A 288,358-nucleotide genomic window follows, 5' to 3' on the forward strand; every position below is an offset into this window, starting at 1 on the left:
ATTTGCTTCATTTATATGGCAGCTTGAGTAATCGATTGGAAATCATTTCGAAACTCAAGCTGCGTTTTTAGAGTTTCAGCTTGGCAGCCCAACAATTAGATTTACCTATTAGATTTAAAGATATTGCTAATATTTCAAATCAAGTAAGCAAAATTTTTTGATTGACTTAAGTCACGTAACGTTTTTATAATTGTTATTTTTTCATAACGTCAAAGTTAACATATACTTTAATACAGCTTGTCAAAAAATTAATTACATAATAATTCTTAAAAAAAAAACTCACGAAATTCTCTGTGCTACAATAATTATTTTCTTGTTTTTGCGGTTTCATTATTCAATTCAATTTTTTATGAGCGATTTACATTTGTTACAAATCTGACACATAAAATAACAAAGGAATACAAACGTCAAATTAATGAAGTTATTTTCCTTCAAAAAGAAAGAAAGATCTGCTTATTGTTACATTTGATATGTAACAATAAGCAGATCTTTCTTTCTAACCCAGCATTTACACGTACAAGTTACTTGCAAGAAAGTTGCAATACATACAAAAATTTTACTAACACATTGAAATATTTCTACTTGCTTGTTTACTTGCAGTTCAACTTGCAAGAAAATATTGCTGCCAGTAATTTGAGAAAGTAATTTGACATATTGAGAAATTCACAAAAAAAAATTTGTTGTTTTGATTTTTTTTTTTTTTAATTTAAAATTTTTGAATTTTGTTTTGAAAAAATTAAACTTAGCAAACTTATGGTTTCTAAAATTTATAAACAATCATATATATTGCTAGTTGTTTTCTTCTCATTTCATTCTCATTTCATTCAAAGACATTTTCAAAAATTAACTTGCTAAACGCCTACGTCATAATAGCAAGTAATTTGACATTTCGAAAAACTAATTGACAATTAATATTATACAAACTTGCTTGCAAGTAACTTGTATGTGTAAATGCTGGGTAACGATAAGTTAAGGCTGCTTAAATTAATTATTTCGTCCCAAATTAAAAATGAGGTTGAAAATTATAAATTAATTCTCACCACTAACTTCACTATTTATAAGTCTAACAGAGGTAAAACTCTTTAAGAAAAGGAACTTTATAACAGAGAACAAACTTTCTAAACCTGAATACTGTAATAAAATGTTATATGATAAATTAATTTTAGACATATATTCCGTTGTATTTGTAACTTATTAAGATGTGTAGCAGCACAATTTCCCTAACAATGACAGCCGTATAGCATAATTCTGTATAATAACATTATTTTGTAAAGCAAGTTTTTTTTGACAATATTAGTACTGAGTTTTTGCTAGTGGATGCAAGAGTTTAATGAAATTTTTAATTTTAAATAAAATTTTATTTGTGTATTGTTTTGTTTCGTCAATGGATAAAAATCTAAGATGTAAAATGTAAGTTGTAAAATGCAAATTATGTATTACAGTTCTATTCAAGGTGACGTATTTTTTCTGTCAACTAGTATTATTAAATAAACTATTATTGCCATGTACATTTAATATGTTATATAATACTTTATTATCAAATTCATGTATTTACATACATATTATACCAATATTGAATTGACAGATAAGAATAAGTTTAGATAATCTATAATTAATTACGACAGTTTGATAAATTATACATTTAACACAGAAATAAATTAATATCTATTACAGCAAGAACATTTTTTTTTTAATTTAAAATTTAATTTTTAAATAATTTTGTAAGTTTTTTTAAAATAGGTTTTCTGATTTCAAGTTATTTAGGATTTTGTAAAGCTTAAAGAATTTTTCAATTTCTTTCGTATTCTTGGAGAAGTCCATCTTGAGTTATTGGTTGGTCCTTTCTCTACCGAAAGTTCAGATGGTGGTATACCTTCATCGACATCATCAGCTTCTGTTTTTATTTCCATCTTTTGAATAATTAACCGTAATAATTGATGTTGCTGTTCCAATAGTCTACCAACTTCTTTCAATTTTTGTTTCTGTTTAGCCATTTCTGCTGCTAAAATTTCTTCATTACTATCAAATGATACCATATCCATGCCATCTATATTAAAATTGTGTATATTAAATATAAGATTTGTATTTAAAATATGAGTTCTTACTGTCTTCATTAAAAGGATTACAGAACCATCGTCTCATTACGAAATCTAACAAACCCAATTTGCATTTTTTATCATTTGGGTATTCTATCAATTCCATTTTATCGACTTTATGAAGCCACATTTGTGGTAATTTTCGCTCTAATTCTGTATGTAAAACAACCTATTGAAGAAACTAATTAGTAATTAATTTAAAGAATTCAAATTGAATAAATTGTAAATAGTACTTGTATACTTAAGTATTATTAAAAATAAAAATTTAGTTTTCACCTGCATTGCTAGACGTTTTAATTGCGCATTTCTTCGAACTGACTCAATATCGCCAACTGCCAAACCAATCAATAGATTCATTAGTAAAATAGGCATTAATACCATGAAAAGTCCTAAATAAAAATATGTTTTCATTAATTTTTTTAATAAAAGAGCATATTTTCAAGTGTACGAGAATATATTTACCTAGAATTAAAAAAGATGGAAAAGGTACTTTGAGTTGATTGTAATAAAACGGAGTAACATATGTTCCGACAAAATCTAATTCACCAAGCATCATTGAAAATGTTCTTAAAAGGGACATCGGAATTGATGAAAAAGATAATGTTGTTGTTGTGTAGCTTTCTGATATCTGTTATAATAATAGATACGGTTAAAAGATTTGATAGAAATTTTGGTACTGTTTAATATGGCCTTTTTTATGACTTACCTGTGATAGCAAAATGAAAAATGACAAACCGAATGCTATTATAAGGATGGAAAACACCATAAGAACTTTTATCAGAGTTTGAAGTATTTCAAGGAACATGACAACATAAATTCCAACCTGTTTAAATGACAAATAAAAAAATTGTTTTTATTTATAGAAGGTGAACATATGGTAATTTAAGTTTTGCATTAGTAACTGTGTTGCTTGATCGTTTTTGTTTTTTCATCAAACAACATCATTTGATTTTGTTTGACAGAATTATCATAATTTTATATACATAAATTACATGAGAACTATCTTAATTACAATTTATCTTAAAAGAAATTAAATTGACAATGGTCAATCCTATTTTGCTATGCTAAGTATTCATATAAAATGTTAATCCTATTTTCAATGACATGACATTTACAATCGAGCAAGTTGTAACGCAGAAGAAAAATGCTTGTTAGTATTCTGAAAATATTGTGAATATTGCAAAAGGGAGAATGGTTAAAAATAATACAGCACAGATGGCGACACAGTGCGAATAATTTTCAATAAATATAAAGTTGAAACAATAATTTGGTTGTTGTATTTGCTAAAAAATTTCTTTAAAATATTTTTGAAATGAGTGGAACATGTTTTTATTTTTAGAAATATTCTACAAGATATGTTTTTCAATTACTTATAAATCACAACAAATTTTTTTGTAGATGGGTATAAATTGAAACTGAAAAGTTATTACAGTTTATGTGCCTTAAACTAATGAGTAAGGAAAATTACAAGCCTTGATGATTCTCGGCTTAATTAATGAAGTCGTTAAACCGGGTGGGATGTTGTTCATACCACTTATGAAATGGCTTAAGAATTTTTAGAGGGGTACAGGTCGTCCTTAGGCGTAACTCACTACTTTTGAGTTGTGTTTGAGCGTTTAGCGATCTGCCCAATTGAAAAATTCAGAAAAATTAAAAAAAATAGTAAATGGAAAAAATTAAGGGTTAACGTTTATTTTACGTTAAAGGATCAGATTCAGATTTAGTGAAATAGTGTTCGTTTCGTTACACTTTTTAAAAATGCATTAACTAACAGAAAATCTCGATTCTAACTTGCTTTGCTAATTTTATTCATTATGATTACTCTTAATAGTCAATATAAAAAATTTATATATTAAAATAAAAATTACCTGATCAAATCGTTGTAAAAATAATAATAATCGAAACCATGAGAAAAATATTGTAATTGATGCTGCTGAATAATGTATATTACTAACTTCACCACTTTCAGTTAATATTGGTGAAACCATTATTAATGCCGATATATATAATAACCAAGATAATAAATTTCCAATTTCAAGTATATAATGAATTTTTTGTTGATAAACTTGTACCAATTCTCTAATTGAACTCAGAACAATATAAATTATAACAACAATACCACTTATAAATAAACATGATGTTCCAATTATACGTTCCTTTTCAATAATACATTTTGGTTCCAATGGATTTGCATTTAAATTTGCTGGCGATGAATAATTTGTTAGGAAACTAAAAATATACAAAATTATGCAAAAATATTAATTATTAATAATAATGACAAAAAAAATACATTTTAGTGTAGTGCGTTCAGTAGACTAAAGGTTTATAAATAGCATAACTGAATTGGTTCTGAATCAAAATGAGATTTATTATTTTTACTAAGGGTGGGATCGTCTATGTCGCTATTTTAATCGGCAAGTGAGAAGAAAGTGAGTAACAATAATATGTTTGTGTAATGTCATTTTCGAGTGAGAAGAATTATTCGGTATTGCGTATCTCGTTTTTTTTCTAAAATATATACAAAATTTATTCACTTTTAGAAATTGAGACTTTCAGTCTCTGATTTGAGAAAAAATACAAAAATCCAATTGAAAAAATTAGTAATCTTATTAGAAAAACGAAGAATTCTGATTTGAAATCGAATAAAAATTTAATAAAAAGGTAAGATACACGATTAGGCTGTTAATCACTTGACCAAAACAAACGGATGACAAAATATTTTGATTTAGAACCAATATAATTATACAACTTAGCAGTGTTTCATTCAGTGTAGCTTAGCTTCAGTGTAGCTTAAATATTTAATAATTTTAAACCACTTAAGGTTAACACAACGCCATTCTTAACAATCAATATTTTTCTTAAAAAAAATCAGTTTTATTGCTATTAGAGTATTCTAAACTTTAAGTAGACAATATTCTAAATAAATTGAATTTTTTTTTCTAAAAAAAAATAAAAGAGAAATCTTTTTTACCTCATATCCAATCGTCTTTGTTCACAAAAATTTTGCGTTGCATTATTTTTATACAATACTTCAATATTTGTCATCATTTGTTGTGAAAATGCTGTGACAAATATTAGAAATATTGAATAAAATAATAAATTTGCTAAATGAAAATATTTTCCATATGAATTCCATTTCATTTGTAAATATTTTTGTGATAATGGATGAGCTAAAAGTTCAACACGTCCATGATTAACCATTGTCTGCGTTATATAAAATAATTAATTTTATTTAAACTTTTTTTCTTCTTTTTACAATTTAATTAAATTTAAAAATAAAATTTTTAATTATTGAAATAAAACATGCGTATTATGTACATATATATGTAATATTTATATATTAACATAAAATATTATTTGAAATAATGTACAATAATTGAAAATAATAAAATAATCGATTATTTTAGATGAGAATTACTTCATTTATAATTTGGATATATAATATTAAACATACGTATATAACATGCAATTTATTGAATTCATGCAAAAATTATAATTCAATTTAAATTTTAATATAGATACCTACATAAATCTGTGATGAAAATGTAGAACTGCTTAACGTAAACGGTATATCGAATAAAACATAAGAAAGTTCGAAATCTAACAAGATACATATTTTAATTCACAATAATATTCAAGGTAAAAAATTATTTATTTCCTTCAATTTAAAGTATTGAAATTGAAATGGGGCGATGGTTTTGAAAAACAAAAAAATTAATTAATTTTGAAAAATAATATTAAAAACTCGTAGTCGCATCTCTCTCATATCGTGGTATGTATAGCCCCAAACTTTGTAAACCAATTTTTAAAGTAAAATATTTTGGTTATCAATATTTTTTTTGTTTTTACCAAAATCGATATTTTACATATAATGTATAGAAATTTTGAATTAAATTTGGATAGCATTATAGCAAAAGTCAATGTCATCTCAAAAATTTTGGAGTCCGAAATTTCAACCCCTAATAATATGTCGCAGTAAATCATAATTCTCCAAAAAAAAAAAATATGTCACATAGATGACATATGACATATGAGCGTTAACATGTTTATAATTTCTATTAATCCCTGAATATAATTTTTATTATGAAAAATAAAACAAAAAAAAAAAATTAAAATAAAAACTCACATTAGCAACAAGTAATGGAGGTGGTCTCCAATCAGGATCACCTAATTTTCTTTGCATTTCTTTGATTTGTTTTTGTGATTTTTGATATGGCCAAAATGAATATTTTATCTACAAAAAAAAATTTTTATATATACAAGAATAAAATAAAAAATAAAATATATATATATATATATATATATAGACGCATGCCAATTAAAAATAAAATAATAATTTATCGCATGCATTATAAATTTTAAATACTTATAAATTAAAATTATAATTTAAACAAATTTTAATTATTAAAATAATTAATTAAATGTACATATAAAATTACAATTGTTTTTAAATGTAATAAAAATTAGAACCGTCCCATAGGCATTGATATTTTTTAAATTAGTATTTAATATAATAATCAAGTCAATGTGTACACCATGATTTTTGCTAATATTCAAATTTACTCAAATAATTTTTATATTAAATGTTAAGAAAAATAAATAATTTTTTGTAGTTATATATATATATATAGGGTGTTATGTATTTGAATGAATTGCTGTACACCGAGGACGATGTTCATAGCTCAATAAGTTCTGAGTTACAAAGAATATTAAAATCAATTTCCACTCATTTTTTTTTTACTTTTTGTAAATTTTAAATATAAATCCATTATTGTGTCAGACAGACGCATTGTTTAATATGATTTAAGAGCCTTAGAACAAAGGATTTCTCATAAATATCTACATTACTTATAATCTTTTCAGATTTCGGAATCATGTGACTTGAAAGTTCGGATAATTTGAAATTTTTTTGGGGTAATGTAACATTGTTGCTTCCTATAATTTCAGCACAGTTGGTAACCTTGTCAATCGAACTTTAACTTTGTATAATCTTCCAATCTTTAATTGTTAAGTATGGAGTAAATAAGTAATTGAGAAAAATATAGTACTGCAAATGTTTTTCATTCTTTCCAAATTTCAATAACTTAACATAATGTACAATAACCTTTTAATATGGTTTATTATGAAAATTTTTAACCGAGCATTATAGTAATGCTCTTGAATATGAGACACCCTACAGAATACAGACAGCATATTGGAATTTATTTATCTAAATTAAAATTAACACAAAATTATTAATTAACTTGTAAATATTTTATAATAATTCTACATATACTATTTAATATTCAGTTAACTGTATAATAATCCAACTATAATATTCATGCATTTCTTTATACAATACACATATACATTCTTAATTATAAATAAATAATATACACTAATTAAAATTACTAACACTATTAATATTTAAATACACTAGAAATTACAAAAATATTTAAAAAAATAAAATTTTATTTTGTTATCCTCGAATTTCTCTTACATTTAATGCTGGTAATGGAATTGGTTTTGATACCATATATGCTTCTCCAGTTTTTTCATCCATTTGAGCATAAATATTTGGACTTTGTAGACACGAAAACGAGTATCTTATCTAAATTTTTATATAATTTAAATTTTTTTTTTGCTCAAATTTACATAAATTAAAAAATTTTTACTTTTTTGCAATTCAATATTAAAATTACTAATATATGCGCTTAATTAATTTTTTTTTTCTATATAACACTTAATACTTATAAATAAATTTACATATACATAGTTATTATATATACTTATACTATTTATATAATTATTAAGGTTATGAATTTAGGCACTATAGTAGAAACATTATACTTTTTTTTCCAATAGAATGTGTACAGGTGTATTTTGTTAAGGTTTTTTTCGTTTTTATTTTCTATGTTATTTTGTTCATTTAAATTAGAATTTGTTGTATAATTTCAAGACTGTGTAGGGATATTTAAAAAAAGGATAGAAAGAGAAGAAGTGTTAATATGGATATTTGATAAAGACTATGCAGAACTTTAAAGAGAAAAATAAAATTGTTGAATTGAAATTAATTGAAATTCTATAATTATATACAGAGTGTTAGAGACTAGGTAGAATTTCCAAAGCAGGCTGATAGAATGCCACCAAGACAATATAAACATCAAGATTATCTGTTTCATTTCCCGATCAACAATAAAATGTAAAACTTATAAGCTCTCATAACCTCAGACGGGGTGGTGGAGAGGGGTCCAAAATGCAAAATGTGTCTGGGTGCTTTTTATTCGTCTAGAGGGAATTTTCTATCACCGTGTTTTGGGAGTGCTATCGAGTCTGATATATCCTGCATTTAGTAATTTTCTAAAAATAACCTATTAATTTCATTATCAACTTTATTTATACAAAATTGGCGCAGTTGAAATCTCATTTTCAATTATATTCTCACGTTATTTTTAGAGCAAATCGAACAAAAATAATAAAATTATATAAATTATAAAGAAATTAATAAGCAGCACATTTGTTTTTAAAAAAATTTCGAAAATATTATGTCATTGTGTAATGTTGACCGGCGGTCACTAAGTGTAATTATTATAAAAAATTTGACGTTGTCAAAATTAGATAGAAATAAATTTATTAATAGATTAGAGGAAAATAAATTTTAATAATATTGAAAATTCGCTTTAAAATATTTGCTAAATCCTATAAAAATAATAAAATAATTAAAGTTTAATGAATGAAAATTTAATACGACACTCTATCGATTTTTGGAACATAAAGTATAGCAATCGATATATGTATCCTACAATTCACTCGAATTATCAGCATTTAAACCACTTGATTATATTGATTTCCGATATTGGATAAGATCGAGCATTATAAATTCTCAAGAGCTTAGGATTCAATAAAAACATATTAATTTTTTAGGGTATTTTTTACATACGACAAAATTTAAAATTAAATATACGACAAAGTCTGATGACTGTTTACAAATTAGATTGAAATCACTGATGCAGTTCAAATTTTACGTTGAAATTTAATAATTTGCTATGAAAATTATAACCAAAATAAAAATCTGCTGATTGTTGTTTGAGACTTTCGTCAAAAATTAAAAAAATATACTTAACACACTTGTACACAACTTTTGAAAAAAAAAAAACAATTTTAATATACGAAACATGGCTATAGCACACCAGCTAAACTTACATTTTCAGCCATGAATTTGTGCTTAACGAGTATCTTAAATTATATAATAAAATAAAAAAAAATTAGTTTGAGAGATCATTGTAATTAACACTAGATATTTTTAAAAATTTTGTTAAGTTTTTAATTTAGAAAAATTCTCAATTAATTGTTTTTTTTTTTTGTAATTTTCAATTTTAAAACTTTGTATACAAATTAATTTTGAAAATTTTGCGTATATTTTTTATATATATATATTTATGTGATGACAATGATCTTTCAATATATACAGTCTATATATAATTTTATATAATTATAATATTAATAGGTATACCTAATTAGTTTATTAAATTCTATATTAATTTAACATTTGATCCTTCTCATATAATTAAAATTAAATTTAATTAAAATAAAAATTAGTTTTATAATTTTTCTATAATAATATATAACAAATAATTTTTACTTACGTAGAAACTCTTTGAATCCTTTTTGCAATTTGCTTTTGTTATACAATTATCTTGTACTGCTTCAAAAACTCTTGGCATTGATGCAATTAATGCTAATGTTACACATGGATGTTTATCAGATTTTAATGCTAATATTTCATTAGCTCTCTCTTCATGTGTAACCATAGCTAAAGCTGCTTCCGGATATTTATAATAAATAGCATAATCAATTGCACTCATATCCATAAAATTATAAACTAATTTACATCCCATTGATAATAGAACTGATATAGCATTCGGTTTATTTTCCATTGTTGCCAAATGTAAAGCAGTATTCTGCAAAAAATTTTAAATATAATTTAAATAAATTTATAGATATATGCAAGTTATTTTAATCTTACTCCATCTTTATCAACTTGATCTAATAAATGTGAATGTACAGATCTTAATAATTCCATTGTTTGTGTATAACCGGACATTGCAGCTAAATGTAATGGATTTCTACCATTATGATCACGATGTAATAATGCACCACGATTTAATAATAATTGTACAACTCTTGTATGTCCCATTAATGATGCAATATGTAATGGTGTTAAACCTTCACCATCACTTTCATTTATTATAAAACTTCCCTTTTCTGAATCTAATAGTTGACGAACAGTATTATAACGGCCATAACGTGCAGCAAAATGTAATGGACTTTCATTATTATTATTTTTTAAATTAATACAAGCACCTAAACGTATTAAATTTTCTAAAGAACGTATATGTCCTTCACGGCTAGCATAATGTAATGGTGCACAACCAGCATTATCTTTTTCATTGAGCAATTGTATTAATTGACCTTTTGATTGTGTTGTTGTTACTTGTTCAGCAAATTCAGTTAATCTACCACCATTTATTATAACAAAATGTAAGGCATTACGATTATTTGAATCTTTTGTTGATATATTTGCACCCATTTTTATTAATAAATTAACTGTTTTCCAACCGCTACGTGATGCTGCCAATAATAATGGTGTACGATGATCTTTATCTAATGCATTTATATCAGCTCCTTCAGATATTAAATATTCAACAATTTCTGGATGATCAAACATTGATGCACAATGTAATGGTGTCATTTTTTGTACATCTGTACATGATAAACATAATTTCTTTTCTTGTGGTTGCATAGAAAACATTAATTTGACAATTTCAATTGCACCCTAAAAAAAATATTTTATTAAGTTTACTTTTCTTCTTTATTTTTTTGTAAAAATAATTATTAGAAAACTTACTTGAGCACATGCTAAATGAACTGGTGTTGAAAGATCATGTTGTTGTGTTGATATTTTAGCGCCAGATTTTAAACATAATTCAACTGCTTTAATATCACCACCATGAACTGCAGAATGTAATGGGACATTACCTTCAGAATCATAAAACGAGATCATTTCTTCACGTGTACAACCACGAGATTCGCCCCACTATATTTTAAGAAAATAAATAATTAAAATTAAGAAGTTTTGCAAAACAAAAAAATATAAAAAATTAATTGTGTAGTTTGTGATTAAATCAATGAGTTTTTCAAGTTCTCAATTTTCAAACTCAAATTTTTAAGTATTTCTTTTTCTTACATTTATGATGAACTCCTCTAAAAGGAGTCATTAAGTGCATTACTATAATTATATAGGAAAAGTTAAATTTTATTCTAAATTTTTTTTTAACAAATTTCCGAAATTGTTTTAAACTCTTTACTTACTAATCACGGTAAATTTCAATTAATTTATGCAAGGAATAAAACATAAAATAATTTGAGTAATTTATGAAAATTTGAAATTTTTCTCAAAATTCTTCTCATCTTTTATTTTCTTTAATTAATGTCGAAAATAATCATAATTAAAATATTTGAAAGAATTCTTCAACTCATTCCTCTGTGTTTTCTTAACTCGTATTCAACCTTGTAAAATTATGGTTCATATATTTTAATCCAACATCCATACCCATAGTACGCATTATTCAATGCAGTGATATTCGTGTCATAAAATGTGTCATTAACAACACTTTTAAATTTCTAAAGAATAAAGATTGTGTATTGAAGTTTTCTACAAAAAATCGAAATAAATTTTTTGATTTTTATACAATTTCATGTAATAATTTTAATGAGGCGGTTATTAAGAAATTTTAATCTGTGATTTAGCATATATTTTGAATCATTGATTTGATAGTTAAATAATAAGGTATTTACTAAAATGAGTACTGAATTTATAAAATTTTTACTTTGAGAATTTTAATGCGTGCTCTTCAATGTCATTTGCTAATCATTAATGCGGATGTCATGTGTAAGAGTATAGTGTTCGAGAGAAAGAGAGTAAAATAAACTTAAAATAAGTTATTAATTTCACTTATGTTTGGTAACAAACTTTCATAAATTTTTTATATTTCATATTTTATATAAACTTTCGGAAAAGAACCCGTTCGTGTACGGGAACATTAGAAGTTTTATTTGAAAAAAATATCAAAATAAAAAGAGAAATTTGTGTAAATTGGACGTTTGCTCTTGTTGTAAAAAAAATTTTGCGGTTTATTTTACGTTGTTGTTATTGGTGTCTGTTTAATCCTTTGAACTTTAAAAAAACAACAGAAACTACTTTTGACACTTGTAAATTTTTGCCAGTATGTGAGAAAATATTGTTATATTTTTCATCTCCTATTCTCTTAAACATTAAATTTAATTCAAGTCAAAGAATAAACAGACTGACTTTGTTACATTTTCACTTGTCGCATAATTTTTAGGAAGAAATGTGATATGAGAGTAACCTATTTGTTGATTAACAATTTATACGAGATTACACTCTCCGAATTATTGTCTTCGTAATTATGAGAACAATAATTACCAATGATATTTGCACTCATATTCGAGTATTTTTACGAATTACCGCTAGGTTGTGCTTATAATATACTTATATAATTTATACATAATTAAAATTTTATATAAAATTATAATTAATTATTTCGGAAAATTTTTTATTTATTTTATACAACACATAAATGTACAAGTAACATTAACTAAAGTCACAAAGAATTTTTATATCTATATAGGAATAAAATAAGAGGATTTCTCAATATTTTTATGTAATAAACTATATATCCTATTATTTACTACAATATTATAATTGAGGTGCGTATACATACATATATAATTATATAATATTTTATAATTGAAGAGTGTATAATAAAATATATAATAATGTTTTATAAAATATTATATAGAATATCAAAACTACTCACTTGAAAAAATACTTCCATTGTTTTAGAGCTTGCATTTTTTGCAGCTTCATGAATTGGATAATAACCATTATTACATGGCTTTCTAGGACACGCACCAAATTCAGTAATCTGTAAATATTTTACATTATGGTTTTATCTAATATATAAGGGATTATTGATGATTATGATTTTTTAAATATCTCACATAATTTTTTGAAGATAATTTTTTAAAATAATATACGTACATATATTTAAAAATTTATTATTAATATTATGTTTAAAAGATTAATGAACTAGGTATATATATATATATATGTACATAATATGAAATACAATTTGTTTTCAGATTTTTTATGAAATTATTTTCAGAATAATAAATAGAAATTCTGTTTATAGTATAGTGTATTAAATATTATAAGAAATGCATATAGAAAGCGATTTTAGAGGCAATTTAATAAGCTTAAAAAATTTATAGTTCTATAATATTTTAAATATTGAGGTTTGAGTCTTTGATTAAATTATTTAAATTTTGATTTAAAATATTCGAATTAAAATTTTATCAATTAATTATTATTTAGTTTCATATGGGAAAAAAGAAAGGATACATAAATTTACAAAAGAGAAAACTTGTAGATTGCATAAGCATATACATATATATACATACAAAATTTACGCATACAATTTGTGAGTGTGTGATTTGAATTTTTTTGTGTGATGTCTGAAAATTCGCATTAAACAATATTTGCTAATTAAATAAGACTGAAATTATATAAGACTGAAGTAAAATTTTGGAAGTCCCTGGTTATAAAGTAGAGGGTAATAAGTTATTGAATATTACAAGAGATTACAAAAATGGGCTTCGGTCCTCGTTTCGTAAAGTATCATTTATTTCCTGGAACCCCGTTCACGGAACCTCTTTTACTGGAAAACTTATTAACCTCGTATCATTTAGTATCAATTATGAAAAGTGTAAAACTTTTTGTATAATTAATAATAAAGTATATAAATAATTGTGTTAAAAATGAATGTTACCGGAGGTAAAGAAAAATTTAGAAAATAATTTTCAAATCTAACAAACACTCTAATATATGATTCGCCGTTAGCATTGATTATTCGGAAAAATTATTCCAGTAGGGCTAGGAATAGAAGCTTCGATCTTTTACTTCATATAGGTATAAAACAGCAGATGTTCTGGTCTGTTAGATTTCAAAAAACAACGAACCTCGTGTATAGTGCAGAATCTTTTAATAAAACAGTTCTTCGCTTCAATTTTCTTAATTATTAATTATGAATTTTGTTATTAATGCCAAAAAAATTACTGAAAATATTACAAACGTAACAAGAAATTTGCTATTACATATAAAAATTCTTATATACTTTTTTCAAATTTCTATGTCATTTCACAAAATAATTTATTTATGAAATATGAAAAAAAAATGATTTTCTTCGAAAATTCATTGTCAGACAGCAGAAAATTTCAAATTAGTTATTGCATAATTGTTATACATTAAGTTATTAAAAAAGACTTTTGAAAAATATTTTGCTACGAATTTTTTTTTTTCGTGTTATACAAACAAGAAATAATAAATTTTAATTGCTTTCTTTGTTGTCAAATTTAAATTTTTAATTAAATTTTATATTTACGAAATTTTATGCAGTGTAATTCAATAAAATCATTTTATAAACGTAAATCACAGGTGAAAATAAATATGATGGAGTTAATATAGAAAAGACTGATGTTAACAGCACATGATCGACTTATATGGGCACGTTTTCTGAAAATTTGTTAAATGAAATGTAAAATTAACTTTGTCCTCCCTATTTTCTGCGAAAAATTCTATAGGAGTTCTATTGAACTTTTCTACCTAGATATAAGCACTGCTTATGTTTAGTTTGGAGGAAAAGGTACCTTTTGTAACTATAAAAGCATAAAAAGAAAAAAAAACGAAATTTCCTGAATTTCCGAGATACGGTCAAAATACTTTATTGGAAAAACTGAATTTTTCATAATTTTTGACTGTAACCCTACTTAACCGAGAAAACCGAATTTTTTCATAATTTTGATGATAGCCCTACCTTACTGGGAAAACGGAGTTTTTTCATAATATTTGACTGTAACTCCACGTCATCGCAAAAACCGAATTTTTCATAATTTTTAACCGTAACCCTACCTTATCAAAAAAACGCTTATTTTCAGGAATTTTTATTGAGGAAATCAAGAGGAAAATGAATAAAAATTTTAATAACGGCCATAGTACGGATGTATATATATCATATTAACAAGACAAATATTAAAAGATAGTAGTTATTGCCTAACGGAGCAAATTGCCGTTCAAAATAAAGTAACTAAAATAACTTTTTAGCCCTATTTAATTAAAAGGATAAAAATTCGAGCGTCGTCCAAGACGTTTTTTATTTAAAGTCTTCAAAAAAAATTATAGTTATGAAATTTAATGGGGCTACAAAATGTTAAAGTTTTTATAAAATTATAAAATGGATTCGGCCCATTTTCAGGTCTCTGAATTTTTTAAGCTTGTGATAGGATAAATTCCAAAATAGATTTTACATGAAAGTTAAAGAAAAATTCGGAAAGATTCTACTGTGGTTTATGTTCCAGTAGTAAAAATTTGTACAGGAATCAAAGCTTAATTGCTTAAGAAAATGCTTTTGTTTTTTAAGTTATTTTAGTAAAGTACGAGTATATGAGATGTACATAATGTGTATAGGTGTATACCTAAAAAAAACCAAAGTGCATTATAATTAATTAAAATTAAAATTAAAATATACAGAAAATCAATAATATAACTACGAACTAATTAACATAAAGAAAAATGTTATAAAAATATACTTGGCAGCTGGCACACACATACATTTAAGAATTATACAAATATATTTATGTATATATAACAAAATATAATTAGAAAAGAGAGTCGAGTGCAACAATCAAAAGAAGAAAACAGAAAAAACCAAAATTAATAAGAACAAAAAAAAAAGAAAATCTTTACCAAAAGTCTGGCACATTCTTCATGATCATAAATTGCAGCTAAATGTAATGCTGTTCGACCATGTTCACCTCCTTTTTGAATATCAAATATATTACGATATTTACCCATTACTTGTAATGCTTTAGTTTTATTTAACTCTGTTGCTAAATGAACTGGAGCCTGTTTCTTTTCATTTAATATACCAGTATCTACGTTGCTGCATAGATAATGTAGATAAATTAGAATGTTATTGGAAAAATATTAATAAAGTTTTTTAAATGTTAAAAATTTCTTAAACTTTCTGACATCAGAATTTCAATAATACTGTTATACCTCAAACAATTCACTGCTTATATAAGTGTTAATTGTTGAATTGTGTATAATTAAAGTACTAATGAAATTTTAATGTCAAAAGTATTATTTTATTAATATTTTAATTGTGTTATACTTACAGAGATAGAAGATAATTTAATGCATCTAAAGCATCATTTTCAACTGCTACATGTAATGGAGTGTTACCAGCACCATCTTGTGCGTTAAGATCTGCGTAAATGATTATTATTTTGTAATTCATGAAAAACTTATTTAATATTTTACAATAAAATTAATAAATTTTTTTCACATTTAAGGTATATATAGGTGTGGGTATAATTTTAAACTCAATTTATAAGGATTAAATTTCATTAACGTTAAGGCAATAATTTTTCATTGACGATCTTCTCAAAATTCAAAATTAGGATTATTTAATACACTGAGAATCCAATTTTTCTCTTTCTTTTACAAAAAGTGTTAGAAGAATTTATTTAAAAAAAATTTATTTTGCCTCTCCAATTTATTCGTCTGTCTATTTGCTTGCTAAATTATCAATTCGCCTGACCGTTAAGCCGTCGTTAATAATTGCTTATTAGGTTTAGAGCAAAATGGCCATCTATTTTTCTACCCCATATTGTTTATGTTTAAAATAAACTTTGTGAAACGCAGAAAGTACATTTATTTCAATTTAAAAAATAATAGCTGAAACCAAAGTTAAAAAAATATTGTTCAAAAATATGCCGCTGTAGCAACCGATTCAAGAGGTAGGAGTTCTTAAAGGTAAGAAATTTTATTTTGGTTGACTTTATAGGCTATAACTTTGACTGTGTTAGGTGTGTCATTATTTTAAGACATGCCTTAGAAAAGTATTGTAATACGATTCAATTTTTTTCAAAAATTTTTGGCCTTCAGTTTTTTGGCTTACTTCCCACACCTGAACTGGTTGTGATAGAGGTCTATTGTTGAACAAAATTTTTTTGTTTTCTTATTAACAAAGATCTACAGTTGGCATATTTTAATGCACAAGTATACTGAATAAATGCCCCCTAAACCTGTTTTGATACAATCCTATTGTATACATGCAGATATATGACAATTCACCACTGTAATTTACCCTATATAGAAAATAAATTTTTATGAATATAAAAAATTAACATTAATTTCCCCCTTATCGAAAATTATTATGCCTAATATAACTAATAACATAATTTTTTGAAAATTATTACTCCTCCTAAACGTATCCAATATTATATGCTAGGAATTGAGGGAATTATTGTTGAATAATGGACTCTGAATTTCAGTTTAGTTCTAGATATAAATACGTTTGTATACTTCCTTCAAATATGTACGAGTGCAATAATTCCAGAGAAGTTTTACTATCACTTATTTAAGGGAATCACATAATTTTCGGAATTCTCTATATATTTTTTCTACAAAGAACATATTCCACATACAGTATAACAATTCCTCTTGTTCAATGAAATTCAATATTTGTGTCTTCTCAATTTTTAAGTATATGTAGTAAGTATATTTAATTTAATAATAACTAAAAACTTCTTACAAAAAAAAAAAATTAAATAAATAAATAAAATTCAATTATACCTCCTTGCTGTTCATATATAAATTTTAGTATATTAACTCTATTTCTAGATGCTGCTTGATGTGCTGCTGTTCTTCCTTTACCATCACGTATTGATAATTTTGTATTATCTCCACGATATAATCTAACAAAATCATCTAAGTTTCCAGCTTCAGCTGCCTGTAAATCAAATAGAAAGAATAGAAATTAACTTTAATTTTTTTTTTCATATAAATTTTGTATGTATGTGCACAGACACATGAACACACATAAGGTATGTACATATGTATAAAATCTAATTTGTTGGAAATTCATTTTTATATATTTTTATTTTTGCTGATTTGTCTGATTGTATGTAATAAAATTTATAATTTTCTTTTTTCTAGAAATCTAAAAAGTTTGTTAACAAAGTTTTGTGGGTAAATGAATTGCAGTTTGGTGTGTGTAGCAAAATTTTTTCCAACTTAAATTCATTTTTGTTAAAATTTTGTTAAAGGTTCTTAACATTGCTGTAGAAAATTTTTATAAATTGTTTTAAAAACTTACTAATATTTTTAATTTATTTAAGAATGAGAACAAATTTTCCAAAGATTAATTGAAATTCATTTGTTTGAAATTGAAAGGGATGCTTTAATTTCAATAGGAACATAGAAGAACGGTGTTCTTTCAGCAATGAACTAGTATTAATTTGCCCATAATCAATATAGAGTTTCTCGAGGGGATAATAGGGATTTATTGTATTTCGCTTAATTTAATTATGAGGATAGGTTTTAGTAGTATTGTTTACTCATTTTTAGACTTCGCTAGCAGTAAATTTTACCCTCTTGCTATCAATTACAAGTACGTAGTTCATAATCTATATAGAGATGTTCATAGTCTAGAATTTCTCAATATTAACGAAAAATTGGCTAACATTTCAGAAAGGTAAATTAATTGAATGCTTATAAATTGGTAAAGCCGGAACGTTTCTGGACAGAAACGTCTAGAAAGTAAAATAATTTTTTAAGAAAATCTTATATGTGGGATGATGATGCTGTAATATTGCAATTGCTCCCTATACTGTCATGATGCGATTTCTATACAATAATTGTCTTCTGATACTCAAATACTAACAAAATTTAATTCTTAAATCCTTTTCCTATAATTCCATGTGGTTTTCATTAATGACACAATTATGTTATTTTTAAATTGAAATTTTTACACACATACTTTAAAAAGTTGTAAATATTCAGCACTCCTATATCACATTCACGTTATACTTCTAGGATATTAAATATAAACTTGTTATTTAAAATAAAAATTTCAACTTGTTTAAAGAAACAATGAAGTATATTGTAAAGTATTTAATTACTAACTGTTATACATGTGTGTATATATGCAATATAAATGTAATTTGTGTGATATGAATTTAAAAATTTTATATAAAATTCTTAGAATAAGACACTTTAATTCAATTTTCTTAACACATGTTTTTTTTTTTTGAAAAATTTATATAGTGGTGAACGTATGCAATCCTCTTTAAAATTACTTTTAAATTCCCTGCATATCCCGGTATTTTGTTTAATAAAAACTAAAGTGTACTACAGAATTCGTCATAATAAAAGAAAAAAAACTTAAAAAAAGTTCTGTAGCACTTTAAATTTTCCAGGTAAATACTTGGAAATATTCTAATAATGGATTATTTCCGGCGCTCCATTGAAGGGAATTTGAAATTTTCCAAATTATTCCGGAATTTTTTAATAATGGCTAGGAGTAAAAATTATCCAACAGAAAAGTTTGTTACTAATATAATTTTCGCAACAGCTCCTTTCGTTTTGCAGGTCTTAAATTAATAAATGATTGATAAAAGGATTAAAAATGAATGTCAGTACAGCGATAGAAAACTATTAGAATTTCGTAAACAATGGTATAAATTTTGACTCGTAATATAGCATCTCTGAGCTAAATAATCGTTGAGCTTAAAATTTTCGAGCTTAATAATCAGTTAGTTATCGTGTATAACAAAAATTTGTTTTAATTAATTTATAATAACGGTGTGTATGAATGCCGTTTCAGTAAACCGGATTCAGAATTCTTAATATCAATAGGAAGATATGAGGAACAATCTGAATTAGTCTTTAGAATTTTGAAAAGAAAAAGTGGTGATTCGTTTAACTCTGTACGTCTGTGTATCTGCTTACAAAAGTCATCTCCTTCACAGGAAAATTGCTACTTTACAAAACAATTGATTTGATCCGAATATACTGTATGTATTTGTGTTTTTACCTTGATATAAAAATTAATTATGTCGTGATATAAAATTCTTTGTAATTGTATAGTGCAACTTTAATGACGCTTCGTTTTGTTCTTCATTTTTAAGTAGCATGTTCAGTGTTAACCATAAGAGTTGATTTAAATTTTAAGTATACATGTATTTTGTTATTGTACTCACATATAATTGTAGCGTATAACAATTTTTACTTAAGTGTTAGTGAATGAAAACTTCTTATGTAGCATTGCGAGTCCGTTTAATATGCACGTTCAGGTGAAATTTATTTGAAATAAAAATTCTATCAACTTAAAAAAAATCTAAATCAGCTAAATCTCTTTAATGATTTAATTTTTCTTTGTACATTTTAATAATAAAGTTTAAAATTTTAAATTAGAAAATAAATATTCTTGTAAATATAAGAAATGGGAGATTTTGAAGTCTTGAATATATTAATAAAAAAGTTATTGCAAATTTATAGTAAATTTGATCTTAAAAATTAATTATTAGAAATAGTTATTTTATTTAGAATTTTAATTGTTATACTATAACCTAAGTGAAATTTTGAAATTTAAGGAGTAGAACTTCTTCTATATATGTACATTCAAAATACAAACCTGAAATACTTCTTCTGCAGTAATTTTTGGTCCTGGTGCTAAACGCAATACTTTTGACCATTGAACTGGTATTTTTAAAGGTGTACCCATAGTTATACCAACAGTTTTTGTACAACATCCATTTAAATAATTTAAAGTTATACTTTTATTGAAATTAATTTCATCAGTTTTATTAGAATTTTTAAAAAATTTTCTCATTTTTTTTATTAAATTCAATTATATTATAAAATTTATTATGCATAACAGTAATTTGTACACTATTTATATATGTATGTATATATTTAAAAAATTTAGTTATTTAAAATATTTTCAATTAGGTTAATATTGTAATTGTTTACAATTCTTTTATTTAATTTTTAATTAAAGGTCATTTAATTATTATTATTTATAACAGTTTATTATTAGCTGTACAGTAATTGAAAGAGCACATAATAATTATAAAAGGAAGAAAATATTAAGGAAACTTCATAATTTTTTTAATCTTAATATAAATTTTAAAGACTAATTGTTGTGTTTTTCGGTATTTAATAAGAAATTCTCAGTAATTATTATAAAAATAATCGGAGGGGATCAAAGAAAACATAAAAAATAGACTGAACGTTTCTAACGCGGTATTTGATAGATTATGGGCCATTTGGAAATCTTCACACTTTATTCAAAAATACAAAATTAAGAATGTTCAATGCATGTATAAAATTAGGCCTGCTGTATGGTTCTGGAACATAGCTAGTAATAAATGAACACACAAACAAAATAGAAATATTCATAAATAAAAGCCCAAAAATTATATATCGAGCATTCTGAACCAGACGAATAACTAACATAGACGTTTGGGCTTTAACACACCAAGAGTCTATTACAAAAGTAATAAGAAAGAAAAAATGGAATAGATAAGCCAAATATACCGCGACGAAGGCACAAGGGAGAAGAAGCGTCAGACTACCCAACAGTACATTGCAAAGAATTATTGACTTTTGAATTAATAATTTTTTATTAATTTTTTTCTTCATTTGAAAAAAAATTAAATCGGTACGGCCAACATGACATGTGCAGCAAATTAAAACAAATCGCCCCTAACAGCGTTCGTCGGAGGAGCTTTGGAGTATTTTGTAAATCATGTCTAATAATATATTTATTTACAAATTGTCCTCTTTTAACTAAATTTATGAAACTTATACATAACGGTATTGGAATTTACACAATTTCATTAGTATGTCTACTAATTTGATTTTCATAAGAAAATTTAAGCGAATTTTATAAGTGAAAATTTGGAAAAATCATAGCTGTAGTCAGTTAGATACGAAAATTTGTCATTTTACCAGGTGAAATGCAAAGTTAAACTTACTGCAAAAATATCTATTACGAAAACAACAAAAAATGAAAAGATTATTCATTGCGAAAGCCTTAAAAATTTTATAAAAAATTTTTAATAATTAAAATAGGGTCGGATTCTTTCGAGCTTAGCAAGTCCGGTATTCATTTTTGACTATTTCGGTTTGAAAAAGTATTGAGAAGAAATTAAATTGTATATAGAAGACTGAATACTGTTAAGGCCGAAAAATTTGGATAATTTTTAGTTTCAGTTAATAAATTCTGTAAATTTACTAAAACTTGTCTAAAATTTAGTAAAACTTGTATATACTAAGACAAGTTGTGTTTAATCTTTAACTATTTATTACCAAATACACTGAGATCACAATTAATTAATTCTTTCATGTATAAGGAGTTATGAATACTTCCACAAAAGGATGTTTTTAATAGCCTTCTATGTTGAGAACTTAAAATTTTCTCATTTACAATATAAACACAAGCTCAATTTAAATTTTCAATTAACTAATTTCAAAAATTTCATTTTTTTCCAAATAAATTAGAGTTTTATGAATTCAAATTGAAAAAGAAGGAAATTAATCTAACCAATAATTGAAATCTCTTCTCTTCACCATTTCATTTATTTTATTCACCATTAAGAAGAAATAAATCAAAAACTTTAAACCTTCTCATTTCGATATAAGAGCACATAAAATATAATAAAAATACACCTACTTATATAAGAAAATGCAATTGCAAAAATTATTAAAGTAAAACAAGAAATATTGTTTTGTCAAAAAATATTTTTCAAAAAAATTGAAAAAAAAATTAGAAAATTTTGAGAAAAACATTGAAGAAAAGCGGAAAATGATCATTTACAATATTGTTAAAAAAAACCACAGTAAAAATAGAATAAATGAAAAATTTTGTAACTTTTCAATGTCACAACTACAAAAATATTTTTTTATACAAAAAATATTAATAATTTTGTAATTGTTAAATTAATATAAAAAAAAATTATATTTTAATAGTTGATATTTTTCTTACAAAAATTTTAAGTAAATATTTTGGTGCTATTAAAACTGATGAATGATCTCTGATGCAAGAAAATATTATTTACATTAATATTTAATATAAAAAAAACTTTTATAATAAACTGGGTTAAAAAATTGTTGAGTTTTTTACTGGTCGTACGGTAATTTCTCATCAATGATGAAAAGAATTGTTCACCTGGAAACTATATGCAATGTTACCAGTTTAAATAATTGCTTTCGAATAATTTATTCAATTCCTTTTTAAATAAGTTAATAGGCGAGGAACTCTAAATTATACCATGAAATGTTAACAAGTAAATTATATGAAATAATTTATTGAGACAATATTAATTGATATAAAATTCAAATTTGTTTAGAAGTAGAGCTACAATTCTACTATAATTGCATATGTAATATAAAAATTTCTGCTATACTTAGTCCACAATATAAAATTGAATGTGAAAGAATCTAAAGTCTTCTGCAAATGCAAAGCTAGTGTACTAATCAATAGCATACTTTAATAATAGTTAAGTTATTAGCCGACGATTCTCTGTGAGAAATGAGATTAAATTCAAAATTAATAGGATAACCATCATTTAAATTCGAAATTTATTATATTTACTATAGCTATGTACAATAATTTAAATTAAATCTAGCTATATGTATTCTACTATTAAAATACTAAAATTTTATAAAAATTTAAAATTTTTATCTTATAGTGTTTTAAGAAATTTTTTAAAATTTTATGTATTTTGAACAATTTTTCTAATAATTTAAGAATTATAAATTTAAGAAAAAATTGCATACTTTTAGGTACATTAAATTTAATTTAATGATATCAAGCATTTTAAAGGACATTCTTTTATTCATGTTGAAAATGGGATTTTTTCTTTAACCTTATTATTTTGTTTATTGATCGATTACCATAATTTTAGTGTAATTTTATATTTTAAGAAAAAATCTTGTTAAAGCTGAATTGACATTAACAGCGATTATTATGCTTTTTTCATTATCAAGCGCATAATTTTGTAAAAGTATAAATTTATTTTGACATGAGAAAAAGAGAATCTGATTGGGTACACCACCTGACCGACCGCATTCTATATTTTTCGAGTAAAAATAACATAAACTTGCCGGATTGAGACAATTTTAAAATTAAAATCATTAAAATTTTGATTGTCACACAAATCATAGGAGCGTGAGATCAGTGCTATCGAACTGTTTAAAATTTTGTTTCTGTTTTTTGTACTGTCGCGACGCGATAATGCAATTTTAATTTTAATGTTTAGTAACAGAAATGTGTACTTGGAGTGGATTTGAAAAAAAATTGAAGTTGAAAAGAAGTAGTAACTAGGTTTTTTTCTTTTCTATCAGTTTCGCAGTATTTTTAATGAAATTACAGTTTCTCGTTGCTGCATTAGAGGGCAAGAAAATTTTTGGTATATATAGGTAGACTTATTGCTCTGGAAAATGTTCAAAAATCTATATTATATAAATTGCAAACATATAGTAAAAAGGTAATTTTAGGGAATTTTCTGAAATAGAGTTAATTACATTTACATATGTGTGCCCCTTCTGTTCACCTATCCCAGTGATTATTTGTAAACACTTTGAATTAGCCTAACCGGATTTTCAGGTATTACTTGTCCTCTAATTGAATATTAAATATACTACGAGCACTAACACTATTTGGAATAAAATTTGGATTCGAGAGAGAATCACTTCGAATAGCTGCCATACAAATCCAATAATAATTCTAGGCGCTATAAATTATAAAGCTCAAATTCTAGACGCTATAAATTATAAAGTTATCGCAATTTTGAATTTTATGATATGGGGTAATACAAATATTAAAATAATGGTTGAGATTGTATACAGTTCTGATAATAATTCATGCCTTACAACTTCCCTGAACACAAAGCAATAAATTTCCTTTTAAAGCTTATGGCATGTAAAATTTCATATGATAACAATACCCACATTGTTACTTGCGATGGAGTCAAAATAAATGTCCTTATACCATGCAAAAAATAATAAAAAAAGTGTTATACCTTTTTAGAAAAATCTCTGCTTTTTTATTTTGTGTATACTTTGCGACGTGACAAAATTCTTAAAATATGAGATGAGCTTATATATGATTTTGTTTTTGGTATTACAAAATAAATGTTGACAAAAAGTTTTTTTTATCTTTAAAAATTTTTGATATAAATTATTATTTATTGATTTAAGTTTGAAGGTCCTTTCGTTAAAAAGACAACATTTATTGTTAACTTAAACTGTTTTCGTTTCTTTCGAATAGTTTAAAGTTCACTTATGCATGTTATAATAAACTAACACCTACACACTATTTTTCAAAAGTGAATTGAATGGATTTTTCTAAGGTATTTGTGTGGTATTGTAAATGCTTGTCTAAGATCAACGCTTGTACGTTGTATTAAAAGAAAAAATTTAGTTAAACTTGAATTATAAACTTTTACTAAATATTTAATTATTCTCTAACTATAAATGACATAAATCTTCTCTTAATCGCGACTGCGATATATATAACTCTTCATAACCGTGACATAGTTAAAGAAAATTGCACTCATCAGAGTAAGAATAATGCAAAAAAGTTTGAAATCCTTATGTTTTGTATTTTCATAAACTATGTGTTTATTTTGTATATGAATATAGAGTGCATATATTTCCTGCCTCTAGGAGAACTTAATTATTTGTAAAATACTAGCTAGTAACCAACCATTATATAAGAGAAATTCAAGAAAATTAATTAAAAAAATTTCACGGATGAAATGATTTTGTTTATAGTTTTTAATATAGTTTGTTTGTTCTTGTGTGCGTGTCTGTGTGTCCTTGAAATAATGTTAAAAAATATTACTGTGGTCACATTCACTATCCTTAAACATTTGTTATTTTATCCTTCAGAGAGATTTTTTTCCTTCTTGTTCATTTTTTTTCTTTTTTATAAGTTGTATTTTGTCATACTCAATTAATTACACCAAAAATTGTTCGAGTTTATTAAAAAGATTTATTGGAAACCAAAAAAAAAAAATTATGATGTGATCAGCACATAACCAACCGCAATATGTTTTGTCTAGTCAAGTGAAATTGTTACAGAATATTATAAAAATGTCTGTCAAATACTTCTTTCCAATTTTTAGAGTATTAGCAAGCTTATAGTTAACATACCTAGAAAAATGTCAATTTGACTCTTAGTATAGAGTTCCACTTTGTGCTACCCGAATTCCCTGAAATGCTCGCCAGTTAGTTTCGGCAACAACCGACAGACCGACAGGCTGCCCAAAATAGTTTATTTACACTTCCCTTCCATGGAAAAGTGCATTCCCACCGAAAACTCGATATACAAAATTTGTTGCCATCACATAACCTACCAATACGGTTGGTAAAAAGAGGATTTTTTTTTTTTAATTCTCTCATTATTTATTGAGTTTAAGTGTGTAATGAAAAGTCCAATATTTTGTATTATGTAAGGAATTTTAAGTTTTTGAAAATATTGTTGTATGGCACGAATTCAATTTTAGACAATAAAAGGTTAATAGATGAGGTGAAAACTATTAGATTTGTTACCATTTTCATTAAAGTATGAAGTTTTTGCAGTTACAAAATTTCTTAGAAATTTTAATTTTTTAAAAAAGAATCGCAGTCAAATTTACCTCATATTTTTTTAAATGGTCCTTAGTTATAATTTTAGTCCTATAGTTGCGTAATTGATCGAATCGAATCTAATGCAGTTCTCTTGTATTGGAATATATTTTTATAATGTACATTGAATACAATGATTTTTCAAATCTAAATTGTGTGGGAATTTAATAAATAAATGCGAAGATTCTTAAAATTGCAATTTGTTTTATTAATCTTGAATAGTAGCTTTTACCCCGTAAATATAGAAAATTCTTTTCGGAATTAATTAATTTTTTAAATACAATGCAATTTTTTTTTTAAAGTTAATATTCGGAGACGTAAATTAAGCTTCATCATAATTTTGAAAAATGCAGAAAAAATTTGGCAATTTACTCTAATTCATGTTTATACTCAAGTAGGCAACATATTGTCTCAAGACACAACAGATTGTTTTTTGTGTTTTCTCCAAGCTAATTTAATTCCTTATTGGATCCTATTGATATACAGCCGTGCTGAATATTTTGGGCTATAAAGCCAAAAAAATATATTTTTCTTGTTTAAGAAAAATAATTCAATTTTCAGTAAAAAAGAGCCCCACAAAAATGTAAGTAAACACTACAAACGAAATCATAATGAGAACGTTCGTTATGCCCTTTATTATATTTTCAATCGCACGTCTCTATGCAAAAGCATTTTGTTTAAAAGCACGAATGTAATCAAATTTTTAATATTTTTCTAAATTCCCAAATTCTAACGTGAGTTATAAAAATTAATGGTGAGAATATCATGATTGAAAATTTAATCAATTACGTCATAAAATCGTATAATTATCTGATATAACACTTAAACTCTGATATAACAAGAGCTATTTGATATTATGCAGAAATTTCGGAACAAAAATATTAAAGATATTAAATTGCAAGGTAATTCGATAAAAAGGCTCCGATTTGGCAGAAAATTTTTGTTAGAGCCACAATTACACAGCTTAATTATAAATTCATTTCATTTGAAACGCATGAATTCTCAGAAGGTGAACAAGTACGAACTAGATTTGTATTTGAAAATTTTAAACAAATGACACTGAATTTTGTTTTACTTTCACTGAAAATATCGAAATGAAAATTAGATGACCACAATTTGAGTAAGGACATTTGAAAACGAAATTGAAATTATTATGCTTATGCCAATTTGTAATATTTGACAGATTTTTGTAAAGCGTATCTAAACACATGTATGTACATATATATTTAAAAATCATGAACTAGAAGTGACACACTTTGACTAATTGTTAATTAATTTTTTTTTTGTTGCCACAACTGATGCATTAAATTATACCCTCTAGGCTCATAAAATTTTACATGCATATTTTATAGCAACTATAAATATTGTGGAAAAAAAATTCTATTGATGGTATTTTTTTTTTATTGTCCTCATGTTAAAAGTTTCAAGGATATTTTTATTATAAAAAAAAAAATTTTTTTTTTCGCAATTTTAGTCATCAGAAATTTTGTAAAATTTCTCTGTGACTTTTTTCTAATTTTATTTATTTAAATAAAATTTTCATTTTATTTTATTTAATTTATTTTTTTTTTCAATATTCACAAATACTTTCGCACAATTTATTTAAATTTCAAATATTCGTAATTATTTAATTGCCTCAAATGTTAATTAATTCTCTCTATTATTGTACATATAGACTTATCTTTTATATTAGGTTTTCCTTATCTTTACAATTCTCCAGATAATTTTTTCTATATTAAAATTTTATTATTTTATTTTAATAAAATATTTTATTAAATTACTTTTAATAGTCCATTCAGAATTCTATTTTATACCAATATTTATTAGATATTCACAATAATAATATTAAAACAACCGCGTACAACATTTGAACCGATCGTCTAAACATTTCGAATAGAACTGAATTGTTTTCTTTATCATCACAACTCTTTTATATTTTTGAAATTATCTAATGCATAATTACATACTGTAAAAGTTATGAGAGTGAGAATATGATTTTGAAAACAATTGGAGATTGGTACAAAATAAACAAAAATTTCATTCTAAAAGGATACAAATGAGAAGCTTAAACTAAATTTTAATAGAAACAGTTAAGAATACATTTAAAGGGGAAAAAAAAAGCTCAAATTTGATTTCTTATAAGAGAAACTTTTAAATTTCTGTGTATTTGTTTTTTGTTTTGAATGATTTTTTTTTTATTTACATCAACAGTTGGTTGTTACATTTTAACTTCTCTCATATAATTTCTTCACAACAGTTTGATTTTTCTCCTCATTTTTAATGGTTATGAAAATATACTCGTACATAGTGTTATACGAGTAAAATAGCATTTATAGACTCATGCTAAACATCAAAAAATACAAGTTTTTCTATAGATAATATTAAGATTTACGAGTATAAAGATGTCAATAATTGTAAAGTCTAAAAAAGTTTTAAGTTTAAGAAAAAAATATTTGATAACAAATCCAATAATGTTGTGAAGGAAATTCAATCTGATAAAAATGAGAAAAAAAAAACTGATAAAAGGATATTTAAAATTTAACATTCATCATGTATGCTTCTTTGATTCTAATATACTACGGCTAATTTGTTACAGTTGTTGTCAATGTGAAATCAATTCAGTTAAACTTGATCTATTATGATAGCTGGTGCCCTAACAAGGGTATGTGATTCGCGAAAAATTTAAATTACATATTAATTATGAATGTGTTTCGGAAGAAATTATCATTATGTCTTAAACTGGTCAAAAACTGACCTTTGAAATCTCACGATTTAATGCAACTAGGTTAGTTTTTTTTAATAGAATTGGAATTCTCATGTTTATATCGACTATCAGGCGGTTTTTTCAGTTTTATAGCTTTCTAGATTTTGGAAATAATTTGAAATATGCTAAAAGGTGAATAAAAGTTGAAACTTCTAAAGTAATTGGGAACATTCTAAACTATATCTGCATATGCAAAGGAACACTTAACAGAAGCAGTCACGAACATTTGTTGTAGATAGCTTCACATCTATATACAAGGGAAATAATCGCAAATGAATCTTCAATATTTAAATTTATAGGTTCCTTGTATAATACGATTTCCGTACAAAGTATCGTTGTATTTAAATTTTACTCCCGACTACTCCAGAGTAACTTGGAGTGTTATATTAATTTAAAAAGAATCGTAACATCATTTTTCCCTTACAGTAACACATTTAAAAATGACATTTATTAACTTTAATATTAAACAACTTATAGTATATAAATAGGACGTATGTAGAAGTGGAGGCATATCATAAGTTCCTGGAATTATCAGTTATCCTGTGCTTTACATATACATACAATAAGATATATATGCATGTTCTTGTAAACTTGAAAATGAATTTTTCAAAAAAAAAAAAAAAAGAAATCCTCTCAAATATTTTATATTAATTTTTCTATTTCCTGGAACAAAGAATCAATATTGGTACTTGTCAATGGTATTAAATATTCTACAAAATTTCGATTATGGAATTTGAATGAGACATTTGAATTTGGTGTATTGAATTGGAAAAATTTTGAAAATTTTTTAATCTTTTTTACTTTGGGCTATAAAAATTATTTTAATTTTTATAGAAAATTTCAAATATTTGGCAATATAAAAATGATGAAAGTGTAAAGATTATGTTTTTCAAAAAGAATTCTGTTTAATTTCTAATATTGTTTTATGAAATATTTTTGAATAATATTTGACTATATAATAAATGATGAAGGAAGTTTAAAATTTTTGTGTGGGAAGATTCTCAATCATTTTAAAATTGAAAATATATTCAAAATTTTTGAAGAAAATTAAAAGAGTTTGAGTAGTAGTCGAATGCTGTTAAGGAAGTTTTTCTCATACAATCTAATTAAAAAAAAAAATCTCCTCAAATTTTAAATAATATTATGGTGGATAAAGGCTAAAAATTCAGAATAATATATTTGTGACTGATAAATACGGAACGAATAAGAAAAAGTTTGCCCAAAATTTTTATTGACGAGTTATTTCATAAACATAAAAGTGAATGTCGGCTAAAAATTTGACTCTAATAATGAAAAACTCAAAATTTATAAATTTATATCAATTTCAGTTTTATAGCGTTTATTGGAACAAATTTGATTAAATTTGATAAAAGCTAATCTGAATTTTGCAATTAAATAGTATGGCCAGTAGAGGTAAACGGAAATATACAATAAGAATAAAAAGAATTAGTCAGAATTCAGTAATTCTTGCAATTGGTTTGTAATTACTAATAAATAGGAATAAAGAGTAACGTATCTTCGTGAATTGGTAATTATACTAAAATATCAGAAAGATCAAAGAGGGCCAGTCAAGTAGGAAGCATATTTTTCCAGTAATGCAACGGGAATATAATTAGAACGTGGAAAACAATAGATTTTTCGTAAAATAACCTAATGCATACTCGCATTCATAATAATGTCATAAAAACACCTAAAAATTACAAGCTTACTGATCCAAAAAAATCGTGCAAAGAAGGATAATTATTAAATTACATTTAGAATTAATAATCTTAAATATTTTGATAATTCAAATAAAAAATAAAAAATTTTGATTTCGGCATTAAATTTAATCACACAGAAGAAAATATTTTACAGCTTCGTCTCTACACTGTAATAGGGACAGAAATTTTCAAGCATATATTAAAATATTAACATTAATATTCCAAATAATCTCTTGCAAGGTAACAAAACAAAAAAAAAAATATAAAATCAACGATTAAAAATATTTTTGTAATTATTTTGTATTTACCCCTAAATATATGCAATTTTATGTTGATTTAATTAATTATCAAATAATTTTTGTTTTATATTTTAATTAGCTACCTAATATTTATTTAATAAATAAAATGTTAATAAATAAATAAAATATTACGTTAATTTCCTCAAAATTTTAACAAAAGCAAATTTCAATTAATTAGTCCCATATGTTTACCTAACGTAATTTGTTATTTGATTTAGAAATAATTTTAAATATCTAATTTATAATTTATTATTTAATTAATATGCATCATGCAACAATATTTAACTATTAAAATAATTTAGAATGGTGGAATTTTAAATAGGCAAGACTAATTTAAGTAAATTGTTTTTGAATATTAATTGTAAATGAATACATAGAAAATTCGAATATTTTAATTGTGAATATTGTTGCAATATACAAGTATAATATCACATACTTTCATTTATACATAGTATATATTCAAAATTATCTATATAGAAGTATTATGTACCTAATAAAATGACTCGTAAATTCTCATTAAAATATCTGACAAAATAAATTTTTATTAATAAATCCCTTGATAAAATTTAGCATGCAATAATATTACGAAATTCAAATTAAAAGAAAAAAAAAATTACAATGCTTTAGACCTCTATTAATTTTGATAGTGTTAAGAATAATATAATTAAGAAAAATAAAAAATTTATAGCAAAATATACAATATATGGGGTGTATTAAGAGTTTATATAAGATTCAATAATATTTATATACAGAGTGTTCCACAAGAAAAATATAAATCATTTTTAGATTTGAATATTTTTGAGTGCTACATTACAGTAGTTACTTTAAAATTATTCAGCTAAGGCATAATGTTGAAAAATTCAGCTTAAGTATTATATGCTGAATTGATTTTACAAAAATCATATTATTACATCTGACTTTAAAATTTAATTAATACCCTGAGATCAGAATTGTAATAATATTTTATTAATACAGAATTCAGCTTATAAATACCAATTGCTGAATTGTGTATCGATATTATAAAAACGATGTCAGGGATAAATTCAGCTTATGAGTTGTAATTGCTGAATTGTTAATTAATACAATATTACCGCAATTTTCAAGTTAAGTTACTAAATTATAGACTTCAAATGGATTTTTACTCCAATAAATTTTTGATATATAAGCTTGTAGCAATTAATTTAAATATTTATTTATTTATAATTTTTAGCCGAATTTTCAATTTTTAATTCAATTGTTTCTGTAATTTGAAAATTTATAAAATAATTTTCATTTCATAATTTTATTAATCTATAATAATTAAATAAATTAAATAAATTACTCAATAAACTCCATATGGAAAACCCTGTATGTAAAGAAAATTACATTTATGAAAGCAATTAGCGTCGTAAATATTATATTTTTACTCCTTGGGGAGTGCTATATTAAATTTTATTTAAATTCAATTTTTATTTTTTATTTTATTTTTGAATTTAATTTACTTGATTTCGACGCTATATTGACCTTTTGTTAAATAAAAATATTTGTAATTTTTAGAGAAGAAAAAAAATCAACTCACTTTCTTAAATTCTATAAAAAATTTCAGAAATTTATAATAAATAATTAATTTTTAAAATTTTAAATATTTTAAGATTTTTAATAATTATCTTTTCTTTATTTAATTTTAAGTAATTTATTCCACTTTATTTTTATTTTAAGCAAGAAATTAATTATATGCAAATTATTTTTGCATTTTTTAATATTTTTACACTCAATTTAATTATATTTTAAATTTTAATTGAAATTTAATTTTTATTGATATTTTAATAAAAATTTGAATAATTTTGAAGAAAATATTTTTTAATTTTAAGTAAAATTTCGGTAAAATTAAACAATATTTTGAAACACCGATCAATTTGAAATGCCGAAAATGACTGAAATTTGTTAATTTACTAGATCTCTTTATATAAGCTTTTCGAAAGTCAATAAGGTATTAAGAAGAGGTTATATTGAGGAAAATAAATTTTCTTATAAATTTACACACACAATTATACACATACATATTGCATTTATTTTATTAAGTAATGAGTAAAGCAATAAAAGAAAACGAAAAAATTTTAAGAATCTCGTGCTACCGTAAAAAAAAAATTATTATTATTAAAGGATATTGCGTGGTAAAAATTATTTCTTATAACAAAAAAGAAAGATTCCTTTGGGAAAAAAAAGCTTTTAAATTTTTATTTGTTTTTTCTTATTTCAATATCAGCTTTTACATAGCTTGTAATATTGGCCTATTACTCGTTTGGTTTTGTGTAATTTAAAAAAAGGATTCGTATGAAATTTTTAAATTATTTATTTTCAGCCACATTATATAGAAAGTAGGCTTATATGAAAAAATCTGTCTGAAAATGTACTTTAAATTCAAAAATTTTCGATTTTATATTGAAAACAATTTGAACTTTTATTAATTCATATTATCGAGTATAGAATTAAATTACGGGAATTAGAATTGGTAGATGTAGAATCGAATTGGTAATAATGCTATGGGAATATCGAAGGGCTAATAATAGGCTAAATGATATTATATTAAATTTGGCTTAGTCAATGTTTGCTTAAAACTATAAAATTATAAGTGTATATGCGTTTTAAATATACCAAAGAGTGATGGAATATAGAAAAGAATGTAGAAATTGTAAAATGAGTAAATTTTAAGATTAAGATGGGCTCACTATTCTTGCGAATTCCATATATAATGCAATAATACGATTTTTATAACCTAAAGTTTATATATGAATCATTGAATTCAAATTACTCGAGATATTAAATTTAATTAAGCCTAAAGAAAATTTTACATACAACTTTCAAAAACAGCAAAAAATCTTTCCAAATGAATTTCAAAATACCAATTTTTACTACTGTTTGATTACAAATAAAAATAAATTATTAAAAATTTTTTCACTTACCCTTAAAATACGATATGGGCTATCAATTAATAAACAAACATTTGCATCATGTTGTGGTTTCTCTTCTTTTGAATTTTTTCCATCATCTAAAATTGATTGTAATTCTGATGATTTTAATTTATCTTCTTCCATTATTTTCCATGGCAGTGTCATCAGCCAAAACTAAAAGAAACAATAAATAAATTACTTATATACATACATATACATATAATTAAATATTTAGAAAATGATCTTCTATATTGAAAATTTTATTAAATCGGACCACATATTATGAAGTGCGTCACTATTGGGATGTGACCTAAGTCCCATTTCAAATAAAAATTAAATATTGTTCCGTTTGGATTTGAAGTAACTATAACAATTTAAGTAACTAATTGGGTTATGTTTGCTTTATAGTATTCTTATTTTCCTATCCAACATTACTTCTTTTGACATTATCATTACTCCTCATTCATTAAATTATAAATTATGGCCATTTCGGAAATATTAATACAGTGGTTGCCTCCCAAATCATAATTTACATATTTTGAACTTCAGGGAATATAAGTTCTTTTGATCACTATGCGGCTTGTATCCAAGAATAACATATTCCATTAAAAATTTTGATTTGAATTAAAGCTATGTGCATATTTTAAAAGTTCTACCGAATTTTTAAATAATTCCATGATAAAATCTAAAAATTTCATATTTAAACAATTTTTTTTTATTTTAATTTAGGTTTTTGGGTTTCCTTTAGCTAGATATTTTGTGAATTCCAAAAAAAAAAATTTTTGTATTAATTATGAATTTTTAATTTTGTATTACAATATTTAGTTTTTGACATTCCGAACTTACTAGATTTAAAAATATATTTTTTTATACTTTTTCTTCTTTTTACTTTGGCTAATAGTTACTTTAAAATAACTTAGCTGTTGAAGACATTTAAATATTAATTTTTTATATTTTCAAACAAAATTATGGTTCTTAAGTCACTTAATCCTTAAATTTATAGTCACAAAAACACTAAAAATATCGATACTAAAATTGACAGAAACTTCTATTGAGAATGGCGATACCGATTAAATTATTAACGATTAAATTACAAAATTATTAAGGCAGGAAAATGTAACTATAGACTCATGTGTCCAACTCGACTGCATCGTTTGAAACACGTAAAGGTCACCATTTAGAAAATAGGTTCGTGTCAAAGATTTCAAATTATAAGCAAACTTTTATTTAAATTTCAGCTTAGTAATATTGCCACCACTCTTCAAAAATTTTATCGAAATTGTTTGAGTTTTTATACTACGCTTTGTATTTTTTCTTAAATTATCGAATGAGCGTCTCACTTTCAAAAACAAGGTAAGTAAATAAATGTTATATACATTAGAATATGTTATATACATTTTGAGGAAAAACGAGACACGCAATATCTCTAATTGTCTAATAATTCTTCTCACTCGAAAATTTCATTATATATATATATAATTTTACTCACTTTCCTCTCACAATGCCGAATAATATAGCGAGATAGACGATTAGGCCCTTGCGGTCAAATTTAATTACAAAATTATTAAATATCTAGAAATTTTCAACTGAATTTTGAAAGAAATTGTAGTTGAGATTATATAAATTAATTTGAATTAATTTTCATTAAGTCACAATCACTCTCACATTCATTATTAAAGCGAACTATCAATTGAGTTTAAAATATAAACATAGGTGGCATAAAGGTCAATTATTCATATTACGAACACGTCAATTGTTTTTCTAGCTCATCATATTTACATATATTACACTTTAAAAATCGTAAAATGCGTTTGCAAATTATTTTTTAAGAAATATTTTCCAAATTTCCAAAATTTTGTTTAATTTACTTCGTTTTAATTTAAAGTTAGATGACATTGAGGTTCAGGTGTGTCAACTTTGTAGGTATTTAATTTAACATATTAACAGATTCAAGAACTTTTAAGGCTATTTTTGGCTTACAATACTTTAACGTAATTTGATATGCTTTATTGTTGGTAATATTTAACATAATTCAATTAATATTGCATCAAACCCCATTATATAGCATTGCACAAAAAAAAAAAAATTACAATGCTTACCTTTTTATAACGTTTCCTTGTCATTGTTTCGGATTGATCTACAATTACAGAACCAGGAATACCAGTTTCAATAAGTAAATCATTACTTTTTTTTTCTGTTTCAATGTCAGCTTGACAATCATTCAAACATTTCGGAACACTCATTTTATTAAATTTCTTTTTTTCAATTGATTCATTAAGAAATTTTAAATTTTAAAATATTTTTCAATTAGATTTTTATTTTAAATTCTGAATTAAATTTTTTCATTAAATAATTAATATATTTAATTTTTACACTTGATATCCTTATTGTGACAACACTTTACTCTAACTTTATATGTTAAACACTTATCAACACTGTATTCATTGATTTACTGATAAGAATATGAAATTTTTGACGAATTGAAGACGATGAATTGATAACTAAATAATTGGTGAAAAAGTGGTTGTCTGATAACATGATCGTTGATTAAATAAAGCAAATGGAAAGCAAAATTTAATAAAAAAAATTAATTTGTAATTAAATTTTATTTCGATTTGATAAATAATAACAATTAATGTGATTTATGTATTTCTTTGTTTGGATATAAATTATATATTGACATATATAAAGTGAATACCCTCTAAAATGAACACTCCTTGGAAAACAAATTGATTTTGATTAATTTGATGGAGTTCTGTCAAATAAAATTTTTAATTATTTTCAGGGAATTGTCCTTAACGTTTTACCGATAACTGTTTGCACGTTATTGGTCTGCGCTACTTAATATTTTGTTATTTAAATTTAATTTTTCATTTTATTAAACAGAAAAACTCTTGGATCATAATTTATTTTGCCGAAAATTTCATGAATCAGCAATAATTTAATTTTTTTTCTGATTCCATTAGAATTTCAATTATTATTAGAATCAAAAACAATCTTTTTTCATATTTTTGAGTTCATATTGGCGAGTTCTTGCTGTATTTAATATGTACCTACACAATATTATACAAATGATTATGTTGGCTTTAATATTTTAATTAAATGATATACAAATGGTGTATAATAGCTTACTCATATCTTATATTTAATTGTCATTTAGGTCACAATTTAATAAAAAACGAGAAAAAATAGAGTTGACCTTGTCAACTCTGTAATACCCGTACGAATTTGTTATCCTATGTGCGAATAGAGATGCCATAATTAACTATGGGAAAGACTATGACTTTAAGTTGCCGTATTACCATATTAATTTATGCAAATTTTCAGTACAATGTGTTTTTCAAAATACTGTGTGTGCCAAACTACTACTGAAGTTGTATGGCAGCTACCAGAAAGAGCCAAGTAATTTTAACAAATTTTATCAGTCACATCGGCCCTACTAACATATTTGCTTGTGTGAAATTTCAGTACCACAGCTATTATAGTTTCTGAGATATAGCCAAATAACTTTTGAAGTTGTACGACAGCTACCCGAAGGAGCCAAGCAATTTCAACAACTTTAATAAAACACATTGGTCCTACTAATATATTAGCTTGTGCGAAATTTCAATACCATAGCTTTTATAGTTTCTGAGATATAGCCAAATAACTTTTAAAGTTGTATGGCAGGTGCCAGAAGGAGCCAAGTAATTTCAATGATTTTTATAAGACACATTGGCCCTACTAATGTATTCGTTTGTGTGAAATTTCAATACCACAGTTTTTATAGCTTCTGAGATATAACCAAATAAATTTTAAAGTTGTACGGCAGTTATCCGATCATGCCCAATTTAAATAGGGTTCTGGCACTTATTACAATAAATCATTTGTGAAAATTTGGTGAACTTAGCTCAATTAGTTTTTGAGTTATCGTTGGGACGGACGGACGGACAGACAAAGCTAAATCAACTCAGAATTTGACGCTGATCAAAAACATACACTTGATGCTATATCAAAGATCGTTATTTCTTAGAGTTACAAACGGTAAGGCAAATTTAGTATACCCTTCGAACATACGTTCGTACGGGTATAAAAAGTATTAAGAGAGAATATAGGATTTAAAATTTTACAAAATACATTCCTACACTTTATGTACATATATATTTTGGATTTTTATAGTCTTCAACATTTTTAGTAAAGGATTTTCAAAGGAAAAGTTTGAGCAAATTGCTTTTACGCAAAAATGATAATGATATCCATTTCATATGTACGTCATTTTTAATCATAATAAAATTTATTATAATTTTTTTAATTATTTTAACCCTAGAAAAATTTCTCTTAGAAATCTGAATAGAAATAAAGTGTATAACAATTACTTTTACTCGTATTACCGCTATATACTTATTAATTTCAATAATTTCATCTGTTAGGTCGTCTCTATTCTAAAAGATAAAAAACTACAATTTTACAAAATTATTTGTTTTCAGAAAAAATTGTCATTTATCTTTGCTTTGCTTCAAATTTTTAATTCTTCAAATACTAGGCGAGTTTCTTTTTAATACAAATTATCAAATTGAAATTTACCACTATTTAAGTTACCAATAACCGACTGTATTACATATCGCAGCAACGCGACTAGATTAGCATACTATCGAATAGTTAATTTGAAGTATTTTGCTTAAAGTGAGCATATTATTATAAGTTTTTCACTGTGGTTCAGAAAATTAAAGTATTAGCAGCATGAAATTATTTTGCATCTAATTTATAAGAGTTCAATTTGGAGGAAATCAACTCATGTATGTACCGTCAAACAAGAATTAATAAACTAATTTAATTAACTGCTTAGAATATTATAAGCACATTAGATTAGATATTAAAATTAGAAATTTCAATTATCTTTTATTAATGTAGAATACTAAATCTGAATAATTTTTCTAAAAGGGTTAAATAATATTTTTTCCATATAAATGGTTAATAATAGCATATAGTTAATTAGCTATTATATATTTTATAGTAATTAGAGTAATATTCTCAAAGGAGATTTCGTATTAAATTGAATTTTCTAGTCATTTAGTAATTTTGTCATTAGTTATGCTAGTACACTTGATTTCATATATTAATCAAATTAGTATATTTTAATATTTAATGTTAGAAAATGCTAATTTCTATATTTTAGCTAATTTTAGATAATTTGTATTTACATATTCTTATAATTTATATAATACCTACTTTATTTAATTGAATTTTATAATTTATATAAGGTGTACAAGCATTTGAAATCTATATGAAAATAATTTATATATTACAGGGTTTGATTATGTTTATTTCGCCTTTTTACTCGCTGAATGAGAAGCAAATGAGCAATTTATTACGAACTCTATTAATCCATTACTCTCAACGAGTAATTATCCATTTGTTCGTCAATTTTCAAGTGACAATTAATATTTTTTTTTTGAAATCCGTAAGTCGATACAAAATTTAATTACCATTCATTCACTTTGTTTTTAAAAGTGACAAATGCAGTTGTCATTGCGAGAAAATAATGAGGAATAGTGTTGAGAAAATGACATATATCCAATTATTTCGATTTGAAAGTGAATAAAGAAAGTGACTAAAAAAGCAGGATTTTTTTAATAATTAATTAGAAATAAAATTAATATTCAAGCATTTTCCTTATTTGCTTCTGAAAATTTGAATTATATTTAAAATTTAATATACTTTTACTTGGATTTAGCTGTAGCTATTACTGAGATTTACTGTATAGCTATAATATAGAGATTTTATACGAAATCATTTAGTGTGATCTTCCATAATTTTCATACTATTTTAAATATTTCCAAATTTTTCTTATATTTATAATAGTATTTATGTAAATCTATTAACAGTTTTATTAAAAAACTTCCTTCGTTCGAATATCAAATAAATTTTTTGTGAAAATTTTAATAATTTTCATATTTGAAGAATCCAAGCATAACAACATTGGTCTTTAATTGTGACTAAAATGAAAATAATTCATAAAATTAATGTTAGCGAAATGAAACGTAATAAAATTATAATTCAATAATGTAAATAATAAGTAATATTTCATATAATGTAAATATTTACATAGTATTAAAAATATTTAATTATCGTACACACCTTATCTTATATATACGTTAATAAACGTAAAAATATATATATATTTAATTTTCAATTATTGTATAATAATAATTTTATATTGAATATGAAAATATTTAATAAGGAAAGTATATTCATGAATTGAATTATTTTTGTATACTTATTTTAGGAAAAATTTTTTTTTACTCAAGTGTGTGTGAAATACATACGAATCGATGGAAATGTTGTGAATTTTCTTTTATTTGGTATTTATATAATATTTTTGTACAATTATAGGGTAACATTACAACACATTCATCTATGAGGCCCCATATTTTTTTAAGAGCAAGTCATCCTATTTACAATAACTATTTTAATTCTGATAAATTCGGGTTGCTACATACAAGAGTCTCATATGTTGCAGTTCTAATTATTTTTTTTTGATTTCTTAATTTTATTTAAATGAATTTGAAATTAATAGAGTTATTTCTTAAATATACGAAATATTCCATTAAAAATTTTATGATAAACTCTTACAATTTTTTATCACATTGATATTTTATATATTCTGCCTATTTCTTAACACTCCAATCGAATATATAACAGAATATATGTATAAGGTTCGCCTAAATATACAAGCGTTTTTAAAGGAGTAGTTGAGAGAAATTGTTACAAACATTTATTCCGATAGATGGCTTTAAATCTTCTTTTATGAAAAATAAATATTAATCCATAATATATTTAATAATTTATAGGTAAGTTTTCATTTCTGTATAACAATATTCTCATATTCTCATATAACAAATAAGCGCTTAATTTTAAAATTATTCTCAATTATTTTTGGGATATTTAATTAATATTCTGGATTGTAGTTATAATAAATTCCAAAAAATAAAGCAAAAATATGTGAAATATTCGATGCTTAAGCTGATACAGTTGAAAGATATTTTAATTTAGTTTTAGCCGTTTGCAATTTTAATGATATTTAATTTTTTTGTACTTAGAATATAAATTAAATAAATTTAATTATTTTTATTAAATGTTGTAATTATTTTTTAATTAAAAACTTATTAAAAAATTAATTATAAATATTTTATTTTTTTTTCTTGTTTTAATTTTTATAAAAAAAAAACACAGAGTTATCCCAATCTGTTATATCCAATTGCGTATTCTGTTAATATGGTTGAGTGTGCATATAAAACACACACACACATACACAATATTTATATAATTATTTAACGGTATTATGAAATTTTAAATTAAATTTCTATTATAAAATAAATAAATATTATATTAACATTGGCGACACCTGTGTTTGCGAATATAAATTATATTATTTTAATTACATTCGATGTATATGTGTAAATTAACACCTGTATGTATGTATACGTATTGTATATATGTATATATGTAGTGAATAAAATTATTTAAAAAAAATTTTCCGTATTATTTTTTATTTTAATTAAAATATAAAGTTTGTTTTTTTTTTTTTTTGTTTTCCACGTCCGAGCGTTAAGGCAACTTGTATAAAACTGAAAATTTCTTCACTCAAAATTGTAGAAAAGGAAAAAAAAAAATGATTTAATTTTTTGCGCGTAGCTACATATTCTAAAAATATTCATCCCTTGACACTTCAAATAATTAGTATTTTGAATATTAAATGTGCATATGTATATATATATGGTGTCTACACTAACTCAATGTATCACTTATAAACGGTTCTCTTTAATCGTATGCAAAAGTGTGTCTTTTGTATATAATTGTGTTATATAGTCACAGGAAGATAATATAAAGTCAATGTATTCATTCCATCTATAAATATTATTTTATATATGTACATTTGTTTATTTTTCGATTTTTTTTTATTTTTTTAATTTGTTGCTTTATTAATATACGTATGTATATGTAAATATATTGCATACTACTCAATCTATAAACAGTTATGATCTCACAGGTCCAATCATTCTGTAACAACAAGAGTAACATTGTATAACAATGATGAATTAAATATTGTTTTAGATTATTTAGAAATAAAGGATTTTATTGTATAAAAATGTAAAATATGTTTGTATGTATTGAATACAAGGGAATAATTTTTAACCTGGTCTTTCCTATCGGTGTTGTTTAGTTAATAAATTTTAATTAATTTTGAGATTAATATTGGAAAATGCCAGAATTATTAAAAAAAACAAATTTGTTGTGCAAACACACACATAATTATTATAAGCATAATATTCCAATGTAATTAAAATTTTCATTTTATTTTAAAGTAATTTTGTGAAAAGTACGAGACAACTAGGTACATATCTGATTTTTCACTGAGATGTGCAAAAAGAAATTTGATTGCTAATTAATCGTAAACATTTCAAAATCAAATATCGATACGTGGATAATATCGAATTGAAAATACCGATATTTTGACGTTTCCTATACCTATACCTATTCCAATATGACTGACATGAATATTTCAAAAAAGAAAAATTGTTTCTTATTTTTTGTGTAAAATTTTAACAAATAGAAAAACTACGGATAGAAAATGAGAATGGTTCAAGTTTGCATATAAGAAAATACACAAATTTTAAAACTTATTTTGATTAATTGAAAATTTTTTAGCGATAAACCGAAGTATGTTAATTTATAGGGGCTGAAAAGCTTCTATTTTTCTTTTTAATTAAAAAATGCTACTTAATTAATTATTAACTCCCCCAGTATGTCAATTCTGCTATTCAAAATACCTACCCGTCATCATCGGAATCTTATTACTAAATATGTACGAATATCGCGATATTTATATATTTTATATATCTGAATAATGATCATGATACCCATCCCTAGAAAGAATTTGCCTTCGTATTTCTTATTATTCAGCCAAAAAATTGATAAAAATTGATTTAATTTTTAGTTAACCACAAGTAGAAGTAGTCGTAGTAAGAGAGAGAGACCCGGACATCCACCTGAAGCTCATGTATTAGACCAATAGAAAGGTCAGTAAGTATATTTTTTTGTGCAGTTTATAATCTTAGTAATTAGTAATTTTTATACACTTGTACACTTACATTTTTATATTCTATATATTTTCCTCTGAATGCTTCACTAATTTGCAAATTAACACATACATAATTGTCTTTTTTTTGCAAATACTATTTATATAACATGCTGTACTGTTAGAAGACAGCATTAAACTTAATATACTAAATACCAAAATTTATTTTTTGATTAATTTAATTACTATTTTACATCTAATAAAAAATTACTTAAATGTCACTTAATAGCGAGTAAATATAAGAATTTTATTCCAAAAAGAAAAAAACGGGAGAGTATTTAAAAAATTATTAACATTATTGCCGCAACAGAGTACGTACACATAGTTCTAACATTTTAACAATACTATTATGCTACTATTGACTATAGCACTAAAAACTATTAATTACATTCTTTATTTATTTGGAAATTGGAAACATAATGCATAAGTAATCGTTTAATGGACATAAAAGAATCATAAATATTATGGGTAGGAATGTTTGACTAAAATAAATATAACATTATTTTGTTTGACCTAAGCATGGCAATTCAGAAAAACACGAATACAATATATACATAGGCATAAAATGTTTATACCTTCAAATTATATTCTTAATAAAGGGTAATAAAGTCTCTATCATAGAAAACTACAATAAATAAAATACTAAAAATCCTTGTCATTCCATCAAAATGAGAACATTTTCTTTTAAATATTAGCTTTATCATTGTTATTGGAATTTAGCCAATATCGCAATTGAAAATCATTATTTTTTAATATATTCGCTCCTAACACCTCAAAAAATAAGGTGCTTTACTTTATTTTATAAATTTATACTACTTCTTTTATGAATTTTATTGATTTCTTTTGATATTTGTGAGGGTATGTTGAATTTGACAAGTTATTTATTATAAAGCTTGTAGAAAATTTTATTTATTTTTATAAAATTATTTGATATTTTACATAATTTTTCTAAATTTGTTTTTTATACAATATTCAATTATGCAAATATTATTAGATTTTTTTTTATTTAGTAAAGCTGAAGTAGAAAATAAAATTTCATTTTCATCGTACATATTATAAATGAATTGTTTTCGGAGAAAAAGTTCTTAAAGAATAACAGGTGAAAAAAAAAATTTATCAAGAATTGTTTACAATGTAGAAGTCATCACAATTTTTCTTTATTTTTCTTATTTCAATTTTAAATATTTGATATTTTTCTGCGATTATTGATATTATTCAATTAATTATTTTTAAAATCAATAAAAATTTATTTTCTTCAGAGAATGTTTTCAAATCAGCGTTGCTTAATCGGTGCGCACTTTATATTTAACCAAATGCCGGTATAAGAGAGCCGAGTATACCGCCAACTATTATCGGAATACCGACATTTTCTTTAGTATATTATTGGATTAAAATTATAATTGATATAGGGTAAGTAAATTGTTTAGTAAATTGTTATTGTAATTTTATTTTATTTTAATTAATATTTTGAATTTTCTGGCTATAAGACTTCTGAAATGTAATTACAACTTATATTTAGGCGGCCCGTAAATTTGTAAAGGTTAAAAATCACAATGAAACAATACGCTTCTAAAATTAACCTAAAAATAAATTTGAAGTTAATGAAAGTAAATTTTTTAACAACTAAAATTAATTGTTGGGTAATTAATAAAATTTTAATCATACATACATATTCATTTTTAAATGTATGTCGAATAGAATATTTTATAATAATATTAAATACAATTTAGTTGAAAATAATTTTGGATTAATTTACACGCATCACATTCGTTTTGTATCTACTTTTGAGAGAAAATATTTCAAGTATTTGCAGGTTTTAAAAAGCAAAAAAACAAAAAATTTAGTTTATTCCATGATATTTTTCTATTTTTTCATGAGATTTAATTGATATTGGACCACACATTAGATTGGATTACACATTACATTTTCTTCAGATTTAAATTTAATCTCAAGTTTAAGTTATTTCTCACACTAAAAGTATATAAACATGAGTATTTGACAACTAATTCTATTTGAGAGTGACTCTTAAATATTTGACAATATACCAATGTCAATTGAATTTAATTTAATTGGTTTTTATTAAAACTCAATTATGTAAGCTAACAATTATGTAAACTTAATTTATCCCTAAACATTATTAAAATTATCACTAAAATTTACTTTTAATTCTCGCTGTATTTAATTTTTGTAGAGTTGGGTAATGCGAATAAGTCTACCCGATGCTGTATGACTCCCAACTTGTTGCTTAATCATCCTGTAAAGCCTTTATAGAAGAATTGACTTTGAAATTTGACATAAAAATTATCGAATAAATTAAAATCTTTGTTCAATTGTGCTCTTTAGAATTAAGAATTTTATTCTAATTTTAATTAGTGAGGACAAGGACATCTAAAATTGATATTTTCTGTTAAGCTTATTCTTAAAAAAAAATCGTTGAATGACCTACTTAGTATTATTGTGTATTCAATTGGCTTATTGCTCTTCTTTAATTAAATTCATAAACGTTATCCATTTATGAACAAATCGTGCATAAGGGGCCATTTGTATAATTCTTATAATATGAATTATAAGAATTCTTATAATATCATTTTTAAAATTAATTTCCAATACAATAATTTATTCGATATGCCTGAAAAGGTTAATTATTTTTTCATGTTATAATAATAGAATCTCTAATTATTCAAACTATTCTTGTTGTATTTTTAATTTTTGATACAATATATAAGTATATAAAGACTCTTAATTTTAATGATAATATAAAATAAATTGTACCATAGTTTCTTAAACTCTATATACACAGTTTTTGTTCAGTTTTAATATTTAACCGATTTCTGAGTAATTTATTATATAAATATTTATAATTAAATTAAAAAATTATATATATATTTTTAAAAGAGAATTTGAAAAAATAAATTATGATGTTATGAAAAGAAATTTTCAGCAGAATAATTAGATGCAAGATCAATGTAGAATTTCATCCAAAAATTAGGCAAAATTTTTTCTGAGAAAGCAACTATTAAGTGATTCCTTTTAAAGTTATGTTCTTCGAAATTTTTATTTAAAAATATTTGAAATACTATTAGATGATTAAGCGGAATTGATTTTAAATTTAGTCTATTTAATAAACCAGAAAACATAAAAATTAAATGATTGTATATTAAACATACCATTTCTTAAATTAGAGGAAGTGTAAACTTCGGCGAATTTCATGTTAGTAGATCTTAAAACTTAATTCTACTTCTGTTTGCCCTATTCCAAAGCAGAAAATTTAAACACTGAAGGAATCAACTCTATTTTTAAAAATAGTTGACAGCACTGCATAAATGACAATAAAATTTTGAAACTAAATACTTATAATTACTTATAATTATAGCTTTTTAATTGTATTTTTGTAAAATTTAAGTCAGTCATTAATTTTCATGCTGACAATATAAGAGTAGATCTTTCAAAGTTTTTTTACACAAAAACGATCTGCTTTTTACAGTGTTGCCTCACAAACGCACTACATTTTAAGATCTGAGTAAGATTTGCCAACATGAACTCAAACTATTATTCAAAAATTTTTTTTAAAAGAAATTTTAAGTAGAAGTGCCTATAATAGACCCTTATATTTCTTATATTCAAAAGCTATACAAGTAAGGATCACATATTCATAGGTTGTAGTCAATAATAAAAGTTAATAATAATGAAAATTGTGTTACACAATTAATTTTTAAATGTTATACCTAATTCTAAAATATTAATAAAATTACCAGTACGGAAATTTATTGAAGTTTAAGAAACAAAGTTAAAATTCCGATAGAATTTCTTTGTAAAATAACTTGACATATTGCATATAATATTGATATATGTAGAAAACTACGAGCGAAAATCATTTGATATGGGAAACATCTTTTGATTTAATAAAAGCAAGTGCCCAGTATAACCCCAATATAAACATATTGTATAACAAATTCTTTGCATAGAAAAAATATATAAAAAATAAGCGAAAAATTTCTTCTTGAAATTCAATGAAGCCTCATAAAAAAAAATCTATTTAAAAAACAAACAAATAAAAGGGTAAAGAAGATCTCGACTATTATACAAAAATATTTTATTTTATCCTTTGTGCTTTTTGTTGTTATTTTTTTTTTTTGTATTATTTTCTATTATTCCCAAGTAATTTAATTTTAATTTTTACTAAGATTTTTTTTTTTATATTTTCAATTACTCATAATTAATTTCCATTTGAATTGATTGTGTTCTCGAACATAACAAATTTATTATGTCATATTTTTTAGTGTGTGCGTCAATAAATGTATATGAGAGAGGACAAAATTTTTTATTGTATAAGTTCAAGGATTTTTATTTGGAAATATTAAATTGGAGTATGCCAAGTAAAATTTGCAAAAATATAAAAAAAATTAAGGTAAAATTTTTTAAAAATTCAAATTATGTATTTGTGTATGTATGCAAAATTTCAGTGAATTCCATTGTTGTAATATTTGTAAAAGTGAGGGTGATTGGGTATTAAATTAAAATTTTAAAGATTTCCTTTTATATTTTTAATATTTAAGCGTGCAATTGAGATTTATTAATTATTATGTAAATACAAAAATTCAAGTTCATGAAAATATCAAAAAAAAATTTGATTGAATTTCTTTGTAATTTTTTTATTTCATTATAAGCGTTTTTTTTATGAATTGTTCACACTTCTCAAGTGTTTGCATACAGTTGCAAGAGTACAATTCGTGTGACTCGTTTTAACCTACACTGTACAAAATGTATAATGCTGTCATTTTGAACTAATTTTAAAATTTGTAGTATGCCTAATTTTTTAATTCATTTGAAGTATTTATATGTGTAAATATTTTCGAAACAATTTCGAATTTTCTGTACAAGCTTGTGTTAGTTCACAAAATTTTGATATCCATTTTGAAGTTGTTAATCGTCGTTATTGAACCAATTTGAAAATATTGTTAATGTGCATAATTTTTAAAGAAATTTTTTGGATTTTCAATACAATGTTGAATAAATTTGAAATGATGAATTATTTTCGATTTTAAAATATGTGTAAATGTGTGTATATAATTTTCGAAATTATTCTTATATTTCAAATTGCAAATTTTTAATATACATAAGCAAAAACGTTGAATTTTCGTATGAGTCTGTTTTAAAAACCTACAAATCAGTTCATACCATTATGTCAAGCACATATATTTCAAACTTTTCAATATTATATAGAACTAACATATCAAAACATAATTATTGTCATACATAATTTGCGAACCAAAAAATATTAATAAAAATTTCTAATTATTGAATAAAAAAATATTATCGCTTTATAGTAAGATTTTTAATTCGATACTTTTATAATAGAAACTATTGTGCATGCGTGCAATATTTATATTCTATAATGAAAGTGAATAATTTAAATGCATGATAATTTGACAATCATTAACAAAACTTAACATGTTCAGAATAGTGCTATCGCAACACCAATAAGCATAGCAATATAATATAGAACTGTTACAGCAACACCGTAACAACACTTACGTAGTGTTAAATTTTACTTTTTGAGTTCACTCTTTGGTAGAATATAAAGCTTTTCGTGCAAAAATGGAAGAATATAACAATGAGGAAAATAAATATTAAGTAAATTGTATCAAAATATAACGCACTACGCACTGAAATTTATCGCGGTATGCGGTTGTCAAAATTTATTTCCGTAACATAAAATTTTATATAATAATATTTCCTGAAATTACGCCACGGCAAACGTGTTTGAATTCGATTAGTGTGGTTAAACTAAAAATTTGCCGCGTTCAGTATTCATTTAAGTTAGGTAACGTATTAAAAACAAGTTTTGTGAAACCTGGAATATAAGAATTCTAATATTAGTTTTTGGAAATCAATTTACAATTATAATTATTTTAAGTAGACATAGCATTTATTATTTGAAAGTGAAAATAAGAATTTAAAAGAAAAAATCTTCACAACAGAATTTAAAACAAAAATGTCGAATCAACTGAATCCAAGATTAAAATATTCTGATTTTAAATGTTTTAATTCAATTAAACAAGAATTTTTAATTTGTATTTTAATTCGTAAAGCTTCAAATTTATTAGTTTTAAATGCAAATACTTATGTTAAAATAATATTGGATAAAAAAATTAAATATACAAAAGTTTTTAAGAAATCTTCTAATCCATTTTATAATGAGGTAGGTAATAATATTGTAAAAAATTTTCTCTATAAAATTTAATTTTCCTTTTCAGAATTTCGTTTTTGAATTGCATTGTTCAGTTATAGAACTTTTAAATAAGAAAATTTTATTTGAAGTTAAACAAAGATTTTGTAATAAAAAGGACAAAATGATTGGGGAATTATTAATTGATTTGAGAAATGTATGGAATCAAACTGGTCATTTATTTTTTAAGAAATGGGGGAAATTAGAATCACCCTATGGGAAACGTAATGATATTCCAAGAGGATATTTACAAATTGATTTAACGATCATTTCACGTAATTATATACCGATTGAGAAAATGAAAATTGATTTCGATGATGATATTGAAAAGTGAATAAAGGCTACTAGTTTTGTTTTCTTCAATTTTTTGTATTGTACATTATATACAAAGTGTTCATTAATTATGGTAATTATTTTGAAAAGTTGAATGTACCGGAATGGATTTTGGAAGATTATCAATACTTATTGATATTTTTGTTGTTAAGTTAATTTTCCGTGAAAAGTATACTGTAGAGTCGAATACATTTTAAATTCTATAAAAAATTTTGAAATGACGTACGCTTACGTTCTGTAATTTTGAGTTTTTTACTCAATTCAATTTTTCAATACTTTGACTAAATACATTAGATTTGAGTTCATGTATTTTTAGGCAACTCTTATTGAGAACAATACAGAAATTAGTACCCGAGAATGTAACTTCTCATAATGAATAGTAAATAAACTTGACAAGTTTAAAATAAATAAATTCTACTCTGTTTTACTTGTCTTCTACACTTGCTTTCACTTAGACTTTTGATATAGTGCAACATTTTTGAATTCAACAGAAATCGTGTTACATAATTTAATGAACATCCTGTATTTTTTTTGATGAAAAAATTATAAATAAAAAAATAGTATGCTATAATCACATGCATATATATATATATTTTCCTCTTTTACAAATAGAAATTTATTTGAAGAAGAAATTTCCAATGAAATATCAAAGTGTGTAAAGTTCATAATTTCAATTTATGGTGGTGTTTTTCAAGTTAAAGGTGATTATCATGTTAAAATTTCATTCAGTGGACTAAATGTAAGTGATTTTTCTTGATTGTAATATTTTAATTTATAAAATTAGAATTTTATATCTTTGTATATATTGTAGGGAGTAACATCCACGTGTAATGGTACTGCAGCACCAGAATGGAATGAAAAATTTGAAATTAATTCACGTTTTCCATCTTTAACAAATATTATTCAATTTGAAATATTTAAAAATAATAAAATTATTTCGGAATATATTTTATATATTGATAATATTTTATTTAATGGTAAGTTTTTAAGAAATCAATTTATTATAAGAATTTGTGTCTGCCGCATATCACTCTTGTACTCATTATGAGTGTGGAAGAAACTGAGTGCAATATTTGAATTCAAAATTCAGTAATTTTTTTTTAAAGTGTTGCAAATTTAGCCCATCCGTCTTCCGGTTACATTTGATAACTTACATTGTTTAAAACTTTATGTGCATTCAACTAATGTCAATTGACTATTCAAGAATACATTTTTTAAATATTGCATAAGTTAAATTAACATTCGATCTGCATTTTTGTAAATATTCATTTGTAGTACTTACATTTTTATAATTAATTATAAATTTAAAAATGGCAAAAGTCAAAATTATACAGAAAAAAAAATTTGTCAACAAAAAATCAAATTTGGTATACTTGACATTCAGATAACATAAAAGTGGCACTTTTGTCACTGTTTGGTTTGCTCTTCAAAATTTCAATTTCAACTCTCTTCAAGTAATCATATTAGCTTATGTCAGCTGGTTAAAATTATAGACGGTGTAATTAGTTACGTACTTCAAAATTTATTAAGTACTTCAAAATTTGACCATTACATGTGGAGATTTATACCACATGGAGTCTTTACAAAGGGTGGTTTAGAATGCCTTTATAATTTTATTAAATATTGTTTATTGTATTTTATTGTATTAAATATTGTATTGCGTTTTATTAGTTGACATGTATAATGTTCAATCGAATTCATCTTAAAATTGGCAGAAAATTATCTACCACAGGCAAACAGGATAAAATTTATACAAAAAGCATTGAAAATTGTGTTACAATACAGTATGTATTTATGCCATATAAGCTGAACTCCACCAGTTTCATTAATCTCCAACCAAATCTATATTTAGTGTAGATTTTTTGCCTCCAACATTAATTTTAAGTATTAATTTTTTCTAATTCTAATAAGCCTTATCTATTATTTTTTTTCCAATAATCAAAATATTAAATTTGCATATTTCAATAATGAAATTTTCCGTAAAATAATTATTAGGAAAAATTATATAAAAAAATCATTTTGTATTTTTTTCCGTTTTCTTGAATTTCTTACCTCGTTTTTTTTTTCTGTCTATTAGACCTAAAATTCTAGAATCCTTGTTGAAAATATCAAAATACAATATTTTATATGAATATAAAATTAATTCGATTTTTTTTTGATTAATTAATTAAATTTGAAATTCGATATTTATGTTATCGACTTAAAGTAAATGATAATAATATTATTGAAAATTTTTGAAAACTTAATTAAGAATAACAATTTTTACATTAACATATAATGAAAATGTAGATATTATGAAATATTTAGGAAATTTATTGACTTTATATATACGCAAAATTTATGTAATATTCGAAAAAATTCCTAGAACATACTGTCTATAAGAAATTAATAATCAGGAAAAAAAATCATTGTATAATGATTATTTTCCTATAAATTACATAATATATTAATAATTTATTAGACATTCGAAATTCGTTAATTAAACTAAATAGTAACACAATCATTAGAAAATTCTAGAATTTTACATTGTAATACTACGTGTCACTTAAACATTAGACTTGTAGTAATACCGCATTATTCAAATTATTATAAATCTAATTCAGTTGACGCATAAATTGCTAAATTTAGCTAAGACATTAAATTTTTTTATATTTTACGAAATTATGGAATTTAATTGAATATTTTTGCTCGTTTTTTTTAGAAAAACTTCCAAAATTTGGTCCAACTTTTATACATTTATATGGAAATGATAATGTAAACACTTATATTGGTAGATTACTTTTAACAATTGATTCTGAATTTAATAAATATGAAAATTTAAAAAGAATTATTTTAAAAAAACAAATCCAATCAATTGATGAGAAATTGTGGTGGAAAGAGGAAAAATTTATAATTGAATGTTTAATATTACAAGGAGATTTTATACATTTAAAAAATGAAAATTTTATAAAATTCAAAATTAAATTTGCTGGTATATTTTGACAATTAATATCACTAACTTCAAAATTGTGTAGCAATTCGTTAATTAACTATTCACAATAATAACAGATCATAATGAGTTGAAGTATGTTTTATATAGCGATATATTTACTACAATTTTGAAGTTATAGAATTTGATTCTATCTATTAATATTAAAATGAAATTTGCAAAATTTTTAATTTTTTTTTTGTATTTTTAGAATATAGCTCAGAGTGTTACGAATTAAAATTAAATAGTTATGAAAATTTAAATGATTTGAAATATTTTTCATTGGAAGAGAATAATAATATGAAATCAATTGTCTTAAGGGTAACATGGCCTGATATAAGACAGAAATATGAAGTGGATTATTTTATACAGAGCTTTTTAAAAGAATTGGTAAATATTAATTGTATTGGATTTGGATGTTCTTAAACTTAAAATTATTCTTGTTATATGATGTTATTTTATTGGAATAGCATCCCGGTATTTAAGTTGTCATGTACAAAACTTGTATAAAGCATACTATAATCTTAATAAATTCCACGGAAATGAGTTGTTTTTGTAATGATTGCTCTTACAACTGCTCTTTCTATATTATATATTCGAATTAAATAGGTTTCGGGAGATGACCAATTGCTTTAAACAACTCTTTAGAAAAAAAATTTGTAGATCAGGGTTATTGCTGATAGATAGACAAACAAACGGACAATAAAACTTGAAAATCTTTATGTTTGTTTCCGAAATAGGATATAAGAAACGAAGATTAAAATTTTTAAGCCTAGTTTGTTTTCAAATGTACTAATTATGTTGTTCATTTAAAAATTTTACTTATGACCTATGTCTCATTCAATATTGTAAATTAAATTTTTTACAGAAGACAAAATTTAATGAATAATTTAATTATGGTAAAGCATAAAATTCCAACCTTTGAGGGGTGATTAACCATTTCGAATCACATTAACCAAAACTTCAGACAATGTTGTAATTAAGAGCAACTAATATGTCATAACCTTTAAATTTCTCCTAAAAATATGCAAAATAATAATAAAATTAAGAAAAAACTGGCCGTTAGCTACGATATATAAAAAGTTTATTTTTTAATTGTCTTTTATTTTAATTTTTTTTTTTTAAAGAATTTTGCTAAGGAATTAATTTAAAGGAAAGAGTTGATTTGAAATAAAAAGGACAATATTGATTTTATTAATAATTTGTTGTTGCCTATGGCGATTAGAGGAAATGTGATCTTAAAAATTCTATCGTTTTTTCTTCTTATTGTTTTAATGAAAAGACTACGCGATAAAATTTCCAAAAATTCTTATGTTTCCTATCAAATCGTCCTTTTTTTCTATTTTTTTGTTTACAAATTTTGTTTTTGATATTTTTAATTTAATTTATGTTTTTATTTTTCTCTTTATATTTTTATATATTTTCAGAAAACACAATTGGAATCTTTTAAAATTTTAAGGATAAGAAAAAATTTTAATGATGAAATTGAACAAGTAAAAAATTTACGTAATATAATTTCCAATATTTTAGCATTTTATGGTAAAAATAATGGTAAATCACATTTTTATTACCATGGTTCTTCTATTCATTACTTAACTAATTGGGATAAAAATCGTTTAAAATATTTGGAAAATTTTTTTGTAAGTTAATTTTTTTTTTGCATTTCTTATATTTTGTGAATTAATGAGAGATGAAAAGATTTAATTATTAAATGTAATGGATAGATTGATTACTAAAATTAATAATATTATACAATATATATAAATATATATATATATATATATATATGTATGAATTTGTTTTTGAATTCTTAATAAGAAGAAAACAAAGGTATACATATATTATTTTCCTAATTTATTTTTAATATTACGTTCCTTTCGACCGCCTATGATCTTTAAACGGTTAAAGTACTATTTTCAGTATTGTGGTAGGTTATAGATCCTGGATGAGAGGATTATTCTGGGTAATAATTAAATATTACTATGGGTAACAATTTTTGAAAAAATATCATAATTGAAGAGTTTATTGTTGTCGATATTAGTTTAAGTAAAAGTTCATTATTAAAAAGGAATAATATTGACGCGGTTGTTTAAAAAAAAGAGGAAAAAAAAAATTTAGATATTGCGATGTTTTATAATTATAATTTGGGTAGAAAATAATTAAAAAATTTCATTGACCCTTTCGTTTTCTATAAATTTCGAAAATTATTTTATTTTTTTTTTTTACTTAAAATGATTTATTTTAAAAAATAAGAAAAAAGTTCCACGTTCAACTTTACTTATTTCTACATTTCATATAAAAAATTAAAATTTCCGTATGGGGGCAGTAAGAGTTTTTTGTTTTTTGTTATTTACGTTCCATTTACACGTTCACATTTCTCATGAGCCTATATGCGTAATTTGTAATAGAACGATTTGTAAATAGAACGGAATTATTTTGGCTCTATTGCCAAAAACACATGATTCATCTTTTGCAAATCAAAAATTCTATTTCCATCTACCGGAAAAAATAACAAAACTGCACAGATCATTTATACATTTGTTTGAGGTAGTATAGTTTCGCTCAGTTTTTGCTACTCATGAGTAATTTGAACTTGTAAATGGAACGCAAATAATATGTCAATAATTTATTTTTTAATGACATTGACGTAAAGTCTTTATAACATTTTAAAATTTAAATTAGTTAAATAAAATTTTTGGAAACTAATTTTATATTTAAAATTTAATTTTTTCAACTTTAACGTATTTAATCAATGCGATTTTATTTAAAATATTAGACTACAATTAATATCACGATAATAATTTTTCTGTGATTTTATTAAAGAAAATTTTAATTAATGAATTTGAAAAATATCAAAAAAATTTAAAAGATGAAGCAACTGAATATGAAATTGAAGAAATTCTTACATTAATTGAATCCAAAATAAGAAAATTAAATGAAATATTAGAATCTCGTGTACAAGATGTCTGGCCATATTTAATTTTTCAATTAGAAATAGGACAAAATATTGTTGCAGCTCAAATTTTAAATACAAAAGAATTTATTTATACAAAACGAGAGGATTGTAAGAGTCATTTAAGTGGAATCCGTCATGAAATCCTTATGAAAGTATGAGTTTTAATTTAATTGAATAATTTAAAATATTCTTATATAATAATAATATCTGAAAATAAAATTTTAAATTATTATTTTTTAGTCAATTGAATGTCAACACACTTGTAATAAATGTGGATGTATTTATGGAAAATTTGACAGTTTAATTTGGATTGGAACTGAAGAAGAATATACTGAAAGATTATTAGATATTGATTTATTTCGAATGGGAAATAAAATATTTGAATATAATTTTAATGAACCAACTATTGTATCATGTCATATATATTTATATCAGGCAAAAATACGTCCTGGTAATGATAAAACTGGATTATGTGATGCTAAAATACGTTTTACAATTTTAAATAATTCATATGAAACAGAAGTTATTAAAGAATCTTTATCACCAATATGGAATGAAAAAATAATAATTAATGATATTAAATTGAAAGGTCCAGCAACATGGTATTCAGAAAATCCTATTCAATTAAGTATTGAAGTTTTTGATGATGATGGTTTAGGAAATTTCGAATATTTAGGTTGTGGTTTAATACCTGCTGCTTTTAAATTTAATGAATATGACATGGGATCAAAGAATTTTGAGGTTAGTATAACAAAAAACTACTTGCTTATTATATATAGGAAATAAATTGAAAACCATAACAGTGTAAAAAGAAATATTATAAAAAAAAAATTATTGACATTTTTTTCTTGTGTTCAAGGGCATTTCTATTAATCCTTTAAAATGGATTAATATCTATTTGAATGGATCAAGTACAGTTGAAATTTTAATGTCCTGTGAACTTATTGAATTCTCAGACGACAGTGAAAAGCTTGGCGAAAATTCTCAAGAAAAACCAATTATTGAAATATATAAAGATTTACCAGTGGAAATTTGTCCTTTATTAAAACAATTTAAGTAAGAATGTATTGGATTTTTACATTGAATAAACCGCAAATATTATACAGCACGTGTTTTCAATATTAAAAAACTTTGATATTATACTCGTATCAGAGCCATCATTTTGCTTCTAAATAATCTTGAATTCCGTTAATATGATTTTTAAATCCTGTTTATCATTGTTTCAAAATTTTGATTTTAATTTTATCTGAAAATTGCGTTTCTCAGTTATCGAAATGAAGATGATTTAAACGTGCATGTGATATTAAATTTTTTTTTGTTTTCAGAATTGAAATAATATTTGTTGGAATTCGAAATTTTAAGAAATTTTCTATGCCATTTTCTAATACTGATTCGAAAATTATTGTATTATTTGGAAATATACAATTAGAATCGAAATTAGATAAAATAAAATATGGAAAAAATATTAATTTTCTAAAATCGTTTTCATCTGGAATTGTGGTAATAATTTTCAATATTAATGCTGTTTTTTTGAAATTTTCATTTCTTTTGTAGGATCTCGCAGAACAATTAGAATATTGGCCACCGATTGTTATAAAACATATTGAAAAAGACAAACCTATTGGAGCAGCAATGATATCAAATCCTAGTAAATATTTTCATCAAAAAATTTTCCCTGTTAAAATTATTGGAAGTAAACATTCCAGTCGGGTTACATTCAATAGAAAACGTTTTGCTGAATATTTTAAAATAAGTAAAAATGAAATTGAAAATAATCTTGAAATTGGAATAATTAATAATTGCCATAAATATTGTATAGTATTAAAAAAATTCAGCAATTAGAAAAATCAGCTGAATTGTGTAGTGTTTTTTGTTTTTTTTTTCGATTTTAAATTTAATTCTGTTTAAAAATTAGGCAAATATCAAAATGTAGATCTAATGCCAACTGGATTTATTCAGCCATACAATTTTTGTTGCTGAATAAAGAAGACTTCAAATTCATTTTTGATTAGAGAAAAGCTTTGATGTAAAAATTCATCAATTTGTAATCTTCTTTATTCAGCAACTAAAGTTGTATTACCGAATAAGTATTGATCTGTATTTTGGTAGATGATTTCATTTTATTATTCATTTTAATTCTTTGTGTGCTTAAGTTACTAGTAGTTTTCAATCTGATATTTATTTTATATTTTTTTTTAGGTACAAACAATTTGAAATTTGAAAATGAGAGAACATTCTTGCTTGGAGTTTCAAAAAACACAATTAATGTTAGCAATATTAAGAAACTTATGTCATTAAATATTGAAAATTTTTTCAAATACAATTCTAAATCACATAATTTAGATTCGGATACTTCTGAGTATACATGGTGGACAAAATTTTATAATTCAATAAATCGTTTTCGAAATAATTATACGCAAAATCAAAAACATTATTTAATTATTTACAATTCTGAATTGGAAAAGCAATCTGAATTTGAATATTTTCATGATTGGGCTGACAATATTGATTTATTTCAAGGAATTGAACAAAATACAAATAGTTCAATTAAAGAAATATCATATTGTAATTTAAAATGTAAAATTAAAATTGAATATTTTGAAAATTATCAGACACCTTCTGCTTCTAATTACCAATTATCTGAAATTCCATTAATTAAAAAATTAAATGATATTAAATTATTACATGCAACAAATTTAATTGTTGTACGAATTTATATTGTTCAAGGATTACATTTAAGATCTCATGATAAAAATAGTCCACCAGATAGTTTTATAAAAATAAAACTTGGAAAAAAATGTATAATAGATCGTACTAATTATATACCAAATCAATGTGATCCAATTTTTGGTAAACGTTATCAATTAGATGCCATGTTACCGAGGTAAATACTGGTGTTGTTTAGTTTGATTTATTTAATAATTAAATTTTTTTCATTAATTTCAGGGATAATATTTTACAAATTTCATTATTTGATCGCGGTTCTTGTATTGATACGCTAATAGGAACTACAACAATTGACTTAGAAGATAGATATCGAACAAAATTTAGGGCAACTGTAGGAATATCTAATGAATACGATAGGTTAAGCAGTGCTAATCAAATTAACTTGTATATGTAGTTTTAATTATCTCCTTATATTCAATAATTGCAGAGACGGTTACAATAAATGGCGTGACAATAAGCAACCCAGTGCCCTTTTAGAAGAAATATGTGAAAAATATAATTTAAAGGAACCAATTTATTTAGAAAATTGTATTATTGTGAATGAAATAAAATTTGAAGATTCAAATATTTTTCAATACGGTAACATAGGCGGCCGCTTATAAATTATCGTCTGAAAACGGTACAAACCAAAATTAAAGTGAAACTTTTTTTGTTGTAGATCGAGATTTCAAAGAAAAATTGAGTTTATCGGCTTTGAAAAATCTGCATAAAATACCAGAAATTGGATTTAATTTAGTACCTGAACATGTTGAAACAAGGTCACTTTATCGAGAAGATAGTCCAGGAATAGAACAAGTACTAAAAATATTCAATAAATAATCTAAAAGATAGTTTCTTAGTAATTCTAAAAACAAATTTGAAAATCAGGGTAAACTACAATTATGGATAGAAATATTTGATTATGAAAATATTCCGGAACCAATTAATATTACACCTATTCCACCCAAAAATTACGAATTACGTGCTATAATTTATAATACCGGTGATGTAAAAATGGATGAAACAAATATTTTTGGTACAAAAATGTCTGATATTTATGTAAAATGGTGATTAAATGTGATAGAAAAGTATAAAATAATGCAGAAATTTTTTATTGAATTTCTAAAATATTTTTAGTTGGCTTGATAATGTCGATAATTTTCAACGTACAGATATACATTACAGATCTCTTTCAGGAGTTGGAAATTTCAATTGGAGAATGGTATTTCCATTTAAATATTCTGAAAATGAAGATATGGTAGTGTCGATTGAAAAATTATTTTAAAATTTAATATTTTAGAAATTATTTATAAATTTTAGTTAGTGGTCACAAAACGAAAACGTTTTCAAGATTCATCTGAAATTAAAATGCCACCAATATTTAGTTTGCAAATATGGGATTTAGATAAATTTTCGGCAAATGACTTTCTAGGATCTTTAGAAATTAATTTATCAAATTTAGCAGAACCAAGTCAATCGAAAAGGAATTGTAATTTAAAGACTGATGGCAAGAGATTAATAAACTTATTTAAAGAAAAGAAAGTTAAAGGATGGTTTCCATGTAGTGGTCATAATAATACAAATGGTTATGAAGTATCGGTAAGTTGAAATTCGTATAGTTTCTCCTATAAAAAGAAATATGTATGTATATTTTAATTTGTATTGAAGGGCAAAATTGAAATGGAATTAGAAATTTTAACTGACAAAGAAGCTTTGAATGATCCAGTCGGCTTAGGACGTAATCCACCAAAAGCATTAAAAGAACCAAAGTAAGTAACGCAATAAGATACTACAATATTAGGCCTTATTCTGAATATCAAATTAACATTATATTTAATTTGTTTCATTTGTTTTAGTCGCCCGAAAACATCATTTGATCCCTTCACGAATCCAATAAAATCATTAAAATTTATTATAGTACCAGTTTTTAAGAAATGCTGCATCTATTTTTTATTTTTAATTTGTATGTTATTTGTTATTTATGCTCTTTTATTCAGACTTCTTGAGATATAAGAATTTTATATTCAATTTTTAAAATTAAAACTTAATAATTAATTTAAATTGAAACATTTAACAAATATTTTATGAATGCTGCAATCTTAATAAACATTTCTTCATAATTTGGTTTTTCAAATTCGATACTTGCAGAGTCATCTGTTATTAAATTAATTACACTTTTGTGTTTAGAAATTAGTTAACGTAAAAATAATGAAACAAAAAGCATTGAAAAGTTTATTACCTATTCAGCTTAAAAATATTTATATCTATTCATCTGAGACACAAACCTATTAAATAATTTTAGGTTCAAATATAGGAAATTATAAGCTTTTTTTATGAAAGTTGATTTTTTCTTTTTTTTTATCACAGAAATGAGCCAATCAAGTTGTTTATGATAAAATTCAGTTTTCTTTAAAATAAAATTTGATTTTTATATTTTTCAAAATTTCAAAAAACCAGTAAATGTAATTGATGTACACAAACTTTCTAAGACAATGGAAATGTGCTAAATAGGCTTCTGAATGTAATCTACTTCTGGCAGTGGGATATTAATATCAACATCTTCTCTTAGTCCTCATTAGCTTTTTGGGTGTTTACCATTTATTTCGTAAGTTCGGAAATTGTTAAAATAATTAGAAGAGAGATGCTCTTTAAAATTACAATTAATGAAGAATTAAAAAAAAAAATATCTGTACAATTAAAACTATTTTCTAATACAGTACTCCATTATAAACTACTCCCAGCTACTGTTCATGTATTCTTATAAATCTCTAATAAATTTCTGAACTTAAGTTAAAAATTTCAACTCCACTTCTATACTCAAATCTCAAATAGTGAAATAGTGCACCTGTAACTAAATTTGTTTCTTTATTTAGAAGGTTTTATTTTCAGATTAATTATGCATACTCTAAATTAATAATAGAAAAATTTGATATGCTAACGTAACATGTTTCAGAAAAGAAATAAGCGTTTTCAGTAAAATTATTTATGATCGATTAAGTTTGAAAATTTCCAAACTAAATTTTCGGGGTGGAAAAATGCCATCCGAATGAATCGAAATTTTACAGATAAGTATGGTTTTCACACCATTCTAGAAAATTCCTAACTACTCGGTTTGGGAACAAAACCGAATAAACAAAAAATATTAAAGAACGCTCCGATATAATATGCTCCTCCACTTAATTGTTGCTGGTATTATACAACAAGTTTTTGCCAAATACAATACACTTTTGCAAAACCTTTATTATTGAATTCTATAATTTTTTTTACGTAATTAAAAGTACACCTATATTCAATTTTTAACTTATGAAGAGCCCTCCTGATTTTGTAATATAAAAATCACATAAAATAAAGAGCAAAAAAATTAAGTGTGCGTTAAGAATTGGCCATTCTGATAGTTTCATGTTAAATTACAATTAATCCTTTTTCAATATATTAGCTATATTATATGTACTTAATTTTAAGGTATTTCAGAGGACTTTTTTAGAAAAAAAGTAAAGTTCACATATATATAACAAACATACATGTATACATTTGTACTTACATAAATTTTTTTGTTGCATAAAAGAACACAAAATTTATATATAACAAATTTTCCCATTGATATAGAATTTCATGCTAAAATTTTACAGACACAGATAAAATTACATGATTTCTTGATATTTGCTTTACTTATTCTAACTCTATATAATTATATATATATATAAATATATTTGTGTATATTTATATACATATATGTATATTTTCGTTTAAAATTACCAACCACTTGTAATGAATTTCTTAACTTTTTGTAAATATTTTTGTGCATAAAAAAAAAATGATTTTATAAACTATTTTTGAGTCTACATTTTAAAAGATCTAATGATGATTGATTGATAATCAATATAATAATGTTAGTTGTTATTGTGCTGTTTACACAAAATTAAAAGTACCTACTTAAACTCAATTCATATATAATTTAATTTTTTTTTTAAATTGTATTTTTAAATTAAAAATTAACTGGTTTTTTTTTTGGTAGACTTGAAATCGTGTTTTTATACCCTGCACTTCGTGAAGGGTATATTAACTTTGGTATGGAGTTTGTAACTACTTGAAGGAGTCATCTGCGGTATGGACATATATATATATTCTTGCTCAGCGTAAAATTCTGCGTCGATTTAGACATGTCCGTCCGTCCGTCCGTCCGTCCGTCCGTCCGTCCGTCCGTCCGTCCGTCCGTCCGTCCGTCCGTCCGTCCGTTCGTCCGATCGCACGATAACTCAAAAACGAATAATGCAATCGACACCAAACTTTCACAAGTTTTTTCTTTTGTGCCAAGGACGAACCCTATTGTTATTGGACTAAATCGGACAACGGGTTCGGGTAGCTGCCATACAACTCCAAGAGTTTATTTTAATTATTTCAAAAACCAATAAAGCTATAAATATAAAATTTTGTATACGTGTGTCCAATTATATTCTACACATGCTCTAAAAATTATAATGGGATAGCTGCACCGGTTCGGGTGGCTGCCATACAACTCCAATAGCAAATTTTTTATATTCGGCAAAATAATAAAGTCAGATTCATGAAACTTGGCAGTCATGTGTCCAATTATAGGTCAAATATATTTCTGAAGTTTTAGAGGAATCGATTGACAGGTTCGGGTACCTGCCATACAACTCCAGAAGCTAATTTTAAATATTTGGAAAAATAATAAAGTCAGATTCATGAAACTTGGCAGTCATGTGTCCAATTATGGCTCAAATATATTTCTAAAGTTTTGGTGGAATTGCTCGACAGGTTCGAGTAGCTCCCATACAAGTCCAAAAGCTTGTTTTAAATATTTGGAAAAATAATAAAGTCAGATTCATGAAACTTGGCAGTTGTGTGTCCGATTATAGATCAGATATATTTGTGAAGTTTTGACGGAATTGCTTGACAGGTTCAGGTACTTGCCATAAAACTCCAAAAGCTTATTTTACATATTTGGAAAAATAATAAAGTCAGATTCATGAAACTTGGCAGTTGTGTGTCCGATTATAGATCAGATATATTTGTGAAGTTTTAGTGAAATTGCTTGACAGGTTCGGGTACTTGCCATACAACTCCAAAAGCTTATTTTACATATTTGGAAAAATAATAAAGTCAGATTCACGAAACTTGGCAGTTGTATGTCGAGTTATAGGTCACATATATTTCTGAAGTTTTGGTGGAATTGCTTAACAGGTTCGAGTAGATCTCATACAAGTCTAAAAGCTTATTCTTAATATTTGGAAAAATAATAAAGTCAGATTCATGAAACTTGGCAGTTGTGTGTCCGATTATAGATCAGACATGTCCGTGAAGTTTCTATTGAATGATTTCAGAGGTTTGGGTAATTGCTACACAATAACGAAAGGTGCAGGGTATAATTCAATCGGTTTATACCGACTGAAACGTTTTTACTTGTTTAAATTATGTTCATTTAGGTTTTCTTATTTCTATGTACACAATATACGCATAAGCTCGTAAATGTTTTGAACTTCTTTGGGTACATTATAAATTTATTAATCGTTTGTAACCATTTATCTAGTATTAATTGTGCCTTTTTGGAATAAATTGCATGTGACACTTTAATCGCTGCTTGTGACACTTGAAACTTTGTTTGTAATACTTGAAGCTGTACATGTGTTTGGGTATAATTCAAATTATCCAATTACTTCTTATTTTACTCGTTCGCCTCATTTTCATTGTTAACTAAATATTTGATTAACTCATCGACTCATTTTAATTACTTTGTAATCAGGATGAAATATAAGTGTTTTTGGACTTAAAATAAACAATTTGTTAAAAGTTTGTGTATACGGGACCGAAATCCATTTGTATATTATATAAGAGTTATTTCAATGGAAACCTTAAATAATGTTTAGGGCGATGAATTAATTTATAATTCCAATGTTACTAATTTTAATATTAACAAGTCCATTCTGTTTAAGAAAAACATGATTGTTCTTCTAGTACAAAATCAGTTTATCCTATAGTTTGCAAAATCTACAGTTTATCTACTTCCTCATTCTCTAATTTTCATGCATAATTTTTATATTTTTACATACATAGATGGTGTAATATATAGGTGAAATATTGTTAAAACTTAATTGTAGAATTTCAGATTTTCGAATAACGAAATTTTCTTAATTTTTTCTCGATGTGGGTAAAAAAATATGTACAAGTATGTATAAAGTGTTTGAAGCTTGATAATTAATCGAAAAACATGACCTGGTTATGTGAGTTCAATCAGCTTGAATTCTTTCATTCCATTTTTCCTTCTTTTTTTTTTCTTTTTGGTATTTTGTTGAAATCATTTTTTTACAAATTTGCAATTTAAGTGTATATAAAGTGCCTAAAAATAAAAAGAAGGTATAAATGATTTTTTAATATTATTTAGTTTTCTTTAAAATTTAAATGTTTTTAATGTCGGCTCATTAGTAAACTATAAATTTTTCGGTTTATATAAAATGTAATAAAATATTTATATATTAGAAGCATAAACATTTTTTTTTTATATAGAATCACTTATGTAATAAATATTAATGTATAAATTAAAAATTTCAACTTTTGATATTTTCTGATTTTATAATGCAATAAAAGAATATTGGAAAGTTTTTGTGGGTTCTCGAATTTTTGATCTCATATACATATAATATTAACTTTTGTAATTAAATAAATCTCTTATATAGGATCTAAAAATAAAAATTGACATTTTTATTAAGTTTATATACACAGAGAAAAATTATGACTATTAGTTTAACAACAAAATTATTGATTTCTTACCATATTCTTTGGGCAAACTTCTTATATTGATTTTTGTTTCATTCAAAGGCTAAGAGCAAGCGGGCACTTGAATGTACTAATAAATTTGTTTTCTGTTTGTTCGATTGCTTTTACATCAATTTCTATCAAAACTCAGAACAGCAAATTCATAATGGAGTGAGGTTCTGTTTAATAATAATGATGATAAAATGTTGTCAATTTATGGTTTTAAATCGTTGTATTAGGATCAAAATCAACATTAATGATACAATAACGCCATTGAAAGTGATAAAATTTTATTATATCGTTATGCGTTTCTGATTCTTTATTCGAGTACTCGTTTGTTCCTAGTCATTTCATTTAAATACTTAAACATTTTTCAGCTACACGATTATTCTTCTAGAATCATAGGTTTTCAAACGCACCTTTTCAAATGAGATGAATTTCCAAGAATGAACATTTTGCTTTAATTGATTTTAATAAATTTTAATATATTTTTGGTTTTTCTTTTACATAATTTCACCGTATATTTTCGATGCTTTGCAAAGTGTCTGAGCGTTTCCAATTGAATATTAAACTTGTTACTTTGAGTTTGATCGAAACCATAAAATTTTAGTTCTTCCTCCATTATTTTCAAATTTATTGATTATTTTAAAATTTTCTTGGAAATTTTTCATTTTTGTATTTTGTGCTGTATTTACTTTTTAATAAGTTTCATTCGATTTTATAATTATGTAAAAGAGCTCTGCCACAGAACAAATTTATTTCCATTATAATATCCTTCATTTTATATTTATGTATATATTTTATTCAATAAATTTTCTTCCCAAGGTTCAAAATTAGAATTTTTAATTCTCATTCCTTAAATTGAAACCCCATAATTCAAAACTTCAATAAGCTGAAAGCAATATTTCCCATAAGCTCAATAACTTAATTCAGTTATAAAGAAATTCTTAAATGACGTAATTAAAAATTATTTTCTCATATAATTAATCACACCTGGTTTGTTGTTCTGATATTCCATATTAAATCTTCAATTTCTACATCTCTTCTAAATTCAAGCCATTCAAGTACATAGGTACGAAAAATCTAAAAACAAAAAAGAAAACAAAACTTGTTAAACTACTTTTCATCCAAAATTGTTACAAGTTGATTTTAAAGTCAACATCTTATTCACGTATTGCCATTATACGTTTTCGTCAAAAAATTTGTACAATATTTTAAATGAAATAATAAGAAAATGCAAAAAAAAAAAAACACAAACAAACAAAAAATGAAATGAAAAGAAAAATTAAACTTTCACATCAAAAAATTCACAATGAAGCCTCAATTCAAATTAATTTCGTGATTTAGTTCATTTTCCTCTTTTTCTACTTTTTCTACATTTTTACATATTTTTATATATATATATATACAATTATAGAAACATTATGATATTAATGTGTAAAAATGTTACATACACACATATTTACATTTATACATACTGTATTGTGTACACATAGATGTTAAAGGTATTCTTAAATAAACTAAAATTAATAAATTCACAAATTTATATTAACAAATACATATAAATAGAAGTAAACTATAAAATCAATAAAAATTATAACAATTATTAATTAAATTTTAATCATTATGAACCTGTTCTCCAGCAATTGTTTTGTATAATTAACAAATTTATTCAAATTTGCAAATAGCAGACATATTGCTTTTGCTCCATATTTTTGGTAACTCTCTTATCAAAAATGTTAAGAATATAAAATTTACGTTCATATGTACTAGATTACCTATTGTTGATGATCGAAAAGTTCATCCATCTGTTATTTTATACAAGCATTACCTATGAATATCAAATGTTTAACAGTAAAAATTGAATTTGAAGTGTAATAAAAACAAAACGTCAATTGAAATTATTTAAAAATATTTACATACTTAATGTAAATACAATTAACATACATATTTTATAATAAAATTGAAAAAATTATGAAAAAAAAAATTTTTTTTTTGTGTTTTAAGTTTGAAGAACTAAAAAAAAAAATTTCGTTTTTAATGTTTTACTTGTATGTGTTTTTTTAATGCACCGCAAACACAATGTGCAGTGACAAAACAAGTGACAATCACAATACAATTCACAATATTATTAAAATACTTTTTCTTTTTACTGAGTATAAAGTGAAGGAGAAAGAGAGTAAAAGCAACTAGCAAGAGAATATTAAATGATTTTCCATTCCACAAAAATGTTCCACACAAACTGAGATCTCAAAACAAAAAAAAAATATTATGTTATAAATTTTAAATAGAAAAATATTTTATTAATGAAAACAAGTTTTGTATACAGTTAAACAAATAATAAAAAAAAAATCATAAAATGCATATAATAAAGCTTAGATAGACAAAGACAACAAACAAATAGAAAACTCAGTTTGAATTGAATACACAAAAATGTACGGAGTTCATATTTCAGTTTTATTATATAAATTTAAAATTTAAAAGATATGGAAAAATTCAAGAAATTTTTTTTTGCAAATATTCTTTACTTTTTCATTCAAATATAAATAAATTAAGATAAAATTATAACAGTTTGTAAAATAGCACAAGTTCATTTAAAAAATATTTAGTTAATAAATTAATTCTCTAATCAAATCTAATAATGTTGGTTAATTGCATAAAATTAGGGGCCGATTAAAAAATGAAAAATAGAGTACAATAAATATAATGACAGATTTATAAGAAGACAGTTGCTGTTTCTATATATAAGAATAAGTTTTATATTTACCGTTATATTGTTTTTATGAAAATTTGGTGAAGTTTAAATTTTTGATAAAATAATCTCGGATTTTGGAAAATTGAAATCAATATTCATAGAGGGCGTGCAAAAAAGCCAGAGAAATGCTCAAAAGTGTTCGGAATTTGTTGAAAAATATTCTTAATAATAAATTGGCACACGATCTACTGAATATATACTGAAGATACTGAAAAAATTTTTGAAGTATGAAATCAGGGGTGATTAAAATGCTCTATTGTGAAAAATTCATATGGAAAACGGCAATTGAATGGTTGTTTTGTTTTAAATTAATTGAACATTTCTTTTATAAAATACATACATACATTCCTAATAGAATTTTTTATTTTGATTTACTTTTGCAGGAATTCTAAATTATTTTGTTTATTCCTTATTTTTTTTATAAATAAAGATTCGTAAATAAATTATTTATTCTAAGTAGGTACGTATAAATCACAATGCAGCAAGTGGTTTTTGTTTTTATCACACTGAGATAGCTTTAAAAAAAAACTTTGCAAAAGAAAATTTTTTACATTTTTTTATAGTTTATGTTAGTAAAATAAACAATTATGTTCATATCAAACTTTTGTGTAATTAAATTTTCTCCATATATTTGAATATTTTGGTAATTATTTTTCGCATTAAGTTTTATGCATGAATATATTCTAGATTAAGTGTATTATGAAGAGTTCAACAAAAAATTCTTATTTTTCAAGGTTATTCAATATTAAACGCTAGCTGTTAATACAGTTTTCAAATAAAATTTATATTGCATATAAAAATTAGTGTATTTGAAGACGGTGAAACTAACTCTCATAAAATCATATGATACTATAGTTTCTTATGCGAAACCAGACTGAAACTAAAATTTACATATGTACAAAAGAACAAAAAAGCGAAATAGAATTTCTCCATGTTTTGTTTTAATTAAAACAATCTAATTTGCATATCACTCAATCTATACGAATATACAAAATTGTCGACTGTCGTACATTCCACTCCACTTAACTCATATATTTGTTTATTTACTAGACTAGACTAGTATAAGTATAAAGTGAATAGCATAATACTCTCTTTATCTCTTATAAGATATTCATAACTTTACCTGAACTGCAATTCAATGCTTTATTAACTCCCCCTCATAAAAACCGTTTTGCATTTGAAGGAAATAGAGAATAATAATATAATTTTCATTTCCCCATATTCCAATTTAAAATACTATTCATATTCGAGTATTATTTCAGTATTGTGCATTTTTTATACCCTGCACTTCGTGAAGGGTATATTAACTTTGGTATGGAGTTTGTAACTACTTGAAGGAGTCATCTGCGGTATGGACATATATATATATTCTTGCTCAGCGTAAAATTCTGCGTCGATTTAGACATGTCCGTCCGTCCGTCCGTCCGTCCGTCCGTCCGTCCGTCCGTCCGATCGCACGATAACTCAAAAACGAATAATGCTATCGACACCAAACTTTCACAAGTTTTTTCTTTTGTGCCAAGGACGAACCCTATTGTTATTGGACTAATTCGGACAACGGGTTCGGGTAGCTGCCATACAACTCAAAGAGTTTATTTTAAATATTTCGAAAACTAATAAAGCTATAAATATAAAATTTTGTATACATGTGTCTAATTACATTTTACACATGCCCTAAAAATTATAATGGGATAGCTGCACCGGTTCGGGTGGCCGCCATACAACTTCAACAGCAAATTTTTTATATTCGGCAAAATAATAAAGTCAGATTCATGAAACTTGGCAGTCATGTGTCCAATTATAGGTCAAATATATTTCTGAAGTTTTAGAACAATTGCTTGACAGGTTCGGGTACCTGCCATACAACTCCAGAAGCTAATTTTAAATATTTGGAAAAATAATAAAGTCAGATTCATGAAACTTGGCAGTTGTGTGTCCGATTGTAGATCAGACATATTTGTGAAGTTTTAGTGGAATTGCTTGACAGGTTCGGGTACTTGCCATGCAAGTCTAAAAGCTTATTTTAAATATTTGGAAAAATAATAAAGTCAGATTCATGAAACTTGGCAGTTGTATGTCGAGTTATAGGTCAGATATATTTCTGAAGTTTTGGTGAGATTGCTTGGCAGGTTCGAGTAGCTCCCATACAAGTCCAAAAGCTTATTCTTAATATTTCGAAAAATAATAAAGTCAGATTCATGAGACTTGGCAGTCGTGTGTCCAATTATAGGTCAGATATATTTCTAAAGTTTTGGTGGGATTGTTTGGCAGGTTCGAGTAGCTCCCATACAAGTCTAAAAGCTTATTCTTAATATTTGGAAAAATAATAAAGTCAGATTCATGAAACTTGGCAGTTGTGTGTCCGATTATAGATCAGATATATTTGTGAAGTTTTAGTGGAATTGCTTAACAGGTTCGGGTACTTGCCATACAACTTCAACAGCAAATTTTTTATATTCGGCAAAATAATAAAGTCAGATTCATGAAACTTGGCAGTCATGTGTCCAATTATAGGCCAAATATATTTCTGAACTTTTAGAAGAATTGCTTAACAGGTTCGGGTACCTGCCATATAACTCCAGAAGTTAATTTTAAATATTTGAAAAAATAATAAAGCCAGATTCATGAAACTTGGCAGTTGTGTGTCCGATTGTAGATCAGATATATGAAGTTTTGATGGAATTGCTTGACAGGTTCAGGTACCTGCCATACAACTGTAAAAGCTAATTTTAAATATTTGGAAAAATTATAAAGTCAGATTCATGAAACTTGACAGTCGGATGTCCAATAATAGGTCAGACATATCCGTGAAGTTTCTATAGAATGTCTTCACGTGTTCGAGTAATTGCTACACAATAACGAAAGGTGCAGGGTATTATTAAATCGGTTTATACCGACTGAAACGTTTTTACTTGTTATACTTTTGTTTTATATTACATTACATATTATAATTTTCTTTTCTCTCTCTCTCACACACTCTCTTTAATATTAATTTTTTAAATTCTACCACTTGTTGTTTGTTTTGATTAATATTATTAATGTGTATGTGAATGAATTGTGAATTGAATAATAAATATAATGTTTAGTGCTATTATATTGCTCCTGCTCCGCAATTCTCTCCACGACACGAGTACAATTTAACAAACACATGCATAATAAATATTTTAATAATAATAATAATCAGAAAAAAAAATAGTTTAATAATAAATTTTTTTTTCCACTCCAACCCAGCTGGCTCTTTTTAGTCAGTTAGTTAGGCCTTTAAGCAAAATCAAATAAAAATAAAAGTTTAATAATATAAAAACAAGAAAAAAAAGCAAATAATAATAAACGAGTTAAGTTGGATTGAAGTGAAGTTTTTTTTTTATTATTTTTTTTTAATATTGAGAAAATGTTAGCACAACTGTTAAATATTTTTATGATAACTTGTTTGTGTTTCATACAAAATTCAACAATTCATTACGAGTTTGTCTGTTCGATGGTATGGTCGTTTTAATTTAATAAAGAGAAAAGAAAGTTTTTTGGGCGCGATTTTTGTTTTTTTTTTTTGTAATTTTATAATAAAAGAAATAATAAATAAATACCGTTTCTTCATATTTAATTTTTATATTAAATGTTTTTTTCTTTTTTTTGGATTTCTTACATAGAACACGCTTTTTGCACTAATTTATATTAAATATTGTGAATTGTGGTATACATAAGCGGAAATTAATTATTTAAGGAACAAAAAAGAGGAAAGAAATTAGAAAGAAACAAAAAAAAAATAAAAAAAAAAATATAAAATTAAATTTATATTAAATTTTTTGTTATATTAACTGAATGGGTATAAAATTTTATATACCCACAATATTGGAAAGAGAAAATAATTAAAAAACAAAAGAAAAACGAATTTAACACTTGCGGTGATTGAATCACACGAGATAGGTAAAAAAAAAAATAAAAATATTGTTTCTGTGCTTTTTTAATTAATTGCAAATTCTATTGAATAAAAGAAGGCAAAATTGAATTTTCTCAATTTAAATAAAGAGAGAATTAAAAATAAATAAAATAAGTAATAAACCATAAGAGTGAGAGTAATAAACCATAAGAACGGACAAAAAAACACCTGTTGGAAAATAACTTGTTTTCATTTTTTTTTTCTTTAAATTCAATGCACTTTTGATTATTATTTTAAAAAAAAAAATTTGCTTATTTGCATAGCAAAAAAGAAAAAGGAATTCCAGTGAATTTAATAATTAAATTATTTTATTTTTCATTTTAGATTTTTGTTTTCTTTGAATTTTGCTCTAAATAGCTCCTCTATTGTGAATAGTTTTGCATATTTTAATCATAGAGGATTTCAAAATTTCTAATGTGAACTTAAAAATATTACAAATAACACGAACATCAGATAAAAAATTTTTACTTGTAATTAATAAAATTGGAAATAAATAATTTAAAAAAAAAATTATTAAATAAATAATTTCAATTTAAGCAACTCTACTTTATATAAATGTCAATTTTTTTAAATAGTACAAAATCATTTTAAAAAAAATCTTGAAGAAGAATGAAAAATATTTGAAACAATTTCACAAGAAAATGAATTTATAGGATTTTGGAAAATTAGTTTCATTTTAAAATATAAAATTAAAAAGAGAAGAAATATTTATATGAATTGAAAAAGAAGAAAAATTCTTTGCTGAACATTTTTATTTGGAATAACAAAATCAAGAAAAATTTAAGGGAATTTTATTCTATTACAGGTGAGTTTTTTTTGTTCTCAATTATTTGTTTTTATAAAATTATTATAATTGGATTTAGTTCACTTAAATATACATACATATATCGTTTAATTTTAGAAAACTACATATACTTATTATTACAAAAGATTTAATAGCACTTGTATGCGTTTGAACTAATTTAAAAATTTAATCGAATTCAGATGACCAAATTATTCTTATATTATACTTAGTGGGAAGGCCTACAATTAATATAACATGTTCATATTAGTACAACTAAATTAGTACAACTAGTTTGTATTGGAATTGGTGCCAATATTCAGACAATTGGGATTGAAGTTTTAAATAAATATGCTTACTTAAATATTCAAATTATAATTGGTATATATAGCCATAATATATGTACATTAGGCAGAATAGATTCTTATAAGCTGGTCGCGGTGCACTGTTATTTCATCAGTAGTCTTTATACATGATAAATATTATATTAGATGCATAGTTGCATTATTATATTAGATGTTTTGAAGTATAATTGCATTTATTCCCAGGCAAATATGGTAATCAATACAACATGACTTTTTGTATTAATATAGGAATGGCTTTTCATAGCTTTAATTTATGTATATATGCATCAGTATTGCAAGTCTTTCGTCATTTTCAAATAAGTATATGAGTAAGAAATGATTTAATTTGTCATCAATTTTCATTAAAGAAATTATCAATTGTCAGTTAAGAAATAATCATTTGACATTCAATTTGTTGTAGTTGGCTGACTTATTATTACTAATGCTGAAATTCCAATATGAACTTAATCTTTAATTTCTTTTAATTTATAAGTAATTCATATATGTATATTTATATGAAGTAAATAAGTTGTAGATACATATGTATGTATATATATATATATATATATATATATATATATATATATCAAATATGGCCAAACTGCGGCTCTTCAACCAATTTCATGCGGCTCTCGAAGAAAAAATTAACAAATATTTTTAGTGCAGCTCAAGTCGAAAAAAAATATTCCCAAAAAAAAATTTTTATAGAAATTTGACTGAAAGTAAAAACGCAGTAGAGTATAGCTTTTCCCACACTTTTTAATTTTGTCAACTCTTACTTAACGTATGGAAAAATAATTTGTATATATTGGTAAATTCTTAAACGTGAAATTTTACAAAATCTGAGTTGTCTGAGTTTCCGAATACTCTACGTTTTTATATTACAAATTATAAGCCAGATTTTCAGAAATTTGCAATACAAACCAAGCCACATGCATCAACCAGTAAAGTATAAAAATATCATATTTTTTTTTCTTTAATTCTAACTCTTTTTTATTTGTAGGACTAAGAAATTTTCAGCCAGATATTACATAATTTATAATTTATATCATTGCGGCTCGCAAAAAATTCAAGATTTTGAGTTTTGGCACTTACCATGACTAATTCTGGCCACCCCTGATATATATAATAATTTCTATTGTGACTCCAATTGTTATGACGTACCTACAAAAATATTTCAATTATACTTTATTGAGAAAAACTAATTTGCATATTATAAAAAATAAATTTCTGAAAAAAATTATTTCATCTTCAATTATAAATATATGAAGTACCTATGTACATACATGCATATACATACATAATTATGTACATTATTTTTTATTAAAATTAAGATCAAATATTTTCAAGCTTATAATTCTATAATATGTACATATGTATATCAAAAGCTTATAAAAATTTGTAAAGAAATTTACAAGTGTTTTATCTGGTTTTATTATTAACATTCACATATTTTATTATTTATATACAGAATTATTCTATATATATACATATTTGCACATACAATAATCTGTGGGGATATACATATGATTATTTTCATGTGTGATATACATTAAGTAACATATGTATGTGTATGTAAGTCAATATAAATTCTGAACAAAAATTAATATTATTAATATAAACACATATGTATATAATATTAGCTACTCATAATTAAGAAATTGCAAATTGGGGCACAAACTTGTTTTAATAGATTTTTTTTTGTAATATGGATAAAGCTTAAACAATATCTTTTAATAGATAAAATTTATTCCTTATTGAAATAAGACCTTTATTTTGGTGTATGACGTGATTTCTTATAAAGTATTTTTTGTGATAAAAGATCTTTTTCCAATGCTATTTAATATTCATAATGAATTGGTTGGGATTTATTTATACACACATACTTATATACATATAAAGGATATGATGGGTATTTGAGTATTAGATAAACAGTAAGAACGAGTTTTCATGTCAAAATGACGTCAATATTCTCTCTTTGATTTACAAAATTAGGATTTCTGTCAAACAGTTTATTGGTACATTTGTTTTATTTAATTATATGACTATTAGTACAGATTTTTAGATTATTTCATTGTTGAATCGAATTTCAGCAGTAAAAGAAAGTGAATTTAAAATATGTTCATATATATAACAAAACGAATAACTAAGTTGTAGTCTCATTCTGTATAACACTTTCTCATTCATTTTGTTTAATCACTTTTGAATTCCTTTTTCTTTTTTATTAGATCTATGCCATTTTTCTAATAAAATTACTCACGTTTTCAATTGAATTTTTTCATTCTTTTTCAATCTATATCATTTATACTTTTTAAAATTTAAATTTTTACTCTTAATAGAGACCAGGTACTCTTTTAAATAGTATCTGGTCTCTATTATTTAAAGGAGTCGCTACCGCCTTATTGACCAAATTTAAAATTTAAATTGTCAAAATTGCATAATTTTAAAACTTATTAACCCCAATACAATTTAAGCACAAAATAACAAGAAAAGTCAAACACTCTACCAACTTATGGCAATGCATTCTGAAAGTTAATGCTTTTAGCATTTAAAATAGTTTTTAAGCAATATGGAATTGAATATTTCGTCAAAATTTTTAAAAATACAGTGGAAAGCGACAATTCGCTTAAGTTATTAACATTTATAATTTTCGTTTACGCTAATTGGGGGGGTAATATGGGTAATATGGCAACCTTTTATACAATAAAGCTAAATAGCTTTGATGCTTTATCAAAGTGAATGTTTTATAACACTTTTATTATCAAGTTTTTTTTTTGTTAAACAAACTTAAGTATTTTAAGTCATAACAATTATTAATACTTATATGTATATATACTTACTTAAAATATCCAAGCTTGTATTGTATAAAACTTGTTGGGATGGTAGCTTATCACATGAAAAACTATTATCAGATAGATTTAAAATTATTACTAAGTTCAAGATGATGCTTATTGTGAAGTTATTTTTATATATTAAATAACTAAATAAATTTTAAATAATTTTAAACGACACATGTACTTAGTTGCATTTGAATATTAATTTTAGTCTTAGTAAGATTTTATTTATAAACTTTAGTAAATCTCAATTTCTATATTATCAAATATGTAGTATGTTTAAATATTTAGCTATTAGGTCATCATGTTCTGATCAACAAATTGTAAATAAATTAATATTTAATGATGAAAAGCTTAAGATCGTTTTTACGATTTAAAAATTGAGATTTATATAAATTGTTGACAATTAATGTGGTACAGGACCAAAGTATATTTATAATTGTTTTTTAAGTACAAAATTAAATTTCAAAGTTACATAATTACCAGTAAAGCTTATAGTTATACATTTATGGTTATTTGTATTTAAATTGTTTACAGTAAGAATTCCTTGAAAAATAAATTTATAACTAAATTTTAATATAATTGTCAACTAAATTTTTGAGCAACGAACAGTTTATAAACTAAAGCGTTATACTTGAGTATAAGTATATAAAAATTCCTTGTTGCTAGTTAACCCCTTCTAGCACAATGTATTTCTTAACGACATTAGCTGTGATACAATGAAAAATTTAAGTCTAAACCAGTGCAGCTAGATTTTAGTAGATATTTTCGGAAATATTACAATTTAAATTATTTAAATTAATTTGTCTCAATATTGGGCCGTCCTCTAGGAAGGCTTTAATTAAACAGTTTTCTAATGTTTGATTCTGTTCGACATTAACTTTATCAAAGAATTATTGTCGCTTTATGTGGAATTTTTTCTAAAATTTTAAATATTCAATCTAATTTTTCAAATATAAACTTAAATTTTGTATACTTATTTTGCTTACTTAAAAAAATAAATAAATTAAACACTTACGTTTAACGAGTAAATATTTATGTGATAAAATTATTTCTTTTATTCTATTGAAATTATTTTTAATAATTGAAGTAAACAAAACAAGTTTTTTAGATATTTTTTTCTCAATAATTATTGTTTATTTTTTTTTTTGAACATTTTCAACAGAATTTCATTTTTTTTTTTGTTAAAATTGAAAGCGCTTAATTCAATTTAAAGCTGCTGCCTAAAATTTTACACAAATGTTTTTAAATGTTTTAATATTTTTTTGAAAATATGATAGATTGATGGATATGCAGTCGAAAACGTTTATATAGGTACCGGTTCGGGTGGCTGCCATACAACTCCAAAGGCTAATTTTAAATATTTAGAAAAATAAATAAGTCAGATTCATGAGACTTGGCAGTCGTGTGTCCTATTATAAATCAGAGATATTTCTGAAGTTTTGGTGGAATTGCTTGACAGGTTCGAGTAACTCCTATACAAGTTCAAGAGGTTATTTTAAATATTTGGAAAAATAATAAAGTCAGATTCATGAAACTTGGCAGTTATGTGTCCAATTATAGATCACTTATATCCGTAAAGTTTCTATAGAATGGTTTCACAGGTTTGAGTAATTGCTATACAACAACGAAAGGTGCAGGGTATAATTCAGTCGGTTTGTACCGACCGAAACGTTTTTATTTGTTTTTTTATCACTTAAATGTTAAAAACTTTTATGCGAAAATCTAGGTCGGAAAGCACAAAATTATTTAACATTTGTCAAAAAAAATTGTTTTTATACCAAAAGAAATTGTATGAAACAATTTGCTTATAAAGTTTTGTGTTAGTAAGCGCGAATTGCAGTTGATTTCGTAAAATTCGGGCAATATACGTTAAACGTATTTAAAAAAAATTTGCTTATACGAGTACGCGTGCTCGACTTTTTATTTGAAAATAAAAAAAAAAATTTATTCAAACATTTTTTAATATTCTCAAAAGTTAGAGGGATATATGAATCTAAAATTTATCTAGAACTCTGATATTTTTTTATATTATGGTAATCTTCATATTTACGAGTTATATACATAATTTTTTGCCTTTTTTTTTAATTATACCTAAAACTAACAGTAAATTTTGTTACGGTAATATTTGTCTGTGCTATTTAACAGCAGAGGGTGCTTATACTGCCGAACGGAATAGGGAAAGGTCATTATCTTATAGCGTTTGAAGAATTTTAAAAAAATGTGTTTATGGTTTCGATATAATTAAAATCCCGAAAAATCACCGAACCTTGAGGGGACAAAATTTTTGAAGGGACTAAAAGGTACGTAAAATATTTCTTACTCTCTTTGTAAAGAGATTTAATACTTTCTTTGTAATATTCTTTGTAAAGAGACGCATTGACGTATAAACAGAAAGATATTTATTTAGCATATTACTTATATCGGCAATTTGTTTTGCGTCAATGCTCTCTCATTTCATTTCTTTATTTATATAAGTAATTATATACAAATACATACATACGTAGATACTTATAGTAATAATTAAGAAAAGAAATCAAGCATATTTTCAATCGTCTATTGCGTTACAACTTGACGTTATAGTGCAGTTACAGTTGGTTGCACCAGACGAAGGTGCTTTTTCTATTTTTCTATTTTCATTAATTCATTGCTTTAATTTTTTTTATATTTTTCTTAAAATTTGTTTCAGTTACTTATATTTTTCAAAAAAAAAAAAAAAGTTACCATATCATTTGATTTCAAAATATCAGATTCCAATATATATACCATAGTTGGGTTATTTTATTACTTTATAAAAATGATTATAACAAAAAAAAAAGAGTAATAAAAAATTATTTAACTACCATAAATACGTATATTTATGGTTATACTTTGCATTAGTAACTATAAGTATTATAAAGCCTAAGTATAGATGTCGTTAGTATTAATTTTACTATTCGATAATTGAAATGAACTTATGTAGATCTATATACATATTTGAATGAATAACCTGATATCTTTAAAGATATATAAGTACGTGCAAGTATAGTATATGTAAAGGTATATAGGTATATATTATGTATCTTGTATATGTACTATAATTATAAAACAAGAGTTATTTTACATTTAAAATGGAAATATACGTGTATATTATGCATACACAAATTCGTACCACTAAGTATGTACATATGTATGTCAAATATATATAGATAGTTATGCTTTAATTGCATCGATATAAATCGTAAAATTCGATTTAAATATTGAAATTTATGATTTTTCTGTCTTTTTTTTTCTCTATGTGTTTTTAAAAGTTTCCTCAATGGAATTACAAAAATTTATCAATTTTTAATTTAGTGTAACTAAACTATGTTAAATTTTTCTATTTTAAGAGTATATTTTTTGTTGTATAACAGTTTTATCTTTTTTTTTTGATATTTTATTTAACATTTTAAGCATAAGTTAGTTTTTAAGAAAAATATTTGTACTTATGAACTACTTTTTTCTTTATTTATTTAAAGTACTCGTGAAATTACTTTTGGCTTTAAACTAGTTTTTAGTTTTTTTTTTTCAGAAATTTTATTAAACGAGCTCTAAAAAAATGCTATTATGGCTACATGTATATCTATTTACTATAATGCCTTTTCAAAACGAGATTTAATTTTAAATAATTTATTAATATTTTTAATAAAATAAAGAAAATTTCATTTGTGTTAAAATATTTTGAATGAGATATTGTAAGTACGTTGTAATTGTTCAGGAATTTAAATAAGAGGGAAAAAACTAGATTTTCTGTCTTAATTATGTTTATGATCCTCAGTTTATTAAATATATGTTAAAGATAATTGACAATTATTTAAATAAAAATATGCAATTTGATTATAATGGAATGTAAAATATTAAGATAGTTTTTTTTAAAACATACTTAATTATTCACGATAAATATGCAAAAACTTTAAGATAAACTTTAAGAATTGCCTATATAAAAAAATTATAAGTTGATTTTAAGAGGGAATGATTGTTACTTTCCTGGCCAATGGCAAATGCATTTCCTTCTTAATTACTGACACGGTAATTGTAATATGCTTGATATTAAAATCGAACTTAAACCTCTTTTTTATATTAACAAAAATTATCGATTCTTCCCATAAATATTCTAATGTTTACATATAGTGCTATGTGACATTCCTAAAATCCCTTAATTTATTGAATACTTAAAATTTTTATGATAAGTCAGCAATTTTATATTGTGTCTATATTTTTGAATTTTTTTAAATATTAAATAATAATCAATTAGAAAATACAATTTTTTAAGTGACACATCCAATACAAATTTATGCAAATTAATATTAAATGAATAATTAAATATTTATAAATTAAAAAAATTTTCAACAATACCACAAAATATTTTAATTTTGATCCGTTTTTCATAAGAATGTTCTCTATAAAATGTTGTTATTCTCCTCATATTAAATTTGCACGGATTATTAATATTTCTTTATTTAAAAAAGTGATATCATTACGATTAACATATTTCTAAATATACATATGTATATAAATAATCGAATTTTGTTATGGTTAGAATTTTGACATTTTATTATGCTAAACCTCTTTTATTTAAATATATGAACACTATGTCATATGGTACGTATTAGACGTAGCGTATTCAATATATAGAGTGCTCAAGTTTAAATGATTTTTTCAAATACCTCCAAAAATATTTTTGCTACAGCTTATTATCATATATATTGGCAGAATCTAAGAGTTCCCAGTGATCACGAAAAACACTTAGAATCACTCCATATCTTCTCCAGAAAACGCCTTCAAAGTTGTTCAAAAATATTTTCCAAATATCTATGACAAAATTTTTGCTACATCTTATTATCATATATTGGCAGAATCTGTGAGTTCCCAGTGATAACGAAAAATACCTAGAATCGCTCTATCTCTGAATTTGCGGTTGTCGATTGGATATTGTAAAAACACCACGTTTTTGTTGAATATTTGAACGATAAATGATATTATCAACTCTGAGGTATGTTTCTTATCAACTCTGAGGTTCAAATTCTATAGAAATTGTTTGCCGTAAATAATTTCTCCTTCGGGTAACATTCAAAATACAACACCGTATCCACAATATTTCACTGTTTTTTGAAGTTCTTTTCAATCGACTTAAAAAATTCTTTTCGGAACTAACATTTTTCAAATTCAAATTTAAATTTGAACAACCTGTACGATATTCCGCTCCACGATAAAAATGAAGATATATTTGAAATCTGCCTCTTATAAGCATTATAATTAAAATATTTATAAAATTTAAATTAAAATATTTCTATTCTTATTCCTAAATATTTTTTGATTTAAAATCTTATTATAATTTAATTAATAATAAAAAAAATAATTATCGAAAATCTTAAATATATTTCATATATATGCGCATATATTTAAAGTGTGTCAAGTTAAAAAACACAAAAAATAAATGCCAGTTTTAATATTAAAAAAAAAAAAATTATTAGAAAATTTTTTTGTTTTTCTTTTTATTTTGAACACTTTAACAATATACATATTTACTTACTGTTATAAAATATGCTAATAAATACTATTCCTTATAATAGGCCTTTTCATAAACGCGGTATATCGCGATATATAGCGACAACTGCGCTGTATTTCTGTTCATAAACAAATGTTGCTAATCAAGTTTGTTCATATACAATGCTAACATATCACAAAAATATTTAAATTATCATAGCTAGCGCACTTATCACAACTTTCGTCTGTTAATTTTTTGTTAACGACATTTTTTGTTCATGAACATAATACTGCAAATTCATAATAGCAAAAGTTTTTATACAACTGTTAAAAATATGCGTATGTATCACATTATTGTTTTACAATATTGTGTTTATGAAAATGCCTAATAATTTAAAAATAAAAATTTATACATGTACTTTAAAATTACATGCACACACATTATAGTACTTAGTGTATGTTTGGATGAATGTGAGTACAAATTATGTCAATAACTTGAAATTTTTGCGCATTTTTTTTTTATTGTTTCCTTTTTTTTAGTATTAATTTTTGCTGTTTTGGTTCTATTGTTGAGGTTAATGAAGGTTACCGAGACAACTTTTTAGTTTCTTTTTTCTTTTTTTTTTATTAAAATATTCTTATATACAAATTAATTTACCACCTGCAAGAATTCTTTAAACATAAACCATTATTAATAAATTTTTATTAGTTACTTATATAAATGAAAAAATTTAATACAAAAATGTTTGGTTTCAATTAAGAAGAAAAAAGATAAAGAGGAAAAAGTAAATAAATTTATTAAATTGCATATTTTTCTTTAATAATTTATTACTTTGATTTTTTTCATAAAATTCTTACAATAAAGTCTCAACTATTTGAACTACATAAATATTGGTTTAAAACTGAAACACTTACTTATTACTCGTATGTCATTCAAAACATACTTTGAAGAAAAACCATTGTTAATTTGTGCGAAATATTTAAAGTGAGGGGAATTGTGATTATATAGAGATTTTCATAAATGCAATATATTGCAAAAGTATAACGTTCAATATTGCAAAAACAAAACAGTACACCTACGATTTAAATTCTCTGATAATTTATTTACGAACAAATTTTATTTGCAACATTTATTTATGAACAGAAATATAGCACAGTTTTCGCTATATATTGTGACAAATTATATATATCGTGATATACATACCATGTTTATGATTGAAAAGAATGTGTAAATTAATATGGATTTTATGCTAGATTCCTACATTAGATTATTATAAAAAGCATAGCTCAATTTTATATACTCTTATTTACACTCATTATATAGATTAAAATTATAATTGATGGTACTCTAAGTACTTCTATTAGAATGATTAACTTTAGAAAAATACGCAATTTGCATTTAGTATTGGCTAATTTAAATCAATTTTGGCACAAAATACTTGCGTTTTTTGAAATTCTATGCGGGTAAATATAAAATTTTCAAATTTCCTCGGATTATGTATGCTTATAAAAATGTTATTGAATATCAATTGCTTTCAGAATATTTAATTATCAAGTTACAAAAGGAAGTAGTTCAAAACTGAATTATATTATAATAGACTGTTCAAAATTTGTTTCAATTTTCAAGATTATACCAAAGATTATACTGAATATTTCAATAATAAGCACGTCAAAAAATTATCATATCTTTATATTATTAGTTGCATTTGTGTGTTTAACTTGATTATGATGTTCTGTATCAAAAAAGCAATTTTGTAAAAAAATATTAACTTTTCGGCCAGCTGCATTTTCATACATGGTACTGTGTGATATCATCTGAAATTTTCTTTTCGGTTGAAAAACAATTTCTCCAGAAATACTCTTTCAATGTACCAAAGAAACTGAAATACAATTACTTATACTTGTAGCAAAATGTTTTTTGTATTTTTAGGATATTATGACGAATTGATGTTCTAGCAATTAGACCAAATTTTTTAGTTCTAGCAAACTGAAGTAAACGCGATTACTTTAGTTCTATCCATTTAAAGTAAACGCGATTAATTTACTTGTATTGTAATCAAACGATTACTTTATTGAATTTTCTATTAATTTATTAAATATTTTGGATTTCTTTTAGATTTTCGCTATAATTTTCATTCATAAATATTGCAGTTTTCTAAACTTTCAAATATTTTCAATTTTCTTTTTAATAATACTGGTAATAATTGCATTTAATTCACAATATCTTAACTGCACTGCTTTTAATATATTTGTGTAGTTGACTTGCATACTTGCCATACAACAAGCTTGCGTACCTATTATAATTTTATATGTACTCTGTATAACAAAGATCTTAAGATATTATGTTGTAAAATCTAAAAGAAACTAAGGTAAAGTAAGGTAATTTCGTCAGTGCATTTAATTTCGTCATAGGTCGCACTTCCTTCACATATTTGTCAAATATTAGGAAACCCCATCTATTTGCAATAAACTTTAAACATTTTTGTTTTTAAATATACTTAAAGTTAGAAGACCCGTTTTTAAATTTTAAAAAATTAGAATAAATTAATTTTAAAAGACATTCTTAATTACTGCTAAAAATACCGGGGTAAATTTTTGCATTTTCTTAGTGTTTTCGTTAAGAAATGTAGAAAGTTTCTTAAGGGTATATCTGTTGAAATATGTGTAATTTCTTACATATTTGCTTATATTTTGACAAATTAAACTTAAAAAAACATTATTAATAAGAAAAAAATTGAAAAAGTGAAATATTAAAAAATAAAAGTTAAGTGACGAAATTACCAACCAAATTTTTTGGAGTTGGAGATTATTTCGTCAGAATGACGAAATTGAGTGATTTATTAAAACATTTTAAAATATGAATATTTACTTTTGAAACTTAAAATATTAAAAAAAATTGAATGCAGAACTTTTATTTGCAGTGTTTCTAACTAAAATATAAAATTTCGTCAGTTATATTTTATTCAGGTATCACCGGTAAAATCTATTTTAATAGTAACGAAAAATGTAGATTGGCAAAGTTTTTCTACAAATAATGATAAAAACACGAGAAAAACAGAAATTGAAATGTTAAATTTGACAAATATAACAGTTCTGTACAATATCTAAAAAAACTATTACATTTAAAACTAATTTTTACTAAAATTTTATTTACAATCATATTTTGTGAGGCGGCGGAATGTAATACTTAAATAGGGTGCTGACGAAATTAAAATTTTACATAGTTTTTGAATTGTTTAAATTTTGTCATGCTTTTTTTTTCAAAATTGTTACTGGATAGTTATTAATTATGATGTACACAGTTTAAATTTGCATTATTTTTTATTTATGTCCAATGAACTGTATTAAAACCTAGTTTTTTTTGCCATGACGAAATTAGCAACTCCACATGACGAAATTAAAAACTCAAAGTTTTTGCTGACGAAATTACATGACTTTTGGAGATATTTTAAAATTTAAAAAAATATAATAATTCACAAAGAAACTGTCTGAAAAAGTTAAAAATAATTTTGTCAACATTTTAAACTAACAAAAAATGATACTTTTATTGCACACACATTAACTCTTCGAAATACATCGTTAAAAAACCGAAAAAGTCCCTTAACATGACGAAATTACCTTACTTTACCTTATATGATAAAAAAGTAATCAATTCATATACATAGGTACAATATAAAAAAAAATTGGACCCGTTTAACAGGTTTCAAGTCTTTGATATTTTTTTTTTATCTTGATTTATTTTCTTTTTTCTTTTATAAAAGAAAATGTTTTTTTTTCTATTTTTTAATAGAATAATAGTAGTAAAATATTTTTTTATTAATTTTCTTTTGTTATTGTTATATTATAGACATAATATGTTTATATAGTCTAGATATATTAAGATGTAGAGGTTGTTGAGTTGTCCTTCTTAATTATAGAGTATTGTTTCTTGTTTTTTTTTTTTGTGATTCAAAATGCGAAACAATTAAATTACTTTTTGTAACCAAAAAACAACAAAAAAAAAACAAATTATCATTTTCAAAGAAAATTAAAAATAAACTAAATAGAGAGTAAATTTATGTAGGAATGAACAATAATACGGAAGCAAGAAAATAATCCGGATACGGATAGAGATTTTAACAACCAATGGTAATTTTAATGGTAATTTTTTATTCATACACAGTTTTTGTACCTATACGATTTCCCGTAACGTAAAGAAAAAAAAAAACGTTGAATTTAAAGAGTCCAACAGGTTTTCATAATCTTTTATTTTAAATAGAAAATCTTTCTTAATTAAATTATCAAATTTAATTTTTATTTTTTTGGTTAATTTTCCACTAATCACTAAATTTTAATCAGAATTTTAAAGTGACCGGTTCTATAGAGGCGACGAAAAAAATTCATAAAATTTTTAAATTTATTTGGAAGTGTATAGAATTAATTTGCACTGCGGGACACTGCAACGCTGTGAATTCATTTGTTTCCGAAATTGACATGTATACAAAGTGTGTAACAAATTAATATATAAATAAGCCAATCAATAATAAGCTAAAAATGCATTGTGTTAACAAAGCGAATACTTAATTCCTAATATAAATTTTGTACGCTTCATATAGGTATTTTATCTAAGCTGGTTTTCCTCTGAATTATAATTGTACGTCAAATGAGTATAAAAGTTTCGTTTATTCTGTTCCATTATAAGTATTCTGAATGAGATTCCAATATTTGCTCACGAAATATAATGAGGTCCATATATCCTCTATGAAAAGATTTACAATTGTATAGTCCTGTCGTAAGATCAGCTGTTTGAGGAGTTGACTAAATGTGCAGTGCATTAAGAAGATGCCCGTGAAGATTCTCGCTTAAAATTATGGAGTAGTAATGTGTTTTTATAGCACATTAATTTTAAAAATCAATTAGTACTTTAAATATTGCATATAGCTATTACATTTAAATACGATTATTTTTCAAAATAACAAAACTGTTTTTTTAATCTACAGCTTATTTTTGGAGTTGAATACAAAATGTTATTTTGAATTTATTCTAATTTTCGTCCATGTATTTATAGTGTCTACTGTTCACTTACTTGAGTAATATTCTTCAAATTTTTGAGTACAATAAGCAATTATTGCAAAAAAAACGTAGCATTTGCGAGGGTTTATTAATCTTTTATTTTAAAAACTTTTAATGAAAATTTTTGGCATTAGATTTAGATAAATTAAATGTACAAAGTATACATTGCTTTTTATTGAATCTCGTTTACGATCAAACTATAATTAAAGCATTCATTCAATTCACGACAAAATTTCAAAGAGATCGTAAATACAAAAATATTATCAGTGCATAGTGCAAACTGGTCTTTATATTTTTGTAAATTTTTTAAGCTTAATTTTAATTTGCTATTTTGATATTCTTGTTTTTAAAAAAAAATATTTTTTTTTTTTTGTAAAATAAATTTATTTGCCAATATGCTGATTTATATCAAAATTTTTTTTTGAATAATTTAAATAAAAATTTTATAAAATTTATAATCAAAATTCAAACAAATTGATGATTTCATTGTTTTTTGATATTCTAAACATTCATACATTTGGTTGAATATTAAAAAAAGACAAGTTTTTAATATTGTTAAATTTAATTATATAAGTATGAAAATTATACAGGAAATTTGGGTACATAAGCACCCACATTTTATATATTTAATAGATACACTGATTATTATTTAGAGAAAATTTACAACTGAGTGCAAATTTATAACACTTTCAAACCAATTTTCAAAGTACAATTACACCAATACTTGCATAATTCTAATATCGTAAAATATTTGACCTAATAAAAGAATCAACAATATATGTACGTGACGGGAAAACAATAATTTTAATTCAAATATATATGAAAATATTGTAAAATTGTAATTGTAATTGAATGCTTTAATACAACAAATATATAATTTAGATTATAATTTAAATTGCTTCTAGTTATTTCGAGTATTTTTATACAATAATAATAGAATATGGTCTAAAATTAGTATATAGAAATATAAATATTGGATTCCTGTTTATAAACATTATAAAAACTTTTTTCCAAAAACTTCACTTGTACTCTGTGATTACTAAATATCGATTGTTTCAAGAGTATATAATTTGGATGTGTTAATAATAAATACAGTATATAATTTTATACTTGTTTATACGTTCAATGTTACAAAACATACAGTTGACTGCACAGTGGTTAATAAAATATTAACTTTAATAATTAAATATTTTTATGTATTATTGTGGAAACGTTTTTTATTTTTGCAAATATATCAGCCAATTTACGATAATTTTGAATTATTAGTCGAAAATATGTAAATCGTGAGTTACTAGGTCTTAAAAAACTAAAATTTTATTTATACAAAAATTAATAATACATACTAATTTCGGAATAAACATTCCTGAATTTCTAAAACAAATAAAATATAGAATAGAATGATTCATTTTGGAGCATCTAAATACTTGACCGTATTTGATATTTTTAGACTTTTAAAAATATTTCATTGTTTCATAGGCAATCATATATGTATGTTTTTATGACTAACAGAATTTAAAGAATCTTCTAGATACCATGAATTTCTATAAAAAGAGAGCGGCAATTATTTTTTTGCAAACTAATGAAAAATTTTTTTTATTGAATTCATTTTAAAATACTTAATGCTGCTGTGCATATTGCATGACACATCAGATGTGAGTTCATAATTTTTTAGAATGTTGCCATAAAAATTTGAAAAAAAAAAAATGAATTAGCCATCTTCAATCTGCAAGTTCACGAATACACGTCTACTTATTTGTCAAATTTTTAGAACCACAATTATGTAAGCTGAAATTTGTCTTTCTAAAAGAAGAAAATTTTTAATAACTTCCCAATAAAGTTATGACCTACATATTATTTGATCTAATTCGTAATTTCATTATTTTTCATTGACTATTATTACTTTTCCTCCTACAGCTATGCAATACGAAGACATACTAAAATTCTAGACATGCTTAATAATTCCGGAAACACTAATGCCTTTTCCGTGATTTAAAACTATTCAAAAATATGTTTCCAAATTAGTTTTTTTTTTAACCATCCCGGAACGGCTCTAAAGAATTTTGCAAAATATCGTAGTATATAATGAGATGTGTTGTGTATTAATGAAATGCAGTCACACGAAATTTTGATTTCCCTTTTATAATAATATATAAACATATACTTATAGACAGTTAATTCAGTAGCAGAATATACCAAAATACAGCAGAATACAGAGATTATTCTCTTACAGGTTTTAATCATTGTTTGCCACTAAATATTTAATGAAACTACATTTATTTAATATACTGTTATAATTAAAAATATTGTCACTATTCCATATTCCACACACTCCATAGCAGTTCATGTAGGTAAGCTATAATAAAAAAAAATTTGTAATTACACGTGTAAAACGTGTTTTAATCAGCGACGTCCAACTTAAATTTTCATTTGACAAGTGGTGCAAGTGCATCGCCATAATTATGTTATTCATTAAACAACTTTTCTTTTATTATTACGTAAAAATATAAGATTTGTTTCCAATTATAATATTAAGTAATCGCATTTAAAAAAAAAAAATCATGTTATGATAATGGATACATTGATTTTTATATTTTTATTATAATCGCGATATCCCGCGTTATACCACAAGATCTTGCCATGTTTTTAAAACTTCAACATTGTTATTTAGCTTCCATTTATGGCCTGTGATGTAAAAGACCTAATTATGTTTTTATTTTTCTGTGTGTTGTCTTTTTTTTTGTTATCTCGAATATTTTATGTAAATAATGTCTTGGTTTTTTTTTTATTTCGGTGCTCCTTTTCTTTTCATACATGTTAGTTGATTTTTTAACTGTTTTTATTACATAATTATGAAAGATTTTGTTGTTGGTCTTACAAAGAAAGGTAGACGATATCTTTTTTTTGTTTTCCATTTTACTTTTATTTTATAATTGGGCGAATTTATGTTTGATATTCTCGAATCAAATGTATAATTTGTAATTTACGCAATCCCAGCTTAAAGTCAGTCAGGTTATGTTTTAAACAATTTTAAATGGTTATGCGTAGATAGATATATAAAAAAAAGCATTGTAAAAAAAATTTTTCATAAAAAATTCATTGAGAATTTATGAAAATTTAATATGGTTTTTTTTATATTATATGAGAAAAAAAGCAATCATATTAAATGTTAAATATTTTATTCGAAATTTATGCACATAAAATGTTGCCAGGTAAAGTGTTTAAAATTTAATTTTTTCGATATTCGTGAGAATCTATAAGCTTAATCCAATTTTTTGGTTTTGGAATTTTATTAATATAAATTAATTTTTCATGATTTTAATTCGAAAATTGTTGATAAGCATAGTTGTACCTTAAAGTTATAGTGCAACAGTAAATAAGTAACATGGTGCTTGTAACTTGAACGCTACATGGACATTCAGGTGAAACTTTACACCCTTTTTATGTTTAGATGATTCTACAACCCAGAGTCCCAGATTCATTAGATAGACCCCCAATTTTTTTCATCTTCGTAGACCCCTAGCAGGCCTTCATGACAACCCTGGGGATCTATATAGATCTCTTTGGGAATCACTGGTGTATATTCATTCGATTCGCTTAATTTTTTCACATTATTTTAAAAATTTCCTCCAGTTTTATGGTTTTGATTGTTGCATCTCGAGAAATCTTTCCTTTCTGTCTCTTTTATGCTTACTTTCATATATGTCTCTGTCATGTTCAGAAAAAAAAAAGAAATTTTAAGATATGTATGGAAGGTTGTATAATTTGATTTGTGACAACTTGCATTCAAAATTCCTAGGTTTTTCTATCCGGTTCAAATAGGCTTTCAAAATCATTATGGAATGAAAAAACCTGTGTGTAGAGTCTTGCCGTTTATATCTCTACACCTGCGTTAATACTAGCTGTAACGTTGCTATATTAGTTTTAGACTATCTGGTTCGATTGTACAGTACTGCAGCCAAATTAACATCAATATTTCCACAAAATTAATTTTAATTTTCAATCGCATCTTTTTTCGATTAATTCAAAAATATTGACAAATATTGTATGCCAACATATTTCACAGGCATCCGAATAAAAATGGCTAAATATATCATAATTCTTAGACGTTTAGCAAAATTTTTTAACTTTCACTATAAAGGTGCAGTTTTCACTTAATATTACGTCTGGACTACAAAATGCATCTATAACACTTTCTATTTTTCTCATCTTTTTTTTTTTGTCGTTTTTCGTATTTTATCACCTGGCATTGATAATAAAATTGAATTAAAAACAAACAAATTTTTTAATACAACAAATTTTTATTTAATATTCATGAATCTATAATTAGCCACCATAATACTCAAAATATTCATAGTCAGAGCATCACCTATGTTTGGAAAAAGAAAAAAATTAAATAGTTTTGTGCTGCGTTGTATGTTAAAAAAATATTTGCATATATGAACATTAGTAATATTTTTTGTGTTTTTTTAGAAATGGTTAACATCTTCGCATGGTATGTAACGCCGGAAGTCAAATTGAATATTGACAACAGAAAAAAAAAATTTTAACGGAATTAAAATTATTTTTATATTTTAAAAATTTACATAAAATTTCAATTTAGCGAGTTTTCACTTTTGTTTCAAGAATAAAATTCACATAAATAACGATGGTAAAAAGTTCACGAACAAAAATAATTTTTGTATAAAAAGAAAAAAAAATTTTAATCAGAGCATTTTTTTTTTTTTTTGTAATGTAATGGGAAAAAAAAGCACTCAACCTACAAAATGTCATCTTTTGTTTTTTTTCTACTTTGTGGTAGATGGCGAGCAAGTAAACTAAATACATACGTAAAGCCTTGCCGCAACAATTTTAAGCAACAAAAAAATATTAATAAAATTCAAAAGTATTTTTTTTTACTCCCAATTTAATTTAATTTTAGCAATTCTAATTTAATTTTTGCAATAGTTGTACATTGCTTTGTCCTCAACATTTAAATACCTTGCATGGTGACATAAATTAGATGTGTTAGTACACAAGAGACTTTGAATTAAAATTCAAATTATATACACACGTATTCCATATGGTATTGAGTGTCTCTGACATTTTTTTTAAATTTATTATTTCCTTTATTTTCATTAATTATTTTAATAATTTAATAATAGTTAAGTAATAATAGTTATAATTTTATAATATGTTTAATTATTAAATTAGTTTTTAAAATGCTAAAGAGAGGCATAGGGAATTAGTTCTCTTCGTTAGAACGCATTACACACATGCATGGTGTAAACGGGTAACTATGGTGTTTAGGTACATGTGCACTTAAATAGTATGAAATATTATTTTGAAATTATTGTTATATAACATTGGAAATCTTAATTGTATTGCTACATATTTAGTGAATCTCTTTATATACCATATAACTTAAATTTTTATAATATTCAATATACAATTTATGTACATATACGTATATACGTACACATTATTAAATTATTACCACATACATATGTAATTAATTTTTGAAATACTAGTTAAAAATACATAAATTCAAATGTATATGACATGTATACAGCAGGGAATCCCCTGGATTTTTTTCGCTTATTAATTAATTTTTAATAAATAATTTTAAAGAAAAATTTATTATAAAAAATTTTATTTATTATGTTTTTAACACATATTTTAATATTATAATAATTTATTCGTTTTTAACTTGAATGAACGAGTAATAATTAATTGCTAGAAGCCTGAGGAATCTGTACAAAATAATTTTTTTTCAATCTTACTTAACTAGAAATTTAATTTTAATATAAATTTTCTAAATTTAGTTTATTAGCTATTTTTTTTCATTAAATTTAGCTATTCTTAATCTCTATATAGCTGCATAATTTGCATTAAGTAATCTGGGTTTTTCCAGTGTCAGTTTATATTCATTATGATTTGCCGGAGTATGCATTTAGCTTCAATTTTTAATTTTTGTTTTTAAAAATAATATTTCACCTTCAATCGTGTTGTTCCATTAAATGTGCATTGTCACGTGTAGATAAATAGAATTAACAGGTGCATATAGTCATTTCTATGAAGCATTATTTGTATAAAACCGGCTCTTATACAGATATGTGCAAGTATTTGTAATTTAAAAATATTTATGGAATTTGCAAATTAAACTTTAACGTTTGTCGTGAAATATTAAAAAAATTTTATTGTTTTTCCAATTTTATGTTGGAATTTTGATATTGTATTGACGTAATTGCCGAGATCGTATGTATTATAAGTAGCAACAAAAAAAAAAAATTTACTGGATACAAAAATCCAGGTTTTGTCTGAATTCAATTAAAAACTCTTATTGCACAATTTAAAATTTGATTTGATTTCAATTTTCTTTTCTCTTCAACAACTTTCTTTTTTAATGGTTTTTTCTAACTTGTAAAATAACCAATATGCAACATAATTAAAAATGAAAACTTAAGAAAATGGTTATAAAAATAGTCATAAATCACAACAAATGAAAAGAAAAATGAGAAAAGCTGTATGAAAAATCAAAAAGTTGCGTATAAATGAAAAACTTTTTGCGTTACGTCACGTGTTTTATAAAATTTTTAACGTAATTTTAGGTTTAGAAATTTCTAAGTAGAGTAGGAAAAAATTTAAGAAATGTGAAATTGAAATCATTTTCCAAATTGAATTTCATGTGGTATTGCATAATATTCAACAGTAAATCTAAGTGCACGTACTGATTGCTTTAGTAATAAATATTAACGTTTTTTAAAGCGATTACTCTGGAATATTGTAGTTACTCAATTTGTTTTTTGTTACAATATTTGTTTAAGTAGCTATTTAAACCATGAAAACGTTGTACTTATGAAAATCTTTTCGTTGTAGCGCATCTAAAAAACGAAAAGCACAAATAAAGTACTGAAATATTAACATAAATTCTGATTTTGATTCTTTCGAACACCGGAACTTACTTAAATACATTTGATTAATATTGGAATAAAAATAGAAATCTTGATGGTTAAAAATTTGTGATTCATTTCTTCAACAGACTGCAGCTTGACAAGGGCCCGCATCTCCTCCACAACGGTTTCTACAAATTTATTGAAGAATACTTGAAAAGATTTGCAATTTATCTTATGGCTTTCCATTAATCATCAGTTATGAGACATGACACACCACTTGTTGTACTTGCCCTAAAACATTTAAATACGTGACACAAAATTCAAAATCCCAATAACCTAAAAGAGTGAACACAATATTTACATATGTAGTTTGCTCGTGCGGGATCAACATAATTTTCATACCAACTCATCATTTTCATATCGACCGTATTGTAACTCAAAAGTTAATGAAAAAAATTAAATTGTGCAAATATTTAAGTGAAATTTATTGCAATTTTTCATTCATCAATAATATATGTATGTAATTGTTGCCAATATTTTGACATACACGAAGATTTTTTTTGTCAAATTATAATTCATCTTGTATACACGATAAATTCACTATATTTATTATAGTATTTTTAACATTAATAATTTAATTTTCAAAATTATTTAAAGGTGACAAACTATCTAAACATACGACATAAAATTGCACCAAAATTGAATTTAAATTATTTTTATCGATTTAAAATTCAAGAAGCACTTAAAATATTCGTATTGTAATGAAAATATCAGCTATACATAAATTTTAAAAAGGAGAAAATTATGCATATTTGAAAAAAAAATCCAAAAGCCAAAAAAGCGACATGAATAGCAAATTAAACTTCTCATTTATCACATATTTTCACCACAATTTTACGTACACACACAAATACATACGTCATACATAAATAATTTCATCCTTTCTGTTTTTGACATAAAAATCACGATAAATACAAGAAATTTATCGTGATCTCAAAGTAAATTACCCGAAAAAACCTAAAAAACAAAAAAAATTAAAACAAGATGAAATAAAATTGAAAGTAAAAAAAATTTTAACTTAAAAAAATGAAAATATTCGAAGAAACAAATTATTTTGAAAAAAAAAGAAACAAAAACCGCAACTTTACTTGTTTTACTTTCATTTCATTTGAATTATCCAAAAAAAAAAAACAAAATTATTTTAGCGGTAGCATACTAATCAATAAGTTTATATTATTTCTGTCTAAATTGTTAAAAATTATTATTACTTTTTGTTCTGTTTTAAAATATAAAAGAGAAAAGCAAAAAGTTTAACCCACGCTTAAAAAAAAACACTTATGGTCGTATGGCACAAGTGATTGGCGCCTTAACGGTGACGTAAAAAGGCAAAAAACGGCAAAAAAAAAAATAAAAACAATAAAAACAAAATACGCACGCTTTAAACTTCAATCATTAATATTTTTTTTTTTGATTGCATAATTGTAAACCGAATTAATAAAAATCGAAAACCCCAGAAAAAGAAAGAAAAGAAAAATTATGAAATTTTTAATTTAACCCAAACAAAAAATCAAAAAACAAAAATTGGTTTTAAGATCTTGATATTAAAGAGTGTAGACCCAGTTTTAGTTCAAACTCATCAAAACAAATGTAAAACCACAAATTATAAACAAGCAAAAATATCATGATTAAAATTTTTTCTTTTAATGTTTTTTTATTCTCTTCATTTTGTAACAGTGTTTCAAAATATTTTGATTATGGTCCGAAAGTTTGAAAAATATTAATTATTCTTGCACGCATTTAATAAATTTCAAACTACGAAGTGAAGTTACTCCTAATTCCTTTTCTGCGAACTCCCGATGTTTTGAAAATATTCTCGCACATAATAAATTTCGAACTTATAGGTACTCATTTTAAAACGTAATTGTTCAAAAATTTGTATTGAAGTAATTCCTACTTATTTTTCTCCGAATTCCGAATAATTATTCCGAAAGATTTTATTCGATCTTCCTTAATCCTATGCTTGTACTGGCATAAAAAAATTTTCTTGACTCATATTATGAAGTACATAAAATTTATTCGCATTGCACCAAATTTCTGAAAGTATGTCGCATAATTTTTCCGAAAATCGGAATTTTAGCAATCGGAATTAAAATACTGCATAAAAGTGTTGTTTTTTTTTTTATCTCAGAAAATTTACTTATTCGTTCTAGTTCAAAAGTGGCTATGATAACGGAGACTCTGTTGAATGAGTTAATAAACAATAAAAATGATTCTGATAAAAACGGCAACACTATACGACATTATAAAGTTTATTAAACCCCCTTTTGTATTTTAGAATGAAAAATGTTGAGAAATTTTAGTTTACAATCCAAATAGAAAAACGTTTGATATAAAAATGGAAAATATTATTACAATCGTAAAACGCAACCGAAATAGTAATGATGCCGACACTAACAATGTTGTAATCCAAAAAATAAAAAAAAAAATATATTGACAGCAAACATGACAAATTTCATTTTATATGCGTATATGATTTTTTAAAATATTTTCGATATATCAAGAGTTTTGATGTTCATAGTGCATATTAGATTTTCATATATACTCGTAACTAGTATTCATAAAAAAAATATTCAATTTAACTATTATGTATGTGTGTATATGTATGTATGAATGTTAATATATACGAAAATGTTAAAAAATATCTTGATTAATTGATAAAAAATGTGTAATAATTTGATATTTATTACATAGTTGAAAAAATAGACCTACAAATTATGTAATTTTCTAATTAATTTAATTAAGTAGCAACATTTTAATTAAGATATGTATGTATGTGCGTTGATGAATTGAAAAAATTGGGAATTTTTAATAAAATAGCACATGCCATGTTAATCTAAAACAATTAATTACAGCGTTTTTGTAATAAACAGAATTAAAAGAAATCGGTATAAATTTATTGTAGGTAAATAGATAAAGTGTTAGTTTATAAGACAAAAAATTGTAGCTTATTCAGAAATTTAGTGAAGAAATTGTAAAATAACGCGTAGAGAATCATTATGATTAATGATAATGGAGTTATGAAATAAAGTGTTCACCGTGCGTTTGTGATTTTTCAATTCCGGTCGAAGTGAACTCACACATACTGCTGCATACACCCTTATAGCATCAATATGACTCTGTATGAAACCAATATTCCCAATTAAATCGGTTTCCAGATATTTGAACCAACTGTTTATAGCTTAACAGTTTCGAAATACTCGGGCATAAAATCAATTTCAAATTAAAATTTTTATTAAATAAATTACACAAGTTTTAATAGAGAAATTAAATGCTTTGCCTAAGATTTTTTTTTTGTTAAATCTTGAAATTCAGTTCATTTCTCAAATTCTTGGTATGTCGAGTAATTATTCTGTTATTCAGATTATTTTATGTGCAATTTACTTTCATTAAAAATTTCTATAAAAATATTTTTCATATAAAACAATACAAGATTTAAAGATTATTGTACGTGAAAATTCACAATAACATAAAAATGATAAGCTTTATTTACCGCAAATTACTATAGACAGAAAGTTTATGTTCGCAAAACAATGAAATAATTAAGTACAATACAAACATGATTTTTAATTGTTACCATGTCTTTAGAATCTGGAACATTTTAATTTTATTAATTGCTCATTACAATATAATGAAAATAATTATAAATAATCATATTTTACTTTACACGTCATAAACTGAACGTTACTTCCGTTTTTGTACGTATATTTAAAACCGTAAATACTACATAATTAAAAAAAACGCGTCTTGTAATACAATGCACTTATATTATATCAAGTAACGAAATAAGTGACAAAATATTAATTAAGAATATTAATGTGTATATGACAAATTAACAAAAAAAATATGCGAGTTAAGGAATGACAAGTGCGTATTTTTTTAAATTCAAAACACGACGTAAAACCAAATCCATTTTTGTATTAAAAATCTGATTCAAAATTACACTTTCTTTGGAAATGTTTAAAAATTGCTATAAAATTTCTGTATAGGTTTTGAAAATGACTTCAAGTGTAAAATGAGACGCTAATATCTAGGCATCTTATTTAATATAAAAACTGTAAAAGTTTTGACAGTTTTTGAAAATTTTTACAGTTTTTAGAGGCAAAACCGCCTTCGCAGATGATGATTTCGCTTTGTACGTTCTCATTTTCAGACCAAACTTTCCAAAACTAATATTTATTAGTTTATACTTTAAAATAATTAATATTTATTAATTATTTTAAAGTTTCCAAATTTAATTTAATAAAAATGCAGCGTAAATTGGTTATTGTGTCGTAGATGTAAAATACTAGAAATTGTTCACGGTATGGCAGTGGCGATGTCAATTTGTTTTCGTAAATTATTGCTATAATTGAAATTGTGTTCACACATATAATTTCAAAAAAGAAATGAAATTAATTTCTACATTTTTGTAAGCGATTATTGAAAATCAACAACATGGAGCAAAAATATTATCATAGAATTCCTTCTCCTTTTAGTTGCGTCCCTAGTAATTATTTTAGAATTATGTATATCTTATTCTAAATTTGACAGGAAAGTTGACAGTGATTTTTATCCGTTTTCTGCGGCATACATTCACTCTTAACCGGTTTTCTCAAATATTATGTTTCAATAGTTTTTGAAGCCCTCCCTGACAAAAACAGTAAATTCGTTGGTTTTTATTATCGTGTGTGGACTCACACTTGAAAATTACATATTCATTCAGTAGTAAACATGTGATATCAGAAATTGCCAAATAAATCACTTTTAAACAATATGAATAAAAAAAAAACAAGAATTCTTAAATAGCACAATATTAATTTTCGCAAAAACAAAAAATTTAATATTTCTGACACAATTAATTTATTAAAACTTGTTTATTGTAAAAAAAAAAATTAAAAACAAAAGCGAAATTTAACCTCGATCTGAACTTGATTCTTCTTTTGTATTGCAATACTTTCCCTTTTTTTTTCGTTTTTAAACGGTAGATTATGGTAATTCTGTAAAATTTGACATTTTTTTTATATATGTATGTAAATTAGGAAAATGAAAACAATAAATCACCATACATTTATGTTGTGTCTAGTAAAAAAATTAAACAAAATAAAAGAACAGGTCTATATGTTGAAACAATAGACACTAAAAAGGTTTTTCAAATCCCCGATATGTAAGAGACAAGAAAAAAAATCAATTTAACGTTAATAGCGCCACTTTTCACGTGTACATTGTTTTCTGTTTTTTACCTTTATTTGCTTAAAACCTATTATGTATTTGCATATTTACCAAGCCCAGTTTACGTTTTTTGAATTTGATTTCTTAATATATTTTTAAGAGGCATTATTAGAGTCAGAAAATATACCGAACCTCATTAGTATATTTACGAATATAACAAAAAGTGAAAAATTAATTTGTAAACAAAATTGGACTCAAAAATTAATTTTTTTTTTTTTTTGTAAAATTATCAATGCCTTTTTCACTTATATTATATTTAATAATAATTTAACAATTTTATTATAAGTTAAAGGTTAATTTGTTAAAGTTGCAAACTGTTATACAAACCACTTATATTAATGTGTGCATGAATGTACACACAATTTTTCATGAAACATTTTAATTAGTTTTGTACTTGATTTTTAAAAAAAGAATAAAATTTTAAAAGCAAATTACAAAAAATTTTGAATAAAAAAAAAAAAAACTGAAATATTCGATATTGATTGTGATTTAAGAGTTTTTAAGATTGAACGTTAAATAGTTTTAATGATAATTAAAATTCATTAGTTTCTTAACTATATATGGTTATAAATTATAAGACCTTTATATTGATTGTACTGATTGTTAATATAATTAATGCACTAAATTGAAGTAAAATTAGTGCACTTCTGTAATTTCACGAAGAAAAAAAATTTATGTATTCGTATAATGCAATTTTTAGGCAATATTTTGGCTTGAATTTAATATAAGTTTTGAATACAAAGTTAAAATATGACAATTTTTAAGATATTGGGACAATTTTCAATGCAACCAATTCGTCTCGAATCATAATATTCTCGAATAAAACCAATATATTGCAAACAATAAGAACAATACAACAGTAATTAGCTTTGTACAAGTAACTAATATGAAACCATAATTTCAATTTTACATTAGCTTTATTCGACTTTCATTTGACCTTGAAAACTTGAATTATTTAGGTATTTGACCTAGAACAATTTAAGTGATATAGTTAAATATGTCAGAAGCGAAATCGGAAGGAATTTAAATTTTCTAAATTTTCTGGCTTTAACAATATTTATACTTTTCTTTGCGAGTTAATTAATCTTGTATTTCGGTCCATCTTGCTCAAACAAAACTATTACATTTTCAATCAAAAAACCAATAATAAATTCCAGCATTGCCAGGCTCAAAATGATCAGAGATTTTTAAAATGTTTTAAATTTTTTAAAAAAAATTTTTAGGTTTTCGCCTTCGATAGCTTTTTTCTCTTTTCAGTAATAAATACTTTTGCAGGGTCATCAACTTGGTTTTTTTTCTGGTAATGATTAGCTTTCGTTTCTCACAGAGTCCGACTTTGACAAAGTTTTACTATATTATGCTTGCATTAGATTGAAATGTTTCTTGCCTTAATATTCCATTAAGTCCATTTCATTGTAAATTCGCCTTGAACTTAGTAGAATCTGGTAATATAACAATATATATTCATAAATAACTTACTTTCTTACGACACTTAAATGTTGCTTCCACTTTCATCGGCATTATGGATTTTTTTTTCTCTATAAAATTTGAATTTTTCCAATTGGATCTCAAATCTCACTTATTTACTTTCATAATTTCTATTGAAAAAGAAAGATATTAAATTGTATTCATTGTCAAATCTCAAATAATACAATTAAATATAACAAATATGCCCCAGACTCTACATATATGGTACAGATGAACCACCGCACCACAAATCAAAGGAAAAGAAAGTAGGAAAAATTTTTTTTTTGTTTCAATCACGTCTAACACCGCAATGCAATCATATTTCGTGAGTACGTTGATCTTTTTTTCTTCTTTTTTTGCTTTATTTCAATTGTCTTAATTATTTTATAGCTTTTCACACACACATACATCTAGTTTCAGCGCATATACTATCCTCTTATTTACTGATGAAATTGTTTTAGCGAGTTTTATGCCACCGTTTTCCTTTTCAATTTCAATTGTTGTATATGACTGCCTAGGTATATTTATAGTAGATAGAGTATATGTATAATGCTCATGCTCATGTTAATAATAACAAAAAAAAAATTGTAATTTGAACTAATTTATCTTTTGATTACTTGATATTGGATCACATCACTTCCCATCAAGATCAAATATATTATATTGTTATATATATATACACGGTATACAAGTAGTTTGGAATACTCGTAAGATATTTAAAGAAGATGAATAGATTATAGACTGAAATAGATTAAATTATACATATGGTGCAGCGTATGATTTGGTGGGAGTTGTAGTTCACGTTTCATTCCAAGATGTTGTGGTATTAAAAATAAATCTGAAAATATGTAAAATTATTATTTAGTGCTCTAGAAATAAATTCTTTTGAACCCTTGTTGATAACATGTAATAAAAATATAAACAAAATATGTAGAGTCTTACAGAAATAAATAAATGCTGGTTACAATACAGAATCAATTTTTAATAATTCGAAAAATAATAATTTATAATTGTAGAATGGGCTTATAAATAATATGAATACATAACACCTGAATCAAGTTTGCAGATATAGTGTATAATTTAATATTCCATATTTTTTTGAGAGATTATATTCTAAGAAATTAAATAATTTAAAAATCTAATTAAGAATATGTGTTCAGATGGAAATGAGTAAACAGCTATTTTATAAAAATTGAAACCAGTAATCTTTGAGTTATCACTAATTCACAATATTATACTCAAACGAAATGTATTCGTTTTGGTGGGTTTTGGTTAGAGTTAATGTGATGACTGCCATTTAACTTACATAACAATTTGATTACGTATACGTCAGAAAATATTTAAAAGGTGCACTGATTAAATTTAACAAGACTTGGGCTGCAAGGGAATTTAACTATCTATTTTGCATGAACTGTGGTCGAAATCGCATAAATTCATTTAACAGTTCTCATTTATATTTTAACAAAACAATTATTGGCACGAATATCATGAAGTCGACACGGTCAACTATGTACTTGCCATAGTGTTTATGTAAAATATTTACTTCGGTAATTATCTGCTGCTATTTAATTGTTTTATTAAATTTATTAAATTTTTTTTATGAAAAGTAAATTTCAAATTTGTTTTATAACAAATTTATCAAAATATCATTTGTTGCTGTGCCTGTGCCTAATCATAGGAAGTATACGTTATTTCGCCTGACCAAAATAAGCTGATAACATGTTTGAAAGATTACCAATACACTCTTATTAGAAAAAGAAATTTATGCTGATCAGTACAATTGATAAAGCAATAAAGTTATAAACATTAAAAAATTAAAAAATATACAATATTTCAAAAAGTTGCTGTGAAAGCTACTGAGTACTGCTATGTCTATTCTATATGTATTCTGCTACAGTTTCCTACACGTATAATATTCTTAAGGTTCTGGTTTTTCCACCTTGGTTCTCAATTTATCACAATTTTCTAGAGAATTCGACAAAATATAGCCAAATTAAAATAAATACTCAGGAAACTTACGTTCATTATTAAGAATTAAGAGTGCAATCTCAACTATTTTTCGCTCAATTTGTCTTAACCATTCGAACACTTCTTTAATTCAAACCTACTTTATAGTTTCCGTATATTTAAAATTGAGAAAATTTCAAATAGCGCGTAAAATTTAATCCATTTCATCATGCACGAAACTTTTAAACTAATAAAAATATAAAATATTTGCATACTTAATGTTTGCCATTTTTGTTTTTAATTTTAAATTTTTGAATATAGTCAAAATGTTTTTTTTTTTTGCAATTTATGAAATTTAATAATATTTGTTTTTATTTTTTTTTTTTTTGGCAAGGTGAATTTTTTTTTTCCTCAATTGGATTTAATTTAAAAATGGTAATAAATTTTTTTGTTTTTACACACAACTCTATTTTAAGCTCATTTTATTTAATCCCATATATTATACTTTATTACTTCGGTAATTGGTTTAATTTTGTGCGACATTAAAGGTTATTTTTATTAAATACGAAAAAATGTAAATGAAAATGGAAGTAGTTAAAATTATTTTTGTTTAATAAATTTAATTCTGTATGCCATGCCATTATATAGTAAAATCATACTAAATGCATAAAAACTAAATTAAAGAATTTTAAAAGTATTTATAGTATTCCATTTACACCGTGTCTAAAAATTCAAAAAAATTATAATATAAAATTAATAAAGTCATTAAATTTTTAATTTGTCTTGAGTATATTTTAGTGTAAATTTGTGTATTTAGGCATAAAACTTATGTTTTTTAATAAATTTAACCCTGAGAAATGAATTCGAAGTAATAAATTAATTGTGATTCGATATACAAGATTAATTCTTCAAGAACTCTAATTTTATTACGAAGGAGTTGGAACAGTGGTTGAACGGTAGCTATTCTTATACAAAATTATTGAGAGTTGCAGGTGAAATAATATGCAAAATAAGTATTTAGTAATAGGGGTTCACTATTTTGTCAAAAATGTTGTGAAAATTGTCGAAGAAACTCAAATTAAATTATTGAAAATTATTTAGTTCGAAAAAGTAAATCTTAAATGTACTATAAAAAATAAAGAACACGTGCAGGTAAACAAAGCTATCTTGCTAGATTAAAAATTTAATAGTTAGATATTTCAATTGGCCGTAATTGTGTAAACTTGGTAAATGGTATGTGTTTATTAAGTTAATTTTTCACATTTTAACTTGTTTATCTGACAATAACTAAGGGTATTAAATAAAGATTTTAAACCTGTCAAGAGAAGAAAATATATTACATAGGTACTATCTAGCTGAGTCATCAATAATTTGCTAATACTCACAAGACGTACTTAACATCATATCTTTCTCTATCTTCCTCTATTTCTCCCTTTAGTTTTTTAGCTTGATCCTTCATTTTATTTCTATTCAGTCACAAAAATATTTTTTTTTTGGATCATTTAACTTTAATTAATCATTTAACTTAAATAATTTAAACACTTACCATAATTTTTTGTGCCGCCCTTCCGAATGAATTTTATGCGTCCAAAATCGAAAATGTACATAACCTTATCAACTTAACCTAAAATATAAAATTGAATTCATAAATTATTTTTTTTGTAATTTTTATATTTTCAATATAAAATATATTTTATAAATATTCTCATATATCTTTCTGTTTCTTTTGTTTTTTTAAAATTACCCAAAAATATTATTGCAATTTGTGTGTTTCATTTCCATGTCAATGACAATATTGAAACATAAGAGAGCAAAAATAAAAAATTCAAAATGGAGGTAACAATATTGTCGAAATTTAATCTAAAAATCATGTTTTCCATTAAATTATTTGATAAAAAAAAATATTTAAAAGGCTATTTAAAAATTTCAATCAATAAAAGAAACAAAATAAAAGTACGAAATTTTAAAAAGAATTTAAAATTCAAATTGCATACGAATGTAAAAGTAAAATGGTCGTTCGGTGGTTCGGAAAATGAGAAACAAACAAACATCAATTAATTATTAATTTTCAATGGATTAGTTTACCTTTTTTTTTTATTCATTTTAAAAGTGTAAATAATTATTTAATAAAATGATAATTATAAAAAAAAAACAAAAATTTTCGAAATTTGGCAAAGATCATTTCCTAATGATATCAGTCAGTCTATTAAAGTCTATATGTAAATCTACATTTTTAAATCATAACCATAAAATTTTATTTGAATGATTATTCGATAATCTTTTGTTGATTAAATAATCGCCATTTTTAAATTTTTTTTTTATAAAATTTTAATATTTTATTAAGCGCTATTAAATGTTATTTAAATTTATTTTTTTTTTTTAAGTTTCCTTTTGTTTTTTATTTATTTATAGGGTTTGTTTTATTTTATATAAATATTATGGTTGAAAGACTAGTTAATGACATTGTAAAACATATTTAGTATAAACATATTTAATTTACTACAAAATATATTTAATATAAATTTCTTGTACTTTCTGTTAATTATTATATAAATATATTTTAAATAAGGTAGCCGTATGTATTTAATTCACAATGCTAATCTAATAAATTACAATGCTAATCTAATAAATTTTTCAGTATTCTTAGTAAAAGAGAACTATACCTTGCTCATATTGTCTTGATACAATAAAAAATTTCAGTTTGAGAATTTTACTTTTTAATTGAATTGAAATTGTAAATTTAATTTTTTCTTTCATCTTCTGAGAGTATATAGAACATTAAAAACCTCTGCCTGGTACGTGACTGTAATTATAGTTCATATTTTTATATTTTTGTGATTAATTTTCAACCTCTATGATAATGTATTGAAAAATATAATTATATAAAATGTTTTTATATTAAACTCTCGGAATAAGCGTGCGTAACGTATACTCTCGGAAAAAGTGTGTTTATACTCACACGCATACGCATTTAACGTATACCGTAATGTGGTTTGAGAGGCAAGCAATTATTCGATTCGATTCGAATTTTCAATATTATTTTTTCAAATTTCTTTAATATCGACTAATTGTTAATTGTCTTAATGGCAACACTTGTGTTAATTTTATTTTGTTATCTTGGAGCTACTGTGTTAAGAATTAAATAGTATGAAATTTTACTTATTATTATTTTAAACCATCCGTTTATGTTTTTGTAAGTTTTTCCGGAAGCAAGATTCATTTTATATCCTCTTTCCGGTTTATAAATGAAGATATAATTTTTAAGATTTTACGTGATATTAAAAGCCATAATTATGTATATTTAATTTTTATCTTATTTACTTTAATTACAATCCAAAGATAACAATTTATATGCGATAATGAATAGAAGAATTCTATAGTTAGTATATACTTTATACCCAATTATAATTAATATAATCATTTTTTAGAGATCGAACATTCCTATATCTGCTAAGTAGTTCTAATATTCCTTACTTAATTCGAATATATACCATATACAGAAATAATTTTGCAGTTTTTGCTTACAGCTATAAGATGTCAGGTTCCAAATTATTTAAAGTCCTGTTGCTATGATTATAAAAGTCGAAACAAAATTGGAGAGTTATACTTAAAATCTGAGTGGCAATATTCAATTAATTATTACGGCTTTATCTCCGCATTTTCTATTTTGCATGTTAGTCATAGTTCCTTATACTCGTAAATTCATCAAAGAAGTTTTAAATTTTGGTGCTTGTTACTATACTTTTTTATAACACTTACAAATAAGAATTTCTAAATAAGGTATAGGTAGATATAGATATAAACCAGTTTCAATAAAAATTTAGAATAAAATTATGGCGCTCACATGTGAAACAGTTTTGCAAAACAGTTTATACGAGTCAGATCGGTTTTCTCTGTTGGTTGTTGAGTCTCTGTTGGTTGCATTACTCAACACCTGATACACTTTACGTCATAATCTATATAAATTCAGTTTGTTTATTTTTGAGATTGTATAACAAAGAAGTTGTGGTATGAGGTGTATAAAGATTTCAACAATGTATATGGATGATGTATTATTTAAAATAAATTTTAAAAAGGGTGCAGTTATTAAACTTTCCTACAATTTTATTGTTCATGTTATACGAATAATAAATATGAGTACTTATAATGAGATGACTTCAAATACCCTGTGAATGTAGATATGTATATAGTGATACAAGTAGTATTTCATTGAAAAACTCTGGTCAAAATTACAATAATTTTTTATTCTTAATTTAAATAAGAGTTTATGATGAACTATTAAGTTGTAAAATTTTATAATATAAAGTACATACTTTCATGAACACTACTACAATACACTAACTTTTATTACATGGTAAAATTTTAATTAATTCTCTTTAGTTACTTGTTTTTTATTGCCATATATAAAAATTTTTAAATAAATTTTAATTAAATTTTTTTTTTACTATAATTCTTAATATTCATACACCAAAGTGTATATTTTAGAAAAGTGCACTAGAGCGATAGAAATACAAAATGTTATAAAATTGTTATTTCTATAAACAAAATCCAAAATATTATACTCATACACAATCATAGAATTTGTTCGTTCATTAGGTCAAGGTTGTCACACTAATTATGTTTGAATTCACAATAGATGGGTTCAGTGGATGTTGAATTTTTTAATATTTTATACGTGTTTTTTGTTGGTGTTTTTTTTTTGTATACTTTTAATTTTATTTTGTTGTTCTTTTGTGTATTATGAAAGAAAATTATTTTAGCGTATTTCCTTTTGTCAACATAAGAAAATATTTCATATTATTAACACAAAACAAAAAATTACAGTTATAATTTATCAAAATAAAAAAAAAAAATACAAAAATTTAATAATATCTACTTAATATGTAACGGTTTTAATTCACTGGCATTCAAGGAGGAACGTCGTGTATAACTTGTATACGCATGTCATTATTGTGAATTATTGATGAAGGTAATCTGTAAATTTGTTTTGTGGGTGCATAAATGGATGAGTTTTTTTTTTTACCAAATTTTTTTTTTTTTTTTTGAAAAGACATTCATTTTGAATTTATTAAAAAAATATGAATATTAAAATTAGATTAATTTCTATAGGAAATGTGATTGCATTTTTACTATAAATGAGGTGAAACTATAGTGGTTATTTTGAATGGCTGACACTTACACCTAGTGTGTACTACTACAAGGCATATTTACAAAATTAAATTTTACACTAGAGTAATTTAAATTTTCATAGGAAATTAGTTTAATTTTAATATTTCTAAATAATTTAAACGAGATGAAATTGAAGTACTTATTATAGATTGGCTGGCATTTGCACGATATTGTACACTTAGGTATATATACAAAAATTTAAATTTACACTAAAATAATTTGAAAATGTTGTGCTTCTTTGTTATAGCATGAGTTTCTGGATGTTGGATTGAAGAATTGTTTCTTCAAAACTCGTCATACTCTCATCTTTTATTGCTCGCCTTTTTTTGTATTTTATAGTTCGTAAAATTTCGTATTATATTTGGTGAGTTAATATGCCAAATGAATTTAAAACTTCCCGTAATATTTATAGAAAGGTCGTTATTCTCGTTGTCTGTAGAGAAGTCATCAAAGATGAGAGCAACCTTTATTCATCAGGAGAATTTTCCTGATTTAAGCTCATGTGTTAGAATATTTTTTAATATGAAAAATGAGCCAAATTAACTTACTCGTAAATTAATTCTTGACCCCTTTTAGACTAAAAAAGAACGTAAACATTATTCAACTCAGTTAAACCTCATCAGAACAGCATTCATAGTTTCTAATACTGGCTCTAGTTTTTAATAATATTGTCTGAATTATACATAAAAATATAATGCATAGACACATACCTATTGAAAAATTCCATTTTTCCTAAAAATGATTTGACAAAATAATAAAATTGATAGATCGAAAGATAGAGCAATCACCCCCGTTTACGTTTTTATTTTCGATTTGACGGAAATGTACAAAATAGGAGATATTAATATTTTTTAAGCATATTATAATTCTATTTTAATTTTATTTGAAATCATTTTATAAATTGTAAAAAATATAAAAATTAATAATTGTCAAAAATTACTTCTGCTTTAAATTTAATATGATTGATATTACGTCAATTATAGTTATAGGTTGACATTTGATTGCTAATAATTTTTGTAATAATTCAATTTAAAAATAAATATTTAAAAATAATTTTTTAAATACATATGTATGATACATGTGTGCGCACATACATGACCTTCACTTGTCATTATTATGGTTTTGTAATTATTACTTAATTACAAATAAATTTATAATATATGTACATATAAGTACTTGGGTATATGAGGTAATAAATTTTAAGTTGAAAAATTTTTAGAATTTATTCTTGATGATGCATTTTCAAAAAAATATTATTGATTAATTAAAATTTACTAAATACTTTTAAATAGTGAGATAATTGTTTTTCATTATTGCTATATAACATTGTTGCGGAGTAAAAAATTTTGTTAACAAGATGGTTGAGATCAGAATTCATGACTCTAAGTATTAATTGAAAGAAATATTTCTTTTTAATTGAAATAAAATTAGACAAAAAATATTTTATGTAATTTAAATTTTAAACGAATTTAAGTATACAATATTTGAATTTTGAAGTTCAAATTTTATTAATTAATTTTTGTTAGCGCTCAAATGTTGTTCAAATGTTTGCGTTTTCTAATTTCGATTCGATGAAAGTTTGGTATATGAAGTATAAAAATCAATAGTATGAGTTTCTTTTTGTTGGGAATAAGATGCAAAATGGAACATTATCGTTGAATCAAATAAAATGCATGATTAATGTTTGATGTCAAAAGTTATTCTTTGAGAGTATTAATACCTAAGACAAAAACCAAGAGAATTAGAAATATGTGTTGGGTTATGTTAATTTTTAATAAAATATTTACAAAATTTAGTGTATTACATTAAATCGTGGTTTAAAATTCAAATACTAGGGTTGTACACAATCCAACTTAATCGATTGCCAATTCTAAACATCAGGATTTCTCATAATCCAATTATACCGTAGCTGTCAACCATGTTGTATAACCTCTAACAGCGGATATTGTGTAAATAACAATCTATATAATTTTATTCTTTAAATGTAATGATTTTTAATAAAAAAATTTAATTGTATACTTACTTTTATTGACAATATTTTTTTTTTAAATAAAATTTTTCTAATTAAAAATTTTTTAATTATATTTTTTTTTTCTTTTTTTAATTTCAGGTAAGAATTCTAAAGTACATAATGTATAGTTCATAGAACTTAAAAAAATTTAATTTAAAGAACAATTTTAAAACAGATGCTTCCGATGAGGCGTGTGATTAAATAGCAGGAAGGAATAACTAAGGCAATTAATACAAATAAATAAAAAAAAATAATAAAACTCATCAAATCAAATTCCGGAAGGAAATTGAAAATCATTGGAAAATTTTTTAACCAGATGTCGCTTTTTTTTTTTTTATTTTTATGTTACTGATTTGCACAGGATAGAACAAATTCTAAATTATTAATAGGTTTTATAAACTAAACACTCCCCATGTTGGACATGTTACATTTTTTATTTTTTTTTTGTTAAAGTGAATAACAAAAGAAATTATCCAGAAACTCTTTGTAATTGATCTGGTATATATAAAATATATGTGTGTGTGTGTATAATGTGCACATATTTTTATTGTTTAAACCAGTTATTTTCCAATAAATTAGAAATAGTTAAAAAAAAGAAGAAAAATAGTTAAACGGAAATCGTCTATTACGTTCTTGCATGTTCAACTAATTACGTTTAATAATGACCGTGTCTATGTTTGTATAAAAAAATTTTACTTTTCTATATTATATTTTATACATAGTTTTCAGAAAATATAAAAGGCAATTGATTTATAACAAAAAATATAAAGTGTAATACACTCTTTTTAACATACTAGGAAAATATACTATGAACGAAAATGTTGTCCACTCTTTATAACTTACGTTCATAATATCGTAAAGAGTCCAGTTAATTCTTAACTGAGAGTTTTTAATAATTGATTTAAAACTCCGAGTAATTTAGCGAAATTCCGACTGTTGGATGCATTTTTTTGCAATAATATTAATAATTAATAAAGAATGATTCGAATTCACAAGTAATTTTGGAAAAGCTCACAATTTGAATTCAAAATTAATCAATACACACTGCGATATTGTAAAATAATTGATATTGATTTGATTGGTTAGTTTACATAATTACTATATCTTTTGCCTAAATCTAGCCAAAGCCAAACGTTCACATAATATGTGTTTTAGTATATTCTCTCTTTCTTCCTCTCCTTCAGTACTAGACCTTTAAAATAGCATATTTTTTATTATAGAAATTAAGATATTATAACATTAACATTACAAATATAAAATATATAGTTTACATGTATGAAAATGTAAATAATTTCGATCGATTCAGTGCCCCGGGTACCTTGCCATAATAATAGCCGGGATAACTTGTTTTAAAATTAAATCAAAATTAATCTTTGTACGGCAGTTATTGAAATCAAAAGAAAAATGCACTTTTCATCTTCTTCATACATTCTACTTCCATATAGTATGGTTTAAAAGGAAATTTGGAAAAACTTATAAAACAATATGACATCTATAAATAAAATAATGATAAATAAACATCAATAAATTTTCAAGAAAAAAAACATTAATTGTAAAATTTTAAATGTACTCTTTTAGCATTGCAAAAGAGATCGTCTTTAATAGATGCTGTATAAAATAGGTAAAAAAAAGGCAGTATAAGTAAGATACCAAATCAATCAATCAATATATACCTTAATTATAATTTGTATAAGAGGAAATTCACGACAATTACTTACAGATGAAGAAGAAGAGAAAAAAAAAATTAATTTGCACTTATTATTGTAGGATTTTACAAGGGAGTCAATCACATCACAATAAATGTAAAGCAAAATTCAATCCGGACCAATTACTTTAAAATTTATTATCTTTGAATGAAAATACATAAGTAATTACTCTATAGATCATACCTACATACACATAGGGTATATGAAGCAGACCGGATTTCGAAATATACTGAATTGATTTACAATTCAATATTGCAGTGCGGTTTTACTTGTTTTTCCTTCTTATCCATCAATTTCTATAGTAAAAGTTGATTGATATGTCATCAAAAAAAAAAAATATGTTGCAAGTATGTAATAAGTTTTTCTCTCTCTCTTTTTCTTGTTTTTTTTTCTAAATTAATTGTCACGATATTGCTGGCGGCTTTTAAACTTTTATATTAAATTATAATGCCGGTATTTCTTCAATTTATTCGGAAAAATTATAAAATTTTTAAATTGAAAATATCACGTTAATTATTGAAACTTTATAGTTTATGAAATTTTTTTGTTTTTAAAAAGATTTACTGCGACTTGAAATGATAAAAATGTTATAAATTGTAATTTATTAATAAATTTATGTAAGTTTTTGTCCATATTGCTGGTTTGTATGAATTTTCGAACTGCAACATGACTTGTAATACTTGTATGCTAATTGGGATATATAAGTGTATAAGGGGAAATTTTCTAAAATGCTGCAAGTGAAAAATGTATATAAATTATTAAATTAAATTCACCGGAATTGAATGAAAGTGAAATATATTTTGTAATTAAAATTTTTGAGTGTATTGTGTACTGTATATAAAACAAGTGGTTTTGTAATTGTTTCAGTGATTGTATTTAAAATATTTTGCCACCTATTTAGTCAGTACTACCGACAAATTTTTCAGACTTATAAACTGTAAATACTCAAAATAAAGCAGATTTATAAATCACTCATTAATTTTTTATTTTTATTGTGACTGCAAAAATGTATGAAAAAAAATTGTGAACCTAGTTGAGTGGAATTTGCTTGCTCTCAACTGCTTTTTCCGTCAGCATGACATACTGAAAAAGTAAGTTGTATCAGCAAAATTTTATGCTATTTTATATAACAAAATCCCAACATCACAATAAATCTCTTTCTCTGCTACTTTTACAGAGACGTTTATGAATTTTGGAGAGAGAATTTATTAGAAATTTATCATTTGCTTCATTTCCATTTTCTAACTCCAACTCCATTTCTTTAATTTATGTTACTGTTTTTGCAAATTGACCATATGAAATCAAACAAAACGTACTTAAATTTCAGAAGAAAATTCATTCTTTGTATGTATTTAAATTTCCTCAACTCTTTCGGTACTGAATTTATGCTGTGAAAAAAATTTTATTATATAAAAATGCTCATCAAAATTAATGTAACTCTCCGCAAAAGTTTAACTTTGTTGCAATAATTTAGGTGGTATATTTGAAGAGCGTTCATCAATATAGAGATTGAGAAAGCAAGAAAAACCCATACAAAACTTATGCCCACTTCAATGGACAAGGTTAACTAATCGGTTAATAAATTTTTTCCTATATAGTATAACAATTTTAAGGCAGACATTTGAGGTCAATCGAACAATTTCTATTTGATTCGACAATTTTTTTGTTCGATGCAATATTAAAACCTGTTTCAAAATTGATACACTGTGAAAACATGGGTTAATCCAATTTAAATTTCATAATTGATAGCAGATTTCGAAATTAAAAATCTGCACATATCCTATAATATCACTTACAAAATATTAATTATTAAATGAATTCATAATTATTATTATATTTTAACAAAACATATACAATCAAAACATGTTGTTAAGAAAATAATTTAAATACGTCATATTGCTTAACTTAATTGTTTTATTTTTTATAATTTTATTCAATTCTTTAAATTGTATATATAAAACTGTAATTACAAACTGATCAGTTCAAAGATTACAATACAATACATCAACGACATTATGATTTCATAAATCATCTTAATAAGATGTAAATCACTGATTTCCTCCTCCTCATATATACCATATATACTATATCTATATTTGTCTGTTTTAATAATTCTATAACACCTGCTATAACACCTACTTTGTAGTTGTTTTATCTGAAGCAAATTACATTCACGTACACTAATACTTGTATATTTTTTGTTTTGATGCGTCTACTGTCGTGCCAACGCATTGTATATGGTTTACGTTATCTTTAACTTAATTTTTTTAATTTAATTTAAATAAAATTTTCCTTAAAAGAATTATACTCAAATTAATTTATTGTACCGTATAAACTAAAACAAAAGAAATTCAACACACTTTATGAAAATATTTTTGAATTTTCTACAAAATTAAATAATCTTAAAAAGTGAAATGAAATTCGTTGCGATACAAAATAATAAAAATTATGTAATTTCCATATTATAATTCCAGTAGAATTCCCTATTCTCAAATTATATTACCATATTTTGTTTTGAGGGGAATTCACCTTTTGTTCAAAATCAACAATGTGTTACACACTTTACTATTCACATAGATGTTCTCTAATTTACCTTTATTCATAATATTTACCATTTATTTTTAATAAAATCTTTTATACAAAAAAATTATACCAAATTTTTAAAAATTAAATAAACTGAAATTTAATCTAATTTTAATGCTGATGAGATCGTTAAAAATGTTGATTTTATATGAATATTCGATTCGATTCATATGGTGATTATTATCACCCAGCGTGATGATTATATTATGAATTATAATCAAAATTCAAATTACTATCATATTTATATGATGATCATCATTATACCATTGTTATATGTACATATATATTTAAAAATTTTTGTTTATAAACTCTAAAAAGTGAAAGTGAATTTCATTTGCATGATATGAACTCACCATGAATTTATAATGTTGGTTAATAATATTATGTTTGTCTGCAAAATATCATATAGATTCGTGTATAGGAACACTCCATATTACAGTACATATATGTATGCAACCAGACTGATTTTGTTACAAACTATATATAAGCTGATATAATAGTTTACATCTTATAGTAACTCTTTTAAACAATACCATATGGTATATAAATTACACCATATCGTAAATGTAATTTATGCGTCTATTATTTATTTTTAATATGAAAATGAAAAAACAGTAGCTTTAATTAAATTAAGATAAAATTGTTACAGGTTTTTAAGATTTATCAAGGCACATTTCAATTACTACAACTTTATGGTAAACCTAGTGTAAAGTACAGTGAATTTTCACCTGAACTTTGTTATATTTAAACTGTAGAGAATAACGAAATGTTAATAATTTTTGTGGTAACGCAGAAAACTACTAAAAATTTTTTTGGTGTGTGTATAAATTCGATTTCTTTTGAAATTTTTCAAAAAATAATTATTGCATATTTTTAGGGGATACTAACAAATTGCATAATTTGAGATATATTATTTTCCCACTTCACAAAAAAATTATTAAATTTAAATTTGAAATGAAGGGAATGAGTTTTTCGCGTAGTAATCAATAGTAATTATAATTCAATCATTAACAATAATTAATTTATATAATTTATTTGTGATGTCGTTGCTCAGAATCAAATTCTAAACTGATTTAAACTGATGTCCGTCCAACTGTCTATTATAATTTCACAGTTTATTCAGAATTGAAAAGAGTTAAGGATTTCAAATTTGACAAAAAATGTTTATTTGTATTGTACGCAGATAAATGCAGTGTATAGGTTAGTACAATATCTGCTGATAAAGCGAAGATTCCAGTTCTCATACAAATATTTGAAAATATACTTAAATTTAAAATTATAATTACACTTACTGTTTATATTCATCTCACTTTTAATATCAATTTATATATAACAGTTAACTATATATTTTGTCCAATTAATTTTTTAATTTACGTTGGCAACTCCAAAATTTTATATATAATTGTTTTAATTTCCTCATTATTGAAGTTATTAAACTATCTTGATTCGATTATAAAAAAATAATTTTATTTCACACAATGTCACAACTATTACTTAAAAATTAAATTTTACAATTACTTAAATTCGAATTGATAGTTTAATTATAATATTCTATTCTTATTAACACCAATTTTAGACTAAATCATATCTTAAAATCTAACAGTATTTATAGTAATTAAAATTAAGTTCATTTCCGGCCTCGTGCAAAATTATAGACGTTTCGTCAGCATTTTTGATGGGAACGATAATTTCGTAATTTCTTCATGTTTAAACATGTTCGATTGCAGACGCTGTGTCAGCAATTTTCATGTGAACAGAAATTAGTATCGTACTGAAGATGTAATTTGATACCACTTGAATATGTAACTAAAGACGGTGATAACTCCTCCCCCTTCAAAGATCTGCGTCCCGTAGATCAAGCTGGAATTTTGGTGCTTCTATGACTGAAATTTGCGGAATCTCTATAGTAGGAACCACTGTTGGAGTGCGTTTTCTCACAACCTTGCTGATGTTTTTCTTGATGACCCAAATGATGATGACTGCAATGATGACGAGTCCTATAGTAATATCGGATGCTATAGAGAGTTGGCTCCTTGGTATTAGCTTCTGAAGTTGTTTTGTGTTGCTGATATGAAGATCGTGAATGTAGTCGAGGCTTAGCTTGATATCTCCTTCTTTTAAATTTTCTTGAAGAACAGGTGGTAAAACTTGCGACGTGGTGGCAGATTCGCTTGTAAATTTCTGACCTTTTATGTGAACGGTTTCGTTGGTATGCTGTATCATAAAGCTTCCAGTTAAGTGTTTGCTCGTGTTGCCACTTGTTAGCTCCCCATTGAAATTATTGAGAAAGATGATATTTTCACTTATGGTTTCTATGATTTCTTCCTTATTGTATTGAAGGCTGCAACTGGCGTTTATTCCCTTTAGCAGTTGATACATACAGTGTCCTTCGTCCAGTTTTCGAATTTTACTTCTTTCGCATATGGTGATGTTTCTTAAATTCTCGCATTTTGTCGATATGCCATATACGTCATCTTTCACGAGAAGTTCCTGATATTCGAGGTAGACTTGTTGGGAGTTTCGGATTGTTGATCTCGCTATAATGTGGTCATAGTACTGGTTGCCTGTCTTCGGTATTGATAATATGTAGAGAATTTCTCGTCCATTGGTTACTACCTGTGGTTTTGCGTATTCTATTGCCTCAATTTCGTTGACGTAGGGTAGTGTATCGATCTCCTTCAGTATTTTTTGGATTTCAATCCTGCTAAGAAGATTTGTGTTGACAATTCCATTTTTTGCTAATTCTGTCTCGGTGTTGAAGAATTTTGTTTTTTCCAGGTTGACCTTCAGGTTAGCTTTTTCCAATATGCTAAAAATCGTTTCAATGTTCCTTAAATGTTCCTCCTCCGTTTTTCCATATATGATAACGTCGTCGATGTATACGTAGCAGCTTTTGCCTATCTGATCCTTTAGAACATCATCTATCATGCGTTGGAATATTGAAGGCGCATTCCTCAGCCCGAATGGTAGTCTTAGGAATTCGTACTTTCCATTCATTGTTGAAAAAGCCGTCTTGGGAATGTCCTTTTTGTGCATCATGATTTGGTGGAATCCGGATGTCAGATCTAATGTTGTAAAGAATTTGGCCTGGCCTAGGCTTGCTAGTGTGCTTGTAATATCCGGTATAGGATATGTGTCTGGTACCGTTACTGCGTTAAGTCGTTTAAAGTCGATAACCATTCTATACTTCTTGACACCTGATGAGTCGGGTTTCTTGGCTACTACCCAGATCGGTGAGTTGTAAGGGCTTTTCGAAGGGCGGATAATTCCATCCTCTAGCAGCTTTTTGATTTGTTCCTCTACTTCCTTCCTCATATTGGCTGGGTATGGATATGACTTGGTGTATATGGGATCATCAGTAGTAGTTTTAATTTCTGCTTTCACTTGTGTGTCTATTATTTCCCTGTCGTTTATTGGGCCAAATATTTTCTCGTATTTCCTTATTATTCCCATAATTTTTCTTGGATTGCCTTCGGTAAATGGTCTGCCCCGATTTCGATGGTGTTGACTTGAGCTGATGCCTTTGCCTTTAACGGAATTTTTATATCTGGCTTGATCCTTAAGGTGTTGTTCTTTCTGTCTATAATGGCTTCGAGCTTCTTAAGCGTGTCGTCTCCAATTATACCATCAAAGGTCTTCAATCCTGGCAAAACAAAAAATTCAATGAAGGTGTTGTTTCCCAGACTCTGAAAAAATCTTCCTCCGATCTTCTTGGTGATTGTTATATCTCCTCCAGCTGAACGTATCTTGAATGGTTTTGTTGTTGGTTTGGCATTTGTCGCGATCTCTTCTCTTACAAAATTTTTATTAGCTCCTGTGTCGACTAGAAATTTTAGGAGCTGGTTGTTTTTTGTCTTGAATTCTAAGTAAGGAACGCTTGAAAGGCGTCCGTCATAAAATTTACTTCTTGAACCTCATCATCTGCATATGCTGGTTCTTCGTCATATTCGCTGCATTCTTCTGGGTGGTCATCTACGTCGTCTTCAAGTGTTTCCATATTGAATAGCCTTTGGTGCTTATTGCTAGGCATGTTGCCTACTGATGGTGGCCTCTTGTATATTCCCCTGTAGTTGTCTGGCCGGTTCATATAATTAACCTGACGTGTTTGTATGGATCGGTCAACGTCCATCTTCTCTAACGGTTTTGGCGGTCTAGGTGGAGGTTGCGATTCTCTCTGATGTTGAATGTTGTAAGCCAAGTTCCGTTGTTCCACTGTTAATGGCTGTTCTGGTTGATACGACCTTGGGTTCCCAGCACTTGGTTGTTGTCGTTTCATGGACATTTTGTTGAATGGTACAGTGATTCTGTTGTTATCATTCCTGTTGTGTATAGCGAAGTTTCGGCAACTATAGTTCTGGAGCTCTAGACACGTTGAATATGCTTCTGGCAGAGTTGACGGTTTCTGAAGCATCAAGTACCTGGACAATTCCCCATTGAGCCCTCGGATAAATACGTCCAGTGCTCTGTTTCTTTGTGATTCTATCAGTACGTCTATAGTTTCTTTTGTATAATTCTCGGTCTTGATCTTATTGATTATGAGGGAGAATTGATGGTTGACTCTGGCGTAGAATTCATCTATGGTTGATCTTCCCTGTGTCAGTGTGCTCATTTGGTGCTCCAATGTGCGTATGTCCCGTTTGTCGGCATAATGCAGGGACAAACACTGCTTGATTGCGGCCCATTCTTCGTCGAACAGGTTGTATGATATTAGAGCTGCATCTGCTCTACCTCTAATTTTTCCTCTAATAGCTTGTAATATTGCTCTGTATATGGGTTTGTTTCTGACAACTTCGTAATCTCGTAGAATTGATTCTACGCTGTGCACCCATGATACATACTGCACTGCATCGCCATCAAAGGTTTGTAAATCTTTGACACAGTCCGGAAGTCTCGATATTTGTTTCAGGTCGTCTTCACTTTTCGGTGCTGCCAAATTTGTTACCTGCGGTTGTGGTGTATTGAACTGAGCCTCTAGTTTTGCTAGGCGAATTTCAAACCGTTTGCTTTGTTCAATTTGAGCATTGATGGCTCCATTTAATTTTTTGAGCTCTTCCATTATTTGTTCCATTTTTAACTTTTTATTAAGGTAATTTCACTAATTAAATTATTCTATTACGCGGTTTTAAACTTTTAAATTATATTTTTCTTTCAAATTTTGTCGATTAATTTCAAATTTTTTGTTAAATTTAAGTTTTTAGTTGGTTAATCTTATTAATTTTTCACTGGTTTTATTTAAATTTCTGATTACTTTTGTTTTATTTTTTAATTAAATATTTCTTGGTAATATAAAATTTAATTGGTTAATCTTATTAATTTTTTACTGGTTTCATTTAAATTTTTAATTACTTTTGTTTTATTTTTTGTATTAAATATTTATTGGTTAAATTTTAATTTTTCAATTTATTATCGGTTAATTGATTAATTTTTCAAATTTTCAATTTAATTTTCATTTATCACTTCAATTTTTTTAAATCTTAATTTTTTTAAAATTAACGAAGCTTCTATATTTTTAAAGCTTATTCAGTGAGATGCAGTTAGTTTCCCTCAGTTAAGTTTTTAAGATTAAGTGTAATGAAAAACTACTTACAGGAAAAAAACGTAATTCATCTGTTTGAGTCTTGGTGAGTAATGCGAATAGCGGTTGAGTTGTGTTTGTCCTTTTTAGACGTGAACTTTTATTCTCGTAAACGTCCTACTGCGGCACAATCTTCAACACTTTTTTGTAAGTACGGTTTGCTTCAGTTCCTTTTTCCTTTTTATTTCACTTCGGATTTCCACAATACGCGCACTATAGTTGGGTACACTTTTATCGCGAATTTAAACCGATAAAAGTGTACCCATTTATCTTTTATTTTAAAATTTAACGAAGAGTTTTGCGATTTCACGATTCAAGTCACGTTGGGCGCCAGTTATTAAACTATCTTGATTCGATTATAAAAAAATAATTTTATTTCACACAATGTCACAACTATTACTTAAAAATTAAATTTTACAATTACTTAAATTCGAATTGATAGTTTAATTATAATATTCTATTCTTATTAACACCAATTTTAGACTAAATCATATCTTAAAATCTAACAGTATTTATAGTAATTAAAATTAAGTTCATTTCCGGCCTCGTGCAAAATTATAGACGTTTCGTCAGCATTTTTGATGGGAACGATAATTTCGTAATTTCTTCATGTTTAAACATGTTCGATTGCAGACGCTGTGTCAGCAATTTTCATGTGAACAGAAATTAGTATCGTACTGAAGATGTAATTTGATACCACTTGAATATGTAACTAAAGACGGTGATAACTTTGATATTAACGTCATTCAAAGTAATTCATGACGTTTACATTGTATGCATATTATTTCAATCTCCAATGTTATCTTTATATTAAGAGATGGCGCTTATTTAATTGTTCATATGATGGATTTCAAAAATAAATTTATGTTTATAACAATTAAAAAAAATATCCTATACTCTATTATAGTTCACTTTTTATTCGTTATCATCAGTTACACCATCTAATTTGTTTTTTTTTTCTTCGTTTGTTAGTTTAAAAAAGCAGTTAATATTCGTATACTATTCGTATAGAACAATAAAATAAATGAGAGTTAATAGAGTGAAGATACGGGTAATAATAATTATTTTAATCACTGAGCCGATAAAATTTGTTCCATAACATTCTATAGAATTATGTGTAATATTTGTTTTCGTCTTCTTCTTCTTTTTTTCTTAAAATCTTTTGTTTTCGGCTTCTATTATGAGAGTTATGTGAAGATTTTTTTTTTTTTTTGTTATAATTACATTAAAGAGTTAATATAAATGTTGAATATATTATTACAACACGTTTATAACAATATATAATAATATAACAAATATTATGACATTTAAAAGAAAATTGCTCGCATATATGAGAGAGAAACAGGCGGAGAGAAAAAATAAGAACAAAAAGCTTTAGTTCAAGTTGGTTGAATAAATAGTATTTTTCTCCTTGGGATTTTTTCAATGTATAGCAATTGGCAAGTTTTATTTTACTTTATAATTAGATTTTTTTTTCTCAAAGTTAAATTGGAGAGGTGAGTATAACATTATAACAGTATAATAAAAATATTGGTAATTAATTTGTGTCGGTCATTAGAATGAGAATTCTTTTCATATATATTGAGAAAAATTTCTTCTATAAATAAGGTTATTATAAAATTAAAAGGAATGTTATTGTAAGAATTTATGTATATTGTATAACAATAAAAAATTTCAGGGTAATTTTAATTAATACACAACATTTTTGAACTGTTATTTTAAGTTCAACAACATTTACGGAATTGATAAATAAATGCAGACATAATTTTTATATACTTTTATGCAAATAAAATACGTTTAAAAAAATTCTATAGAACATTCAAAGTATTAGGATTGATTACAGTAAGCAGGATGAGTGTTGAATATTAATTTTGTTTTATTGTTAGAAAAAATCAAATTCAAGTATAAATAATATTAAAGTACATATCTCTAGAATTACAAAATAGGTAAATTAAGTCTTGTGTCTGAAATTATATTGTTCGATCACGTACTAAATCATATAGATTGGAAAAAAAGCACACAAAACATAAGATCTTTAATTTAACCTCAAAGCGGCTTTCAACAATTTTAATTTTTTTCAACAAATCAAGAAAATAAAATAAAACAAATTAAAAATTTAATTTCGGAGTCGCTGGGACATTTAAAAATGGGTCGTTGCTTTGTATATGTAAATTGTCTTAAAGGAGTGAAAATTGATTTATGAATTTAAATATTGAGAATATCTGAAATTTGTTTTATATAGAAAAGTTCAGTAGCCTTTCAGAATAAATTCGAAATGTTCGGAATATTTGGAATAAATTCGGACTATTCGGAAATCAGCATAATTGAACAAACAATGAATAGTTGTACCTTTAAAAGAAACCTAAGAATAATTAAGTTTGTTTTATAATCTCATATATATCAGAAAATTAAGGATTACATTTGAATATTGACGAAGGGGTTCCATACAAATGAGGTATGTTGAAAGAATTAGAATTATGGAGTTTTTATTTTACAAAATTTATTATTTTTAGAAAATCCTATTGTTGTTCAACGGTATTCGAAATATTAGAATTATGCGTATTGAAGATCTAGCCTATGCGAAAAAGCAAATGTAGAACTTTTAACCAAACCTATTATTCATTCTTCAAGAAAATTATAATTTGCTGAATTGAGTAGTTTTGACTTGATGTTATTGATTTGTATTTTGACTGGATATTCTCACTAGCGCGGGATATTCATGGTGGAGATCATGATGCAGGACAATCATGGTGGAACGACAAAACAATTTTTGTAATTCAGTTACAACTTCCTAAGTATAGAGCTTTCTGTAGACGGAACTAATTAAACTGATATTATCGAGTCATATAGTGTAAGGATACATTAATTGATATGGTTTCTAATCAATGACTTATATGCCCATTCTAGTTTTCATTTAAAATTCTGGAAATTGTAATATTTTATATATAAATTATTTAAAATTAATTGAATTTCAATTTCATTTTGAGTTGAATTTGCTCTTATTATACTTAACCATATTAATTAAATTCCCATTTTTAATTGCATATTAATATTACAAATTTTTTCCGGCATTTATAATTTAAAATTAAATTTAAAATATAACATTTTGATTTTCATAATATTTATCTAAAGTATAATTTATTAGAATATAGTTCATATCCGTAAATTCTTATTGAATTGGAAAATATGATTTACAAACCGAATATTTCAAATAATGTTGACATCAATCAATTAATTTAAAAAACAGAAATATTAAGCTTTTAATTAATTGTTAATTATAATTTATTAAAACCTTATTCTACGATATACAATTATTTCTACTGTATATAAAATCATTGACATTACTTAAGTTGAATTTGCCTTCAATATTTTTTCAATTCGCGGACAAGAAAATTCTGATTTATTAAATACATATAGAAAATTAATGGTAAAATAATAAAATTTTTATTATAAATTGTCAGAATAATTAATATTATTTGTTATTAAATTTATAATGTATATAGTAAGCAAAAATTTTAAAATGTAAAATTGTAAGTCTCAAATTTCAGAATCTCATTTAAATCAATATGTTTTTACAAATCTTCCTATCATATGTTCCAAATTTTTATATTAAGACCTCTATATTTGAAATACGCTTAAAAATGCTGAATCTCAGCTATAGTTTACCTAGAAAACGGCCTATATAATTCAATTTTCTTAATATTTAACAATATTAATTCTAAAAATTCGTTAAAAAACGCTTAATGTCTTCAAGCCCTTAAAAGAAATTTTGTATTTATTTTTCATTATGCATTGAAGTTTAACAAAACCCACTTTAACTAGCCTTAAATTTTTACATAAAATATAAATTGTGTTATACGTGAATTGTTTATTCCGTATGGACACATTATTCTCCTACACATTTAATCGACTCAAAAGACAAGCTGTATGGAAAATTCTTATTATGATTAAAAGAAACCCAATTTCGTTTGCTTTTTGAATAAAATCTTGATAAAAATAAATTTCACTTATACAAAAATATTAATTAACATTATTAAATATTCTAACATTATTTTTTTATCGAAATTTTTCAAAACACCCCTCAAAATATTTTACAAGAATACGTGCGTATATAAAAAATCATAAGAACTTCACCATTGAAAATTAATAAATTATATAATATTGTAATAATGTGTTAAATACAAATAATAATTAAATGAAAATAGAATAGTGTCAAAATAAGGTTAACATTCAAAATCATATTTAAACCAAATTTCCAAGGAAAAATATCCATTTCTTGAGTTAAAATAATTATTATTAAGTTAAATGACCTAAATTCCAAATTATCATTTGTGTACAAAGTATTTAAAATCAATATTCAAACAACCCTACTGTCTTATGTAATAAATTTGTAGTTTATGATTGAACTCGTACAAGCGTCCTTTTTACATTATGCATGCATATGACACGAATAGTGTTATACGAATTAATTGTGTTTACAGGTGCTTATATACATGGTGTATGTAAATAAATTACTAAATAAATTTCATTACGTAAATTCATAAAAAATTATTTCATATGATCGTTAATAAATTTATTTGGCCCAATTTTTTCTACATGTATATATTGTAGTCTCCTTCATGTAGTCTCCTTCAATTTAATCATATTCATACAAAGATAATATTAAAACCTCACAACGAAAAAATTCACAATTAATTTCAATGTAATTTTTTTTTATTTTCTTCAAATTTTTATTATTGTTATTAGTATTCAAATTAACACCTTTAATAATAATATTGAATGGTTAAATCAATTTCTTTACTCACATACAATACTCACATATGTACATATGTAAGTACATTATTTGGTAAACAAACAAAATTTCGATGATGATGGGGTGCTTATATCATGATTCAGTAAAATAAAAAAATTTATTTTATGAGTTGAATTTTTGTTAATTCATGACATATACATAATTATAAAGGGTTCAGTTGAACAATATTATTTACATACAACTTGCACCTTACTACATAACAATGTGAATTTGGAATGAATTTTAACGTCATGTTATCTACTTGAGTATTTCTTAAAGAATAATATTATTAAAAAACAAAATTTGTGTTTTGATCTTGTCAATTATAGCAATTTTTCAGACCTATTGGTAATTTTCTTAATTAATTTGATCGCATCACGTGGGATGAAAGTAAATAAGAGAAAATCGCCTCCATTTGTTTTGACTCGTTTTGTTAAATACTTTTTAATTTTCCGAAATCCAAGGTTTATTTTTCATAATATGGCAGGTAAATAAAACAATGTTAAGAAACGAATATATTTGTGCGCTTAATATCAAACTGTTTTAGTTTTTTTTGACAGAAAACCAAGTACAAACATGATAAAAGCCGAAAGGGGTTCAAATCGACTTAAAGTAAATTGCCAAAATTTAAGTAAATAATTGAAACCGGAGCTTTTGTGAGTTTTTAAAACAGTTAATAATTTAGCATTTAATTAACACCTTTTCCTCGTAGAACACAATTTTATACTTTTACCTCGAATTATATTGGGAAATGTCGAATTCGGCGAATTTAATGGTATTTGAAATTCTAAGAAAGCAGTAAGGTTTATCAAAAATATTTGAATTTAATAAGTAGCTCGAAGTCGTGATTAAATTAATTTTTGATCTTTTGCCTTCCTTCCAACTACTGAAAACTTCAAACCCTCGGAGGTTCACATTTTACTTTATGGTTTACATTTTTAAATTATTCTCATAAATATTTATTATATATCTACATGCCTACATTATAAATTGAATATAAGCTAAATAATACCTCATTAAAATATAATGGGCAGGTATTGTTAAATAAATTTTATAACAATATAAAATTATGTTGTTGAGTATGTAAAATTACATTAAGTTTCTTCCTTCAATTTGAATTTGTTATAATTTTTGGGGGATTATTGTGATGTTTGTCTTATGAATTTGTAATTTTAATTGAATAAAAAAATATATTTACATGTATTTTCTTTTGTAGGTTTATTTGGTAATTTTTCTGAAAACATGATAATTTTAATTGAATCAAATTATCAAAATATTTTTATATTTAAATTAAAGAATTCGTGCTATAATTGTGTACATGTGATTACAATAGAAGAAGATTTCGATTGAGTCTGATAATTCTGTAAGCAGAAAATGTTAAAGGAAAAGGGAAAATTTTTGATATTTTTATTTTAAATTTTGAAGCAAGCAGGATGACTTAATAAACTATAAATCACTATTCATATGGTAAAATATAAGAAAAATTCTTCCCACTTCTGTTAACAGACTAAAAATACAACTGGATTTTGAACGGTGATTGCCCAGGCTATAACTATATTGGAGACGTAACTGGCACTTAAACTGAGTCTGAAGTTTCATTTTTAATTGAAGACAAAATTGATTGCTGATTGTGGTTTCCTTGGTAACAACTAAGCAAACAGAAACTTTTAATACATTTTTATATTTGACGGTTCGGCTACCTTTCGGCATACTACTCGAACATAAATATTAAATGTTCTTGTTCGATTACATTTTATTTGTAAAAATAATTGTTAGTCACCTTATTTCTCTATTTAAGTAAATTAATATTTGAAATGTAAATTTTAAAATTTATTAAAACAATTAACAGTCTTACGTATGCGTTATTTGCGTAATATGTCACAATAACTTAAATTTCAATCAGAATTTTTTAATTAATATTTTTTTACAAAAATTTTGTTATATAAGTTTTTTATTATAAAATTTTGTTATATTCTTTATAATTATAATGTATGTATACTTATATCGTGAAGGGTAGGTAGATTATAAAATTATTTGGTATATATTACCCATATTACGAGGTAAATTGTGTACCTAACATGTGCCTGCCGATGTTTAAAATCGACATATTAAGTACATATTTTTATGAACTCTATTATAATTAGCTATAATTGGTTTTAAGAATTTCAGTTCAATGAACACTGAGAATATTTTAAATGAGATTCCTAGGTAAAATTTTTGTAATTAGCCGCTTTCTAGGAATAATTATTAGGTACTTTATAATTTTCGTTACCAATTTATTCAGAAACCTTCTGCGGAATTGGATTAAATACCGTTCGTTGGGCTTGGAAAATTTTAAGAGGCTGCAGGATCTTCTAGGAAATTATGACTAAAAACGATTTAAGAAGATTATAGGGATGGGCAAGAATAATGTGGGAATTTCCATCGGGCTCCTGTTAAGATAGTGAAGGTTTAGAAAGTATTTCTCTCGCTTGCAAGAAATACTGAAGATTTTGCTTTCACGGCGGCCAAATTGCGGTTTTCCGGGATCTTCTATTTTATGACAGCGAAAAGTGAATTTTGTGTTAGAGTCCTATTAATAACTATTAGTCCTATTAATAACTACATTTTCTAAAAACTGCTATCGTATTCAATACCTAACTAGACCTAAATCCTTTTTAATCCTTGTTGTATAACGTCCAATAAGAACCTATTGGGCATTATTGTTGCCCGGATAGCCTCGAGTGCTATCATTTGCAATTAAAGTAATTAATACGGTTTTATATTATAAATTTTTATACACTGACATTTTTTTATATAAATAGTTAAAATATGGGATCTCATAAATGTTTGTTAAACTCATATAATTAACACATATATATACATTATGTGTAACATTTATACATAGAAAATATTTAAGATTTTAAAGCCTCCCATAAAAAAAATTATAATAAATTTCGACTTATTTTACATATTTTACAAAATTTATTTAAAAAATCATAAAATAAATCGTAAAAAATTTAAAAAAAAAAAAATATTGCGGTTTTTATGTGTTTTAAAAATGGGCTGATTACATAACATCATGTACATACTATGTGTTATAGTATATTAAAGAAAGCATAGCTAATATTTACATTAGCGTTTTCACGTTATATATTACAATTAAAGTGTAAAATAGTCTACTTTAAGTTGATTACATATTTTGCGTATATATACGAAAAACAAAATGTGAGAATATGCACGGTTTCATAATTTTTTCAAATTTATTATAATTACATATGTTGTATAGCATGATGTTATAATGTGTAAAATATTGCAGACCTCAATCAAAATGCAATTCAATAGAATTATACTTACATATATAAATTGAAATGTGCATATACATTTCAAATAATACGTTGATTATAGTGTATAGCATGCAATCTATCATAAAATTTGCGATAACAATACAAAAATTTTACAAGGAAAAGAATTTTTTTTCTACTAAATATATGTTTTGAGTTTTGATATTTAAATGTATTGTAATTTTTATTATGTCTAGCTATGCATTTTTTAGTGCAGAAGAATTTTGTTAAAAAACCTCAATTTATTTTTAATAGCAAATGTAGTTAAGATGAAAAATTTTTATGCGTTTAAAATGCAGGTTTTATATTACATCTGAATTGGTAGTGGAATGTCTTATGATAAGATTTAATTAAAATTCTCTCTAAAATTAGTTTAAGCTAATTCGATTGCAAATAAAATTTATTAACTTTTGTTAATTTCATATTTAAGTCATTTGGATGTCAAATTTTTTTAAAAGTATAGGGAAAATGTTGGCTAATAATTTCATGACATGAAAAATAATGAATGTTGTTGCGTTTTGTTAAATTGACTCGGGTACATTAAAGTATAATTATGCCAGATAAACCGGATTTTGATTCTAATATGACTTAGTGATAAAGAATTCAAGGAATTCTGATATACTCGTACATATTTGTAAGAGTAATTTGTATTAGTAATTTGTATTATTTTTTAAGACCCATCGTTCGACATCAAATAATCCGAGTAAGTCTTTAGAAATATTCACTTACGGAAAGGATACTCTACTCCGTGCCGAGTTTTGTGGCTTAAACCGAAAGACTGTAATTCCCAAATTACCTTATTTTATAAAAAGTATTATTAAAACTGTTGACATATTTCTTACAATTTCTCAATTAAGGTGTCCATTTAAAAATTTTACATATTCATTTATATTTTCATTTAATAACAAATTATTAGAATGGTTCTGTCAAAGATTAATTAAATTTTTAACAGTTCGAATAGGTAGAAACATTATTTTGTATTGTAGACCAAAATCATAACATTTAAACGTAATATACTACATTAAAATTAGATTAGCAACTTTAATTTTACAATCTTATTATTGTACTTGTGGTTAATAATCTCATATTTTATGTGATCGTCTGCCAATGTCACACAAACATACAAACGCGTATACGTCCATACTTATGCAACCATATCATAAGAAACGTGCCTAATTCATAAATTTCTTGTTACTTATTTGCTTACCTGTAATTTTTTTTTTTAACAATTTTGCAAATTTCAAACAAAAAAAAATTTAACAACCATAATAACAAAAAATTAAATAAAAACTATTTATTTACGTTTGCGCGAGCGGTAAAGAAAGCGTTCCGAATGCATAATTATTTCACAGTTTTTTTTTCTCTTTTTTTCTTCTTAATATAAATTTAATGATTCCGCACCAAGTAAATACTACGACTGTGAGAGAATGGCCGAGTCATTAACATTAATTTTTTTACTGTTGTCGTTTATGTTGTTATTGTTAAATACCTGTCATAAATAAGGTCTTTTTTTTTGTATACACTAACGATGTTTGACGCTTGTGTCTATCACAATTAACCGCATAATTTGAAATATATAAAAATTGGTTGACGCTTAACAAAATGTTTTTTTTTGTGTTGTTTATTCTTTAAGAGATCGTTTTTGTGTTTAATAGTGGAAACGAAAGAGTAAAATTTGTTTTGTTAAATTAAAATATTAAGTGTGTTTATTTTACTGTTTTTAAGCGCGTAAGTCACTTACATACACATATAAGATAACGTATGTGCATTCTGTTTTAATCTGTATAACTATAAAGGTGTGTGTATTTCCTAATCATTTTGTGCATTTTATACATATAGTGTTATTAAATATTTATATAAATTTTATTGTAATATTTTCTTATTTTACACAAAAAGAAACCTAAAGCATGATAATTTCACTTATTTTGAAATCACGTTTTTTTTTTCATAGCGAAAGTGCTCTTTATTTTCTTATTGAAACGAATGAAGAAATTTAATAAATTATTGTACCTAAACTAAGTAAATTAAGTATTTAGAAAACAAAATGTGGTCATATATAAGTAGGTACAGCGTGTAATAAAATTTGTGATTTATTGTTGTACCTGAAGAAAAAATCGATTTTGTGAAGATTATAGCATTGCTTTGGTCATTTGAATTTAAAGCATAACAAATATAGAATTCAGGAGGAGATTATCGACGGCTTATGGGGAAAAGTAGAAAAGTCCTATACTACATTCAAATTATTAGTAATTGTACTGCAATATTTTGAAAAATAAAAAATATTTCTCTTAATTTACAATCTACATATTTGTAAGGAATAGTAATGAACAAGGATTTTGGCATTATTCCTAAAATAACTTAAAATTTTTAAAATTTGGGATAGAGAGTTGTCCCCTCAAGCCCTCGTTATATTAAATTTTTTTTTTGAATAATTATTAATTTTTATACACAATCTTGTTTCAAATTGCCTAATATCATAAAATATGATGTTGGTAGAAAGTACGTTTTACACGGTGAAGAGAAAATTGAATGTTTTTAACAAAGTTTAGAATATTGAGAATACATTGTTTTAAATCGGTTTAATTAATTATAGTACAATATACAGATATATTTGGCGAGTCTTGTTTTAATCCTGTAAGCCGGAATATACAAAAATAAAACATTGTTTCAGCGAAAATATATTAGAATTTAAGAATATATTTGCTGAGTATTGAATGGAAATAATCTTACGAAACCTAATATAATATATAAATACTTCACACTTCTTATATTGTCTTAAAAGCCAATTCACATTTACTACCGGTCTAAATGAAACTTTTTTTGAATATTATTAATGATAACAGGGTTGCTGTTAATCTCAATCGCGCTGGTTTTATATATTTTTATCAGTTTGAGACGAATTTGAGAGGCTCAGAACCGGATTTGCATAACATGCATCATTTATTTTTTATTGGAAAAAAGGCATTTTAAAAAATACTAAAATGGCTTAGTCAACAATGTGGGATGCCCCTCATATATTTTAACTAATAATAATTAAAAATTATTAAATTAAGAATATCGAAATTTTAAAGATTAGGTAAATAAAATCAAATTACACTTGTCTTAAACACATAATTTGAAAAAAATATATATAATAGGAAAACAAAGAAATGAAAGTTATATTATAAATGGTTCACCTGTACAGCATAATAATTTTTACCTTACAACAACAACAACACCAAGAAAAAAATAATAAATATAAAAATTATTTTTCATACCGAATATTTTTAAGATAAACAATTTTTCTTCTGTTTATTTCAAAGTACCTAACTTAATCCGAATTATTTAACTGGTGGATACTAAGAAGAAATATCAGTAAAGGTACTCCTATAAAAAAATAACATGTAAAAAGAAAAAAAAAAGGGTTCAAAACCATATTTTCTTTATTTATCTATGTGATTTGTTTTGAAATACTCATAGTGTATAGAGAAAGTAGATATTAATGTATATATATATTATTACATAAAGTTTAGATAAAATTATATCTTAAATATTAGAACCCGTACAGTTCATTGAACTTAGCAGAAAAATATTTAAAAAAGAACTTATATAAATTTAATATTAAAATATTACTTTCGGGCGAATTTGCCACTCACCCACTGCAATATACAAGTTCTAAATCACAATAATTCAGCCGCCATATTACATTCTGTATTAGTACATCAAATATTAACTTATGGAATTTAAAATAACAGAGGCCTACGGTAAAAGATATAAATTTTTTTTAAAAAAATGAAAAAATGAAATGACTAATAAAAATTGGTTATTCTTAGCCCGTTAATGATAATATTCTGCAGGACTCTGTAGTTCATTTAAGAGAAGATATTTAATCAATGTGGAACTCAATAAACGAAGGAGTATGTGTATCTCTTATTGGACATAATACCAGTTAATTTGAAAACCTGTAACTAAAATAAACGGTGTTTATCATGTTGTTAAGACTCGATAGTGACAATTATATTTTCCGAAATTTGAGAAATTCACCAAAATTTTTGACCAACTTTGTTTAATATTCGGAATGGTTTGCGCCCCTGTCAAATTCTTATTGTTGCGAAAACTGGTTTAACCGCCAGAATAAAAAATAAAAATTTTTTCTATTGAATTCCAAAAATTTCAAATCGTTATACATTCCATAAGAAATTGGAAAATTTCCATAAAAAAAAGCAGTCACAATTATTACTTGTCAAAAGATATTATTAAGTGGCCGAACTAATATGATGTTGGGCTTGTATAAAAGTAAACAATAATATTATAGTAAAAAAAATTTGTTATACTTGAAGCAAATCTTTTCTTTTATTTAAAAATAGATTAGAAAAAACCTTTGAATTAAAGAAACAAAAATAATGCGCATAGAAAATTTATAATAAGTACGTGTTGCACCCGCATTCTTTAAGACGTGGTATATTAAAAAAATATATAGAAAGGTGATTGATTTCTTACCTTTCTTCTTATTAAAATTTTAAATTTTTCTATTTTTTACTATGCATATATATAATCACATATTTTACTTGATAGCATTATAATTTAAGCACCCATAATCACAATACCTATATAAAAGATTTGATAGACAATACTTAATTTAGGATCATGGGCGTATATAACAGTTCTTATGCTTAAAAATTCTATATATATATATATACATTCTATAGTGCTTTAATGAGGTAAAACTTATGTCTTTGTTATATAGAGAAATTTAAGTAATTTATTAGTTTTTTATATTGTATAAGAAATTTACTTTAAATTAAGTGATTGGGTTATAGAAAATTATAGAAAATTTTATAGAAAATTTTAAATATCAACTCACTTAATAATATTGTAATTGTCACTTAGTGAATATAGGTGTAAGCCAATCGATTCATTCAATAATATTTAATATAAGTCAATAAATTGTATGTGTATAGCATTATTCAAAGTCTAAAATTTATGTGTATTCAGTGAATGAATTCAGAACTGAATACAATAAGTTATACTCAAAGAAATTCAAATATAAACTCATATATATTATAAACTTGTAACGTAAATGTATTAAGCTAAAAAATTAAATATTTTAAGTTTTAAAAGACCATTAAAAATCTGAATATTCGGCAGCAGCTTTTCTCGAATTTCGACAGATGCTTTGGCACCAATATTATGTAAAGGAGCGGAACATTCTTATAACAAGAATATTAACAAATCAAGTAACGTTTCAAAGATTTACAACAAGACAAATCAAAATTTTTAACAATTTGAAATCTTATATATTTATAATAGTTCCAACATAAGAATCTGAACGACAAATCAAATAAACAAAGTCTTAATTCATAATATTATGTAATTCCAAAATTTCTGAAAATCCAATCCTGATGTCTACTTAATAAGTTATTATGTATAAAAGAATTAAAATATCTTGCTACAGAAATTTTACTTTTTATAAAATTCTCGTAGAGTCCAATATTAGTGAAAAGGGTTACAAAACCTTCTGTACAATATTTTTCATTATTAACACCATTACTGATAACACCAAGCATAAAATATCTTTCATTATTATCAACAATTTTTTTTATAACATATCCACCACCACTATCACCTTGGCATGCTGTTGAACTTCTTTCATTTATCGCACAGAATTTATCATTATCTATAATTTGGGCCAACTATAACTTTACATTCTTGATTTGTTAATGTTGTTAAATTTGTTATTTGTAATTCATTACTAGAATCATCATCTTTTGATTTTGCACCCCATCCAACGATGTAGCCATCTAGACCTTCAGTAATTATATTTGAATTGAAATCAATGCAAACTGGCTTAATATTCCATGCATATTTTATATGATGATTAAGTATTAAAATTGCGATATCATTTTGCATTGAAAATTGTTCGTAACTAAAAAATAATTAAGTATACAAAGTTTTGAAAAGTAATAATTGAAAAATTATTTTAAACTTACGTATCAGGAATGTGTATACTTTCTACATTAATAAAATGTTCCGACTCTTCTTGTGTTTCATATTTTCGATAATGTTTTCCAGCTCCAATTATATAATTTGATGCATTACTTAATTTACCTAAAGGCACACTATGAAAACAATGAGCAACTGATAAAATTATATTAGAATGAATAATACTGCCGCCACATATTTGTTTAATAGATTTGCTTTCTTTAAGATAAATAGCAACGTGCCATGGAGCAAAACCAATTTGAGCTCTATTACCTCTATAAATCAATGGTATCAATTTTGGTTTATAATTTTTATCAATTTCTCCACAAATTAAATTACAATTATCGTTTTGATCTTTGACGTTGTACTCCCAATAATTCACATACGAACAGTAAGCCAAAAAATCTCTTTCTTGATCATCGTTTTGTTAATAACCTATTTGACATCTAAAAATTATAAGATCTGCTCTAATAATACATTCAATTGGTTTACTAGGAAGTGGATCAAAACCTATTGTATTAAAACATGCGATTTCTGTTCCTTTTTCTTTTATTATATTTGGTACTATGCATCGCATTTCTTGAGAAGGTAATACAAGATCAAAAAGTCTATAATATAAAATAAAGTTTCAGTTATTAATTTTATTTAATTTTAATTATTAATTCCATATACTTATATCAAATCTTACGAATAGTGATATTTAAATCGTTCAGAATTAGAATGTAAAAGCTTTAAGAATCCTTTTTCTAAATAAATTTCATCGCAAGCGGGTAATGTAACATCATCGTATTCTATATACTTTTCCAGAATAGCCAAGTTAATAATTACGGTTGTATTAACAATATACTCTTTAGTTTCATTACCAATTGATCTTGGATAGAGTAAATCATTTTCTGTGTAAGAGATAGCTTTATATTCTTTAGGTTTTGTATAATTTAATCTTGGTATTTTTATTATAAAATTATATTTGGAAAAATTTTCAATAATCGACGATTGTTTTTTAATCAGAAAACTCGTTTTTCTGATAAAATTATACCAAGATAAATATTTTGTGTTGATTTATTTTTAATTGAAAATTCTACTAATTCAGCATACCAAGCAGGATATTCCATTTTTGGATTTTTGATTAAATTAAATGACAAATTTGTATAGTCGCATTCTCCTCGACATGCGAATAATTTATTTAATTCGAATCCCATTATAAAATTATTGAAGGAAAAATTTTGGCAGTTCATTGGTGATGGCAAAATATTGTGAATATCGTGATATTTATATGCACACTGAATATGTGCTTTTTGTGCTGGATAAGGTATACCTATAGGCATGATGTTGATTTTCCAAAACTGCTTTCGCACAGTGTCGTATGACCAGCACAACAGAAATCAAAAAAATTACAATCATTAGAGTTTACTGTTAAATTAATTGCAATCAATATTAATAAAATAAATTTATTTGAAATTAATTTTATAATCATTTTATTTTTTCGAATTTTTTATTAGTTTTTAATTAAATTATTGACTATAACTATTTTCGTTAAATTATAGAACAATATTTTCATATAATGAAAAAATTTCGGTTGTATGGTTTGGAAAATGAATGTGCAACACTAAAGACAGTAACGCTATTCCAACTAAATGTCATTTTTTTTCTATAAATTCTGAAATTTTACTAAAAACTGTTGAACTTTGTAGATAAACTTTTCGCAATTTTAAATGTCATTTATAATATTTTTGTTTTGAAAATTTTTTGGTTTTGATATTTTGTTTTTATTGTCGCTTATGTTTGAATAATATAGAGCATTCTAGTATTCATTATTGTGAATGAACCAAAAAATTTTTGTACGAAAATATAAAATTTAAATAAAATGAATTAACAGTTGGCTTTGATATTTTGTTAATTTTGGTCGAAAATATCCCGGGAATTTGATCCACGTTTTGGGCTCAAATATTTTGCAGAATTCGATAAATTTTCAATATCCACATATCATCTGAATTTAAAGTAACTGAACTGACGATAAACTAATTTCTCCGTAAAAATAGTGGTATGTCTCTGTGCGTATCCACGATAGACAAGCATATTTCTATTCGAAATTCCGTATGAGAATATTAATGCCATTATAATACTTTCCTTTCTTATACTTATATCTAATGCGGTTATCCGCACAATTAAATCAAATATTGAACTATACGCAACATATTTGTGTATTTCAGGCCCCTTTTTTCCTTAAAAATAGAATAAATAATTTTTTTTTATTTAATTTGATTATTCATTTCGTATATTGTTTGTTGATGACGAAATCTAAATGTTAATTACATATTATGATTAATCATATCTTATGTAATCATACTATATTTTAACCCGGTTTTCTTATTTGACTTTACAACAATCATCCATCGCATATGAAAAATATATGAAGCAAATAAAATGTTTTCCATTTAATTTATGATGTGAACGCTTTAACTAAAAATTTAAAAAAAATGAAAAAAAAAAGTTTTGTATATGACCCTATTTAATTGTGTAATTAAGTTATGGGACAAATATATTAGATGTGATTAATCATAATAATATTATTTAATAGTAGCCCAGAACATCATCATATATAAAATGGAAAATTTTTAATTTAATAACGTAATCGTTTAATATTTGTATATTAGTTTATTTGTTTTTGAAGATTTTACTCGTAGAGAGACAACAAATGGTCCCAATTATTTGCAGTGAAACAAACTAATAACTCGGCTTATATGATCAAGTTAGTTTACAATTATATCATTACTTTGGGAAAAATTTTGGAATTGTAAATGCAATTTGCTTTAGTTTCCATTGTTTTATCCTCATTTTTTGTATATAGTTTTTTACTGCAAAAAAAAATCTGTAATTTTCGACCAACACTGAAACAAATTTGATCTAAATTAAGTCAAGTTAAGTGAGGTTGCGCGAGCCGTTGTAGAGCCGCCGAATCTCTCTCTTCTCCTTTATTAGAATCAGCCTAAGTTTCTCAAAAACCCGCTAAAGTCCCTAACATTTACATTCGCTAAGTCCGTAGCCCGATGGAAAAAGTAGAACTCAAAATATTTCTGCCTGGAGCCCGCCAACATCAGACAACGAGCATAGCAGGTTTGAAGTGGGTCATCCTGATTTCTTACTCCTCGTGACAGCAACTCCTGCAGAGATCGTTTGCGGAGCAGCCTCCTGGCATGATCTACAATCAGACAGTGTCGAGTTAAAACACCTATCATCACGCCAATTATTTAATGATCTAAATTAAGAATAAACTTAATTTTTATACAAATAGGTTCAAATAGTTGTGAATGGGGTTGTGGTTGGTAGCAAAATTTTAGATTTATTTATAAACTTAATTAATATTTTGTTTCATTCAAAATAAATCGAAAATTACAATTACTTTTGCTGCCAGTGTATTTATCCCGGGTTTTAATTATTAAGGTGTACCTACATACAGTTTTTGAATGCAGTAATTCTCCAATTCAATAAAAATAAAATTTGTCGATTTCGAAAAATTTAAGAGTCCTTGATTTTATTTTTCAAAATGTAATTTACTTTTGAGATTTTTGAATTAAACAATTTTTATTTTCTTATTATGAATTCTGAATAAAAAATTTAGAATTTATTATTAAATTGAGGAAATTAAGAAAATCTTAAAAGAATTATTGTGAAAATAAATAATAAATTTTATTAAATAAAATCATAAATTATTAATTTTAAATTATTATTTTAATTCTTCTATTTGCAGATTTATACAAGAATTAATTAAAAATCAACAAAAATGGCGGTAGATTGTGGCCTTTGGTGTGCAAAATATATTTTATGTTTATTTAATTTCTTATTTTTTGTAAGTTAATTTTCACTTTTTAATTCTTTAATTAGAAAATTATATATAATTAACGATTTCTATTTTAATTCTTATTCATTAATTATTTTTCTTTTTTCATACGTTTATATTTAGATACTTGGAACAATAGTTTTAGGAGTAGGAATATGGTTAGCAGCTGACAAAGCATCACTTATATCATTATTAAAAATGGTTGAAAGTGAACATATTAAGGTGAGTAATAAATTTTATTATAGTATTTTTTTTTTCAAAGTTTGGTATGCATTTACATACAAGAAACTATAAGAATGAATAATCATCATTGATTTACAATTTAATTCAGAAACAAAAAAAAATTGAAAATTTTTATTGAATAAATAAGACAATGAAGAAGAACGTGTGCGCATAATGAATATTTTAAAGAAGTATAGGCAGGCAGTGACAATTGAAAAAAATTTTTGTTATTGTTAGAATAATTATCATGACAAATTTAAAAAAAAAAATATGTTTATGCATACCGAGGTTTCAAACCATGGAAGTGTTGAGTACCGTTTAGGTTCGTGTTCCGCTTCAGATTCGAATTTATTTTTTTTCACAAAAGGAGAATTTTACCAAATTTCTTTGTTATTTTTTACAAATTCCAAAAAAATATTGAACTTTTGGATAGTATACTACAGCCTAATCAGTGCCGAGTTGAAAATTTTAAATTATAATGAATTATTTCAAATGTAAAGAACTCCAAATATAATTTTTATTTCTAAAGTAATCATTAATTCTAGTAAAAGAGGTAAAAATTTATTATTAAGAGGCAATATAAATTTCGATTCTTTTCTTTCGTCTCTTCATTTCGATATAAAGAAGCGAATTCCCGAATAGGAGTACAGAAAATGGTTGTTTGAATTGGTTACTATTAATTCCAAAAAATTGAAACTTAAGCTCTACTGTACCGCATTGTACTATTGGATTTCTAGTTTTAGTCAGTTTTAGAAATTTAATTAGCCTAGGGCTCATGACATACGAGTATCTGAATAGAGCATATTCCGTAAAACTATTTAAAAATTTTCTATGGCTTAGCTCTGATGTTCTTATATTTTCCTGTAATTTTACTTTTTAAATACCCTATTCGTAAATAATTAAAATAAAAATTTCTTAATTACAAACTTCCTAAAAAAAATTATTTTTTATTCAAATGTAACTCTTAATTTCCATATATTAATGATAATTGTTATACGTATAGTTTACATGGTAATTTAACAGAACAATAGGTGATTTTCTCACTATCAATGTATATGTTTTCCCTTAACAAACTCAGTAATTAAAAGTTTTTCTTATATAATCATAGAATGATTTAAGCACTGTATAATTGATAGCCATCATCATTAACAACAATATATAAAATGTATGTATATATAAGGTACATAATTTAAATATGATAATTATACCAATATATAAAAGAGGCATCAACTCGTTAAGATATTTTCCTTATAAAAAAAAATTCCATGTAGGTATATAAGTTTTTTTTTGAAATTTTAATCAAAACTAATTATTAATTTAGGTATACGGTGGGTGTATGTGTATAGGAAAGGCTACTAGAACTTTAAAAAATAAAATGTTATTTTTTAAAACCTTTAAATATATAAGAATTTCTATATTGTTTCACACGATAATTAACAATTTAAACCTCATAATTAAAAATTGCAATTCTAAGCTAAAATTCTGTTCAAGTTGATATTGCATTAAAAAAGTCTAAATATAAATTTAATGTTTTACGGTTATTAACCCTTGCGGTACAAACAAATTTAAATATTCACTGAACATAAAATTGCGTAGTTACATAGTCCAGACTGTCCAGAATAAAAAATTAAAAATCCAATACACCCAGTGTCGATTTGGAGGCGAACTCATATTAAAATTTCGAAGTCATTCAGATGCGAAATTTGAAATTGAAATCGTATTTTATCTCCCTTTAATAACGCTAATAGTACCGACCTGCCAGTTGTATACTTTATTAGATATTCGCATACGGTTGTGAAGGTATTTCCATTTTATTATATAACATTTGAAAACACTGTCAATGCCATTTATATTAAATTGTAGACTTTATATAAAAGTCTACAAACAGAAATACTATGCTAAATTTAAGATACGGGTTACAATTTTTTAATCAAATGTTAATCAACATTGTATAGGGTTAATTTGGCAACATACATGAATTCCCATCTCCTTTTATATAAATATTATTTTTCCGGTATTCCATTTTAATGAAACTAATTTATAATTTATTGTCAATGAATTTTTAAATGAAAATTTAAATTCAGGAAAATATTTTCGACTATATAAAGTTTGAGTAAGTTATTATTAATCATACATGATGAATACATAAGTCACCATATACTTAATAATTATTCATAGAATGAATCCAAGCCGAATGCATTCAACTATTAACTATGTATATATGAAATTTATATTATAACAATAAAAATATTGTGGAAGCGTGGGTCTAATACACATTTTTGCATTTTGCCGTCAATATTATCAAGGACGTTAAACAAAAGAATTGTTATACTTCTTCCTACATATGCGCTACCCTACACATTCTCGTTGTCTTGTCTATTTATGTATAATGAATTAATTTACTTAAATTTGCATATTCTATTGTAAACCTATAAGTATATTAATACCGCAGATTTTTTTTAAAATCAGATATACTACACAGTTTAACATATGAGAATAAGTTTACAGTTTTAGTTTTTATGAAACCAATTTTAGGTAATTGCATACTGGAAATTTGAGAAAATTTAAGAATTAAAAAATTATAATAGAATTTTATTGAATGGAAGTAGAGGAGCGAAAAAGAAATGAGAAGGAACACTCGCTTATGCTAATTGCGATCACATTTCATACAATAGAATATATGAAGTCACAATATACAGGGTGTTCAGTTAGGGGTCTAATATTAGATTCCATCATTTAGAAAATCAAAAATGGAAGAAATTTTTGTTTGGAACAAGGGGTCAAACATTAGTGGTTTTCGAGATACGGGGATTCAAATCAACGGATATGAGCTTGTGGTAAAATTTTTTGAAAGAGCTCATTGAGGCCTTTAAGATTTTCTACAGCTATAACTAAATTTGCTAAGTAATTCAAAGTTCTGGGCAATTAGTTCAAAATTCTGGGCAAGCACGAACTTTACTGGGGAAATATAAGAAACCATTTCTAAAATTTAATATATAACCAATAATAAAAAAAATTGGTTTAATAATAAACAATATATGTATTAAGTTGGAATAACAAGCTAAACAATAATGACCTGAGTCTTGGATACAATCATGATAATACAATAGAAATCAAATGATTCTAAATTTTAAAAAAAATTCATATTTGAAAATCAGCTATCTAAAATTCATTCATTTTAAAATTATGTAATAAAATTAATTAAAATACTGTCGTTGAGCACTGACTACAAACCATAATGACTCTTAGAAATAGAAAAGCTTATTACATATTCCTGCATATTTTTTTAATAGTAAAGCGCATACACTTATTGCAGTCATGATTTTAGCAATCAGCTAATTAATCTTAAGTTTTGTGTATTGAACAACAGCCTTTGTAAATTTCAAAAATCTAATCATAAATTTTTTGTTTTTATCATTTAATATTGTCACGTTGCTATTGTCATAAAAAATAAGAAATTTATTTTTTTCAAATTAACTAAAAGTTAGTCAACATTTTGTAATATTTGAAAATATTTACAATAATTCTCTTCAAATTCCTGTGTATAACATTTTCGTTCACAATAATTCACAATTGAAATGTCATGTGACGCAAAACACAATATTATTGTTGTCATTCAAAACCGTTCGATTCAATTTCATTCATAATCACTTCCTTTGTTTTTATTTTGTTTTTGTTTACATTGTCGCAAAAATCTACCGGCTTTCCTTTACTTTTTTTAATACAAGTAGGAAAAAAAAATTCCAAATTTAGATTAAAATCTGCAACCTTTGTTTTTGACAATCTATATATATACTTAATAATATTTTTTAACTCCAATGACCGAAATAAATTTTTTATTGTTTGGGAAAAAACCATCAAAACAAAAAAAAATTTTCATTTTTTTAATTTAAAATTCCAATTTTATTAAAAAAGAAAAAAAAATAACTGGTTCAATTAAAAAGGTCAAAAAAAATTCATCTTGTCTTTACCTAAATTAACTCCTACAATATTTAATATGAAAAGAGAGAAGGTCAATGTATCAAGAGTCAATGTATTTGAAAGTGGCTCATATTTATGTATAAATTGTATTGGAATATTTATGTGATCATTCACAATATTTTATAAACGAAATATATTGGCCATTGTTGTTGTTATTTTATAAAAATATTAAATTCCCTCAATATCAAATTAAAAAACCATTTTTTGTGGACTTTTTGAACACAAAAATTTTCTTTTATTCCATAATTTCAATTATTTTCATCTTCAATTATGAATGATTGCCATGCATATAAAATAAAAATTACAAATAATTCAAAAAATTTCTTTGAATAACTTAAAATAATAATTTTTGTTATTGAAAACAAAAATATGGATGAGCATATTGAGAGACATTGTTAGGAAAATGATTAAATTTCAAAAAAAAAAAAACAAAATTTCCATTAAAATTATTAATACGCAAGTACATATAATTGAATTTTGAAGTAAAACAGTGAATTCCAACATATTTGGCTGCAAACAAGGGGAATGGAGCGTGGAATAGCAAAACTTTAAAATTTTAATCAAAATGATAATGTATTTTTTCTCAGTGTATTTTTTTTTTTTAAATAATATTCATCGGCTGAAATCTATTTTTCTTACACATAGAAATTGATATACCTACGAAGCGAAAAAGAACTAAAGTGACGTTTTAGCAACTATTTGCTATTATCGGTGGGATCTTAACTTCTAAAGATAATTTAGAGTAAATTTAATAGTGTGGGCATAAATTTAATAAAAATGAAATTAAATTGTGGAAATTAATTTAAAATAATGCTACTATTTTTATGAAAATTAATAATCACCATTTAGAGTTTTCGGCAATATGCTATGCTTTCCGTGATAGTGTACGGAAAACTTAACATTTTCATTGATATACAATAATTTTTTAAAGCAAAATTCAGTGAAAGTTTAAGTAACATAAGGCGAGAAACATCTTATTCAGAAGGTTTTATGATCTTTGAGGTATATTAAGAGAAAAGCTTTAAATTTCGTTTATAGTTAAAATATGTGACCGATTCAATAATAAAGGTCTAGATATTGAAATTTTAATATTATAGCAAAATGTATCGATTTATTGCATATATTAAGAATGAGAAAAACAAAAAAAAAATTTAATGCAGCTTTAATATAATATTGTTGAATTATACGGTTATGTTAATGAGTTAAGATAAATATATTTTTTTTTTTTAACATTTACCGTTATAACATATATTTTATCATAATATTTACCGTTAGAGCTTGCAATTTCAGAAATATTAGGCATTGAAAATTCAAATTACGAGGAGAGGCAATAATTTGGGAGGGTTTGGAGGGTTTTAATCATAAATCTATCTACGAAATACCGTTAATACAGAAAAATATTACTGAATATAATTACGTTACAATGCCGAATTCCATTTAACAACCTAAGTAATCGAATTCAGTTTTCAAACTAAATAAGAAAATTCCAAAGTTTGAATATCATTAATTTCATATTTCAAATTCACGAATACAATATACACACACAGTGAATCAAAATTATAAAAATTTTTATTTGACATAATTAAATTTCATTTTATTCAATCACTTTGATTTGTATGTACAATATGTATATGAATGAATATTCAATTAATTTTGTTGATATTTTGTGGAAAAATTGAAAATGATTTTAGAAAATTTTGATTAATATTATTTTTCATACAAAATATTTGGCAGGCATATTAAATCAATTAGAATAACTGATTCTGTTTTAGTTTTATTCAAACATAGTTCAATAGGAAGGATAATGACACGAAGGCAGACAATTAAAATGCACACAATCTGGCTACACAATAAAATATGAGAAAGTTTTTGATATTAATAATATTAATATGTGTGAAAAAAGAAAAAGTTTTTGGCTGAGAATAAAATTACAATATGTCACAGAGTTAACGAGAGATTTGCTGATATTGTGGGAAAATAAAATCTTTATTTTAAAAACAAAGATTAGGTTTCTTTTAGGAATTGAGACAACACTAAACTTTTATGAATTTAACAGGTTTAACAGGTTTTAGAATTTTATGAATTTAACAGGCCTATCTAACCCAGGAGTTAATTATAATAAGAATTTTATTTTCAGCATTTAATTGGATTATTCCTTAAAGTATGTCTAAAATAACGTACAAAATAATATAATTGCATTGACGAAATTTTTTAAACTTTTCATTATTTCAACAGAGACAGCAAATTATTTAATTAAATTTTCATTTTTGTGCCAATCATTTTATATAATTATTTGTACAATTATTGCAAATAATGGCAAGTCATATACGTGGCAATAAAAATATTTATTAAAAAAATATTCTAATTACCGTGCCATCTCCGAAAACTGTTCCATAAAATATTTACATAAGTATATAGAAAATTATAAGTTACCAAATAAAAATTAAAATAAAATAAAAAATTACAATTCATTTCCCATCATCACGAACCAAATTTTATTCTATTTAGAAAATATTTAAATAAAAATTTATGGAAATAATTCTAAATAAGATGACACTTTTCATATATATATTTAACGCCTATATTTGAACTAATACTCGCATATCAACATACAACACATATGATCCACATATACATATGGACATCATAAAATCGTAATTGATCTACATATATATTTCCATGTTATGTAAATGAATCTAGATTCTAGATAATTTTATACATAACATCATTAAATAATTTATTTCAAATTAGAATAGTGCAAAGATCATTTCAAATTTGAATTATAGTTATAGTATGTGATACGTTATATACATAATATGTAAATGTGTGTTAGTATAGTTATAAAATATATAATATGAATATTGCATGTGACAAAATATAGAAAATATCACGATTACTCGATACTTTGACTCGCTTGAATGAATAAATATAATAATAACAGAGGGCTCATATTTCATGTACATATGTATAAAATATATGTGTATGCATTCATGCAACTATAATAAATTTTATAATATTTTTTGATCTTTCATGTATATGCAATTAAAAGATTGCGGGTATACAATCCAATATACATATGAGAATTTTTATCATTTAAAGATGAGACACTATGAGTACAATTTGTCACATACATACATTTAGTTTTTTTGTTGTCACATTGATTATGTGTTCAAAATTAAGTTGAAAACGGAACAATAGTGATTTTCTAAGAGAGATGTCAAAATTCATGTAGAATACACATAGGACTGTTCAGAATCAAGCAAGATTAACGCCACGAATTCAAAAACACAGGCGGTAAAATAGCCTAAATTCCAATTTTATCGCTGATGGTTTTTTTTTTTGACATCATCTCTTTCCATGAGTATGTGTCATTATAATATGCATAATACTAAGAAACTGATTCTACTGTTCCGCTGTTATTGAGTCGGTATTAATAAGTGAAATGGAATTTGAAAAAATTTTAATTTTCTTATTCACTATCATAAACCAATTTTTTTCTCAGTGTGTTAATTAAAATATTCAATATACTGTCACAAATTTTTCAATTTACTTTGAAAGCAATTGTTTAAAAAAAAAAAATTCGAAAATAAATGCAATACACAAGTTTTTCGATTAAATTTAAAAAAAATGTTTGAATATACTCAGAAAAAACTAGTTAAACTTTTAGAAAATCTCAACTATATTGAACGAGCAATTATAAATGAAGCTTTAAATTAATAATACATTTACATTAAAAAAAAATTTTTCACACTTTCATCACTGAAATGATTTATGAAAAAAAATATAACCTTATTTATTTAGATGTTTTATTACAAGCTTTAATTTTAAAAGTGTACACACCACAGCTACATAATATAATAAAAATTAGTTTGAAATTAAATATGCTAATTAAATATTTTCTATATAGATATTATGTAGGTATATTTTTTTAAGATCACATTTCAATTCTTAAATTACGCAATTTAAATATGAAAATATAATATTTCATAAACTGTATAACAGTTTGTCTAAATATAGCTTATTCTAATCGTAAATTGAAAATGATTTTAATTATAATGAATAATTTATATTATTATTGAAAAAATTTCGTACTTCTTTATTATATATTCATGATAATTATGAAAATTCAATATAATTGAATATAAAACTTTAGACAATACATGCAGTTGGGTACTTAATGATTCGGCAATTGGAAAAAATGTTTACCTATATTATACCTATAAAATTAAATTTACGAAATTGCAAGCTACTCAGAACGTACACTTTTACAAAAAAATAAAGGTTATTTACCTCTTTTATTCTTTTAACTTGTGTTCTATTTTATATTTTGAATATAACAATTTTAAAATCAATACTTAATTATATATAAGGCCCAATATATACTCAAAATGTATATACTTGCATAATTTAAAATGCATAGTGTATATATATGCAAGTTTATAGAAAAAAATTAGATTAAACTATCGATTGCGTTTATTATTGCAAGAAATTTCCATTATTTCTCGTGGTAATCTTAAATAAGGTAGTAAAAAATTTAGAGATTTTTGAAAGTCAACTGGTTTTTTTTAAGAAGACTACAGAAGAAGAACAGAAGTAGGTCCTATTTAGCTTTTTACGGGATCATATATGACAAATCCGCTGTGAGAATTTAAAATTAAGCTAGGCAGGCATTGATACGTCAGTTCTGTATAAATCGTAATTGGGTTCATATTCCGACATCACTTATTATGACAAATTTTTGACGTATTTAGATCAGAGCCTATTATAAACATTGTTTTTGTAAATTTTGAATTTTTCTACGCTATGTGACATTAAAAGTATTATTTTTAGGTTGATAATAATAAGAGAAAGCTCTTTGATGAAATGAAATTTCAAGAAAAATTAACATAGAATTCACCATTCCCAATTTAAGGAATTCATCATTTTTAATAGTACACCAGTTTTATTTAACAGTTAATATTACAGTTTTTTTTATTTATTCACAGAAATTATACACTTATATTTCTCAATAATTTCATTAAATTTAAGTAAATAAATTAATTATTTCTCCCCAGCTTTACGAAAAAAAAGTGTACCATAATTTTTGGTAAATTAATTTGAAAAATTTTTTTTTATTTACCTTTTTACTGTCAAAAATTATTTGATTACAATTTTATATATACGCCCCCAAAATTTAATATTAACTTTTCTATAATTGAAAATTTTCTAGTTTAAGTAACAAAAATTTTTTATTTTATAGCTTCATTTATTGTCATGATAGTTAGCATGAGCAAATATAAAAAAAATTATTTGGTAAATTTTTTATTTACTTAAATTGTTTACAAAGAAGCCAAACTTAAAAAAATTATTGTTGTATTTAAATTTAATGTCATCTCTTATACCGTTAAAGAACTTATTATTATACATAATGTATAACAATATTGAAAATGATTCTATACGTATAGTACATACGAACGTATACTGTTGCATGCACGTTTTAATTCAAAATCATTTTTATTAAGTAAAAAGAATTTAAATATTTGATTAAAAGGGTGACGATAGCATTTTAATAAATACATTTCAATTCAACCCCCTTTACTTAATATCATATTATGTATATATATATAAAGCACAATTGCATTACATAATGTAATTGTAAATTTAGAAGGAGAGAACATTGCATGAATTTTAATAATATTATGTAAAATTCTCAATAGAAAACCCTTAAAATTTCTATTTTCCCTTAAATATACTCGTACAAGAATTTTAGAGAATAATATTGGATCGATTAAATTAGAACGCTATTATGAAGACGTATATATATATATATATATACATATATTTGTATAAATGAAAACATGTACATTTTTAAATTACAAGTTTTCCAGAAGACTTATTTAATGTACATACGAATATTGAATTCTGATAGAATGCTTTTTAACCTACATATTAGACCCCCTGTCTAATTGTGCGATATTTTTGAGATTTCTTCGTAAATTAAATTTAAAATATTGAGAAGATCTTTTTTGAATTTAAAATATATTATATTTGAGAGGGAGATAGAGAGAAAGAGAAAACTTGCACCGTGTGTTAACCTGATCACTGTGCTACGGATGAACTTCTTATTGGAAATATACATATGAGAATTTTAATAACCTGCACTCATATGTACAGACGGATTTCATTAATTCTGTTAATTTCTTTGCTAGAAATTATTAGATATGTTGCTTCCTGCTTGAAACTCCAGAATCATAGACTATTTACATTTATTGAGATCAAAAATTACATTCGGTTTTTAATTAAGTAACACGTTTTTTAACACATAACACGTATAAGGTAATTTTTGTAAAAATGGTGGAAAAATTGTTTGCCTCAAATTTCCCTTTTTGATAATTCTCACAGTTTTAGTATACTATAGATACCGTAGATTTTTTATTAGATATGATTGAACTACACCTAAATTTTTATAGCATTTCCCAAAAACAAATACTTGTATCAGACCTGTTCTGTATTCCGCTATCAACTTCTGTTATATCAGCTTTTAAGATTGCTCTTGTGTATAACTTTTATCGAATAATTTAATAAAATTTGTAAATAATATTTTTGGTATGACATCGGTATGACATTATTTTTAATTGTCATACCCACATAATTTATAAACCTTTATACTTAAATTATAGAAACCATGTAAGGAGGGAAAACTTGTTGAAATTGTTGAAAAAACTTTTAATCAAAAAAAAAAAAGGAAATTATTTGTTTTTTGGCGGGCGACTTTCTAAATACAATAGAAATTTACTTGGAAAATAAAATAAAATTTATTCAATATTATTGTGTTTGCATGTATCTATAAGTATGTGCGTATATAAACAAATTGTAAATATAAATGAATAAAACTTACAATAATAAATAGTGAATTAAATAAATAGAAAAATAAAAATAATGAAAACACAAAAAGTTGAGAGTATTTTTGTGTTCTTATTTTTAATGAATGAAGCCAATGAAAAGTTCAATGACCGCACCAAGAATAATTCTTTTTCTGTTTATTTACATACTTTTTTGTTGTTTTTGTTGTAATAATGTAAATTTACAATAGCTACTAACAACAGAATGTATAGCTTTTATATTATTATGAATGTGAATTAACAATGATGGAAAATTTTCATAATGAAATGAAAATATAGTCGAAAAATAAAGGGTGTTGATGGAAAAACTTTAAATGTTATAAATGTGAAAAATATTTCCAAAATAGAGGAAATTGTAGAAAACTATATAGGCAGAATAATTTTCAAGAACAAAGTCTCCACCAAAACGACCCCTCTTTTCAAAAACCAGAACTATATTATAATTGAAGGGGAAGTCAACTTGAATATAATTATGTTAAATTTTAAACATATTTTCTTATGGCACTCATTTACGTATAGAGTTGTTAAACTATTTATTTAACTTATATACACATAATAAATTACCAAATTATCGTAGTTATAAGAATGTATGTGTATATGCATGTATGAAAATATCCTTTATATTTTACTATAGAAATTTGTTAAAGGAACCGGAAATAAATTGTAATTTATGAAATCATTTTTATAACAGTTTTTATTTTTTATATATCAAGTATCCTAAATGATATTAAATAATTCAATGATTCCCAAAGTGTTATACATATATTGTTATATAATTTCATGTGAGATTATAAGTGTTATACATATATTGTGATATAAATATTCATGTGAGTTATAAAAAAAATTGAGGAATGCATTTGAGATGCAAATGGATTTGTAATGAAAAAGATTGAATATATATGGTGATGTATAACCGTTTCTAAAATAAAATTGAATTGAAGTATAATAGTAAAAATATATCAAAAATCTTCACATATTAGGCTTCATTTTAGACTAAAAACGGTTTAACAATTCATATTCTAGTGAAAATTCCAATTAATAAATGTCATCTTCTTCGGGTAAAAATGTATAACAGTTTGAATTGATTCAAAAAAAAAATAAGTATCTTACAGTCATATTTTCAGATTTCGAATTTATGGGTTTTTGAAGTAGAGATATATAATAAGAATTCTTAATATAAGAAAGTATTTTTAATATAAGAACAATATGAGATTTATTGTTATACTGTTGTTTTTATTATTAAAGTGATTTAATATTTTTTTTTATTTTATATATTTTTATTGTATTACTAATTATATTCTATTATTGTTATACAGTTTAGTATCATCTGTAGTACAGATATAATTTAATATTTTATTATCAAATATTTTAATTGTTATATTCTTATATTATTGTTAGATATATGGTTTAGTAACTGTTCATAGTACAGTTTTTATTAAATTTATTTGGTTATGTACTAAGTTATTGTTATACAGTTTAGTTTATTATCGTTTAAAATACAGTTATAATTAAATTAAATAAATTTTCACTTACTTTTTTAATTATTTTCTATAAATGTATAAAAAATTACATTTTATTACATATGTAATATGTATGAAAGCTGGAAAAGTTTACATGTTACCTTAAATAACAGAAAAAGTTTGAGAGTAAACTACTCTAAACTAATTAAATACTATAATTAAACTCTATATAATTATGTTAGCTTGTTTTTACATAATACAGGTGCTTATGTAATTAGATTGTATAACATTATGTATTTTATATTGTAAGTAATTATGGTATGGTACATTAACCTATATTTAAAATCAAAAAAATTTATTAATTGCATTAATAAATTGTGTATAAAGGTACAAGAGAGAAATAGTGTTAATTCATTATTTTCGGGAAATTGGAATAATAATAACAAAGAAAAAATACCCAAAATTATTCTCAAATATAATTTAGGCATTCATACTTATACATGTATGTACATAGTATAACTAGAATTTGTAAGTACTTGCTGGCCCGCATCATTAATCACTTCAAAACAAGGATTATTATTATAATATAACAAAAATTTTTAAAATTAATTTTCAAAATAATTCACTAAATGCCTAATGAGTCATCCAAATTTTCCTATTTATTTCTAAATTACTTTAATTCTTATAGCATTTTTATTAATTATTCTAGATACTTTTATTTTTTCTGTAAATAATAATTTGTGGTACAGACACAAAAGAGGTGTGTTTTTAATAGGAAATGATAAGTCGTTCATATATTTTCGTATAATTATTTTAGTTAAGGTGGATTTTAAGTGTTATACTTTTACACTTGTACACCATTACCTATTTAAGAATTAAATTGTGTATAAAAAAAGTTTATGTTATGGTTTTTTGATCGCGTGTTCTGATTAACCATACAGTGTATATATAGGTGCTTTTAAACACTTTTATAGACATATGATAAATTTAATTTCTTTGTTTTTCATTCGGTGTGATAATTAACACATGTTTTAAAATTCTAATGAAAGTCACTGACCATTATCTGTCGCAATTTTGATTGTTTTGTTCCAGTATAAAATTTATTTGTTTTTGTATATAAAATTTTAAATAAATTGGCCTATATGTAAGCATTATGTATGAGAAAAAGGATTAATAATATAAGAATATTAGCACCAATTTTGTTTTTGGGTTAGAAGGTTAATAAACTTTAAAAAAATTTAAAATTAATGTTTAACCGTAAGGTCAGAAAAATTTAAGAATTATTGGTGTGGGAAAAGTTCATCATAGTAGATAAGATAGTTGATTCACAATCATGACATTACATGGCACATGGTGGGATCCGAAACTTTAGTTTTAGCGATAAGTTCGTATTAAGTGGACAAAGAGAACTAAATGGAAAAAAATTAAGGAAATTTTCTTCGTACAACTGGAAAGCAGTTGTACGAATAATGTTAACCGAAGGAGAGTAGAGTCAAGACAGAAAAAAATACTATACTCAAACCTATCATTTTCTATGCGGGCCTTCCGTTTTCCAGGCGGGTGCTTTACTAATAGAGTTACAAGAAAATAACATTATCGTAACTATAATTCTGTTACTAATAGAATAGGAGAAAGTAACAGTAATTGTCATAATTATGACAATTTTTTACAATTTATATATTTGTTCGTCATTGGAAAACGATGATTAAAGATTATAGGAAAATACGCATGTGAATTGCGGGCACGACTGTTTAAAGAGATGGTACACATCGTTAATAAAGCGACTTATATAACTACACAATCGTGCCTTGTTTTACAAAGTGTTGCGTCGCTCGTTATCTTACAAAGTTATAGGCACACGGCAAGTATCTATTGTTACATTACAAAGGAGCGCGAGAGTGGTGAGAGAATTCGCAAGAAAGAGTGAATTTAAGAAGAACCCAATTAAATTTTTTTTGTTTTTGTTGTTTTTTCTCCATATAAGAGCATGTATTTTCATTTCTGTTCTGATATGTGTGATATTTTCTCCATGGTGCAAAAATTTGCTAAGGTGGCTTTGTGCTTATTTTTGTGTTGTTCATACTTGTATATTGATCGTTAGGGTTGCGATATATTAGAGTTGCCGATTAGTTGATTGCATTGCCAATAATATTTCTCTTTATCAAAATTTCAAAATATTTCACCAAATTTTTAATATTTTTCTAACAATATAAATATATATTTTTTTTTTGTAATTACAGCAATTTACGCAACCAGCTGTTATAGAACAATTAGCGTATGTTTTAATTATTTGTGGAGCTATAATGTTCATTTTAAGTTTCTTGGGATATTGTGGAGCAATTAGAGAGAGTCGATGCTTATTAACAACAGTAAGTATATGCCAATATTTAAAAAATACTTTCACATTTTTTTCAAAATTCCATTGTATTGCATGATGCATTCGCATATTTCTTTTAATTTAAAATTAACTTTTACTCAAAGATCAAAAAACAAAAAATTATTTACCATAATAAATCGCTTATTTTTGACATTATAGTATTTTACAGAGAAATACATAAAAAAACTTTGTTAGAATATAAAAAAAAATTTATTTAATATGACATAAGCGTAAAATAAATCTTCTTCGTCTTTTTTTTTTGTGTTATACAAGCATTAAATGAATTAAGCGTTCATTTACACCACATGTAATATTAATATACCAAATGTGGTACAATTTTATGGGTGTTAAATAAAAACAAAAAATTTGTGTTTTTTTTTTTTACGTAAACTTTAAATATGCATAATAAAACAAAAAAGTATTTCCTATATTGCTTTTTTCTTTCTGCTCTCTTCATCTTCATCTTAATTTTTTTTTTTCTTTTTCAAATATAAAATATTAAATAATAACATTTTAAAAATATACTAAATAAGGAAAGTGTTGAATTTAAACACATTAAAAATTCAAATGATTATAAAACGTAAACAAAAACGCACAAACAAAAAAACACAATAAGAAAATGATTGCCGCGATTATTATACTCGTACCAGAAAATGTTGAAGAAAATTCCACTAATGGCCATTGGTGGAATTTGAAATGGGAAATAAATGAAGAAATGTATATACTCGTATATACATATATGATCTTCTACGCATACCTAATTATCGTATTAAAATATTTTTGCAGAAAAAATGTTAAAAAATATTTAATTTCATTTTGTTGAACAAATCGAAATTTATTAAATCATTTGCTTCTTCTTAGTAAGGGTATACCGAAGCTCTTTCTGAAATAATACTTAGAAGTTTATAACATTTTTAAGACTGATGGCATCCCTTTTGTTTATGTTATTCAACAAATTAAATCTGAAATGTCAAACAATGATTTTAAACAATATTGAATTTGTGACATTGTCTTGAACTGTATATGGAGACGTTGAATAAGACTTTTGTATTATATATGTCACTTGTTTCAGGCTGAGCATAAAAATGAACATAATTTATAACAAATATAAGAAGAGAAAGGAAAATATTATATGTATTTTTATTTATATTACTTATAGTTAGGAGACCGTGATTGGCAAATGAAAATCTCTCGACATTAGAATACGACAATTAAATAAATTTCCCGAATTTCACTATAAGGACTATGAACAGAATTACCCTATTTATAGAAAATTAAAATTGCCATCTATCGTCAGATAACCGAAAATCACATTTAATTTTTAAGTTTTTATGGACCAAGAGTAAGAGATTATTGTTGCATTATTTTTGTATATTTTCGTTACACCGTTGGAGATATACAATATAATTTTATATTATATTTAATTAAATTGATTATGTCTTATTTTCGAAAAGAATTTGAGAAATAATATTGGTTCTTAAAACTTAATATATACACACGTCACACATATGTTATTCTTTATTTTAATTTGAAAATAAATTCATAAATTTCATTGAAAATTCTTCGAATTTCAATATAAAAACAATAGTAAGCTACAAAACTGTGCATATTTCATATGTTATTATATTCTTGGTTATAAATGAATATTTCCTTGGCATTTCCTCTTTTCCGCTCTTCTTCTGCTAATGTCCGTCAATATTTCATTTTTTTTCTTATAATCCTCCTGAAATTATGCGAATTAAAAATCTATCGTCTTGTCATGTGAAAAAGTTGTCAAAAAACTCCCATTTTTTTAAAACAAAAGATCTTGTTATATTGAAAACTCTTCGTGTTTTGTTGTTTATTCAAGTTTTAACTAATTTTTCCTCCATTTCTGTAATGTAAAATAAAATGGAATTGATATATTTTTGAACCAAGCCTCTGTTTAGGTGTTAACTACCTTTTAAGGCTTAAGGCGTACCATTATTTGTAAAAAAAGTCGCCTGTAAATATGCAATTTTTTCCAAAATCTCATCTAACCAAAATATTTGAATAACAATTTTCATTACTTTCAAATTATTTACTTCAACATTATAAAAGTTATATGAAATTTGAAATTAAAGACTAATTTTATAAAAAAAACTCATAATTGTATAAAAACTTTATTTAAATCGCTTAACTAATATTTACCGATTACAAAACGGGGAGAGAAAAAACACCAAAACATTAAAACTTTTTATTGTTTTTTTTTATTTTAATTTTTTTATTTTCACTTTCATTGAACTCGCGCGTTAAATAGTTTTTTTGATTTTGTTTTGCTTATTTGATTCGGTTTTTTTTTTACAATTTTTTAAGTTTTCTGTTGTGGTTTACCATTTTAATTTCAAAAAAAAAAAAAAATAGATAAATTAGTAAGATGATAGCCTAAGTTTATTGCTATTTCATTTTACAGATCTACTTTTGTTTTAAAAATAGATTTGAAATTTTTTATGATTTTTCTTGAAAAATGCATTTTAGAAGATCTTTGACATTGAGGTTTCTTTTGGGATTCATAATAATAATCTTAATTATTATGGCATAAAAAAAAAATAATAATAATTTCCTTGACAGTATGACAACGGTTATGGGTTCATGATGAAAAACAGTTTAATTTTATATATTTTAAATAATTATAATTTAAAAGAAGAAAATTAAAATGATGAAAGATTTAAGTATTAATGCTAAAATGTATAACATTTGACATTGTGGTATATTATGAAATCTAGAGGGTTTTGTTGGAAATTTTAAATATTTGCTGAAATGTACATGTATACTTGAGTCTTCTTTTATTAAAAATAATGCCAATTAAATTTTTATATGTTACAGGGTAAATTTAATTTACGGTAGGTTCGTCACCTATCTAGTAAACTAAAAGACATAAGAAACTAGTTTATGGTTATCTACAATATCGTGCACAAGCCCTATGTTCCTCAAAGGAGCGAAGTAGGACAAAAAAAAACAAAATAAAATTTATCAGTTATGGAATAAAATTATTTTAAAACTAAGAGGGTAGTCTCATCAATAATTTCCAAAAAAATTCAGTTTCTACTCGCCGTAAGGAAATTTGATTTCGATAGTTTTTCATCACAAATCGATTAATGGCTTGTAATATGAAAATTTTTTTGCTAAGAGCATTCAGTTTGTTATGAAATATGAATAAAATACAAAAATGCAATTCTGTAGAACCCTATTAATTCTTCTGGAATCCTCCTCCTTAATATGGAAATATCGTTACATTGTTAAAACAAAATTGATTGGTATAGGTTCCCTTCATTTGTAATTTTTTCAGATTAAGAATCCAATTTACAAAAAAAACGTCTTCTCTTCTTAAACTTCTATTGAATTTTCCATTTCTTCTCCACTAAACAACAGACAGACACATGGACTTTCATTCTTAATCCCTGTATCTAATGATATTCAGATTCTCAACGCTTATTCCTTTAACAATTTAACTTTGAAAATTTCTAAATTTTGTAAGGAAAAAATATTTTTGCAGAATTTGTCTGACCTTTTATAAACCATTTTGTGGTTCCTTTTTCAAATACTATTAAACATAAAAATCTTTCTGCGACCCTTTTGGTGGCCTTTATTCACCTTTTCTAACCTTTCCAAATTCCTTTTATCATTTTATTTTGAAATTTAATAAGAAAAGGCATCCTTTTTCTGTTTCGACCTTTTTCTGACAGTTTTTTTTATTGTTTTCTTCATTCCTTTTATTTATGTTAAAAACCATTCCGTTAACGAAATTGTAGTAAGTAGTTTTAGTCTATAGAATTCTCATAACTATTATGTAGGGCTTCAAAGCTCCCCACTGCACGAAATTCTCATTAACTCTTGGTGAGTTACACGAAGTTTCGCTTAATGTGGTTATTTGCTCCTTCAATATTTTGTATGCGAATGAAATTAAGCTAAAAAGAAGATTTCTAGAGAAAATGAAGAAGAACAAGGAACTACTTTAATTTTTACCTGGCGTAAAAAAATGTAAACAAGGCAAAATATAAGAAGTATAGGTTTTCTCGTTTCTAAGTGCATTGCTGTATACTATTGTATAGATCTTCATGAGATTGCAAAACTTTCATATAGAGACAATTTTCGCAGATGAACAGATTCTGGAATATAAGAACTTAAAATCGATTTAAGCACCCCTTTAAGCACTCACGTTAACTGAATTTTAAATTGGTATGCCAATTATCTTTTTATCTGATATGGTTCGGGAGTAATTGAAATAAATTAGAGAAAATTTACAACAAGCGCCTGAAATAGTGTGTTTTTTCTGTTATACGCAAATATTTAATTTACAAACTAATTTCGTTGATCATTTGCAATACGTGAGATTAACATTAGGTTCTGAGGCAAGTCAAATACCATTATCATCACTTTCTGAATCAAAATTTTCTTAAAGAAAATTTAAAGTGCAGAAATTTGAACATTTTAATTCCCTATTTTGAAAACACAAATACCTTTAATATTTTTTTATAAATATTCATTAACCTTTTATACAAATTGCATTTAATTACAATAATTTTGTTTTTGTTGATTGACTCTTCACTATTATGATTATTTTTTATAATAAATTTACCATTCAAAAATGAAAGTGTTAAAGCATAACTTTTCCTTCATCAAACCTCACCTTTTTACTATGATACTTGCATATTTACATATTTATTTATTTGTTTATTGTATAATATACTAACAATATAAAAAACAAATATTTTGATTTATTGGAAATCATTAAAATCAGCAAAAAAATCACATTTTATGAGATATGATCGTTGTATTACAAAATTTACGCGAGACATTTGAAAACTCATTTCTTATGATTTTCTTCACCAGAAAAAAAACTTTCACGCAATTTTTTATTATTGCATAAAATGCAATAAATGACAGTAACAAACAAACATAAATTTTTTTTTTTAATTTTTTCTTTTACTATTTAAATAAAATGCAATCATAATTTTAGCGAAATTTCTTTTATTAAGGTTTTTCTAAAAAAAAAATTCATATTGCAAAAGGTAAACGAATTGTACAAAATTTTCCAATCAAATCATTCCTAAAGAAAACGAGGAAAGGTAGGGATTACTGTGTAGACTCTGGGGTACCCGTATAAATTTTTCTTAAGAGCTATATGAAGAGTAATGAGTACAAGAGTAATAGAGTACTTCACTCGGGTTAGTAGAATTGGAATATTATAAAGCCCTTGAAATTTTTTAAGTGCTATGGCCATTAAGAACTTATATAACTACAACAAAAATATTTCATAATAGCGGCCCATAATCAAACAAAATTTTTCATGAAAGTGGGCCACTATACCAAGCTCCTCTTGTTAAAATTTGAATATTGTACAGGCGTAACAACTTCCGAGTTGTTACGCCTGTACAATATTGTTGGCTATGTATGTCAATTATTGTATATACACTTCTACAATCACAAACAAATTTTGTCGGAATAGTAATCACTTATAGGAAATTACTAATCACTTATAGAAGTACATGTGCGGCTTACTGTAATTAAGATATGACTAAATTATTTTTGGAGTTGCAGAGAAGCCACTCGAGTATATGCTTCACTCGAATTTGAATTAAATATAGGATTCTCATATCAGGCTGGTCGTAGTAGGCTGGTCGTAGTATTACTATAATGAAAATGAATGTCTTTGGTTTCAAGAAAAACCTGGTTAAAGTTGTAATTATAATTTTAAAATTGAAAATTTTAGGCATTCATAAATAAAATTTTGCCAAAATTGAAATGAAACTAATGAAAAATACGTATGCGAATAGAATACATTCATAATTTGTATTTTCCTTGCAGTTCAGAGCTGTATTCCAAATTCTTAAACCCAACCGATATCATATTTAAAAAAGCTTGCCATGCTATACATAAACCAGATTCAGGAAAAATTGGGTATAGACCCTATAGGAATTTTACTACCGATTCGATTTTTTTCTTGAGAAAATTAGAGGAGAAAACCTATCAATCATTTAGAAACCGCATATTTTATATATTGATGGTGAAAATTTCAAATTGAGCATACAAATTGAATTTAAATATAAGAAAACAATTTCTTTATAAAACTTCAATCACAACCATTAAAATTTAACCGCAATATTTGCAAAATATTGCCTTGTACAATTTACTCTCACATTATAAATTTTATATATACATACAAACACACAAATAACTTCAATAATTTCCCTTTTAAAAAATTATTTTTCGAATTTCGAATTTCCATTTCTATTTCATTTTAAAATATGCATTTTAAGTACTACGTAAAATTTTTCTTCAATTGAATTTCAATTATCACTATACCATTTAACATTATCAAAATACCAAACATCATTATCGCAAAACATTACCATCATTTATTTTCAAAACTATAATCGATAATTTTCTAAAGTTAATGCAAAACATACAATCGATTGTTATTATTGTTGCTATTCCTATTGTTTCACTCATATAATTACATTACTGTTGTGTTGTCGCTGTGTCGTCGCATCATTACTCGCATTAAAACATTCGTTAACAATTTGTTTTTCAATATTGTGAATATGCATGCGAATATACTGTTACGTTATACGTATAATGTAAAATAACAAAATACATTTTACTGTCTAATGCCATTGCCATCATTATTATTTTTATCCTAATCACAAATTCAAAATAAGTACTTATGTGAAAAATTTGTTAGTATGCACAAGCATAGGTACATTAATTTTATTCAAAGAGTTTTCTATTTAATATTAAAATACAGCGCTTATAAGAAACCAACTATTTTGGGATTCATACAGGTATGTTTACCCTCTCTATGCAATTGGCTTCAAAATTTATAAAATATCAATGTTAAAAATAATAAAATTTTTTATTTAATGGAATGCTACGTGCACAGTTTGTGCTATGGTATATGCATTTAGTACAATATTATTTTATTTCTAAAAGTGAGACTTTGTACATTAGAAATTATATTAGCAAAAAAAGAAAACTAATGAACCCTACATAATATATGCAATGTATGTATGTATGTACATGGCTGATTGTAATAATCAAGATATCTAATAAAAATTTGAATTTAATTGAAAAATATTTAAAAGATAAACCCGGAATCGATAAAAAAAAAAATTAGTTTTTGATTATTTTGTAAATAAAATTTGAAATTTTTAAAAAAATTTGCATTATTAAGGTTTGTGAATATTTATGAGATTATGAAAGAGTCCGTATTCTGTATTATTGGACTTTTTGATTTTTTGCGTCATCTATGATAAGAAATTATAATAATTTAATTTCAATACAAAATTGCTGTTATAACAGTAAAGCAAATACTATACTTGTTCAATTCAATTATTGTTCTCTTGTAATTTTTCTCTTAAATGCAATTTTATTGTTTTCTTCTTATAGAAGTACAAGTATAGATAAGGGTTAATAAATTATTGAATATATATTTTTTGATGAATTCAATTCTACTATCTTATGCATATCTTATAGTCTAATGTCTAATAAATTTAATCTTACTAACGTAATTTTAATTTTATGTAAATTAATCAGAAATTTGAAATAAGTATGAAGGCTCTATTTTTTAAGTTTTGCATATGTTTTTAATTTTTAAAAAATGTAAAATAATTCAAATTCTTATGATATACCAAATTAATTTATGAGCAAATAATTATTAAAAGAAGAACAATTTGCATATAATAGTTCCAATACAGATTTAATCTACAATATTTCCAATATATAAAGTTCAAATCATAAATTGAATCATAAGTGAACGTTCTTACTTTGCTAAATTAGTATTTTGTTCTATAAAGTATGCAAAAATTTAAATGTTTTCGTGATAATTCTTCGATTTTGAATATTTATTTCCACAATTAACTAGTTGCAATTATAGGTACATTTTCATCTTGTTAAAACCGTATCTCGCTCTGGTCAATATTTAGTATTCTTATTTTTTAAACAAAATCTTCGCTCACACAATATCAAAAGTTTGCGGCTTTAAGAGAAAATTGAAATTCAGATCAATAATGGCACAGTAGTGTATGAGTCCGAACATATTAGGTAGCTAATAATTAGATAATTGTTATAGTAATTGGATGTGTGTAATATTCGTTTTAAATCGTACTATGTTTTCGTTGCAAAACTGACTCTTATACCGGGACCCATATATTTTATTTAATTAATTCTAATGGATTGTTATAAACATAAAAATTGTTATAAACTGTTGATAATTTTTATTTATACCACCAGAACTATTGTGAATGATTATGAAGAGCAATTGAATTCACTATAAATAATATTATAGCTTTAAAATCATATATGCGCCATCTATATTTTGTCTAAGAATCCATTAACATTAAAACTGAAACCTTGTAGTCTTGAAAAATTTCTCCAAAACAATTCTTAAAATGAAATAAAATTATAAAATAAGAACTGATATATGCAATCAAAAACAAGTGAAAAGAACCATTCACCAAAACAATTTTTAACTAAAAGGTTTCTTTAAATTTTAACAAATAATCCAAAAAAAAATAATTTTTTCCCATAACCAATTTAAAAACAATGTACAACTTCTGCTTGTATATGGCAAATATTGTGAAAATACAAGTGAACTTATACATATGGTATTCATTCTATACTCAACACAATTAACTTTTCCTTTCATCGTAAACCCAATCACAAAAATGATCGTAGCCCCATTCATTTAATTCTTCAAATCTAACCTGATTTTTTAAACGCATTTAAAATGCCATAATATTATAAGGTAAGTACACCTATACAACACTTTTTTACTTTTTCTTTTTCCCCATTTATTTTCATTTTATAATGAGTACTGTAAGCGTCACGGTCAGGTGCGCGCTTTGAGTCAAATTTGGGAGACAATTCATGCATTTCAGAAACTATTTAAAAAATAAAAACGTACTTGTATATAAAATTTAAATGAGTAATAATAATAAAGCCCATAATATTCAATAATGTGATATAAGTACATTAAAATTTTAGTTTAAAAGGGGGTAGAACTGGGGATAGAAAAAAGCGAAAACCAGTTAACAGTGCCTATACCTAATTTCATTTTAATGTTACAGTTAAATAGTCATTTTTAACTTTCGATTGTATTTTATACGTTTTTTTTTTTTAAACTTGGAAATTTAAAATGAAAAGCTAATAAAGCGGAAATTTATTTTATGGTTTTTTATTTTTTTTTTTGTTGGTGGAAAATTATTGAGATTTTTTCTTGAACAAGGGAATACTGAGGAATGTGGACTATACTGACTGCTAAATATTATGCTTATATGCAGTATAATATTTTCATTAACAGTTAATATTTAAGCGATTAAAGGTAAAGAATGACAAAAATTTAATATTTTCGAACCAAAATTCTAGCATCCTTTTCAATAATCTTACCGAAATTGTAAGTATTTTGGGCTGTGTGACGAATTGTTTAAGCTACCTTAATACTGCCGTATGTATAAAGTAATTAAATTTTTACCTAATTGGAGATGGTTTTATTGCTCTTTAGTTATCGGAAATATTGTAATTCTATTAAATTTATTTTTAATTTGTATGAACATTTAAAAACGAATCACAGTCATACATCCAATTTGTACTTGCAAATATCGTAATTTTTCATTATTTCATTCTCATATTTGTTATAGTTCCACCCCTTAATTATGATGATCACCATCACTATTCTTTGGCTCAAATCATCTGAACTACAATAATTGGCATTATGATTCATTTTTTTTAACTGCATATTTGCTCGAATTAATAAAATTAAAATTTTGATTTTGCTTTGATCAATTTCTGCAATTGGCCCTTTTGTCAACTTTAATAATGTACTTTTTTTTTATAAAATCACTGATGAGGCCAACATTTTTATTTTATTACAATAATCCCCATACATGATAGTGTAAATTTTCTAATAAATAATTAAAAATAATTTTAATTTTAAAATTCAAAATATAATTAAATAAAATTAATTTTCTTTTTAGTATGGAATTTTCATGATCATTATTCTTATTGCTGAAATATCAGTTGCTGGATTAGCATTTGGCTACAAAGAAAGGGTATATAAAACAATTAAAAACAAATTAAAATAATTCAAAATAAATTAATTAAATCAATAAAAATTAATTATTTTTAGGCAAAATCTGAAACAAAAACATTCTTACAAACGACCATAAGTAAATATTATTCGAGTACAGAACATACTGATGCTGTAACATTAGTTTGGAATAATATAATGGCACAGAGACATTGTTGTGGTGTTAATGATTATCGTGATTTTGAATATTCAAAAGGATGGCAAACATATAAAGAGAATCGTACAGTACCAGATGCATGTTGTGTATTAAAAGATATGATAAAAATAATACCAGAAGATCCAAAATGTCCAACAAGTCCACATAGTGATAATAGTTATTTCCAAAAGGTATTCTTTTTTATTCATGAAGTAACTGCATAGATATCATTTAAGTGTAGAATTAAAATTTTAGAAAAAAAAAAAAATTGCATAAATTTAGGATGAACATTTTTTTTATATATTAATTTTATATTGCATATATTTCCATTATTTTTGTTAATAATTTTTTTCTTAAATTTTTAGGGATGTTACGATGCTGTTGTTGAATGGTTATTATCAAATAGAATAATAATAATTGCTGTTGCTTTAGGTGTTGCCATAGTACAATTATTGGCCATATTTTTAGCATTTTGTTTATGTAAAGCAATAAGTAAATATCGAGGTATGAGGCTGTAAATAAAATTCTAAATACAATTTTTAATTTTATTTAAAAAGAAAAATAAAAATTGAGTGTTACCGAAAATATTTTTAAAAAAAGTTAATTTTTTTATTACTTTTGTTTTTAATTTAATAGCAATAATAATATTTTCTTTTATTAAATTTATTAAAATTTCTAACAATTTTTTTTTTTATTCTAAATTATTTTCTTTTTTTTCTAAATTTCTAAAATTTTTATACAAATTATTTTCTCTTTCTCTTTTTTCTCTTTTTAGAAATCGAATTTTAAGTCAAAAAATTAAAAAAAATTAAAATAAAAATATTAAATGTAATTATGTAAAATTTTAATATAATTAATTATAATTAAATAAATTAAAATTTTTATATGTTTTTTTTTACTAGACATTTAAGTTAGATTTTTTTTTATTGTAATAAATTTTTTAAGAAATATATTATATATAAAAGTAACTATTTGTATAATAAAAAATATTAATTAATTAATTAATTAAGAATATTTTGTAACAAGAAGGTCTTATTCTATAAATGTAATAAAAAAATTGTATGAAAAGCTTAGGCTGCCTTGAAAGACTTTTGTAAATTGTTTTCTAATATATTATATATTATACATTTTTTTTTTATATTAAATATAGAAATAATTATAATTATATAAAATATTTTTTATTATGTAGTTTAAGTGAAATAATAATTATTAAATTTATAAAAATTCTAATATAATAGCAAAAAGAAAATTTTTTTACAAAAATTTGCAATTCAACACAACAAAATATTCAAAATAAAATTACTTAAGTAATAATAATTTAGAATAAAGTAATTTTCTAAAATGAGAACAAAAATAATATGTAATGTGTAAAAACAAAACAAATATTTAAAAATTAATTCTGTGGCAATAGGGAAAAACAATTAAAATCAATTTGGTACTATATTTTTTTTTTTTTGTTCCTTTGTTCACTCCTAGAAGGAGCATAGGGTTAGTGCATGATTTCTCATGCAATAGTTTCATAGCGTCATAGAGTTTAACTAGGTAGGTGACTAGCCTGCCGTAGTTGGTACTATATTATTAATATATATTAATTCTTTTAATATTTTAATTTATAATACAACAAGATTTAATTCAAATCGGAATATTCTTAGTTGGCTCGAATCAAATTAAGAATAATATTACTTTTAAAAATTAATCAAATATTTTGTTTTTTGAAAAGACATGCAAATTTCTTAGAAAATTTATTTAAATTTAAAAAAAATTTCAATATTAACAGGTCGATAACAGTATTGAAAATAGTATTTAATTAAAAAAATAGTAAATTACTATGAATAGAAATGTTGACTTTCTATATTCTATAAAGTCGAAACAAATTGCAGTAATTTTAATATTTTAATCAATTCGAAATTACATAATAATATAATTATTAATTTTGGCTTAACACGTTTATATCCATATTGCCACAGAATTTTAAATAAGCTTGTAATACCACAGAAGCGAATGATAATTTATTTTAAAATATTGATTTGTTTTCAAAATTTTATATATATTTAGTGCTAACGTATATATATAATAAAGAAACAATTTTAACATATTATGTATGAGATGCTTAAACAGTACCAAATAATCTAATATAAATTTTATAAATTTTTTTAATATTTTCATGAAAATACAAAATTTTGTATTTTATTATTCAAAAATAATCAAATAATGTAATCAGATATTAAAAGTTAATTTTAAATTAATTGCATTCTTAACAAAAAAAATATTATTTTATTTTCAAATAAATGAATGAATTTAAAAAAAAAATTAATGTGTTTTAAAAAGAAATCTCAAAATATTTAAAAAAACTAAAAATAATAATAATAATAATAATAATAATTTTTAAAAATTATCTTTGTTCACATTATTAAACTAAAAGAAGAAAACCAAAAGAATCAATTTTTATTTTAAAGAAATATTAAAAATTTTATGTAAAATATTAGTAAAAATTTTTTTCCTTTATTATTATTAATTCATTCAAAATAATTTTTTAATTCAAATATTCGAATAATAATAATTTTTGCTAATTAATTTGCAAAATATTTATTATGAACACTTTTTAATAATAAATTATAAAATACAAATAAAATTATATTCTAAAATAAAATAATTATGTATTTGAATTTTTATAAATTAAAAATAAAATAATTAATAATAAATTTAAAAATCGAAAAATTATTAAGAAAAAAAAACGTCCACAAATATTATAAATTTAGAAATCTTGTAATTTTTATATTAAATGAAAAAAAAAATATTAATTTAAAATTTAAAAATTTTATTATTGTTTTTAAAATTACAAAAAAAAAAGAAATAGTTAAGAGTTTATAAGTTAAAACTTAAATTTTTCAAATTTATATTAAAATTTTTAATATATTATACGTACATATAATAATATTTTAAATAATTTAATTAAATAAAAAATTTTATATAATTTCTTATACGTTTTAAAATTTTACAAACAAAAAATATGTATATATACGCAGATGTTTTTCATGTATACTTTCTTACGTAATTCTATATAAAAATATTTTTTTTTTTTAAAGTTCAAAATATCATGTATTACAATAATTACAATAATTTTAACAAAAATAAGATTTATATAATTGCTCTCTTCTTCATTGCAAAATTGGAATCTATATTACAAAGGTACACAAAATATTTTAGAAATAAATTATAATTTTTGTTAATTAATTATTTCAATTAATTTTTAAATTTTAATTTGTATGTAAATTAATAAAAATTATCCAGTCCTATTTCGAGTTTGGCTTAAAAATTTCTAAGCATTTTTTAAATCCAAAAATATTCGAAATTTTAGAGGAATTTCTTTTAAAAAGAATTATATTTGGTATTTTCATTAAGATACCAAAAATTTATACAAGGCTATGATTATTTTTAATATTAATTCTATTCTTAGTCAAGATTTATATATCAGAAATTATAAAAATTAAAATTAAATAACTCAATCAATTCATACGTAATTATAGTTAGAGAGGAGTGAGAGTAGAGCCCTTTAATGCTGCTAGCGAGCAGTTAAGCCAAGTAGTTAGCCAATTTACTTCCTCTCTCTCACGTCTTGCATATAATTTAATTAATGAAAAGAACAGCCAATTACAGAAATTTTAACAATATTGTTGTTATGAAAATATTTATGCTATAATGTGTTTTATATAATAATTTTAAATAATTTTATTATTTCAATTATAATACAATTATAATAAATTATTTCTTAAAATACTTACCTCTATTTGTATTCGAACAAGAAAAATTTTTGTAATATAGATTTAAATAAATTTGTATACTGCCTCATTAGTTTATACATCACTTAGCTTTTGTTCTTAAACCACTCTATTTTATTTTTCTTTACAAAATAATATGTTTGTTGTTTATTTAATAAAATTCGAATAAATTTTCAATATTTTTTTCTAAATTTTCATATTTTAATTGTTTAATTTTTTAATATTAAAAATTATAAAAATATTTAATAAATAAGATATATGGGTAGTTTTAAAATTATTATTCTTTAATAGAAACAAAAAAATTTTTTATATTTTAATTTTAAATTTGTATAAAAAATTCAAAGTTTTAATTTATCTAGCATAAAATTTTCTAAAATAAAAAAAAAAACAAACACAAAAAAAAAAAATTTCAATATTTAATAAGAATTTTATTGTTCAAAAAATTTTATTAAGTATTTTATAGATTTATATAATAAATATTAAATAAGAATATTATTATTGTATCTATTTTATAAGTTAATATTAATATTACCTATATTATTATAATATTATTTCAAAACTCATTTATGTTATATTGAAATTTATTAATAAAATATTATTTTAAATTGGTTTTTAATATATATATGTATATGCAAACATAATATATATATTTCAACTCCAACAAAATTAAATCTTTTTAATTAAATACAATAAAAATTTAAAAATGTTAATGGTAGCGTTGGCGTACCCAAAGCTAAACTTTTGTATATTACATTTGAAGATCAATAAGAATAGATTTAACAATATTTTTTTATTAGGAAAAAAAATCATTGAGTGGGTCTAAGAACTTTAATGTTGATTGAATTCCATATAGCCTTACCATTTAATTAATCAATTAGAAAAATATTTTTCGCATCACAGATCACAGATTTGTAAATTACAATCATGTATTTTTTAAAAAATCTTTTAGAACTTTTAGAAGCACAAGTACAATTTTCAACATGCTGTTTTTGCAGATTTTGCAGTTTGGGTTTATTGAATATTAAGATCTAAGTTAGAACTAAATTATTGAAAATCGATCAGTTTTGAATTCCAGTGAAAAATTTACTAAGCATAAACAGCATTTTGATTAATTAGAGCTACTGCAGAACAAATTTACAAAACTTCTATATTATTATTTTAATTTGTAATTTATTTATAATAAAAAATTTTTATGGTTGGTTTTATACATTTTCATATTTTATTAAAAATAAACACTTAAAAAATTTTTTCCCTTTCCTTAATAAAGTAAAGGAAAAGTCTTGTTTTTTTTAAATTACTTTTCTGTAATATTTCAATTGTCCCATTGCAAACAAATTTTAATATCTAATTTGATTAATAGATGACGCTACTAACCTTTGTATAAAATTAAAGGAAAATGCAATTTTTTAATAATCGTGAACCGAAAATGTTATTTTAAGTTTAAATTCAAGGTTCTCCAAATTATATTTTTGGACCCAATCATAAATGACAGATATCCAGTTATTTATTATCTATGGACCCAATGGACGTATACCAAAACTGCAAAATATATGAATACTGGGAGAATATGCAATCTACTTTTTTTTAGACTGGCAATTCTACTCTATTCAGCTGTTTACCTTTAATTACAAAAAAAAAAGTAATTTTCCACTCACATTTTTATGTTTCTCTCAAATTGTTTTTCCAATGCATACTTCATTTATTAAAAACTTCACATTGTACCGAAAAATTAAGAACGTCAAATTGATTCCAGATCTTTTATTTTGATAGACGGGGATTGATTGTGTCTCTATTGTGAATATTCACGATGCATTAAATTTATATATTTGCGACAGTGCTGACATTAGAACTACAAAATATATCATCATTCACAATTATCAAGAAAACTGTCAAAGTCGTAGATAATGCAAATAATTCAAAAAATACATAAATAAGAAATTGTTTCCAAATTGAAAATAAAAGTTTTATTTATGTTCACGTTTTATATTTCATTAAAAAAAATTGTGTGATGGTTTATTTCTTTGGACTGGATGGGAAATTGGTTTTGTCAGTGATAATTTTAATATTTTTATATTATGTTGCATGGATTTTTTCTCCATTTATATTAGTTGAAGACGGTAAATACATATTTATTTGATATCAAACCACACAATAATATCAAAAGTTTAATGTTAAATATTTCTGTTACAGATAACTTGATAGACAAATTTTTTGGTCCTATAAATTTAGCTTTTGCTATTCCAGTAACATTTGGAGTTGTATTCATTTCAAGCGTTGCTATATCCACAATATCTTGCTGTTGGAAATATATTGTTTAGTTTAATTAAATCTAAGCATATAAGATGTCAGAGGACGAAAATTCAAGTAGTAATTCTGAGCAGAAAATAATTTTTAAGAGAAAAATTAAAAAAAATTTGCGTCAAAGAAGGCATTCAGAAGAGGAAGATGAAAAATCGGAAGAAGATAACAGTTTAGAAATATTGTATGATAGCAAATTATAATGAAAAATATGGTTGAATTAAAATTCATTAATTATTTATTTTAGATCTAAGCTCTCCGAAACAAAAGAAAGGCAAAAATTAAGAACGCGACCGCATGGTGTTAGTATAATTGGTTTAGCTATAGGAAAGAAGTTGGGTCCAGAAGAAGAATTAACTATAGTGAGTAAATAAAATTTTTATTGTTTCTCTCCTACCTCCCATACTACTTTCTGTATATCCGTTTAACGCAATCAAAGCAAACAAAGCCTTAGAACATTTTAAAAACAATTTCCACCATCCTTAATTTTCATTTAGATTAATGCACGTATTTAAGTAAGAAAAAAATTTTGAATTTTAGTCACACTTTAGTTCTTTTCGTAGTTCTTGTAGTACGAAATTTGATTTCATTTACCATTTACTAATTGCCTCCCATATTAAAAACTAAACTTAATCGAAATTAATCTGTTAACAAAATATTAAACATTAGAAAGATCCTTTCAATGCAAAAACTGGTGGAATGGTTAATATGCAAGCTTTAAAATCGGGCAAAATAAAAGAAACCGTTGATGATGCATACGATGTTGGTATAGGAACTCAGTTTTCGGCAGAAACAAATAAACGTGATGAAGATGAAGAAATGATGAAATATATTGAACAACAACTTAAAAAAAGAAAAGGAGTTAAAACAGATGATTTTAAAGATGGTGGTGATGATAATCAAAAATATTTATCACCAGAAGATGCTGCTCTTTATGCTTTACCAGATCATTTAAGACAAAGTTCAACAAATCGTTCAGAAGAAATGTTATCAAATCAAATGCTTAATGGTATTCCAGAAGTTGATTTAGGTATTGAAGCTAAAATAAAAAATATTGAAGCAACAGAAGAAGCAAAACGTAAATTAGTACAAGATCAACGTAATAAAAAAGATGGTCCATCACAATTTGTTCCAACTAATATGGCTGTAAATTTTATGCAGCATAATCGATGTAAGTGATATTTTATAAATTAAAAGATTTACATTTAAAACTAAGATAATATGCTATTATGTTTATTTAAAATTTTAATTTTGTTATTTTAGTTAACATAGAAGAATCTGAACCACCAAAAAAGAAAAAAATAAATACTATTGTAGATGCTGAAAAACCAGCTGGACAGAAAAAAGCAACTGATGATTATCATTACGATAAATTCAAAAAGCAATTCCGAAGATACTAAGAGAAATTAGGATAATTTATAATTGTATATTTTTTGAGGACATAATAATAAAATTAATTGATTATGGAAAATTTATTTCTAATTTTATTTAGCATTTTTAAAAATTATATTTTTAATTTTACTTACTAAATTTTGGATACTTACTTAGTTTAATTTAATTTACTTAACTTTATTAAAAGTAATTGAAATTTAGAAGCTGTACAACGAAAATTTAAGGATGAAATAAATGTTTAATCATAATTTAATTGGAAAATATGAGTTATAAGAACGTGCCTTTTTTGTATTTGAATTAATAGTAAAGCATAAATTTATAAATCGTTTTAAATACAAAGCTGTTTACTCCATTACCCTTACATAAGCAAAAAATAAAACAAAAAATAATAATATGACAAAAATTAGTTTTTTCAGCATTTGAAAACATTAAAAATTGCAAAACTTATTAGTTATACCTCGAAAAATAAAAATTTTCTGCATCAAATTTCATTTTCTACCATGATCGTTTCTACCAAAAATTATTTCTTGTTGTTTCTTTTAAATGATTCATTGAAAATAATAAAAAATTTATTACATCATCATTAGAAACGCTCACACAAGAATAATTTTTTTTCTTTCATCATAATATTATAAATAATAAATTTTTTCTTCCTATCTTTTTAATATTTGAACTCACCAAAGTATGTATTATAGCCAATATGTGATGTAGATCTCTAGTTTTTACAGTCACTTCTTTATAAAATGCTTATTTGCAGAGAGAAGTACCAAAATTTTTTGACGTACTTTTAATGTATTATATTTTTGTGTAGAACATAATATATAAATGCATTTTTTAGATAGATTTACATTGATACACAATATTTATATTAAAGCTTTTACTTCTAAGATTACATAATATAAAATAAAATATTTTGTGGGTATTATAATTTTTGAAAATGTTATTTTTTTTGTGACCAAATTGCATACAATAAAGGAAGTTATATGAAGTCCTATAATTTCACAGAGTTTTCAACGAAAGTGCGCTTCTTCATGCAAGGGAATCGTAAATAAAATAATTTTAAAAGAGATGTTTATTAGTATGTCTGTCTGTCAATATGTCTGTAAGGATCTGTACCTCAAGTTTGGCTGAATCGATTTTTAAGGAAAATTTATAGCTGGGTTTATTTTGTGGCTGAGACGGTTTAACAAACTTTTGGGATATTTCGGGTCTCTGGGACTGAATCTTCACAACGAACTTATTTTAATTTTCCGGCTATCTTTAGGAAAGTAATCAGCGCTTCTAATTCTAAAATTTTATATATAAACTCCTGTCTGACAATATAAGTAACCTAAATTTTTGAGGAAATTAACAAATGGACTTTTGCTACTGCCTGAATTTGCATTTTTGCTCTTATAAAGACAAATTAACCCAGTAATTTACTTGATATTTCATAATTAAAATCTGATTATTAAAATAAATTACCAATAAATTTTTCAGGATTATCAGAGCCCGGAAACAAAACTTTTACTAAGGGCTGATTTTTCATCTTTGATCATATCTCGGAAACTAATTGATGAAATTTTTTGTAATATAATACTTGAATTCTGGTTGTTAAAGAAATGAACTGAAAAACTTTGCATGGAAATCGGATCAATGAATATTAATCATTAATAAGGGCCAACTTTATATTTTTCTAGCTAAGTACATTAACTAGAGCCTCCTTAATAGAATAAGAAATAAATTTTTAAAATGACAAAACTTTAAAAATGCGGTCAGTTATATTGCCGGTGACATCTGACCTCTTTTTTAATATCAAATCAAATCATTTCAATAAAACTATCAGGAGGATTATATCTTAATATTGTCGGTAATTATAAAATTTATAAATATCATAAAATTTGTACAGATACATACATATGTATGTATGTACCTGCTATATTTAATTTATTTGTCGATTTTATTTAGAAAAATATCATTATTCATTGTAGTCTGGAATATCAAAACAAAAATATAAACAAAAAATTTTTTTTTGCATACAATCACATGTATACATATACATAATTATATTCATAGATACTAAAGTACTAAAATATTAATAATATATTCTAAATGGAAATTAATAGTTTCCACTTGTTTCTTCTAGTATAAACAGAAATACAATATAAAAAAAAAAACAAATAAATTAAATCTCTTATATGCTTGATATAATAATAATCTTGTTATTTGTAAGGCCTATACATAAATCTATATAAATTTCCTATATATTCTATAGAATATACATATATGGTACGGTACTTTGTTTTGGACTTGAACTAATTCAAAGTAACAAATTGTAAATTTTACAATTACTTATATACAAATAGAATAGTGCCATATTCATATACTCATAATAGTATTAAATACTATGTACATAGAGATTATATTGTCGAGTCGAGTCGAGCAATAAAAGACCGATTGACTGACTGACTTTTATATTTTATTTTTATTTTTATTTTGTTATACTATTGTTATACATTGTTAGTTTTATTATTTTATAAATTTTTTCCTCTTATTTTCAAAATTTTTATTTATTTTTAGTTTTCTTATTTTTTATTTATATTTTATATATTTAAATATATATATATAAACTATATATTTTGTTATTCTTTTAGTTTTTTTTTTATGCCGATTTTGAACTCCAACAAATAGGGGAGATAAAAAAGATTTGTTTATTTTTTTTGGTTTTTTTTTCATTTAAGTTTAGTTAGAGATCAGCACTAGTATTGAAAAGACGTGCGCGTTGCGCTATATTAAAGCAATTATTATTAAATAGAAAATATTTTAGAATTTTCTTCATTTTTTTCTTTGCGAAATTAATACAGAAAAATAAAATAAGAAAATAATATAGTAAGAATTTAAAAAAAAAAAGAATATTCTAAATTCAAATTTTTAGTTTAATATATTAATAAAGTGCATTAAACTAGTATACAACACCAATATGATCAATTAATATTGTTAATATTGTTTGTATAACAATAACATAGGGGTAATAAAATAATAATAATTGTAGTATTTATGTATATGGATGCTTTTTCATATAAAAATAAAATAAAATTATTATTATTATACAAAATATATTTTTACATACAATTATGGTACGTAAAATTCTATGTTTGTATATATGTATGTATGTATACGTAAATAGTTACAATGTTTTTTTTTACTATAAAAATTTTGAAAACAAAAAATTATTATGTATTTTAAATTAAGTGCATTTATTCATTCATGAAAATAGATGTGGGCATAATAATATGATGATCTACTATTGTATATATACGCAATATGTATAACAGTTTAGTATATATATATATATAATATTATTTGCTTAAAATATAACATGCATATGAGAAAATTTAAAAACTTAACATTTTGTACACTTGTTATTTTATTTTTAATTTATTAAATTGTATTTTAGGTTTTGAATTTTTTCGTAATTTTAAAAATATTTTCTGAATTATTCTAATTTTATGATTACTATATTATTATATTAAATTAAATAAATTAAATTGATAATGACTTAGGAAAAAAGAATATTTTCCATAAAAATTCTAATTAAATTCCAAATTTTTTTATACAATAATTTTCTTAAATGAATGGGATGGTTTAAAACTTTGAAAGTGATCTACATAATTTCATTTTAAATAAAAAATAAAATATTTTTAAATATTTTCGAAATTCAATTCTAAACTTGTTCGATAATCTCTAATATTAAAAGAAGTACATGTTTGAAAATAGTAGCAAAATTAAAATTCTAAAGCATTTTTAAAAATTGCATTTTGTAAAAAGCGCTGCAAAAATATTCAAAAATTAAAAAAAAATAATCACATAGAAAAATGTAAGGTATTAAAAATCTTAGAAAGCAAAGCACATATGTAGTTAGTTTCCATAGATCTGTAATGATGCAAAAAAAAAATTAAAATTTAAAAATTTGAGTGCATATCAGCTAAATTATCGAAAATCTTCACTGCACTGCTTGGATTTAAAGTAATTTGATTGTTAAAATTATTGCTAAAAATCTGATTTTTGCATTATTATTGTCTAATATACATATATATAAATAAAATGCATGTATGTATTTCAAAACTAGTTTTTTTAATGATATTTTTCATTTTGAAACAGAATAAAATATCAAATTATTGATTAAATAAAACTGCAAATTAATTGTATGTAAAGAAAATATGAATAAAAAAATTCATTATTTTTGGATGCATGAATGTTCTACTTAATTGTTTTATTATTTATAACATCTTCAATTCTATATATAAAATTCATAATATTCAAAATAATTTTATTAAATAAATTCATAATATTCACAAAAAATTATATAAATGGAAATAAATTTCAAAATTCTTATAACATGTTACAAATAATAACATTTTGTATCCAGTAATAACAAGAAAACAAATAAAAAATTGATACCTACTTGTACAGATTTTAATTACAAACTCACTCATTTAATTTAATATGATGCGCTTATGATAGTGTAATTATTGCTGCATTTGCACGAACTATAGATTTTATGAAACTATTCTAAATAATTATGAATAGCAAATAATAACAATAATAATTCAAACAACAATAATAACAATAACAACGGAGCATTAATAACAATAATTTCATTCTTAATCACAAATTTGTACAAAACTTACTATTCTATGTTATGATTTTCAATTAAATTCTTAAAATCACAATTATATACTTGCAGGACAATTTAAATCTCTATTAAGTATATTTAATAATTATTGCATTATTATGTTTATTAACATTATTCATCATTTTGCTCTTATTTCATATGCACATTCTTGCAAATTGTCATGGTAATTTTACTGCCATCATTTCTCTCTTCTAATAAATAATTATTAAGTAATTGTTGCGTACCATCGCATTTAAGCAACATTATTGTTATTAATATTATTAAATTTTTATTTTTTTAAATTTCGTGCGTACAATATTAATTTGTAATAATAAGTGTTGAAATTTTTTACTATGCGAAATTAAATTGTTAATTCTTTTTTTCTGTTAATAAATTATAACATCATTTTATAAAATATTACAAGTACTTAATGAAAATTATTTTTATTATTACTTATAATATTATTTCTAAATTGAAGAATTTAATGATTTCCTTATAAATATTTTATAAGAAAATTATATTTACATTAGGCATCTCGGTAATGTTTTTGTATAAATATCAATAATTTTGTATTGTGAAAGATGAAAATTTTGCAAAAGAAAAAAAAGCGTAATTAATGTAATCAAAGGTAATCGAGTAGTCTAAGTCTAAGAGAATAGTTTTTACAAAATGAATTTTAAATATTGTGTATTATAAGCATAAAAGTAGTATGTTAAATACTTCTAATAAATGTAGTAGTAAATTAAATGCTATATTAATAATGAATATTTGCCAATCTTAGAGCTAAGATGAAATGAAAGTATTTATTGTGTGTAGTAAATCTTAGTACTATTGTAATTCTTTGGAAAATTTTAATATTACATCTATTGGTACAACAATTTTTGAATTTACTTGCATTATATTTGATGATATATGTACAATGAAATTTTTTATAAAATTTAAAATTCTATATTTAAATTATATTTAAATTGAATTTAATATTAAGTATTAGATATTAGAGATTCTCACTACACAGTACAGTAATAATAAATAGAACAAACTATACTTTAATCTCAATTCAATTTTATTTGCATTTTAAATAATAATAAAAAAAAAATTCTAATTCTATTTAAATTTAATGTAGTTCTCAAGTCATCTTTTTATTAAAAATATACAATATATTTACATAATTCTTAGCATTCATCTTTTGTATGGAAAATATTCCAAAATAAAAAGCAAGATTTAGTGTTTTTAATACAAAAAAAAAAAAATTCTTTGTAATTGTAGCCCTTAACCAATTTTAATTTCATTATTAGCAATATGATTTTTTTTTTCAAATTTTACCCATTTATAAAATATACAAGTCATTATAATATTGTTAATTATTATTGTATGAAAATTGTGAAAAAAAAAAATTCATTGTGTAATTTTTTTAAATTTAAAATTAAATATAGTTATATAGTAGCTGTATATATAGTAAAATTTCATAATTTACTAATGAACATTATGTCATATGTGATGAAAATTTTTAAAATTAAAATTATGAAATTTTTTTTAATTAAAATGCTTATGTGATAAATATACTGATTATTTCATTAAAACCTTTATTAAAAATAAAATTTGCTTATTTATTAAAATTCTCATATTACTTAATAATGGTTATTGTTAATATTATTTGTATAGGTACTTAGATTTTAGAACTATGTATATACACATTTAGTTTTAATAAACCTTAACCTAAACTTTAATTAATATAATAGAAAAATTTTTTAAATATTTTTATAGCAATTAAAATGCACACGTATACTTAGATAGAATTACAAGAATTTTTAATATTAATTCAGAATAGGTATAGGCACTTACTAGAATTTTTATAGAAATGCATATTATATTAATCATATTATAAGCTTGTAAGCTTGTTAATAAGCAGCTGAAGAAACTGATTAACCCAAAACGCAAAAACATTCTTTAAAAAAATTGCCTATTATTCTCTTAATATATTATTCATTTTCATATTTACAGGAAATTTTATGTATAACACAATTTAATTTAAAAACACAATAGTTTTGTATTAAAATATACAAGTGAACTATGCACAATTATTACCTTAAGCAAAAACACAGAAAAATATTAACCGAGTAATCATGATCTTGTAATACATTGTATGTAATAAGCTTTAATTTTGAGCACTAACTGTTAATTCGGAAAAAAAATTTTTTTCCTAAAATTTATTCAACAATTAAATTACCATAAGAAATTCTGCATTATACTCATTCGATAATAATTAAACACTATAAGTATTGTATTGTGTGTCATACGTTGTTAAATACTAAAAATTCAAGAAAAATTTACTGCAAACTGCATATATACAAAATTTTTAAAGGTCAAAGCCTCACTTCTAGCTAATATAAATTTTATGTACATACATACATACATATTCATATACGTACTTGCATTTATATAAAATAAAATATGGAGACTTTTGTTTTACCGTAAATTAAGAGAATTGATTAAATGAGAAGTTGTTGTTTTATGTAGCTTTTATGTATTTATGTAGTTATGTATTTATGTAGCTCTTAACCCTATTGCAGAATATAATTTAATTTCATTTTTTTTTTGTTTTTAATATAATTTTGCTTTCTAATATTTAATTAAATGTATAAAAGGACTCTTAAATATTAGAAAAAAATCCTTTTTTGGTATTAAACACTAATTTTGCTACTATTTACACGTATAAACTTTAGTCATATCAGTCATTCTCTTGATTTGTTCACAATAGAATGTAAACAATTTATACGCAATTACTTACTATTTTAACGCAAAGCTAATTTAATTTTGCGTTGAGAACACAATATACATATAAAAATCTGATAACCATATTTTTTAATTGCGAATTGCATTATGCAAAATAACTTCGTAAAATAGTTCCAAGTGCACAATATAAATTTAATGAAATTTCAATTGTTTTCCCAGCAAGATAAAAAAAAATTATCATTTACATTTTAATATAAAGTTAAAATTTTGTTAAATTGAGCTTGACGTTAAGTTGCGCTATAATTTTGTATTGTGATAAAATTACAATTTGCAATAGTTCAAATGTTTCTGTTTTGCATTGCGGTAGCATTCTGAATTGTTTTACATTGTGAATCTAGGGTTAAAAAAAATTTTTTAAAATCATAATAAAACATTTAAAATAATGTTACGCACAGAGTTCCCACATGGATACAATTGTATCCATTTCAATACATTTTTTGCTTTAAATTTAGCGTGAATACAAAGAAACTCAAATTTGCTAAAATGCCAAAATTGGCTACATTTTAAAATATTGTTGAAATTTGAATACATTTCTTTCTCCCAACACTAAATAAATATTACAAAACTGTTAAAGTACTGATAATTTTAAATCGCGAAATTGCTTTATCTTCGAAAAAATATTATTTGCTGGCTTTACTGAGCATATTTAAAAATTTGTTAGAAGAAAGTAAGAAAAATATTTTATTAAATGAGTTACCTCCTCTTTTTGTATTTAAATCTAGAACATTAAAACAAGAACGTACCAGAAATATTTTGGTGTAAACCATTTAAAATGCAATAGAAGTTGCGTTTGATTTCTTAAAGAATTTACTATAAATAATAAAACTCAGATTATTAAAAAAAGCAAATTAATATTAATTGTGAGTTTATTTGTACAAAATACATAAGACGAGTTAGTATAAAAATTCTACTTCAGGAGCCTGGATACATTTTGGATACATTTTTTTCTCGAAATTGGATACATTTTATTTTTACCGAGTGGGAACACTGGTTACGCATAATATAATATAATTCATACCTAAAATTTATTATATATATATGTATTTACTCCACATACATACATATGTACATATTTGAATAGATCTTATTCTATATACATTATGTACCTATATACAAATATGTAGACTGTTATAATTTAACAAACACACTCAAAACTTCTAAAAATCATATGTGATTTTCATTGCAAAGAGAGAAATTTGTAACATTCTTATATTTTTTTTATTTTCATTATTATTTTTTATTTCCAGCAAAAAAAAAATTTTTTCTCCAAAAAATCAACTTATTGAGCACGTGTTAAATTGCCGTTATGTGAATTAATTCTTGATAAGATATCATTTTGATTTTACTATTACATTTTTTTTTTTGTGTTCTTATTTTTCTCATTTTGTGATTTAATTTTAAATATACAACAAAAATATTACAAAATTCAATCAGTCTGTGGAACACAACTAAACTAATTGGTTGTTTTTAAAAATAATTTCATTCCAATAGAAAAATAGAAAAAATTGAAAAAAGAAAACAAAAATAATTAATAATTCACCGTTAAGTGCTGATAATTCTAAAATCATATATTCTAAGATTATAATAATTAAATACAATTATTATTAATTAAAATAAAAAATAATTAATTAATTACAATTAAAAAATATTTATAATTAATTTATAATTTCTATGAAATTATAAAATTAGAAAAATAAAAGTGATATAAAAAAATACAAACCAAATTAAAAATTAAGAGAAGAAAATAAAATGCCAGAACCTACGCCAACACTAGAACAAATTGAAACACTAAGAGATTTATTTTTTAAAAAATTGGAAAAGGAACCACCATCATGTGATGGTAAGTTTAATTTTATTAAATTAATTAATTCCAAATTTAATAATAAAATTAAAATATATTTGCATAGAAACCCAAAAGTCTTATAATTTATGTTACTATGTGCTAGTAGAAAAGAGGGAAAAAAATTTCCATAGGTCCCTATAAATTAATAATATTATTTACTATAAAATATAATGGCAATTGAGTCATAATAAGTCTATCGGCTTAAATCACAAATCAAATTAATGATAAGAAAATTTAAAAATAAAAAAGTTATCAATAATAATTATCGCAATGTTAATTTTTATTCATTCAAAGTTCTATTTTTATTAAAGAGTCTTTATTATAGTAACTAGAATAATATTATTATATAGTCTAAAGTCTAAATTTTAATTTCTTAAAAAGAAAAATAGTGTCTTAATTAGTATTGATAAGATTTATTGTTATGAAGAAATTGAAATGTTATACTAAAATAGTTATACTATATTAGTCCTACTGTTTTGAAGGAGTTCTATAATTTAAAAGTCATAAATATAATTAAATGTTGTAAACAATCTGTAATGCAGCAAGTAATATATAAAATTCTGCTTGTATGAATTTTGATTGTTAAATTAAAGTTGTAATATCGCGTGTTTTATTGCTGCAATTTTGAAGAATGCGTTTATTCAAAATTCTTATATAAGTACACAAATTTCAGTTCAATTTTCAGAATAGCATGAATTACTTATTAAAATGCATCCTCTATGTGAGTACTTTGTGACAAAAGGCCTTAAACAATATTATTGCAGACAAAAACAAACAAAACTTTTTCAATATTCTTAAATTTGCTTTTATAATACTGCTATAAACTGTCAGTATTGGTACCATATTGGTGTATATTTAAAAATGCAAGCCTTATTTATAACTAATTCTTATCAAATGAACAAAATTCCATAATATTTACAATTAATATTTAAATCACAATAGTTAATACGAATTACATAGTTTTATTTTCAAGGTTATAATCTTAATTTTAATTGGTATATTTAAGCGCGTTAAAATTTATGAGTCATAAAATATAATTTATGAGACTTAGACTATACAGACTTACAAATGCATTAATTTCAATTATATTATTATTTTTTTTTTTTGTGTTTTACTCGCTTGTTTGCTGTAGCACTTACATAGCTTAAAATTTGCGAATATATTTGACATATTATAGCTCAAAGTTCGGGAGCAAAAAATTTTTTCTCGTTATAGGAAAATTTTATAATTTATTGTAAGCGATAACTTGCATGCTAGTAAAATCGCATTTTTCCATTAAAAAGAAATTTTTTGAATTAACTTATTTCTACATAAATAACTCGAAAATTGTATTTTTTGAGTTATATCACTTTAGCAAACAAATCGGCATTATGTTATTCAATTTCATTAATATTTTAAATAGAACAAATGCAAAAATAATACTATAAATTATTATAAGCTTTTGTTATTGAAAAATTTTTTTAAAACCACAATTTAAAATTACTGTTAACCACATTAAATGAGAAAACTTTAGAGCTATACATATAGCATAATTGTAAAATATATATACTAGTTAAAACAAGTGATAGGGGGCGATGAATATCCTAGCCAAAATATCCAAAAAAAATAATTCGACTTTGACCTTTTGGAATATACACTCTTTATAATAGTGACCTGTACAACTACGTGAAATTATGTGTATACGTAAAAAATTTAAATAGCAATCATTAATTGAGGGGCTCAGAAGTAAAATGAAATAACCCGTAAAAATTTTTTTACCGAGATAAATGCGATATTAAATATTTATTTTTGTGAAGACATTATTATTTTTACATATAATTTTATATAAATTTTTAACTAAAAAGCAAAAATTTTGTGAATGGTAGGCCACTTTGCTTTTGAGCCCCTTAATTGATTAGTCCAAATAAAAATTACGTATATGATTTTAGCGTGAATATTCGTTAATTAAAATCACCCTATACACACTATCGTATTAAATGTACAATGTAAATTTAGAAATAGTTTTTAATATTTAAGAAATTGAAAATCAGTTTTAACAACAAATTTTTGTATTTTTTTATTATTTGAAAACCTCAAAAATTTTATTTCGCATATACTTATATACTCAGTGGTTTTACATTGCAAATAATGCAATTTATTATTATACTCGTACCTATATATATAATAAAATTCTTAGAACTCACAATTAAAAAAAAACTAGAATTATACTTTAAAAAATATTTGCAATTTAAATTATTAATAAATTATTATTGTTGTAATTTTCCACTCTATTATTATTATTTTTTTTTTTTAATTTTAATTATAAACTAAAATTTTATAAGTATTTAATATCGGTGGCAAACAACACACTTTTAACTATAATCTTTTATAAAAATTAAAATTATATTATAATAAAATACTTTTAATTATTTTATTAATATGAACGCGGTGATTCGACTCATGTAGGCACATACTTTATTACATAATTATCAATAAACTATAAGTATATAAAATTAATTATATTATACAGATTATAACTGGTTTTCAAATTATAAAGTTCAATTATTAATTATTAAATTAACATACTTATATACTATAATGTTATATGTATGGATTATGTATGGATTGTGTTTAGTATACGTGCCACAAAAATTTTGTAATACTTAGGAATATTATTTAGAATTATTGAGAGAAATAATTTATGTATTATGTGTATAATTTGGTGTATCCATCGAGCTTATAAAATTAGTTTTATATGGCATTAACAGCCAAATGCCATTGTTTTAAATCAATTGCATTATTTGCTCAAATTAAATTAAATATAAAAGTAAAATGGAATTAACGAGGAAATTTTAAACAAAGTTTTCATAATATTACTTATAACTTTGAAAGTAAAAATCGACTAGCAGAGCCCTGTAAAAAAAATTGCAAATTTCTGTTACGTCAAGAGTCAAAATCCTTTAATGAATTATGCTTATAAAAAAGTACTTGTCCTTAAAAGTTAAATAGTAAAAGTATAAGTGATTGAAGCAATAGGGCAGGCCCAGGTAATCGGCCATATTCCATATAATTATTAAACGACATTGCATATACTAACAATTGAATCAACTAACATTAATGTTGTCTTCGTTGTTATTAGAAAAATGGAAATATTTTGTGTTAAAATTTAAAAATTGATAATCTTTTATTAAGTTCAAGAAAATCTTTTCATTATTATCTTTGATTAGACATGACGTAACAATGCACCACGACCCAAGAAATGAATCCACTGTGCCCCCTTTCACCTATCATGCTTAAAGTGTTTCTTCGAGACCTACCCTTTTCGTATATTCGAGTATCTTTCTTGCAATTAGATGTATAAATCTTCATCTTATTGGCTCTAACCTTATTCAAAAGTTGATTACTTAATTCATTTTATTTTTAAATAAAAACCCATATAAAAAAATTTACACATATAAAATTTTTGACAAATAGTTTTAGTTCGAAACTAAGATATAAGGGCTAAGACAGACATGCAATTTATACTTTTGCAACTGTTTGATTGTTCATTTGTATTCCATAGGTTTATACATTGTAGAACGCACACTTGCAACTGTATAAGCGCATGGAATTAAGAAATCAAACATTTTGAAATTTTTTTACAAACTGTTTACAATTTAGTAATTTCAAATAGTTTATTTGTCTAAGTGAAATTAATTTGCATAAAATTAAAATCTGCTTGTCTGTCAGAGCTTTAAAATAACTCGATATACTAAAATTGAGGCCATCATACAATATCAAACATATTGTATGTAATACAACCTGTTGTAACTGCGAATCAGAAGTTTATTTATATGTTTTAAAAGGCAAAATTTTCGAAATCAAACCAATATTTAAAATACATAATAATCAACTCGACGAAATCACTATAAAATCACAAGTAATCGAAATTTTCATTATTAATTTAGCTCAGATTTTCATTAAATAAAATTATTAGAATATTCAATTTAATATTAATCAAAAATTTCAAAATAAAAAACCAATTAATTAAAACTATTCAAATCAAAAATTTATCAATAAAAAATCATTTTATTTTTATATTTCTCAATTCATGTATAACAAAAAAAAAATCAAATTTATTTTTAAACCCAAAACAAAACGATCATAACGATCACCTTGACATTGTTCTTTAATATTCAAAATAAAACAAAAACCAAAAAAAAAAAAAACATTTTTACACGTCAAAGTTTAAATTAATAATCATGAACTTTAAATGCAGCACGTTATTAAAATTTTTCAAAAATAATAACAATAAAATATTTTGCTTAAAAAACTCGTTTCGGCATCAAGTATAACAGCACATAGCTGTAAAATAAATTACGATCAGCATAATTTTCTTAAACTTTAAAAATATTTTAATTTTACAAATATACGATAAATTTGATAACAGTTTAAAACTGCGATATAGTAGTAGGTATAAAAAAAAAATCCATTCATTAAAGTTCGTGATTAATTCTAAATTAAAATCACAAGAAAAACAAGAAAAAAAAATGTGCATTTAATCATGCGTGTGAATTTTAAGCTCTTTTAGTGTATACCTATAAAAAAATGAGTATCTAATATCATACATAATTTAATTTTATTCAAACACAGTTTATAACATAATTGTTTTACAAATTGTTATCGGAATCATATCGTAAATGTTGCGTTGTCTTAATTTAATTCAATGATCGTTTCTACTTCCATTGTTCTCGCCTAAGTATATTTTATTTGTTAACATCGTGTTATTTATTTTTCATACATAAATATATTTTTGTTGTAATCGTTATACTCTAGTGACCTTTGAATTTTTATGTTTTAAATCATTTTTTTTTTTATCTAATCGTTTTTATTATCGTTTCCATTGAAAATGAATTTTATGTATGTACAAATGAACATATGTTTGAGATCGTTATGTTTTTTGTTACGTTTACGTATGTATGTGCTTATCGAAAATATATAAGCAATCATGTGCCCAGGGTATTTATTATTTATTATACAGCATACAGGGTGTTTAGTCATACAATATCAACGACATCATATTTAATCATACTTATTTAAAAATGGATAAAAACATATTTTATTAAATTATATACTTACGCAAATGTCTACACACTTCTAGTAATAAACTAATAATAATAAATGTTATACGCTCTTGAAAGTGATTGAAAGAACACTGTTTGCACATAACTTGGGTTATAATCTAAAAAAAAAAGAAACTGTTATATAACATAAATTTCGCAATATGCAATCAGCATTTTACGATAAAATAAATGTACATGTATATATGGATAAATGTGTTATATTATAAATTAAGTTCTATGTTTTAAAGGAGAATTTATGTATGCATTACATAGCCATGTTGAGTTTAAATTGGTTTTCTATTTTTAATTAAACACTCGCATATATATCATATTATTATAATGTATAAGTTGTGAATCACCCGAAAGAAAGCATTTCCGATTCTGAAAGGAAAAAAGATATAATCATTAAAATTAAATCAGATTAGTCATTTCTGAAAGTCTTCTCCCTCCAAATGTCCGTTTATTATTAAAGCGGTTATTTCAAAAAAGGGAAAAAACTATATAAGAATGTAAAATTTGGTACAGATGCTTATATTTACGGTATATTTCAAATAGGAAAAATTGCCAAGATAAATTAAATTACTAAGATATTTTAAAGATCTGAAAAGAAATTAGTTATTAGAATTGCATGGGCTCTAAAAAATTTAAATAATTTTTGAGATGGACATAAAAAATATAAAGCTGATATGATTAAACGGCACTGCGTTCATTTTGCAATTTAAAATTTGTTCTTCATTTTCGGAAAATGTGTCAAATTAATAGCATATATCTTTCATCTTTTAGTGTTTCACTCACACAGCCCTCATTAAGAGTAGTTGGTTATTTCAATTATTATATACATACATATGTACTTATTATTTTTTTGTGTTTTAATTTAACCCTTTCAAACCCACAAAAATTCTGTATTCACGAAAATCTTCACAAATAGTAGTGTTTTTCAATATTGTATAACAACTACATATGTATACAAACATGCATACTTCTATTAGCTTTTCCATTCCATCTAAATTTACACAATAGAAATTCATTTACAGCTGTTATTCAATAATTAAGTGCAATATAATTCTGATCCAATTCACAATAATTTTATATAGGAAAACTCATTCATTAATTTATTCTGATGTCATATTTTTTATAATTCAATACTAAATTTATTTCCTACTAAATGTTGTTAATTATTATTGTTAGAATTTTTGAATTTATTTGAAAAAAACTTAATGCGGATTTGAAATCTAAATGAACAAAAACAGATTAAATTTCATAATTTCGAATATGTATGTATGTATTAATACATTATGTTTCTTCATTTCTTCAAAAAATATAAGCACGTTTAAGTGTTTTAAGCATAAAATTTCATTTCAGTCGGAGCATTAATTACAAATCATTCAGAAAATATAAGATTTTTAAAGAAATGTGATAAGCAAATAAATTCATTTTTTTTATTATTTTGTTTAAATGTACATACATTCATTATTCCTCATTAACAGTTCGGGTATAATTACCAAAAAATATTTTCTCAGAAATATAATATACATATGTATACCATGTGCAAAATGTCCAAAAGCACGGAGCATATTAAAATTGTGTAAAATTAAAAATATCATACTCAAAGAATGTTCAAATTAAATTCAACTAAATCTAGCTTTATATGGACGCACAATGTTGTTAATAATTATAACTTATTGTTAATATAAAAAATTTACGCCATTTTTTAAAAATTGCAAGATCTCTTCAATATTTCTAACATTTTTTTTTTGTATTATCACAAAATTTTATGTATTAATTTTCAAGGTCAATTTGTTTTTATAACACAATATGAATTTCGAACAGTAAAAATTTTATTTAATTTATCAATTAACATTCTTCTTTATTTAACACATTTAATAACATGTATACGATTTTAAAAAGCATACACAGACCTAATTTTGATTTAAAAAACTTGATTTTTTACAAAAAGAAAAAAGTGTTATATTTCTGTTATACATTTTAAAATTTACAAATATAAAATATTGAAATTTACAACATGTTTTTGATATTTTCACATTTTATTTAAAAAAAATTAAAAAAATATATTTTATTAAAAAAAAATTTCGAACTCCTTCGAGCCGGATTTGAACCAGCGACCTATGGATTTCTGTTATTTTAAATTGATCAATCTACAGTCCACCGCTCTACCAACTGAGCTATCGAAGGTATATTTTAAGCCATTAATTATATTAAATACAATATAGAAATTTTCTCTTTCAAAAATTTCAAAATGAAGCAAATTAATTTTTTTTTCTTTGGTTAATAATGATAACAATAACTTAAAGTATATTATTAATTAAACAAATATTAGCAAAATCAAGCTCAAAATTGATTAATTAAAAATTTTTTTGTTTTGGATTTTTAAATTATGTATTAAAAGTAAACCTTGAAGAAAAGGTAGAGCAAAGCTTGAATATCGCAAACTTTACACATATACTCATTATAACCATCATTTATAGGTTAGGTTTAAAGAAAATATGTACATAAATTGTACCTCTACTCTTAAAATGCAAATTAAAATTTAAAGTGTATTGAAATTTTATTTATTTTAATTTAATTTAAAATAAAATTCTATTATTATTTTTTTATTTAAATTAACATTTAAATAAAGATTAATACGCAAAACAATTAATTATAAAAAGAATTATTGTCAACACCTGTAAAAATTTTTTTTAATATTGTTGATTATTAAAATAGATAATTTAATAATTAATTGTTTTGTTATAATGAAATTAGATGTTTGATTAATTATGAGCTTTTAAAGTGTTATACGGTGAAAATATAAAATTATTTTAAATCATTTGATTTTATTATAGATTTTTATTGATAGAATTTTAATGATGATTTTGTAAACCAACAGCATGTATAACACATTAATTTGATCTTATCTTTATATACCCATAAAGTTTTGTGATAATTATAACATAATTAATTCTTTCGTTGTTCATTTATACCAGTGGTATAATACCACCTTATTACAATGATTCACATACTAAAAGTTTTACACTTCGCTTAACGCTCTTCTATAATTTGTTTCTCTCTCTCTCTCTCTCTTCTTACAAAGTTTTTCTTATATTATTCTCTTTATAGTTGAGAATCAGGGCTGTCATTTGATTTTTTGGACAGGGAGCAGAAATATTCAAGAAAGGGAGCAATTTTCAAAAAAGTGGAACCAATTCCTGTATTTCATAAAAAAACAATTTACACAACTTGAACCCTAGCTTTAAGATCACAACTTGATTCCTAGATTTTCGCATTAATATCTTTAAATAATTCAAATTAAAAAATATTCAAAAAATTGAATTTAATGAATAATTCTTTTACTTGCCACTTCAACATAAAAGAAGTTTCCCGATTTAGTTTTAATCAAATTAATAGAAGAAAATACCCTTTCAACTGTCGCACTACAGTGCGCTAATCTGAGGGAGCTTTGAATAAATTTTTCAAGTTTTCAACAATATACTCGATCGACTTTAATCAAAATGTCAAAATTGCAATATTATCGTCTGTTAAAAAATTTTTATACAAACATATTTCATCTGCTGACGTCCACGAAAGTTTGGTTATTTGACACTTTAACTAACTAATTAATTAACTTGACTACAAGTTAACTAAGATGGGTGGCGGCTTTTGAATAATTTCGTTAGCTAAGGTTTTGTCAACAAATTTTTAAAAATTGCAAAAAAAGTTTCAACTAAAAAATTTTTTCAAGAATAATTATCAATATTGTTTTTGGTTCTGACTGAGAAACAAAATCGGAGCCAAAATGCAAAAGGAGAAGCCGGGGACACAAATTTCCAAATCGGAGTCAAATGACAGTCCTGTTGAGAATAGAAGGGAAGAGAGTACGTGAAAAAACGTACATTTAAATCTGTACAAATAATTTCATTACTTTGCAGTTAATTGAAAACCATTATTGTTATTATGTACCTTGCACCTTAGTGAAGGGTATATTAGCTTTGATATAAAGTTCGCAATCACTTGAGAGTGTTGTCTATGGTGTGAATTTGTTTATATATTATCGATTTTGGAATATTCATCAAATCACATGATAACTTATGAAACGAATAAAGCAAGCACCAGAAATTTATCACAAATTTTTTATTTTCTACCAAGGACAGCTGTTATATTATAATTGGATTAATTAAAATAACGTGTTTGGGTATAGCTGCTATACAACTCAAATTTTAAATATTTTAAATATTTATTTATTAGATTATTTTACATATTTTGTGTATATTTTAATTGAATGGCTATCATAATTTGGGTAGCTTCCATGCAAAACTGAAAGCTAATATTAAATAGTTGGAAAATTAATAAAAATATCTCGATAAAATTTGGCAGTCATAATGTGTCCAATTATCAGTGTCAGACATACTCAAAAAGTTTTTGTGAAATTGCTTGACCGATTCGAGTAACTATAAAAAGCTATTCTTCATAAAAGCTGATCTTAAATAGTTCAAAAACATGTTTTTATATTTTATAAATATTTTATAAACAGTCAGAGTACAGGACGATTTAGACCGACTGAAACGGTTTTTCTTGTTTTTAAATTTATTTCCGTACTTTATTTATATTATAACATACATAATATTATAACATAAGCCTGTTACATGTAATGTAACCATATACTTGTGTAAATGAAATATTATTGTTGTGCCTAATATCAACAGTTTCTACTTTGTATAAAGTTTAAGATGATAATTTTAATCTCTCTGTTTTTTAAATAATTACAACACATAATAACTTTTGTACTTTTCTATTATACAGGTCATAAATCCCAAAATTTAAATTTCATAAAATTTAATTAAAACAAGGAATTTTTCACTGTAAAATTTTTCAATCTCAATTTTAAATAAACTAAATGTAATTATAATCCACAAATACTCTATACATCTCCACAATATACGAGCATATAGGTTAGAAAAAGTTGCGCCCATTAATTATTTTAGATTTGGTTTTATATGAGTACCCAAACTTCTATTAAATTCCAAAATAGAGTTACTTTTAATTTTACAAAATTTAATCAAAAGCAATGTAATTCTAATTATGATGGTGTAAATGGAAAATTAAAATTACTTCTATATTAAATGTGTAATTTTGAAAAGTGCGTAGGAGTGATTTAAAATTATGATTTTCAAACCTTCAATTAAAGGCGTCATATTAATTATTGCACATATTCATCTGGTATACATTACATGCATAATACAACATACTTAAAATTAAAGTGGAGAAGCCTAAAGGCGTTTGCTTTAGAATTTCGAAATTTTTTTACTTCTCCCACTATATACATATGTGCATATATTCATTTATTTTTAAAATTAAAAAAGCAAGTGATTTTCAGTGTTAATAAAATTTAATGTATGTATTTAGATGTATGTAATGTGTTATATGTTTGTGAGTACAAGAGATATTTGTGTAATAATATGCAAGAAATTTTTATAGCCCAATAATGACTATTACTTTATATCTTACTTAATATTAAATACACATAAGTTATGTACAATTTTGAAATATTTAAATGTACTAATAGAAATATCGCCTCTGGAGGAGTAAGCCGAATTCGAAAACGATTTTAATACTTTAATAAAATACGAACCTCAGACTAATAAATGAATTTTATCAGACTAATAAATAAATTTTTCATCAATAATAAAGTGGAACTATGTGAAACAATGACATTTTATATATGTAGGTTATTAAAGGAAAACACGTGATTTTCCAATTTACAGAGTGTCCGATGGTACTCGATGGTACTACCTCGAAGCAGCGTGACTGCTTGTCATACTTTACAAATTATCAGTAAAGTTGGAAAATTTTTAGAAATTTATTTTTTTTTGTAGAAAGCCTTATAACTCGAGCGTATTGGACGGCCTAAAAAGCAAAATATTACAAGATATTTTTCGTTTGTCTGAACGCAATCTATCACAATGCTTCGGGAGCACCATTGAGTCTCAGACACCCTGTATGTATCGTTTATGTAGTAAAAGCTACTAAGTGAGCTAATGAGCTATAGATCATAAATTTTCACAATCTGAAATACGATAATATTCGTTCTTATGAAATATGTATGAAATTTACGAGTCATGTTTAAATACAGATTTACAGGTTGCCTTGCTTACACTTGGACCATTATTATTCGGATATTTTTCGATTACATAAATTTTATATTAAATATTTAAATATAGTTATAATTAAGCTTAAATTATTTGCAGTTACAAAAACCAGCATAATCTCGTATACATATATACATAGTTTAAACATAAATCTATTTTTAGGATATTCAAAGTGATTACCTTGTTGGATCAAATAATAAATTAATATGCCAACTATATATAGATGTTATTAAATGATTCCATCATTAGAACCTAGCAGGTTTAAATTTATACATACACATGTATACATACATACTTATATTTCAATTTATATTGGTGAGATTTTAAATTTAACAATAATAATGACCTACTATTTGAAAAAGTGAGTTGCAATTTTTTTTTTTTTAATTAAAACCAGTTTTAATTTGGTAGTGAAAACAAAAACGAAAATGATTTTTTAATTTAAATAAATTAATTATCAAAATATTAAAAAAATATTTTTATTTTTTTTTCTATATTTGCATACTTAAATTTTTCAAATTCAAAACTCATTTATTTTGTTTTTTTTATCTTGACCCTGAATTTTTATAAATACATAAAATATTAAAGCGCCCACATATTCATAATATACAAGTATTGTAAAATTTATAGGTTATGTCTATTAATAATATTCATTGATGCATCGTCACCGCATCATCAAATTGAGGTGAAAATTATTTTTTATTATAAAAAAAAAAGATGCATGCGAGTATATATCTATAAGATTAATGCTTAAATATTCGTATTTGAATATCAAATTGAAAATAGCAATTTAATATAATTTTTATAGTTTGATAATCTTCTATTGTTTAAGAGATTTTGAAATTTAAAATATTAATTTATAGCACATAAATAAAAATTTGATGCATTGTTTTTTCAAAAAAAAATGGTATATTATTTTAGGAACACTTATATTTTTGGATTATTATAAAAAAAAACGTTTAATAATTTATTCTACAAAGCGTTTATAATATAGAGAATCTCTTGTATTTTTGAATTTCATATTGAATGTAGCACATTTTTCAATATTTTGCAGTAAATTTATGGAGCACAGAAATATTATATATCAAATTTGCACAGAATTTGCACCTAACCATATAAGCATCGGAAACCTTAGTAATTCCAAAAAATGACTTCTTAAATCTAACTCATCAAACTGCCAGCGCTTAACTCGGAAAAATGCCATTATTTTAGTAATTTTTTGTGTTAAAACTATAAGATGACTATAAGATGAATATAATTGGGATAATGAAATATTGGTACAGCGTACTCCAAAATATGTTAGCTTTGTTCATACTCGTTTAAGCTTTATCTAATACATTTTTCAAAAATTCCAATTCGCAATAATTTATTTCTTTAAATTTTTTTTTCGTCTTTTTCATTTTTAAATGAAGTTTAGGGCTCTTAAGTCGTGATCACTTTATTTCCAAGGCGTCACTCCTATATAATTCCAAGACGTCAATTCTATACTCCCAAGGTGTCACTCTTATACTTTCAAATGGAGTAGTTTATGCCTTTATGTTAAATTGCTGAAAAAATAAAAATGTAGCGCTAAATATTTTTCTATATATCAAAAAATATAATCATGTGTTTTCGAACTCTGAGACAACAATAAGCCCTCCAATACATGCATAAATGCTATATGATTTTACATAAAGTCGCGTACCTTGAAAAACTTTTTCATCTAGTCTTAACTGATTAAAATAGACACTGTGTTAACACATTATGAGCTGGCGACCTAGCATATACAATGTATACATCCAGATACATAAAAAACTTGGGGGTCCTATTACTCAAAAAATAACAAGTTTTTGAAAAAAATATAAGAATAAAAAAATGTGTAGAATAAGTTTCTACATCCATATTATGCCTATAATATAGAATTAAGTAACAATCTCCTATAATATGCATATCCTATGTGCTTTTTTCTTTTTGTTCTCCTCCTAGATATATGCAACAGAAGTTTTTTTTAAATATTCTTATTTACTGAATTTTGTTTAAATTATACATATTTGCATCAAAAAAAGCGGGGCAATGGGACAATAAAATTAACTTCATTAACTGGACTAATGCCGACTAATCACATTATATGTGTCCCGTCTCACATAGCTAATTGCATAGTAAAGTATACTTGTCACTTCTATATCATATCTTTAATTTAAGAGAAATTCGCTAATATTATAAAACTTAATTTAAATACATACTGACAAATATTTTTAAAATTTCTAAATGAAATCAAAATTTTAGGTAAGACCTTATTCGATACCAATTAATAATTCTTCTTTTCTACAACCAGTTGGTTTAATTTTTCAATTTTTCAATTTTAAACAAAAATAATTCAATATTTGTTCTCTGTATCACATTTGACGCCATAAATATATTATATGGTTATATGTACTCTTAGACATACATAAATGAATAATAAAATTTATTTTCATTATTTTCCAATACATTGCTGCTATATATACAATAGCGAAAAAAACAAAAAAAAAACAATTTCTTTTTAACTATTATTTATCAATTGACATAGTATTTATTGACATATAAATATCAGACGTCGTGGGGTATACGCGAGAAGAAACAAAAAAACAGCTCAAGGCTAACAATGTTTAGATTTTCCATATAAATTGTATTGTATATATATATACATATATGTGTACTCTAAATGATATTGTAGGAAATCAATTTATTTTGTATTTAACTAAATAAATAGCTATAGATATTCATTAAATAATCACTTACATATACACATACATGAATTCGTATATATATATAATTATTTTAAAGATTTTTGTCGCATAGACATTATTGTTACACTCAGTTTAACATAAATACAATGGGTTTTTTTCAAAAATTATCTATATTGTACTTAGATAATTAAATTTTTGATTTTATCCAAATATGCATATATGAGTATATAAGTTTTATGCATATAAATTATAAACAAATATTTTATATATATAATTATGTATAAACTGTAACAATTCATTAATAAATAACAATTTCAATTATACAGCATTATATAACATATATATAACAAGTATATAATAATTGATATTAAATAGGTACTTAATTCGTAAATGAAAATTCAATTAAAATATTTCCAATTCAATATTATCCATGACATTCAAATTGCCGTTGTGCTGCGTTGCTAAACAGTTCAAGAATAATCTCTTATAAGTTGAAATATAAAGCGACGGTATTTCACTATATCATTTAATAGAACAGATCATAAGTAAATCACTCTCAATATTAGACAAAATTTCTTAAAAAAAATATTAAATTTTTAAATATGTAAGCAACATATAATTAAGAACGACTACCGGAAATTAAAACACGGTAAAAGTAAAATCAATTAATTTGACATTAAAAATGCATCTTTAAAAATGAATTGCTATCGCCATATATATATACTTAATTATTACAAATTTTTTCAAGAATGCCCACAAGCAATCTTATAGTTATTTTCTCATTTTGTTCGCTTGTTGCAGCTTTATTTAAGCCAATATTCAAGTTAAAAAATTTAAATATGAAAATTTTATTTAATAAGAATTCGACTGTCATTACTTATAGTTCAACATACAAGATGATTTTTACAATATGAGAGAAAATTTTACTGACAGTCGATAAGTAGATTAATGGGACAGCTTTTACGTTTTCAATTAAAGTGATAAGAAAATACAATGTAAAACAACTATAATTTATTGTTAAAAATCTATTACATCAAATTTTTATTCCTTAATTAATTTCAGCTGCATAGCTTTATTATTCCAAATCATTATTACCGATTTAAATTCATTAATTTTGCATTACCATAACGTTAACTATACTTATAATGCAAATTTCTTCGGAAATGTCATTTAAAATTAATTTAGTTGAGAAAGTGTTTAATTATAATATTAAAATTTATGGTAATTGTTTAAATTGTTCTGGTCATAAATAAATGCCACATTAATTCATAATTCTGGTTTAAAGAATACATATACTTACATTTGTATAAGTATGTGGCAACAAAATAAATCAAAAAATTTATTCAATCGTTCAAGAAAATTCTTTCTAATTCTATTTAAAATATTTACATTTCAGATTTAATTTCACTTCACTACAAGTATATATAATTATTTAGACAAAATTATATTCTTCAAAAACTAAGATGAAATATAAATGTTAACCTAATGCTAAAATGAAATATGCATATATACTTTTTTGTAAAAATTTCAGGAAATACGAAAAAAAAATATGACTGTATACTAAACTAATTGCTATATTTAGTAATATTTTAAAAACTAGTTTAAAAAATTCCGGCAATTTTAGAAATAATAAGTTTTATCCTAAAATTATAATTTTTACACGATATTTACTATTTAAATTAATAATTAGCATACTTGTATTCTAAAATATATTTCGAATATTGAATAATATTTGCAAAAAAAAAAAAAAATAAATAAATTATTTTTAAAAATTTTCTAAAAAAAAAAAACAAATAAGTAGCGAAGCGTCATTGAAAGCTCAACTTACTAATTATTATGGCAGCTTATTGTGTATGTACCTACTTGGTATGCGCTATATAATGAGAATTTTGCGTATATTCAAAAATAAATACCGATTATATTAACATGTCTTTCGTCATTTCATAATAATTAAATTATTTGCTAGAAAAATAATTATTAATTTAAGCTACTGTAGTTAAGACAGGAAGCCATACTAATATTAGTCACATTTTTGTTATAATACTAAATTTTTTTCCCATTTTACCAGGCATTGTATTGTTGATTGGGACGATTTTTATAAAAATTAACAAAAATCCTTGATCCCACAAAAAACCATATTTCCATATAATATTCTTCAGAAATGGAACCATGTAGAAAATATTACCTCTGTTAAAAATTAATCAGATTTTATTGTTAGAGACAAGCTTCTAATATTTTACGCCCTAACTCTATACGCAATCCTTAACTTCACAAACTCATACATTTTTTGTTAAAATATTCCCAGATTATGTGCTTGGGGCTGGTTTTAACCTTATAGTTTTTATAAAATTTGAATAAATACATATATATAACTATTTAATGAATCTCTTCCCTTTGCTTTCAAATAGGCTACCTATATCTCTTTATTAGAATTACCCATTTTTTAAATATTCTTAATATGAAAAAATTTTGCAAATTAATTTATGTAGTTCAAACATTTCGTATAACAGTAAGTCTTATAAAGAGTACCGTTATCTGTGAAAGAAAAAATCAGTGATAAGTTTTTTATTTTATATTTGCTCTTTTATACGATTTTGACTTACTGTACGAAGTTAAGAATTGTGTATTACAGTGGTATCATTTCGTTTTCCGAAAAACAAAACTTGTTGTTGCCATTTAAAAAAGGTTGTTTGTCACAAAATCAGTCGCTTTGTTTCAAATGTTCAATTAAAACTTATTTTTAACTGCAATTTGCTAATAAAATTTTAAATTTACATATATTTATATACATATTTACATATAATTTATTAATTCCCATTATCATTTAATTTTCTAAACCAAAAAAATTTTAATTTCAATTTATCCAAAATAAGCAAATAATTGTTATAATATATTCACAACAAGGGGGAACAAAGTCAAGAATTGCATTATGCAAATCGCATAGCAAAATATATGTCAAATAATAAACCACAAATTGTTAAAAAATTTTTTATCAGAAGTATACCTTATTAGCACTTTATAATTTTACAATTCAAAAATACAAAATTAAATTTTCAATTACTAATCTTGAAATGATAAAAAAAAAAACCCTATTTTTATTTAGTATACATATAAAATAGAAATTTATCAATTTAATTAAAGTATTGCCAAATAATTACCACGCGATATCGAAACGAAAATGTTAAAAAAATTAACAATATTTTTTTCAAAACATTACACACATTATTCATTAACATTTTCATTCACAATAAGTTTTCGAACCGGGCACACCTTAACCAAAAACAAAAATATAAACAAATTTTTTTTTTCAAAATTTTGTAAAATAAATTTTCATTCAAAATTACGATATTTAACAAAAAACACAAAAAATTGAAAGTACAATACAAAAGGCCAAAAGAAGAAAAGCAAGAAAAAAAAAACAATAAACCGCACTTTATTACAATCTCCGAAGATCTAATTATTGTGTCAATTAAATGTATACGATATATACTAACATATACGAGTACATATATATATATAAATGTTGCAATAGAACCTAAAAACCTTTTTTTTTTAAATTATTGTTTATTTTGTTTATTTATTTAATTATTGACCCATTCGTTTTTTTTTCTGCTTTTTAAACCTTGAAAACTCTCTATATACAATATTCTTTCATTATTAAAATGCATAAATGCATATAGACATATATGTATACAATATCTCTCTATATAGCCTCTATCTTTTTAACATAATTTTTTCTATTTTTTTTCTAAAAAAGCTCTAATAATCCTCATGTTTCTTTTAAAAAGACCACACAATTTTTTTTTCTCTTATAGTTATTTTATGTGTGTAAACTATAAAAATTTTACTTTCATATGAGATGACCTTGACCGTACAAATAAAATAATCATAAATTAAAATTTTTTTATATTCATACATGTATATGAATATAATGTATGTATATATGAATATACATTTATGTATGTGTATAGATACCTATTATACAAGGAATATATGTGTTTATAGATCATGATGTTAACAATTTTTATGCATGCCACCGCATATACAATATATTAAATTTATTATTGTTTATAGTGCAATGCATACGAACATGAGTATACAATATGTATACACGCTATATACGATTACTAATGTTTTCTCACTTTAATATTATGTATACGTACATATAAGCATAGATAGGTAATAATCATGATGATGATGATGATGATTTCTTTTATGTTACGAATTGATTTTAGCTACACATTGAAAATGATTGTGTTTGTATATAACATCTACCTTTAATAGAAAGAAGAAAACCGAAAAACAAAAAAAAAAGGCAAAAAAATCAAAAATTTATACACAATAAAATAAAAGAGAGCTTTTTAGCATCTCTCATGAAAGTATATACAAAAAAAGAACAGTTACGAGTTACGTTTAACGACTCTTTTATTTTTTATTATATGCGAGAAATCTTTTTTTAATTCAAACGATTAACTGTTATTGCTCATCTTTACAATAGCTTTTAATACTGTGTGTTGTGTGTATATAGTTAAACGTATTAGTAATACATGCGTGAATCTTTAATACACAATTAAAGAGTGTGTAAAACAAAAAAACAAAGAAAAAAGAATAAAAATAAAAGGTAATCAAACATCATTTTAAAAAAAGAGATAATGAGAAAATTGTTGAAATAAAATTGCATTTTTGCTTAAAATTGTTCAGTAAATTTTTTTTTTTAGACTTGAATATGTTAATTTTTACACATCATTCATGATCATATGATATAAATTATTGAAAAAACGGAAAATAGAGTTGACCATGTCAATGATAATGATATTACTCAATTTTCAATTATGCATCTCCTGTTTGCATAATTTTTGGAGTCGCACGGCAGCTACCACACAAACTCAGACAATTTTAATGAATTTCATCGAAAATAATGGTCATTAAATTAACGTACTCGTTTATAAAAAAATTTCGGTTTTCCGTAGATCAAATAGTTTCTAAGATACGGGTAAAATTATTTTTCAAGTTTAATGGCATATAGCCATAAAATTGGAGTTATGCAATTTTAATGATTTTTATTATATATAATAGACCTATAATAGTATATTTGCTTTGTGCGAAACTGCAATTCTGTAGCTTTAGTGATTTTTGAAATTGAATTTTTTAATATTTCTCGTATTTTTGTTTCTCGCAGTTTTATTTAAATTGATAAAGGCACATATAAAACTATTAATTGTAATATTAATAGTTGAAATTATAAGGGAGCCAAAATGTTGAAGTGAATATAACTTAAAAATTAATTATGAAAAACTATAATTTATACAATCTGTTAATTAAATTTTATTTTACAGTCAAAATGAAATATTAAAATTTATTATATAACACCTAAAAGTATGCAATATTTTTTTAAAATTGTATTTCTACATTAACTAGCTAGCTAGCTATAGTGCTAATATTTAAACTTTCTCAATAATTTAAACAAGCAATTCAAAGGACAATATTTATTTAAACTATGCTAGCAGGTACATTAATCTTTTCACCCCTATAAGTATGCAATTTTTTTACATTAATGGCTACTTATAGCTAGTTGGATAATTCATTAAATCTGAATATTTTTCATGAATTCATAATATTTTTGCTAAATCACAAAAAATAAAATGAATTTCCCATTCCTCTAATATACACATTTCAAAATATCCACAATAATATGGAAATTTTTAATAAATCATGTAACTTTGCATATATGTATGTGTTGAATATATAAATTTAACAATATGTTCTAGAATATATTTAACAACATGATTCTGAATATATAACACATATATATATACATAAAAACATGAAGTGAATAATGCGGTCCAAAAAAAATTTTTTTTTTAAATTATGACTTTCTTTATCATTAATTTAATAAGGTCAACATAGAAACTGTTGCCAAGAAGAATTAAAAAAAAAAACTTAAATGCATTGCCAATTTTTCTATAAATTATTTGCATATAATTTTATGATTATTAAAGATTTCCTTAAAAAGTCAAAAGTCCAGATTAATATAAGAATTTTTGGGAACTCTTAATTTTTGTTCATTACTTTAATTTTTAAATAAAACTACACTACTTCATTTTAAGGTATTAGAGCTTAAAAAATTGAATTAAATAATCGGAATCCTAGATAATTGAATTAATAAAATATTTTTTTCTTTATATTTTTAGGAAGTTTTCATCCAGATGATATTGAACGTGCTAAATCATCAAATAAATGGCTACAATTATTTCTTGAACAAACTGATTTAGATATGAAACAAGCATTAAATATGTTATGGGAAACTTGTATATGGAGGAAAACATTTGGTACAAATGATATTAATGAAAATAATATACGTTTAGATTATATGGATGTTGGTGCTATGTTTGCTAAAAAACAAGATATTGATGGAAAATATTTAATAATTGTTAGATCAAAATTACATCAAAAAGGTACCAAAGATATGAATGAATTAATAAGAATTTTAGTTTATTGGATTGAAAGAATACATCGTGAAACTGATTATGATCAATTAACATTATTTTTTGATATGTCATCAGCTGGTTTATCAAATATGGATATGGATTTTACAAAACGTACAATTGATACATTTAAATATTATTATCCAAATTCATTAAATTATATTATTATATTTGAAATGCCATGGATTTTAAATGGTAAATATGAGAAACAAAACAAATTATTTTTTTTAATTATCAAGGGTATTTTTAATAAGTTCATATGAATTACATTCCAGCATTTATATTTTAAGTACCAATTATAAAAATAGTTGATCCTTGAAACAGAGAACTAAATTATTTTCAAATACTTTGAAGTCAAAATAATTTTTTTTTTTTTAACCAACTTCAATAAATTGTCTTAAAATTTCCTATACTGCTGTATGTATATCTACTTATTGCTATATGTGATTTACATTCAAAAATTTTCTCATCTAAAATGTTGGAAATTATGTATCTACGGTAAATTTAAAGACTATATCCAAGTCTATATAGATATTTTAAAATTACATATATATTATGTCTATATTTGTTTGTTTATAAGTAGGTCAAACGAACTTTTTCCTATAGGGTTCAAATATAATGTTTTACATTCAATTTAACATTGAATTGAAACACGTGTGCTTACAGAAATTTTGTTTTGATAATAATTTACGTAGACGTACCGATATGTTATTCTATGGGTATGGGATCATACTAGAAAATTTCTTGTTTTGAGTATAAAAATTTAATGAACGTAACAAATGAATTCAAAACAAAAGGAAGTATGTTGCTATGTAAAATGAGAATTTATTTTGTGTACTCGTGTATATTGAGTACCAAAAAATTATCACAACATTTCAATTCCTCAATTCACTTATCTTTTAAAAAATTAGAATAAATAATTAATTTGCTTAAAAATATAAAATTCTTAAATTAAACTTAATAAGAGCTTTATATAAAATTATTTTTCAAAGTCATGTGTTCAAGCTTCAAAAATTTGCTACAACATGACACTCTTAAAAGATATGCTAACAATTCCTGAATGAAATATAATGTTTGTTCATTGTCTACAAAAGAGCGGCTAAAAATTCCTGGATAAAATTCAGAATTCTGAATTATGATGATAAATTACCTAAATCCAGGCTAATGTGTTTCGGATCAATTATGTATTTAAAACTTCTAATAAAAGATAAGCACAAAATGTAATTTTTTGTACTTTTGCCATTAGGTCAGAACTAAATTTTGTCAAAAGTAGATAATATTAAGCAGAATTTTAATTTTTTATAAATTAAAAAACCAACAACTAGTATCCGACTAGGACAGTTTTTGGTTCTAGCATTTATACACCTTCAATTCCTGTATAATACTAATTTTAAATGCTTCTAAAACCTATATAATAAAGATCAGAAAATTATTTTGCTCCACTTCATTTAGATACCACTTTACTTCATTATAAACCTCTTCTGCTATATTAATATTTTTCAATATCCTTTCGTATTTTACTCATAAAAAAATGAAATATAAATCTTAAAGTATTATGGAAAAATACCACTGTACTACACTGTTATACACGAATATAATAAAGAATGCAAAAATTTTTTTCTTCTTTTTCTCTTATTTTTTCTTTTATATAATAAAATAAAATTTTTTTTTTTTTAGCTGCATTTAAAATTATCAAAGGACTTTTACCACCAAAGGCTGTTGCAAAAATGAAATTTTTAAATACAAAAAATATAAAAGAATATATACCGGATTCACATTGTTTAAAAATATGGGGCGGTAATGTAGATTATGAATTTAAATTAATACCGGAAGTAAGAAATTCAAATAAAATTAGTTCAACGACAACAATACAGCAACAATCACAAGCACCAAAATTAAATGGTAATCCATTTCCATCACCAGCATCATCAATTTCATCGACAGAAGGAGTTGGTCATACAAAAAAGGTGAGTACCTTTATATATATATTACATTTATATACTTTTTAAATTTGCATGAAAATATTATTTATATAATTTATATAAATGTATAACCTTAAACAAACTAAACAGGGTGTTCGAGACCCGAATACCATTACTATATGTTGCAAGGTAATAGAATGAGTTCACACGAAACAAAGAAGTAATACAGAAAGTTTTCATTGATTTCACCCGTCTTCCCTAATTATTTGAGGCCGCATTAACAGGATCTTTCTAAAAAACATAGAATTGTTATTGTTTAACTTTTGACTCAGGAATGTCAGACACAAAAATTAATACTAAAATTTGTTTAGTTTTAAAAAAGACTGTAAATTTTTTTTATTTTTTGGGAGGACACCATACCAAGTCACGAACACCCTGTATAAATATGCATGAATATAAATAGCAAGGTTAAATTTATTTTTAATAAAATGTACAATGTAGTCTAGTATATAAAAGGAAAATGTGAAAGGTAAGTATATATTTTATTATGCACATTTATACTGTTATACATATACATTTATACTGTTATACATATTTAGATTTACAAATATAAAAATTGCTTTTATTTAAAAAACACTTAGATTTTTATGTAATGTGCGTGTATGTATTGCATATTTCTCTCTCACTATATTTTATTATTAGTTTTGAATAAAATCCTGAAAAAGTTTCTAACTTATACTATATAAGTGAATATAATTAAAAAGTTATGCCTATATTTAGCGATCGTATCTTATTGCATAAATAAGGTAATTTTTGTCATGGTATTAAATTATGTATGTCCATAATTTTTAACAGAAATGATATATGGAGATACGAAATTTCGACTTGATTTTATTTTACAATCAAAATAAAATTATGAAGTTTATTATACAACCCCCAAAAATTTGCAATATTTCGAAATGATTTTCACGAAAATTTATGTATTTTATAAGTTTAATTTGGAAATGGGACGAGTATTGATCAATTTTTGAGATATGTCAGATCTCAGTAACTGGACCTTTACTACGAGCCTATTTTACATTTTTGATCATGCTCATAAGAGCCGCATTAAAAAATAACATGCTTGATTTTTGATGAGATCACAACTTAGTGACCTTTACTAAGGGTCGATCTCCTTAATATTTCATTCGGTTCGAATGATTTCCTTAATATTTCATATCTAGTTATTGTGAGAATTAATCAGTATTTCGGAAATATCTGAATTTTTCGAAAATATTGATAATAATATTATTTCACTATAGGAGCTGATTTTACATTTTTTATCATATTTAAGGAACGAATTGACGAAATTTCTTGTGGTTCAATATTTCAATTTTGAGAGTTAAAAAAATTATTTTGACAACTTTGTATAGGGAAATCGAGTGAAAATGAATCTTTCCTAAGAATCAAATTAACATTTTTCTAGAATCAATAACTTGAAAGCTTTGAACCACCTTTCATAGAATTTTCAATTCATTTTGGTACAAAAAAGAAGTTCAAAATTTATTTCTTTTTTAAAAAACATTTTCATAATTTTATGCAATATTTTAACAAATGCGGCCGATTATGTGCTGTTCACATCAAATATTTTTGTTTATAGATATAAACGTGACCGAATAATATGGTTTGTTAAAAATATTTTGTTTTATTAATTCAACAAGGTATACACAATGATACTTAAAAGAAAAAATTATTTAATTTTTTATTTCTTAAACTTTTACCTATAATAATAAATTCTTGTATATAGAATCCTTGTTTCTATAATGCAAATGCATTAAAAGTACGGAAAAATTAATATACGGGGTTGAAAAAATTAATGCGAGAGAAAAGCCATTCCGTAGAGTGTGAGCGTTTTATTCGCATTTTTTTTTTTTATTAATAAATTATTCATACAGAAATATTAAGAAGAAAATTAAAATGAAAAAATTAAAATTTAAATTAAAATTTAAATGGTGTGTACTCATGACATACACACACATTCAAGTATCCTCAAAATTGCAGGATTGCATTTTATATATTTTTATGTTAAGTGTATAGTTTATAAATCAAAAGAAATTTTTGCATATTTTATAGAAAAATTTAAGGATAATAAATTAATATTAAAAAAAATATATATTTTTTTTAAATTTTTGAATTATTTTTAAAATTTGGCTACGTAAAAAAATCTGTATAAAAATTTCCTAAAACATTTTACTAATAATTGTCCTTGTTATATTAAAAATATTTCAATGGAAATAATTCGCAATATAAAACATTAATAATTGTTTTCGTAAATTCATTTACTTCGAAATATTTCGGAAAATCATTTCAGCTTAGTGGCCTGATAGACAAATTTCTGACATTGTGAATGAAATTTTATTCATTTTTCAGAAATTCTCGTCAATTTGTCCGGTTCTACAGAACACAATTATTTATGTTTATTTAAATTTTTATGGCTCTCGATAAATACGTTCGGCTTCCGTTTTCATTTTTGTATTATTGATATTTCAAGAAAAAAAAATTGCCTTTCCATATGTGTTTAGGAAAATATAGTTATAATTCTTAAGGTACTGCAAATTCTTAGTTGCAAAATGATATAAGTCATCAAAAACTACATGGATTGAAGAAAAACATTCGAATTCGTAATACCGAATCGATTCCACATCGATTTTCGATTCGTAAAATTTCATTATAAAGAGTAAGTAGTTGATATTTAGCTGAAAGAGTTGAAAAAAATAATTTGTATCACTTTTGAATATAATTTGTAATCTAAAATTTTGGATTAATTAAGATTTAAGTGCTGCTGAAAAATAACGGCTGCTGAAAAATAACGGCTGCTGAAAAATACCTCAGAAAGAGCTCGGCCACCTCTATTCTATACTGATTTGTCAACTATATATGCAGCTTTTAATAAAACCCTCTTAATAAAACATGTTTTCCTATTAATTATTTACAACGTGCGCCTCCAAATGTGTGAATTGGAGAAAATTATTTAAATTTTTTATTTAAAAGTTTCTAATAAATAATAACGAAAATTCTAATCTTATGTACCTTATACTGTGATTTAAAAATATTAAATGATCCTGTCCATAATTTTATCTATAAAACTACCAAAAATTTAAATTATCCTCTGTTGTTATTCTCTATTTGTTCTTTTAAATCTTATGGCACGTTCTTAATTGTCCTTTATTAATAAGGAATATTAAAAAACCCGATTTTGATTACAATTTCCCTAATTAAATTGGAAATACAAAAAAATATCTTAATTATGACGAGACTATTGTTATGAGAAATAATTATTGAAAATTATGAAATAATTATTGAAAAGTGCCCTATGAAAAAGGAACAACTCTCGTATTAAATATAAGAAAAATAAATATTTATAAATGAATAAATAAAAGGAAAAATTTTACACGTTGCAGAGGTAATTAATTAATTTCATTTTATTTATTTTTTTTTTATGAATAAATATCAAAGTGTAAATTGTTTTTGTGTATACCTTAAATACCCACTAAATTTTTCCATAAAGAAATGAATGGAAAAAACTAAGGACAAAAAAATTATTCTACTTAAAAAAAATAATAACGATTCCTTGTTCTTTTTAGATTTTTATATTTTACCATTTTTTTTTTCAACTCACACATCTGTACACATATTTTGTTTTCACGTATATTATTTGAAATTTTTGGGAGAAAGAATAAAAGGCTAATAAATAAATCAAATAATTACAGACCGAAAATAACCTTTTTCCGGATTATATTACATTTTTTATTTTGTTTTTTTTTTTTTTTTTTATATGAAAATAAAACTCACCTGTAGACAAGAAAATTTTACAAGAGTATAAAATTTTATTTAATGTTTTTACACACAAATATTGTGGTCTCATAATAATGAACAAATTACTTATATATTTGTAAACATAGATCAGTGCTTCTCAATCTTTGAATGATGAAAATGAATTTCAGAATTTTTCTGAAATAATTTTTGCTATTTTCTCATTAAATTTTCTTGAAATTTTTAAATATTTAATTATCAAAAATTTATTCACAATTAATTTTTTAAAAAAGCGATATCAAGTTCCTATTAAAGCGCCAATATCATATTTAAAAATTAAAATTAATTAAAATATGCCAGTTCCTTACTAAAAACCCTAGTGTAAATAGTAATTTCAAAACATCCATCGGAATTTTTTTTCAATTTTTCCGGGCAAAATAAAATTCATCAGAAAAAACTTTATTAAATTCATATATGAATATTCTGAAATTAAAATGCTATTGTCAGGAAATTCTATTCCATTTTGTTACATTTCTGAATCAGCTAGATTTGAAATATTTCATTTTATATAATTCAAATATTTAAGATTGATTCTCTACGATTATAAAGCATATAATAAGATGTTAATTTTTTCGTGTTCCTTATTCTTGTATTAACAACTATAATACGCGCCTAAAATTATGCAAAACTTTAAATTAAACTTACAATGGTTACTAATAAAAACCAAATTCTAAAATTATATCATTCAAAAATATAGTGTCATAAGCGCTGCCAATATAATTTAATTTAAAATATGTTATTCAATTCCAAATTATTTATAGACTCTCTGTTTAATTTGAAATTGTTTAGAATCTCTGTTTAATAATCTACCTAAATTTTTGTACAAAATTCAAATTACAACCACAAAACACTTTTATTTCCTATTTAATATTAATGTATAGAAAACAAAAATTTGTTTTTATATAGCTAACTAGACTTCAAGGGAAAAAAAATGTCCTTTTACATTTAAGGATATTATTATAATGGTAACTAAAACATTATAAGAAAAATTGTTTTGACACTTAAAATAGTTATAAGGCATTTTAATTATTCTCGAAATCTAAAGGATATATGGGCATAAATGAATTGTAAAATTATTTTTTTATTATTATTACATATAATGATTTTTTTAACACGTGATTCTATTAAGGTAATAATAATAAATTTAATAATCACGGACTCAACTGGAGCGTTAACTGTAATAAATTATTATACTTTATAGTTATGATCAAAACTTTTTATTTGAAAATTAAATCTATAAACGCTGAAACAAAGGTCCTGTATTTGCGATTCTACAAAGCTAAAACTAGAATTAATATCAAACTTTATTTAAATTTTTTGTGTTATTTAGAATGAGAATTCCAATGCCACAAGATTTAGTTGTTTACTAATCGGTTAAATATTACTTGTTAGGCTATAAAGTAAATTAGCAGACATATTTTGTATAAAAAATATATTTTAGTGAGTAAGAAGGCTTTTCCATAAACAACAGCATATTCCGATGTATAGTGAATATCTGCGTCTATATTTATGTTATTAAACAAATGTTGCTATTTAAGTTATTACACTCAGAAACATTGTTAAAATATATAACTGTCAGCAATATAGTTAAATTGTTAAGATAAGTGCAGTTAAATTATTTAAATTGCTTTGATTTTATATAGAATATTTAAAAATATATTGCATATCCATCATGTTATAACAGTCGTTTTTGCAATATTACGTGTTGAAGTTATTGTTTTGCATTATTGCGTTTTTTATATATTCTCGTTTTTTTCTTTCTATATACACATTCGTTTTTTTAATTCTCTGTAATAAGAGAGTTTTTCATAAACGCAATACTGCAAGACAATAACGTGATAAATGTAATTCAAATTTACAACAAAAAAGCAAAACAGGCTGCGCTATAAAATTTATAATAATCAAGAAATATTTATAAACAAAAATTGATTTGCAACATTTTCTTATGAACACTACAGTGTAATTTTGGCAATATTATATTGCGATTTATTGTGTTTATGAAAACCCCTTATACATATGTATTATAAACTTATTCTCAAATCAATTACATTATTATATTATATAAAATGCATGCAATATGTTAAATTTTTCAACACCAAATATAGTAAATATGTAATAATAATATAAAAATTGAAATGACATATACTCATAATTGTATAATAAAAAATTTTTTTTTTGTAAATATTCATGGGTAATTAAATTGTTCGAATAAATAAAATATGTATATAATATGTTGGATAAATTATTTGAATATAGAAAAAATAAGAAGAAAAAAAAAAAATAATTATGGCATGGTTAAAACGATTAAGGAAATTTGTCGTTTAGTAAAAAGAGTGTATATACAAATTAGAGAAAATAAAAAATAAGAATCAGGGTGTATGTTTTATATTATGTGCGTGTGTATGTGTGTTCTATGGTGCTGTATAACAAAAAATAATCTTGCTGCTCTTTACGGTAACCCAGTCAAATTCAGAAATAAATATATATTTAAGTTGAATTCAACAATTTATGTTCAATGACTGGATTGGATTTAAAAATCTTGTTGAAATCGTGCCAAAATCGTATTATGACGCAAAAATTATTAATGCTACTCAAAGATGAACGTCACCTGTTTTGTAAATCATGAAATTTTAATATTTTCGGGTAAATAAACTTATTTTCAAATTAATTTTTTATTTTATCCATATTTTTAATTTTAATTGGTTTTTATAGGGCTAAATTTTGCATTTTGACCTCAAAATATTGCATTTATTATAATATGATTACAATTATAATTTAATAAACTTTTGAGTTCTATTGATGATATTAAAGAGATTCTCGTACTAATGCTATCACAACTAAATCTTATAATTCCAAATTAATGGTATATTTAATGGTATATTTCAAGATAGAAGAAATTGAAGAGCAATGTAATTCGGGTTATAGAAAAATTACAAGAGCGAACTTTGTATTTAATTGTTTCTACAACAGTATCGTGACAATATCAAATTTTATTTATATTGCTAACAGTCCGACAAGTATTTTTACTTTTACTAGAATGAAAGTATAAAAAAATTGACCGAATATTCTCTTGTTCACTTCTCTTTTTAATATTAAAGCCATTTGTTAGTTTCTAATAGCGTTGAATTTATTAGCATGTCGCTAAATTTTAAGAGCATTAAATTAAATTTATAATTTCATTGTAGATATTGTGACATTTTGAATTTTAAAATGTAAACATTATAAATGAAATATTTAAATTGAAATACCATAATAACTATAATATTAGAAAAGAAAAATTGAAAATTATTTTTCTTTTATGAAAATCAATTACACGAGTATTAGAAAACAATTGAATTTGTTTTTTTTGTTTTTTTATTTAAAGTCTCCGCACTTTTTTTTTCCATTTCTTTCAATAAAAATAATATAAAAAATATCAAAAACTTCAATTAAATATGAAAATAATAATAAAAAAAAAAAACTTTATAATTTATATATATATATATACTTGTATATTATATACTATACATAATATATAGCACATCGTTTCTTAGGTTTATAAGTATCTAAAAATAACTTATAAAAAAAAATTATATATGTATATAGTACATTGTGTGAGTTGCTTGCTTATATAATAATAAAGACACGCACATGTACAATATCCTTTACACAAGTTATTCTATAAGGATATAATTTAATATTTATATACATACATATTATAGAAGATATATAAAAAAGTATGATAATTGTTTAAGTTCAATAAAAAAATAATATAAAATATGAAAAACAAAAAAAAAAAAGGGAACATCAAAAGAAAATGTTAAAAAAAATTCATTTGGTCTTGTGTTCTATTCATTTTTTTTCATTTCTTTTTTCAATGTGTATTATGTACTAAGTATAAATGACCCTTGCACCATTTTTATACTAAGATATTGAATATGGCTATATATGGCTCTTTTTTTTTTAAATTCTTAAATAAAAATAATATTTTTTTTTTATGAAAATTTCTTAAAGTCTTAAAATATTTGCTATATTAGTTAGTTGAATATTATCTTTATGTTATTTCATAAAATTTATTAAATACTTGATGCCCCCAGAAGTATGCATATTTTATTAATATTTGGAAATCGAATATAACTTTACATAGCAAGCTAAAGGTTATATTTAAAATAGCTAATAATTAAAAATTTCTCTTACTTTTCAATTATATTAATAAAATTTTAGTAATTTATTGAATTTATATCTTAAAAAAATTAAATATTGAGTATAGAAAATTGAAGTTGTTTTCTAAATTCCTCGACTAATACTCGAGGATTTTATAATATTCATGAAAATTTGTTATAATATAGCTATAGTAAATAATTTAATAAAATTTGGCTTAATGAATTTTAAGAATGAAATTTAAAAAGTGGTTTAAACAAATCTACAGATTTACTTTGTTATCTATTTGAAGATCAAAAATTTATTTTTTTTTTCCTGATATTTTTAAAAATTACTACAAAAATATTGTTTTTATGTACGTATGTACATATGTTGTATTTAAAGTACAAACTATTCAGCATTAATTTCCAGCACAAAGTTACAGGATCAACCGACTTTTTTAATTTGCGCACACTGTATAAGTCAAACTTTTGAACAACATTCCGAACAATTTACGGAAAATTTTTATTTAATGGAAAAATTTATTTAATGTTTAAACAAAAACTTTCATACATTCTTAAAAGCTGACTTTTAACAAAATCAAGAATTAATATCAAATTAAATTCTTTATTTTTGCATTTTTAATTTTTTAAATATCTTTACAATAAAACATTATTCTGTTATACTACAATTTCAAAATCAATATAATATGTAATTAATATAAAAAAAAAATAGATTGAAAATTTTTAAATTCGAAGATTTTCCTTTTTTCCTTTTTTGGTTAATAATCGAATATCTAATCCATTAATAAATAATATATTTAAAGCCAATCATATTAGCCAATTAAACCTATTAAAATTCATTTCACATTATATCAAATTCATCCATAACTATTAATACTTACATAAAAATCTTGAACGCAATATTATACTGTACATAAACAAAATAACATGTAAATATACATATACGTAACATAAATATTTATATGGGTACATGTGTATGTCACTTTTAAGTTTAATACTTAAAAGCAAAGAGAATTAATTATTGTAAAGCAAAAATTGAAAAAAAAAAATTGAGAATTTTTCATCTGTTTTGTTAGCTGTTATTTGTTAAAATTTGATTAACATGCCCCACTAACAGTGTTGTGTAGTACAATTTATTATAAATTTTTCAACGTCATTTTACGCATTCGATGATACGTCACGTCACATACTCACAATTTCATAATGTAGTTTTCTACAAAATAATAATATAAAAAAACATCTTGACTTTGTAGTTTTTCATTTTCTTTCAACTACATTACAATATAATTGTGGTTTGGTTACTACTGCTTATTTCATGTTGTTTTGAATGAAGCAGAAAAAAAAAAGCCAAAAAGAACAGAAATAAATATATAAAATTTTAAATGTATAATATGTTTATCTTTTTCTTACACATTTCACTGTAATACTAATTTGTGGTGTTGAAAAAAGAAAAATTTCAAAATTTTTGTTATCCTTTTCATTCTTACTTCAATATTATTATATTTTATATGTCAAAAAAAATTTAACATTTTAGCAGATTTCAGAATCTACTATTTTTACAGCTATTCATGTAATATTTATGTATTGTACAAGATTCAGATTTAAAAACACAGATACAAATTTTTTTATTTATTTTTTTTTATTCTTTCCTGTTGTCTATTCTGTTGGGCTTCTTTTCTTTTTTTGCTTATTTTTTTTTTTGTTGCTTTTAATAATAATTTATAAAGGGGAGCGTTTTCTCTGTTGTTTTGTTGACATTACTTGCAAGAACTAGAACTTCTTATTTTTCAGTATGTACCTGAAAAGCTTTGGGATAGGTTTAATTTATTAAAAAAAAAAAGAAATATATATATATACATGTATAAAAAATTTGTAATAATTGCTATGTATCATCTTGTTAACAAAAATATTGTTATCTGAAGGTTGAAATGTTATATACACAAATATATATTTTTTCAATTAAATAAACTCTATAAAAAATTGTGTTGTAACTAAAATAAGAAATCTTTTTTATATTATATTAAAAAAACAAACAAACAAACAATTTTTTTTTTCATTGTTCCATAAAAGGAAGATGCCTAGGGTATGTTATTTCTATATTTTGTATGTAAATTATTTTATTAAGTGATAAAATACATTAATTTTATATATACAATAATATGAAATATTATATTTAAATCAAGTTTAATACAAAAATTTATAAAAATCTTTAATTTTTGCAAAACTACTTACTTATTAACTAATTAAATAAAAGTAAGTAGTAGAAAGAAAAAGAAAACAAAAAAAGAAAGAAATAATACCAAAAGTATTCAATATAGTAAATTCTGCAACAACAAGTATTGGGTATGAAGTGTGTAGTAAATTATGTGAAGCAACTATCATCAGTCTTTTGCTTTTTTTTTTAAGTAGTTCTTGAATTTGTTGTTGTTACTTTTTTTTGTTTTTTTTTTTTTTTTTTTAAGTGTTAAATTTTAGGAAATTTACTTTTTTATTATTATAGCAATAAAGGTATTCGAAGTATATTCTATTAAATTATACCGGACATAAAAAAAATGTGTATAAATTTTGTTTATAAACTTTTACTAATATATTATATACTGGAATACTAGATGCAATTACCTTAAGGACAGTAATTACTATATTAAAAATAAATTTTCTAATATTCACAATTCGTTTTTTTCTTTATTCTCCAATATAATATCAATAATTATAATTATTTTATACTAGAATAAATAATATGAGTTTTTATATACGTTTGATTTTTGAAAAGCAAAATTTTTCCAAATAAGGCAAAAGAGTTTTGAATAACATTTTAACAGCTTTATCAAAATATCTGTGATTTCGAAATAAATCATAGAATTTTCAGTAACGTTCTAATAGTTGTGACCAAATTATCTGAAATTAATCAGAATCCACTTATATTCTGCATAATTTAAAAATGAAAAATGTATTGTGTACCCATATTTTCAATGTATACTTAATCTAATTAAAAGACCAGATATTTAAGAGAAATTGTGTATTGAAAATATACACAGGTTCCAATTTATTTATTTTGAAAAAAAAAACGTATGAAGTAAAAAATAAAGCCATTCAAGAATATAGATTAAATAAACTTATTAAATGAGTATGAAAAATCAGTGAGTCATGGACAAAAATTATTTAAAATTCTCTAAAATACAAAATTCGTTTTATTAGCAACATCATTCTTACTACCAATCTTACACTGTCTTTTATACAATGCTTTACTAACCATAAAGTAGGTATTTAAATCTAAATTTTGCTATTTGTTAGCAAATTTGTGTACTTCATGTGGTTTACATATATGTATTTAAGGATTTATTAAACTCTGCTACTTAATTTTATATTTAAAACTTTTATCTTGAATCAATTAAATTTAATAAATTCAAGAGGAAATGAAAAATTGTCCATCAGAATTGTGAATACTAGAAAATTTATTTCAAATAATATTTTCTCTTGATTAAAAAAAAAGATAGATAATAAAAAAATGTTACGCCACTGTTTACATTCCGATACCAAACAACAAAACAAATCAATTTTTGACATTTCAAAAACAATATCTTATCATTTTCAAATAATATAAAAAACTACATAGCATTTTGTAGTTAACTACTTAAATATTATAATTTAAATACTACATATAAATTTAATTATATTGAAGTACTAAACTTATTCACGGTTCAAAATATTTTATGTGAATTTCTTCAATATTTTATATTCACAATAATCTCAAATTACAATTTCGTTTTTGATAAAATTCACAGTATAAAATATTATTTACGTTGCAGTTTTCAATTTATTTTGTTATAATATTATTTATGAGTTACTGTGATATATTCAGTTAATTAAATAATTCATTTTTCTTTTTTAATTTATAATATTATAAATATATAATACAAAATATTTCTTAATAAGAGTTTTAAAAATAATTATTATATGAGTTAAATTTTCAAAGAAATAATTTCATGAAGTGAAAAAGGAAGTAGTACAACTTTTAAAATTTTGTCATTTTACTTATAAAATGAGAATAATTGCAAATTTACCGTAAATATTACGATTTAATTTTAGACAGAAATTTGTTATTGAATAAATATCAAAAATCAAAATTTTTTTAAAAATGTTTATTGGGCAAACAAAATTATTATAGCTTTTTTTTTTTTTTTAACGAAATGTCATTTAAAATTTTAGTACAATATTATGTATAAATATTGATTTTATATATATATATATATACATAAATGAAATACATTTTGTGCTTTTGTTATAAAAAAAAGAAAAGAAAAAAAAATGTAATAGAAATATTGTTATGTCAACCAAATGTCAATTGTCAATTCTGATGTTTTGATTTTTATTTGAAGTATTTTGTTTATCTATTTCTTTTAAGCCCTTCACGCCGATAATTTGTTTTTTTTTTATATATGCATTTTTAATAATTTCGAAAAAGAAGAAAATTCGATAATAATAATATAATTAAAAAATAAAATTGGACATTAACAAAATTTTAAAAATGTGATTAATATTTTAAAGGTAATTAAATTTTTTATTAAATAATTTGTTAAGGAGTCGTTATACATTCATGTAGATATGTATATACAATTATACATATAATTTTTTTTTTGTGAAATTATCAAACAAAATATCTAATCTAATAATATAATTTTTGAAATTTGCTGAAATGATTTTGAAATTTTATATTTTGATAAAGATTTGAATTCATTTTTTTAATTTTTATTTTTTTTTTTTTGTTTATAAAAAATTAAAATCAATTTTAAAAATTTAGAAATCAATTTTAAATGGAATTGTTTTTGCAAAATAATATAGGAATGTAGCTAGCATATATTGGTATATTAAAGTATAATGTATGTATGTGTGTGTATAGGTTCATGAATACATAAATATGTACATATTATTATGAAATAAACCGTTTCAACTATAATTTGTTAATTAATATATTAATATATATATATATATATATGTATGTATGTATTTGCATAAAAAAATAAAATTGGTATTACTAATTTTTTATTCAATTGCCAAATTTATTCATAATATACATAAGTGGGTAGGTAAGTGGATAAGTACGTTATTTTGTACCTACATACATATATAATATACACACATATGTATGTATGTATAATATATACATATATATAAATTTTTTTAATTTTAAAAATTATTTTGCATAATTTATTAATTTTTTTTTTTTAATCAAAAACACGCGTTTGCATGAATTGAATAAATAAAATCTAAGATTTAAAAAGAAAAAAAAAAATTGTTATAGGTACTAAAACAATATTTTGTTTATACGTGCGTATGTGCATATACATACATACATACATAGTTAGCCAAAAAATTACAATTTAAATTTTATTTGATTGAAAAAATGCATTTTGAGTAATTTATTAAATTACTTTAATGCTAAAATAAAAAGAACAAAAAAAAATCAAGAAAAATTGTTTTAAAATGAAAATCAAATGACAAGAACAATTTCCAAACAAAACTGTGCTAAATTAAGAAAATTTACGAAATTCTATAATTTTTTTTTTTGTTTTAATTGCAAAAACGTTAGTTAAACTGAAATTTAATATGTACTACATATATACCATATTTCATTGTATTCTAAATATTAGGAATGCCAACTTTTAAAATTTTTAAAACTGTTCAAAAATTTTCTTATTTCGGAATTTGTTATAATGCAGTTCTTCCATAGAATTTTAATTTAATTCAATTTAAGGTGGAACTAGATAATACAATAAAAACATAATTGACGTTTTATCTAAAAATTTCAAATTCAATTATTTTTGTCAGTTTTATTTAATAAAACTGGATTCATTTCAATCCAAATACAGATATGAATTGTTGTACATTCTTTGTGTACAATGTACGTGTTCTCATTACAAATGAGTGGCCAAAACTGAGTACAACTTCACTACTCATATATAAACCTGAACAAATTCATAGATAATCTGGAAGAGCAAACAGTATTTGTAATTAACAACAAAATAGATTTTGTGTTTTTCACGGTTATTTAATTTTCGGTTATCAAATAAAATCGGACATATCAAATAACAATATTTGATATGCCTTTTCTTTATGAAATGGACGTTTTAACATAAAAATATAAATTTTATGAGAAATAAACTAATAAAGCTATATATTACTGATATATATACCAAAAAAAAGCTGTTTCTTTTAAACACCATACATATGAGTACAAAAACTACATTATAAGTAGTTTGAACACGTAAATCGAATGCAAATATTCTTTTGGTTATCAATTCAATTCAATTCAATTTTGTTCATCCAATCTCAAATGAGCTTTAAGGTCATTAATTAACTGTCAAATATCAGTACAAAATTTTATGTTTCAAATAGTACAATATTTAATTCATAACAATTATAATGAGCAATATTTGGTTTAATTAACAATTGTATATGATAATTTATTTTGATTAAACATTTTGACGACTAATGATTCTAATAAAAAACTCTTATATTTTATTTATACCTATAGTATTTGTTAAGATGTTGTTTTAATCTATCTATTAGTGTATGACTTTTCAATTCAGAAGATAGATTGTTATATTTTTTATATGTTAAATTTCATTTTTTCAGAAATTCATAATTAATTTTTCAAAATTTTAAAAACAATTCTATATACTTCGAAAGTCTAGCAGATTCAGTTATTTAAAAATTTAATTTATGCTCTCCTTTACTTTTCATTAAACTTTCAGTATAAACGATATATAGTGGCAACCCTAATATTTAATTTGCAAGTAGAAAAATATAAGAAACAAAAATGTATGTGTGACATTATTTAATTTTTGGTTACTCTAATATACTCAAAATTTTTTTGGTCTTTTATAATCAAAACATTTAGACAATTTTTACGAGCAATAAAATAATATTAATGTTTTCGCTTTGGTTATTTAATTTGTAATTTAATTTTTTAGTTATTGTTCTTAGATGTATTTGCGTTTACAATGTCAATTTGAAGCAGGTATTAACATATATACATGTATATACATATATGTATGTATGTACATAATATAAAATAAAATAATGAGTTAACGCAATTTTGCGTAGAAATTTGAAAAGGAATTTTTAAGCAAACTTAAATTAAAAAAATAAAAAATTTAAAGCCAAATTTCTTGCTAAATTCGTCATGAATGGTTACATAATCATTAAAATTTTATTATAGGTTGAACAGTTGTTTTTTTCTTTTTAATTTAATTTGTTTTTTTTTTCTTTTTTAATAAATTTATATTGGGTAGGTTCAGAAGTTTTAATTTGAAATTATCCTTGCTTATGAATTTCAAATTTTTCTCACACTTGTTGAATTTATGACATTACATATATACCTATGTAAACGAATCATCGAATTGTGGTAGATAGGGTTAAGTTTCGCAAAATATTTTCGATGCAAAAACAACCTCTTATTATTATATATAATATTAATATCCAAACAGGTTTCTGTAGGCTTTAACCAAAAAGCTTCTGTAGGCTGTAACTGAATATGGGTACAAATGTTTATGTACACAGATATTTCAAGAGCATATTTTGCATTTCAAAAATATGATGAAATTGATATTTACGAAATATGTCAATTTAATTGCAAATAATAATGCCAATTTAATTTTCTACAAATTTTGAATTTAATTATGTATATACTCGTATTGTTACTTTTCAAATAAAGAGAAATTGTTTTATTTTCTCTCCAAACACTATTTATTTAATTGTTTTCTAACTACAAACGGGTAAGAAGAATGTATTAAATAGCAAATGAATTTGCCGGAACCCAAGAGTAAAAGTGAATAATTATTTTTCAATTTATAATCTGCAAAAAAAAAATATTATTTCAATAGCTTGTCTATTTAAGTATGTACTCCATACAAATAATGTTTGCCATCAGAAGTACTCCATTTAAAAAAAATATTCTGTTGAGCTTTTTTGTGTTCCTAGTAAACGATTGCCCTTAATTGACTTTCCTAGTTCTTTGACCCTAAATAAATTAAATTTACAAACATTTCTAAATACATCCCCAGTTATAGATGTGTCTTGCTAATTTATGTGATAACATTTTAAATTAAAACCATTTTCACTTCGGAAAATTGAAATTCTTAATTTCGGTAGTTAGTTAAATTTACATACATATTCAAAAATTATGAGTATACAGATGTATATAAACATGTATAGCTTTCCATTTTACATTTTAGAACATTGCAAAAAAAATTTTTTTTAATAAATTTTACCCTACCTACATATTATACATTTATGAAATAATTTTAAAGAAAATATAAATAGGCAAATGACTATAATTTAACGTTGTAGTCAGTCCATCAGGTGATCGATGTAGATAGTTTTTCATAGATTATGGTTGCTTTTATTTACAGTCATCATAATAATTCTGTCAAAAAGAATAAAAAAAAAAAACAAATTAAAATTTTATATTGAAAAGTTTATAAAGTATGTATATCGAAATACCTGTATTCAGGTAATTGGTATTAATGGTAAAGTTTTCAATGCTTTTTTTTTTGCTAACGCAAGTAATCTTATGTAGCTTTCAGTGATTAATAGACACAAATTGCGACACAGCAAATTATTATAAACTTTAATACAAAACACTACAATTTTTTTTTTTCTTTTTATCTTTCGTTAAGTTGCCATACGTCACAAATTGAAATCCTATAATTTCTTTTTCCCGGCAAAAGGTGAGAAATGAAGTTGTAGTTGCAGTATTGTAGCAATAATGTATTTGCTAATAGATTAATCGTAGAGCGAAAGAGTAAAATTGATTTTTTTCAAAACAAGCAGAAAGGTTAAATAGATTATATATATGAGATAAAAGAGTACAAATATATTTTTTTATTAAAAATATTCATGTTGTCACGCTCTTAGCTAAAAGAATTCTTGTTGAGCAGAGCAGAAAGTAGGTGTAGTAGAAAAAAAAGCTCAAGTAAAATTTTTTTATCCCAGTCCCAAAGTACGATTTTCAATTTTTAATTAAATAAAATAAAATTTTCATTGCTCAAAGCAACTAATTAATTATAAAAAGATCAAATACAATTAAATTAAAGTATTTTTATAAAAATTTAAACAAAATAGTGAACAATTGAAGTAGTGATTTTATTCTAATCTCCATTTTAGTTGTATTTGCTGACATCATTCAGAATCTCATCACAATGAAAACAATCTTTATCAAAATTTAAGTGAAAAGCAAAAAAGCAAATCTCAAAAACAAATATTTTAGAGGTATAATTGGACATTAAATTATAAAAATCAAGTTTTGGATATAAGTTAGATTTTCTTTTTAACAGATATCGAAGAAAATTAATAAAAAAAAATATATAAATTTTATCGTAAGAACTGTGATCGATTTTTCTTGTAAGTTTTAAAAGAGAAAAAAAAAAATTAATTTTTTGCCTAAAGGCCACAAAGAAAGAATATCAATTTGATTCATCATTGGAATTAAAAAAATATAATATCCAATATTAAAGTCAACGTCATCAGAGTGAGTGGCTGATACACGGTGAGGAGCAGACTTGAGAAATCACCTTAAACTTGAAAAATTGCTTAAAAAAATTTTTGTCCAATTTTGACATTTTACATTAAAAAAAAAAACGACACAAATTTCTGTGTGCACTCAATTAAAATTCTGAGAACGTAAGTAAAAATCCATTTGAATGTGTAATTTTTGGAATTTAATAAGTACATTTGGATTTTACAAAATATAATATGTTTACATGCTATCCAATGTAAAACGAAAGTTTTTTTGCGTATTAAAATTATATAACACTCCAGGAACGAAACTGACACTTGGACAAAAAAAAAAAAAAAAAAGAAAAAAATACAAATTTATACGAGGGTATTACAAAAAGTTTTTTGTGCAAAATGTTTTGGTTTTAGATACAGAATTGCAATAGGCAAGATCATGACAGAATTGGGTTATTAAACAGACAGACAAAAAATAAAAAATAACGCTTATAGTTTCTAAAATCTTAATGATTTTTTTTTTTTAATATAATTTTTGTTTTTGTGTATGAAAATGTTAGTAGTAGTTAAAATTAGGTCTAATTATTATATTAAAGCAAGAAAAATAAAAAAGAAAACAAATTTTGTTTACATCTTTAGTTTTGTGCAATAGCAAATTTTGACTTCTGTATTATGTTCAAAATATTGTAATTTCTATTTAATTTTTATTCTTTTTGTAATATCTTGCTACTTGAAAATCTCTATAATTAATTTGCATTTAAAGAAATATTAAAATACTCGAAAGTGTTTTGGAATATTTTTTTAATTTAAAATGTAATATTTACAATATTTACAAAAATAATTTAAAATTGTTTTCTTGTTGTAGCCTGTAATTGATTATTTTTCTATTTTAAAGAAACGCCGGGTGTTGTTTTTGTTTTGTTTTTATTTAATTTATTAATTTTTTTTTTCTTTGTAGATCTTGATCAATTAAGAAAATCGATCTTCTGTTTTTTTTGGAAAATTAATAACTAGAAAGCTTCTATAATTGAATTAATTTTTGCATAAACCAATTCCAAATAATATATGAATGTCTGTATTATTCTATAAATTGCATATAAGTTTAATTGTTATCACAAAAATTAATTAAGATCACAAAATATGTATAAATTTTTAGATCAATTTAATATTGAATCGACAAGCATGAAACTGCTTTATATATATAAATTTTTTTTATGTAATTAAACATTTAATTCCTACTACTACTTTTCAAATATTTTAAGTTTTTTTTAGTTATTACTTTTGTTTTTTGAAAATTGTCTTCTTTAAATCCAAAAACAAAAAAAAATTTAAAAATACTTCTTGTAAAAACCAATTCCAATTATGTATTTTTTTTCATTAAAACAATTGATATTTGATTTTATTTAAATTAGAATAAAAAAAAATATATTCTATGTGGGTATATATAATTTAAAGTAAATTATATATACAAATAATTAGTTAATTCTATTGCTTTAATTTTTATTTTAAATGACATTTTATATTTTTGTATTCAAGAAAATGGGGGAAAATGTTTAAGAACCTCTAGAACTGAACAATGTAAACACGACTGAAATTGATATTACTTATTTAAAGAAAAAAATAGAATAATTTAAGTTACTTAGTGTGGTTTTGGAATTCTTATACACATTTTTTTTTTTTTGATTATTTTATAATTATATAAAAACAAATCAAGTTATTTTGTAAATGCAAATACATTATTTTTTATATTTTTAATATTCGAATATTGGCTGAAATTACGATAATTAGTGAGTGTGATAATCACTTAAAATAATCAAATCTAAGAAGCAATTATATAACAAGGTACAATATATATATATACAATTATACTATATTTTTTTTCGGGACTCACCACTCACCACATAACAATTATTATTATTTTAATGAATATACAATTTAAAAAAAAAAAAATAATTAATTGGTAAAACATATGGTGAAAATATTTTTATACTCTCACCGGCTCAAAAGAAATTTATAAAATTTAAACGACATAAATATTTTTAACAAATGTAATTTAAACTTTAAATTACATAGTTTTTAAGGGAAATTCATAAATATACTTTTTTTTTTTATTTCTGTTTAAATGTTTATATAAGAAATTTTTATATATTTTAAGTTTCAACTTTTGTATTGTGTGTGTGCTTGTTGAAAAACAAAATTTTTCTGTGTGTTGTAATTTTTTTTTACTGTAAATTTTAGAGATGATTAGCTAACAAAAGTTTAAAAAACTCCAATTTAATTTTTTTTATCAATATTAGGTAAAATATTTTGTGAAAATCTATTAGAATCGAAACTGATCTAAAACACTTCTATCTGAGAATGAATTTATGTATTACAATTTTTCTTCATATTTCTAATATGATTAAGACGCATTACTTGAATTGATTGGCACTCATATTAGGTCGTCTACCAAAATGCAGATCTAACATCAACTTGTTTTATTCAGCAATAATTTTTTAATTACTGTATAAGTTAATTTAACGTTTGATCTCAATTTTAGTAAACGACCTTATTTAAAATATTTTGTAATGCTCAGAATAAAATAAATTTTGAAAAATTCTATACTACAAATCTCAACTTTTTTTTTGAAATAATACCCCATTAATTCAGTAGATCATAAAATATAGGTGGTTGTAATTTGTTTTTTTATAGGTGGTATGTAAAATTTTTTTAAGTTGGAAGAATATCAAAGTATGGATATTAACTTGAGTCGACACAATTGATTTAATTTTACATTAAAATTTTTTTTAAACAATTTTCCATTAGTTTTAAAAAACGGAGTGAGAAAAAAGTATCGCTATAAAGTTTTAATTCAGAATTTAGATGCATTTAGTTTCTTAATTGTTTTGTGGAAACGGTAAAAAAATGCCGGTAGACTACGAAATCAATGAATCTGTTGCTTTAAAATTTCAGTAATACTTTAATGATAAACAATTCTGGAATCATATCTAAATAATTGAATTGTGTTAATTAAATTTAATACCGGAATTTAATACCAAGCTCAAGTTTACATAGATCGTTTGTTTATTTATCAAATACAAAATATTCAAATTCGTATAAACACGCTTTCAAAATTTACATTCATCCAATTATTAATTATTTATGATTCGAATGTGAGGTAATTTTTAGAATAAATCGAAATTTATCTGAAATTCTTTAATAAATAAATAATTTGATCCTGTAAAATTTCTAAACTATTAATAAGTCATGCGTCAAAAGTTAGATCAACACACAATGTAATAGAAGAAAAAAAAACTCTTTAAGACAAAGTTAAGAAAAATACTAACAAAGTTTAACAATTTTGTGGCTGTTTTTTTTTTCTCATTTTTATTTTGTTATTTTTTTGTTTTTTGTTTTCAAGAAAAAGAAACTGAAATCAGAAAAACTCATTAAAAGCAACTTTTACGATTAGAATAAATATTTATATAACTTGCGAATTTGAACAAAGTTTATTAAATATTTGAAGATGGAATTTATAATTATTACACATCTACTTACTTAAAAATTGATTATTAATTCTTAAAAGACAAGTTTATTAGATGAAGAGAAAAAAAGAAAAAGAAAATTGATAGAAAAATAAATAATTACCTATACTACTATAAAAATAGGTAAGCTATATTATTTTATATTATTCATTAGGTGGTAGCGATTCACTCTAATCTTCCCAATTCAATTTTATATGATGGAACCGAAAAATCAAAAGCTTTGATTAAAAGCTCTTTAAAAACAGCAAATAATTCGTTTGATATTTTCATCACCTTTACACAACTTAAGTGTTATTCCAATGTAAAATTTTTGCATTTATGAGGGTTATTTAATATATTCTTTATATACATAAAAAAAAAAAGTAATTTTAGGTATTTGAATTAAAATAGTTTAGTTTTCAATAGTTGAAATTAATTCCAAATACAAGATCAACTTTGGAAATAATTTGATTTTATCAGTAAAATTATTTTTTTTTCTCATTTTTATTTTCGCTATTTTTTGATATATTTTATTTTTAAGATTTTAAATTCTTCGAAGTGAGTTTTGCTTAATAAGCATTAAAAAAAAAAATATTGATTCATTATTTTAGTTTAAAAATTCTTCATAAAAATTTGAATAACAACATAAAGAGGGGATATTAGTGAAACGGGATTAATTTCGATATTAACAGAGTAAAACATAAAAAATAAATAATGATGTGCGCCAATAACCATATGAAATAATTTATTTTTCATTGGTGAGTAAATAATAACTAAAGTAGAAATAATGAAAATGGTGAGGTCGGGTCCCAGAACTCACCAAATTATTGTAATTTCTGTTACATTTATGATTAAATCCAAAACTACTTTATCAATTTAAAGAAAATATTATAATAGAGGGGGAGGAGGGCTGGAGATCGGATGTAGTTGTGCTTGATGCTAATCTAAAACAATAAAAATACTAACTGCATGCTGATATAAGTCTAATTATTTACATAACTTAATTTTTTTTTTTTTGAAACTATGAAATATATTTTCAATGTGTACAAATATATGATGTTATTGTACCTATATACAAATTATTGAACATTTTCTTATTTCTAATTTTTTTTTTTTGTTGATTCGCTTCATTATGAATGTTCGTAATTTTTATTTTATACATACTTATATTTTATTTGATTTATGTAGGGAAATTCCCCAAAAATTATTATTTTAAAGCCGGTTAAAATGCGTGTTAATTCAATTTTAAAAAATAGTAGCTAAAAAATATGTTGTCAAATTAGTGTGATTAAAAAGAAGACACTAAATTTTTAATTTAAAAAAAATAAATAATTTATTGTTTTCGGGCCCAGCTTAGGAAAAATAATTCATAGACATAATATATTTCAATTGGAATTAAATATTTATTCATTAGGTGAAAATAATATTAACAAATTTAAAAAAAAAACTGAAATTGTGCGGCTCTAATATTTCATTAATAATTGCGGCTCACTAGAGAAACAAAAAAAAAATTTATTTTAAATAAGGCAATGTTAAAAAAAAAATTGCAATTTACTGTCCAAAATTTGAGTCATTGAAATCTACATGTACCATATTGCAGACATCGATTTGTAAATAACAAATACATCATACATATGTATGTATATGTATGTATTTTTGTTTTTATTATCTTTTTAGTTTAATTTTTTTCAAAATAAAAAAAAAATTTTTTTTTTGTTTTTGAGAAAAATTATTTAATTAAAACTTTGCTGTTTTATTTTTTGTTATTTACTGGTGTCAAAATATTAAATGTTATTTTTTTTTTAATCACTTATGTTAAATAAGTTTAAGAAATTGTTTAAAACGATTTGAATTTCCTTTTTGAATAGTATATGTAAATGTTTGAACGTTCTGAAAATTTTGGAACTTGTTTTTTTTTTTTTTTTTTTTGAAAAAAAAAAGAAAAATGGTGAGTACCTCGAATAGAAAATGATGTTATATTGGGTGTGATTCACTCTCATCATTGCCAAAACAATAATTATCGTAATTACAGCCATTTTAAGAAATACATTAAAAAGTAATAACACGATTTCCAATTTACAGCCATCATTTATTGGTGCGGCGATTACACCTGCCACATTTCAATATACGACACAAAATAGAATTATGAATCCAATTGTGCCGGTAGTAACATGTCAACAGTCTACACTAACTAGAAAAATAAGACGAAAAACAGATTCTAAGCCACAATCCCAAATAAATAAATGTAATAATGAAAAAAGAAGAAGAGAATTAGAAAATAATTATATAGAACAACTTGGTGAATTTCTTCAGCTAAATAAAAGAGGTGATATGACAACATCAAAACCGGATAAAGCTGCAATTTTAAATCAAGTTGTTAAAACTTATCGTGATATTTGTGACAAAAGAAACACTCGTGATAATCTAACAAATACTACATGTAGTAACACAGATAATAGTACATTTCATCCAGTTCAACAAGAAAAAATTTCCTCAACAGAATCATTACATTCAGATCAACAGAAATTTGTAAATCCAGAAATTTCAGCATATTTTGAAACATTAGAACATTATGTTACTTCAGTTGGATGGATATTATTACAAATAAATCCAGAAGGAATTATTGAATCATGTACACATAATATTAAAGAATTAATTGGTTATCATAAAACAGATTTAATTAGACAACCAATATATTCATACTTACATCCGGGTGATCACGCAAAATTAAGTCCAATACTAAATAATATGTTATTTAATTTAAGTGGATGGGATCAAGATGAAAGTCAACAAAGTAATATAGCGACACAGCAAAAGTCAAAAAGAAGTATAACAACAAAAGTTAGAATGTTAGTTAAACATAATGAAGAAAGTAGCGAAACAATAGAAGAAAAACAACAAAGACAAGAAAATTATGAAGAAGTTGTTTTTATAGCAGCACCAATAAAAGATGATGGTGATGATAGTTCGTCAGTTTTATGTTTAATAACACGACCAGAGGATGATTCACCATTAGAAACAAATATGCAACAACATATTCAACAAAGACAATTAGAGCAAATGACATTAAAACTAGACATACATGGCAAAATAATGGAAATTGATACATCAGCTTTACGACCAAATTTTTCATCATTCTTTTCAAAAGAACGTGGAACATCGTTATTAGATTTATGTCATATAGAAGATTTACCTCAAGTTCAAACACATTTGAACAAATTAACACAATCTTCTACATTAGTAAATCAATTACAAAATCATAATGCCTCATTTAGGCTACGGCTTGGCTCGCCAGATGTTTATGTACATGTAAAAGCTAGCTCAAGACTTTTTGTTAATTGTACACCTGGTGAAAGTGATTATATAATGTCAGTACAAACAGTTGTGAACAATGATAATGATATGCAGAATAAATCATCTGCAGTATCAATAACTAGCTCAGAATCTATGCAACAAAGTACATCGTTTGGAGGAATTGGCGGGTTAGATGTTAGTAATTTTAGCACTAGTAGTAATAATAATATTAATAATAATAATTGTAACACAAATATAATGAATGTAGTTAGTGGTGGAATTTCTAGCTTTCCAAGTACAAGCCAATATTTAACATCGATAGCAAGCGTAGGTGGACCTTTAATGACCTCAGTTATAAATAGTGAAAAAAGTTTACCGCAAGTACAAACATCATCTGGTACAAGTAATATGGTTTCATCTTTTTCAAGTCCACCGTCTGCAACAGAAGGAACCAATTTTTTTCCGGCCGAATCATTTGAATTTGATTATATGCATTCCCCTTTTCAGTTGGATGTACCCACACTTGATTACCGACCAGCTTCTCGAACAAGTGTAAATACACCAGTTAGTACGCCAAGACCACCATCAGGACCTACATTTAGTCCAGTTGGCAATGAATGCCCCTCACCATTAACACCGCATCATATTTCCAAAATGGTTTCGCAACCAAGCCCACAACATAATGCAAATAATAATTTGCATAGTAATAATTTGAATAGTGTGTTTCCAAATTTTCCATTTCAAAACTTTGATGACAAGGACTCAAAGGAGCATCTAAGTAATAATATTATTAACAAAAATAACGAAAATAATAATAATGATAATAATAATAACAATAACAATATTAGTAAAAGTAATAATGACGATACTAATCTTGTCGATATTAATTCGAAAAGCAACGATTCAGAACGACTAAGAAATTTATTAACTAAAAGAACACACTCATCGGCATTACACGACGAGCAAGATCATAAAAATCGCATACTCAAAGGTCTTTTGAATGCAGAAGAAGAAAAAGATAGCATACCGTATAACAAATCAAATGTCCCTTTGAATTCACCAAAAACATTTGGTGGACCAAGAGGAAGATCTTCGGAAACAAACAAAAATCAAATGCTACTGCAACTGTTAAATGATAAAAGCGAAGATGATAACCCAAATAGATCTAGACAAAGTGAACTTTTGAAACAATTACAAAAAGACGATACACCGAAAGATCACACATCTAATAATAATCCACATCATATGGCGGAAGAAGACTTAAAAAGTCTTTTAAGAATTCAAGATGTACCAAGAAAAAGACCATTGAATGAACCTGATGATGGAAGAACATCCAAAAGGCCCGATGATAAAAAGCAACCATCATCTTTATTGCGAGAAAAAAATAAAATGCTTGCTTCTTTGTTATCTAATCCCGCAAAGGCTCCAACAGTTTCAACAATAACACCTGTTGTAAAAATTATACCAGATATTACGTCTTCGTCTGTGAATAGGGATACTAATACACTTGGAATTGGAACTCCAGGAAATATAGCACATCAACAACAAAGCAATTTTAATAGTAAATCACAAAATATTTCGCTGAACCAAAATAATTCTCAAGAAAATCAACATTTAGATCAAAATAAAAATCAAATGCAAATATTGTCAAAACAAAACCTAGGACAACAACAAGAAAAATTTGGTCTGCAAACAAGTAATGCGGCAAGTGATTTGCAAAAACAACAAATATTTCCTATATCTACCTCGACGACATCACTTCCGATAGTATCTCCATCGTCATCAACAACTGGATCGGTTTCACAACAAATGACACCATCTTCAAACATAACTTCAAGCACGCCTACATCAAATACTGAAGTTGACCCAGAATTATCAGAAATATTAAATGATGTAATTGATATCGTACCTGAGCCATTTATGGAACAGTCTTCTGTGAGTACAACACCAACGCCTTCAAATCAAGATATTAATGAAAAAATGGCTATAAATATAATTCAAAGATCACTTATGCAAATGGACCAGCAGTTTAATAATCCACCAGCCTATTCACAATTACAACAAATAAACCAACAAAATAACCAACAGAGGTTTCAACAGCCGCCTCCTATGTATCAGTCGAGATCTGTACGTATGTCGGCTCCAAGTAGTACACCTTCTTTAATGCAACAAAGATATGAAAACAGTAGAATAGCTCAATTACATGAAAAAGAAAGACTATTGCAACAACAAATGAAACAACATGTTGTTATGTCTGAAAATGCGTCTGTACGTTCAGAATTAGCTTTAAACCCTAATATATCTTTATTAAATGCAGTTGCTCCTAATGTATCTCTTACAAGAGGTATACCAAATCCAGACACTCATCCTAGTACTAATTATACACAAGGTTTAATGAATCAACAGTTAAGCCCTGGTCAACGAAATATGCAGTTTAATATGCCAAATCCTGCAGCATACCAGCCTCAATATACTCCCAATCAAACTCAAAGATTATCACCCCAACAGCACCCTCAAAAAGTTCAACAAGTTTTACACCAACAACAGCAACAACAAGCATTTCAATCAGGAAATACACAATTATCTCCTAGATTACCTGCTTATAGTACACAGCCTAATATGCAAAATAATTCTTTACTGTCACCAATACAAGCGTCGGCATTACAGGGAAATCAAAGATGGACTGCGGGGTATAATCCAAGGCAATTTTTAAACCAAAGAAGAAATTCAACAATTGACAATGTCGCGAGACAAAATTCATTGCCATCGCAAGACACTTCAAATTTCCCTGGACCTTCATCTCCTAATACTACAAATTTCAGCCCATCTGGTAGTGTATTTAATGCACAATTACAAAGAATACAAAGACAAACTAGTGCACCACAACCAAATCAACATTTAGGCCCAGCTTCACGTTCAACATTTGGTGGCGGGCCAGATAATACAGGTGGTGCTTATACATATGGCGGTTATACGGGTGGTGGACAGCAACAAACGGTACAACCAAATTCTGAATATGTTCGACAAGAACTGCGGGCAGTTGTAAGTATACGAACTCAGCAGCAAGCAGGAAATATTAACATACCAATTGATAATGGTACAGTTAAAAGTATACAAAATTCACAAAGTCCAATTGATATAGGTCAACAAAATTCAATGATCTGCGCAAACAGTACAAATCCAATTTCTCCTATTTCAACAATGCAGCAGCAACAACAACAGCAACAGCATCAGCAACTACCTCAACAACAAATCCAAAGATCTAATACACCTCATCAACAACCTTCTTTGAATACACCAACAGATACTACATTGAATTTTAACTTCGATTTACCAGCAGCTGACTTTTTCGGAGGACCATCAGCGCGGTGACCATAGTAAAAGTAAATTTGTTTTTTTTTTTTTTTTTTTTAATTATTTTGGATAAGTCAAATATAAAATAAGGCAAAAAAGTATATTTTAATATATTTCAGAATATGTAATATATATTTTTAGATTGTTTATCAAAAATATAATGAAGAGGTATAACGCATAGCTAAAGATATTTAAATAATATCCAAATGGAACGAACAGTTTTTAAAAGTAAGACTTTTAACGAAGTTATTAATTAAAATAAAAAAAAAAACAAAAACAAAGAACTTAACAATATAAAATATAAATTAATGTTTCAGTTTACATTATTTCTTTTCAAACACAGGTTACAATTGTGTATGTAAAATGTAAATAAAACTGTTATAAATATTATATATATATTGTTTAAAAATAATTGAAAAAAAAAATAAGAAAATTTAAAAATACAAAAAAAAAAAAATGTTATTAAAATAATTATTAAAATATAAGAAGAGGAAAATGAAGCTAAATATTAATTTATAAAATTGATAAAATAAAAAATTACAAAATTCTACTTTTAGAAGAAAGTTTGTTCTACTTGGATAAACTTAAAAATATTTAACTATCTTTTCGCACAGTCATTTTGTTATTTAATTTTTGAGCCGTAATATTATTTGTTAGAGCCGTAAATATTTTATATAATAAAAACATTAAATATAGTAAAAAAAAACAAAACAAATGTTTAATATTATTTCAAAAATTATCCTTTAAATTCTTGAACAACTATATTTACTAATATTTTCGCATAATAATTTCAATTAAAAAAATTAACATTGAGTTTTATTGAGTTTTTCATGAATTATTAATTTATATAAAGCTTAACTGAATTAATTTTTAACATTATTAACTTTAATAACTCAAGATTAATTCAATATTTTGTTTTGAAGTATTTTTCAAAAATTAGAAAAAGTAAATTAATGCCGATATTTTAATATAATAATATAGTTATTTTTACATAATTTTATATACAATATTTTTTGAAATTAGTTAATGCAATATTACTTGGGAAGTAGACTTAACCAATTTCTTAAATTCAGAAATAATAACAAAATAGGGACTACTATGTAGAAACTACATTTAGAAAATTTAGAAAAAATAATTTAAAACTGATAGGTTTTTCATTAAACTATTATTATTTTTAGTAAATTTTTAAGAAAACAAAAATAATAATCAATTAAATATGTATGAATGGCTAATATGATACAAAATCAAAAAAATATTACTTTATATTTCATTTAAAACTTTTAATAGCTTGCAATGTCAACAATTTCATTGTTTAACCTAATTAAATACGATTTAAATTTCATGTAAAATTTTAATTTTATCTATATATGTACTTCGTCGATTCAAAAATGAATATAGTAAAAAATTACATATTTATTTTATACAAAACTTTAATTTTTGTTCTTGTTTTTTAAAAGTTAAATGACTAATTATATTAGGTGTATTAAATTTTTTCAGATATAGATATTTATGCAAGCTCAGTAAAACATAGTAGCTTCTCGTGAAATAAGATTGAAAAGAAATTAAAGTCGTTTTGTTTTATTTTAGCAGATTATGTGTTTTATGTAGTAGTTGGTAGTAAGTTTCAAATTTCGAATATCTTCATTAAAATTAGGAAATAAAAATTAGTTTAAATGTACTTTATTATTGTTAGGTATATGTTTTCAGAGAAATTAAATTTTTATTAAATTGTTTGATTATACCAAAAATAAATTAAACAAATACATATTTTGTTTGCTGTTGCAATTATAGGTTTTTTTCTGCTTATAAATTTTTAAGCTTCAGTTTAAAATCAATCGTATCGAAACTGACTCTGACTGAAGGTTATATAAAATTTTAATTGAAATAATTAAAATAAGTTTGTTTTAATATTTCTGAATATGAACATGAAAATTGTAAATAATTTTTGAAAAACCAAAATTCAAATATTAAAAAATCTGAAATGAAAATTTTAATATTTTTGATTCAAACTTATGCTCCTACATTAATTCATTCCTCAAAGTAATTTAATTTGTAAATTAAGTATTTTCAAAGCTCTATATCATATTTATTTTTATTATTTTATCAACAGAACTATACAATATTAAGCTCAAAACATTTTAGAATAGAAGAAACAATAAAAAGAAATTTTTTAATAATTTTGCGTAGGAGAGGAAATTTGACTTCAAATGTTTCCATTATCAAAATTCTGTACACGTAAAATTTTTTTTTTTATAATAACCTAGAATATTGAATACTTTTTTATGGCGAATTTCTAATAGTTGAAATTAAAAAAAAATTCATAGAATATATTATTTATTAGAGGATGGTAAGTATAAAATGATAATTCTGACATGCACTAAAAGTTTCTATATTAAATCGTGAAAATCCTTTTCTTGCATTCTATTTGGAAACTACTAACACCATTATAGCTAGTCGTTTGTGAATGATCTATATTTTAATTTTAAACTTTCTATAAGTTATAGCTATTCTAGAACTGAATTAACGAAAAGTGTTCCTGCATTTAAAGATTTTGTAGTTTTGATTTATCGAACATAAGATATAACTAATTTAAGATAGAGCTGAATTTTCGAAAATCTCTTATGCTTTAAAGTGTATAAATTGGTACTAATATAAATTATAGGAATTCAGATAGCCATTTTATAATTTAAATAGAGATTGCAGTCATACACTGAATTAGTAGTATACAATAAGATCTTTTATGAACTTTTTGATTTCATGTTGTGCTATTTTGCTTACAAAATGAGTAATAAAGCACAATTTCGTATGACTTTCTCTCATTTTAAATTTCTTTTTTTTTAATAAAACTTACACCACGTTGTATAATAAAAAATAATTAAAAGAAATAAAAATAAAAAAAAAAACAATTGACTTGAGAAATCAAATTTTAATTGCAAACAAATATTGAAATGGAGTAAGTACTTAATTAGAAAAAAAAATATTGATTTTTTTTTTTGTGCTGCCTTTGTTTTTTGTTTTTTTGTTTTGAAATTTTGCCAATAACTTTTTAAAAAATGAAATGGAACATGCACAGTTTTAATAAAACAAAATTATAAATATTCTCAAGTTTCTATATGCATACATATAAATGTATGTATGTAATTTAATATATGCGTAAGCAAAATATTTTTAGCATATATGGGCTATATTTAATAAAAAAAAAAAGAAGCGGAAATATTTGAGTTTCTTGAATTTTATTGTTTCTAAATTAATAATAAAAAGTACGTATATATTTTAAATTAGTAATTTTATTATCAATTACGAGTATAATATGTAATATTAGAATTAGTCAAATCAAAATCTTTATCGTTACTTTACTGAAATTTTTACTGATAAAAAAAAAATGGTTTTTGTTGTCATCATAATAATTACCGCATCAAATTTTTCAAATGCAATGTGGTAAACGGGGAATTTAATTAGATACCTATTTCTTTTTGTAAAAATACATGTAATTTGGAAATAAATATATCTTTTGACTTTGCAACCATGATCACCCATAATCCTGTTAATCGTAAAATTTTAAGTAATTTAAAAATATTCTATTTTTTAAAATAAAATTCCAAATTTTAGAATTGATTTTATTAAGAAAATTACAAAATTATTGAATAAAAACCTATAAGTTTAAATGATGGTACGAACAACAAAATATAAGATAATGATAGGGAACAATACACTTATTACAAAATTCTTTTTATGGTTAAAATTAAGAAAAGTACATACACATATAATATGGCATATATATAAAACTAATTAAAGTATTTTTAATTTCAAAATTTGAGAACCTATATAAATGTAAAAAGTTAGTTATTAATTTATTTTAAAATAGTTTTTATTTCCTATAACATTAATATTAATATAGCATAATATAACACACTTCCGATTCTAATATTCTATTTTAAAATAAATTGTAATACATAGTTGAAGATTGTACACATGGGGTGCAAAGAAGTGCACACTCTACAACACATCAATCGAGATGATAAGACAAATTATATGTTTTGATGTGTTGATGATAAAAATTGTTTTTGGGTTCCTAGGTTTTTTTAGAAATATTTTCAATGCACAATGAAATATCAAATTAAAATATAAATTGAAAAACAGCTTAATAATTAAAAGTATTTGAAGACCATATCTAAGATTATAAAAAGTGTTGTTTTAAATGTGAAATAATTTATAGAATAAAAATAAAATAAATTATTTCGAAATTTTCAAAAATGTGATCAATAAAAAGATAATCACATTTATTAATTAATAAGTCTCCAATTCACATACACCTATGTATATTCCGTCAGTCGCATCACTTGCGGTGATAGCTGTATTATTGATAAGTATTTTAATTTTCAGTATAGAATTTCAAATTTTGGAATTAATTTTATTCTGAAATAGTGTGACTAACAGAATAAATTTATGAAATTTAAAACTATTAAAAATTTTAGAATTTTGTAATTTTTTTTAATATATTTTAAAATTACAAAATGTTTTAATTCATGAAATGTGAAATTAATTTAATCCAGCTTTTATTATAATTTTATATGAAATTTGATTAAGCTGGAGCTACATAATACGTTCATACAAATCTGGATACGGTACATTTTTTTTTTGTTTTGTTTGATTTGCATTAAAAAAACATATTCTTCAACTAACTATGCTTTAAAAGTTAAGTTTCATATTTTAGTTTTTGAAGAAATTTCTAATTTATTTGTAAGTTTCTTCGAATCCATCTGTAGGAATCGTCTTAACTATGGGGCCTGTCATTATTTTTTTTTTTTCATTCACATTTTTGGGAATATCATCATAGTTATCGTTGTATGGATCTTCTGTATTTTATATGGAAAAAAAATCGGGGTCTTCATCAAAAGAGAAACGAATAATACAGCTATTAATCAGCTATTTATTCATTTTTGTTCGATGAAAAGTAGCTTTTGTCTTTCATTCGTTTTCCCTTTCATTTAACTTTTTGTGACAAATATGACAGAGTATCTTATGTCTATTTTATGTTTAACACTTCTGATTTTTGCTCTATACACACTAAACCAATATGTCATTATTATGGTTCTACCGGGCTTTTTTTAAAGTACCCATATACCTAATTATATCAATCGGCGCATAATTTAATAAACATTGGCAATCATACATATAAAATTGTATAACATAATAATGTTAAAATTTTTGATTTTGAAATTAAAAAAAAAAAATAATAAAATAATTTAATTCACCTAAATTTAATAAAAATACAATAAAATAAGAAAATAAAATCGAAAAATGTATTTCAAGTTCAAGATTTATTTTTCTATGTTCTAAAAAAACAAGAAAACAAAAATTCATAATCTAATTATAAAAGAAAAAAATTCATTTTGAATTGAAAAGCTTTAAGTACCTATAAAATTTTAAACTTAATTTCTTTTTTTTTTCTTTTATTTTTCAAAACTTTTTTCATACACAATACATACATTTATACTCATAATATGTATATTATGCCTTAAATTTTTATTTTTGTATACAAATATAAAAATATGGGTATAATATGAGAAAATATAATATAATAAGAAGATTACCTCAACATACCGTTGTAAATTTAAGTTGGTGTTAACAAAAAACTGGTTTTACTGTAATTATACAAATATGTGTAAATATTTGTAACTTCACCATAATTTCTAATATTATTAAGATGTATAAGTATTTAAGAAGAACATTAGAGATATTTAGGGTTCAATAGTAGTGATACTCTCCTGCGTATTATTATTTTTTTTTTTGATAAAATGAAAAAATTGTTATACAGTTTGAAGAATACAAATCTGTTGAAAAAAAAACATACATACGAATGAAAAATAACTGCCTTCTATTTCTGAAATTTAAATTATTTGTCGTATTTGTCGTAAAAATTACAGGTTCTCGTATGATTTTTCTTCTCTCATTCTGTATTTAGCTTTTCACACATCTCTTTTATTACTGCACTTGCATATTATATGTATGATTTACTTTTTCTAATAGTAGTCTTATTAATTAGAAATAAGATGAGAATGAAAAAATAAGTGGACAAAGGGGTTAACTTACATTTGCATTTTAACACATTTTTTTATTAACAAATTGTAAAAATATTAATTTTTTTGTTATTATTAACTCTTATGGGCACTGTCAATCCCATCTTCTATTAAGTTTCTAGCTATAAGAGTAATCGCAGTTGAAAATATATGAAATTTAATGATGTTCTATCCGAGCAGCTCAATTTTTGTCAAAATTTTAGTTAACCCTTTTGTCCATTTACCTCTTCATTATGATTTATGACTTAAAAACAATCGCGTCTCACTTCAAAAGTGTGTGCGATTCCATTTAATAACCCTGCAGCTATATATTTTTTGCAATTGTCAAAGTTGCAGTTTGAAGTGCTGCATCACTGTGTTTACAGCATTAAAACTAATCCAAAGACGACGACTAAAAAATTGAAATTCAGAATGAGGTTATGAAAATAAAATTTTAGAGTATGTAAGTAGATTTTTAAGAGTAAAGTTAAATTTATCTTATCTGCAAATTTAAAATTATTTTGACATGTCACTTACAATCTTTTATTTTTGATGTCAATACATACATAATTATAAAGTACATATACAAATTTTTACATCATTAATAGATACATAAGTACATGCATACATACTTGTAGTATTCTGACCATTTAATTGTTTTTCAATTTTTCAAATCAACGCCGAAAGTTGTTCATATTCTTAACAAAGTACCTACATATGTAAGTATGTATGTAGACAAGAGATAATTTAAACTTTTAGCAGGATTATGTTAAAACTAAATTAGTTCACATGGACTCCTTATGAAAAATGTTTTACTTTTCGTTTCATACATGTATACCTAAGTATTTTATTAGCTTTCTAAATTCTCAATTTGTGGTTATGTTATACAAATGTACCAGGAAAACAAAACAAGAGTGTGAAATGAAGAGCGAAATATTCCTATTGGGAATTATATTATGAGAACTCCAACAAGAATAGGTATTAAGCACATACAATGTTTCTAATGACCTCATACTGTATAATTAATTTAGTTTTTTCTCACGTCAATTTTAAATAAAAAAAATTTGAATTCAATTAATTTAATTACTGATAACTTAAGGATATCAGAACTTTTTACCATATTTATGATAAATTTTAAAATCCATCTTTCTTTTCTGAAATTTTCAATGAAATTTTTTTTATTCTTCAATTTTTTTAATACTCGTAATTGTATAATCGGGGTGTTTAGAACGACATCGAACATTGTTTATAGATTTTGGTATTATTTGATTTAATTCGAATTCGATGCAAATTTTGTATTATGAAAACAAGCATTGAAAACAAGCATTGATAAATTTTGTTTGATTGAAGAAAATAGAACTGCATCCAATTCTCTCGAAACCAAATCCATAAAATAACGTTTGATTTCTAAATTTTGAATTCTAATTCAGATATAAACATTAGGGATCATGCAAAATATGCAATTTCTAGTTTTATAATTAGTGCTTAATTCTAAAATAGTTACACGCATCTATAGAACAATTAAATTACATATTGTGTTCATTTGCTTAAAATTACAAACTCTTTGATTGCTTAATAGCATGCGATCGCACAGGCTTGAGTATAATCGTACAATACAAATAAGCAATCAAACAACTGGCTTAGGCAGACACCCTAAACTCTAATTTAATGTAGTATAATAAGAACTCAATTATTTTAATTTTTTGAGTATATATACTTGTTATATTAAATTCTACATAAGCACATATTTATTGATATATTTACTTATTACACATTTCTAAAATTTCTTTATTGGAGGTTTCAAACTAAATTATCGCTCTATAACGCCGAACACGAAGGCATACGTGTATGAAAGAATATTTAAATAAAAAAAAAATAACAAGAATAAATTTAAAAGCATTTTTTATTTCAACGTAAAATCAATACATAAATAAAATAATTTTTTTTTTTTCTTCATTTTACATTTACACACAACACAACTACCTACAAAAGAGAGAGAAATATACGTATAAAATAGGCACATAATGAGTTGATAATTTTGAAACATATGTTGTTTTGTGTCATATACGAAATCAACATATGAAATTTAATTTATGAATCAATATTCACTGAGAATGCAAGAGAGACTGAAACACGAAAACCTCTTCAATATTATAAAATAAAAATATATAAACAATACCTAATATATAAATTTTAAAAAGAAAAATTTTCGAATATTAAAGTACTTAAAAGATTTTATCATTTTATATTTCATTTTTTTTTTCAAATTTTATCTACATACATACATTTTATTTTTAATTAGATATTTTAGTCTGATAGTCATTTTATTTTTATTAGATAGTTAGTCTGATTTTTTCTTTTTTGTTTTTATTTATTGTCATTCTTTAGGTACATTTCGCCAATCCCAGTCCGCCAGATTCACCAATGACTGATTCAGCAGCAGCCACAACTTATGCCGTCGGAAGTGATGGTAAGTAAAAAATCAAAATAAAAATATTTATTCTCTATTTGATAATGTTATATGATTTATAAATAAGTTTTTAAGTTTATAATACATTTTGATAATTTGTGTATGACAGTTTTTTTTGTTTTTCGATTAAGAGAGGGAAATTATTTAATAATGTTTAAATACTATTAAATTAAATATAATAATAAAACTTCAAATATACGCCCTCATTTTTATTATAATTCAATAATAATTTGTTAGATATATACATATGTATAACAAAAATTATCATGTAAATTTTCACCAATCGGATTATTATACTGTAATTTTAAAAGTGATATCTGCACTAGACTAGTTCTTAAAGATTTATTTTCTATTTTGTAGTCATTTTTTGACTGTGTTTTAAATATTAAATCGATATTGGGCTTAAATGAAAGAAATTAAGGACCAATCTGTCAAAGCTTAATTGTGCTACTGTATATAAATTGACTTACAATTGTGTATAAGAGTAAATTACTGAAAATTATGCATAGTACTTACTGAAAATTAAAAAAAAAAACTAAACAAATTGTATATTGTTTTATTTGTTGTTATAACATTTAGCTAGATGCGTTTTGCTTTCTTTAATTATAACGATAACTGGCATACGTTTTGCAAAAAGATTTCATTTATTTTATTAATTTATAAATAATTTTTATTTGGCCAGTTACTCGTAATACTCACTGTATGTATTAATAATTGGGGCTGTCATTTGTTAATATATCTTACAGGCTGGGTGAAAAGTTTATTTATTTCTTTTTTATAATAAACTGTAGTATGGCTAAGAGTGAATAATTTAATTAAATATAAATGTTTGAAATACAAAAAATTAATGCGTAGGATATAATGGTCTCGTATATCAATAATTATAGAAAATTTTTTTTCTAATTCTCTTTTGATATTTAAAAAAAAAAGACGTTAATAAATTTTAATAATGTTTGTATGTTGTATATTTATTAGAAGATAAAAAATTTAATTGTACAAAAATTTAGAAAGGAATGTATACACAAACATTTTTATATTATATTTTACTTAATTATTAATATTGAAATATATTAGTAATAGCTTATAAAATCAAAAATACAGCAGGTTTGATTTTTACATAAAAATGTATGTATTTGTATCTGCAAATTCGAAATTTTGTATTAGCATATTAGTTGAATATGACTCATTCGAAATTAAATTATTGGGGGCTTGATTATGTATGTATTTCTTTTTGTTTTTTTACTCGCAAAGTGAGAAGAAAATGAGTGAGCATCATTATGTCCCTAAAACGTATAATTTCTAAATGATTTTAAAATTATTTTATGTTATGTATCTCGTTTTTTTTTAATTCGTCCAAATTCAGTCACCATTAATTTATTGTGTTTTTGAAGGTGACAAGTTAGTTCAGTTGATATTTTACAATAGTAAGAACATTTTGCTGAACCAATTAGAGTAAATGAGTATATAAAAATGAGATTAGTAATTGTTAAAATTTCAAAGTAAATGAAAGAGGTGACTGAAAAAACGAAGTATATATAATTTGGCTTTTAATATTTTACATTTATTATAGGTACTGTAAAGTATATGTGAATCAAAGAGGATTTTGACTCAATATTCAAACTAAATTATAAATTAATCGAAAAATTTTAATTTTTTCTGAAACAATGTAGGCGAAATTGAAATGGCTTAAGAGTTTATGTTCTTACATTTCTGTAAACAGTTTTTGTTTTTTTTTTGCATTCCCTCAACTTTATAAAAATAAACTATTGACCAGTTTCAATTATTAATATTGTAACTCTATAGTTGTCAGATATGGTGATAAAAAATTACAATTTTTTGCCTTTTTCTTAATTTTCTTTTATATTATATTTTAATTTATTTTTTTTTTTTTGTTCCTTTTTAAGTTTTACGTTGTTTTTATTTTGTTTCATTCTTACATTTTCTTTCTATTAAAGATAAAGCTTTAATTTTGTAGACTTTACCTTTTTAAAAATATAAAAGCGACAAGAGTAACAACAACAACAATAGAAGAACTATATAATTAAAGAAAAAAAAATTTCATACTATTACTAGAAACTCTAAGGTATTCTCATATAATATTGAGAAAAATCCTAATATTATAATTTTTATATATGTACATACATATTTATTTTATGATTACAATAACATTATTGAAAACGATATAACGGTTTAATTGGAATTATTTAAATTTTAATAAATTTTTGGAAATTATTTATGCTTATAATAAAAAGGGCACAATAAATTCAGAAAAATATTGATTTCATAATTTTTCTTTCGGAAAAAAATTTTGTATTATTAAAGCAGTTTTTCCATAAAACTAATTTCGAATTTTGTATATTTCTCAAAATACCAATATACATATACGTAAATTTCATTTACCGTAATTCCAGCTTTTATGATTTCTCTTAAACATTTTATTTTTTCTTATACATTATATTCAGCTTGCTTAGTTGAAAAAAAAAAAACACTTTTATTTCAATTTAAGACATTTTGAATTTCGACCATAGAAGGATATGTATACATATTAGGTTCCGACCAAGATAAAATTTTGCTGTAAATGTTTTACATGGTATATAATTTCTCCTGTAAAGAAACTACTCGTATTAATATAGCTCAAAGATTTCTCTCAATTTTATATTACCGTCACATTTCTATCTTCAATTGGTTTCCATTATAACATAGTGCATTATTATAAATAATTATCAATCTTGGACAGAGAACTATTACATACACATTATGTACTTTAAATTTTTTTTGTTTAATGATTATTTAGAAACTTAAACAATAATTAAGAATCAGTATAATAATTTTTTTCTTCATAGTGCATATATTTCGTAAACAAAAAAACTTGTATAATTGAGAACAAAAATAAATTTATGTATGTACCTATTTCTAGTTCATTTAGTTTTTTTTTTTCAATATTTTCCTCTTTGGAACAAGATTTAAGTACCTACTTACTATTTATGCATACCTATGTATACTTGTATTTTAAAATATAATTAAAAAGTAATTATAACAGCAATTTTATTTTGCATATTATAAAAAAAAATGTTAAAACATAAGTAGGTACCTATAATTAATATTGCTTCATATACATACAATAATTTTTAGTGCTCTGTACAGAGAAAATTAAACTTGTTAATTTTAGTAAAAAATCTGGTAAAATTTTTAAATTTAGTTAAATTTTTTTTTTTCTTCTGTATTTTCGAAAAGAACATGAAATTTTTTAAAATATAATTTTCTTTTAAATTTACATTACATTCAATTGATTATTTATTAGTCTAATTAATTAATCTATGATAATTTTTTAAAATTTAGAAATTTTTGTCAAATTTAAATTGTAAGTTCCAAGTGTTTTCAAGTTCATAATTTATAATTTTGTTATAAGCTTATTAAGGGAATTTAAAAATAAATAAAAAATGATTTTAACCAATATAACAGTATTGTAAATAGAATTTTAATTTTGTAATACACATTAAAATGTACCTATACATATATTTACATACATAATATATATATATATATATTTTGTAAATGTTTGTGTTAAAGCCAAACTAATATATAATATTTATATACTAATCAGTTCAATGAACATAAAAAAGAAAAGAATAAAAATTGAAATAAAAAAAAAATTTTTTTTTTTTTTTTTAAATTTTCTCTTCTATCACTTTGTAAACTTCAAAATATGAAATACACAAATTAATATTTAAAAAATTTTTTTTTCAAATTTTTTTAAATTTTATTTTTTTATTCAAAATAAATTGAATTATTATAAGAGTCGTGTGTAATAAATAAATTAATTATAATTTTTGAATTATTTTTTATATTTCATTTAATATTATATATACATTTTGTGTACATATGTATGTATGTATGTATATACATAAGTTAATGTACATACATATATGCAAATTATAATATTATATTGTTTTCAAATACAATAATAAATAAAATTCGGGGTAAAAAGTTATCTGGTAATATTTTTGTTTTGTTTTTGATTTTCTTATTATTTTCTTATTTTTTAATTATTTTCTTGAAAAAAAATCGAAAAATTTCTTATATTTTAAATTTTAATTAAATTGCAAGCATACATACATACATATATACACAATATACATGCATATTTATTTATTTGAACTTTTGTATTAAATATTTATAATAATATTGTGTTGTGACAATTAATAGAGTACATACATAAGTAGTACCTGAAGAATCAAAATCAAAATCAAAAAAAAATATTTTAAATGTGCAATATTTATTGAGTAAATAATAAAAAACTTATTTTTATATTTTAGGTGAAATGTTGCAATTGAAACCGGAAGATTCGATTATATTTAATAAATCTGAAAATAATGAATATGCCGGTACCGTAGATATTACAAATGTTACCAGCAATAGTGTTACATATAAGGTGAGTTGTTGTTTTTGTTTTTCTTTTAATATTGTAATTTTTTTTTTCATTTATTTATTGTTATTGGATGTGTTTGTGTATTGTTTCCTCATATTATGATTTTTGTATTTTATTGCTAGTCAACAAAAATATGCATACATCTGTATAACTTTTTTTTATAAAACAATCTATAGCAATATGAATTTTATTTTTCATAAAATATTTAAAATATTTACCTAATATACGAATTGTACTTATGTGAAATTTGAATCAGCTTGAATTAGCTCATAATATGTACGTACATATGTATGTGTATGTAGAATTTAGGGAAAAAAACATGTTCTGTACGAAAACAGAAACGTCATTATTTTATTTTCATTATAATGTAGCTACAACATTTTATTGTTAATTTTGATGTATAGAAACATTTTTTGATTACAATAATATTGTAATCAAAATTAATGTTGTGATACATATTTGTCGTTTATTTTGTCATCAAAAATATGTAGCTAATCTTTACATTACTTATTAATTTTCCTTGCATTTACAATATGTAATGGTAAATTTAATAAAATAGGTATTTTATAGAGTAGAGAACATAATAATTATAAAATCCAATTAAAATTCAGAAAATATTCTTATATTTTTTAAATAATATAAAAAACAATCAAATTTTAAGTTTAAAATCTGATTGAGTTATGAGAGATTTAAACCTTCATTGCACACATATATAAAATGCAGAATAAATTTTTTCATTTTAAATTTTATATATGTGAACAATAATTTCAATTTAAAAATACATAACTATATAATAATCACATGTATCTTATTTAATAATTAAAAAAAAGTATATATATATATTTATTTTAGATCAAAACAACATCACCAGAAAAATTTCGTGTTAAACCAAGCTCTGGAATATTAGCACCAGGACATTCAGCATCTATACATGTTATATTACAACCTGGTCAACAAATATCTGTTATGAGTAAAGATAAATTTTTAGTAATGTGCATGCAAATGCCAGAAGATGTTAAACCTAATATACAAGCAATAACTGAACTTTGGAAGAATACACCACCAACAAGTTTACAAATTGAACAACATCGTTTAAAATGTACATTACCAAATCAACCGATAATTGGTGATGGTTTTAAAAATGGTCGAATTGTTGGCGGACATATTGATTCAAATGATATACCTGGCCAAATACAAAATTTAAGCTCAACAGTATGTTTAAAATAGATATTTTCATTTTATTAATTCATTATTTAATTATAATTTATGTATTTTTTAGCTCTGTCAGCAAGTGCAAATCAATCAAAAATTACAATCACAATTGAAATTTACTCAAACATTGCAATGGATTTTATTAATTGCATATATTATATTGTCCATAGGTATTGTTTATGTATTGAAAAAAGAAATCAACGAACAAACTGCTGGATTCTTTGATAAGGACTGTACGAATTCTCAACCTCACCAAGAGCTTTAAATATTTTATTTTGTTTTTTAAATATAAAACAAGCATATTATTTTTTTTTTCACAAAAGAAAAAAACAAATCAAAACTCTTTTTTTAATTTTACACATTTTCAATTATAAATAATAATTAATTATATATATACAAATATAAATGTTAAATGTTTTATGAATGGTAAAATTCACAAAATGTAAAATTTTCTATGTTTTTTTTTTGATCCTATTTTTTTTAAATTTTATTGTTTTTTTTTTTTTTATTTCGTTTATAAAATATTATTTAAATTAGAAATCTATATTATATCTATCATATTTTGATATTATAAATAATTGAATGGTAGACATTAAAAATATTAAAATTAAAAAAAAAATTTAAAATAAATTAAAAAAAAAAAAGTATTTTCATATAGTTAATTATTAGGAAAATCATAAATTTATCCTTAATGTGGTTGGACCTGATTATATAAAGATTTCATAAAATCTACAATTTAAATGAGAATTTGAAAATAAATGTAAAAAAAAGAAAAAAATGAATTATATTTCTATTATTTATATTTATGTACATTAATATGTAGGTATGTGTAATAGAAATTTTTCTATGTAATAAAATTAATAAAAAATTACAAAAAAAAAAGTAATGAGAAGATAAACTAAATTTGATAAATGTAGTAGAAAACCCTAAAAATTAACTTCTCAATATAAAAAAAAAAATGAAAAAGATAAATGTAGATTCGTAAAATATATTTCTATTAAAGTGATAAAAAACTAAATTGTGTTTTATTAATTTTTTTGCTTTTTGAAGATTTTTATAATAATTTTAGATTTTAGGTAATAATTAAAGATTTTTAGAATAATTAATAAGAGAAAATTTAAATAATAGGAAAATTAATAAAATCTATGTAGGAAAAGGAAAAGAACGAATTTATATTTAGAATTATTCAAAGCCGAAGAGATTAATTTAGAAAATTTTAGTATCTTAATTGAAATTTTGAATATAAAATTATTTTAAATTTTTATCAAAATACAATTATTATGTTTGTAATATCTTTTTAACTAATTGATTTCAATATTCTATAAAACATTCATATAGAGAATTCGATTTTTTTTAAATTCACATAAATTCACAAATAAAGTAATATTTCATCAAGCTGCAATAAATCAAGTCATTTAGATTTATTCAGCAACACTACTTTATTTACTGAATGGGTAAAGTTCATAATACATCAACATTTTAGTGGACATCTAGTTTCATCCTAATGTTTTAAATGAGACGGCTTACCATATTAAATTTTTGGAGTCTAAAATATTGTATAAACTATAACAATTATATTAATTAATTTTGTATTTTAAAGTACTGCATTCGCTAGGGGCCCAAAACCGCACTGTCACCTCCTAGTGGTGGGCCCCGGTAATGGCGGAGGATAAAGGGGTGATTGAAACGATCAAAGTTACGTTCGTGTCGTGGTCATGTCTCGCGGCGAGCCTCTTGCTTTGTGAGTTTCAGCCCTATATCTATACGTCAGCTGACGACAGGCGTCCCAAGTCAAGGTGGAACAGCATATGCCGATGACTGCGTGGCTAAGGGGGAGCTTAGTCGTTAGTATGCGGACTCTGGATACCAGGCGCCCTCCAGTTTAAATGAGCCTTCCCATGGTATGCCGGGCTCTGCCATGGGTGACTTTACTTTCCCGCGCTACTCGTGGGACAGAAATGGAAAAAAACAACAACAACAACAACAAGACAAATAACAACAGTGACAACAACAACAACGACACTAAGGACAACATACAACCACTTAGTGCTCAAGGGTCTTCGGAACCAGAGCTTCTCTCAACTGACGCAGAGGAGGAACTCCTTCTCACGCCAGTGGAGGAAAAGGCTTCGCCTCCGATGGAGACGGATAATCAGGATCCTCTTGGACCTATTATCCAAAAAACTGAGGAGGACCTGAAAAGGTTGGACATCAGGGGAAAAAAACAATATTTCTCTGGTGCATCCAAGCGGCGTATCGCGGCTTATATCAGGGATGGCATGTCCCCAGAGGAAGCTCGCAGATACGAGAAGGAAAGGCTGGAAAAGCTGAAGGCCTGCGGATCGGTTGTTGTGGCCGACCATCCCCAAAAGAGGGAAAGGTCGGAAAGCAACACCCCTGATGCAGGGCCCTCAAAGAAGAGGTCGATGAAGGGCAATGTTGAGGAAAAGGTCCCTGGGAACATTCCTCAACAAAACCCGAAAATGACTTCTTATCGGGATGCAGTAGCACAGGTCAAGGTGGCCATCACTCATAGACTGCATCCAGAGGAAAGGCTATCCGAAGTCCAGATGGGGAAAATCAAAGTAGCCATCATGGATGAAATGGATAGGGTTGTGGACTCTCATCCACAATTCACTGCAGCATTGCAAAGGGACGGATGGATATCCGTAACATGCAACAATCAAGACACCAGGGAGTGGATAACCAGTGTCTGCAGGAAGATAAAGCCTTGGGACGGTTGCGATGTCGTGGTACTGGATGGCGACAGCATGCCCAAACAGCATGTCTGCGTCACCTACGTACCAAAGGACGAGACAACCGTCAGTCTCTCCAGGGACAAATTTCTAAGTAGGATAGGGAAGCAAAATCCCAGCCTCAAGATAAGTTCCTGGAGGGTGCTGAGGATGGATAAGGAAAAGGACGGGGGCTGCTCCATCACCTTTTCCGTGGATGATTCCGGATTGGAAGATCTACGGAAAGCGGAGTTCCGACTTTTCCTGAATTTCTTCCGTGTTACCGTTCGGGTTAAAGGAAGAAAATCCTCTCAAGGTGCTGGCGGCAGGGCAGGACAAAATAAAAAACCAGTGCCCACCGCGACAACGACAACGACGAGCACTTCAGGCCAACCAAAAGAGCCAAAACTCATTGGAAAGCCTGAAGTCGCTCCGAAAATGGCGGCAAGGGAAACGGAAGGACCATCGACCAGCACGCCAAATACAAGCGTCCCGGGGGAACCAAAAGGGCTCAAGCCCATTGGGAAGCCCGGAAATGCTTCGGTATTTGCTGTTGCAGGGGCTAGCGTGGCACCTGGGGCGGCAAAAGAGGCTGTGGCAGGGCAGGCGCCCACCAAGATGTGTAAAAAGGCGAAAATGGGAGGTAAGGCTCATGTAAAGCCTTTGTCTAAAGGGCCAAAGCCCATAGACAAGAGCCGGAGGAAATAATATGGCTGTGAGGTGCATCCAAATAAATCTACAGCATGCTAGGGCATCTACTGATGTTCTGGCTCATAGATTTATGAAGGATCACCTCGATATCGCCCTTATCCAAGAGCCTTACATAGTGAAGGATCAGGTTAAGGGCCTAACAGGTGAGCTATTGTATGATAATACAACTGGGGGCAGGCCTAGGGCTTGCATCTTGTTTAGTAAAAAGCTAACGTATTTTCCCATTCCAGATTACTGTTCTAAGGATCAGGTAGCTGCGTTGGTGAAGGTGAAGTCCTGCGGGGGCTGGACAGAGTTCATTGTTTGCTCATCCTACCTCCCGGGGGACTGTGCCCACCCGGACGAGCAACTGAAGGATCTAGTGGACTTTTGTGGAAGGAGGAACTTCCAACTTATAATAGGAAGTGATGCCAATGCCCACCACACCGTCTGGGGAAGCAGCAATATAAACAAAAGAGGTGAGTGCCTACTTGAATTTATATATAGCAATAAATTAATGATTATGAATGAAGGCAATAGGCCGACATTCATAAATGCAATTAGGGAAGAGGTCCTTGACATCACCCTTTGCACTGAATTTATCGGCAGTAGGGTTGGTGGATGGCATGTCTCAAATGAGACATCCATGTCCGATCATAGGCAGATTAGGTTTGATATCATGGTCTCCGGGGGCCTGGCAGAAGAAATATATCGGGTGCCCCAATCCACAGATTGGAGTCAATTCGAAACGCTCCTCATGGATGGGATTAGATCCGTTCCTGCTTCTGTCAGAACGGTGATGGATATCGAACTGGCCAGCGAGGCCCTGACGGCGGCTATTACTAGTGCCTATCACGGGAGCTGCCGTGCTAAGCCGAGGCGGAGCAATAGGAAGTGCCCGTGGTGGAATGAGGAGCTTTCAAGGCTTAGACTAAAGACCAGGAAGCTATTCAATAGGGCCAAAGCGTCAGGTTCGTGGGAAGAGTATAAGGACTCACTCACAAAATACAATAAAGAAATTAGGAAAGCGAAGAGAATCTCGTGGAGGGCGTTCTGCAAGGGCATTGATGAACTCCCCAGCAGTGCGCGTCTTCACAGGGTGCTTTCCAAAAAGTATGCTAGTAGGTTGGGCCTAATGGAACGTCCTGATGGCTCCATGACTGAGAACGGAAGGCAGACGTTGGAGCTTATGGCGTCAACGCACTTTCCTGACTCGGAGATTCTTCGGAATCACTCAAATGCAGTCATCGAACCGGGGGCACCCTGGCCCAGGAGGGATGACTGGCAACGATCCCGTCTAGTCTTCACGATGGGCAGGATTAGATGGGCTGTTTTCTCTTTCAGGCCCTTCAAATCTCCAGGTGATGACGGGATATATCCTGCATTTTTGCAGAGGGGTTTCCAACATATCGCTAGAGCACTGTTGGGAATTTTTCGCGCCAGCTATGCGTGGGGTTACATCCCTCAGGCATGGAGGGTGGCTAAAGTGACGTATATTCCGAAGGTGGGTAAGCGACCAAGCAACCACCCAAGGTCTTTCCGTCCAATCAGCCTTACTTCTTTTCTATTGAAAGCAATGGAAAAAGTGATTGATAGATTTATACGGGACGGTGCACTGGGAAGCAATCCCTTGCATGAATCTCAATACGCCTATCAGTCGGGAAGGTCTACTGTACTCGCTCTGCAGAGTCTGGTGGGGGTCCTTGAAAACTCACTGGAAGTGCGGGAGGTAGCAGTTGGCTGCTTCCTTGATATAGAGGGAGCTTTTGACAACACCCCATATCATGTCATCTGTGAGTCGTTGCACAAACGAGGGATTGATGCGACGACTAGCAGATGGGTCAATCGGATGCTACAGGATAGGATTATTAAGTCCACCATAGCTGACGATATACTCTTCATCTCCGCTGCAAAAGGATGTCCGCAGGGCGGGGTTCTTTCGCCCCTCCTGTGGTCCATTGTAGTGGATGATCTAATAGCTGCTCTCAGGGGCTCCGGGGCGCGTGTCTGGGGATACGCTGACGATGTGGCCTTCGTCGTGCGGGGAAAATTTGAGAGCACTATTTCTGATCTTCTACAGCAAAATTTACGTGTTGTGGAAAGGTGGTGCAAAGGCGTTGAGTTAAATATAAATCCAAGCAAGAGCACTTTGGTCGCCTTCACCAGACGCAGAAGCAGGGACAGATTAACGAGCCCAATTCTGTTTGGTGAACGTATTAGTTACTCGAGGGAGGTGAAGTATCTGGGGGTAACCCTGGATGATCGTCTCTCTTGGAATACCCATATCGATAGAGTTATCGGGAGAGCTACGGCGGCCTTGTGGACGTGTAGGAGCTTCATCGGGGGGACCTGGGGAATTAGTCCCAGAATAGCACTGTGGCTATATACGGCCCTTGCTAGGCCCATCGTCACCTATGCGTCGAATGTATGGTGCCGTAAAGCTCAGCAGGCGGGTGTGCGGGCCAAGCTAGAAAAGCTACAGAGGCTGGCCTGCCTGGGAGTGACCGGGGCGATGCGGACGGCTCCCACCGCTGCATTGGAGGTGATGATCGGATTGCCACCACTGCACCTCCATATATTGAAGGAAGCTCGGCTGGTGACTTACCGACTTCTCTCTGGCGAGGACGGGGCAGGGCTAAAGTTGGCCCACAGAACTCACAGAGACTTCATTGAGGGCGATCCGATTCTAAGGATAACCATGTCAGATACCTGTCTGCCGCGGTACAACTTCGACCACAAGTACAGGGTTCTGTTTCCTGATCGATGGACGTGGGATCGGGGTGGTCCGGTACTTAGGTCGGGTTCGAGCGTGTGGTATGCGGACGGATCCAAAACGGAGTCGGGTGTGGGCTCGGGCGTATACGGTGTCCGCCCAGACACGCGTGTATATGCAACCCTTGACCCGTATTGCACAGTGTTCCAGGCCGAAATACATGCAATAGAGATCTGTCTGAGAATCAATTTGGAAAGGGGGTATAGAAACCGCACCATCTATGTGTTCTCAGACAGCAGGGCTGCACTGCTGGCGCTCCGTTCAGCTCAGGTTACATCCAAGCTGGTCTGGAGCTGCCTTGCTGCACTTATGGAATTGGCATCGGAAAACAGAGTGATGCTCATTTGGGTGCCGGGCCATAGTGGCCATGCGGGCAACGAAGTTGCCGATGAGTTGGCACGGAGGGGATCTGGGGCTGCCTTTGTGCAGCCGCTGCCTTTCTGTGGTCTGCCTTCTTCCGCCGTGGGGGCCAGGCTTGCCTGCCTACTCGCGGCGGAATGCAGTCGTCACTGGCGGGACACGAAAGGGTGCCGTCATGCGAAGGTGTTTGTTCCGGCGTGCTCCGGCGGATTCGCTGCGGAGTTGCTGGGGATGAGCAGGAGCCGGGTTCGCACTATTGCGAATTTCTTCACGGGGCACTGCCCGGTGAAATACCACCTGCACAGGCTGGGGAAGTCGGGCTCCCCCCTGTGCAGATTTTGTGGGGGTGGCGATGAGACCGCCGTGCACATTCTCTGCGACTGTCCGGCACTGGCTGTTCGGCGCCGCAATTGTCTTGGACATGGGTCCCTAAGTGTTCGGGAACTATTGTCCAACTCCCTTAGGGATATCTCCGGCTTTGTGATTGGGACGGGGATATTATAGACGGGAGAGTGGGGTGGCTACAATAAGTCAAAAATGGCTGCGGTGGCTTGGGGGGATGCTCCTGTCCCCACTCAGTTCCCTTAGAATCTACAATCTACAATCTACTGCATTCGCTATTTAACGAAAATAACTCTTCGTTATATGGATTATACACAAAAATCCTCCATTATACTTATCATTAGAAGAAGACAAATATTACATGTGATATATGTATTGCATTTATGATTGTTTCCTTTATAAGATATTTAAGAAAACATAATTTTGTTCACAATTTTATTTATCGGTTAAGAGGATAGTATATATTATAATGTATGTAAATGATTTACACATACTTGTACGAAATGTTGTTCTTTTTGAATATCCGTATACGTATTGATTTTCATATTGATATTACATTAAATTTCTAATCTTAAAATTTTATAAAACATAACAACCATTACAACTACATTAGTACTATACTCTAAAACTTAAATTAGAATATCTATAATACCAATAAAAATTTCCATAATCTTACAAATTTACAAGAATACAAATTTTTTAGAGTTTAAAAAATTATAGGGTAAGAGTATAGGAAACTAGTTTACAATAAGTCAAGAATGGTTGCCGGGGGGTTACTCCTGTCCCACTCGGTTCCCTTAAAAAAAAATAGAAAACAGCTATTAAATAAAGTGTGATCATTTGATAACGTTAAATTTTTGATAATAGGATTTATAGAATGTATATACTCTCCTGGCAAAGGTTGTAGTAAAATTTTAGAGGATTTATTATTTGTAAAATCTTCACTTATTTGTTTATGTAACTTAGTCGTTGAATATTAAGGATAATAATAATGTTATTCAACAATACTATTGAGATTTTCAATATAATATTATAACATTATTACAAAAAATTACAAAAATTTTTAAGACCACAAGTCATTTGTCTTTGAAAAAACTATGAGTACGAGTACCTTTTAAATAAATTTTTTTTATATTAAAAATAAGGTTCTATATTATTCTAAACAAATTAACATAGATGTATGTAAGTATGTACACAATTTAGAATTGCAACCATAAACCATAACTATAAGCTTAGACGAAACTACTCTTATAATAAATAAAAATTTTCATTCACTATATTATATCACTAAATATAATATATTCAACAAGTGGTTGTTGTTAAAATCTTTTTAAATTGTATCTATTTATTAAAACAAAAGCAACTATACACTATATATATATATATGTATATGTATATATAAAACTACAAATCCATATTACATAAAATTCATTAATTTTCCCTAACAAACACTTATGTATAAAACACTATATTATTTGTTTATATGTAGTTAAAATATTTACAAAAATTATTTTTGAAAAACAATAAAATTTATATATCAAAAAAATATTTAAAATAAAATTTTATTACTTTAAATTTTGTTTTTTTCAAATTACATTTATCTAAATAAATATAAATAAAGTAAATAAAAATAAAGAAATTAAAAATTATTTTAAGAAAACAAAAATATTATTACTATAATGTGTTTACATTAAAATTCATTGAATACGGGTATAGTTGCGCGGTCGCTACCCCCATACCACCCCGCCCCCTCCCCCTGCCCCATCCCACTCATGACTCCTTTGCAACTATTTTAATTCTGAAACTAGAATTTTAAATTGTGATGTGTTTTGCATATTATGTGAAAAATTACAAAACTTATTTTGAAAAAATTTAAAATATTAAAAAAAAAAATTTTTTAATAAATAAAATTATTAAAATACAAAGCATAAAATTTCCTATATATACGCTACCTGATACTCGTAATCCTATGCACAAAATCATTAAAAAAAAATCATGGAAAGAAAAACAAACTTAGAAAAAAAATAGGAAATAAATTACAAAAACAAAAAAATAGCAAAAAGCAATGAAGACTTTTTTATATTTAAGTTCAACATCCTTTTTTGACAATTCAAAACCTTTTCTTAGGCAAGCACAAAATTATTTAACTTTGGGTAGGTGCAAACAAAAAAATATATACGAATATCATATATGAATTTTAAAATCCTAAAAGGACGCATGTTCCAAAAACGAAAAAACAAAATAAGAAACTGTAAAAAAATCGATTCATTTTAATATACAAAAAAAAAAAAAACCAAAAAAAAAAAGCTTTTATATTTCCATTTTATTTCATTTTCGATCGGAACATTCAAAGGATAACATTTACGTATTAAACGCGAGCAAATACACATGTATGTGTATATGTACAGTTAGGAGAAAAAAATAAAATAAAAAAATTCCGATTTTGTATATCCTGTGTATCCTTTTTTTTTTATGTTCTTTACACGTTCTTTTTTTTTTTTTTTGCTTTTTTTTACATAAGAAAATAAAGTATGAACTCGTTATGGAATTTTCTCTTTTTTGATATTATAATTGAAAAATTAAAATATTAAAATTGAATTAAATAAATGATAATAATAAAAAAAAAATCAATAATAGCGAAATTTTAGAAATAAAAACTAGAAATATAATATATATAAATATATATATGATGTATGAGAATGTGTATATAATAATAAAATAAAATAAAATAAAAAAAAAAAGTGAAAGCAATTAAAAACATCTGTAGTGAGAATTGAGAATTAATAAAAATTTTTCCTTTTTTGAAAATAAATGAATTTATATTGTTATACAAAAATTTTTCAATTATTATTTAATAAAATTAAAAAAAGGAACTAGCCCTTCTACTTTTTATTTTAATAAAAAAAATATTTATAATAATAAGTAAAAAATGTATGGGATTTAAAGAAAACAAAAAAAACAAATCCAGTGTATGTAAATGAAGAAAAAATAATTTTATTTTTTCGAGGAATTGAGAAATAGGCGAATTAATAAAAAAAAAAAGAATTGACTGCATATTGTTATATGTATATACAACGCTACTATATATACACATTATGTTTATATAATTTACATAAAAAATAAAAAAAAAAGTTACAGCAAACAATTACAACAAACAAAAGAAAAATATTTAATCCTCTTATTGTATAACAATAAAATTTTGTATTTTCATTGAATTTATTCATGTTTCTGTTTTTTTTTTCTTCAATTATTTTTGGTGTTTTCGAATTTTAAAGTGTTATAAAACAAAATCACATATATATAAAATAATTCAACATTTCAAAATAATTTTAAATTTTAATATATATTTAATATATATATATAATATAAAAATGGTAACAATGACTTCAGAAGATAAATTAAATTCAATCGGTAATATTATAACAACAGTACCATCAACAACAATAACAGCAGCAGCAACAACAACAATAACAACAATTTCAACAACAATTATAACACCGTCAACAATTAATAATAAAACAATTTCTACCTCATCATCGACAACGGTATCAAATCAACAGCAACAACAGCATCAACAATTACAAAATTCTCATAGTTCAATAAAAAATAAAAATGAAGATGCCCCAAATATTTTAGTTTATAAAAAGGTATATATACACTAAGTAATTAATTTGTGATTAATATATATAATTAAAAAAATTTTTTTTATATAGAATTAAATTATTAAAATTATTTATCTATATAATAATAATTAATATATAATATATAGATAATATAATATATAATTTATAATTTCTATAATTTAACCCATTCATATCCGTTGTAATCATTTGAAAGCACAATGTTTTTTCGAAAAAAAAAATGTATGAGTATTTATTTGTTACAAGAATTAATCATATACTAGAATTATATATAGGCCAATAAATATATGTTAGCATACAACCATAAAACAAATCAATTACTTAATCATTTCATGTTTAAATGTACTAAAACAAAAAAGGGGTTAAAATTGTTGTAATACAGTATAGGTATAATTAATATTCTAGACTAAATTAATAGATTTTTAATTCTACATTTTTTGTTTTTGTTTTTTGTTTTTTTGCAACCCGCTATACTCCTCCGCTTCATTGACTAAAACAGAGTCTATTTAATATATAAGTATCCTTAATATTTTGTATATATCATGTAAAGTAATATAAAGGAAACTGTACATGCATGTATAACGTATATATGGATGTATGTAAAATATTACATATTTACTCTGTAATTAATTAAATGGAAATATCCTTTCATTATATATTTTTCAGTATATGTGTACATATGTGTATATATATATATATATATATATATATATATATATATATATATATATATATGTGCATATAGATAAAGTATGTTATGTACAAGCATTAGTATATTGCCTGTTTTTTTTTTTTGAATACTCCTTACAATAAATTCTATAAATAAATTCTATATGCCTTTATATTATGTAGAAAATATAAAAGTATAACCTATAGCTCTATAGGTGTACTTTCAACTATTTCAACCACTATTATATAAATTATATAAAAATTTCTGGGGTATACCTACATAGATTAATTATGTACAAATAATATATAGAGTAGACCATGACATTTTAAGAGCTTAAGCAGAGAAATTTACAAAGTAATTTGTTTTAAAATTCAAAAAGAATTTAGATAGGTATATAAATTAAAGTGGCTGATTTACAAAGAAAAAAAAATTGTAAAGGATTTATGATAATTAAATAACAATAATAAAATTTATTTTAAAAAAATGTCATATCACATTGTCATGCAATGTGATATGACATTACGCATATACCGTAACAGCTCTTCGTTATACTGTTAACTAAATCAAAAAATTATTAAATTTTCAATCACTCTTAAATGAATTAAATAAAGTATACAACTTGATTTCTTAGGTGTCGTTTACACATTATTTTAAAATATATAAAATTAAATCTGCAATAAAGTTTGATGGCCATTTGCATATCAGACTGATATATTATTTGATGGAGCTCAGGCTTTACCTCAATATTAAATAATTTTGCTACTAAAATTATAACCATAAAATAAAAATCAGCTAATTCCTGTTTTAAATTTTCGCAAAAAATTAATTGTATTAAACCATTTTATTTTTAAAAGAACTAACAGTTAGTTTGATCTTAATAGCGTAGTTTCTATTATTTGCTGTCAGACAAAATATTATGTCAAACAGTGGTATATTTACACCATTTTATCAGGCTATTAATTCTTAGTTTTTGTAGTATAATATCTAAACGTAAGTAACATTTTGCTCTAAATATAAACATTGTGTTAGGTGTTAATTAAAAGTTTGACACATAATTTACGTTGTAAACAGAAAAAGAGCAATTTTCCGCAGCGATATGCCAGAATTTATATAGAATACACAAATTTAAATGGGATAGTCCAGAATAAAACAATTAATTTGACCGCCGACAGTAAAATATCCCGAATTCGTATGTTTTTTTTTTAGTTTTTGCTGGTGGTTACCGTACAAATTATTTTACCGTCCCGTGTTGTTTTGGATAAACAACAGAATTCGTCAGCTGTTTATGTTCACCGCTTTTGTTTATGGTTTTACGATTACTTATACGAAACATTTTAAATGAATTTTCTCATTTCCTAAAAACTAACAATTTCTTATTTACAACCGTTTTGTTACGATATGATACGAGATTGTAAAAGTTACAATGAATACAGAAGAATATTTATACATAATAGATTTTTAACTTATCATTATTTTTCAGATTTTTTTTTTATTTCAAATAAAAACTGTGATTCTAAATTACAATTTATCACGATTTTTTATTCAACTATTCAATTTGAATTCATGAATAAATACAATTCATATACAAATACATATAAAGTAAAAATTATATAATATAATCGCGATGATTTCTGTACAGAACCGATAATTTAAGGAATAACAAAAGCTTTTTATTTAGTTTATCCTTGTTTTGTTTTACAAATTAATTTTTTTTCTTTTGCGTATATTGCTTTTTTATTATAAGCACCTAACATTGTGGATATGAAATTGTTATGAGCTTGAAATTCATGTTTACAGGTATTCATTGTTTCCCATTCTACTTCTTTTTTATTGTTTTGCTTTTTTGTATCCAAGATGACATGTATAATTTAACAAGTTGTGATATAAATAAGAAATATTAGAATTGCAGTGTTTTCAAACTCTTATGACCTTTTTTCTTTTTATTAAATTAAAGTATACATAAAAATTTTATTTTCTTTTTGTTAAATTATTTAAAGAAATTTAAAATTAATTTTAATTAAATATATGTATATTAATATTTATAATTTGAATAATGTAATCTGTAATATATAAAATGTAATTGAAAACCGTATCTGGTGTAAGTATAAGTAATCGAAATATTTTGTATTCAAACCCCAAATCTAATAAAATGTCTTTGATATTAGGATTAGATGTCAAACTTGTTTTATTTTGTTTTTAACAGTTTAGAATACCATGTAACGCAATTTTTACAATTTTTTTCAAATTGAATAAAATTATTTTAAGCAAATTATTAATTTAATAATTAATATAGATGACTTATGACTGGATTATTATACTATAATTCTCGTATAGGAAATATATTCAAAGCAGAGCAAAGCTTTAGAATATTTTTTATTCACTTTATATTCAAGAGCATTAATTTAAATTTTTAAAAATTGCTATTATCAAAATTATAAATTTTATTAATATTAATTTTTTTGAAATTGTTATATACATATGTATTTTTATGTAGATGGAATCTATAATTGAAAAAATGCAAGCTGAATCTAGCGGTGTACCGGTTCGTACTGTTAAATCATTTATGAGTAAAGTACCAACTGTATTTACTGGTGCTGATTTAATTTCATGGATATTAAAACATTTCGATGTCGAAGATGTTACGGAGGCTTTACATTTTGCCCATTTAATTGCATCACATGGTTATATATTTCCAATTGATGATCATGTTTTAACTGTAAAAAATGATGGTACATTTTACAGGTAAGAAAAGCAAATACAAAAATAGAATACAAATTATAAGTTTTATGCAAAATTTCTTTGATTTGCAAATCGCATTAAAATTGTATACTCTTATATAACTCAGCTAATGAATTTTAATTGCTGGATTGATAAGTTCCCTTTATCTTTTTTTACAATTTTGAAATCAGTGTGTCTGACTTGTACTTTAATTAATATTTTAAAAATATATTTATATTTTTATATGTATGTATGTGATATTTAATATAAACAAATAATGCTTATATTTTGTTACTGCAATTTTACAATCAGACATTTCTTGATTTCAAAATTAATTAAATTAATTCAATAATACTGTATTAATATGTAGTTTAGCTTATGAATTATATTTGCTGAATTTGTAATTGCATTTTCAGAAATTTTGAAATCAGACCTTAAATTATGATATAGTTTACAAAAAAATTTCTAATAGTTTCTCCCATATATACAAAGGTATTGATTGAGATATAGACTCAAATATGTATATACATATTAAAATAATTATGTATATTTCCATCATCCATATAATACATAATGTAGGTACCTACTTCTTCTGGTTTCTATACATAACAAGTGAATCTATATGATATATTTTTTTTTAGTTTACATGCACATATGCACATATTATTCTTGCTTATATGCATTTATTTATTCAAACATAACTGTGTACATATATAAATCGAGACATTTAAGGGACGCAAATTAGTTTGAATAAATAATATGTAAATATTGCTCAACAGGGTTCAATTTTTCAATCGATATCAAAGCATAAAATTGTATGTATCTACGACCATATTATAAAAAAAAACCAATAAAATGAAAAAAATACTAGATAGCTACATATCGTTATATCTGTGTATCATATGTAAACACATATACTATAATATCTATAGAAGTTATTCTCTCTAATAGCTATGTATTTTTTAAACTGATATCAAAATTAAAGGATAAAAAACAAATTGATGATGTGCTACAAAATAACTGATGATAAAAAAAAAAGCTTAAAAATAACTTGGCATATGTGTGTTTCTTTAGTTCGAAAATATAGGTAATATTGCACAAAATACCAATAACATACCGTTATTATATAAGAGAAGAAAAAATGAGGTTAATTTACGTTATTTCCTTTCCAAATGAGTTTTTTTTCATCATTTAATATTATTGCGTTTTTTTCCCCCATCTTTTTCACATTTTCATTTATTTGCTTTTATTTTAAAGGATACATTTTGGTATTATAAAAAAAAAAGAAAAATTATATTATATACAGAAACCGAAAGGAAGTAAATACATTTTTAACATTTAGGATTTATAAATAAACTTTAGAAAGTGATAAAAAAATGAAATGGAAAATTTAAAATAAAAGAAAAAATTATTTTCAAATACAAAGTTCAATTTTAAAACTTTAAAGAGATGAAAGAAGAAGCCTGGTAAATTAGAAACATTGTTCTTCACACTTGTGTATGCATAAATAAAGAAAAATTAAGTACTCGTATAATGCCAGTGTATGCATGGAAACGTGAAAAAAATAAAGGAAAATGAAAATTTAAAAAAAAAATTGAAGAAATTAACATGCGATCGGCCTTGTAACTTATTCTGTCGAACGAATTTATTATGTCGAATAATTTGTTCAAATTGAAATATAAAGGTAAAATTATTGCCAACCGCATTTTTGCTATTTTTGAACTGAAAACGTAGAATTGATCGGTTGGTGATCGTGCACATTTTTTTTTATGGTCGACATTCAAGGCCTGATCGATTATCTTGCTATTTTAATCGCCAAGTTAAAAGAAAGTAAGTAACTATTTTTATATTTGTATAATCTATTGCGTATCTCGTTTTTTTTTTCTAAAATGTATGCAAAATTTATTCACTTTGCTTTAGAAGGTTGAAGACGTTCAGTTGAAAATTTGAGAAAAAAATTAAAAAAATGAAATTTGAGAAAAGTGAGATAAACGATTAGGCCGCAAGTCGTTACTGAATCACCGATTTCAATAGAAATAAATCGGCAAAATATTTTATGTCTCTAAATTTAATTTAATTTTAAATAAACAGTAATAATTGTCAAAATAGATCTATTAACATGTCAAGTGATAAGTTCGTGTTATATAACAAAATTGTTAAAATGACAAAATTGTTTTTTTGCTAAAATACTATACAACTTTAAGATTAAGACTAACAATTTGTCAGACTAAAGTAAAAGACAACGGCAAATATTTAGTGATTGTAACCAGTTAATTTAAATTCTAAATTTCTGCAAGTTTATGAGCACGATTTTATAGTTTGTAATAGCTATTACAAACAGCTTACAAAGTATTTAAAAACTTTAAATAATATATGATTAATAGACAAACAAAAGAACCAGTGGTTATAGATTTAATTAGTCTGAAAAACACTTTATTAAAAACTACATAGTTCGTTATGTCAAATGAAACCTTACTTTTCATACACTTACAGTATAAACACATACATTAAATTCATTGAGATTTATTTCATAAAAGACACATCAAAATAAATATTAATTCAAAATTTTCTTTTCACAGATTTCAAACTCCCTATTTTTGGCCTTCAAATTGTTGGGAACCAGAAAATACTGATTATGCAGTATATTTATGTAAGCGAACAATGCAAAATAAAACTAGACTTGAATTAGCTGATTATGAAGCAGAAAATTTAGCAAAATTACAGAAAATGTTTTCAAGAAAATGGGAATTTATATTTATGCAAGTAAGTTTTTTTCTTTTAAAATTAAATTTTTCTAATCAAAATATTATTTATGTATGCATGTATGTTTTGTAGGCTGAATCACAAAGTAAAGTTGCTAAAAAACGTGATAAACTTGAAAGAAAAGTATTAGATTCACAGGAGCGAGCTTTTTGGGATGTACATAGACCGATGCCAGGTTGTGTGAATACAACAGAAATTGATATTAAAAAAGCATATCGACGTGGTGGTTCTAGTCATGGTACAGGTTCAGCAGGTGCTGCATTAGCTAACAATCCAGTTGAACAAATTAATCGAATTATAGCATTAAGAAAACATAAATTAGAAAGACGGACAATAAAAGTATCAAAAGCAGCTGAATCTTTGGTTTCGTATTATGAGCAATATTGTGAATTTGATTACTTTTTAACTTTGCCAGAATTAGCAAATCCATGGCAATCAGATAATGCTGAAATGTGGGATGCTGAAAAAATTTCGTAAATATTTTTACATTATTTTATTAAAAACACTTTCAAATATAAATAATTTGTAATTGTTATTTTTCACATTACCTACAAATACAGGAAAGAAGTTCCATTACGAAGAGTTAAAAGATGGGGATTTAGTTTACGTGAATTAATTAATGATCCAATTGGTCGTGAACAATTTGCTAAATTTTTAGAGAAAGAATACAGTGGTGAAAATTTAAAGTAAATAATTTTTTTATAATATTCTGAAATAAATTTTTTTTTGTTAAATTATATTCTCATAAATTTTCATATTTTTTAGATTTTGGGAATCTGTACAAGATATGAAAAAATTACCACAATCAGAAATTAAAGAAGCAATCAATAAAATATGGCAAGAATTTTTAGCTCCAGATGCTCCATGTCCAGTTAATGTTGATTCAAAATCAGTTGAATTAGCACGTGAAGCATTAAATTCTCCAAATGGTCCAAATCGATGGTGTTTTGATGTAGCAGCATCACATGTCTATCATTTAATGAAAAGTGATTCTTATTCAAGATATTTACGGTCGGATATGTATAAAGATTATTTAAATTGTTCTCGAAAGAAAATTAAATCAATCCCAAATTTGTTTGGTGTTAAACGTTAAAATCAAATAATAAATATATTAATACATAAATATAATATTTACTCAACATATAAGTTATTATAATAAATAATGCGATATTATAATGTAATGAATATTTGAAAAAAATTTCTATATTATAATTAAGATTTTAGAGTCAAAAATTAATATAGGAAAAAAATAAAATAGAAAAAAAAAATGGACATGAACACAAGTCCATATATGTATATGCGGTTAGATTACTTATGTAAAATGAATTGTTAAACGACTTGCATAATTTTTTATTTTATATACATGCATAGGTACAATAATATATATGTATTTTATTTCTTTGATTTTTTGTTATAGTTTTGTATAAACCAAATCTAATTTTGTAGAAAAATTTATATTTATGTCTTCACATGTTACTAAATAGCACAATTAATTTTAAAATTATATAATGAATTGTATAGCATAATAACTATAAAAATTAAAGCTTTAAACATTTTTTATCTTGTACTTAATTACAAATTGAATTCGATATATTACATATTAGTTTAATTTTATTTTCATTGCAATAATCATTTTTTTTTATAATAATAAAATTTAAAATCTGATTTCTTTACTAATTTCTGAAAAAATATTTCTGATACAAGATTGTAATGCATCTGTACTAAAATTAACAATCAACAAAATTATATAAGATTAATCACAAATTAATAAACTTCAATCGAAATCATATAATATGCATTTTTAAATTAATACTAAATTTCATTTAGTCATATAATGTCAAACAGAGCTTCTGTGAAGAAATCGCAAATATACTTATAAAACTTCTTAAAGGAAAAGTTCATTAATAAAATAAAAAAATTTATTAAAAAATATATAAGTAAACTAATATACTTTAATATATTTGAATTGCATACTATGAGAAATACTACAGAATATTATAAATTTATTTAACTTTTTATAAAATATTTACTTTGACAATAAATTTAAAGCATTGATTATTTTTCAATAACTTGAAAAAAAAAAAAACAAAACAAATAAACTAAAGTAAAAGTTACAAACTCGAATTTCGGAATTGATTTAAAATAATGTATAAATTAAATTAATTGTACTTTAAATATTTGAATATGTTATTGTTTGATTTAACGATTCTAAACTTATCTTAGAATATTTCCTATGGATTATGTACACCAATAGTTTTTATTGTATTATATTAACCTTACAAAAATAATTTTTAAAATTAAAGACGTAAAATTGTTTAATTTCTAAATCTTAAGTTTATTAATCACACTAACGTAACATAAAGGAATTGTTTTACTAAGTTATACTCGTATAGCTTTTATATATGATTTTCATAAAATCTTTTTTCCATCTTGTAAAACTAATTATTAACGGGGATGATTAACATCTTTAATACACGAATCAACTTTGTAACACATTTAATATGTTGAACGTAAATAATTTTAATAAATTAATTTTAAAACTATTATTTTATTGAAAATAATATTTGTTATTATTCTAATTAAATTAGAATATATTAAAAAAAAACATGTATTCCGTTCAAATAACCATTAAAATCAATGCTTAGAAAAATATAAAAGTTGATGTACGATAATTGAAAAATTTTCAATAAAATTTTCCATTTAGCTATGTCCTATTAATAAATGTATAGTTAAAAACCTTTTTTTTTAATTTAAGCTAAATTTAAATTGAATTAATATTATTATGTGTAAATTATAATGTTTTTGTATTAATTTTTGTATTATTATATTGTTAAGTAGCCGATAAATTAAAATTTAAAATTTATTTATGCAAAATATTTAATATTTAAAAAAAAAATGTCATCTTATAATATTGCATAAATATATTTAATTTTAAATCAATTTATTAAATGCTAATATAATATTAAATTATTATTAAAATATTGAAAATTTATATAATTATAATTAGCTATTTATATTTATATAATATATCCCACCAATTATCAATTATTTTTCTATAATTACATAATCGACAATCAGTTAACAATTTTTCTATAAAAAAAAACAAATATAGCTATATGTATGAGAATTTCTATTTGAATAAAAATAAAACAAAAAAAATTAAATAGTTTGAAAAATATATTATGTATGTATATTATAAAAAATTAACTATATAGAAAATATAATAATAATATATTTATTTATTTAGCTTTCAAATTTATCGGCTTCGAATATGATTAATTATAGAGAAATATATATTTGATTTTTCAATTAATTTTTTATTAATTCTAAATTAATTAAAGAAAATTTAACAGTATATATGTTTTAAATTATGCACTATATTTATTCTTATTTTGTTAAATTTTAAATTAAATGTTATTAAATATTATTAATTTCGATCAAATTAAAATTGTTAAATAAATGTATTCTGAAGTAGAATCTAATATTATTGAAAAAAAAAAATACATACATACATATATGTATATAAATTTAGCACAATAATTAAGACTGTTTTACAAAATTTAATTTTATACATATTATTTTTATTTTATATTTTTCACATAATACATAATATGTATTATGTGTTTTTTGCATTTTATGTTTGATATTTTGAGAAAATTATTTAAAAAAAAAAGAATATATAATTATACTTAGCAGAAAAAATAATATATGTTATGATAAATTATATGTACATATTATATAAGTAATAGAAATGTTAGACCAGTTGGAATTGTTATACATATACGACGAATATTAAAAATAAAACTAAAACTAATAAGTATACATAAAATATAATATATAAATTTAGTAAATAATAATATAAGTATAAATTATCATTCACATGAAAAATACCGATTCGGTTCAAAAATTTGAACCGAACTATAAAAAGAAAAATTTACATACTAAATACATAATAGCCATATAATAAAAATGGAAAATGCTTTGTATTTAATTAAACTTTAGTTTGTTAAAAAAATTAAATCTATTAACTATACAAATATCTAAATTATGTAAATATTGAACAAATGAAAAAAAAAAACAAAAATTAAATATATTAAATGTGAATTTTTTTTTGTAATTTATAAAATGTTTTGTTTTTTCAAAAAATTAGTATATTAATTAAAAGCTATAGATTTATTAAAAACTAAAGCTAATAAATTAAATGTATGTAATTTAGATAGTCTCTCTTTAAAAAAAAAAAAACAATTGTGGAATTGGAATAAGATAAAATTAAAATAAAAGAATTAAATTTTAGTAACTTATTATCTAATTATCAACTAACTTTTTTTGTGTTCTTTTTTTTTATTATAATGTTATTATGTGCATTTAAATTATGAAATTGTTTTTCATTCTTATAAGTAAAATATACAAAAAATGTATAAAATAAAAATTTAAATAAAAATATTAAAAATACTTTTAGTTTTTAAACATATCGAAGACAAAATAAAAAAAAAAATTGAAAAAATACTTTAAAAATACTGAAAACTTGAACAAAAAAAAAAATTCAAAAGCATTATAAAATAATTGATAAAAACTTTATACATGGAGAATTTTTATGTTATTATTAAATGATAAATGTTGTGTTCAACTTAAAAAAAAATTAAAAAAATAACAATGTGAAATGAAATAATAAATTAAAGAAAAAAAAAAAAGCAAAATCCTGTCTGGACCCTATTGCATCAACCACTTTTACATTTGCTTTTTAAACTTAAAAAAGTACTTATTTTTATAAGTATAATTCATTAGAGCATTTTGAATCTTTTGATGTAAGAGAAACTTTGCAAATGGTTAATGTAGAATGGTTAATGCAATAGGACCTAGATTTATTTGAAAAATGTTAAGGATATTCTTATATCTATAATTGGACAAAGATATCGCATTTAAAAAACACAAAAAAAAAGATACTGCATTATGTGATAATTTTACGAAATAAAGTATGGATATCCTGTAAATTAAACAAAAATAAAATAATTTAATATTTTGAACAATTAATATAATACGCTTAATTCTACTCTGTTACCATATAATTATAATTTCTTACAATCATATTCCCGGAAACAAATCAATTCTACGATTCAACTAAAAGTAGTTTTAATTAGAGTCGAATACAAGTATAAGTAGCTCTAACTATCTGAGACCTGAGTTAGTGAGTTGTATAAAATGAACTGAATCAGTTTTCTTTACATTTCATATTCTTTACAGTTCATCATCTAAACTAAAATTTAGATTTTGGTTATGATTTCGATATTCTGAGAACTCAGTTCAACTATAAAAATAATAATTTTGAACCAAATTTAAATTTATGCAAGTTTTTCTGATAATATTTTAAAATCGAAATTTAACAAAGAAAATTTCCCTTTCGATGCATCGTTTTTTTTTAAATTTGAAATTTGCTTTTGAAAAACCTTGAATTTTAATTAAAATTCAATAGCAAAATAGAAAATACTGTCAGAAGTAAATTATTTAAGTTAAAGCAAATTTTTCCGGTAATCTAAAGCAAAGATTTTGGCAATCTAAAGTTATTCGAGTTATTGTAGTACCTTATTTTGAAGTTTTAGATCTTACATCTTTAGGATTTTGGAAATATTCCATAACTTTATTTTCTGAATGCTTTGACAGCCATACAAAACCTTATTAAACCGTATATATGTTAACAAAAAGTAAGCTCTACGGAAGTTATAATAAGATTGTTGCAGAACTACAAACAACTACGCATTACTTTTTGCAGTGCAATAAAAATTCTAATAATTTTGCTGCAAATTCTACAGAACTACAACGCGTTATTTTTGAAGCAGAGTAACACAAACGTCCTGTAGCTGCTTTGAACTACATACATGAACTTAAAAAAAATGTCAAACTTTAAGAATAAATATGAATTAGAACAAATAAAGTGAAAAATGCTTTCAATTTACAGAAACGTGAAATCTTTCTATGAATTGTCATTTAGATTTGTAATCATGTCAAGTCATCATATAAAGTCATGTGTCAATAAATTTTACCTGCCCGAAAGTTTATTTGGTTCTTTATTTATCACTTATATGGCGTTTATATAAATAAGTGATACATAGTTAATTACTTATTATTATCAAGCATAGAGGAAAAATTTACAAATAATAGAAAACATTTTGTGTAAGTATTTACATGTTAAACTGTATTTATAAATATTTGACATGTGTAAATGTGCAAAATATTGCCTTTTTGCGAAAACTTTCTAACTTAAAAGTTTTTATGAATTTAAAAACGCACCCTGAACTATTGACATTCGTAGTGACATTAAATGTCAAAAAAGTATAATTTTTTATTTTAAGAATTAAATAGGAAAAGGTTTATTATCTCTATTTTGACGTATATAATTCAAGTGACGCCATCTCTCGCTATTAAATATTTTTGCGCGGCGCTATTTCAATAAATTAGAGTTGGTGGTAAAAAAAGTAAATCAATTTGAAAATTTTATTAAGACAGTACAAAAATTTATCTAAATTTTTTTAAATCATAAATTCAATCAAAATAAAGAACTGTGACAGGTAAGACATTCAACTAATAATTAAAATGCAATGACTGCGAGGAATTCAAGAATATCGGAAAAATATAAGGGAATTGTATTTCGTAAATAAAATAAAAAATGGCTACCAGCGCCTATCAGTGAGAAATTTCCGAACAAACTATAGTTATATTATGAATTGAGCGACCCCTAGCAATGAAATTCTATGCGAAAATAAATTAATTATTTGTTTACAATTTTTTAAAATATAAGAAATATAAATTTTCGCAAAAAAAAAATTAAAGTCTATACTTCTTTTTTAGATATTTGACCTCTACTAATCAATATCTATATGTACCCTCGGAATGTCAAAAATTAAAGTAAAGGAAGAGCGAGAAAATGAATTGCTGAGCTTTGTTGAAGTGAATGATTTGGATTTGGCGGATACGACTTCCAGAACAATGATAGATGATGACGAAAATGACGACGAAGATGATGAAGAAGGTGGAACCTATTTTGTAGATCAAGCTGGAAATTATTACTTCCAAGCAACTAAAGATTCGGAACCTGTACCTACAGAACCGCCAGAAGGTTTAATCGAGGATGATGATGAAGGCATAATAGAGTATGAAATATTGGAAGAAGAACAGAATATAAAAGAGAAGGAAGATTTACCAAAAAAGAAAGGTGAAAAAGATTTTAGCAGTTATGTAGTTGTAATGTCCGATGAAAAAAAAGATCAAAAGGATGAAGTTTTGTACGAGTTTGATGAACAGGAAGAATTAGAAGTGGAAGATGGTGATGAAACTATAGCTAAAGATGCTCCAAAATCATATGACATTAAGTTAGTAAAAAAGCCAACTGGAGCAAAAAGTTCATTTGCTGGGCAGCAATCAACAGTTCACACATGTACTTATTGTACTTATACTTCAACTAAAAGGTACCTTCTAGCACGTCATATGAAAAGTCATTCAGATGAAAGACCATATAGGGTAAGTATAAATAAAAATATCCTGTTTTTCAAAAAATTTTATTATTTGGTTTTACAGTGTTCTGTATGTGAAAGAGGTTTCAAAACAAGTGCTTCTTTAATTAACCATCTTAATACTCACACTGGGAATAAGCCGCATTCGTGTAAATATTGCTCAAGTTCATTTACAACATCTGGAGAGTTAGTCAGACATGTACGTTATAGGCACACTCATGAGAAACCACACAAATGTACAGAATGTGATTATGCCAGTGTTGAATTAAGTAAACTGAAAAGACATATCAGATGTCACACAGGAGAACGCCCATTTCAATGTCCACATTGTACGTATGCGTCTCCGGATACTTTCAAATTAAAAAGACATTTAAGAATACATACAGGAGAAAAGCCATATGAATGTGATATCTGTCATGCAAGATTCACACAATCTAATTCTCTTAAAGCTCATAAATTAATTCATAATGTTGGAGAAAAACCAGTCTTTCAATGTGAGCTATGCCCAACAACATGTGGGCGAAAAACAGATTTAAGAATACACGTTCAAAAATTGCACACATCTGACAAACCTATTGTCTGTAAAAGATGTAACAATTTCTTTGCTGACCGTTACACTTATAAAGTACATTTAAAAACTCATGAAGGTGAAAAATGTTATAAGTGTTCTGTGTGTCCTTACGCTTCAGTGTCACAAAGGCACTTAGAAGCGCATCAGTTAATACATACAGATGAAAAACCTTTTGAATGTGAATATTGCGATCAGTCATTTCGCCAAAAACAACTACTTAAACGTCATATAAACCTTTATCATAATGTGAATTATGTAGCACCTGAACCAAAGCCAAAAGTTCATAATTGCCCTGATTGTCCAAAAAGTTTTAGTCATAAAGGTAATTTAATACGTCATATGGCAATGCATGATCCTGACTCCAATGTACAAGAGGAAAAGAAAAAATTAAAAAAAGGTAGAAAAAAGAAGGTAAAAGTAATTGAAGGACAACTTGTTGCAATATTACCAGAGGAAGATAGTGATGAAGAACAAGAAGATGATAATCAAAGACAAGAAGAATATGAAATGGAGGTTGAAGAGTCGACAGGAAGTATTAAAATTAAAGAAGAAGATGTTGCGGAATATGTTGAGGGAAATGGAGATCAGGAATATGTCGTTTTAGAAGTCATTCAATGCGATGAAGAAGAAGAGAATAATAATGAAGATAGTAATGAAGGTTTGTTTTTGAGCCAAGACATTCCGAGAAGCAAAATACGCAAATCTAAAGGGCACTCACCCGACTTGAATGAGGAAGAATTTTCAGGTAAATTAAAATGGAATAATTTGTTATATTTAATTTAATATTGTCATATTCTAGATGATACAATAAGTAATACTGGTTCATCAAAGAAAAAAAAGAATGGTAAAATACAGGATTGCTTTGGATTTGATGTAAGAGAATTGTGATATATTGATTATCTTATTTAAACAATCGAATATTTTTTTTCTGTTCTATTTCAGGAGGATGATTCCAACAGCAATTTTAAAGTGTAAAAATCTTGAATTTTTTAATTATGTTCTTTATGCGATTTTAGTTTAATATGATTTTAAGTTTATTTAAGTTGAATTTCATCATTTAAAAATTGTAAATTTGAGTAACTTGATCTTATCGTTAGAATAAAACGATTGAATTTAAGAAAACATTAAAATAATTAGTTTTTTTTTTGTTACAATTTTATTTAGAAAAGTATTTACAAAAAAAAAATTATTTTTTTAAAATCAAGTACATAATATATTATTAATTATAATATTCATATTTAATCTAATTCTAATTTTTTGAAATTTCCGATAAGTTTGTGATCAACTTTTTCATTTTTTTTTATATCATTTATATTATTTATAGTTACATTATTTCGATTTCGGCTTGTTATAATACCACGATCACTTGTCAATCTCATTTTGTCTAAAGCAATAACAGATTCTCTACGAGCTAATAATTCCTTTTTCCATAATTCAATCATTTCCTTCATTGGCATTATACCACCCATTTCCTTTGGTAAACATTCAACATCAACATTTTTCCTTAACTCTTTTATATTTGTATATGCATGAAATCTTTGTTTCATTTTCTGGCTGACACGTCCTTTAACAAAATCAAGAACCCATTTAAAAGGCATTGGTACATTAACTAAATGAACAGCTTTATGACGAATTGGTAAAGATTGTTCACCCCAACGTAAAATTCTTGCAAATTCCGTTGGATTCCAATTTAATACAAGTGATGCTGTAATACCAGATAAATCACCAATATGTGTTAATCCAATTACTTGATTTATTGGATCTTCTAAAAGTGTTTCATATGTAAGTATATGAGCTTTTGCTTGATCAGCACTTGAATAAAGCTTTGCATTAAATAATTTGGCATTAACGAAAACAATACGTCGTCCAGATTTATCACGATTCGGTGAAACAAATATATATCCATTTGATATTATTGAATTTTGATTAACATCTAAAATATCTAATTGTGTACACATATGAGGATAAGTTTTACGTAGATTTAAGTATTTTAAAAGTACTTGTTCTGATAATGATATATTATATTTTTTCACACGAAGAAATCTCAATAAAAAGTTATCATCGATTCGTAAATTTTGAATATCTGGATTATTAAGCAAAATATTTCTAAATTGTTTTAAAGATTGTTCCTGAGTATTTTTATCTTCTCGTAATTCATTTAAGGCAACATCTTGAAATATTTTTAAAATATTATTATTAATTTCTGTTGATTGTTGAAATTGATTTGATTGTACAATTGTGTTATGGCCATATATAGCTGGTGTAGGTGACATGGCAAAAATTTTAACCTGTAAAAGAAAAAGATGAAATTACAAATAAGTGATGGTGCTATATGAATTTATTGTGTAAATGTTTAAAAAAAGGATAGTTGTCTTTAATATTTACAATTCATATGTAAAATAATTAGCGATTTTAAATTTTAAAATATCATATTAATTTTTTTTTTTATTATTCATAATAACCACAGCTTACATCTATTATATTAGTCTTTTTGAGCATTGGGAATACTTGGATTTAATATAATTGTGAATATTTTCTAGAATGAAATTATTCATATGTGGTGAGCAAAAATAAAATTGTTCCTTTCATTTGGATTTGGACAGAAATATTGAAAATCGTGTCTTTTTTCCTTGATATTCCCAACAATCAAGAAAACAAAGTGGAAATTAGTAATTGACGTTTTTTTTATATTACATATGTATGTACATCTGGAATAAATTGCATTTAACGGTATTTCTTTCTGGTTGTATTATGTAGAGTACATAAATAAATAGATATTGTAAACAGTACACCACCTATCGTTTAATGACAGTAACTACATATAAGTATAAAAAAATTGTATTTTTGTCTAAATTGCCTTTCACTTAATCCGATAGTTTTCATTTATTTCATTTATACGGACAACATAATACCTACATATGTACATATGTGCATATATATATATATATATATACATAAAGGCAATTTAGTTTTGCTACTTTTCAACCTAGACCTATTAAAAGATAATATAAAAAATTAGTAAATATTTCAAATCATATCATTATCATAATATACATACATATATACCTACATACATATACATATTAACATATCTGTAGTAGACAAAAATATGCCAGATATTTCTTATTCATTTAACTATCATTCATTATCAATTGATTTATGAAATTAAAAATCTTTCACAATTTGACCTTAAGATTTCCGTTGAGAAAAGAAAGATAATAAAATTATTTGTTTGATCTCAAAATTGACCATTTTTTCATCAGATCAATATTATACAAAAGAAAAAAATAATCATCATCATAAAGGTATGTATACATGTTTGTATGTGAATAATAAAAAATTGGTAAATAAATAAGAAAATTGAAATATATTTTTATTTATATAGGGTGATTCAGTATTAAAAAGTCCCTTAGCATGAACAACAAAATGAAAAATATTGAAATTTTTCAAAAAGTTCGAATACTTGGGACCCCCAGACCCCTTTCAAAAATTGCTTACTATAAACCATTATCTTTTTCGGTTAGGTAAGCAAAAATAACTTGGACAACTATGAATTTTGTGAAAATTTATTAAAATTCCAGTATCTCGGAAATTCTGTTGATATTTGAAAACTGAACCAAAATTTTGACGACCCCAAACGATAATAATATTTTAAGACATTGATTACTGAAACACTCTATATATGTAAGTATGTATGTTTGTTTTATGTACCTACATATAAAATCTTAATACTTGTAGAGTAAGATATATTATAAAAATATATTCAATATAGATTTACAAAAATTATAAATGAAAGGGTTTGTGTAGGTTACCTACCAAAAATTTTATTTACAAGCGTAGGAACAATTTAAAATTTAAAATTTATTTTATTAACAAAAGGTGTTCACTAGCTATCACATTAAATATCGTAATTTTTACTTCTTATATTTATTGAATAGTCATTATATAGTTCAAAATATTTCCAAATTTATTTAAAAATCTAAAATATAAAATAATGTTTAAATGTGCTGATACGATGTTTTATTCACACGTCAAAGATATTTTTATTGACCTACCACCTACATAATATAACGTGCCATACACGTAGATTTCATTATCGCAAACATCTCTGTTTATACAATATGCATGCGTATATTAAATTGTTTTTCGAATAACTTTAACAATAGTTTAATTAAAATATTGTTGCAAATAACTTCCATATGTCCATTTAAAAATGCTGATAAGAGCACTAGAGTTTTAGAATTTCAAAATGTTGGCCCTAAATAAGAATTGTCTCAGAAATTTTAAGCATAAGAATATCATAAAATTTAAAATCAAATAAATATTATTTTTACTTATAATGCAAAAGATGAAACCATTAACTTGCATTATAAACCATGAACGCGATCATTTGAAATTATTTTCTTATTTTCCAATCTTCTTTGTTTTCTACCTTCTCTATTTAATCAGAATAAAATCAAAAATTTCCTCTTTTATTCGCGTGAAATTTAATTTCGTTGAATTAAATTGATTATAATTATATTTTGATATTTATTTTTCATTGTAAAATTGCAATTATGTATATACTAAATAATTATAATTCAACAGAATTTTAATAAATAATGACCAGAAAATTAATAAAAATTATAAGTGAAAATTTTTATTGTGTATACACTGAAAAATCATCTCATATTTTCTTGCGTAATTTTAATAAATTAACATTTTGAAAGAAATTTTATTCTCAAATTAAAGTTAAATTATGTAAGCCAGTGTTTTTGAAACTGTATGAAATTGTTTTATCTAAAATCAATATTACAAAAGAAGTTGTTCGTATATATGAGAAAAATTTCAGAGCCGGAATGACTTTAAACAAGTGAAAGAATTGTCTGGAGAATAAGGGCCTGATTGTTTATCTCGCTATTTTACTTGAAAAGTGAGAAGAAAGTGATTAACTATCATAATATTTGTATATAATGTAATTTTTAAGTGAGAAGAATTATTCGATATTGCGTATCACATGTTTTCTAAAATGTATACAAAATTTATTTACTTTATTTTTGAAAGTGTCGACGTTCAGTCGATAATAAGTTCTTTCGATTTCAAAAATCAACAAAGAATCTCGGTCTCTCAGAAAATTTCCTCATATCGGAACTAATTACGTAAAAAGTACATTGTAAATAGATATTCGATATATAGTGGATTGTTATACAAATTTTTTCTAATTATACCTAAATGCTTGTCATTATATCCATAATAAAATTAAACCAGAAAAACTACCTAATTTATAATAATTTAACATAAAATTCAAAACCAAATAATTAAATTAATTACTATATATGTAGTGACTTTACTGATAAATACACCAATACAATTAATTATATTACTTATACACAAACACATTTGCAAGCTAATAAATTTTATTTTCCTCAAACATATATACCCTAATAATTATTTTAGTATATTAATGACTATATGGGCCATAATAATGCTTTATTTTGAGAAATACTGATTACATACATAATATTAAATGTAAGTATAACTCATATAACATAAAGTTTTTTTTGTTATTATTAATAAATAAATTTTATAATTTCACGCAACATAAATAATTTTATTAAATATAACAGTGAAATAAACTATATATAATAATCTCATTAAAAATGGTGATATGATGAAAATACAAAAAACAAAAAAAAAAAAAACAAGCATAAAAAGCATAAGAAAATTACGCAATTTGCAATACTCGTATCATTGTGTTTTTTTTTCGGGTTTAATTTGGAGAAGCGCACGCGAGATACAGTTTTTCTTTTTCACGGTTTAATTTTACGTTATCTAGCTTTTTTTTTCATATCTTCTTTTCGTAGACCAATTATAGACAAAAAATAAAATACCATGTGGCATGTGCATCATAGAAATCACAAAAAAGAAAACCAAAATTTTCATTACCAATGGTGGCATGTGTACGAAAAATAAAAATTAAAAAAAGAAAAAAAAATTTTTCTTAATTTTAAATTTCATTAATTTTTTTTTTCTTCAGTTTTATGTTGTATATAGACATAATAAAATAAATTGTTTTCTTTTTTTGTGTTTTGTGACTGTGGGTAACCCAAAATTTTCAGAAAATTATTATATATTCAGTTGAACAATCTTGGAATTTCTTTATTAAATCTAAATGTGCCACGAAATGTTTCTTTGAATTTGTTCACGCATTCGATATTGTGGTACTACACCTTAAAAAAAGTGATGACTAGAAGAAAACATTGGAATTACAGCAGGATATCCTTTTGAATTTGTGCCATTTATAATTGGTACAAGCAAATAGGAAACCGAGTTGAAAGTCCAAAAATTTGGTCAACTTGAATACTTATTATATTATTAATGTATATGCTTAAAATTATAACGTGATTTAAAATAAAATAATTCTTGAAATTATACCTAAGTTTTAGCAATTAGAAAAAATAATAGCAGCGCCCTATATAAAATTATTAAATAAATTTAAATATAAAAGCCCTCTATGTTTTTCTTTCAGAAATGAAGAGAATTCATTCAATAATGAATTTTTGTTTTTTTTTTTCTCATTTCAGTTTTAATGCGATAATGTGATAAATATTTTCCAACAAAATAATTACATTATTTTAAATTATTTTTAAATTTTAAAATAAATAAAGGTAGTCCATCAGTAAAATGTTGTATCCCAAAAAGTTCTATGCTAGTTGCATTTTGCTACTTGTTCATATTATGTTTGGCTTGACGTTCTTTAACAATAGTTGACTTCTATGTTATCGTTGCGTTTCGTTTTGCAATAAATAAATCTTAATTGTACTGGAATTAAAGTTCCAAAACAATATTAATGTTTATTTAATTTTAAATATTTGGAATTAATTAAAAAATTTTTAAAATTTTTAATATAGTTATATAATGATATATACAAACTTATTCAACTTATGCAAAAAATAAATAATTTTATAATTATTTGATATAATTAATGTAATTTAAAATAAAAGTGAATTTAAGTTGTCATCTTTTATCAATAGTTTTTAACCAGTTACTTTTCATTTGATTACATTTAAAATCTACTACATTATATAGAGTACTTACAGGTCAGTTTATGCAAAATATTATAATTTCAATGCAAGGTGATTATATAAGTATGAAACACTTAAATTTAATGCACAATAATACAAACAATATATATATATGTGAGTGTATTAGAATGAAAACTTTCATTTTAAAGATTACTTTCTAATTGTTTTATGAACTTAAAAAAAATTTCCCTTTAATTTCAAAAATCGAATAAATCATAGTCTCTAAATATTGTTATTTACGATTATTTGAAATCAGCCTGTGATAAATCAAAATCTTTTCTATTTTTTTGACATAAATTTCACTTAAATTAAAAAATAATGAAAATATAATAAAATTATATTAAAATTATCTACACCATTAAAACCAACATATTGTAATATAGTCTATGGTTAAAATAGTGGGTAATAAAATTGAAAACTCAAAATCAAGATATAAATTTGAAATTCTATTTTAACTAGTCATTATTTTAATTGTAGTTGAAAATTACTTCAGTGGATTGTTTTTTTTTTTGTATGTATATGTATTTTATTGCTGGAACATAATTGATTTATCTAGATACGCATAAAATAATGAAAAGTGATTTTACAATATCAATTGGGTAGCCATTATTGTGTTTGACATAAGGTGATTTGCAATATTGATTAAGCATTTCTAATTTATTCGAAACTCAAAAAAAACAAAAGAAAAAATAAAATTTTTTTTGTCTTTGCTAATTTTTGAAATTTCTTATTGTGAATAATCATTTAAATTTGAAGGACAGAGAAATTGAATAGTAAATTTTTTTTTGTTGTTTTTGTTTTCGGTGAAGGTACAACAAAAATACAATATTTTTAAAGCTCATTAAAGAGGTCAAAATTTTTGTTTTTCTTTAAAACTTTGATGACAGTAAAATATTTTTATAGTTTAACATTTTTGTTTTTTTTTTTGTTTTGCTAATTTTATTTAATTAATTATTATTTCTTTGCTTTTTTTTTGTAAAAATTTTTGTAATATATATATATATACAAAAGGTATTGTGATTAGAGAAATTGCAAATGTTTGTCACTAATATTAAATTTTTTTTTCTAATTAATGTAAATTTTCATTTTATACTTTGGATTACTATTAATGTTAAATTTTATGCTCGCTGATTTACTATTGTGACTACTATTTTGTATTATTGCTATTATGGTAATAAATGAGAATTATTGTATGATATTGAGATAGCAAAATTGTCAAAAAAGTAATTGAATTTAAGTTTAATAGTTATAATAGAATGAAGTGTTTGTAATGTTATTTAACTAGAGGGTATACTTAAGTTTTCAGGAAAATAATTTGGAATAACTATAACGAGAATTATTTGGATTCTTATTGGAATTAATACAATTGAATTTTTAAGCAAAATAAATGTAGTAATATAAATTTTCAATAATATTTTTAAAAAATTATTAATTATACGAAAATATTTAAAATGAAATATAATTTTTTATTTTAAGCTAAAACTACTTATTAAAATTACTTGAAATAAGAGAGTCAGAATTATAGAGAATAACATTTCATTAGAAAATCATTTTTCGAGTCTTGTATGATTTCGAAAAGATAAGAGCGAATTTTGTGGCCGCATCTATAACAGAAAACCGATTATAACAATGAAATAAGAATTAAATTACATAAAAAATATTTACATACGTATAGTCGTTTTGTCATAGAAGGAGCGTTTTACTGGATATAAGTTTTGATTCTTCGAAAGTACATACTTTTAAATAGCTCACATAGAAATATACTGCATAATTATAATTAATTAAGAAAAATGATTTATTTTTCGATCTCTTTACTAGAGAAATTTAAATAATTTATAATTAAATTTAGAAGTTTGAAATCTCTTTTAAGTATTTTTAAAAATTGTATAATGAAAACTAATTATGTATATTAAATATTTTGGAAAATAACACTGCCAATACAAAAAGAATATGTATAATGTTATAATTTCATTTTGTATCTCATTTTTTTAATCACTTTCTTTAATCAATATTTTAATTCAGAATTCTCATTTTGTTTTTAAAATTTTAAAATTTAAGCATTCTCTTGACTGAGATGACTTTGATGTAATATTTTTCAATTTAGTTTATGAAGGTTGACACTCTTCATAAACTAAAAAATAACTGAATATTTTATATATTTTGTTTAATTTTTGAAAAACCGAGTGATATAATATAAAAAATAGACACATCTCTCTTGAAAATATCATAAGAATGATATCTACCATACAATACAGAATGAGAGCATTATAATAAATTTATGTAATTATTTTTTCAGTTTTAATTAAATTTAATAAACATAATATAATTAGAAAATTAATTGAATTAAATTAAATATATAATTAGAAATTTAGTAACAACTACCATGTAACATAATATTCACTAATAATAGTACAAAAGAAATTCAAGATAAAAATCATTTGCTGTAGATAACACCTTAAAAAGAGTTTTAAGAAATATTTTTTGGTAAGAATTTATGTATTTTGGCAATAAGCAAGATGAATAAATCAAAATTCATTTGTACGCGTATGTGTCTTCTGAAATTTTCCCTACCAATCTTGCCATCTAGGGTCAGATTAACTATATTGCGATAATTAATCAATTTTTGAAATAATTTTATTTTTTAATTTTTAAAATTTATAAAATATTATAAATTTTATTATACATACATAATTTTCATTATAAATATTGTAAAAAATTAACTGCATAATTTATTTTTCTGTTTATTGTGCCTAAATTTCAATTTTTCATTTGCATCTTGATATTTCGGAATATTTTACATATTTATCATAATTTTTTATTTTTTTGATTACAGTTAATATTTTTTTTTAATATCTGTATTATAATTTGCGAAAAAAATTTGCAAAAAAAAAAAACAGAAAGAAAAATTATGAATTCGCAACATTTATTTTTTTTTATTATTTTATAATCTGCGAGTCATAAAAATAACAACAATAACAGCAAAAAAAATAAATAATCGTTTATAATATCGAAATAATTTGAAATTCATTATGCTTTTTGTTTTGTTTTTGCTTTTTTTTTTCTTATTATTTTAATTTGTTTTCTTAATTTTCATTGTACTCGTGCCTAGACCATAATGTGATAAGTGTGATGCAATAGAAATTGTATATGATTTTAAAGATTTTTTATTTTTCTTATTTTTTTTCAAGATTTCAAATTTTTATAAAATATTTCAAGATGTTACTCAATATTTTAAATTTTTTATTATTGTTATAAAAAAAAGAAAAAGGTCTTGAAAATAAAAAGTTTTTTCTTTTGATTTTATTTTTCTGAAAATGTATAGAAAGCGAAGGGTCCGAAGAATACTATAGTAACTCAAATTACGATATGGGAATCGTTTATCATTAGTGATAGTATGTGATCGTATTAACATCATAAAATACTTTTATTATATGAGTGGTACTGTAATTTTAGTCAAATTGTAAGTTAAATAGCAAACATAATTTATAAAAACTCAAAATTTATTTTAAAATAAAATTAAATGGGGGATTACCATGTTAAGGGACGAATTATTAGCTGCGACATAGTTCGATATGCAAACTAATTAATAAATGTTTTGTGTCTAAGATAAAATTTGAAAAAAATTTTTACTATAAATTAATAATATAGATATATTCATAAACGCAACACTGCAAAAACATAATGTATTAAGGGCAAGCAATATATTTTGACACAATAATCTATTAAAGCAAAACAGTTCATATACATATGTTATTTGATTCAACTACGCTGCAATAATAAAAATTTCACCGATAATCTGCATGTTTTTGATAATTAATTTGCAATATTTGAAATGAACACACGATTTTCACTATATTGCGATATACTGTATGATTTACGAAAACGCCTAACGATATTAGACTTAGTGATCTGGTTATTAAAATAAGCTATGGGGATTATGATAATTTGAATTATATATATTTCTTACTATTTTATGGTAAGATGAAATTATATTTGTAACAACAATAACATATTAAAAAAAGTTCTGTGTCTGGTATCAAATAATAACATTCTATTGGGTTTACTGTAGAAGAAAAATTTATTTTATGCGCATATGAAAATCCTATTTTAATATGACAATATATTATTCCATTATAATTGTAAAAAACTATGAATATTTTTAATTAAAATTTAGAACAATTACACAGATACTTGGAAAATAATAATGTTAATGCATATATATATATATATATATTATATATATATATATAATTTTTTCGCTCTCGTAAAAGGTAGCGATTTTGAAATATGATAGTATTCTTTGGACCCATCGAATTGATTCAATATTTATCTTCTCTTTTTAATTGATTTTTATATATATATTTTTTTTTCTTTTGAAAAAAGTTAGATGGCGTTCAATATTTAATTGTAATTTCAACTTTGTGTGTTAATTAAAATTTGTTTGTTTCATTTGTTAATTTTTATATATATATATCTACATATTTACTTTGTATATATACATATAAATAGTGGTTAACCTTTAATCTAAAAATATTGATTCTAAAATGGATATTTTTTATTTTTCGTTTTCATATTATATTTAAAAATATTTAGTTAATATTAATTGAAATGTCAATATTGATTTGTAATTGATTTCTTCTTATTTTATAAATATTTCCCTTTGTATAAAACAAATATGTACTTGTGGTATACGCTCTGCTCATGTTATGTGTTTGTGTATACAGTTAAAATTTTATAACTGGTTTAAAGATCAAAAGTGATGAAATGAAAATTTGTTTTTTTTTTTTTATTTTGTTTACTGTCATATTATTTGCAAAATTTACTATTTTGGGGGTATATTCATAATATAGTCTAAAATAAGTGCATACTATTTACATTAAAAAAAAAAATAAAAACTTATTAAAAGTTCATTGTCAAAAGTTAAAGTTAGTTTAAGTCATCAAAAAAAGAAAATTAATTTGTAAATCATTTTTTTTTTTGACTTACAACTTAAATATTGACAGTTGCAAGTACACAAGCAAGTAAAATATGTTTGCATTGTCATAGAAATGGTAATTATGCATTTATGCATATATGTATATATATATACATACATAGTTTTGACAGAAGTGACATATTATGGATATTAATAGTAAAAAAAAATTTTAGATAATTAAAAGAAGGTTTTTCAAAGATCAGTCAAAGGTTTTCAATTTTAAAGTACCTGTTGCAATTATCCAACATGCACATAATGTTGGATAATTGCAACATACTTTTGAATGCTATATATGGAAATATACAACGAACACAATATTTTTATGACCCAAAGTATTTAAATTTAATTTTTATTTTTTATTTGAGATGCGTCACTCATTAATATGAAGTCAAATTTGTATAAAGGGAGACGAAATAAGATCAAGTAATACAAGTTCAAGTTTGAATGAAAATTGTGAAAAAAAGCAAACAAACAATTACTTTTGATCTAATTTCGAATATTTGAATGACATTATTGACATTTTGAATGACATTAATTCATGGGCATATATTTTAATGCATTTGTTATGATTAAAATTTTTTCTTTTTAACTTTAGAGCATAATTTAGAGAATAAATTTATTTTTGTAATTAAAATTCATTTAAAAATTGAAAAATAATTCATTTAAATTGTAATATTTGATGATATTATGAAAATTTTGGAATGATCATAGATAATTTCAATATTAATTGGCATAACCCTAAATTTTTTGAAATTTTCAAATTAAAAATTAATTTATTAAATCTAAAGAAAACAAAATAAACAATTTTATAATTTCTATAAATTTTTTTTATTTTAATCGGAAGAAATTTGCCATTTCAGAATTATTTAGAATGTAAGGAGAGAGTTTGAAGTTTTAAACATAATTTATACGTTCATTGAAGCATAAAAATCTTAACGGAATTTGTATAAGCCAATGTGGTAAACTACATAATTAGAAATACTTGTATATTTTATTTGCTACATTTTTTTTTTATTATTAATAAATATTGAACAAAAAAATTGATTCAATTAACAATGACTAATTCACTATTATAGAAAATTCATTAAAATTTTCTAATGAATTTCTATAATAGTATGTTGGTGAGGAATATTTTTTCACTTGATTGATTTTTTATCAAAATGATTCCCACTTTATTGTAATAAGCACAAAGTAAATATTTAACAAAAGACTTAAGTAGAAAACTTTTTTCAAATTAATTGACGTAAAATAAAATTAAAATTCAATTAAATCTAATTATATATTATATTATATTTTTTTCCTTGAGGAAGGTCTAAATTTAAACACCTATTTCGAATCTTTAAATAATGATTATTAATGATAAAATTAAGAAGTCCTTACCATACTGTTACCCTTACAAACAGATCTCAGGTCGGCCTGAATCATTTATCAATTAAAATTGGTACGCTCTTACAAACTGTTACATGTACAAAAGCAAGTATAAAAATAATGTTAATGTGCCCAAAAATTTTCGCCGCTAAATATGCAATTTTCTGAATTATTGTGAATTAAAATTTTACTTATAAACTTATGTATGGTGTTATAAAGGTTGCAATGTTAATTCTCATAAAAGTAAGATAACATGAAATTTTCAAATAATTTATAATTAGAATTTTAATAATTATTAAATTAAAAGTTTATTTTTTTCTTTAAAATTAATATTTAAATAGCTATACCAGAAAATTACTGACTATGAAATTTTTTTTTATTTTTTTTTCATTTCTTTACCTAATTTAAATTCAATAAAAAAAATTTTTTTGTTTTTTAATGTATGTTTTATTATATGAGCCGTCTTCGGATGATTTCAAACTAAATTATGTGTTAAATATGAAATATTTTAGTCTTATATACATTTGTTTTGTCTTCATACTTATATAAATTTAATTCTGTGCTTCTAACATTGACATTGAAATTATTAGACTAGACTATTTGGAGTCTTCATTTTAAGTATTTTCTTGTATAAAGAAAAATAGTGATTAGAAGAAGAAGAAAAATAAAATGCTTATAATATTTTCAGTTCTTTTATGTTTTTCTTTATTATTTTATTGTTCCAAATAGTTGAAGGTTCATTTTATATGTATAATATTTAGGATATACTTGAAATGTATTCAACCGCTTACATTAAAGTAGAACTTAAATTATTTGTATTTCATTGATTTAAAATTATTTTCGACAATGTATATAGTAAAAGATAGTAAATATATATATACAATATTAATATGAGTCAAGTATATAAGAAATTTAAATAATAGAATTAAATTTTCAATAGAATTAATAAATAATTTTGAGTTTTATTCAAATATATTAGATCTCAGGTCGGCCTGAATCATTTATCAATTAAAATTGTGTTATTAGTAAAGTGTACAATATTTATATAATTGCAAATCTCATATATCTTGTAATTCAGCAATATAATTTCAATAGCTGAATACTTCAAATCGATATTTGATCTAAATTTAGGTATTTCCTCAAATATTTATAATTACACAAAATATTGAAATATTAAGCCTACATTTTTATAAATCTTAATAAAATGAGTTTTAAAATATTCTTATTCAAAAAACTTGTTAGAGAAATGAGATTTTAAATAATGCACAAATTTTGGTTGAATAAAATCTTTTTCTAACTTTAATATTTGCAATTATCGGTCACATACTTTTGTTGTATGATGATATGCACAACTCTCAGGCTATTCACATTTTAGATGCATATCGTTTTGCACAAAATCGTTCCTGATAAGTACACTCGTAATTCGATTTATTACACAAATATTTCTCTAATTCTTGTGTGCTTAAATTTTAAATATGAGTCCACATTATACGCACGATGAGTTTAAATGTGGTTCCTTTGAAAACTACTATTAAAATTAAATTGAATATTTCAAATATAACAAAAAAAATTTCACTTTTATATGTTATTAATGTAGAGGTTTTTATTTTTTTTTTTTACAAAAATTAATATTTTTGCAAATATTCAAATTTAAACAAGTTTGAAATTTATTGTTGAAATTATTGTCATTTATTTGAAAATTGGCAATTTCCAGAATTTGCCTAAATAATAATTCGAATATAATAATTATATATGATTAGTTGTCAGTATATCGCCTAAAAAATTTCTAGTTTAAATTGGAAATCCCTTACATTTTTTTTTTGAATATTTTATATACATACATATATACATAAAAGTTCAAATAACCGTAAAATGAAGAAAATATAAAATATTTTAAAAATGAAAGTTAAAATTCATATAATTTTTTTTTTTCTAAGGTTATTGAAGACGCGTGTTTTTTGTATTTAGTACACAAATAGTTGTAAAAGTAAGGTAACTATAATAATTTTTTTTTTTTATAATTGTTTGAAAACTATTAAGATTTTTGATATAAAAGTAATTATTTCATGTAATTGCAGTAGATAAAACGTCCAAGATAAGATCAAATTTTTTATAATTGCATTACAGTAATTTGATTTAGTGAGTTTTAATTTCTTAAAATTTGTTTTCTGAATTTATTGATGTTAACACGACTAATTGTACTTTAATATTTTTAATTGGATTTATAATGTCACTTAAAATCCAATGATAAAACCTTGAAAATGTTGGTATTAAATTTGACAATTGAAATTATATGTAGGCATAGAGAATTTGTAAAATTTTTTTGTAGCACAAGTTAGATTACGATAGCGCGGTACCTGAAGGGTACATTTAGGCCATTTAAGCACGTTATGGTACCGCTAAATCTCTCACTTCACTCTTCATTAGAACCAGACCGAATTCTTCAGTACTAAAATTTTTTTTTAATGTTTATAGAAATTTAAGTATAATATTATTAACTGTTCATATGTCGCCTAGTCACATAATATGTGCAAATATTTAATAATTTTTTTAATTTTCGAAAAAAAATTGTAGAAAAAATTTTTGTTCAATATCAAATTGAAATTTTTTTTGGTATTCAAATTGAAAATAATTTCTGTGACATCAAAATTTTAGTAATACTGTATTATTAAATAATTCAGCAATTATAATTTATAAGCTGAATTGTGTATTAATATACTATTTTATAATTTTTAAATAAGGGTTTTCAAAATTCATTATCAAAGAATATTTTATTTATCTTGTTATGTATGCGGTCAACTAGTTTCTTTGTAAATATATTCGAAAATGTGTAAATGTAAACTATTGTATATATCAAACCATCACTTCGCAGGCTATCAAATGAATATTTAATTTGTTTATTCAGAAAGTTATAATTAAATTATTTTGGGCTATAGAATAAAATACCTTAATTTTTGCAAAATAAATGTTTTGAAACTGCCAATAATCTTAAAATTGCTAATATATAGTATTCATGTACAATTCAGCTTATGAATTATAATTGCTGAATTCCATAGAATTCTATATTTGAAGTATATTTCGCCATATATTACAGAATGTAATACAAAACTAAACAAGTTGTCTGTTCTTTTCTGACAGATTTCTGCTAAAAGTTACAAAAATAAGAATTTTCGCTCAAGAATTAAAAAATGAAAACAATTTTGGGCAAATTTAAATATTTAATAACTAGAAAATTAGTAAAAATAATTTTTTAATAGGGCTGCGTATATGTTTAAAAATATTTGAAAATATAAAAATCCTTTCTGCACTTCTTTTGGAGTCCATTTTGCTGTTTTACAACAATTCGTATATGTGGTCAATTTTCAGCAATTTAATTAATATTTGCTGAATTATGTAAATTAATTACAATTTTACGGCATTATTTGTAATTATATGTGGGATAATCTCGCATATATACGTATATGTATAACAGATAAGTTTTATTTATCTTTAATTCCTAATTATGGAATTATATAAAAAAAAAATTTATAATTTACTTAGAAAATATTTAATTAAAATTTTGTAATATTAATTGCACTCTATACATATATACATATGTGATATACACAAAGTAACATGTTTGAATTATATACAGCATATTTATGAAAAATGTTTTGCAATCCTTTTTCATCTATATGACTATGTTATAATATTGGTTATAATAAAGGTATTGAGAAAATGATTGGAGTTGAAATGATTTTTTTTTTGTGAATGAAATTTGCAATAATCATTATTCCAATTAAATTTGTGTTATTTTCTTAATTATATTATTATATGTTGTGTATATATAAATAATTATATATTATGTATAACACTTAATGTGCTATGATGACTTGAAATTTTAAATATATACATACATTATTACACACTATATTGAATATAGTTATACATATATGTATATTAAAAAGAAAAACCTATTTTAATAAACCATTCACTTTCAATATAATTTTGAGCCGTTAATTAACCCTAGGCTATATGTACGTATGTGTTAAAACTTTAGCTGATAATTTTCATTTTTTGCAATTTAATGTTTTTTTTGAATTAATGCTCACATACATGCATACATCATATACATATACAAATTATAAATATGATATTATATAGATAACTAAGTTCGACCCTTTTTTTGTATTTGGGTACCATTATTTGAGTAATTTAATGAGTATACTTTGAGTACTCGATAATTTGAGTATTAATTAATACCAATAAAATCACAATTACTTTTTAATATTTTAATTATTATTTTTTATTTAATTAATGAATTAAATTTTAATTGAAAATTAAATTTTATTTCTTGAATAAAAAATACCTTTTAAATATTTCTTATATGCTCAATTTTATTATAAATTTATTAATTTTTTTTTAGAATTAGAAATCAAAAAGAAATTTTTTTTTATTTCTGTTCACAATTTCAATTATTTTAATTAATTTAATTTAATTAAATTAAAAATAAAATTAAAAACACACCGTTAGAGTAGAAAAAAAATTTTTTTAAAATTCTCAAAACGTCTGACCGAGTTCGCGAATAGTTCATAAATGAATAGAAAAAAAGAAGAAAAAAAAAATTTATAGATGAAAACAGAAAAAAAAAAAGTAAAAGAAAAACGTTCGCGTCAAGTTTTTTCTGTTTTTTTTTTTGTTTTTTATGTTGAACCTTTTAGGTTTAGCAATATACCTGTAATTTCTAATGATTTCGCGTTTATTAGGAATTTTGTTAGTTGAAAAAAAGAAAAAATTTGAAAAATTAAAGATTTTGTTGTTTTTTTTTTTTTTTTTATTTCTTTAAGAAAAATACCAAAATTAGTGCGCACTCTGTATGTGTTAATGTTGAAGTAAGGAAAGGGAAAACATAATGTTATTATAGAAAAATAAGAAAAAAATTAAATATGTATGCGGTTGTCCTTAATAGCATAGGATATATAAAATTATTTATAATTTATTCAAGAATATTTTAATTATTTGATTGATTATTAAAATACCTTTTCTCTTAAATTTTTCTGCCATTAACTCGTTCCTTTGATTAAGTCATCCATCTGTTCTTCAGTTGAATGAAGAAATTTCCAATTAAGGTAATATTATTAGTGTAATAGGCACATTACTTATTAATTAATAAACAACTACACTTTGTATTTGTAATTTAACTTTTTCCTCTTATTAATATAACACTTTACTTTATAATATTTATCGAACCAAACAAAATTTTATATTATGATGTATTCTAGATGTAAGGTAAAAACCGATCCCTGTGTTAAACTTGCGGCGTTACAAGCATTTTTATTTAAATTATACATAAATTTTCAATTGGGCAATGAAATCATAGAATTAAAACTGAAAAATGTAAAATTGATTAAAAATAATACTCTTAATTAGTCAAAATACATTACTATATGAAATCCATTTAAGAACCGAATTTAAAAGTGAAGAGCAATATTCCTGAATTAACTATGAGGTAATAACAATGTAGTAGATATTTTTCATAAATGGTTCTAATATAATTTACGGCTAGTGTAATATGATAATGTCATCTACGTTTTCTAATCATCAGCTATGTTTTATTGAAAGAAATGTATCAAAATATTTTAATCAAATGTTTTCTTTCGTCTGTTGAGTAAATTTATCCTGATAGGACATTAATATTTTAACAAGATAGTGTAAATTACCATACCGACATAAAGAATAAAAACAAGTTGTTGAAATTGAATAATTTTAAGATTTAGGAACAAATGAAAAAAAAAATGTTGTGTGAAATAATTCCAGAATACTCTTAAGATATTTATAATTCAATTTAAACACGAATTCAATGCGTTGACTAAAGCGACAGAACATTTTACTCAATATTAAATGCATTGTACTAACTAATATGAACAGAGTTAGCACGTAGTTATAATACGTAGTTTTTGTTATAGTTGTATAATGTTTCGGCGTCATTCTAAATACATAATTCGTTTTTACTGTATTGGTTCTCTCCAAGTTCTTGCTACGTAACTTAATGTTAATTTGTTTTAACAAAATTTCGGGCATTCTTTTAAAATTTATAGCAAATTAACACTTATTTAATCTTATTATACTCTGAGTGAATATTTTGTTTATACTTATAAAACCTTTAGCATTATATTTTTTCATTAGAATTTTTTCTATGTTCTTACATACATACATAAAATTTTATGTATTAAAAATATAATATTCAGCACAAATATAAAATACAGAAAACTGGTTTGACTAAAAGTTAAAATTAGCATTAGTTCACGCAGCTGTTAATTAATAACTAATTTTGGATCATTAAGATATTTTCAAATAATTAGTAAAATTATTATTATTTACATATACATACATATTATAGGATTTCGAAGTTGAAAAATATTCTTACTTTTAAATAAGGTTTTGTTTATATAATTTCAATGTGTCAAAACTTCATTCATACCGGTATAACCTATTATAGAATATAAGAAACGTATTTTGATCAATTTTATAAGTAATAATTATAAGGCTCTTTTAAGACTATTACAATATGTTATATAGGCTCATTGATGTTCTGAGTAACTATAATCTCAGATGAAATGTCTAAATTGAATTTTGTAATTATTTCATATGACATGATTTTTAAGCGCTGAAGAAAGTTTCACTCAAATCTTGTGTTTTTTTACTTGTGTACTCTTTAAAAACCATCCTTTTTAAAATTATATATATAATTAGCCATCTGGTGTAGTGTGGAAAAGTACGGTTTATTTTAGAAAGGCTAGAGACATGGGACAAAAGGCATTAGATAGCGTTTTGGGAGTAGGGTCCAAGAAAAAGCAAGATTTTAGCCAACATAATATTAAAATTTTCTAATATTTTTATAATTTTTTCTTTGATTTCATTTTAG

The 288,358-nt window shown here is 24.2% G+C and overlaps 8 protein-coding genes and 2 non-coding genes across 20 annotated transcripts; 7 read left to right on the forward strand and 3 right to left on the reverse strand.

The window, feature by feature from the left end:
* Nucleotides 1-1,628: 1,628 nt before the first annotated feature.
* On the reverse strand, nt 1,629-36,609 carry LOC129609329 (transient receptor potential cation channel subfamily A member 1). Of its 3 annotated transcripts, XM_055521296.1 has the most exons (18): nt 36,490-36,609; nt 34,403-34,564; nt 17,854-18,010; nt 16,392-16,482; nt 15,961-16,156; nt 12,977-13,084; nt 10,984-11,172; nt 10,102-10,911; nt 9,722-10,036; nt 7,576-7,686; nt 6,223-6,330; nt 5,068-5,300; nt 3,965-4,325; nt 2,803-2,919; nt 2,559-2,724; nt 2,373-2,485; nt 2,106-2,265; nt 1,629-2,047 (listed from the first exon to the last, which is right to left on the reverse strand). In XM_055521296.1, exons 1-18 carry the CDS (start codon nt 36,511-36,513, stop codon nt 1,761-1,763), a joined length of 3,708 nt encoding a protein of 1,235 aa, XP_055377271.1. In that variant the 5' UTR covers nt 36,514-36,609; the 3' UTR covers nt 1,629-1,760. The 3 variants fall into 3 exon arrangements, with proteins under 3 accessions (XP_055377271.1, XP_055377274.1, XP_055377272.1); XM_055521299.1 differs by lacking the exon at nt 7,576-7,686; XM_055521297.1 differs by lacking the exon at nt 6,223-6,330.
* On the forward strand, nt 3,534-3,727 carry LOC129609354 (U12 minor spliceosomal RNA). The gene has a single exon (XR_008696966.1). It is a non-coding gene; the product is annotated as a U12 minor spliceosomal RNA (small nuclear RNA).
* Nucleotides 36,610-49,638: 13,029 nt separating the features above from the next.
* Nucleotides 49,639-60,706, forward strand: LOC129608952 (fer-1-like protein 6; the record flags this gene model as incomplete). Its single annotated transcript, XM_055520759.1, is given in 20 exon segments — nt 49,639-49,710; nt 49,766-50,067; nt 52,896-52,992; nt 53,250-53,262; nt 53,328-53,428; nt 53,509-53,515; nt 55,908-56,146; nt 56,235-56,735; nt 56,854-57,018; nt 57,357-57,494; nt 57,549-57,747; nt 58,338-58,878; nt 58,941-59,078; nt 59,149-59,300; nt 59,380-59,516; nt 59,589-59,767; nt 59,838-59,958; nt 60,021-60,469; nt 60,557-60,617; nt 60,698-60,706. Coding segments are annotated over 20 exon segments (3,621 nt in total), but the record flags the coding sequence as incomplete, so codon positions are not given.
* A 10,978-nt stretch (nt 60,707-71,684) lies between these two features.
* Nucleotides 71,685-163,257, forward strand: LOC129609057 (tetraspanin-18). 2 transcript variants are annotated; one of them, XM_055520914.1, is made up of 8 exons: nt 71,685-72,971; nt 137,105-137,203; nt 137,318-137,416; nt 151,979-152,107; nt 162,108-162,182; nt 162,260-162,547; nt 162,722-162,860; nt 163,132-163,257. In XM_055520914.1, exons 2-8 carry the CDS (start codon nt 137,138-137,140, stop codon nt 163,143-163,145), a joined length of 810 nt encoding a protein of 269 aa, XP_055376889.1. In that variant the 5' UTR covers nt 71,685-72,971; nt 137,105-137,137; the 3' UTR covers nt 163,146-163,257. The 2 variants fall into 2 exon arrangements, with proteins under 2 accessions (XP_055376889.1, XP_055376888.1); XM_055520913.1 differs by lacking the exon at nt 163,132-163,257 and having other exon boundaries at nt 71,685-72,153; nt 72,491-72,971; nt 162,722-163,084.
* A 4,801-nt stretch (nt 163,258-168,058) lies between these two features.
* LOC129609168 (splicing factor C9orf78) lies at nt 168,059-169,908 on the forward strand. The gene is made up of 5 exons (XM_055521081.1): nt 168,059-168,252; nt 168,326-168,617; nt 168,681-168,795; nt 169,103-169,604; nt 169,697-169,908. The coding sequence occupies exons 2-5, from the start codon at nt 168,478-168,480 to the stop codon at nt 169,831-169,833; spliced, it is 894 nt and encodes a 297-aa protein (XP_055377056.1). The 5' UTR covers nt 168,059-168,252; nt 168,326-168,477; the 3' UTR covers nt 169,834-169,908.
* Nucleotides 169,909-178,643: 8,735 nt separating this feature from the next.
* On the forward strand, nt 178,644-244,224 carry LOC129609290 (motile sperm domain-containing protein 2-like). Of its 6 annotated transcripts, XM_055521227.1 has the most exons (7): nt 178,748-179,112; nt 199,239-199,727; nt 201,210-201,499; nt 237,557-237,638; nt 241,955-242,070; nt 242,920-243,279; nt 243,347-244,224. In XM_055521227.1, exons 1-7 carry the CDS (start codon nt 179,022-179,024, stop codon nt 243,542-243,544), a joined length of 1,626 nt encoding a protein of 541 aa, XP_055377202.1. In that variant the 5' UTR covers nt 178,748-179,021; the 3' UTR covers nt 243,545-244,224. The 6 variants fall into 6 exon arrangements, with proteins under 6 accessions (XP_055377197.1, XP_055377202.1, XP_055377198.1 ...); XM_055521222.1 differs by lacking the exons at nt 237,557-237,638; nt 241,955-242,070; nt 242,920-243,279; nt 243,347-244,224 and adding an exon at nt 224,544-229,762 and having other exon boundaries at nt 178,644-179,112; XM_055521225.1 differs by lacking the exons at nt 178,748-179,112; nt 199,239-199,727; nt 201,210-201,499; ... (2 more) ...; nt 242,920-243,279; nt 243,347-244,224 and adding exons at nt 218,389-218,449; nt 218,614-218,718; nt 218,784-219,129; nt 224,544-229,762.
* On the reverse strand, nt 186,293-186,389 carry Trnay-gua (transfer RNA tyrosine (anticodon GUA)). The gene is made up of 2 exons: nt 186,353-186,389; nt 186,293-186,328 (listed from the first exon to the last, which is right to left on the reverse strand). It is a non-coding gene; the product is annotated as a tRNA-Tyr (tRNA).
* Nucleotides 244,225-251,777: 7,553 nt separating the features above from the next.
* LOC129609015 (regulator of G-protein signaling 7) lies at nt 251,778-261,576 on the forward strand. Its single transcript, XM_055520847.1, has 6 exons — nt 251,778-253,826; nt 256,985-257,232; nt 259,788-259,971; nt 260,044-260,444; nt 260,532-260,657; nt 260,737-261,576. Exons 1-6 carry the CDS (start codon nt 253,551-253,553, stop codon nt 261,062-261,064), a joined length of 1,563 nt encoding a protein of 520 aa, XP_055376822.1. The 5' UTR covers nt 251,778-253,550; the 3' UTR covers nt 261,065-261,576.
* A 4,792-nt stretch (nt 261,577-266,368) lies between these two features.
* Nucleotides 266,369-269,164, forward strand: LOC129609326 (transcriptional repressor CTCF-like). Its single transcript, XM_055521291.1, has 5 exons — nt 266,369-266,534; nt 266,815-267,483; nt 267,541-268,792; nt 268,847-268,920; nt 268,990-269,164. Exons 2-5 carry the CDS (start codon nt 266,857-266,859, stop codon nt 269,020-269,022), a joined length of 1,986 nt encoding a protein of 661 aa, XP_055377266.1. The 5' UTR covers nt 266,369-266,534; nt 266,815-266,856; the 3' UTR covers nt 269,023-269,164.
* Nucleotides 269,165-269,285: 121 nt separating this feature from the next.
* Nucleotides 269,286-285,998, reverse strand: LOC129609327 (clavesin-2). 3 transcript variants are annotated; one of them, XM_055521294.1, is made up of 2 exons: nt 285,961-285,998; nt 269,286-270,335 (listed from the first exon to the last, which is right to left on the reverse strand). In XM_055521294.1, the coding sequence occupies exon 2, from the start codon at nt 270,318-270,320 to the stop codon at nt 269,286-269,288; it is 1,035 nt and encodes a 344-aa protein (XP_055377269.1). In that variant the 5' UTR covers nt 270,321-270,335; nt 285,961-285,998. The 3 variants fall into 3 exon arrangements, with proteins under 3 accessions (XP_055377269.1, XP_055377268.1, XP_055377267.1); XM_055521293.1 differs by lacking the exon at nt 285,961-285,998 and adding an exon at nt 285,803-285,914; XM_055521292.1 differs by lacking the exon at nt 285,961-285,998 and adding an exon at nt 270,520-270,776.
* Between the last annotated feature and the right edge of the window lie 2,360 nt (nt 285,999-288,358).

The sequence above is a fragment of the Condylostylus longicornis genome, unplaced genomic scaffold, assembly GCF_029603195.1.
Source record: "Condylostylus longicornis isolate FDR11 unplaced genomic scaffold, ASM2960319v2 ptg000038l, whole genome shotgun sequence".
Lineage (NCBI taxonomy): Eukaryota > Metazoa > Arthropoda > Insecta > Diptera > Dolichopodidae > Condylostylus > Condylostylus longicornis.

Bases quoted from the DNA above. Each gene is read 5' to 3' on its own strand.
- LOC129609290 (XM_055521222.1), top strand. From the start codon at position 179,022: ATGCCAGAACCTACGCCAACACTAGAACAAATTGAAACACTAAGAGAT. The intron at 199,728-201,209 runs GTAAATATGAGA...TTTTTTTTTTAG, and splicing joins AATGCCATGGATTTTAAATG to CTGCATTTAAAATTATCAAA. The intron at 201,500-224,543 runs GTGAGTACCTTT...TCCAATTTACAG, and splicing joins GAGTTGGTCATACAAAAAAG to CCATCATTTATTGGTGCGGC.
- LOC129609015 (XM_055520847.1), top strand. From the start codon at position 253,551: ATGGTAACAATGACTTCAGAAGATAAATTAAATTCAATCGGTAATATT. The intron at 257,233-259,787 runs GTAAGAAAAGCA...TTCTTTTCACAG, and splicing joins AATGATGGTACATTTTACAG to ATTTCAAACTCCCTATTTTT. The intron at 259,972-260,043 runs GTAAGTTTTTTT...TATGTTTTGTAG, and splicing joins GGGAATTTATATTTATGCAA to GCTGAATCACAAAGTAAAGT.
- LOC129609329 (XM_055521296.1), bottom strand. From the start codon at position 36,513: ATGACAAGGAAACGTTATAAAAAG. The intron at 16,157-16,391 runs GTAAGTATAACA...TTATCTATGCAG, and splicing joins TTAAATTATCTTCTATCTCT to CAACGTAGATACTGGTATAT. The intron at 2,920-3,964 runs GTAATTTTTATT...TCATTTAAACAG, and splicing joins TTTTACAACGATTTGATCAG to GTTGGAATTTATGTTGTCAT.
- LOC129609326 (XM_055521291.1), top strand. From the start codon at position 266,857: ATGTCAAAAATTAAAGTAAAGGAAGAGCGAGAAAATGAATTGCTGAGC. The intron at 267,484-267,540 runs GTAAGTATAAAT...TTGGTTTTACAG, and splicing joins CAGATGAAAGACCATATAGG to TGTTCTGTATGTGAAAGAGG. The intron at 268,921-268,989 runs GTAAGAGAATTG...GTTCTATTTCAG, and splicing joins AGGATTGCTTTGGATTTGAT to GAGGATGATTCCAACAGCAA.
- LOC129609168 (XM_055521081.1), top strand. From the start codon at position 168,478: ATGTCAGAGGACGAAAATTCAAGTAGTAATTCTGAGCAGAAAATAATT. The intron at 168,618-168,680 runs GTATGATAGCAA...TATTTATTTTAG, and splicing joins GATAACAGTTTAGAAATATT to ATCTAAGCTCTCCGAAACAA. The intron at 168,796-169,102 runs GTGAGTAAATAA...ATTAAACATTAG, and splicing joins CAGAAGAAGAATTAACTATA to AAAGATCCTTTCAATGCAAA.
- LOC129609057 (XM_055520914.1), top strand. From the start codon at position 137,138: ATGGCGGTAGATTGTGGCCTTTGGTGTGCAAAATATATTTTATGTTTA. The intron at 137,417-151,978 runs GTGAGTAATAAA...TTGTAATTACAG, and splicing joins TTGAAAGTGAACATATTAAG to CAATTTACGCAACCAGCTGT. The intron at 162,548-162,721 runs GTATTCTTTTTT...TTAAATTTTTAG, and splicing joins ATAATAGTTATTTCCAAAAG to GGATGTTACGATGCTGTTGT.
- LOC129609327 (XM_055521292.1), bottom strand. From the start codon at position 270,546: ATGCTCAAAAAGACTAATATAATAGAT. The intron at 270,336-270,519 runs GTAAGCTGTGGT...TTTCTTTTACAG, and splicing joins AAAAGACTAATATAATAGAT to GTTAAAATTTTTGCCATGTC.